This window comes from Mobula birostris, chromosome 9, assembly GCF_030028105.1.
Source record: "Mobula birostris isolate sMobBir1 chromosome 9, sMobBir1.hap1, whole genome shotgun sequence".
Taxonomy (NCBI): domain Eukaryota; kingdom Metazoa; phylum Chordata; class Chondrichthyes; order Myliobatiformes; family Myliobatidae; genus Mobula; species Mobula birostris.
Window position 1 is genome coordinate 100,296,647 of NC_092378.1, and position 288,358 is coordinate 100,585,004.

General features: G+C 42.0%; 7 protein-coding genes across 16 annotated transcripts; 3 read left to right on the forward strand and 4 right to left on the reverse strand.

Moving 5' to 3' along the window:
* Positions 1–225: 225 nt before the first annotated feature.
* LOC140202899 (acyl carrier protein, mitochondrial-like) lies at positions 226–11,917 on the reverse strand. The gene is made up of 5 exons (XM_072268451.1): positions 11,696–11,917; positions 3,540–3,662; positions 2,486–2,573; positions 1,621–1,744; positions 226–505 (listed from the first exon to the last, which is right to left on the reverse strand). The coding sequence occupies exons 1-4, from the start codon at positions 11,891–11,893 to the stop codon at positions 1,653–1,655; spliced, it is 501 nt and encodes a 166-aa protein (XP_072124552.1). The 5' UTR covers positions 11,894–11,917; the 3' UTR covers positions 226–505; positions 1,621–1,652.
* A 3,066-nt stretch (positions 11,918–14,983) lies between these two features.
* On the reverse strand, positions 14,984–42,232 carry palb2 (partner and localizer of BRCA2). Of its 2 annotated transcripts, XM_072268453.1 has the most exons (14): positions 41,918–42,232; positions 41,780–41,839; positions 37,231–37,330; positions 35,017–36,762; positions 33,083–33,385; positions 31,883–32,421; positions 31,237–31,326; positions 29,064–29,225; positions 27,888–27,973; positions 27,099–27,257; positions 23,692–23,808; positions 22,823–22,910; positions 19,111–19,268; positions 14,984–17,431 (listed from the first exon to the last, which is right to left on the reverse strand). In XM_072268453.1, the coding sequence occupies exons 1-14, from the start codon at positions 42,089–42,091 to the stop codon at positions 17,227–17,229; spliced, it is 3,987 nt and encodes a 1,328-aa protein (XP_072124554.1). In that variant the 5' UTR covers positions 42,092–42,232; the 3' UTR covers positions 14,984–17,226. The 2 variants fall into 2 exon arrangements, with proteins under 2 accessions (XP_072124554.1, XP_072124553.1); XM_072268452.1 differs by having other exon boundaries at positions 41,780–42,232.
* Positions 42,065–69,655, forward strand: dctn5 (dynactin 5). Of its 2 annotated transcripts, XM_072268454.1 has the most exons (7): positions 42,070–42,343; positions 42,683–42,751; positions 46,834–46,952; positions 54,446–54,557; positions 64,369–64,471; positions 65,835–65,966; positions 67,621–69,655. In XM_072268454.1, exons 1-6 carry the CDS (start codon positions 42,296–42,298, stop codon positions 65,930–65,932), a joined length of 549 nt encoding a protein of 182 aa, XP_072124555.1. In that variant the 5' UTR covers positions 42,070–42,295; the 3' UTR covers positions 65,933–65,966; positions 67,621–69,655. The 2 variants fall into 2 exon arrangements, with proteins under 2 accessions (XP_072124556.1, XP_072124555.1); XM_072268455.1 differs by lacking the exons at positions 64,369–64,471; positions 65,835–65,966; positions 67,621–69,655 and adding an exon at positions 55,920–56,129 and having other exon boundaries at positions 42,065–42,343.
* Positions 69,656–80,445: 10,790 nt separating this feature from the next.
* On the forward strand, positions 80,446–95,105 carry plk1 (polo-like kinase 1 (Drosophila)). Its single transcript, XM_072268462.1, has 11 exons — positions 80,446–81,015; positions 81,627–81,795; positions 82,646–82,790; positions 82,970–83,063; positions 83,626–83,845; positions 88,756–88,807; positions 89,973–90,073; positions 91,473–91,550; positions 92,366–92,520; positions 93,636–93,818; positions 94,299–95,105. The coding sequence occupies exons 1-11, from the start codon at positions 80,668–80,670 to the stop codon at positions 94,500–94,502; spliced, it is 1,749 nt and encodes a 582-aa protein (XP_072124563.1). The 5' UTR covers positions 80,446–80,667; the 3' UTR covers positions 94,503–95,105.
* Positions 95,106–96,502: 1,397 nt separating this feature from the next.
* ern2 (endoplasmic reticulum to nucleus signaling 2) lies at positions 96,503–189,461 on the reverse strand. 6 transcript variants are annotated; one of them, XM_072268458.1, is made up of 23 exons: positions 189,226–189,295; positions 180,818–180,896; positions 158,407–158,521; positions 156,681–156,714; positions 154,952–155,024; positions 150,112–150,184; positions 147,954–148,076; positions 139,529–139,630; positions 139,099–139,360; positions 138,491–138,569; positions 138,077–138,245; positions 136,634–136,752; positions 135,196–135,381; positions 134,160–134,427; positions 129,910–130,000; positions 128,096–128,285; positions 126,852–126,951; positions 122,931–123,130; positions 103,700–103,847; positions 101,287–101,414; positions 98,469–98,592; positions 98,311–98,378; positions 96,503–97,921 (listed from the first exon to the last, which is right to left on the reverse strand). In XM_072268458.1, exons 5-23 carry the CDS (start codon positions 154,979–154,981, stop codon positions 97,709–97,711), a joined length of 2,673 nt encoding a protein of 890 aa, XP_072124559.1. In that variant the 5' UTR covers positions 154,982–155,024; positions 156,681–156,714; positions 158,407–158,521; positions 180,818–180,896; positions 189,226–189,295; the 3' UTR covers positions 96,503–97,708. The 6 variants fall into 6 exon arrangements, 5 of the variants coding, with proteins under 5 accessions (XP_072124559.1, XP_072124557.1, XP_072124561.1 ...); XM_072268456.1 differs by lacking the exon at positions 180,818–180,896 and having other exon boundaries at positions 189,226–189,446; XM_072268460.1 differs by lacking the exons at positions 180,818–180,896; positions 189,226–189,295 and adding an exon at positions 188,221–188,765.
* A 1,474-nt stretch (positions 189,462–190,935) lies between these two features.
* ubfd1 (ubiquitin family domain containing 1) lies at positions 190,936–205,822 on the reverse strand. Of its 2 annotated transcripts, none has more exons than XM_072268463.1 (7): positions 205,728–205,822; positions 201,536–201,823; positions 197,789–197,997; positions 196,666–196,731; positions 195,977–196,082; positions 194,494–194,576; positions 190,936–193,293 (listed from the first exon to the last, which is right to left on the reverse strand). In XM_072268463.1, exons 1-7 carry the CDS (start codon positions 205,741–205,743, stop codon positions 193,183–193,185), a joined length of 879 nt encoding a protein of 292 aa, XP_072124564.1. In that variant the 5' UTR covers positions 205,744–205,822; the 3' UTR covers positions 190,936–193,182. The 2 variants fall into 2 exon arrangements, with proteins under 2 accessions (XP_072124564.1, XP_072124565.1); XM_072268464.1 differs by lacking the exon at positions 205,728–205,822 and adding an exon at positions 203,877–204,160.
* Positions 205,823–229,553: 23,731 nt separating this feature from the next.
* LOC140203414 (UNC93-like protein MFSD11) lies at positions 229,554–278,726 on the forward strand. 2 transcript variants are annotated; one of them, XM_072269475.1, is made up of 13 exons: positions 229,554–229,654; positions 241,103–241,158; positions 242,131–242,238; positions 248,789–248,868; positions 249,587–249,683; positions 250,483–250,541; positions 251,504–251,642; positions 261,556–261,605; positions 265,185–265,250; positions 269,027–269,152; positions 270,106–270,280; positions 271,958–272,093; positions 277,509–278,726. In XM_072269475.1, exons 1-13 carry the CDS (start codon positions 229,565–229,567, stop codon positions 277,659–277,661), a joined length of 1,335 nt encoding a protein of 444 aa, XP_072125576.1. In that variant the 5' UTR covers positions 229,554–229,564; the 3' UTR covers positions 277,662–278,726. The 2 variants fall into 2 exon arrangements, with proteins under 2 accessions (XP_072125576.1, XP_072125575.1); XM_072269474.1 differs by lacking the exon at positions 229,554–229,654 and adding an exon at positions 236,053–236,242.
* Positions 278,727–288,358: the final 9,632 nt, after the last annotated feature.

The window sequence follows — 288,358 nt, forward strand, 5'->3', positions numbered from 1 at the left end:
ACAATCAATGGGCTCACTTTCAAGGACTCTTCATCTCATGTTCTCAATACTTATTGCTTATTTATTTTTTCTTCTGTATCTGCACAGTATTGTCATCTTTTGCACACTGGTTGTTTGTCCATCTTGTTGGGTGAGGTCTTTCATTGACTCTTTTGTTTCTTGGATTTACTGTGCATGCCCACAAGAAAACAAATTTCAGCATTGTATATGATGAGGTACAGTATCTATTTTGATAATAAATTTATTTTGGAACACCCTCATTTCTAATAAATAGGCACAGTTACTCATTGATATAGAACTTTGTGTATCATAGTGATCTGATTAATAAACAGCAACGCATGCCCAGTCCCAAGTCTTCAATAGTAATTTATTCTTTATCTGACTTCAGGAAATGTTGACGCATTGGAAATATCTCTCTGAACAAACATCAAGAGCCACAGCAGCACGTTGTACTTTAAACACTGCTAGGATGTTGGGTGTTTCACACAATTCCGACAGCAAGAACCTGCAAAAGCAAAAGACTAATTTCAGAAACATTTTATGCAAATGTTCTACCCCAAATATGTCACTGATGAGTGAGCATTGCTTCACACAATTGGCCTGACCTCTAGTCTGTGCTAAGTTAAAGGATCATGGAGAGACTATTAGGCCTTTAGATTGTGCAAGATTGCTTGGCTAATTAGATATAGTGGACCTCACAAGGAGATATTTTACTTCAGACACAATCTGTGCCAGCATTTATTACCCTTTGGAAAGCAGTGACTTTTATCAGCCAGCTTTTGACATATTTCTGATAGTAATTAACATTCTACTAATGTTGCAGACACAGGTCAGATTTGGCCATTGAGCCCAATTTCCTTTCCTGAAGGGACAACAGTCCTCTAGTTCTATGCTTATTATTACAGGTACCAAATACTTACTCCAGATGTATTTGATGAAACTGAAATGCTGTGGTGGGATTGAATTTGATTAATCACTCACAATGCTTTAGTACCACTGGTGCCCAAGTACGTATCCATATCAGAACTATGATTCCACTTGCTGTGTCATGGAACAGAGAACATCACAGCGGGCTACAGGTCCTTTAGCCTACTACACTGTGCTGACATTTTAATCTATTCCAACATCAATCTCTTTCCTCCTACATAGCTCTTCATTCTTATATCATCCATGTGCTTATCTGTTTCATAATGTACCTGTCTTTGTCATCACTTCAGGCAGGGCGTTCCACATACCCAGCACTCTGTAAAATATCCGAACTCTGATATCTCCCCCGCCCCATACTTCCCTCCAACCACTAAACATGATGCCCACCCTATCAGCTTTTCTGCCTATATTGGATGACTCCTACAATGACTTTCTTTGATTATTAGGAACTGTCAAATCACAACCTCCTTTTAACATAGCAATTCTTCAAACTCAGCACCACCCAACTCCCTCGCAACAACTCAAATAGATATTCTCTGGTCTTTACTTTTGACGCCAAGGGACCTATGAGAGACCAAATCCAATCAATCACTCTTCCTTTTGCTCTTAACAGATCATGCCACTGGATATGGATTAATGTTTAGTCCATCCTGCTCCCTCACCCCCATGTAATTAGCATACAAAAGCTCTTACCCTATTAGGACTCTTCAGGGTCACACCGAATCTTATTCACATACGTCTTTTTTGTCTGCAATGTATGTTACAATCTCTTGAGGCGTCATTAACTTTTCTGCATCTGCATCAGGAATCTCAAACCCTGCAGCAGAGAGAAGAGATGATCAGTAGTTCCTAGGAATCAGTAGCCTGGTTTTTAGGGACCACTCCTCAGCTGGCTGAACAAATGCTTCTCAGCATCACTCTCTATCAGTCTCATCATTCTAGGTGGCAATGTACGTGGATGTGAACTGCCAAGCTGCTGCAGGTAGACGAATATTCAAGCCGGATAGGATTCAACTGCCAATCAAGCAGACAGCTTCTACAAGTTTCATTGCTGCATCCAACCAGTAAAAGGATGGCAATCCATTCCACTCCTAACCTTGCAGATGGTGGAAAGTGTCCAGCAAATCAAGAGGCCAATTACTTGCTACAGAGCACCCAATCTCCAATGTAAACCTGCATTTACATAACAGGTCAGTAAGCTATGACCAAAGGTGATGATGTTGATATGGGAAGTAAGGGGATGGTGGTTCAGTCTTGGCAGTGATGTTTAAGAATAGCCATTGCCCAGCATGTGTAGCACAATATTATTTGCTGCTCAGTAGCTTCTAGGACTTCCTGCAAGGGGGCACTAACTACTTTATTATCCATAGTAATGGCACTGAGAGCTCAAATAAGAATTAAAGATAACAAGATCCAGGCTCACTCATGATAACCAGAAATCCATTCGATTACAGGAATACTATACTCAATCAGGGAAAAGGGACACAATTCAAAGAAAATTTGCAAAACTGATTAGATGTTCACAATCAGGAAAAGGAAGTGAGAATAAAGATCTTACCAAACTCATCTTCCATAGCCATAATGATCTCCACTTGATCCAAACTGTCTAATCCCAAATCTTTCATAAAATGGGAACTCACTAAAAGCTTTGAAAAGAGAAAAGCTTTGTAAATACAAGAGGCTTCCAGATGTACAAGTAATCACCCACAAGGAATCAATGAAGAAAACCAATCTAACCAGCAACAAATCACTCCAAGAAACCAAAAGTAATTTTTTCTTATATTTCACGTTTAGCCTATTTAAGCCTAAATCTGCCTTTAGAACAATTCCTAATCTCCTGCTTATTTCACTGTTACCCTTTCCCTATGCCCAACACCCCTTGGGTCTGGATCACCTTATTGAATTGACTTCCTTGTAGGCAATTATGACAAACCAACATTTTATCATTCTCAGTGCTGAGATGAGCTATTTACTCCAGCTCTTAATTAGTTTACTCGAAGTGCTATCTATGGCTGGCAATGAGACCTGATGCCTCCAAATAATTAAAGGCTTCCAGATATTAATCCACCAACATACCACTATGCTACTGTACCCTCTTAGCTAAGAAGGCATAATGACAGGTTTTATACATAAGCACAAGAAATTCTGCAGATGCTGGACATCGAAAACAACATAATACATGTATGTTATACATGCCTGCCAGTAAAACCAATTGGTTAGAAAATAACATCACCTCCAATGCAACTGCACCACAGGATTAAAATGCACAATGGATTTTCCCCCTGGATTTACACATCACCCTCCTCTGCCAGTTCCATCTCACCAAAAACTATAATGTTCTGCAGAGACCTTACATAACATGTAATCAAACTACAAAATAACCTGCTTTTACCCAAAATGTATAAAAGCATGTTGGAAACATTCAGTGGGTTAAGCAACCTCTGCAGAGAATCTGATTCACGATAGAACCCTTTGTAGCTGTTGGTCAGCTGGCTGAGACAGACTGTTTCTCCCACCCCCACATGGTGTTACTTTATATTATTAAGTTCTCTTATGATACATTCCCACAGGAAAATAAAGTATTAATCCTACATATGAAAATGTTTCTGTACCTCATCAGGGTTAATTTTGTCGTACAATTTTAACACATACAGTACTCGATCTTGGATGCTGTTCAGTGAAAGGGGAGGCAGATCCCCATACTGGCGACATGTCTGATGGAACAAACCGCACTTCTGCAATAGAGGAAAACAAGATGATTTTAAAGATGTGAATAAAAGTCTAGTACAATCTAAACAATAACTACAATGCAAAAATATATGGATGCAACAGGGATTAATCTGCAGTCACTCATATAGAAGACAGCCAACTGATAACCAGCTGGAAGAGATGTCATCTAACTACTTACTGAAAGCCAAGCTGCAGCGTATCCCTTCAATTCTGACAGATGTTCACTGGCCCAAAATACTAATTTGTTCTCTAAGTAGGTACTATTTGTTAACCTGAAGTTCCATCATTTTATGTTTCAACCTGTTTGATGGTTGAACCAGCAGCCTCAGTTCATAAAAACACTGGAAATTGTTTAAGCAATTTTCTTCAGCTAACTGGAGAGGGACAATGGCATTGGAAGCAGCATGTCACTAATTTGAGATGATTTTGAAGCAAGCAGTATTCTACTTAAAACTACGTGGCTACTGGTTGGTGTTGGATAAAAATTGGCCAGGACCGAGGCAAACTTCTGATCATTCTGGAAAGAGGCTGCAGTTATCCATCAACCAAAAACACTAACACAGATCTGCACAGTAATTTGACCTTTGCACTACCAGACTTCTTCCAAATCTGACCAATTCCCTTTTTACAACCACCCTCCCCCATCTGGCTGAACAGGTCCTTATCCTCAACAATCTTTCTTTCAGCTTCTTCAAGTTCAAGGTGCAGCCACCGGCACCCGCTTGGTAGGTGTACTGATACTGCTTCCTGTACCAATGCTGAGTTTGTCAATTTCATTAACATTGCCTCCAATTTCCACTCTGCCTTAAATTCACAGTCTATTTCTGACACCACTCTCTCCCTTCTTGATCGCTCTCCACCTCTGGAGACAAACTGTCTACTGACATCTTTAATAAGCCAACAGATTCCCATGGCTACCTTGACTATACCTCTGCCACCATCTCCTATAAAAATGTTATTCCCTTTTCTCAGATCCTTCGTCTCCACCCCCTCTGTTCCCAGGATGAGGCTCTCCTTTCCAGGGCATCACAGATGTCCCCTTTCAAAGAACAGGGTTTTCCTTTCTCCACCATTGATAATACCTCTCCCACATCACTTCTATTTCCCAAACATCTGTTCTCACCCCATCCTCTTGCTGTCTTCACAGGGATAGGGTTCCTCTTACCTTCACCCACCACCTCATTAGTCTCTGCAACTTCTGTCAACTTCAACGGGACCCTACCACCAAACACATCTTTACCTCCCCCCCACCCAAACTCTTCCCTTGTCCATTTGTCCTTCCGTCTAATCTCCCTCCCAGCACTTATACCTGAAAGCAGCCGAAGTGCTTTACCCGACCATTCACCTCCATCTTGGGGCCCAAACAGTCCTTCCAGGTGAGGCAACACTTCACCTGCCAATCTGTTGGGTTCATCTACTGAAACCAGTGCTTCCGAAGCAGCCTCCATTACATTGGTGAGACAGCTTTTGTCGAACACCTCCGCTCCATCCGCAAAATTTCCCAAGAGCCAACCATTTTAATACTCATCAGCATCCCATTCTGACATGTTGGTCCCTGCCTCCTCTTCTGCCACAATGATGCCATTCTCAGGTTGGAAGACCTTATCTTCTGTCCAGGTAGCTTCCAAGCTGATGGCATGAACATCAATTTCTCCATCCAGTAATACCCACCTTCCCTCTTCTTCTATCCCCACTCTGGCCTCTTACCTCTTCTCATTTGCCTATCGCCCCTCCTCCCTTTTCTCCACTTTCCTTTGCTATCAGATTACTTCTCCAGTCCTTTACCTTTTCCGATTATTACTTCCCAAATTCTTACTTCATCCTCCCTCTTCCACCCGACTTAACCTTTCACTTTTTACCTTGTCCTCTTTCCCCTCCCCCACCTTATTCTAGCATCTTCTTTCTTCCCAGTCCTGACGAAGTTGACTCTTGATTCATTTCCGTAGTTGTTGTAGCATTGTGTGTGTCATGGACCAATACCATTAAGCAAGGTGTCCATGGACCGCAGGTTGGGAACCCTTGATATGTGTTCTTCCATGTTTGCTGTCATACGTTTATCATTCTTTTTGTATGTTTGATAGAACTAATTTAGTCTAATAATTTTCATATGGTCAAGTGCATACAACTTTTTATTTGCCTTCATCCTACCCGAGGGAGGTCGGCCTGCTGTTTTGGATATACTCTCACTTCTTCCTTTTCCACTTTACTTTCCCTGGTGCTGCACCTCTCACCAGTCTGAATCCTGACCCAAACCCAAACTGCTCTCCTGCTACCATCTTGAAGCTGACTCTTCCTTAAAACAGCCTTTCCCTTTGTACTCCTAGCATCCTCTGAATGGCCAATAAGCCGTTCATCATCGCTGTCCAACACCGGGGCTTATTCTTACTGATATCCTTCCGATACAACCGATCCAATCTAGTGCCAGGCTTTGGAAAGCTGTTTTATTTCCTTACCCTCTCTGCATGTGCCCCCTTGAATATTTGATTTATAAAAAACCTTATTACTTGTCATATTATTGTTGGCAATTATATTATTATGGCCCTGACAGAAGCTGGACTGTGACAGATATTCACTCCCATCTCACATTTGCTAAGCTTGCTTTTAAATAGCAACGTATGGAGAAGAGTATGTAACTGAGTACACACCATGAGGCTTGCTTCAGCCTTCACCTTCTAAGGGTTAGGGCCCATCCCAAATGTCCACTCCCTCCCTAATATAGCACGACATCCTTTAGAGCACTATTGTCAAATATGGTACAGTGATGGATCCACTCAATTATAAACCTTGCTCCTGATTATAAAAGGAAAATTGTTATCGGAAACTGCATTTGAAACACACGGGTTGCAAGCACGTCCTTTAAGGAATCATACGGCCCAGTCTGCAGAGACTAAAACCCTAGAATTATGTCTAAAACAAGACAAGAGAACCAGTCTTCATATGTACTGACTCTGATTATTTTAGGAATATGATAGAAAAAGATCTTCCTATCTTGTCAACTGCTGGATGGAGAGAACACAAAGGTAAACTGCTTTCACATTGATTTATGAGTTCTTATTGACTCAGACATTAGCACTGGAGTTACACATTCCAGGACAAACTACAGGCCTTACAGCTATGGTAATAAAGTAGCAAAACAAGCTGTCAAGATGGACCTTACTATAGTAAGGGAGGCCAGGGTTTTGGTAGTAACTAAGCAACAAATAAAAAATAACTAAGGTGATGTTTGAAGAATTCTCCCAGATACAACTGAACCCAATCTCAAAGTAGTTCCAACACAGTACAAACATGATGCTGATGGTGAACGCAAGGTTTGGGTTTGCCACCCTAAAAAAGACATGCAAATACCCCCTGCCCACCAAGGGGAAGCATCGATTCAAGAAGTCCACCAAGGAATCGGACACAAATATGGTGACGCACAAGCCACTCAAACAAAATTAGCCATGTTATACTGGTCACCCTACATGTTGAATGATTGTAAACAATTCATTCCTGGCATATAATAAAAGAGCAGTTGCAAGACCACCTTCTATAAAATCAACTGCACCAATGCAAGTGTAGAAATGGATTATATAGACCTATTTCTGGCATCCCAAGGTACACCACCTTATGAGAAAACTAGTAAGTATATTCTGCTGGTAATTGATCTTTGTATGGGACATATGTGGTTTGTCTCCGCAACTTGTAGTGAGATCGCAACCATCACAGCACTCCAAAACTCCAGAGTCCCACATGCTGGTGCCCTCACCTGCATACATGCCAGTCGAAGGTTTTCCTTCATGGCAAAGGATTTCAAGCGATGTGAATAAACAGACACGAGTGAAGTGCAACACTCCTTACCAGCTGCAAGCCAGTGGCATGGTGGAGTGAAGGATTCCAGAGATGAGGTGAGACTTGGAAAAACATCTACTCTAGAGGCAAAGCAGACTCTGCCTGAAATGCAACAATACGCCCATTGTGAAAAAAGGTGTACACAAGAATCAGGCCAACCAGCACCTATACCCAATACAACTCTCCTCAAATTACTGGGAGCTTATGGGAATTCAAGAGAAAACAAAAGAACATGACAAGAAATTTTGGAGATCACAAAAAGGGGACTGTGTCCCAGGAAAGAAATTCCATAAAAATAATTCCAACCCTAGTTTGAGTTCTAGATGGAAACCTCCTTGTTTCATTACCCAGGTTGGACTGTGGTAATGAAGACCAGGAGGGGAAACAAGACTGTAAGTAATCTGTCTCCATAGAGAATATCAAACCTGCTCCAGCAGGATTTACACCTTTGACTTTTAAAACCATCTCTTACCAGATTTTGTGTGTTACGTTATATAATGGTGGAAGACTTGCCAGAAGGAGAAAGATAGCTACCCCTCAGGAATGTTACACTCCTGATAACATTTTACCTATTCTGTTGTGACTTCTTCAGAAATGCAGATGTAATCCTACAGCCTTCAGCCTGCAAAGCGTTATACTGTCACAAGGTAGAACTATTTGAATGCGTTTCACTTCTTATTTGGGTAAAAGCATATATTGCATACGTGGTACCCCTACAATGAAGTAGGACCATTAGGCTCACTGCTATTCATGTCATATTTGTTACAAGACCTCTTTTCCATAAATGCTGCCTGGCCTGCTGAGTTCCTCCAGCATTTTGTGTTCACTGCTTGGATTTCCAGCATCTGCAGATTTTTTCTTGTTTGGGACTGGATTGCTACTCTGCGAAGTCTCTCCAGGGATGCGTACGCTGAAGTTTAAACCTTTGCTTCAACGGCAGTTCAGTGAAACACTCTCTCACTGCTCCCCCACCATTATCCCTGCTTCTCTCCAACTCATTGACCACGTGCTTACCCAGACCTGCTACTACAGCCATGTATCCTTTCAGGGAACATGCATTCGCCTCCAGCTTGTGCTTTGGAAATGATTTACATTTTAGAAATGGTTTGTAATTGGGAAATGTTTAAGATAGAAATCCTACCAGTTTTTAATGCGTTGTGTGGATATAAACATATATCACTGTAAATAAATTAACTGGGCTTTAAACTACTTTGTTAGTTGGAAATGCCTTCTCCTTGGTAGGGAGGGGGGACCCACCAATCGACCAGTGGGTATCGGCATCTAAACTCGCCATGGAGAATAAACGCAGGAGTAAACTATTTGTTGAATATTGGGTAGATTCAGTATTAACTCCCTTTACTGAGCGTATTCATGGATATTTATACCCAATAGGGCTTAACGTCTTCGTCTGAATTTAAAACTTCAGAGTCAGCAAGCCCAACATCATCACAGGCTGCTAATGCTGCCAGTATACCTGTCAAATAATTCCTCCCTGCAACACATCTTCTATTTTTGTCTGGCTCAACACTGAAAAAACAGATCCTGGTGTCCTCTTACTTCAGCAACACTTTCCTCTCCTTTGTTTCTTGTGCCACACTCTACCCACCAAAACACCATAAAAGTTCCCTCATATTTTAATTGCTCTCTTCCCCAAGCCTCTGCACAGTGCAACATCCCGTCCTTGGTGATTTCAATCTCTTGATTTATTTTGCATTCTCTTTAAAATTCATCACTCTGCCACATGTCCTGAAACATTTTTTCAAAGTAAAGCCCATTGTCTATGTTCTTTCTCAGCCACTGTAACAAAATACTATTTCTATTTTGACAGCAACATATACTAACTTCCTGAATGTCATACTCTTCACACTCCCCTCACTTCACCAAACCCCAATTCCCTCCAAGTCTACTCCAAGAAAATGTCTGCCCTTAAATTTAATTAGTGATATTTTCAGAATTTTGTCTTTTGGCTTCATTTCTGCAACTACTGGTATGCACAACCAAATGCTTTCTCCCACTTTACATTCTCCAGTTACTAAAATAAACCCTCACCATTTCATTTCCTAGCTAAAGTGGGTATTTCCACTCTCTTAAATAGAAGACTGCAGATTTGAACAGTAGTAACTACTGAATCATGGCTTCACACTTTGACCGTATTGTCTTCTCCCTACTCACTGGGACAAAATTCTAGGTTGCCTCACACTCACTCACTCTACAAGACCCAACGCTGAACATATCTGCTCCTCTACTTTCCCTTGGTCTCTTCTAACTCACCTCATCACAAGATGCATCCTTTGATTTGATTACTACAAAATTTCTGGCAACTCAATTTCCCTTTTAGCCACTTATAGTAACTGACAGATTCACAATGTACCACTTCCCTCACCTTTAATCACCAGCCATTTCCTCAACTTAAAAAAAAGCCACCTTTGTGAACAATGCTCTTTTCAGCCTTTGCTGTATGAAATCCCCAAATCTGTAATCACTTACTCTGGAATTCTTTGTCTGAATATCTTCACACAGTGTTGTTTCCTGCATACAATTCTCTCTCCTGCTCAAAGACATCCCTTAAAACTTACCTCGCTAACAAAGCTTTTAATGATCTGACCTTTTATCTCCTAAGTAGATTCAAGGTGTGGTGCAACATAGAAACAGGGCCTTCAGCCCACTTCATCCATGCTGACTAAGGAGCCTTCCTCAGCTTTCAATTGCCTCTCAACCTTTCCTATCTCACCAAACTTCTTTTAAACACTAATTGTACCCATCTCTACATTTTCTCTGGCAGTTAATTTCATAATACCAGAATTATGAGTCTGGTAACATCACCTTGTGAGAAACTTGCCATCAGGTCTCCTATAAATCTTTCCCCTCTTACCTTAAACCTATGCCCTTTACTTTTAGACTCTACTACCTGAAGAATTGGACGGTGAATATTCACCATGATTTTGTAAATCTATACAGGTTCAACGCTTGGCCTCTATCCCTCCAGGGAAACCAATCGTAGCGTATGCAATCTCCCCTTGTAACAGAAGCTCTCCACAGCCACCACCATCTTTACGAATCATTTCTGCACCGTCTCTAGCTCGATCACATCATTTCTACAAATGTAAATCAGAGATGCACACAATATTCCAGGTGCAGCTTCTCAAAGTCCTGAAGTAGCTGGACTCTGATCTTTTTGTTTGAACACTCATGTGAAGCACTTGGGAGACATTTTCACTATGGAAGCGATACAATTTGTCACTCTCTCACTCAGGTCCGCTCCAGTACTTAATAAGATCATAGCTAATCTGATTGTCAGCCTTGACTCCACACTCTTATTATGATAGCCTTTCACCTCCTTAGCAAGTGGGCAACCCCTAGTTCCAGATTCTCCCAGAAGTGCAAAGAGCCTCTTCACATCTGTTTGGTGTACAGTATTTCAATTTAGCTATTCTTTATTATTCACTCATAAACACATAGGACAAGAAGATAAAGCAGACTGAGAAAATTAGCCATGAATACTTTCAATAATGCAGTAGGCTTGAGGGTACTGTTCTCCAACTTCTCCACAACTCTTCCATTCTACGTATTAGCAAAGTAAATCATCTGAGGAGGCCTTCCAACACACCAATGTCCTTCACTAAATAAGAAACATAACAGATGCTGTCTCACTAATTCTCCAAAGACATGAGGCACTTTTGCATTCAATTCACCTGTAATAAACAATAACAGTCAGCTTTCCTAATCACTTGTACATTGCTTTTTGCAGAACACTGCAAGATTTTGAAAGCTCTGCAATCGCCCACCACTTACATTTCCTACAAGGATGGAAAAGCTCATTTTTCCAAATTATATTCCACTTGTCAGATCTTTAACCAAATTATAACCCATTTCTCTTTACAACAACCTCATATTCCCCTCACAGTTTACCTAAGCATTGCTGAAGTTGTTATTCGAGGCTCTGAATTCACAATAAACACTATATAAATGCAAATTTCTTTCTTACCCACACTACACTTTCACTTAATCGTCCTGACCTTGACAACGGACAGGACAGAGATCAATGGCACTTCTTCCAAGTCTGAACCCTGGTTTCAAGGAATGACTGCAGAAAATTTTCCGGACGGAACGGAGTACTTACCAGGAACCCCCAGGAACCCCACATCACCCCATCCCCACTCCAGTGTGGGTCCCTGCCCGGGTCAGAGTCACGCTCTAGCTTTCTCATTACCTGAGCCGCGCTCGATGCAGTGGGAGCCTGCCGGCTGAAACCGTGGAGGCAGTTTCTGCCGGCCAGGACAGGGAGCTGGGTCCCGTACACCAGGCCTGTCCTTGGCCCACCCCAAGGTTGCAGCCACCAGCGGAGGCACCGAGACAACACGCGCGACGCCATCTTGGTCGGAATTCCAGCGTGCACCGCGGCGCTCATTACACAGCTTTAGTTTAAAGGACGCGCATGCGCACGCGAAACTGCGCTGCCCCGCTTCCACGGTAGGCGGCGCAGCGGAGCGAGGCCGACCGGACCGAGCCCGCACGTTGGCCAGGCCTCCGCCGTTCATTGTTCAGCACTGATCTTCCACACCAGCATTATTTTTGTTCTCTCCTGATACCTAACTTACAGAAACTGATCAGTGCCGTTAATGACGGCCAGTGCTGAATTCCAAAGTCAGCATCCTCTGATTAAAGAAATTCCTTCACACTTCACTTCTAAATGGGCTTTTCCCTGGTTTAGAGAATTTGGACCCTCCTCCTTCAGCTCTGAACTCCTTTACCAGGGGAAGTGTCTATCCTTCAGGGTCTGTAAGGGTGCTTAATGTCAACTGTCCATTTCCCTCCTCAGATGCTGCCCAACCTGCTGATTTCCTTTAGTGCCTTTTCAGTTGGTTACAGCTGCAGTTTAACAGCTCCAGAGATGCAAGTTCAGTGCTGACCACCAGTGCATCCCGACTGGATGTTGTATTGTCCCTTCACATGCTCTAGTTTCCTATCGTCTTAAATATGGTACAAGCCGAGAGACAGATTGATTGCCGTAAACCAGCCCTAGTGTGCAGATGAGGGAAAAAATCTGAGGAGTGTTGACAATGCAAGGAAAATAAAATGGAATTAGAGTACGATTAGTGCAAACAGGTGCTCAGTGAACCAAAAAGCCTGTTTCTCTGCTGCCACCCAGATGAAATCTCCACATAGATTACGCATTTGCCAAAGGAGGTCTGGGAAAGGATGCAATGATCCTTGTTAACATTTGCCCTGAGTAGAACATAGAACAAAGGTATCTGCAGCACATTACTGGCCCTTTGGCCTACAATGACATGCCCACCATGTAACATACTCTAGAAACTGCCTAGAATTTCCCAACCACATTTTTCTAAGAGTCTCCTAAAAGACCCAATTGAGTAGCTACACACAGAGGATTCTATGCACTACAGACGGTTCCCAAGGGCCTGTGCCATATTTAGTTAAAGAAGCACCTTGAGCTGTCCAAAACGTGTTGGTCTTCCACTGTAAGGAGAAATCTACAAACCCCATTTCCAGAAAAGTTGGGATATTTTCCAAAATGCAATAAAAACAAAAATCTGTGAAATGTTAATTCATGTGAACCTTTATTTAACTGACAAAAGTACAAAGAAAAGATTTTCAATAGATTTACTGACCAACTTAATTGTATTTTGTAAATATACACAAATTTAGAATTTGATGGCTGCAACACACTCAACAAAAGTTGGGACAGAGGCATGTTTACCATTGTGTTACATCACCTTTCCTTTTAATAACACTTTTTAATCGTCTTGGAACTGAGGATACTAATTGTAGTAGATTTGCAATTGGAAATTTTGTCCATTCTTGTTTGATATAAGACTTCAGCTGCTCAACAGTCCGTGGTCTCTGTTGTCTGATTCTCCTCTTCATGATGCGCCATACATTTTCAATAGGAGATAGATCTGGACTAGCAGCAGGCCAGTCAAGCACACACACTCTGTGTCTACAAAGCCATGCTGTTGTAACCCGTGCAGAATGTGGTCTGGCATTGTCCTGCTGAAATAAGCATGGACGTCCCAGGAAGAGACGTCGCCTTGATGGCAACATATATCTCTCTAAAATCTTAATATAGGCCTCAAAGTCAATGGTACCTTCACATACATGCAGCTCACCCATGCCATGGGCACTGATGCACCCCCATACCATCACAGATGCTGGCTTTTGCACCTTTCGCTGATAACAATCTGGACGGTCGTCTTCCTCTTTGGCACGGAGAACTCAATGACCGTTTTTTCCAAAAATTAGCTGAAATGTGGACTCATCTGACCACAGCACACGGTTCCACAGTCTTTCAGTCCATCTGAGATGAGCTCGGGTCCAGAGACCTCACCGGCATTTCTGCATAAAGTTGATGTATGGCTTCCTCCTTGCGTAATACGGTTTCAAGTTGCATTTCTGAATGCAGCGACGGACTGTGTTGAGTGACAATGGTTTTCCGAAGTACTCTCGAGCCCAGGTGGCTATAATTGTCACAGTAGCATGACGGTTTCTTAGGCAGTGCCGCCTGAGGGCTCGAAGATCACATGCATTCAACAGTGGTTTCCGACCTTGCCCTTTACGCACTGAGATGTCTCTGACTTATCTGAATCTTTTCACAATATTATGTACTGTAGATGTTGAAAGACCTAAATTCTCTGCAATCTTGTGTTGAGAAATGTTCCTTTTGAACTGACTAACAATTCTGTCATGAATTTTGGCACAAAGGGGTGAGCCCCGACCCATCCTTGCTTGCAAAGACTGAGCCTTTGATGGACGCTACTTTTATACCCAGTCATGATACCTCATCTGCTACCAATTAGCCTGCTTAATGTGGAGTCTTCCAAACCGGTGTTACTTGAATATTCTGTGCACTTTTCAATCTTATTTTAACTCTGTCCCAACTTTTGTTGTGTTGCAGCCATCAAATTCTAAATTTGCGTATATTTACAAAATACAATTAAGTTGGTCAGTAAAACTAATGAAAATCTTTTCTCTGTACTTTTGTCAGTTAAATAAAGGTTCATATGAATTAACATATCACTGATTTCTGTTTTTATTGCATTTTGGAAAATATCCCAACTTTTCTGGAAATGGGGTTTGTACAAGTGAATGCTTACTGACTGGGACATCCCAGTTGTACAGTATATGTTAAGGAACACATTGAAGCTCCATACAGCCATTGCAAATGCTTTATTTAGAAGAACCACAGTTCAGAGACATGTCAGCACTGCAGACTGTGGGCTGGACCATGTGCACCAGTTTCTTAAACACGAGAGGTACCGACAACCTGTAAAAACAATATATTGATGTATAATGAATATTGAGAAAGAATTCCAGGAATTCAACATCCTCTGACTGAGGAAGTTCTTTCTCATTTCATTCCTTAATGGGTTTCTCCCTGATTTAGAGAATGCAGATGCTCCACTTTAGTTCTGTACCCTTTGGCCAGGGCAAATATCTATCCTTCAAAAGTCTGTAAGGGTGCTTTATGTCAACTGAATGTATTCACACTACATATGATAAGAAATGTATTTGAAATTAAAAATAACCCAATCAGAACAGGAAGTCCTTTTAAAGGTCCAGCTTGTATAAAGGAAAATGTTCTTTGAAATTGGAGTCTGGTGTTGCGAGTATTTTATGTCATAAATCATATGTTGGTTATTGAAAGATATGTAATAAAAAGTTAAAGAAAACACCTTTCTAAAATTGAACACAAAATATTTTTCTTTACATCTACATTTTAACTATTGCTTTTAAGATTATTAGTTCATGGAATTTTTTTTATATTTCAGATAATATTGAATCTTGTCTTTTATTACAATTTCTTTTACTACAATTCATTTTGTCCTTTGTATTTTGATGCTTTCCCTTTTTATTTCATTATCAACCATAGAAAGTTTTATCTGTTAAATAACAAACAGCAGATCCAGTCATCAAGCTGAGAACAGCAAAGAAAGACTTCTATCAATACAGTGCCTATTACAGCCTCAAAAATTTAAAAGCACTTGCCAGATGAGTGCTTCAGAAATGCAGTCATTGATGTTATATAGGAAATACAGTAAGCTATTCATCACAAATAATATAATTATAACTAGAAACCTTTTAGCAATGTTGCTTGTAGTATAATCATCCAAATACTGCAAAAAATCCTGTTCTTCAAATCAGAGTTGTACATGGAAATGAACCTCAGTCTAACAGCAAACTGGAAGGCAGTGCTTCTTCAGTCATGCTCTACAATATTACGCTTAACTTTTGTGTTTAATTTTCTTAAGTATGACTCAGAGGCAACATTGCTACCAAAAATGCCATAGCCAGCAGCCCAGTACCCTGTTACCAGAAATGATCCCAAAGCTGATTAATTTCTCTTGCAACAGTTTAGTGGCTGATTAAATTTGATACTTTGCCACTCCACTTCCTCTTGGAGGTGTCATTTAGTGTTTGGAACCTTCACCGACACATCAAAACTCCAAGGTAATCCTCCCTTCATTCATAATGATTTGCAAATTTGTTTCAGTAATTGATCATATGAATATTGCTTTGGGTTAGCAGCTCTACGTCTCTGTGGAATATTGCACTTTAGCACTTGCGGTTGCCATGGTTACATGGCTTGTCCATCAATTCCCCACTTTTGAGTAGGGTTTCTGATGGTCCTTGCTACCTTGATGTGCTGTTTCCAAAGGGAATCTCTGCAGTCAGTTAATTTCCCCTCACTCGGAGCAACGTGGGAGCTTTCCAGCCACGGTACCCAGCATTCTGTGGAACATGGTGTATGGAGACTATACAATTATAAAGTTTTGATTTGACCAGGGGCATTCTATGCTGTACATACAACTGAAAATGTGAGTAGATCTTTGTAAACTGTGGCCAAATAATTCAGAAAACCCAAACAATGATGAGAGGTTACAGAAAGATTAGGTTAAAATGTTCCAATATGTACAGAAAGAATGGCTCCAAACTACTGCAAGCTAAATTGTATTAAGAACATAATTTCTGCATATGATCCCCACTTTATTGGCCAATGATGTTTTTATTCAATATTTATAAAGTGCATAATAGAAACTGATTAGCTTTATTTATTAAATACAGATTTGCAACATTATAATCTCTTATTTATCTTATACTTAATTAAGTACAGTTACTCCAGGTTTGGAAACAAGTGACCTGTGCCAACTTTTCAAAGATCGACCTCTGTTAATGGGACAGGCAACAAGCCAAAACAGCCACATGGAAGTAAATCAAGGCTGGCTTTACTGTTACTGGATAGGAAAACAACTCAGATTTTCCAAATTTATGTCTATCAACAGTGACCTAGAGGAAAATATAACCTGCTTGTTTACCACCTGTCAAAACAATTTATAGTGCTCACCCAGGACTACCCTACAAGTGCATTTGGAAAGGAACAGTTTAACTACAGCAGTTAAACACAAAACAAATCTTCGTATCTAAACATAAATATTAAATAGTTATGCACTGAAGTGTACTGACATTTTTACAGAAATAATCCCAGCAATTTGCAGCACACCCCTGTAGCAAAATGGCACTGTACAGAACTCAGCAAATCAATCCAAACATTACATTGTGCACATAAACCACAAGTCACTTAGTTCACACTGAAGTCTTATTTGTCCTGCAGAATTTTGGTGCTTGTCATCCAAAAAAGAATATACACAGGTTTCAGATACAGAAATTATAACCCAGTTTATGCTGTATAATCTTGAGCCAGCAAAATATTCACTCTGTTCTGCTTCATGAGCATTTGTACACATACACAGTGCTATCGTTCTTTTTGGCCAGGAGACACGAGTCCTCCTCTGCCCAGTAAAATAGTGACCAGTCCCCACTGGGTTGATGAATGGTTGAGATGTTGCCAGACAGTACATCCCAAAGTACCAGGGTTCCGGGAGTTACAATTGCAGCGATGGACTGGCCCTTCACACCTCCATCAACATACCTGATTAAAGAAATAATGGTCAATGAATAAAGTGAGGAAAGTAACCTTCCTATAAATGTGTTATTGACTCAATTAGGAAGAACATCTGGATAACATGATCGACAGATGGGTTACAGTGCAGGAGGCCATTATGCTTAACACAGCCCTATGCAAGTTTAATCCAGGTGGTCTCATTCCCTGCAAATCCTTTAACTTCAGATGCTTATCTGGCCCTTTTTGATTTCTACAAGTGAATCTTCCTGCACTGTTAACACTGGCAATGTATTCCAAACCCAAACTATTTATTGCGTAAACACAGTTTTCCCCCTCATATTAATTGTGGTTCTTTTGCTAACCGCCTCCATTCTACATTTACCTGATCTACAAGAACATGATACATAGAAAGTGATGTGAAAGCTCAAAAGGCAATTGCACAGAGGCCCCCAGGAGTTCTTATACACAAATTACTGGTGCAGGAAACAATTAGAAAGGCAAATGGGGGTGTTGTATTAAATTTTGTAAAACTTTGGATGAAAGTCGGAACAGTTCCAAGTGACACTTTAACTCTTTGTGAGCTTGCAGCATGTGAGGTGTCTGTACAAGTTAAACACTGTAGGTTCGTTAATGTCTAATCTTTGCAGATAGTGGCTGGATTCTTTCCTGGCCTCAGGTACTAATGGCATGAGAACAAAAGACCAAAATGTTTATGTCCCTGTGGGTCTCTCACACTTGCAGAACTCCTATTGAAACCAGGCATGAGAATAAAAGATTAGAGTTTGTACGTCTCCCTACGCTTGTGGAACCCCTACTTATTGGGGCACCATTCCATTGCCCTCGGTTCTCGGGACTTCGCCTAGACCGAGGAAATCGTGATTGGTGCCCAGGCACCAGTCAGGATCAGAATTCCCATAACAACAGTGAAAATCAAGTGGGTTCGTTTAGGAGTTCAGGAATGAGTGAGAAACGTTGATTCATAACAATCGTTTATTTTGAAGTTTAGACAAAGGATAGAGCATTTGAAACTAGGTGAGGAACTGAGGAGCAAAGCAGAGATTAAAGATTCAATACATTTAATGAAAAGATAGAGCCTTTGAAAAATCTATTACCTTTATACTCGAGGTAACAGAAATTCCTTAGATAGAGATAAACAAATTAACGGTTGAACAATTGTATCACGTGGGTTTGAAAAATGCAAAAGGTATATGTAACTGCTATAACACCTTCTGCCAGTAGGCAGAGGCAAAACACCACATACTGTATTGTGAAAAATACACCAGTTTGTTAAAGATACAAATCGTCAATAAAAAAAAAACAACTGATTCTGATAATGGGTTAACAATACTTCAGGGAGAGAATACAAATGATGAAGAGAGAAACAGAGAGAGCTGACAGCACAAGGAAGCCAGGTTTATGCTTGATATCTGACACTGAAACAAAGGATGACTCTACTCCTTTTCCCAACCACACAGCTGGAGAAGCTAACTTCATGGTAAACAATGCTAATCCACAAATTGATGAGAAAATACAACTTACAGAGCAATTGTTCTGAAAAGGCTGCAATGTATGCATTTAACACAGAGCCTAATTTTAATATTGTGCTTGAGAGTCGCCAATCCGCCCACAGATATACTGAGCATCAAAAAGCTTTTTTTTAAAATATCAGAAAGTATTAATGTACATATTGTACAGATGAAGCTTACCTCCCACTGCATTCCACAGGGATGGTATATGACATGACTGGTCTACTTTTCCCATTCATGGGATTAACGCCAACCGTTCTCAAAACACAGACTTGTCCTCCAACCGATCCTTCGCAGGTCCCAATGTATCGATGACTGAGAGTAATGAACAATACTCCCTAAATTTTAGAAATAAAATAATTATTACTAAATATCTGTTACAGAAGGGAACAGTCAACTTTAGCTTTACAGATTTACTACAAACTGTAATTTAGAAACAGCATTCATGATTTAATTGCCCCTTCTATTTACTAAGGGACAACTCTCTGGATTATAATCCTTAAATCTATGCATACTTGGTGAAATTCATAAACATTGCATACCTGTCTTTGATCATAATGACCTAGGAGAGTAATGTAATGGCAGAAATAAAACTGCAAAAGTACAAAAGAACGCAGAGAACTGAGCAGCACACAAATGCTGGAGGAACTCAGCAGGACAGAACTAATTTTGAGAAGAGGTGACTGGGGAGAGGACATGCAGGGGTAAATTCTTGATAAAAACACTAATTGACATTACTTTCTTTCCTTGCTGATGGCTATTTAAACAAGAAGTCAAGCAGTCAGCAGGTCCAGAGACTGTAGTCCTCTCACTCATTGGCATTCCAAACAAAGTAAGTCAAACTGAAGGTTGCTAGTCCAGAGTTAAATTGTACCAAAGGGGTACATCTGAGTTTTGAAACAAGAGCAGCAAACATTCCACTTTCCTTCTGGTTTACTGATTTGTTTTTAATAGCAATCTTCTGCCCTCAAATCACCAGGGCTTGGAATGCAATAATTATGGATTCTTCTTTCAGAGTCAGTTTTGCTTTATTAAAATGTAGTAAAGCTTGCTTTTAAATTTAAGTAACCATCTCCTTCCTGCAAAGTGCTTGTACTTACTGTATCCAACATTACCTGTTACTCTGAGTCTCACTTTAATATATCATCTTTGGATTGTGACTGTATCAACAGGAATCAACAAAATTCAAGCTAAGATTCTTTTCATCAATTATAATTTTTCCCCATTCAAGGCCCCAAAAATCCTTCTAGGTAAGGCAACACTTCCCCTGCGAATCTGTTTTGAAAATCTACTGTATCCAGTGCTCCCAAAGGGCCTCCTCTACATGGTGAGACCAAATCTAGATTAGAGGACCGTTTAGCTTTGAAACTTTGCTCCATTCACAGAAAAAGCAGGATTTCCTGGTGGCCAACAATTTCAATTGCAATCACCGTTCCCATTCCAACATGTCGGTCCATGACCTCCTCTACTGCCACATTGAGACCACTCTCGGGCTGGAGGAGCAACACCTTGTATTCTGTCTGGGTAGCCTCCAACCTGATAGCATTTCTCTAGCTTCCATTAATTTTCCCTCCCACTCCAATTCTCTCTTCTTCAATTCCCCACTCTGGCCTTTCTCAACTCACTTGTCTATCACCCCCCCCCCCCCCCCCCCCCGGTGCCACTCCTCCTTCCCATTCAGAACCAGGTTTAATTTCTCTGGCATATGCCGTGAAATTTGTTTTGCAACAGCAGTACATTGCAATACATCAAAAACTATAAATTGCAATAAGTAATATGAATGTGTGTTTTCAGGTTCCCATACTTCCTCCCTGATGGTAGCAATGAGAAGGGGGCATGTCCTGGGTGATGGGGTCCTTAACCATGGGTGCTGCCTTTTGAAGGTGACCTTGGTGTTGGCGAGGCTAGTGCCCACGATGGAGTCGGCTGAGTTTGCTACTTTATGCAGCTGTTCCCAATCCTGTGCAGTGAGCCCTCCATACCAGACGGTGATGCAACCAGTTAGAATGCTCTCCACAGTACATCTGTAAAAATTTGCATGAGTCTTTGGTGACACACCAAGTCTCCTCAAGCTGTTAATGAAACGTAGCTGCTGTCATGCCTTGTTCGTAATTGCCCAGAACTGTTGTTGTTGAGTGCCCTCGAGTCATCATCAACTCATGGCCACCCTATGGATGGTGTAGTTATCCAATGGGGTTTTCGTGACAAGGTAAGGAAGAAGATTGCCAGGTCTTTCTTCTGCGCAGATACCGCTGCTGCCCAGGTTGGGACCCGGCCGGATTCAAACTCAGGAACATTCGCCTGCAAGTCCAGTGCTGATGCCACTACACCACTGGCCAGCCCAGGATAGATCCTCAGAAATACTGACATCCAGGAACTTGAAGCTGCTCAACCTATCTACAGCTGATCACTCGACGAGGACTGCTGTGTGTTCCCTCGACTTCCCTCCTGATGTCCCTGGTCAATTCGTTGGTCTCACTCTTAAAATAGCTTTCCGCAGGTTGTATCTGGACTTCTTGTGTAGTTCTAGATCACAGGTCTTGATTGCCGCAGATCTAGTCCTCAGCAGACAATAAATCTCGTGGTTCCTCCTCAGTTTTTGGATTGGGTATGTCTGATATGTTTTCAAAGGCACACACTCACCCACACTGATCCTCATGAAGTCGGTGATAACTGTGACATATTCATTCATTTCTGAAGGTGAATCCTTGAATATACTCTAATGACTCAGAGCAGTTTAGTAAATGTTTGACTGCCTCCCTTGACCATCTTTTCCTGGTCCTCACAACTGGTGATGTGCTCTTTAGTCTCTGTCTTTACGTTGGGAGTATTAATACAGCCAGGTGATTGGACTTTCCAAAGTGCGGGCGTGGGACAGCAAGAGAAGTGTTCTTGACGGTGGTATATAATGGTGGTCAAGTGTGTTGGTTCCTCTCTATCTACAGGTGATATGTTGGTGGTACTTGCTCAAAGATTTCAAGCTGGCCTAGTTGAAATCCCTGCAATTATAGGAAAGGTATCAGGGTGCACTGTTCTGTGACAGCTGATCACAATGCTCAGCTCCTCCAGTGCCTGCCTGACGATGGCCTGGGGTGGAATGTACACTGCTACCTAGAAGATAGTAGAAAACTCCCTTGGCAGATAAAATGGACAACACTTGACCCCTAAATGTTTCAGGTCGGGTGAGCAGGTCTGTGCACCACAATGAGTTCACCATAAAGCATACTCCCCCTCCTCCACCTCTAAAGGACTCAACTGATGTGTATTTGCAGAGAACGGTGAAGCCATCAGGCTGCAACACAGCATCCAAAGTGGCGGCAGTGAGACATGCTTTCGTGAAGCAAAGTACACAGCAGTCCCCGACATCCCTCTGCTATCAGAATTCTGCTTCTCCAGCCCTTTACCTATTGTACCTATCACCTCCCAGCTTCATATCCCTCTCCCCCACCCACCTGATTTCACCTATCTCCTTCTAGCTTGTAGTCCTTCGCCCTCACTCCACCTTCCTACTCTTAGCTTCTTCCACCTTCCTTTACAGTCCTGATGAAGTGTCTTGTCAACAGAACGTCAATTGTTTATTCATTTTCATAGATGCTGCCTAATCTGCAGAGTTCCTCCAGCATTTTCTACATGTTCTCTCCTATTGGTTTGAAATGCAATCAGAACATAGGAGGTGACGGCTACTCATTCACAAAAGGCTCCTAGTAAATAGTTTTGAATTATATGCAGTATTCCATTCGATCCCCAGTATCATTGAATCTATTTTATTACACATCCTTTCTCATTATTCTGCTACCAATGCCCTTGCTGGAAGCAGCAATGGCACAAAGGAGTGTTTTGTGAAATGATTGCCACGGTCCGTAGTTCCAAAGTTAAAACAGCTGTTCCTTACAGACTGGGAATAGGCCTTCTGGCAGACAGTGCCAGGGTAGCTTTCACTTAAATGGATCCTCTTGAGCAGGTGCCCAGTTTTCAAGTTCCTAAGAGATAAACCAATAAAAACATCAATTTCGACAGTGTTTCAGCCTCTGCAGTACCTGAATAACACCCATTCAATAATGTCAAATAATTTATTCCCAACAGAGAATATGGAGAATGAAGAAGAAAATGCCTTCAGTGCTTAATAACTACTTTTATTTAGCTATTTATCAGAACTCCCAGAACAGCCTCTGCAGGCTTGTCATACTTACATTTTTTAAGCGTATATTGTTGCTATTTGGCAAATGAGACAAACTGATTTTTTAATGTATTAAAATCTAAGTAACGTTTCTTAGAAGTGTTGGCCAAGGAAACAAATTTCCCATCATCAATTTGAACAATTGGGCATGTTCAAAGGCACATTTCCAGGATGGTGGGGCACAGCCCAAAAAAATGCTCACATCTTTGTTTGAGAACAAAAGGGTACTCACAACCACGTTAATATGAAGGCAACAATGAGAACAATGGGGGCAACAGCTGGGGAAGAAATAGAGCCTGCAAAGCAGGTCGCTGTTGAAATTATAGAGAAATGCTTGAAACACAAGTATTAGTCCATGACTTCTAATCACAACTCACCCACTCCTCTTCCATAGGACGTATAAATCTAGCCAAGAGGGAGACGAGGCTTTGATTTGAAAAAAAGACCCTCCTAACAATACAGGACTCTCTCAGCATTGCACTGGGATATAAACTGAGGTTGGAGTTTATCTGACTCATAGGCCAGCATGCTATGGCTTATGGTGATATTATTGATAAAGTAACAAACTGGGATCAAGTTCTCACCAAATGATGATGTTGCTCATTATAGTTGATCCAATCAAAGCTTCTGATTGTCCTTCAACTTCGCTGAAAGCCAGAACCATCTCATTGGGTGGGACAAGTTGCATACGTCGCTCACTCCTAATCAGAAAATTCAGTCAGTAAACTTGCCCTAACGTGAAAAGTAATACAAAGTATTTCCTCTAGCCTCTTACTCAAACTTTCAGCCAGCTCTGCACAGGCACCATTTTCTCTGTTAGTAGCCCAGAGGGGCCTCTGTGGGCATTTACCAAAGCCAGACATTGGAAATGAAATATCTATTTAAACTATGCCCTAACATAATCTGCATCAGAATCACAATCAGCTTTACTACCACTGATGTATGCCGTGAAATGTGTTGCTTTGTGATGACAGTTTAGTGCAGGCGTAACAAATTACTGTAAGTTATTGTAAGAATAAATAGTGTAAAAGCAAATAGTGAGGTTGTGTTCATGAACTGTCCAGAGATCTGATGACAGAGGGGAAAATGTTCTTAAAGTCTTGACTGTGGGTCTTTAGGCTCTTGCACCATGACTTTCTGTAACCTACTTTATGCTTTAGTATCACTATTTTCAAGTCCATCGTTAAAACAGTAATAATGGGCTTCTCATGATGGGTTATCTTAATTTCCCTAATATTGATTGGCATCTCCCTAGACCAAGGGGTTTAGATGGGGTGGAGTTTTGTAGGTGTGTTCATGAAGGTTTCCTGACACAGTGTGTAGATAAGCCTGCAAGAGGAGAGGCTGCACTTGATCTGGTATTGGGAAATGAACCTGGTCAGGTGTCAGGTTTCTCAGTGGGAGAGCATTTTGGAGTAATCACAATTCTATCTCTTATACCATAGCATTAGAGAGGGATAGGAACAGACAAGTTAGGAAAGCGTTTAATTGTAGTAAGGGGAAATATGAAGCTATCAGGCAGGAACTTGGAAGCATAAACAGGGAAATGTATGGCAAAAATGTGGCAAATGTTCAGGGGATATTTGCATGGCGTCTGCACAGGGACATTCCAATGAGACAGGGAAAGGATGGTAGGGTACAGGAACCGTGGTGTACAAAAGCAATTGAAAGTCTAGTCAAGAACAGAAGAAAAGCTTACGAAGGGTTCAAAAAACTAGGTAATGATAGAGATTTAGAGATTATAAGGCTAATAGGAAGGAGCTTAAGAATAAAATTAGGAGAGTCAGAATGGGCCATGAGAAGGCCTTGGCGGACAGGATTAAGGAAAACCCCAAGGCATTCTATAAGTATGTGAAGAGCAAGAGGATAAGATGTGAGAGAATAGGACCAATCAAGTGTGACAGTGGAAAAGTGTGTTTGGAACCGGAGGAGATAGCAGAGGTACTTAATGAATACTTTGCTTCAGTATTCACTACGGAAAAGGACCTTAGCAATTATGGGGATGACTTACAGCGGATTGAAAAGGTTGAGCACGTAGATATTAAGAAAGAGGATGTGCTGGAGCTTTTGGAAAACGTCAAGTTGATAGGTTACCGAAACCGAATGAGATGTACCCCAGGCTACTGTGGGAAGCAAGGGAGGAGATTGCTGAGCCTCTGGCGATGATCTTTACATCATCAATGGGGACAGGAGAGGTTCCAGAGGATTGGAGGGTTGCAGATGTTGTTCCCTTATTCAAGAAAGGGAGTAACAATAGCTCAGGAAATTATAGACCAGGAAGTCTTACTCCAGTGGCTGGTAAGTTGATGGAAAAGATCCTAAGAGGCAAGATTTATGAACATTTGGAGAGGCATAATATGATTAGGAATAGCAGCATGGCTTTGTCAAAGGCAGGTCATGCCTTATGAACCTGACTGAATTTTTTGAGCGTGTGACTAAACACATTGATGACAGAAGAGCAGCAGATGCAGTGTATATGGATTTCAGCAAGGCATTTGATAAGGTATCCCATGCAAGGCTTATTGAGAAAGTAAGGAGGCATAGGATCCAAGGGGACATTGTTTTGTGGATCCAGAACTGGCTTGCCCACAGAAGGCAAAGAGTGGTTGTAGACGGGTCATACTCTGCATGGAGGCCGGTGACCAGTGGAGTGCCTCAGGGATCTGTTCTGGGACCCCTTCTCTTCGTTATTTTTATAAATGATCTGGATGAGGAAGTGGAGGGATGGGTTAGTAAATTTGCTGATGACACAAAGGTTGGGAGATAGTGTGGAGGGCTGTCAGAGGTTACAGCGGGACATCAGCAGGATGCAAAACTGGGCTGAGAAGTGACAGATGGAGTTCAACTCAGATAAGTGTGAGGTGGTTCATTTTGGGAGGTCAAATATGATGGCACAATATTAGTATTAATGGTAAGACTCTTGGCAGTGTGGAGGATCAGAGGGATCTTGGGGTCTGAGTCCATAGGACACTCAAAGCTACAGCGCAGGTTGACCGTGCGGTTAAGAAGGCATACGGTGTATTGGCCTTCATCAACCATGGGATTGAGTTCAAGAGCTAAGAGGTAATGTTACAGCTATATAGGACCCTGGTCAGATCTCACTTGGAGTACTGTGCTCAGTTCTGGTTACCTCACTACAGGAAGGACATGGAAACCATAGAAAGGGTTCAGAGGGGGTTTACAAGGATGTTGCCTGGATTGGGGAGCATGCCTTATGAGAATAGTTTGAGTGAACTCGGCCTTTTCTCCTTGGAGCGACGGGGAATGAGAAGTGACCTGATAGAGGTGTGTAAGCTAATGAGAGGCATTGATCGTGTGGATAGTCAGAGGCTTTTTCCCAGGGCTGAAATGGCTAACACAAGAGGACACAGTTTTAAGGTGCTTGGAAATAGGTACAGAGGAGATGTCAGTGGTAAGTTGTTGTTTTTCTTTGACGCAGAGAGTGATGAGTACGTGGAATGGGCTGCTGGTGATAATGGATATGATAGGGTCTTTTAAGTGGCTGCTGGATAGGTACATGGAGCTTACAAAAATGGAGAGCTATGGGTAACCCGAGGTAATTTCTAAAGTAAGTACATGTTCAGCACAGCATTGTGGGCCAAAGGGCCTGTATTGTGCTGTAGTTTTTCTGTGTTCTATGTTAAAAAGCAATTTATCATAATGAAGTCACATCATTCTAGGACATCTTTAACACAAAGAGTAGGAGAAAAAGGCACAAAATATTTTCCTTGTTAGATCTAAACGGCTTAGAAGTGAAATCAGGACAGTAAGAATCTCATGTTAGTACAGACATTCAATTTGATTGGCCTTCCATATCTGCTAGCAATCAAACCAGAGCTGAAGACAAATTAATTTCACTTCTTTGTAATCTCATCTATTTTTCATGAACTATCTGAAACTCCAGCATCATTTAATGTTCTGAGCATGCAGAAGCTAGCATGGGCTGCTAGCTGAGAAGAATAAAGAATGAAAAATAAAATTAGTTTCTGACCTTCCTTCCTCGGAGAGGGTGTTCAGTTCTATGCTTTGCCTCTGAAGTGTGCCATAACAGCAGACCAACCTCCTCCTAGGCAGCCCCAGCACTGCGTTTATATCTCCTGCTTGCAGCAGAGTGTGTTCCAAGCAGCCTTTTACTGTAGAGCGTAACACCCTTACAAGAAGTGTAAAAATAATCCATCTTTATCATCAAGAAAGGAATCACCAGCCCACATCTGAGCCAAATATCCATTATTAGAACTACAGTGATATTGTGTAAAAAATAATAGATCCCTCTCTGCACAAAGTACAGCTCCCTCTACTCTAAAACATTCCCAGGACAGGTACAGAATGGGTTGGCTACAAAACAAAACTCCAACTATAGTCCCCAATCAGAACTTTCTGAATTAGAAATGCAATCGCTCCTATTTCAACGCACTCTCTTCGGAACTCTGATAGACCTCTTCTGAGAAAACAATTTTCCCAGTGACAGAATTCCATGCAGATTTTAGACTGACTCACTCCAAAACCTGTTACTAAGAGGAAATTAACTGAGCACTGGACTCCTCCCTTTATACTTTCCACACTCATTTCATTATGGAGCAGTTAATCTCTTAGCTCAGTAGCTTTCAAACCCATTACGATTATCTAATGTCACAATGTGTCAGCAGTCAGACAATAATGGCAACATGTCTGGTTATAAGTAAGCTGTGTGTTACTCTGAAACACTGCTGTGTTATATGTGTGCAATTCAGTCAGAAGAGCGGTACTTTTATTGTTCTGACAGTGTTTTTTGAGGACTTACTTCACTTCCCTTATCTCCAGGCTTCCAAAGGCCACACACAGAATGTTCACAGCATCTGGGATGGGGATGAGTTCAATTATGGGAACCTGAAGGGAAGGGGAAAGAAGTAAATCAATGTTGAAATTAGATAAAAACTTAAAAAAGGTCACATCATCCTCAATTACTATACCTAAACATTATAAAACCTGAACACGCAAGCAGTTAAACCCGTTGCTAAGTGGTCTCTGAATATATCTTACTGAATAGGATACTTACTTGCACCAAAACAGCATTGATTTGCAACGCAAAACCAGTTTGAGATAAAGCAGTGATCTACTTAGTGAGAGATTTTAAGATGCACAATGGGGTTCCTAATTGTAGCCTCTTTGCTGCAGAAAAGTATCTAGCAGAACTCTTACATACATTGTAGATATTTCGAGGGACAGGAGGATAGCAAATCTCTGGCCTCCTTTTATCTATCTTCACAGATGACTCAGTATGGCCATGATTCACATTAGGGATACGACGGATGAGTTAGTGGCTACGCATATGGTTACCTGCTCTGCCTGCCACAGATATCAGTCTGGTGATCAAAAACTGTGTGCTGAATACCAAAGTCTGGTTTGTCTCAAATACTTTAAATATACTGTAACAGTAAAGTTTATAAAGGCGTTTTAGATACAATAGAAGTCTATTTTGTTGATGTCCACTAAAGTTTGGGAACTAGAGTAGGTCTTTTAAATATTTCATGTTTAATTCCAGAGTTTCTTGTGTAATCCTGGTTTGTGTTATCCAGGACTTTTTAAAAGTGTAATAATCATGAGGAGCTCAATAGATAGAAGACTTCTCCCAACTAAGGTGAATGGGAAGCTTGGATGTAAGAGCTTTGTTCAGGGAAGAAATGAATCCAGGGTTTAGACTTGTTGGAACAATATTGTTTATTAATCACAATGCTCCAATCTTTTGGTGAGAGCCCATTGTTTATGAAAGAATTTCATTAGCTGGCTCAGTGTGCAGGCTTCCACAGATGTCAAAGAAAAAAAAAGATAAATTCAACACAGTATTCATGATTCTGTAAAATTAAATATTTGGGATTAAACATTTTATTTTAAGCTAACCAAATGCAATCATTCAGCATCGAATACCTGACATCAGATTACTCTAATTTATAACAATGAGGAAAGGATGGGCATCTACCTTATCAAAGATCCAAGTACCGATGTTAATCCACTGGTTCAGCTGCTGTGGGGCCCACAGGAACACTGCTGTTTCACAGGCACAGGCAATACACAAAGTTCTGGTCTCTTTCACAGTCCAAAATACCGTGCACAAATCAATAATGCAGGACGTGGACGGATTCTATAAACAAAGATAACACTACTCATCCTCCCGAGACTGATGAACCTTTGCATAGATGTCTCATGCCAGCAGCAAAACTGGTTTACCTGGATAGTGTCCTTTCCCTCAACATGCAAACCATGAAAAAAGTACCTACTGCAAAATTAAGGGTAGCCATGGAAAGAACACTCGTGATAAAAAAAGGCACTGTGTTTGCACCAGAGCAAATACATATTTGCATTTGTTCTGCTCACCTACCCTCAACATTCTTTTGTCCAAAGAAAGCAGATGCAGCCCCTTAAATCTACCCTTGTAACTATAGTCCCTTATCCCAGAAACAATTCGCATTAATTTATTCTGGACCTCTCTAATGTCTTCATATCCTTCCTACGTGACAACTGTAATGCTCCATTTGAGGTTGAGCAGTTTTTCAAAGCTTTAGCATAACTTAACTGGTCATTGTAAGGACTGGAACTCTAAATAAATAAACTTTTCTGCTTTTGCACCCCATTTCCCCATTGACAAAGCCAAAATTGTGTATGGAGTCAAAAGAGACTACAGACCGATGGTATCTCCCTTTATCTTTCAGTCCAGATGAAGGGTCTCAGCCTGAAACCACAACTGCCTATTTCACAGACGATCCCCGATTTGCTGCGTTCTTCCATCGTTTTGCGTGTTGCCCAAGATTTATTACCTACATTCTCACTTTTACTTCATTTTCAGAGACAACACCACTGTAGTGGCTTGTATCACTTGGAGTGCAGGAAGGACATAGACAGCCTAGTGACATGGTGTCAATACAACAATCAGAAAGGAGGAGCTTAGGAGGACGATGGTGCCTAACGGCAACTCCTCTGCTTGCATCTTTGGAAGCAGCTCTATTTCCATCTTTAATATCTCTATTTCCCTTTCAGGGTTCTTTTGAAGATCCTGACCTGGTGTTACACGCTGCCTACGGTTCTTTGCGGGAATGGGACCCGCTCTCGGGGGTTTCATGATGGCCGTTATTCAGCACACTAATGGCATGGCCTAAGAGCTCAGCTCACCTTCGGAGGACAGAGATTTCGTGGCTCTGGAGATGGGGGAATCAGAGGTCGGTGTGTCGTGGGAGATGGAAGATCTAAGGCTGTGTGCCCTGAGACCCGAGATCTTTGGGCACAGAGGTCGGGAAAAGCGACGCAATGGACTTTTAACATTGTAAACCAGCGAGTTATTTGTTATGTCTCCCCTCTCACTGTGAAACGGACACATCTCTTTCTCCCTTATTAGGGAGAGAGAGAGAGAGAGCCTATGGTATGTCAAATACCAGGTGAACAAGTAGTCTTTGGGGTATTGCAAGTCTGTGTCTTTGCTGTTGCCTTGCTCACGCTTGAATGCTCGGTGGCGGATGCCGATGCTCTTTTTTGCCATGGGGAGGCTGGTGCTTACCTGCGGGAGGGAGGGGAGCCGGGGGGACTCTGGGGTTCTAACATTTAACTGTCATTCATTCTTTGGGGGCACTCCTCTGCTTTTGTGGATGGTTGTGAGGAAAAAGCATTTCAGGATGTATACTGTATACAGTTCTCTGACATTAAATGTACCTTTGAAGCACTTTCCCTCTGTGCCAAAGAAATAAGAGCCAGTTATTGATTTCAGGAGGGCCGATGGTCAGTGCACATGCTCTTGTTTACATCAATGGTGCTGAGATTGAGGGGGTTGGGAGCTTTGAGTTCCTGGGAGTGAACATCACCAATACAGCCTGTCCCACTCCAATCACCCAGACACCATAGCTAAGAATGTTTCCATGTTTCAAAGTTAAAGTGTTTGTCCTGTAGTTGCTAAGCTTATCTTTTTGTTTTGGGCAAGATAATCAAATTACTTAACATAAGACCCTGGCATTTTGTAGGATCTTACTGACTAAATCCAGCAAACTCAGCCTTGCAGGTCTCAACCATTTAAATCTATGACAATTAGGGTACTTAAGCAAAGAGCCTTGCTCAGCAAAATCTGGATCATCTGATTTGTCTTTCAGTGCTCATCAGTATTCACTAACCTGTATCTTGGAGATTAATTGTAACACCCGCTTTTCCAATTTTTGCTCTAATTTCATGGTGGCAAGAGCTGGAGACAAGCCATCATCCTTCTACAAATAAAAATTCACAACATTAGTGAAAAGATTTGGAAACCATGAAATCTTATACTTATCAAAAGATTGCAGAGCTCCTCTTTACAGATACAGCTAATAAAACTAAAATGAAAGCAAAAATAACACCGCACATGTTGGAAACCTGTGACTAAAACAATACAAAAAGGACATCCCTAGCAGGACAGGAAGCATACAGAGAAATTATTTGATCTGTTTGGACAGATACAAGGCAAGCTCTGTGTAGGAGGGAAGGGTAAAACTGATTGTGGAGTAGGTTTATATAGGTCAGCACAACATAGCGAGCCGAAGTTCCTGTAATGTGCTCTACTGTTCAATGTTCTGACCTGGTGTATTTATTTCCCTCAGAGAAGGAAATCTTACATCCTCACCTGGTCTGGCTAAATGCAACTCCAGACCCACAGACGCTTAAATGTCCTCTGAAATGACACATCAAACGTTTAGTTAAAAGACAATTAGAAATGGCCTATAAATGCTGTCAGAGCCCAGTCACAGATTGCACCACCATACTAAAACATTACAGCAAAATAGTTACCTCTTCAACGACCACTTTTGAAACTTCCTCGGTATAATCATCACTTGGCATCTCTTGTTGGCTGACGGTCGTTCCACATTTGTAGTTGAGGTCCTCCTCCTCATCCTTATTATTTAAAAGATCCCTTCCAGAGAAAGCACATGGACTGCCTTCCTTTATTGTCGGAGAGGGCTGAGTCAAATGTGGCTGTGATGCTTTTCCAACAGCTGACTGGGATCTCTGTTCACAATTCCCCACATCTTCCAGCCCATGTAACAATGCGGCAGTTTGAGGTGAATTCGAGTTTCCGTAACTCCTTTGGGAAAATACTGGAGAACACCCAGAGGCACCGGAGACAGGAGTGAAGCCAAGTGAAGGGAAAGCAGGGCTACCTGCATATTGGTCATGTTGATGGTCACTCGTAGCCTGTGGAGTTGAAAGCAGAATGCTGGAAGATGGCGTACGGCCAGATGTGTTTTTTGGAATTTTCTGAACGCGAGAGTTAATGTTGTTCTCTGGCCTTTCGGGGGTCCTGGAAAGTTCCGTGCAACACAGAGACGCTGGAGACAATGGGTTGAAAAACACAACGTGCATTAATTCATCCATCATTGGGTTTACACCTCACTTAAAATAATCGACAAATTTGTAAAAGATCCATACTTTTACTTTGCCAGTACTTGTAACTACTTCACCACTGTAGTAATACACTACTCATTAATCCGATTGTCTCATTTATTTTTACAACTGAACTTATGGCCTCACAAGTGGACTGCACACAAACTGTACATGCAGCAAATTATATTTTTTCTTGCTGTTATTAGAACTCCAGGTGGAGCTTAACTAATCTCAAATGTAAATTTCAAACTTCAGTTTCTGAAGGAGGAGCAATCAACTGAATCCAACTTTAAGTTTGTGTAATCTGCCACTGTTCGAAGATTATACCAAGCTATTAGAGATCGTACACTTCACAGTAAATTGCCTGTATTTAATATGTACAAAGACAGTGAGCCGTGTAGAGTGTGCTTTGTATATACTGGGGCCAATTAGCTTATCAGAATGAAGTACTACTGTTTAAAGTATGTAAACTTATTGAAAAGGCTAACTTGGCAGACAAAGAAAAAAGCTAAACAGAGACGAAAGAAAAGCCATTTCAACTGCTAACTATTTGCATTAGAATATTGGAAGCACTTGCCTTAGAAATTTAGAACTAAGCCATCTTACTTTGTGGGTGGGATTCCTCAATGTTCTCTGTAGTTTCTAGTGCACATGATCCTTTTCCGGGCGCTGTGTCCCAATTATTCTTCTCCACGAGAGATTTTTTTAATGCTTCTGTTCTTAGCTTTTCTTTAAGCTGACCGTAATCCTCCTCTGGAAGGTCAAAATCTTGGACTTCCTGGTTGTGAAATAACCTTTTGACGATAGTTTTTTTAACAGCGAGTAATGGTTCTGAACACACTAGTGTCCTGTATTTAGATCTCTTAGTGATCTTCCTGGAACTTCCATGTGTTCTACGATAGCTATTACCTATTGGGACAGTACAACTTCCATTACTTCAGAAAGCAGAAAGGTTAGTAGAAAACTGGCAGGCAGGAAAAGACCGTTTGAGCCAAATAGCCTACCCACAACTGTACTATAGTTTATTCTTAATAGGATTCCTGCACAAAAAGGAAAATAAGGTAAATTATTTAATAGGGAGAGCATATGCTGAGATAAGCATTCTCTAAAAAGTTTTAAAGTATTTATCTCTGGGAATTTTCATACAACACCCACCATCCCACAGTGTAGTCAATGTATTATGCTTTCACTGAGATCTTTTAAAAGACCGCTCAGGGCGTTCCAGAGTTCAATTCCCACACTGTCTGTAAGGAGTTTGTAGATTCTCCCTGTGGGTTTCCTTCGGGTGCTCCAGTTTCCTCCCACAGTCCAAAGATGCACTGGTTGGGTGAATTGGTCATTGTAAATCATCCTGTGATTAGGCTAGTGTTATAGGTGGGTTATTGGGCAGCGTGGCTCGTTGGACCAGAAGGGCCTGTTCTGAGCAGTCTTTCTAAATAAAAATAAATAATAAATAGTGCAGGTTTCCAGCTTCTAATCATTTAGATTTAGTGTCTGTAGGAACCATAAAAGAACATCTTCAGAATTGTAACAGAAGATAAACAGTATAGCAGAGTACAAGCCCTTTGGCTCTGATGTTGTGCCACCTTTTTAACCTGCTTTCAGGTCAATCGAACCCTTCCCTCCCACATAACCCTCCATTTTTCTATCATCCATGTGTCTATCAAAGTGTCCCTTCAATGTCCCAAATACTGTACGTCTGCCTCTACCACGTCCCTGGCAATGCGTTCCATGTACTTACCACTCTCTGTGTAAAAACCTACTGCTGACATACCCCCCCCATACCCCTCTTTGTATTAATCACTGCCATCCTGGGACAGAGGCATGGGCTGTCCACTCTATCTATGCCTCTTATCATCTTATACACCTCTCATCCTCCTTCAGTCCAAAGAGAAAAGTCCTAGCTTATTCAACCTTTTCTCATAAAACAGGCTCTGTAATCCAGGCAGCACCCTGGTGAATCTCCTCTGCACCCTCCCTAAAACTTCCACATCCTTCCTATTATGAGATGACCAGAACTGAACACGAGACCCCAAGTGTGGTCTAGCCAGTTTTATAGAGCTGCAACACTACCTCACGCTTGTTGAATTCATTCTCCCAACTAATGGTAATGGTTCTATAGAGATCTCATTTTTTCTTTAAAGAAATCCTATTGCATATTTATTGAAGAGAAAAATACAATTGACTTTTGGATTAGGTAGAAAATAGACTGTCATACTTCCAGGGACTGATTAAATGGCAATGTGTGCTTACTCTCTTAGATGACACACTGAACCATTCTATTTTCTGCTCTCTTGTGGATTATTTGAACCTCTCTGGTTTTAGACACAATGTCTGTAGAGAACAGTCACTATACTTAAAGGCTTCCAGTGGCCGTGAAGTGTTTTTCAGAGAATATGCAAAATTGTATGAAAATAAAAGTTCTTTTTTACTTTTTTCTAATCAAAAATAAATGAGCTTTGCTTTCAGAGCAAATCATGCATGAGACTAGCAGTCAAATCAATTCAAGTCCAACAAACCACAGTGTATTCGGTGCTCACCTCCTGAGAGCTTCACTCTCCTCCTGGGCTGAGACACTGGCAACTCTGTCTGCTCTCGGTCCAAACCAACCCCCAATGGAAGTGACCACCTTGTGTCATTTAAACGCCGCTTCAAGGCGGTGTCATCAGAAGAATCCTGCTGAGTTTCCGGGATCATGTCCTGACTGTCAATATCACTATTTGTGCTTGATAGCTCAGGCATACTCACTGCAGATTTAACTTGTGCTATCAACAGATCATTTGTGTCTTCTTTACAAGGTTTTATCAACACATCATTAGTCTGAATTGCGTTAGATTTCTGCAGTGGTTCTACTTGTTCATTGGCTTTGTTTTGCAATGGGCTGGAATTCTTCAGAGTGAAGTTAGTAGTCCCCGAAAAGTGATGACTATCCATGTTATTTTCAGTTTCTCCATCGAGTTCATTAGAGTCAGGCATTGTCTGGCATGTATTAATTTCATTCCTCTTGACGTCACCTTCAACCTGAACATCAGAAGGCAGAGCAATCTGAACATCGCTGGGAACTCTGTGGTCATTTGAATTCTTCTCCACAGACTTCTGTGGAAAATCAGTCAGCTGGAACTTAGTACTTTCTCTTCTACCTCTTTTTCTTCCTTTCCTTTGGCTTGATTTAGTGCTCTGGGAATTATCACTCACATTACAACGATCTTGCAGGGTAGGCTGCAAGGAAGTTGAACCAGATTCTCTGGCACCACCTTCCTGACTATTAAAAAGTAACAACGTATCACAGGTTTCTGCTTCACCCTTTGGGGTGCCTTCTACAGGACTGCTCTGGTTATGTGTGGATTTCCTGGGTCTTCCTTTCCCCCCATTTCTGGACTTTCCCAACTGGTTATGAATCACTGCGTCCAGATCCACCTGTCGCTGACAACTGGCCATTTGGCGAGTTGTCCGAACGTAGTACTCGACAGGAAAGATAAGTCCTTCAACAAGTGTACAAGACTTCAGTGGGCTATTTCCCGGAGACCTACACACAGTGGTAGCTGCTTGCTGCTCACCTGGTTCTACTACAACTCTCTCATCCTTAAGGTTGGATTCAGAAGCTTCACTAGGGTCCTTAGAGCAATTTGGCTTTGCTTCTGGCAGCGTAGCATCTTCAGTTGCCACTGCTGAAGAGCAAGCTTCATTATTGCACATCGGCCCTCCTGAGGACTTGCCTTCAGGACAGTGAGAATTAGAGTCACTTGCTAGTCTTGTGTTGGGTGTAATCACACAATTATCTTCTATTTCCTGTGCTCCATTCATTAACAATGCTGAGTTCCCCTCAGATCGGGGGAGTGCATCGAGCTTTGTGTTCTCTTCAACACATCTATCAAGAATCTGGGGGACATTAACTCTGTTACTGATGAGTGGATCCAGTGTTTCCATTTTTTTAACACAAGGCTCTCCACTGGCAGCCAAAGGTTCATCTGACTCACTGGTTAATTCACACGCTCTTTTCAATACTTTGCATGACCTCTTTTTTCTTAGTTTCAGACGACTTTGAACTCCTCCTTCTGTCCTTGTGATGGGATTAATTTCTTCAGCTGCAGGACTGCAGGGTTGAGCTGAAGAGTCAACACTTTTGCAGGTGCCCATTAAAGACTCATTTGAATGCTTAATAATTTCTGGCTCAATGCTGAAGGTTATGGTAGAATTCTTTTCCTTGCTTTCTTCTGCTGGAACTTGACTTTCCTTAAAAGGAGAGCTGGACCAATATGTCCCCAAAATAGAGGGATATTCATTTCCTTAAAAAGAATCAAGAAAGACACATTAGATCCTTTCCTAACCCTTCAGAGAAACAGAATGAAACAGGGACATAAACATCTTACTGACAAAAGAACCATACAGGGAACGGGCCTCAAATTGTGAAAAGCGTAAGTTAGGAAACGCAAGTTAGTTAATCAGCAAAGAAACAGGATTAATAGAACAGAAAGCAAAGGTGTTCCCCTCAGTGCATTAGCTTACAACTCCACACCCTTAACGCAGACATCAGTACATACATGCATTACATAGAAAGCCAAACATAGGACAGTTGAGGAGCAGGTTGGCTGTACGCATTCAGTTATACAGCCTGCATATGCCCTTTAGGGTTAACACTCCTCGCTGGAACATGGGAACTTAAGAAAATTCTTCACCGTGGCCCATCATAAATGAAATATCAATGAAAAGGCACAATCCAGTGTGAGGCTGAAACCATTTTACTGTGGACCTACCCACTGTCAGCTGCGATGTGCTCTGTTCTTCCTGCAGCCAGTTCTGATGTGCAATGTTTTTTTTAACATGATTCTGTATCCTCTCAGCTTTCTCTGCACACTAAAGGTAGAAAATAAGGGATAAATATCATATGGTCAACATAAATACATTGTACATGGAATAGATAGTTCTGAAAAGCTGGCATGGAACTATTGCTCAAACATCGTCCATCTAAGGATTTTATAACTTGGTGAAAGTTACTCTGATCGATTTCTATTCTATACTCAACAGAAGAGCACCTCATCACCAAATTATTTGAACTATTGCAGAAAACATTACAAAATATTATCAGGTATAAAATATGCTTTCATCTTACTGCAATATTAAAGTGTTTTTAAACTGAAGCCACATGCAGCTATTCAGGTGGGCAAGAGGTTCAACAGCACCCACAACGTTCTTCCATTCAGTATCAAAACATCTTAAAAGTTATTTTATCTAGCGTTTACTGGATGCAATGTTTTCATCTTCAGAACCACAAAAGTTTTTTTTTAAAACACATGCTCAATGCTATGAGCATTTTCACTTTTTTTTCTGGAATCACTAAGCTCTCTGCTCAGGTCAATGCTGGTTGACCTTAACGTACATAAATGATGTTATATTAATGAAACTTGGTTTTAAAATGAAGGTACCTCACCCAAATGCAGTAATAGCTAGGCAAAATATAAAAGGTTTTCCATTTACATAACGCTTTTTACGCTGTCTCATCACTCCAGGGAGCTATTTTCTACCCTGATCTCAGATGCAGTTCACGTGGAGTTTGTATATCCTCTCTGTTACTGCCAGGGTTTCCTTCAGATTGTCAGCTTTCCTTCCGTATTCCAAAGACATGCTAGTGGATTAATTGACTACTGTAACTTATCCTTTACTGTACAGCAGCACAGACTGGAGCTTCTGCGAGTAATTCGGAAGGCACAAGATCAGTTCATCCCAAAGAAGAAGCAGCATTCTAAAGTGGAGATGAGGCAACCGTGGCTGACAAGGGAAGTTAAAGACAGCATAAAAGCAAAAGAGAGGGCATGCAATATAGCAAAAATTATTGGGCAGCTAGAGGATTGGGAAACTCTCAAAAACCAACAGAAGGCAACTAAAAAAAGGATTAAGAGAAAAGATGGAATATAAAGGTAAGGTAAGCCAATAATATAAACGAGGATACCAAAAGTTTTTACAGCTATATAAAGCGTAAAAGAGAGGCAAGAGCGGACATCAGACCACTGGAAAATGACCCTGGAGAAGAGGAAATGGCAGGAAAACTGAATAAGTATTTTGTGTCAATCTTCGCCGTGGATGACTCCAGCAGCATGCCAGAAATTCGAGAGGGTCAAAGGGCAGAAGTGAGAGCAATTGTTGTTTATATGGAGAAAATACTTGGAAAGCTGAAAGGTCTGAAAGTACATAAGTCACCTGAACCAGATGGACTACACCCCAGAGTTCTAAAAGAGATAGATGAGGAGATTGTGGAGGCATTAGTAATGATGTTTCAAGAATCACTAGATTCTGGAATGGTTCCAGAGGACTGGAAAATCACAAATGTCACTCCACTGTTTAAGAAGGGAGATAGGCAAAAGTCAGGAAATTACAGGCCAGTTCGTCTTACTTCAGTGGTTGTCAAGATGTTAGAGATAAATAAGGATGGAAGTTCAGGGTACATGATAAAATAGGCAGTTCAGCATTGTTCCTCAAGGGGAAATCTTGGCTGAAAAACTGGAATTCTTTGAGGAATTGAATATTTGACCCTTGCCAAAAGATACCTCTCAGCTAGGACGCACACACAGATAGGATTTTATCCATACTTCACCTCATAAACAATCTGATGGCCCCAATCCAACAGGAGTCAAATAGAAACAGCATCTGGGCTGTCTTTAAGCCCATCATAATTAGCTAAGACAATCTTGGCTCCCTTAACAGGAAACACCACACCTAGTTTGATGAGAATGACCAAGAGATCCAGGAGCTAATTAACCACAAACACAAAGCATTGTTCAATTGAAACAATGGCTCTACAGGAACCCAAAGGTCAAGGCCGAACAAAAATCCCATGGTTTGGAGAACAAATGGTGGTTGGAAAGATAGTCATCATCTTTTTCCCACCTTGGAGAGTCTAAAACATAGGTTTAAGGTGAGAGGGGTGATATTTAAAGGATTTCTGAGGAGCAAAACTTTCATAAAACCTAGAAGTGAGTATACCTTATTAACCAATTTCTCAACCTGCCCTGCACATTTAATGGTTTGAACACACCCATCTCAAGATCCCTCAGCTCCTGCAGCCCTTTAAGAACAATATCTTTTAGTCTATGTTGTCTCATCTCATTCTTCTTACCAAGATTCATGACTTCACCTTTCCCACATTTAACAAGACCTGCTCAGCATCTGCCTATTCTTTCAGCCTATTTGTAGACTGCTGCAATTTATCATTGTCCTTTTCTCTGTTCACATGCCCCAAGTATAGGTCATTAATATAGATCAAAGCAATGGCCTCAACTCCGATCCATGAAAAATGCTATTATTCCCCTTCCTCTGGTCTAAAATGAGAACAGCCATTCACCATGAACCCTACTGCCTGCTAGATAGCCAGTTTTACACCCAGCTTAACATCTCTTTCATGCACGTGCTTCAGCTTTGCTGATAAGCCTATTTTGAGGCATTCAAAGAAAAGCCTTCTTGAAGTCCACGTACATCAAGACAACCGTGTCACCATTGACTCTATCTGTTACGTAAATGAAAAATTCTAACAAGAGTTGAACACAAATTGAGCTTAATAAATCTGTGCTAGTTTGCTTTCATTTATTTTCCTCAAGGTGCCCATTAATCCTGTCCTAGATCAGTGTTTCTAAAAGCTTTCCGATCATTATTATTTTACTGGCCTATGGCTGCTGGGATTATTCTTAGTTCCTTTATTGAGGAATGAACATTTGCCACCATCTGGTCCTCTGGTGCGATGCTGTGTTCAAAGAGCACCAGTCACTATACCCATGATTTTCTCTTGAACTTCTCTCAAAATCCGAGGATGCATCCCACTGGTCCTGGTCAGTTACTTATTTAAGTTCAGTCAGCTTTATGACAGGTCTCGCCACACGGGGAGCACTGGACACCATAGACAGCCCTGGCAGATTCGTAGGTGAAGTGTTGCCTCACACGGAGGGACTGTTTGGGGCCCTGAATGGAGGGGAGGGAGGAGATTTATGGGTAGTTGCTGTCCTTTGGCCACTTGCAGGGATAAGTGCCGAGTGCCCAGAGAGAGATTGGTGGGGAGGGACAAATGGACAAGGAAATCATGGAGTGAGTGATCCCTACAGAAAGCCGTGGGGGTGGGGGGACAAATAGGTGCAGAGGAGTTTTGGTGATAGGATCCCTTTGGAGATGGTGGAAGTTGCAGAGACTCGTAGGGTGGTAGGACAAGAGGAACTCTATCAGTGTTAAAGTAGCGGGAAGATGGGGTGAGTGTGGATGTTTTAAATCTTTTAATGTTATAACCATTATCTTCTAAATGTTCCCCAATTAAAAATTAAAGGCTTTAAGGTTTATTTTATTGTCAGCAAGTATGCATGCAGAATACAACACTGAGACTTGTCTTTTCCAGACAGCCATGAAATACAGAAAGAATATGGAGTTGTTCAATGAAAAGATATCAAACACCCAGCACAAAAAAGAAAAGGAAACAAAAACTTGCAAACCCCAACCCCTCCCTCACACAAAAACTAACAGATTGTTCACCTGGAAAACGGCAGCTAGAACATCAAACCTCAAAACCCCAACTCCCTCCATCGCAAATAAAACTAACGTATCGGCCACTTGACCCAATTCATTCCACAGAAACAGACTCAGCACCATTGGTCTCTCCTTGTGGGCTTGGCATGTCATCAAAACCTTGACAAACTTCTATAGACGTGTGGTGCGAAGGGTGCCGAGCAGAAAATCACACCAAAGGTAGTGGATTCAGCCCAGTACAGCACGGGTAAAATGATCCCAAACATTGAGCACATCTACATAAAATGTTGTCATAGAAAAGCAGCATCCATCATGAAAGATCCTCACCTCCCCAGGCCATACTCCTTTCTCACTGCTGCCAGCAGGTAGAAGGTACATAAGCCTCAGGATTCGCACCACCAGGTTCAAGAAAAGTTACTACCCCTCAACCACAGGTTCTTCAGGGGATAACTACACTCATTTAAGGACTGTTTTGTTGATGCATGTTATATTATTTCATGCTCGTTATTTATTGCTATTTACTTATATCTGCAATTGCACATTTTCTTTACAGTTCCTGATTTCCAGTTTACATTTACTGTTCTATACATTTGCGAAGTGTGCCCGCAGAAAAAGAATCTCAGGGTTGTATGTGGTGACACGCATGTACTCTGATTAATACATTTTACTTTGATCTTTGGGACCAGAAACAAACTGCTCTAGAAAATCACTTTGGGCACAAGATACCCCAGCGTTCGAGGATCGTAAAAGCAGCTCCTCAAAACCCTTAGATATCCCCGATTCCAAGAAAGAAATGTCATTCACCTGCAACTTATACACCGTCTTTGCATACTCTTTCTTCAGCAGGGCCAGTCGTTCCTTGAGCTGGGGCGAAAAGGAAGAATTAATGTCGGTCCTTTCTGTTTTACCGCGAGTATGATCTGGAGTTCGGCACTGGCTCACCTGCTCTCTCGTTTCCAGGCTGAGGGGCCTTTTCAGACCGCTCTCCATGATCAGCTGGTCCTCCATCAACACAGGAACCCCAGACAAAGGCCCCGCCACTTCTGACCAATCAACGCCGGCCCTGCTCTCCCTCTCAGCCAATCGGAGGGAGCGGCGGGGAGGCCTGCTGATCATGGATGCCGCCGGACGTCACTCATGGAAATCCGCTCCGTTGTGAGGAAAAAGAATCGCTCAAGTATTGTCGAGTAATGTTCATCGACGTTGGCAGTACGCGAGTAAATTACAGGGAGGCGCGGTGTTTTCATCTTGGCCTCGCCTGCCCCGGAAGTGCTCGCTGTTCCGCTGGGCGTGAGTCGACAGCTGAGGCCGGAGGCGGCGATGGAGTTGTGCGAGATCTTGTACAACAAGGCGGAATATATTGAGACGGTGAGCGGCCCGGGTTGTTTGCTTTCTCCAAAGAACCGTGTTGGTCACCGGGCTGTCGAGAATGCAGAGGCAGCCCATCAGTTGGGGGACGAGGGGAGGGCGGAGTTGGGTAGGGACCAGCAGTTGAGGGAGGGGCACCTCTGTTTCGGGGTGCAGAATGAGGGGGCACGAGTATGAGACGGGGTTTGGGGACGAGCAGTGGGAGGCTCGGGTTGGAGGGACACCCACTCATGTGAGACGCGGCAGGGAGGGGGGCATTAGTGTGGGACAGAGTTGTAAGGACTGCTTTAGTAGGGTGGTGGGTTGATCTAATCTGAGATGCTTTGTTTTTGTCTGCAGGCCTCTGGTAACAAGGTGAGCAGGCAATCGGTCCTGTGTGGGAGCCAGAACATAGTATTAAATGGAAAGGTAAATGGCAGAGTTAACTGAGATGTCTTTAAAAGCAGTATTTGGTCCAGACTCGTAATTCCGTCCTGACTTTTATGTATGTCACTTCTGGCCCACGTTGTTTCCCTGTTCAGCAGAATCTTGACTTTACAATCACCATCCTTGTATTTAACTTCACATTTCCCTCCACCCCTCTAATTCTTGATGGCCCCTCACCATTTATGTCCATGTTTCACCCAATTTTTTATATCTGAAATCATTCAGTTGTCTGGGATCTAAGCTCTGGAATTCTCTTCCCCGCAAGTAAGAGGCTGCTGCTTTGATCAAGCTGTTTGCCACCTGATTTTTATTTGTGAACTTGTGCACCTTCCTTGATTTTATCATGTGGAGCAGCCAAATCAATGTTAGTTGATGTTTATCACTTTGGCTTTTGAGCAAATGAGCAGTGTTATACTGAGTATTGCTTTATTGTTGTAGTATAGACAAGATAAAGCAAAAAGCCTTGGTTTTTCAAGCCATCCAGACAGATCATGTCTTATAATCAAATTGAGGTGGTAAAAATGTATTATGCACAATACACAACCATAAGATATAAGAGCAGAATTAGGCCATTTGGCCTATTGAGTCTGCTTCCCAATTTCATCATGGCTGATCCATTTTCCCCTGAGCCCCAGTCTCCTGCCTTCTCCCTGTATCCCTTCATGCCTTGACCAATCAAGAATCTGTTAACCTCTGCCTCAAGTATGCCCAATGACTTGGCCTCCACAGCTGGCTGTGTCAACAAATTCTACAGATTCACCACTCTGGCTAAGAAATTTCTCCTCATCTCAGTTCCAAATGAATGTTCCTGTATTCTGAGGCTGTGTCGTCTAGTCATAGACACCCACCCCCCCCCCACCATAAGAAACATCCTCTCCACATCCACTCTTCAGGCCTTTCACCATTCGATAGGTTTCAGTAAAGTCCCCCTTCATTCTTCTGAATTCCAGTGAGTACAAGCCCAGTGCAATCAAATGCTCCTCATATGATGATCCTTTCAATCACAGAATCATTTTTGTGAACCTCCTTTAAACCTTCTCCAATGTCAGCACATCCCTTCTTAGATAAGAGGCCCAAAACTGCTCACAGTGCTCCAAGTGAGGCTTCACCAGTGCCTCAAAGTTTCAACATTACACGCTTGTTTCTATATTCCATACCAGGTAAATTTGAGAGCAGGGTGGAAGTCTCACTTGCATGGGTCCCAGCTATGCCTGCCTTTTCGTCGGCTATGTGGAACAATCTATATTCCAAGCCTGCACTGGTATCACTCCCGATCTTTTCCCGCGCTACATTGGCCACTGCATTGGTGCTGCTTCCTGCACCCATGCAGAGCTGAGCTCGTCGTCTTCACCCTGCCTGGAAATTTACCTGCTCCATTTCTGACACCTCAGAATCAGGTTTATTATCAACAGCATGTGATGTGAAATTTGTTAATTTAGCAGCAGCAGTTCAATGCAATACATAATCTAGCTGAGAGCAAGGAAAAATAAATAAATAAAATAAAACATCCTAAACAAGTAAATCAATTGTGTATATTGAACAGATTATTTTTAAAAATGTGCAAAGACAGAAATACTGTATATTAAAGAAAGTGAGGTAGTGTCCAAAGCTTAAAAGTCTATTTAGGAATCGGATGGCAGAGGGGAAGAAGCTGTACCTGAATCACTGAGTGTGTGCCTTCAGGCATCTGTATCTCCTACCTGATGGTAACAGTGAGAAAAGTGCATGCCCTGGGTGTTGAAGGTCTTTAATAATGGACACTGCCTTTCTGAGACACCGCTTTCTAAAGATGTCTTCGATACTTTGTAGGCTAGTACCCAAGATGGAGCTGACTAGATTTACGACCTTCTGCAGCTTCTTTCGGCCCTGTGCAGTAGCCCCTCCATACCAGACAGTGATGCAGCCTGTCAGAATGCTCTCCACGGTGCAACTTTTCTCAATCTCTTTCTTTGGAAACAGCTTATCCATTGATGTCTATTATAAACCCACTGACTCTCACAGCTACCTGGACTATACTTCTTCCCACACTGTTACTTGTAAAAATGCCATCCCCTTCTCTCAATTCCTCCGTCTCCGCTGCATCTGCTCTTGGGATGAGGCTTTTCATTCCAGAACTTCTCTTCCTCCATCATCAATGCTGCCTTCAACTGCGTCTCTTCCATTTCATGCACGTCTGCCCTCACCCCATCCTCCCACCACTCCACCAGGGATAGGGTTCCTCTTGTCCTCACCTACCACCCCATCAGCCTCCGCATCCAGCACATAATTCTCTGTAACTTCCGCCGTCTCCAAAGGGATCCCACCACCAAGCACATCTTCCCTCTCCCCCCCCCACTTCTACTTTCTGCAAGGATCGCTCCCTACATGACCTCCTTGTCCATTAATTCCTCCCTACTGATCTCTCTCGGTACTTATCCTTGCAAGTAGAACAAGTGCTACACCTGCCCCTACACCACCTCCCTCACTACCATTCAGGGCTCCAAACCATCCTTCCAGGTGAGGCGACACTTCATCTGTGAGTCTGTTGCAGTCATCTACTATATCCAGTGCTCTCATTCTGGCCTCCTGTATATCAATCTGTCCGCCAGAAAAAGCAGGATCTCCCAGTGGCCACCCATTTTAATTCCACTTCCCATTCCCATTCTGACATGTCAGTTCATGGCCTCCTCTACTGTTGCGATGAGGCCACACTCGGGTTAGAGGAGCAACGCCTTGTATTCTATCTGGCTAGCCTCCAACCTGATGGAATGAACATCAATTTCTCAAACTTCTGGTAATGGTCTCCCCACCATTCCCCATTCTCAATTCCCAATTCTCATTTCTCTCTCTCACCTTATCTCCTTACTTGTCCATTATACCTCCCTGTGGTGCTCTTCCATGGGCTTCTCTTCTCTCCTATCAGATACCCCCTTCTCCAGCTTGTATCTCTTTCACCAGTGAACTTCCCAGCTCTTTACTTCACCCCTTCCCCCACCTCAATATCACCCATCACTATGTTTCTCCCTCCCCTCCCCCCACCTTCTTCCTCTGACTCCTCATCCTTTTTTCTCCAGTCCAGATGAAGGTTCTCGGACTGAAACATGACTGTACTCTTTTTCCGTAAATGCTGCCTGGCCTGCTGAGTTCTTCCAGCATGTGTGTGTTAACAGGGCTAGATCTCTTGATTATTGAAGTTATTAGGTTTAGAGGTGAAAGCTGCTGTTTATTTATCAGCTTTGTTTTCCCCTGAAGGCCCACTTGTATTGTGGTATCATTTTTTAAGCATTGAATTGCATTCTTTATTGTCTCAATCTCAATCTCAGTGGTATCCCGCGTGGTGAGGTGGAGGCGCCTCTCTACAAAAGGAAATGTAAGATGCTCCTTTCCTCCGCTAGCCTGCAGGTCACCTTTGGGCAAGGTTTAGCACCTGCTTAGCCCCCTGATCAGGGTCACATGAAGCCATGGGAGCAGGTGGTGGATGGCCGTATTATGAGTAGTTGGTGCATATCACGTCCTCGTTTTGTGACCAATGACGCTAGACAGACAATCTCTTAAAATTGATCATGGCTGGGGTCACCCATCTTGTAAAGACACTGCCCAGAAGAAGGCAATGGCAAACCACTTGTGTAGAAAAAATTGCCAAGAACAATCATGGTCAAAGACCATAGTCACCCATGTCCCACAACACGACACAATGGTGATCTAGCATGGAGCGCATCTCAGCAGAGACACTTGTGCTTCTCACTACCCTGTTCCATCACTGATACAACCGTTCCCTGGGCACTATTGGTTCATGATGTGTCAGTGAGGGGGGCTGCTTTCTTCCTCTGATTCGTTACCTTGATGGTTAATTACTTCACTTGTTTGACCTTCTCACTAACGTGTGGCTGAAATCATCCCAGCCAGAACACTTAACTGGGAAGCCAAGGATCCTTGGATTCATTCCAAGAATGCTTTCTGGACCTCTCTTGTTCTGGATATCTTTCATTCCTTAGACTGATAACAGTAATGAAGTTTCCACGCTAGTACTTCATTCTATTGCCTATTTTACATAGTGAATTTAATGTTTTTATTTTTAAAAACAGACCATCGTTATGAACGACTGCATTATCCGTGGAGACCTGGCGAATGTGAGGGTTGGACGGCATTGTGTCATCAAGAGCCGAAGTGTCATAAGGCCGCCTTTTAAGAAATTTAGCAAAGGGTGAGGTTCTTGCGTTGTAAATCCAGATCTTACTGTAACATGCCATTGGGCTGGGCTTATAGATGGGTTGGATTGAGAGCTTGTTTTGGCCACCTTTCCCCTTCCAGAAGTTTCTGAATCTGTTTTTGCACGAAATGGTGCTTCTTAAAAATTTAAACAAATGAGAAAGGAGTTTATGCGGAGTTGTTAGTTAAGGAGCACCCAAGCACATTTAGTTTGTGCTGAGCAGTTATTCGCCCTACTAACATTGACCTGCACCATAGCCCTCCAACCTCTCCAATCCTGTACTTTATCCAAACTTTTCTTAAATATTGTCATCGAATCCACATCCACTAGCTTGTTCCACACTAGCACCACATTCTGAGGTTCCCCTTAAATATTTCACTTTATATTAATATTAAGTAATTTTTTTTCCACAAACATAGACTGGGCCTGTCATATTGTTAAGGGCTTAGATGGGGTGGAATTTATGTGCATTCAGGAAACTTTCCTTGGGCAATATTTTGAGGACCCTGCAAAGTTTGACCTACTCTTGGAAGTGGAGCAGGGCAAATGTTTGAGGTGACATTGGGAGTGACTTAGGGGCGAGTGACCATAGTTCAATTAGTTTTGAAATAGTTACAGAAAGGGGACATTGTGACAGGGGACTCATGGAGTGAGCTGCTTTTGGGCGTTGCTCCGTATCCTTTACATTTTTACATGTAACCACTCTTACTTACCTTACCTATACCTACACTAAATGATCTATATTATTGAACTACGACTTTTACTTATTGAAAATGAATACCAGAACACGAGAAGCCAAAGAAGGGAAAGGATCCACCAGGAACGGAAAAAAAATGGTGATCCTGGAACTTCGAAGGATGCTCCGGTAACTATGGAACAAATGAAGAAACTTTTAAAAGATACAGTTAATCGAAGACTCACCGCAATTGAAGAAGCGTTGAATTTGAGGAACGAAGTATCAAGAACATTCAGACGTGAAATCGACCAACATCAAGTCAGAATTTCGGAATTAGATGAAGATGGCCATAAAAGAGAAAAAAGAATTGAAGCGCCTGAAAAATGTTTAACTTCGGTAACTCAGCAATTGGAACGCTATCAAGCTAAGACTATCGATCTTGAAAATTGTTCCCGACGACAGAATTTGCACTTAATTGGTTTCCCTGAGGATGTTGAGAAGGGAGATCGTACCAAATATTTTTCTAAATTGCTAATGGATGTGTTTGGCTCTGATATATTGGAAGAACCACTGATATTAGATTGTGCTCATTGTTCATTCCGTTTTAATCCGGAGAAATCGGCTAAACCGAGATCGATCATTATTCGATTTCATTATGTCCACGAGAAGGAACGAGTTATCCGAGCGGCTTGGAAGAAAGGTATGATCGAATTTCAAGATTTCAAGTTCAGAATTGTTGAAGACTACAGCCAAGTGGTTCTGAAAAAACGGATGGCTTTTAAACTTCAGATGGCAGAACTTTATTGTCGGGGCTATAAAATAGCGCTACTGTTTCCAGCCCGTATGAGAGTGGTTATGCCGGATAACTCGCGCAGTCTGTTTAAAAATCCGATGGAAGCCCAAAGTTTTCTCGATGATCTGCCTCCCTTTACAGAGGATTAATCAATGTATCATTTGGTTTTTTCTCTCGTCTCTGATTGTTTAGTTCGAGGTTTTGTTTTCTCGATCTGGCAGTGTATGTTCGTTTTATATAGTTAAATGATATTAGGCTTTTCTGTTAGTGATCCTGTATATCTTACTCTTAATACCTTTGGGTAGTTATTTAGTTATAAGTTTAATGATTGTTTTCTTTTCGAAATGTTACTAAAGTATTATATTTTAAAATGGGGGATTGTTTTTTTCTTCTCCTCAGAATCCTTGCTGTTTCTTACGTCATTTCTGATCATTTATATTTGAAAAATTAATATAGTAATATGATTTAATGTTCGATGTTCTTTGAAATATGAGTAGCAAGGAACTTTTTAATGCTTTTAATCTCTTGTTATAGTTAGTTTTTACTTTTTTCCATAAGAGTGGTGTTTTTCTTGATAAACATATTTCTGTTGGGTCGCCCTCCGGAAAGATGGGGGTAGGTTTAGTCTTAGATTTAGCATTGACCACTGTCTGGCTTTTTTCTGGGGTTTTGTGGGAGGTGGGTGGTATTTTTCCTTTTATTCCTTTTTCATCTTTTCTTTTTAAACGGGCTGACCAGAAACTACTAAAATGTCTGAAATGTCGTAACTTGCGGTTCCTCTTTGAATCTTTTTTCCTCTTCCGGGGTCATGAGTCTCTACTCTGGTTAACCCTTTACATTCTTTATACTCAAGCTCATTATGATGGATAAGACCATTAATTTAGTTTCTTGGAATACAAATGGTTTAAACCACCTGGTTAAACGGAAGAAAATTTTTAAAGTATTCCACAGGATGAATGCTCATATTATTTTTGTACAAGAAACTCATGTCCGGAAAGAGGATAATCAACATTTCTTTAGATTCTGGAAGGACCAACAGTATCATGCGAATTCACAAGCTAAAGTAAAAGGCGTATCTATATTTATAGATTCGTCAATTTCATTTACGCACTATGAGACGATTTCAGATTGTAATGGCAGATTTTTATTGATTACTGGCTTGCTATTTAACAAAAAAGTTGCCATGCTCAATGTTTATGCCCCAAATGTTGACTGTCCTGATTTTTTCAAGAATCTCCTCACATCTCTTCCCAATTTAAATGACTATATGCTGATTGTGGGTGGTGATTTTAATTGTTGTTTAAACCCTTTGATAGATAGATCTAAGTTTAATCACGCACTTCCGAATAAATCGGCTACCCTTATTAACTCTTTTATGATTGACTCTGGAATCTCAGAAATTTGGAGATTCTTGTATCCAAATGACAAAGAGTTCTCTTTTTTTTCACATGTACATCAGCATTATTCAAGAATTGACTACTTTCTTATTGACTCTCGATTAATTCCTTTTGTTACGAGTTGTGAATATGATTCTATTGCTGTTTCTGACCATGCACCGTTGAAATTATTTATCAACTTAAGGGATATATCTACTAATTCTAGACAATGGAGATTTAATATCTCTTTGCTTCAAGATTCAGATTTCGTTAGGTTTATTGATGAACAGATTAAGTTTTCCTTGACAACGAATTCCACGGATGATATTTCCAGTGGGATCCTCTGGGATACTTTTAAAGCATATACTCGTGGACAAATTATTTCGTACACTGCTGGACTAAAAAAGCGAACTAAGAAGGAAATACTTAACTGGTTGACAAGATTAAAGAAGTTGATAAGAAATATTCTATAGCTCCTAATCAAGAACTTTATAAACAGAGTTGAACTTCAAATGGAACATAACCTTTTATTATCATCTTCAATTGAAAGTCAATTAACCAAAACTAAGAGTCAATTTTATATACATGGTGATAAAACTGGGAAACTTTTAGCTAATCAATTGAAATCGGCCTCGGTTAAAGGACAGATTCTTAAAATTCATAAACAAGATGGCACTTTTGACAGTTGACCATGACGAGATTAATAAATCCTTTCAAGAATTTTATACCTCTCTTTATCAATCAGAATTTCCTGATGACTCCACTATAATGTATGAATTTTTTAAGAAATTGAATATTCCAAAATTATCATCTAATGAACGTTCAAAACTAGACGTACCTATTACTGTAGAGGAAATAAGGAATGCTATTTTTTCAATGAATTCAGGTAAAGCACCTGGTCCAGATGGATTTACAGTAGAATTTTTAAAATTTTTCTGAACTACACTAACTCCTTGTCTATGTAGCATTTTTATGGATGCAGTTTCAATAGGTAAATTACCACAATCTTTCTATCGAGCTTCTATTTCCCTAATTCTTAAAAAAGATAAAGATCCTACTGAATGTGCATCTTATAGGCCTATATCTCTGCCGAATGTTGATTCTAAGATATTTTTCTAAAATATTGGCAACGAGATTGGAGAATGTATTACCCCAGGTTATTTCTGCTAATCAAACTGGATTTATTAAAAATCGTTTAGGAGATTAATGAATATCGTTTATACGCCTTCACCCAAAATTCCAGAATGTGTCGTCTCATTGGATGCTGAAAAAGCTTTTGATAGAGTTGAATGGGTATATTTATTCAATACCCTTGAGAAATTTAATTTTAGTCCGATATTCATTTCCTGGATTAAACTGATATATTTTACCCCTTTGGCCTTGGTATTTACTAACAACCAAAGATCCCCCTTTTTTCATTTATTCCGTGGTACTATGCAGGGTTGCCCTCTTAGTCCCTTATTATTTGATACTGCCTTGAAACCGCTAGCTATTGCCATTCGTGACTCCCCTAATATATTTGGTATTACCCGTGGAAATGTGTCTCATAAATTATCACTATATGCAGCTGATCTACTATTATATATTTTTAACCCAGGAAAATCTATTCCGGCAGTATTAACTTTGCTTGCTCAGTTTAGTAGCTTTTCTGGTTATAAACTGAACCTAAGTAAGAGTGAACTCTTTCCATTAAATATGCAGGTTCCTATTTATAGATATTCTCCATTTAGATTGATTACTGATTATTTTACTTATTTGGGAGTTAAAATTACTAAGAGACATAAGGATCTATTCAATTTCAACCTTTTACCATTAATTAATCAGGTTAAACAACTGATTACTAAATGGTCCCCTTTGTCTCTATCATTGATTGGCCGTATTAATGCTTTTAAAATGATTATTTTACCCAAATTTTTATATTTATTTCAAGCGATACCGATTTTTATTCCTAAATCTTTTTTTGATATTATTAACTCTAAAATTTCTTATATATGGCAAAATAGAAATCCCAGATTAAGTAAAAATTACTTACAGAAATCTAAGAAAGAAGGCGGTTTGGCATTGCCTGTCCTAAGATTTTACTACTGGGCAATTAATATCCGATACTTAATATTTTGGACACAAGATTGGAATATAACTCCAAGCCCACGTTGGGTAAACCTTGAAGGCCATTCTGTACAAGGGTTTTCTTTAGCCTCCATTTTAGGAACTTCATTGCCTTTTGCACTATCTAAATTGAATAAACAAATTTTCAACCCTATAGTTAAACATACATTGCGAATATGGTTTCAATTTCGTAAATTTTTTGGCCTGAATGAATTTATGTTATCAAGTCCTATTATATCTAAATTTTTTTTCCAACCTTCGGTAATGGACCAAGCCTTTTTATGTTTTCGCGATTTATTTTTGGATAACCGCTTTATGTCTTTCGAGCAGTTATCTGAGAAATTTGATTTGCCTAGATCCCATTTTTTTAGATACTTACAAATAAGAAATTTTTTAAATATTAAGTTGCCTACCTTTTCGACTTCCAATCCTTCTGGCACTCTTGATAAAATTTTAGGCTTTAATCCTTTGCAGAAGGGATTAATAGCAATAATTTATGATATAATTATGAAATTACAGCCAGATATATCTGACAAAATTAAAAATGAATGGGAAAGGGAACTTCAACCTTCCCTACCTACAGAGAAATGGGATAAAATTTTTCAATTAGTTAGTACTTCTTCTATATGTGCTAAACATACTTTAATACAATTTATAGTACACAGAGCTCATATGTCCAAAGATAAACTAGCTCGTTTTTATTCCCATATAAACCCTACTTGTGATAGATGTCACTCTGAAGTGGCTTCTTTAACTCATATGTTTTGGTCCCGTCCTCTTTTGGAAAAATACTGGAAAGACATTTTTGACATTATTTCCACAGTTCTATGTTTCGATTTAAAACCCCATCCTATTACGGCAATCTTTGGATTGCCAATGGTAGAACGTAGATCTTTGTCTTCAGCCTGTTGAATGATAGCTTTTGTTACTTTAATGGCGAGAAGATCTATTTTGTTGAACTGGAAGGAAACTAATCCTCCAACTACATTCCAATGGTTTTCTCAAACCATATTAAGTTTAAATTTAGAAAAAATTAGAAGTGATATTTTTGACCCTTTAGTTAAATTTGAAGAAACTTGGAAACCTTTTATGCAACATTTTCACATGATGTAATCTGACCTTTCAGAATCTTTTTTCTAAATTTAAATTATATGATGAGAGGAGCGGAGTTAATGACATTATTGAACATGTCCGATATAAGCTGTTGGTCTAGCCCTGTGTTTTTTTTTCTTTTCTTTTGGGGTTTTTTTTTTCCTCTTTTTTTTCTTTTGGGGTTTTTTGTTTATATTTTTTTAATGTTTAATCTCATTATGAGTTTGGAAGTCTTTTATATCTATGTTACTTAAAATTCATTTTATATATGTTGATGAACATTTTTCCAATCTCTTTGTACCAACTTTGTTATTGAGTTTGTAATTTTGAAAAATTAATAAAAAGATTTATAAAAAAAAAAGGGACAGAACTGGCCCGCCGGTTCATGCTCTAACTTGGGGTACAGTGAATTTTGATGATATGAGACAGGAGCTTGCAAAGGTTGATTAGAGTTAGTTGCTTGTGGACAAAGGGACTACAGGCAAGTGGGAGGCTTTTAAAGGTGCAACTGTGAGAGTTTAAGGTCTGCGTGTTCCTGAAGGGCAAGGCTGGTAGGGGCAGAGAACCTTGGATGATGAGGGATGTTGAGGCACTCTGTAGGAGAAAGGAGGCATGGGTCAAATACAGGCAGCTGGGATAAGGGATCTCTGAGGAATATAAAGGATGCTGGAGTGTACTTGAGAAGGAAATCGGGAAGCAAAAAAGAAACATGCGGTAATGTTGGCAGGAAAGATTAATGAAAATCCGAAGAGATATTATGTACTTAAAGGGAAAAAGGGTAACCAGAGAGAATACAGCTTCTCAAAGACCTAGGAGGACACATTTGTGTGGAGCTGCAGGGGATGGGCCAATAATATTTCTTTGAGTATTTCTCCTGCTTTTACCATGGAGAAAGACATAAGACTTCAGAACCAGGAAAAGTAAATGGGGAGGTGTTCGGTAGTTACTATTATTAGAGAGGAGATGCTAGATGTCTTAAAAGGTATGACAGGTAAATCTCTAGGGCCTGTACAGGTATATTCAGGGAGGCCAGAGAAGAAATTGCAGGAGCCCTGCCTGAGATGTTTGCATCACGATTAGCCATGGGTGAGGTACCTGCAGACTTGGGGGGTGACAAGCATTGTACCTTCACTTAAGAAAGGCAGCATAGTAAAACTGGGAACTATAGCCAATAAATCTAGCATCTGTGGAGATAAGTTACTGGAACAGATGCTGAGGGTTAAGAGGTACATACTTCTGGAAAGGTAGTGGTTGATTAGGGGTATTCAACATGACTTTGTGTGTCGCTGATCATGTATAATGAACTTCACTGAGTTGTTTTTGAAATGACTGAGAAAATTCATGAAGGCAGCGGAGGAGATGTAATTTATATTGACTTCAGTAGCCTTCATTAAGGTTCCACATGGTATGAGAAAGTGTTTGTTTATTAAAATTCTTCTTGCAGGGTTGCCTTCTTTCCACTGCACATTGGTGACCATGTATTCATCGAGGAAGACTGTGTGGTAAATGCAGCCCAGATTGGATCTTATGTTCACATAGGGAAGAACTGTGTTATTGTAAGTACAGAACTTTTTTAATCACTCAGTCTGTAATTGTACAGTATGTTGACCATATGTAGGAGGCAGGAACTTTCAGCAGAGTTCAGTGACTGTCTGAGCTTTGGAAATGTGTTGGGGATTGTATGTGGAAATGCTGTGGTTGGAGGCGTGGGGTATCAGTTAGGAATGAAGAAGCTGGATAAATGCTTTGTGGGTTTAGCAAGTGTAATTCTGGATGCTGTGCCTTTTAATGTGCCTTTCAACCCAGCAAATGTCCAAAGACAGCGCTCACTTTTAACATATGGAAAATAATTAAGTATTTGTTAAATGTTATATAATTTGTAGCGTCTGTTTTGTATTCGAGGAGGTGTACTGGGGTCTTTCCAGAATAACAATGAAAGTTCGCTTATTGTTTTATGTCGCTATTGGACATTAGTTTAACCCCTACCAGCATGCGGTAGCCTCTTTGACAGGCAGCTCTTCAAGCATCCTAAACCGTCATTCCCCTTGGTGCACGGTTAACAATTAATAGAACAATAAATATTGACTGGTCTTTATTTATTGTCATGGGATTGTTGAGTTTTTTTCCTCCAGGGTAAGGGAGTCTGAAACTAGAACTGGCCTTCAGTTCTTTATTTCCTCTTGAATGGAGCACACTCCCTTGGCATTGCATTGAATCTCTAGCCCTGGGTGGAAGAACCCCTTTCAAATTGCTCTGTCATTTTTAATCAACTATCTCTAGATCTTCTTTTACCTCTTTTAGAAATGTCAGAGTTGTGTGGCATGGACCAAGTCATGCATGCTGACCGAGTAGCCTCCCTGAGTAGTCCCATCTGCCTTTCCAATCAATTTGTATCGAAATGTCTTTTAAATGTTATAATTGTACCCACCTCTAAAGCTTCCTCTGGCAGCTTGTTTCATATATGTACCACCCTCTGTGTGGTGCAAGTTGCCCCTTGGGTCCTTTCTAATTCTTTTTCCTCTCACTTTAAAATTATGACCTCTAGTTTCAGACTCCCTTACCCTGGAGGGGAAAAAAACTAACCACCCCCTTATCTAGTTCCATCATTACATTATAAACTTCTATAAGCCCATACTTGGCCTCCTGCTCTCAGCCTACTTTGCCTCTCCTTATAACTCAAGCCCTCCAGTCCAAGTAACATCCAGTGAATCTTCCCTAGCCCCTTCTGCAGCTTAATTACATCCTACCTATAGCTGGGTGACCAGAACTGCACACAATACTTCCAAGATTGGCCTCACAAATGTCTTGTACATGTTTAACATGACTTTCCAAATGCTTTATTTGGTGACCTGACTGATGAAGAAAAGTGTGCCAAATACCTTAATGACCACCCTGCCTAACTGTGTTTCTGCTTTCAGGGAACTATGTACCTGTACCACTACATCACTCTCCATCAGAGCCCTGTGCCCACTAATTTGTATTTGCTCTTTGAATTATTTGTATCAAACCCTCTGCACTTTTCAGTATTAAACTTAACTTGCCATGCCACAAGTCTATTTGTATCTTCTTTGAGTCTTGTATACAGTGGATTCTGGTTAATTGGAACACTTTGAGACCAGTACATTTTGGCCTATGTAAGTGGCTGTCCCAATTAGCTGGTTTCATGGCATATTTTTTTAAAACTACCGTTTAACTGAATAACAAGTTACAGGTGTGCACTGCTTAACATCCATTCGGACAACGTCCGATCGCATATATGATCGTAGTCCCGATTGGAGAATGTGACATAGCGGACGTAACCAATCTTGTGTATCACGCATCTCTTGAGTGTAGTAGCGTTATCTCTCTGTTTAATTTTCTTTGGAAAATATTACCAGTGCATCATGGCTTCCAAACGCAGCAAAACCACTCCTAGTGATAGCAGCAGCAAGAGGCAAAGGAAAAGTATTGATTTGGAAGTGAAACAAAAGGTTATTAAACAATATGAAGGTGGAAAACCAGTGAATGCTATTGCTCGGGATTTAGGCATGTTGCACTGGACAATCACGACGATCCTGAAAAACAAAGAAAAAATTCTCGAAGCTGTTAAGGGATCAGCCGCACTGAAAATTACAAGGCTCACAAAAATGCGAGGGGGACCTATATCGGATATGGAGAAATTGCTGATGACATGGATTTAGTCAGTACAGGTACACTACAGTACTCCATGTAGGTTTGCTAAGTATATAATATGGTGTTCGCACAACGTCCAAATCACATAATGTCCGATTTCACAGAATGTATCGTGGACGTTAAGCAACACATACCTGTATGTAGTTAATGAAATGTGGAACAAATCAGAACACTACAAATGCTACTACAGGTCTACGAAGCTGTGTATTAGTTTCTAATAGTTATCAACAGAGGAACTCAGCCTGTGTATGCTGCTCTGTAAATGAACAAAATTAATACTACATGCAGATGATGGACTGCCTTCATATAATGCTTTCAATGATCACTTCTCCATAATCTTCATAGTGCCTAACTTGTTGAAGTAGTGAAATTGTTTCATTTATATTCATGGCTCTTTCTGGCACCTCCAAGCCTGAATCCTTGAAACTGCAGTGAGCATAACAGTTCTGAATTGTCTTACTGCTTATTTCTCGCCAACACATGCAACTCACACTATTTTAAAAACTCATCAAAGTTGCTGGTGAACGCAGCAGGCCAGGCAGCATCTCTAGGAAGAGGTGCAGTCGACATTTCAGGCCGAGACCCTTCGTCTAGTCCTGATGAAGGGTCTCGGCCTGAAACGTCGACTGCACCTCTTCCTAGAGATGCTGCCCGGCCTGCTGCGTTCACCAGCAACTTTGATGTGTGTTGCTTGAATTTCCAGCATCTGCAGAATTCCTGTTGTTTGCTATTTTAAAAACTGTTCGCTCTAAGCACAGTGTAGCGTCTAACAGCCACACAAGTGCACGTGACTGACGCTAGTTGGAAACTGTTCTGCAACAGTCTCCTGTCCCAATTAAATAGTGTAGTGTCCCAAATAAATGAAGGGAATCCTGGCTATTTTCTTGATTAGTTTTTGTTCTTTAAGAGGTGTCCAATTAACCAGAATCCACTGTACAAAGTTCTGCTGGAAATAATGCGCTGACACTCAATCCAAGGCAGTAACATACTGAAAAGGAATGGTTAAAATTTTGAGGAGCATCACTACACCAACGATTCCAAAAGTCAAACTGCTTATTCTCTGTTACTTAATCAATTTTCTGTCCATATCATGAGTCCCATTAATTCCATGATCTTCAATCCTGATAACTTGTCTGTTATGTGCATTTTAGCAAAAGCCTTTCGAAACTTCATTGAAGTCAACAATTTGCCTTTAACAAATCCAGGCTCTCTCTTCTTAATCAATCCATACACATCCAAATGACTGATAATTCTGTTGTTAATTGTTTCCCCATCAGAGAGGTGAAACTGATTGGTTTATGACTGGTGGATTTATTCCTGCACTTTAATAAGGATGTAACATGTAAAATTTTCTATCCATTGGTTCTAGCCTTAAATCTCGAGAGGTTTGTAAGTTTGTGGGTAGGACCTCTGCAGTTTCCTCTCTCAGCAGCCGAGGATGATTTATCCATTTTAAGTGCAGTTAGCTGTTCTAGTACAGGTATGCGTTGCTTAACGTCCACGATACGTTCTGTGAAATCAGGCGTTACGTGATTTGGACGTTGTGCGAAAACCATATTATATACTTAGCAAACCTATATGGAGTACTGTAGTGTACCTGTACTGACTAAATCCATGTCATCAGCAATTTCTCCATATCCGATATAGGTCCCCCTCGCATTTTTGTGAGCCTTGTAGTTTTCAGTGCAGCCGATCCTTTAACAGCTTCGAGAATTTTTTCTTTGTTTTTCAGGGTCGTCGTGATTGTCGAGTGCGACATGCCTAAATCCCGAGCAATAGCATTCACTGGTTTTCCACCTTCATATTGTTTAATAACCTTTCGTTTAACTTCCAAATCAATACTTTTCCTTTTGCTTCTTGCTGCTGCTATCACTAGGAGTGGTTTTGCTGCGTTTGGAAGCCATGATGCACTTTACGGTAGTATTTTCGAAAGAAAATTAAACAGAGAGATAACGCTACTAAACTCAAGAGTTGCATGATACACGAGATGGGTTACGTCTGCTACGTCACATTCTCCGATCGGGACTACGGACGTATATGCGATCGGATGTTGTCCGAATGGATGTTAAGTGGTGCACACCTGTATCTACACTTTATCAACGTTTCCTTCATCCAGAATCTCGATGAGGGAAGATTCTCATCAAGAGAATCATGATAAAGATTTACCATGTCACAAGCCTGTTTCTATCATCTTTGAGCTGTGTATACAGTGGATTCTGGTTAATTGGAACATATTGGGACCAGTACATTTTGGCCCATGTAAGCGGCTGTCCCAATTAGCTGGTTTCATGAAATTAAAAAAGCTACCATTTAACTGAATAACAAATTATATATTTAAATGAAATACAAAACAAGTTGGAGAAGACAGGAGGGGGAGGGATGGAGCCAAGAGCTGGGCAGGTGATTGGCAAAAGTTCTTAGCTCCATCCCTCCCCCTCCTGTCTTCTCCTATCATTTTGGATCTCCCCTCCCCCTCCCACTTTCAAATCTCTTACTAGCTCTTCCATCAGTTAGTCCTGACGAAGAGTCTCAGCCCGAAACGTGGACTGTACCTTTTTGAGAAATTGTGTGGCTTGTTCGAATTGTGTAGTTAATGCAAAAGTTGTGTTGTTAAAATGCTTCATTGATATAAGGAGCATTGGGACGTCCCAGATGGTAAACTTTTCTAGTGTAAATTAATGCTGGTAATATCAAAAGGTTGAGGATTTATTTGTGTATTAAACTGTCATTTTAATCTTGCCTGAATCCTGAAAAGTGGACTGATACTGACCTCACCATGGTGCCTGATCTACTTTCAAGTTTATTTCTGTTTCGATCTTGATTGTATTAAATTATACAATCCACACCTGTTCATTTAAACTTTTTTGTGCTCAAATATTGACCTTTCAATCAAATCAGTCAGTTCAAGTGAAATAAACACCATGTGCATACAATTTCTATTTTTAAAAAAAACTAATTTCAGAAAAGAACATCTTTGTATTGGACATTGAACTGATTTCATGATCCTTTTCCTAATATGAAATAAATATATGAAAAAGAAAAATGCTCAACTTTGCACTGGATAAATGCACTTAGATAATAGCTGTTTTCCACGAACTCTATTATAGCTTAATCGGAATGGTGCAGTGTAGTATATAGAACTGCAGAGGGCATTGCTAAGAGAATCACACTGCACTTTTTAAGTGCTATTGAACAGTACAGAATCAATTCTAATGCATCAATTATTTTCCCAGTATCATGCACATAGCAAGTGATGAGTTATCCAGCACAATTTTCCAGCATAAATGGCTATTGTCTGTCACTCACAACCAAAACTTCATCTACAACCTCCCACATTTTCTATTCAAACACCATTTAAACATACACACTTAATGGCAGAAAACTTTCAAAGACAGCTCTTAACCTCACTGGATACACTTCCCACACCTTACAAGATGCTGCAAGTTTTAGTTAGCGGTAGCATAGTATTTAATAGTGTAAAGCTCCATTTCATAAATGGAGTGAAGGCAACATTTTTTCCTCCATTGTTTTTATGGTGTTTTCTGGAGGACAGAACATCAGTATCTTCCTGCCGTGCTTTTTAAATGGCTATCCTGATGACTCTCCTGCCACGGAGGCAAATCTAATAATAAGGATGACATGGACCAATATCTTTACATCCCACTCAGTAAATGTAAAAGAGTTTTTTTTCTCCTACAAGCTACCCCTCCTTCAAAGCAGCCACTGTCTGGTTGTCATGGGGAGCCCGTGCTATGGCTGCAGTGCTGTTCCTTCCTCTTAGGAAACCCTTCCGAACTGAGGATGAATTATATCCGCTGGTTCTGAAAATGACTTCTGAGTTGTTTGGAAACCACAGACTACCGCAGGTTGGGTAGGTGGTGGCTGACTTGGAGGAGAGTTGGATAATTTGAGAGGTGATCCACTCCTTCCATTGCTAATGAAGAGCCTTTCTGTGCTCTTGACCTCCTACAGGTTCTTGCCTCCTGCTCCATTTTGAGCAGTCATGGGCCAGAGGTTCCCAGAATGCAATTCTTCAGGGAATCTTTGAGCACAACCTCGATTTACTTATTTATTTTTTACACAAGAGATTCTGCAGATGCTGGAAGTAAAGAGCAACACACACAAAATGCTGGGGGAGGTCAGGCAGCATTTATGGAAATTAATAAATAATGGATGTTTAGACTCTTCATCAGGACTGGAAAGGAAGGGGGAAGAAGCCAGAATAATATGGTGGGGAGAGGGGAAGGAGTGAATCTTTTCCTCTGTCCATCTGATAATTTCTTCCTATAAGAGAGTTCAAAGTAGAAAAAGAGTGTTCAAAGAGTGTTTTAGGACGCTGGTGTCAGACATGTGGTCTGCGGTGAATTTCATCCTTTGCCAAGATTTGAAAGTGGTGGTGCATTTTTCCCAGGGTTTTGTCATGAAGACAGTATTGTGCAAAGGTCAGGCACCTTCAATTTTTAAATATAAATTTTGTTTTAGATGTTTATATTTTCTTCTCTATTAATATGTCAGTAGAAAAGAGCAAGTTTTAGATTTCCAAACACTTATTTTCCAAAAAAATTAAATGTTACGTGCATTTTTTTGTATTTTAGCCCAGTGATGATTAAACAAAGGTAACAAGCAGGATGACATACTCAATGACATAATGAGTTGAATGAACTAAACTGATTAATTGAAACAGAAACGGTTGAAGAAGGAATCAAACTCTGTGATGGACAACCAAACTGAAAGGTGTGGGTGGGGCAGATGTGACAGGTTAACCTTCAAATCATCAATTCTTACACCATGGCAAGAGTGAACATAGCAACAAGACACAAGGTAGTCATCCTGTATCAGCAAAGTCTCTCCCAAGCAGAAATTCTGTGAAGATGCGCTGTCCAAGCTCTTCTGAAGAAGCACCAAGAAACGGGCAAGGTTGAGAACTAGAAACGCAGTGATCGGCCATGAAAACTGTGTACAACAGTTGAGAGATGTATCAAACTGATGGGAAGAAGTCGAGCACTGTTGTCAGCTCTGAACTTTCAGAAACCCCCCCCTGGAACCCAAGTACACTCCTGTACAGTCCAGAGAAGTCTTGTCAGAAGTGGTCATCTTGGAAGAATTCCTGTCAAAAAGCTATTCCCCTGAAGTGGAAACAAAGCCAAGAGACTCAACTATGTACAAAAACATAAGACTGTGGTGCTGAACAGTGGTAGCAAGTGCTCTGGACTAAAGGCTGATTTATACTCGTGCGTACTAGCTTACGCCGTAGCCTACGCAAGTGGGCTACGCCGTTGTGAGCATTTATACTTGTGCGTTGGTGTGTCTGCAGTTCACCGCCAAAACGCTAGTTGGCGATGGAGTTTCTACGCCACTGTGTTGAGTTTCTTCATGTTGAAACTCAACATGAAGAAACTCAAACTTCAAACAATGGTAACTGAAACTGAAGGAGGGTGAATTTTCTGTGCTTGTCTGGCCACTGAGAGACATGGACGAGGAAATGCATTTCAAATATTTTCGGATGTTGGCAGGTAGATTTGACGATTTGGTTCATTGTCTCCAACTATTTATTTCGCATCAGTGTACGCACAGTATACTCAGAGACTGGCAATCACCATTCGAGTTTTAGCTTCAGGTGGAAGTCAACAGGCTGTAGCAGCTAGCTACAAACTGGCGTCAAGCACAGGGTCCTCCATAATTTCAGAGGTCTGTAAAGCCTTATGGAAAGCATTGCAGCCAGAGTTCCTTCCCTGCCCTTCAGTTGCCCAATGGGAAGCTATTGCAGTGTAGGAGGAAATGCGATGCTACCAAGTGGACCAATCACAGTTGTTTCGGTCTGTGTCGCCATGACGCATAGTTATATTTTGGGAGAGGTGTGCGTTAGGGTACGGCATAGGGTTTGGTGTAGAGCAGGGGTCTCCAACCTTTTTTTGCCCTGCGGACCGGTTTAATATTGACAATATTCTTGGGATCAGCCGACGGGGGTGGGCGGGGGGTGGAGGGGGTGATGTTCAAGTAGGGTTAAACTCACCTCAACATGTCTTTTACAGTTAGGGTTGCCAACTTTCTCACTCCCAAATAAGGGACAAAAGTAGCAGTCAAATCCCGGGACACTTTACCCCAGGGAAGACTACCATGACCATGAAGCCTTGCGCGGGCACCTGTGTGCGCATGCGTGACGTGCGCGTACGTGCCGATTTTTTTTTTCCCCCACAAATTTGTTTTGCCTTCATCTTCCCGACTATACTGTACATACGTTATTTCTACTTTATATAGGCTGTGTATTTATCGTATCATTCTTGCTATTTACTGTATGTTAGTGTTATTTATTTTCAGTTTTATGTGTTATTTGGTATGACTTGTTAGGTTATTTTTTGGGTCTGGGAATGCTCAAAAAATTTTCCCATACAAATTAATGGTAATTGCTTCTTCGCTTCACGCCATTTTGGCACGAAAGGTTTCATAGGAACATTCTACCTTAGCGTGGGAAATACAGGACAAACCAATGTAGCTCAATATACGGGATGTCCCGGCAAATACGGGACATTTGGCAGCCCTATGTTCAAGTTCAGCAGTGCGTGACAGGGAATGAGGAAAGGTGCAGCTGACTCATATCGTTTCCTCATGGCCCGGTAGCACATGCTTTGCGGCCTGGTACCAGTCCGCAGCCCGGTGGTTGGGGACCGCTGGTGTAGAGTACAGTATAGGGTTCGCGGCTATGCTGTACCTACGGCATACATTTGACGCACAAGTATAAATCAGCCTTAAGTCAAAATTTGAAATTTTTTGCTCAAATAGGAGGCAGTTTGTCCATAGAAGAGCTGGAGAGCGCTACACAGAAGAGTGTCTGCAGCCAACAGTGAAGCATGACAGAGGCTCCCTGCAAGTTTGGGTCTGTTTCTGCAAATGGAGTCTGCGATCTAGTCAGAATTAATAGAACCCTCACTGCTGAGAAGTACAAGAAAATTCCCCTCCATCATGCAATACTATCAGGGAGGCATCTGATGGGTCCCAACTTCATTCTACAGCTGGATAATGACCCCAAACACACATTCATAAATAACTATCTTCAGTGAAAGGAGACAGAAGTTCTACAACAGATGGTATGGCCTCCACAGAGCTCTGATCTCAACATCATTGAGACTGTCTGGGACTACCAGGAGTGACAGGAGCAAGTGAGGCAACCAAAGTCTTCAGAAGAACTGTGGCAAGTTCTCCAAGATGTGTGGAACAACCTGCCAGTCAATTTTTTTATAAAATTGTACAACAGTGTACCTAAGAGAATTGATGCAGTTTTAAAAACAAAAGGTGGTCACATCAATTACTGATTTGATTTATTTAAAACTATGTACTGTTTTTATAGTAATATTTTTGATATTTAGAAACTTTTCATTATTTTTTAAAGCCTCTTTGGTTTACAGATTTTTTTTTACATGTGCTTAAGACTTTTGCACAGTACGGTATCTTTTGTCAAAGGATACTGTTGTACAGCAGAGGTGAATAGTAGAGGAAATTTTACTCGGGAGTTTTGAGTACAAGGCCCATTCTTGCATATGCTTTTGATTGGCGCTCAAGTAAAAGCAACATGGTCTGCATCTTGACCTTTGAGATTTGTTTGTTTCAGTTGTTGTTACTGCAATAAAAATGGGTGATATTAACTGTCTTAGATGAAATAATGGACATGTTTGTTTTCCACCATCTATCTCTCCATAGGGTCGAAGGTGTGTTCTCAAAGATTGCTGCAAGATTCTGGAAAACACTGTCCTCCCTCCAGAAACAGTGGTCCCTCCTTTCACTGTCTTCTCTGGCTGTCCAGGTAATTGAGAGCCTTGCATACTCAGCAGAGTCTAACATGATCACTGGACTGGAGAAAGGCTCTCCACCATGCTTCCTGCAGTTATGGCTAAAAATAACTGCGTACACTTTGTTATTGCCATACTGCATTAACTCTAAACAACAGTCGAGTACTCTCCCATTGAATAGAAAGGTGAGTACAGAGGAAGCAAGTTATTTACAGAAACTTCCAAACTCCCTTTCTTTCTTTATTAATCTTTTTATTGATTTAAAAAAAACCATAAATACAATCAAGAGAAGAATTAGTTCAAATATATATATGTCAGTAACAATATAAACCAAAATTAAGATAGATATTGTCAAAATCATACATATTGTTAAACTAGTATAAAATATATAATTAGAAAAATGAAAATAACAATTCTCCTCTATCAGTTTATGAAGAGAAAGGAAAAAATATTTGGTTTTAAATGAAAAGAAAAAAAAAACCCACTACACTATATATATATATATAAAAAAAAGGGACTGGGCAGTCCATTTTGAGGATACGACCAAAAAAGAAAGAAAGACTTTCTGATCAAATCTAAAACTTCGAGAGAAAAAAAGATTGAAAGAGTAATAAATCAAATCCAAACTCCCAACGGTACTATGCAATACTAATATTTGCACATGAACTTCTCAGTTGTAGTTTTCTGCTTTCTTTGAAATGGTAAAAGGGTTTGTTAATATTGGGGCATGCAGTTGGTGGATTTCCCATTCTGTTTCTGCTGACCAACATGCAACCTTTGATTCTGGAGTAAGTTTTCAGAAAAGAGGGATGGGCAAGAAGGGTGAAAGCTGCTGGGCTGCCCCTGAGCCAGGAGTTGTCCTTGATGCCCGGCTTCAAAGTGGTGGCTTCCATGGCCCAATGGCAGTCTCCTTAACTCCGAAGGTTGCAACTGTGTTGAATTTCTTTCTCTCGTTCCTCAGCGGCATAAATAGTTTGTGCTTGTCCTGGTTGTATGAGATCCTCTTCCTTTCAAGGTGTCAGCTCTGTTAAAGGTCATGAGTTTGGGTATTGAGCCAAGCATTTGAGAAAAAGATTTAAACATGTGTTGCCAATGTGGTACAGAGGGAGTGAATGCCTTTCAGTTGGGTGCTCTGCCATAGCATGGTGAACGTGAGAGTTCTACTTGGAGTACTGGCCAATGTTCATCGATTCCTTGTTACATATTCCAAATTGACGACTGTTCCCTTTTTTATAAAGGTCTGTATTTGAAAAGTGCTACTTTAAGCATTAGTGATTTTGTGAGGTGAACTGTTTTTGTCACCTTGTTTATGAAAGGATTGTGATACTTGAAGGGTGAGGAGAATGGACTTTAAGATGGTTTTCTATTTTCTGGCAGGCCTTTTTACTGGTGAACTCCCTGAGTGCACACAGGAGCTGATGACTGACGTTACAAAAAGCTACTACCAGAAGTTCCTGCCACTTTCTCAGATTTGAGATGGGCCTTTCCTCCAAAGCACCACGAGAAAAGGTATGTTAAGGGAAAGTGAATCAGTTTGTGGGTGAGGGGGTGCGGAGAGGGAATCTCTGCATTTAAACAGCACTTCCAGGTGAATGTGAGCAAGCACATGGATGCATAATGATCCTGATACTGAGTTTGCTAAAGGTTATTTCTGTTTCTCTTCAGTTTCCTTTATGACTTTTATAGGAACAACAGCAGTGATCCCAACCCTTCCTCCCTCTGCCCTACTGCACCATCCTGCATTTCTGAGGCTCATTGAGGGACTTGCACTATTTTTGTCAGTCACTTTCAGTAATAAATGACACAAACAGCTTTCTGAAATCCATGACCAGAGCAAGCCCAGCAGCTCCCTCTCCTAAGGATTGAGGACAGGCTTATATTTGGTTCTCCTCTGTGGCACTCCCAGCAACTTTGCTAACTCCAATTCCTGTGAAAACAATCAATAGTTAGCTCACAAATTTAGATTTGGAGGTAATATTTATCAGTCTCAAACAATACAGAGCTAAGGCAGGTAGACAGCTAAGAGGACAATAGGTGCAGAACAAGTGCGCAATACCGAACGTTAACAAGTACTAGGCCACTAGGCCAGTGGTGGGCAGCACACGCCACATTTGAGTAGGGTTTCATTTATACCAAAATTTGTACACAGTATCAATGTTGAAAAATTTATTCAATCCTGGACAGAGTGATATGAGATTAAATTGGGAATGATCTATGTGCCTTGGTACTGTGTCCTGACTAATCTTCCCTTAACTAAACAGATCAACAGCTGATTTATGATCTTGCATTATCCAAATTGGCTGTAGCATTTAACCCTTTTATTAATGGGTGCACAGTAATTCATTGTGTAACTGACAATGTTAAGTATTCAATAAGATCCCAAATTGTATGCCTTTGCATGGAAGACAGCCCTTGTACTTGGATGTCCACAATTATTCTGCTCTTTTAATTCACCTTCTTGCCCACATGAATTACTTGATTTATTTTTTTTTGCCGGAACATACAGGTTTAGATTAAGATTTTCAGCACAGACTGAGGTAATTTGACCCAGGTGGTCCTTACTGATGTCGGTGCTTCACACATGCCTACTCCATCTCTCCTCTTTATGTCATCTAACCCTTTTGGGAATTTCACTCCAGGGATAATGGTCTGGTCTGATTTTTAAACTGCTCTTGTTTTTGTACGTGAGTGGGGTGTGGAATGTATTAGGGGGTTATCATTGACATTCATCTAAGAAAATTTAATTCTTACATATTCATTTTCAGAAAGCTGTTTGTGTCATTTATTACTGAAAGTGACTGACAAAGGTGGGTCAATGCATTTGGGGTACAGATTAATTGGAATTAGTAGAATGGCTTCCTCCTTTTCCTATATACCAGCACGTAGTCGGTAATGTGCTTGCCATGGGATCATATACAAAGGTTTGGGCCCAAAGGTTTTCTGTGACATTATTAAGCATAGTTGTTACTCTTTTGTCAAGTCCACAGTGCTACAAACCTTTTAAAAATGGATAATATAAAAAAAGTTCCTTCTCATAATAGGCTGACGATGTTAGGCAATTCTCATTCTGATCCTGAATGTCTGTTATACTATGTTCTCAGAATTTAAACTCTTTAATTTAACTCTTTAATTATCTCACTATAATTTTTTTCTCTCGTTGCAGAACCTGTTTTACTGAGGACCTGAAAGTGAACAACTAAACAAAGTTTAGACGCTGCCTGGATATTCCCACTTGATGAAGTGGGTCAGGCAAAGAGAAAATTATGCATTATAAGTAGTTGTTTCTTTGGTCTGGAAAAGACTGGCTGCTCCATCACACTTGAAATGACAGTGTGTGCAACCTTCAGTACATAACTTAATTTTATTGGCCATGTTCAGTGCCACAAAAAAACTGAGCGTAATATATGCTGTAATTATTCATGAAATTAGTTCTGAGACATTCAATCACTAAGCTTCCTGCATATTCAAGCAAGGTTAATTGCATTAATCCGGTTCTTGTTAGAAAAGACATTTTGTTGTGGATGCGTGTAATTGGTGCTGTTTCTCAGAAAAGTGATGCTGAGTCTCTTTACTGATTGTATGAAATGGCACCAACCTTTGACTGACAGTATAACTATCACCTGTTAAGATTCATGCTGTAAAACAGGATACAGTAAAAGTGGCTGGGGCAACAAGTTGTACTTCTAATAACTAGGTAATGCAGAACAAATCTAGCAGTAACCACCATGAAGTGACATCACATAAATGAAATGCAATCAGACATATTATAAATCATACACCGTCCAGTGAGGCAAGTGGTGATACTTGGTGCCAAGTGGCCTTTTCAGACAATTTCTCTTCTCATCAACATCCCAGTCATTTACTTTTTACACATTTATTAATGCTTTTGCCAATTAAAATGGAACGTGTCATCTCCGTTAAATATCTTAGTTATTTTGCCCTAAAACATATAGTGAATTTTCTTAAGAATTAAAAAAAGATGTTGTCCATCTTGTTGATGCATAACATGGCAAAATGTTAGTTTATGCAGGTGCTGATCCAAAGAACATAATTCACCACAATTTTCAAAAAATGTATGGAAGAATAATCTATAGATGAAAACCTCCTGTCCTTAAATGCAAAAATGTCACAGTATTTCCTGCATGTTTGCTGCATTCCTGACTACCTATTTATACTTTCGATAATATTGTTCAGAAAAACTCTTGGTGGTGACAGGTGAAGTTTATTTTCTCATTGAGGACCATTTTCCAATTTTTGGACATTTCATAACTATTCATGATTGAAAATTTACAGAAGTGCTTCTTGACTGACTTCTTTCAACACTTGTATGTGGTATTGAGGATTTAAGTGTTTAACCATTTCATCCTCAAAATCGGTTTTATTATCACTGATTCGTCATGAACTGTATTTGTGGCAACAATTACAGTGCAAAACAATTATGAGTTACAAAAAATAAATATATAGTTTAAAAAAAAAGAGCCAGAAATTCTAGGAATTGTCATTCCTTTAACATATTTTCCCTTAAATTTCACTTGAGATTTACTTCGAGTAGCTCTGCCTGTGTTATTTTGCAGATGAATGGCTGAACAACTTGCCAACTGTTTCAATCTTGGATCTTAAAGGTGTTTTCTTTAAAACCAGGTGCATCTAGTCTTTCATTTGTTTTCTCTACCAACAAATTGAAAAGAAAATTTTGACACTTATGGTAGAATTGATATGTTTGTGATGTGTCTAATATAGTTATAGTTTTTGGCAGTTTACTTGTGAAAGCATCCACAAAATATCAAGATCAAAATATTGCTTGCCTCTATTCTACAGTAGTAACCTTCCTCCAGTGTATTTGATGGATGAATAAAAGCAAGCCAGGTATCAGCTGGGTATATTTCTCCTATTGTACAGTTGCTGTGCCTTTACAGCAAACTTACACTTATTCCATATTCACTCAAGCTTGTCACTCTTCACACATGAAGAGTAAAATGACCAAATATTAAAGAAATTAGAATATTACTGGGCACTGCAGGGATTCGTTTGCCCACCGTTATAAATGACATCTGAATCCTGTCATTTTTAGCCTCTTTAAGCCTGTGAATGTATTTTAACATTATCAATTGACAACGCCAAAAATTTGTTAGTTGAAGTAATTTTTGATGCCTTTTTTCAGTCTGACAGATCCCTCTGTGGATTTTACATAAACTGCTTTCATAACATTAATAATTGCTACATTTTACCTTTACCTTGAAAATACATTCTCTCTCCTTACTTTGAGTGACACTAGTTTTCTTCTGATACTTCTCATTTGAAATTCATTTGGAGCTAAATATATCTGACGTAACGTGAAAGCCGTCAAATTTTTGATATCAGATGAAAGGAAGCATACATTGGAGGGGCTTGTATGTATGTGACAGGATCTAATTTGCAAAAGGCCAAAAAGTTGGCAAATGCCAGAATCTCTTAACTGCAGCCTGAAAATTGCTATTGAGCCCACCTTGCCTGTATCATCTGTCTAAAAGATATATTTTTTTCTTGTTTACCTGGTTTTCCATATGCAGATAGTACACATTTAAAATTGTATCTGGGAGCCAGGGTGAGAGAGTTCAAATGCTAGGATTTCTGGTTCGATAGCATTCTCGAGCCTTAATTTCCCAACTTTTCAAAGTTAATTGGCTTAGATTGAGATAACTGCCCAGGCTATTGATAGGTTGTCATAAGATTTGGTGATTTCTGCCCCTTTTACTCCTTACTATCCCTTCCATACCCAACCAGGCTTTAGAATTTTGTTCCTCAAAGGGCAGTGGAAGCAGAGCCTTTGAATGTTTTAAGGTATGGGTCTTCTGGATTAGTAAGGGGATGAAAGGTTACCATAGGACTATGGGTTTGCTTTTATAATCAGATCGGCAGCCATATTCTTGTTCAGAATCAGGTTTATTATCACCAGCATGTGTTTTGAAATTTAACTTAGCAGCAACAGTTCAATGCAATACATAATGTAGAAGTTTTTTTTAAAAAAAAGATAAAAATAAGTAAATCAAGCACAGTATATGCATATTGAATAGATTAAAAATTGTGCAAAAACAAAAATAATATGTTAAAAAGGTGGGAAGGTGTTCATGGGTTCAATGTCCATTTAGTAATCGGATGGCAGAGGGGAAGAAGCAACACTCACAACACGCTGGAGGAACTCAGTAGGTCGGGCAGCATCCGTGGAAAAAGATCAGTCAACGTTTCGGGCCGGAACCCTTTGTCCGAGGGGAAGAAGCTATTCCTGAATCACTGAGTGTGTGCCTTCAGGCTTCTGTATCTCCAACCTGATGGTAACGGTGAGAAAAGGGCATGCCCTGTGCGTTGGAGGTCCTTAATAATGGCTTTCTGAGACACCATTCCTTGAAGAAGTCCTGGGTACTTTGTAGGCTAGTATCCCAAGATGGAGCTGACTAAATTTACAACCCTCTGCAGCTTCTTTTGGTCCTGCAGTAGTGCTCACATACCAAACAGTGATGCAGCCTGTCAGAATGCTCTCCACAGTACATCTATAAAAGTTTTTGAGTATTTTTGTTGACGTACCAAATCTTTTCAAACTCCTGATGAAATATAGTCACTGTCTTGCTGCCTTTATGGCTGTGTCGATATGTTTGGACCAGGTTAAGTGCTCAGAGATCTTAACACCCAGGAACTTGAAACTACTCACTCTCTCCACTTCTGATTCCTCTATGAGGATTGGTATGTGTTCCTTTGTTTTACCCTTCCTGAAGTCCACAATCAGCTCTTTCATCTTACTGACGTTGAGTGCCAGGTTGTTGATTTGACACCACTCCACTAGTCAGCATATCTCACTCCTCTTCGCCTTCTCGTCACCACCTGAGATTCTACCAACAATGGTTGTATCATCAGCAAATTTATAGATGGCAGTTGAGCTATGCCTAGCCACACAGTCATGGGTGAAGAGAGAGTAGTGCAGTGGGCTAAGCACACACTCCTGAGGTGCACTAGTGTTGATCGTCAGCGAGGAGGAGATATCACCAATCTGCACAGACTATGGTCTTCTGCTTGGGAAGTCAAGGATACAATTGGAGACAGTGGTACAGAGGCCCCAGTTCTGTAACTTACCAATCAGGATTGTGGGAGGGTTGGTGTTAAAGCTGAGCTATAGTCAACGAACAGCATCCTAACATGGGGTGTTTGTATTGTCTAGGTGTTCTAAGGCCACGTGAAGAGCCATTAAGATTGCATCTGCCATTGACCTATTGTAGCAATAGGCAAATTGTAGTGGGTTCAGGCCCTTGCTGAGGCAGGATTCAATCTAGCCATGACCAACCTCTCAAAGCATTTCATCACTGTAGATGTGAGTGCTACTGGGCAATGATCAGTGAAGCAGCTCACACTATTCTTCTTATAATTGTTGCCTTTTTGAAGCAAGTGGGAATTTCCACACACAGTAGTGAGAGGTTGAAAATGTCCTTGAATACTCCTGCTGGTTGGTTGGCACAAGTTTTCAGAACCTTACCAGGTATTCTTGTCAGGGCTCCCCCTCTTTTTCTATTGAGTGGCTTGAGGAGCCAAGTGGCCTACCTCTGCCCCTAATTTCAATGTTTGTATGTTCAAGAGTTGTGCCTACGTGCAACAAGACCTCATCAACATTTAGGCATGAGCTGTAAGCAGCAAGAAACAATCACACTAAGCAATGGTTATCTTCCACAGGAGACAGCCTATCTTTGATAGTCAGTGGTGTTACCAAGACTAAACCCATCCACCCTCTGCAAAAAAAAAAGGGTTGTGGTGGATTGGTGATTCACCGATACCTTTTCAAGGGCAATTAGAGATGGATTATAAATGCCTTGTCAGTGTTGATCAGATTCTGAAAAATGAGAATAAACAATTCCTGAACCTCTTCACTTGCCCTATTACAAAACACTGTTATTACATCGGACAATTAAATATGATTGATCCAATCACTGCCACATTTTCCTGTTCCTTCTCTATACAATTCAATTATCATACAATTCAAATGCCTGTCAAGCAACTGGTTTGTCTGTGTGCACTGTGTATATTTAAAAATTAGTAGACAAGTACGCCAGAGTTTTGCATCCATAACAGGTCCACAAGTGAAAATCTCTCGCATGGTTATGAATTGTCAATGCTCTCATCAGTCGGCCTATCTCTGTACAGTCTGCATTCATTCTGCAGACAACACTCCCAGCTAACCCGCATATTACAAGTAGCAACCTCGCTGTCATATTTAAGTAATTTTCTCTTTGACTTGCTGAACCCAAGAAGACTATAGTGCCTTTACAGAGCAAAATTAGCCCAATATGTCTTAGAGTAATATCAAATAAAAACATTTCGAAACGGAGCTATGTAGAGATATCTTAGCCTTAATCAAAGAGAAGATAGAGACAGTTGAAGACAGAAGATAGAGTGAACAGTTTAGCCCCCACAACTGGCTTTCTTGGTTGATCTTTCAACTGCGTGCACCGACAGTTCAGCACCACCTTAGATCCTTCAGTTGCCAAGATCCCTCAATTTCGGTTTTGCCATACTGTATATAATTAGCTGTAGAGTTTACACTATCAGCGTGGGTAAAGAATTGCAAAGATTTACTATTCTCCGGGTGAAAATTCTCTTCTTGCCTCATTCCTGAAGAACAGCACTTTATTTTGAGTTAGGCTAGGTTTGCATCCCATGGAGCTGGTTTGGGATATCTTAGCCATTCTCGCACCAGTCCCCACGTTACGTGTCAATGGAATCAGGCTACTTATTCCCTTGTAGGACAGCCCTTTCTGAGCGTAATTGATCTGGTGAACTATCACCACCACAGGTCTATCCAACCGTAGGTAGGGAGACCAGATCTGCATGCAGATTTCACCAGGGCGATCTATAATTGTCAGTATGCATTGGTCAAATCCTTGTATAATTAAGGTCAACTTACCATTTACCCTCCCGTCTTTTGACTTGAATTATATCTGACAACAGCTTCCACACCTCGATGTTTGAATGTTCATAAACAAGGACATCCAGAGCTCTAATTAAAAGATGGAAAGGTAAAGCAAAATGATACATATTTTAGGCAGCGTGTCTGGAGTTGGTAATTGAATGCACGTCTGCAAATGATGGAGTAGTTAAATCCAATCATTAATGAAAATCAGAGGGTGTGCAATTACTCTGTAGGTTGCAGGACTGGGAAAGGTTGGATAAGGCCACAGTGTGATTTGAAAACAATGGTGAGGATTTTAAAATGGGGTGTTGTTTGAACTGAAGCCATAGCAGGTTGGCAAGCAGAGGGTGACAGGGCAGTGCAAAGCAAGTTAGGAGTTTTACATGTCCTTGGGTTTGTGGAGAAATGGACCATAGGGAAGCCAGCCACTAGCAAGAGGGAATAGCTATTGAGGGTTTTTTAATTTAAAAAATAGACTTTATTCATAATCAAGAACATATACAAAAGAATGAACACTGTACAAAACTTTTTACATTTTACTGTTATTTGGTCAATACATTCGGGATGCTGAAAGTTTTTACCAAAAATAAAGATAAACTTGTAAGGATAGGGCATTTGATAAGGTATCCCATGCAAGACTTATTGAGAAAGTAAGGAGGCATGGGATCCAAGGGGACGTTGCTTTGTGGATCCAGAACTAGCTTGCCACAGAAGGCAAAGAGTGGTTGTAGACGGGTCATATTCTGCATGGAGGTCAGTGACCAGTGGTGTGCCTCAGGGATCTATTCTGGGACCCCTACTCTTTGTGATTTTTATAAATAACCTGGATGAGGAAGTGGAGGGATGGGTTTTGCTGATGACACAAAGGTTGGGGGTGTTGTGGATAGTGTGGAGGGCTGTCAGAGGTTACAGCGGGACATTGATAGGATGCAAAACTGGGCTGAGAAGTGGCAGATGGAGTTCAACCCAGATAAATATGACGTGGTTCATTTTGGTAGGTCAAATATGATGGCAGAATACAGCATTAAAGGTAAGACTCTTGGCAGTGTGGAGGATCAGAGGGATCTTGGGGTCCGAGTCCATAGGACATGCAAAGCTGCTACGCAGGTTGATTCTGGTCACTTCACTACAGGAAGGATGTGGAAACTATAGAAAGGGTGCAGAGGAGATTTACAAGGACGTTTCCTGGATTGGGGGGCATGCATTATGAGAATAGGTTGACTGAACTCAGCCTTTTCTCCTTGGAGAGATGGAGGATGAGAGGTGACTTGATAGAGGTGTAGAAGATGATGAGAGGCATTGATTGTGTGGATAGTCAGAGGCTTTTTCCCAGAGTGGAAATGGCTATCATGAGAGGGCACAGTTTTAAGGTGTTTGGCAGTAGGTACAGAGGAGATGTTGGGGTTAGTTTTTTTTATGCAGAGAGTGGTGAGTGCGTGGAATGGGCAGCTGGTGATGGTGGTGGAGGCGGATACGATAGGATCTTTTAAAAGACTCCTGGATAGGTACATGGAGCTCAGAAGAATAGAGGGCTAGGGGTAACCCTAGGTAATTTCTAAGTTAAGGACATGTTCGGCACAGCTTTGTGGGCCGAAGGGCCTGTATTGTGCTGTAGGTTTTCTATGTTTCTACAAAATGAGATCTTACATGTTAATAAACCTGATTCTGATTACAGCAGGATAAGATGGGAGCTAATGGGCATCGATTGGGAACAGCTGCTGTTGGACAAGACCATGTCTATTGTGTGTCAGCTGTTTAGAGATCAGGATTGGCATACTCTTGTAAGGAGTAAGGTAAAGGAACCTTGGTTGAAGCAAAAGGTTGTAAGTTTAGTCAGGAAGAAAAATGTAGCATTTGTAAGGTTTATGAAGTTAAAATCTGAGTGTGATCTTGTGGAGTATAAAGATAGCAGGATGTCGCTGAAGCAGATGATTACAGAGGTCAAAAGGGACCATGAAATGATGTTGGTTAGCAGGATCAAAGGAGAATCCCAAGGCATTTTATGCATATTAAGAAAAAGTGGGTAGCAAAGAAGAGGATAGGTCCACTTAAGTTTAGGTGCTTGGATTCAGAGCAAAAGGCTGAGATCCTAAATGAGTGCTTAGCAATGGTACTGTATTTATCAAGGATAACGATTTGGAAGATAGTGAAAGCAGAGTGGGGCATGCTAATCTGCAGGGGCATTTTGTGCTTAAGGAGGAGATAGTTTTCGGTCTTTTGAAAACCATTTTAGTAAATAGGTCTCCAGGGCCTGGCGGCATATATTCCAGAACATTGAAAGAAGCAAGTGAGGAGATTGCTGGGGCTTTGACAAAGATCTTTGTGTGCTCAGTAGCAACAGGTAAGGTTCTGGTGGACTGGGAAGTAGCAATTGATGTGCCTTTTTTAAAGAAGCAAAGCAAGGATAATCCAGGTAATACAGGTCAGTGAATCTCATGTCAGTGGCAAGGAAGCTATTGGAGAGGATCCTTAAGTATAGGAGATATATGCATTTGGAAAGGCAAGGCCTGCTTAGGGACAGTCAACATGGCTTTGTGTGGAGCAGGTCATGCCCTGTAAAGCTGATTACATTTTTGAGAAAATCACAAAGGTGTTTGATGAGGGTGAGACAATGGCTGTGGACTTTGGTAAGGTATTTGATAAGACCCCTCACAGTAGATTGATTCAGAATTCCGTGGTGAATTGCAAGATCAGAACTGGCCATTGAAGACAGCAAATAAGGGTGGATAAAATGTAGATGGATATCAAGTTTGCGGATGTCACCCCAACCACAAACTGTTCCAGCTGCTACCATCTGGGAAACGGTAGCGCAGCATAAAAACCAGGACCAACAGGCTCCGGAACAGCTTCTTCCACCAGGCCATCAGACTGCTTAATATTTCCATGTTATACTGACTATCTTGTTCATATTATAAATGATTATAAATTACTATAAACTACACTTTACACATTTAGATGGAGATGTAACATTGATTTTTATTCCTCATGTATATGAAGGATGTAAGCAATAAAGTCAATTCAATTTGATTAGTGGAACTGTACACAACGTAAAGGACTATCAAGGAATACAGAGATACAGGTCAGCTATGGACCGAGAAATGGAAGATGGAGTTTAATGCAGGCAAGTGCAAGGTGTTGCTCTTTGGGGTAGCAAATGAAAGGATAATGTTTCCAGCTAATGTTAGGCCAATTAAAAAAAAAATTGCAGTACAAGAGGATCCTGGGTTCAATGTCTATAGTTCACTGAAAGTAGCTATGCAAGTGGATGAGGTGGCAATGCCTAAAATGGTAGGGGTATAAGGCTATGCTACAGCTTTATAAAACTTCCGTTAGACTGCACGGAGTATTATGTGCAGCTCTGGTAGCTCCATTATAGGAAGCACTTGGAGATTGTTGAATATGTGCAGAAGAGCTTAACAAGATTGATATCTGGATTAGAGGGCTATGTGGAAAGGTTAGATAAACTTGGCTTGTTCTCCCTGGAGTGTTTGAGGCACTCTGAGGTAGATGTTCAGAATCTTTTCTCCCAGTTAGAAATGCCAAACACTAAAGAACATGCCTTTAAGTTTAGGGGAAGGAAGATGACATGAGTGACGAGTTTATTTTATGCAGAATTTGGTAGGGATGGATTACTAGTGATAGTAGTAAAATAAGTTTGTTGGAGTTTAAGAGGCTTTTGGATGGACATGTGAAGGAGTAGATGAGACATAACATGATTTTTACTCATGTATATGAGGGATGTAAGAAATAAAGTCAATTCAATTCAAAAGAGGAGTGCACTTAGTATAAATTGGCATCCAGCTAGAACGGGTAACTTCAGTCATCTCAAAACTGAAATCATTTCACAGCCACACACATCAAAGTTGGTGAATGCAGCAGGCCAAGCAGCATCTGTAGGAAGAGGTGCAGTCGACGTTTCAGGCCGAGACACTTTGTCAGAACTAACTGAAGGAAGAGTGAGTAAGGGATTTGAAAGTTGGAGGGGAAGGGGGAGATCCAAAATGATAGGAGAAGACAGGAGGGGGAGGGATAGAGCCAAGAGCTGGACAGGTGATCGGCAAAAGGGGATACGAGAGGATCATGGGACAGGAGGTCCAGGAAGAAAGACAAGGGGGGGGGAACCCAGAGGATGGGCAAGAGGTATATTCAGAGGGACAGAGGGAGAAAAAAGAGAGTGAGAGAAAGAATGTGTGCATAAAAATAAGTAACAGATGGGGTACGAGGGGGAGGTGGGGCCTTAGCGGAAGTTAGAGAAGTTGATGTTCATGCCATCAGGTTGGAGGCTACCCAGATGGAATATAAGGTGTTGTTCCTCCAACCTAAGTGTGGCTTCATCTTTACAGTAGAGGAGGCCGTGGATAGACATGTCAGAATGGGAATGGGATGTGGAATTAAAATGTGTGGCCACTGGGAGATCCTGCTTTCTCTGGCGGACAGAGCGCAGATGTTCAGCAAAGCGGTCTCCCAGTCTGCGTCAGGTCTCGCCAATATATAAAAGGCCACATCGGGAGCACCGGACGCAGTATATCACCCCAGTCGACTCACAGGTGAAGTGTTGCCTCACCTGGAAGGACTGTTTGGGGCCCTGAATGGTGGTAAGGGAGGAAGTGTAAGGGCATGTGTAGCACTTGTTCCGCTTACACGGATAAGTGCCAGGAGGGAGATCAGTGGGGAGGGATGGGGGGGACGAATGGACAAGGGAGTTGTGTAGGGAGCGATCCCTGCGGAATGCAGAGAGAGGGGGGGAGGAAAAGATGTGCTTAGTGGTGGGATCCCGTTGGAGGTGGCGGAAGTTACGGAGAATAATATGTTGGACCCGGAGGCTGGTGGGGTGGTAGGTGAGGACCAGGGGAACCCTATTCCTAGTGGGGTGGCGGGAGGATGGAGTGAGAGCAGATGTACGTGAAATGGGGGAGATGCGTTTAAGAGCAGAGTTGATAGTGGAGGAAGGGAAGCCCATTTCTTTAAAAAAAGAAGACATCTCCCTCGTCCTAGAATGAAAAGCCTCATCCTGAGAGCAGATGCGGCGGAGACGGAGGAATTGCGAGAAGGGGATGGCGTATTTGCAAGAGACAGAAATAGCCCAGATAGCTGTGAGAGTCAGTGAGAAGAGGAATAGCGCAGATAGCTGTGAGAGTCAGTAGGCTTATAGTAGACATCAGTGGATAAGCTGTCTCCAGAGACAGAGACAGAAAGATCTAGAAAGGGGAGGGAGGTGTCGGAAATGGACCAGGTAAACTTGAGGGCAGGGTGAAAGTTGGAGGCAAAGTTAATAAAGTCAACGAGTTCTGCATGCGTGCAGGAAGCAGCGCCAATGCAGTCATCGATGTAGCGAAGGAAAAGTGGGGGACAGATACCAGAATAGGCACGGAACATAGATTGTTCCACAAACCCAACAAAAAGGCAGGCATAGCTAGGACCCATACGGGTGGCCATAGCTACACCTTTAGTTTGGAGGAAGTGGGAGGAGCCAAAGGAGAAATTATTAAGAGTAAGGACTAATTCCGCTAGACGGAGCAGAGTGGTGGTAGAGGGGAACTGATTAGGTCTGATTAGGTTCCTCACCTACCACCCCACCAGCCTCCGGGTCCAACATATTATTCTCCGTAACTTCCGCCACCTCCAACGGGATCCCACCACTAAGCACATCTTTCTCTCCCCCCCCTCTCTGCATTCCGCAGGGATCACTCCCTACGCAACTCCCTTGTCCATTCGTCTCCCCCATCCCTCCCCACTGATCTCCCTCCTGGCACTTATCCGTATAAGCGGAACAAGTGCTACACATGCCCTTACACTTCCTCCCTTACCACCATTCAGGGCCCCAAACAGTCCTTCCAGGTGAGGCAACACTTCACCTGCGAGTCGACTGGGGTGATATACTGCGTCCGGTGCTCCCGATGTGGTCTTTTATATATTGGTGAGACCCGACGCAGACTGGGAGACCGCTTTGCTGAACATCTGCGCTCTGTCCGCCAGAGAAAGCAGGATCTCCCAGTGGCCACACATTTTAATTCCACATCCCATTCCCATTCTGACATGTCTATCCACGGCCTCCTCTACTGTAAAGATGAAGCCACACTCAGGTTGGAGGAACAACACCTTATATTCCGTCTGGGTAGCCTCCAACCTGATGGCATGAACATCGACTTCTCTAACTTCTGCTAAGGCCCCACCTCCCCCTCGTACCCCATCTGTTACTTATTTTTATGCACACATTCTTTCTCTCACTCTCCTTTTTCTCCCTCTGTCCCTCTGAATATACCTTTTGCCCATCCTCTGGGTTCCCCCCCCTTGTCTTTCTTCCCGGACCTCCTGTCCCATGATCCTCTCGTATCCCCCTTTTGCCTATCACCTGTCCAGCTCTTGGCTCCATCCCTCCCCCTCCTGTCTTCTATCATTTTGGATCTCCCCCTCCCCCTCCTACTTTCAAATCCGTTACTCACTCTTCCTTCAGTTAGTCCTGACGAAGGGTCTCGGCCTGAAACGTCGACTGCACCTCTTCCTACAGATGCTGCCTGGCGTGCTGCGTTCACCAGCAACTTTGATGTGTGTTGCTTGAATTTCCAGCATCTGCAGAATTCCTGTTGTTTTCATTTCACAGCCAACAGACCTGCTTTCAGGCACTCTACAACTCATGTTTATTTATCATTTATTTATTCACAATTTGTTTTTTTTATTGTATTTCTTTGTTCTGCTGTGAATGCCTGCAAATAAATGAATCTTGGTAACATATAAGCACTTTGAACTTAGGACATCATGGACCAAATGGCCTGGTACTCTTATAACATGTTTTTCATATTTATTTATTTATAATAATGTAAAAGGAATAAAAGACTCTACTTTTTCTAGGGTCATATGGTTGATACATTAGGTAGTGTTAAGGCAGTCTGTGGGAACGTGCCGATAGATGACACCATTGCCCCATACAGAAGCCCACTTCCTCCCCCCCCGTCGCCGACGATTGGCCAGCGGCGCCCGTCAATCAGAAGGAGCGTCGCTAGGCAGCCGCCTGGGCGCATTTAAACGGCCGGCTCCCAGCGTGTCGTGCGGCTCCGGGAGGTTCTATTTAAAAGCGGCGCAGCCAATGGGAAGCGACGCTGCGCTCGCTAACGGCCGATTTGAATCGGAGCCCGCGAGGCGGGGTCAGACAGCGAAGCGGAGCTGAGCCTCAGGTCGCGGAGCAGCGCTCGTCCGACCGTCCGACCCACCGACCCAAGCTCGGCGCCGCGGCCCCCCGTCCTCACAGGAATTCCTCCTCCCCACACGGTCCCTGTTCTCAGCATGACCACGGTGCCCGGCAAACCGGCGGCCAAGGCGCCAGCCGCCGCCCCGGCCGACATCCCCGACATCCTGGTCAACCCCAAGACCATGAAGCGGTACACCCGAGGCCGCTTCCTGGGCAAGGGCGGCTTCGCCAAGTGCTACGAGATTTCGGACATGGAGAGCGGCGAGGTGTTCGCCGGCAAGATCGTGCCCAAGACGCTGCTGATGAAGCCGCACCAGCGGGAGAAGATGTCCATGGAGATCTCCATCCACAAGAGCCTCCAGCACAGCAACGTGGTGGCCTTCCACGGCTTCTTCGAGGACGATAACTTCGTCTACGTGGTGCTGGAGCTGTGCAGGCGGCGGGTGAGTTCGGGGATCGGCTGGTGGACACCGGCAATCGGGGTGCACTGGGACACGGGCCTCGCCCTCGGGGGCCGGGAGGGAGTTGGCAAGGCCCTGGGGCAGGGCTGTGTGCGTGGCCGGCTTCTATTGTGCAGAGGGGTGTGGGGAGGGGGTGCACTGGGTCCTCCCACCTATCTGCACCTTGGAACGGCCGCTGAAGAGGGAGTCCGGGGAACCGAACCCGTTTGCACGGAGCGGCACGACCCACGACCCCCGGCCCCTCCCGGGCGCACACGGAGGGGGTACGTGCGCCCCCCGACCAGTTTCCACCGCCTGCCCTTCCTCCGGGCTGGGCTCCAGCCCCGGGTTTCCGGGCCTCCCTCCCCGCTGGCAGCCACTTTTAAAGGGAGCAGTTGATATTTAAAAAGCGTGGCCTTTCGCTGCGGGTTGGCTGCGCCCCGGGACCGCTCCTCCCACAGCGGGCGGGGCCACGGAGCCCTTCAGCGCCGCCGCCGCCGCCGCCGCCTCCTCCATAGCGCGGATCGCATCGGGGCGGTCTGTCCGCCTCCATATCCAGGCCGCTGCCTTGTTTTTGTGTGTGTGTGGCCATAACCTGCCTTCTCTCTTGGCAGTCTCTGCTGGAGTTACACAAGAGGCGGAAAGCCGTGACCGAACCCGAGGCTCGGTATTACCTGAGGCAGACCATCCTGGGCACCCAGTATCTGCACAACAACCATGTTATCCATCGGGATCTCAAACTGGGTAACCTCTTCCTCAATGACGACATGGAAGTGAGGATAGGTAAAGCATCAACCGAGTTAACTGAATGCTACCTGTAAAACGTCGGTTAATGTTTCAAGCTGTATTTCCGTGTTTGCGGAAGCGCAGCACGTTCCCCTATTTAAATATCCAGATAGTTGACACTAAATGGGATCGTACAATAACTTCTGGGGTTAAGGTTAGTTCGCAAGTCCAGTGGTGACCTTCGCTGTCGCTAACCTGTTAGGTTGAAGGCTACCTGGGTTGCATAGGATGTAAGATAAATTCATTGCTCAGATCGCGTGTTTTTTTTTCCTTACCTCTTGAGCAGTAAACCGTACGTAATGCGGGGGGGGGGGTGGTAAACGGTATGAGTAATGACTGTCTAAAAGCTTAGAGCTTTGAAACAAAGTTCTCCCAAGAGAAGAGAAGTGATGGGCTGTATTATATTGATTCTCTGTTTGTCAGGTATGTTAGGGGGGCACGCCATCTGGTTTCCTGTGAATCAGCTCCTGTGCGGGTCTTTACCATCCCAGATTATTGTCGAGTACTGTCTGCATTAATATGACCACACTGAAGTTATTTAGGCTTTGATGTGGTACCATTTAATTAGTCTTATATGTTCTTCTAAAGCAAATGTGTACTCCTCACCCGTTATCATGGGTCTGAATTGGGAATTGGAGCTGTACTGGTTTCATTGTGAACTAGTCTAGTGCAACCACTGAGAGGGCAATTGTTAATTGAACTTATTTTCCAGTCACTCATTCACCCAACATGGAGGAGATTATGGTACAGAGTTGCAGTGACTCTCTATGTATTTCAGTCTTGTTTGATCGGTATTGTATACCATTTTGCAGAACATTCACCGACCTAGGATTGTTTTAATTTGAAGGTGACTTTGGCCTGGCCACTACAGTTCAGTATGAAGGAGAGCGTAAAAAGACATTGTGTGGAACTCCCAACTACATTGCCCCCGAGGTGATTGGCAAGAAAGGGCACAGTTTTGAAGTTGATGTTTGGTCTCTGGGCTGCATTATGTGAGTATTGTCTTCTGCCGTCTGAATCCGTTTACAAAGGTTCCCAACCTGTTATATACAGTACAATGGATTAGGCAAGAGTCTATGGACCCCACTTTGGGAAACCCTGTGACTATTTAATAATACTGTATTTTCTATCCTGGTTAAGCAAGCTTTTAATTGCAGCTTATCTCTTGCAGGTATACGCTACTTGTTGGAAAACCTCCATTTGAAACTTCCTGCCTTAAGGAGACATACATGAGGATAAAGAGAAATGAGTATAATATTCCCAAGGTGAGCACGTGGCAATATGCTCCTATCCTCGGTTGTTCTGGAAACATCAGACACTACGCTATGACCGTTTCTAATGTTTGACATCCTTGGGGGGTGGGGAAGAATACCTGGTGACTGACAGGAACTAGGTCTACTTCAGACAGTTGATGAAGATCAGTTTTGTACATTTATTGACCAGTTGTACTGTCTTTCATTGAGTGTTTTTTTTAAACTAAACAGGAAGAAAGTATCTGAAATCTTGAAAGTAGACCATTCCTTGTCTTTCCATAGCAAGGATCTAATAGGGTGGAAGTGGAGGTGCTTTCTCTTGTAAGGCAATCCATAATTATAATTGGTCAACAATAACTTCATTACAGAATTTTAGATGTTGTTATCCAATGCTCTTAAATTATGTAACTTGCTGTTGTGACGTGCCCAAAGCAAGAGCAATGGTTTATTTGAAGAAATTAATTGCTAAAAGGGAATGAAAGGGATTTGGTTTGAGTAGGATGACCTGAGTGTGGGTCCATTCCTTCTATTGTAAGTTTAACAACATTTCATGTAACAATTACCTGTTTTTCAGCACGTCAACCCCGTGGCTGCAAACCTGATTCAGAAGATGCTACGATCAGATCCAAGTGCACGGCCAAATATCCATGAACTGCTGAACGATGAGTTCTTTACATCTGGCTACCTGCCTGTCCGATTGCCTACCACCTGCTTAACCATGGCTCCCAGGTTTTCCCTGGCCCCTGGTGGAATTGATTCCAGCATGAGAAGACCACTTGCTGAACTCAACAAAGGTATCAGTTACTGCATGATGGCTATTTGGGGCTCTGGCAATTTGGTTGTGTGAATTAAAATCTGCATCCACTTCAAATAGCAGTTTAAGTGTGACTGGGTACAACAATCCCGCTGCATTCTCCCTCGATGAAAATGCTGCAGTGCTGTGTGCATGGTGATATGGTGTATTTGGATCACAATGGCTGCATCTTAGTTTCTTTGCACAATACATCTCTATTTTTGTTCCTAATGCTCCATGCAATCTTTTACATTGCCCCAAACCATTGCAAAGTCATTGACTACTTTCATAGTTCATTGGAAGTGCAGAATCCAATTTGTATTTAAGTTTCTACAAGAGGCAATATTGACTGAGGAACAAATATAGTACAGGTATAGAATATCTGCTTTTTCTGGCAAACATGGGATCTTTTAGATCTCTTGTCTGAAAGGTTAATGTCTGGAAGAGCAGACCATCCTTAATTTTTTGAGGGTTTGTTTGGGTTTCTTGTGCTTGAATCTTTAGTGAGATTTTTATAACCATTTATCAAGTTAGCTTATTTTGTACAATGAGGTACTTGCAAACAGTAGTATGTTATTACTAACCAGCAGGCAAAATAATTGTATTTGGAAATCAAAAATGAAACTAAATGCTCAGTAAGACAGCACGTGTGTGGAGAAACATTTGATCAGAGTGGGGAAAAGGTACAATTTTTTTGTTGCAGAATTAGAAATGGAGCTAAAGTGTGGTAAATTGGTTCATTATTGTCACGTACTGAGGTACAGAGGAACTACTTTGCAGATCATTTCATTAGAAGCACATTACAAGAAAAAGAAATTATGAAATGCAGAATAAAGTGTTGCAATTAGAGTAAGTTCAGCTGGTCAATAGAGTGCAAGGACATAAGGTAAATTGGGGTTGAGTGAATTTTTTTCATACTTGGCTCTCTTCAATAGTCTTTTAACTACAAGACCATAAGATGCAGGAGCAGAGACCATTTGGCCCATTGAGTCTGCTCTGCCATTCCATTATGGGCCAATCCAATCCTTCCAGTCATCCCCACTCCCTGCCTTCTCCCCATACCCTTTGATGCCCTGGCTAATCGAGAACCTATCCATCTCTGCCTTTAATACACCCAATGATTTGGCCTCCACAGCCGCTCATGGCAATCAATTCCACAAATGTACCACTCTGACGAAAGTAATTTCTCTGTATCTCTGTTCTAAATGGACGTCCTTCAAACCTGAAGTCGGGCTCAGTTATCCTAGACTCCCCTACCATGGGAAATAACTTTGCTATATCTAATCTGTTCAGGCCTTTTAACATTCTGAATGTTTCTATGCGATTTCCCGGCCCCCCCCCCCCCCCATTCTCCTGAACTCCTGGGAATACAGCCCAAGAGCAGCTAGACGTTTCTTGTATGGCACTGGAATCTTCTCTGAACCCTCTCTATTGTCAGTATATCCTTTCTTCCATTTGAAAATTTCTTATTTGGAGTACATCTTTCTTGCACTTCCGTCATTTTTTTGCAGGAACTACAGCCAGTGCTGCTCTGCTGTCCTTCCTGCTAGTGTCCCTTTCCAGTCAACCTTGGCCAGTTCCCCTCTCACACCCTTGTAATTTCCTTTATTCCACTGAAATACCAACACATTGGAATTTAGTTTCTCCTTCTCAAATTTCAAAGTGAATTCGATCATATTACACAACACCCAGTCCAGCACATCCAAACCCATAGTGGGTCAACAACATGCTGTTCTGAAAACCCATCCCTTGGACATTCTACAAATTTCCTCTCGATCCAGTACCGGCCTGGTTTTCCCAATCCACTTTCATGTTAAAATCCCCAAAGATTATCATGACGTTGCCCTTCTGACATGCCTCTTCTATCTTCTGCTGTAATTTATAATCCACATCCCAGCTGGTGTTTGGAGGTCTATATACAACTGCCATTTACCCTTGTCATTGCTTAACTCAACCCATATAGACTCTCCACCTTCCGATCTTATGTCATCCCTTTCTAATGATTTAATATTATTTCTTGTACTCAGGGCCACACCGCTCCCTCTGCCTACTAATCGTATCGTCCATTTTATTTCCTGTGCTGCATTCAAATATAACACACTCAGTCCAGTATTGACAGTGGGGTGGAACTTGTCCTTGAACCTGGTGGTACACTTTCTGCCTAATGTGGGGAGAAGGGGGGGAGAGAAGAGAGGAGAATATCCAGGGGTTTTTATTGTCTTGGCTTTACTGGGGAAATTAGAATTGCAGACAGGCCATGAAGGTCTGATTTCTGTGATGTGTCGAGCTGTGTCCACAAATCTGCAGGTTCTAGCAGTCGTGGGCAGAGCAGTTGCCATACCAAGCTGTGCTACATTTTTTCTTAAAGAAAATGATCCAAGGGGCCATGCCAAATTTCTTCAGCCTCTTGAGGAAGTAGAGGCACTGGTATGCTTTCTTGGCTGTGATGTCTGTGGTTCAATCCTCTTTCCTCAGTCCCATGCGTATAAACAGAAGATCATGAGAGACTGGCATGAGCAGTTGATGTTGTGAATACTTGTGGAATTATTTGAAGTCCATATAGACAAATAATAACAGATGGAGAAGAACAATACTGGAATTGAAATGCAGATCACCACAATTGTTGAAAATATCCAGCAGCTCAGACAGCATTTGTGGACGGAACAACTGGGGTCTAAACAAAAGAAATTCTACAGATGCTAGAAATCTTGAGCAACACAGAACTCAATAGGTCAGACAGCATCTATGGAGGGAATATATAGTCAATGTTTTCCGTAGAGACGCTTTATCAGGACTGAAAAGGAAGGGGGAACAAACCAGAATAGGAAGGTAGAGGGGAGGAGGAGAAGGAGTACAAGCTGGCAGGTGATCGGTGAGACCAGTTGAGGGGGCAGCTGGGTGGGGGAATGAAGTAACAAGCTAGGAGATGATAGGAGGAAGAGGTAAAGGGCAAAAGAAGGAATCTGAAGGGAAAGGACAGACTATGGAGAAAGGGAATGAGGAGGAGCCATAGGGAGGCGATGGGCAGGTGTGGAAAGAGTAACGGGGGAGAAATTGCTAGAAGCTGGAGAAATCCATGTTCATGCCATAAGGTTGGAGGTTACTCGGTCAGAGTGAGGTGTTGGTCCTCTAGCCTAACGGTGACCTAATGACAATAGCACAGGTCATGAACCAACATGGCAGAATAGGAAGCCAAATTGACATGGGTAGTTTCTGGAAAATCCTGCATAGAGGGAGAATCAGCTGCTGTTGGCCTCAAATTTCTGTTTCTAGGCCAATCTAAGATTAGGGTTTGTAAACAATAGAATCAGAATCAGGTTTAATATCACTGGCATCCATTGTGAAATTGATTGTTTTGTGGCAGTAGTACAGTGCAATATACATAATTTTTTAAAAACTATAAATTACAATAATAAATATAAAATTGAATTCAATCTAATGGTGGAGGGAAAAACCTGTTTCTAAAATGTTGGTCTTCAGGCACAATGATAACACTGAAGAGGGCGTGTCCTGGATGATTGGGTCTTTGATGACAGATACTGCCTTGTTGGGGCATCACCTTCTAAAGCTATCCTCCATGCTGTGGATGCTTAGTGCCCATGCTGGAGCGAGCTGAGTTTGCAACCCTTAGTAGCTTTTTTGCAATCCTTTGCAGTGGTTTCTCCGTTCCAAACAGTGGTGCAGCCAGGTAGAACAAAAGGGTAGAGAACTGGTGATTTTAATCTCTGGTTTCACCCTTGTGCACTGGTTGGAGGTGCTTTGCAAAGCAGTTGCCTGTCCTGTGTCCAGATTCTCTGGTGTGGAGATGGCTACATGAGCAGTGAACACATTAGACTGAATTGTAAGAGGTGCAAGTAACTTCTGCTTCATCTGAATGGATCATTTCATTGGCAGGAAGGGGGAAAAATGAATGGTTGCATTGGAAACTGAAGAGGAATGGGTTTTGTTGAGATGGGGATAATGGATCTTGGTTTCAGGAAATAACCCCTGCAGAGTAACTGAAAAAGAATAAAGTCTGAAACAAGCAGGGAGAATAGTTAAATGTAGAGGTAGGTGAATGGAAGGACAAGGAAAATTCTAAACTTTGGGAGGGGTAAGACCAGAATTAAAGGAAATGGCAAGTTGGAGGGTCAACCATGGGATTTGTTGTGGGTGGGGAACTGTTTTTAAAGGCAAAGGAATACATCTTGAAAGCACTGCCTGTGGGGAAATAGGTTGGGAGGAGGTGCAGTTTACATGGTGGTTAAGAATCTGGTGGCATTGCTAGCTAACTTAGCCTTTGAACCAAGATGAGCAGCGACTGAGATGGTCCATGTGAAAGTTTGCAGCAAAGATGAAACATACAAGGTACCAATGCAGTTTTCAGTGAGTTTGTATTTGGGGAGGGGGGTGCAGAGGTCAAAGACAGCCTGAGAAATACTGTTCTACAAGTTTAGATCATGGTTTCCTGTAGCTACACCTTAGAACAAGTTCCCCTTCATTCCCTTTCTGCAGATGAATGAGAATTAATTCTTCATCCCAATGTAACTTGAGACCTCTTGACACTGGAACTTGGAGGAAAGGAATGTATTTTTGCTGGCCTTGATGGTACTGAGCAACCTTAAGCCATCTGGATATTTGATTTGGGTTTTAGTGATTACTCTTGCAGGTGGGCTCTAAGGCCATTTGCAAAAAGTGTGTACCAACTGTTTACTTGAAGTTCTTGGCGATCATTAAATCTGGATCTAGCTGAAGATGTATTGTAAATTTGCTCCTGCTAAACTGGTGGGGTGGGGGGTGTTATTTGGCAGCAGTGCATTTCCAAACTGTATGAGACTGCTAATCACCCCACTGCTCCTGCTACCACCCCCACTGACCGAGATAACGTAATTACCGAGTCATTTTTGAATAATTGATCTATTAATCCACTAGATGTTCCAGCTGGAGACAAACCAGAGAAGTCTGAAGATAACAGGGTGGCCAGGTAAATATTTTCTATACCATTGACACCAAGTCACTCTTGATACTGCTCAATGAGTGGAACCTCTGATACAATCTACATTTTAAAAAAAAATATTTTGTCCTGTTGTGTTTGATACTGAATAGTTTCCCAATGACGTCGAGCATTGGAAAAAGTTAATGGCTGTTTCCAGATCTCTTTAATCTTCTGGATGACTCTGCTTTTGCTGTAGTTCAGATATTGACTTTGGGAGGTGATTTGTTGCAGTACTAACAGAATTGCAGAATTATTTGAAATCATAGCTATATCCCAGATGCTGTGGTTTAGGAAATGTTATGTCATTTAGAACTATTATAACTGTATTAAAGTACTAAAATGATGGAAGGAAATGTATTAAGTAATCGAGTGATTTTTACAAAGTAAAAACTGCTGTCATGTCATAGATCTTCAAAATTCATATTAAAATTCTTTGTTCTTTCCTGATTCAGCTCAGAGCATTTGCATATGAATTTGTAAACAAAGGGAGGCACTGCACACATGTTGAAGGCCACAAAACACTTTATTAGAACTAGCACAAATGAAATAGAGAAAATCAAATGTCTACAGTAGTATCACTACAGAAAATGAAATAATATATCATCCACTAAATGAGCTGAACAGAATGCCACCAAACTTTCATGCAGCCTCCTCTCTCGATATACTTTTCCTTATCTTCTCCAATTCATAGCGCTAGCATTAGTCGTGACCTAGCCTAATACAAAATGTTCTCCCTGCACAAAGAAAGTGCTCCTTAAGATTTCTTCAAAGCATAACCTAATTATCACCCCAGTAATTTTCCATCCCTTGGTGGTACCAGCTGCCTCCCCTTATCTCTTGTGACCTTCAGCCCAGACTCACAACTTTGGAAAACAAAGACATCAGGTCTGTAAGGAGGAAAACATTATTCTTTATCTCATTTCAGAGATGTGCTCTGGTGCACATATCCAGATATCCCAATATTCAAAGCTGACACCATTTTGTCTTCAGACTTCCATTTTATTTCAGCATGCCACAATTAACTGTTTCCTTACAAATGGTTGGAGTTACAAATTGTACTTGTGCCTTGTTTCCTTTAACTTGCAGGATTATTCCTCCTGGTTATTGTGCAAATTTGAGTATTTGTGACATACTTAATTACTGTTTTCCACAGGGAAGTGGGCGAGTGCAATGACTTCTACCTCTCAGACCTCTTGCAGCAGTTGTGTAGTGTAGTGGCAGCAAGACCAGCTGATAAAGATGTGATCAGACAAGGTATGCAAGTTGTTTGAGCTGTCCCTTCCACCTATTAGAGCCATAGAAAACTACAGTACAGGAGCAAACCTTTTGACCTATCTTGTCCATGCAGAACTACTTACTACCTTGTCCTGTCAACTGGTACACGGACTATAGCCCTCCATAACCCTCCCATCCAAATACCTATCCAAGCAACTTGCGCTGAAATCAAAATCACAGTCACATCCATCACTTATGCTGGTGGGTCAAACCACACTCTCACCACCCTCTGAGTGAAGACGTTTCTCCCCCCATGATCCCCTTTACCCATAACCTCTAACTGCAGTCCCAACCTCAGTGGGAAAAGCTTGCTTCTACTTACCCTATCTATACCCCTCAACTTTGTATGCTTCTGTCTTCGATGTTCTAGGGAATAAATCCGAACCTATCAACTTTTCCCTATAACTCGAGTCCCGGGAAAAAACCTCGTAAATTCTCTCTGCACTCCTTCAATCCTATTTGCATCTTTCCTGGAGGTAGGTGGGCAAAAAGGCACACAATACTCCAAAATGGGCCTCACCAATGCCTTTTACAACTTCAACATAACATCCCAACTCCTATACTCAATATTTTGATTTATGAAGCCCAATGTGCCAAAAGCTTTCCTTACCACCTTATCTACCTGTAATGCCACTTCCAATGAATTATGGATCTGATTTCCCAGATATCGCACTCTTCAGTGCCCTACCGTTCACTGTGTAAGACCTACCCTAGTTGGTCCTCACAAAGTGCAACACCTCACACTCCTCTGTATTAAGTTCCATCTGCATTTTTTTCAGCTGGTCCAGATCTGGCTATAACCTTTGATAATCTTCCTTGCTGTCCACCACACTTAATGTCATCTGCAAATTTGCTGATCCAGTTAACCACATTATCATCCAGACCATTGACTATAGATGATAAACAACAGACGCAGAATGCATCCCGACAGGACTCAAGTCAGAGAGGCAACTGCCTACTCCCACCCAGGCCTCTCACACAAAGCCAATGTCTTATCCAATTTACTACCTCATCTTGAACGCCAAGCAATTGAACCTCTCGAGCAAACTCCCATGCGGGACAGCATTCACTTCCTTGCCTTCACCAACTTTCTCGGTAACTGCAAGGTTGGTTAGATCCATTTGGAATCCCATTTATTGCTGGTGGGATACTGACATTTTTCTTAACCATATAGCATGCTATCATTTCATAACAGCTACAAAATTCCAACACTTCTGTTCAGCCAAGAAGACTTCATATTTTTTTTTTCTTTCGTGGGTGGTGGGGAGAAAGAAGTTGCTAAAAATCTAGTAGCTAAATTTAATCAAATTCTAGTTTGTTCAAAATTGGTAACCACCAATGTACTAATGAAAGGTTCACTTATTCACTTTCCTGGCAGAGGAGGCTGAAGACCCAGCCTGTATACCAATATTTTGGATCAGCAAATGGGTAGACTATTCTGATAAATATGGCTTGGGTAAGTACAAGCAGCACTTTCAAGTAACTTTCAGACTGCGTGGCATCTTAATAATATGGCTGGTTGTGCCTGAACATTGGATTGCATCCAATCCAAGTTGAAGTAAATAATGCAACATGGATTCTGCCTAGACTTAAGTTAATCTAAGTGGAATTTGGCCATATCTGGATGAATTTGGGGTTGAGACAGAAGATAAATCAGCCCTGGCCAGATGGTGGAGTCAATTCAGTGGGACAAATGGCCTAATTCTGCTCCTATATCTTTTGATATAATTTGAGGCTTGACTTCAATAATTTAACAGTTACTTCAGAATTGGGTATAGGCTAACTTCTGGAGACGTGGTCTTTGTTCAGACTTAATAGCCTGAGTGTCTGGGTCCTTCGATTTAAATCTGGTGGATAGATTGAACAAATCCTGTGAAGATTAATCATCCATGGGGAATGACCTGCAAATCAAGTGTTAGGGTTAGTAAATTGTGGGCATGCTGTGTTAGTGCTGGAAGCATGTTGACACTTGTGGGCTGTCCCCAGTGCAACCCTTGCAGATTTGATGCAACTGACACAATTCACCAAATATTTTGATGTACATGTGACAAATAAACCTAATCTTAAAATACTGTGACTCTGAATAATGTAGAGCTATTAATTCACCTGTTTAAGATCACAGTTCAAATCTGTTACACCTAAACCATGTTACTACTTGCTGTTTGCTACATTGGTTAAGTGTTTTTCTTTGGTTTTTGGTTACAGCCAACAGGGTACTTCTAATTTTGCATATGTCACTAATCTACCTGCATCACACTGCTACATTTCTAGGTTATCAGTTGTGTGACAACAGTGTCGGTGTCCTTTTCAATGATTCCACACGTTTAATAATGTACAATGATGGCGAGAGTCTGCAATATATTGATCGCAACATGACTGAGACTTACCTGAACTTTCGATCTTATCCTCCCAGCCTAAGCAAAAAAGTAAGTGCCACAGAATTTTTAATAAATTCGTTGTTTGACTTGAGGCCCTATGATTTGATCAGAACTGTTAGTGAGGCATTGAATCTTACTGGAGGGCTGTTAATTTCATAGTGAAGGGAAATAAGCCTTTGGCCCTGTGACATTGCAATAGCTGAAGGTTTGAACTTCACTCCTGTCCTTACACATGGAGGTCAGTGCTCTGGTTCAATAGATTCAACACCCAGCAGCTCTTGGTCCAGATGTTTCTAATCTGGAGAATATTTGAGTATTGCATGATGAGGTAGGATTTGGTCCCTGGAAGAGTACTGGGCTGACCTCCAATCATTTTGTAGTTTGCATACAGACCAACTGTTAATGGGTATAGGGAGAGAAGGTAGGATGCAGTTATTTTACTTGGATTTTTACTTCCCAAGACGTGAGATATAAGGTTAAATGAGAAAGGTGACTCCCTCAGTTTGATCAATGTGGTCCCAACCAGGTCAGGTCCTGAACCTGCTTTGAATGGCTGCATGATTGGGCAGCTTAGCAACTTATGTAACACTATTACGACACCAGTGAGCCATGCTCAACTCCACTGCAGTCTGTAAGGAGTTTGTATGTCCTCCCTGTGACTGCATGGGTTGTTTCCTCCCACATTCCAATGGCATGGTTAATTGGTCACATGGGTCTGAATGAGTAGCACAGGCTCGTTGGGTCCCAAGGTCCTGTTAACCTTGCTGTACCTCTAAATTAAATAAATAAATTCCTTTGTGGGGAGTACAATGGTCCACCTGATATGACTATTCAGTTGGGTATATGGCATACAAATCCTTCCACTCACCACAATGTAATAAAATGATTGTATTGGATAATATTTAATCATGGCAAATAATCTGGGGAAGCTAATCCCTGCAAAATTGTATTTCCCTTTTTATTTAAAGGGAACGAACCTGGTTATGATGGAGTCAACCGGTGGTTGTGCTTGCTCTTGCTTACTACAAAGTTTAGAATGTTTCATGGGGATAGTAGTTGAGCTAGACCACTGCTTTCTCTCTCTTCCCCCCCCCCCCCCCCATAGTAACTGGGAAGAAATGGTAGGAAAGGTCATTAATGGAATTCTTTTTCTGCACAAACAGGCAACTCTATTGAAATATTTCCGTAACTACATGAGTGAGCACTTGCTGAAGGCAGGAGCGAACATCACCCCTAGGGAAGGTGATGAGTTAGCAAGGCTACCGTTTCTGAGGATTTGGTTTAGGACACGCAGTGCAATTGTCTTCCATCTCAGCAATGGGACTGTTCAGATCAACTTCTTCCAGGTAAGTAGCCATTTAATTTTGGGGCTACTTAGAGGATTATCTGTCCAACATAATTACCCTAAGCATTCTCACTTCTCATGGGTCCTGAACCCCAGGGCAGTTTGGACCTGTTTGCCAAGTACATCAGGCTTTGTAAATGGATTTATTTGCCACAAAAAATGGGGATGGCCACCTACGTTTGTATTTCAAAGTCGCCTCCCAGCTTCTTAATTCATCATCTCCCTGCCCCACCCACCCCTCACCTGGCTTTTCACCTGTTACCTGCCAAGTTGTGCTCTTTCCCTTACTCTTGCTTTGCTCTGGCTTCTTCCTTTTCCATCCTGATGAAGGATTTTGCCTGAAATGTTGGCTGTTTGTTCTTCATAGATGTTGCCTGATTCACTAAGTTCCTCAGCACTGTATTCAAAACTTCTAGCATCTGCAGATTCTAATTGTTTTATTTTTGTTGCTGTGGTGCTGGCTGCTCCTTTTCTCTTCCAGGACCACACCAAGATTATCCTGTGCCCACTGATGAACGCAGCGACATACATTGATGAAAAGCGGGAGTTCCGTACATTCAAGCTCAGCATGATTGAAGAGCATGGCTGTAGCAAGGAACTGGCAAGTCGAATACGTTATGCACGCACCATGGTGGAAAAGCTGCTTACTACAGCTGTGGGATCAAGAGTCAAACCCACAGCATGAATACAACTTCTGAACTGGACCCATTCTTGATTTGGGAAGTGAACTTTGTAAATACACCTTGTGAGGCTTGATTTTTGTATTAAGACACTTGTGAATTGTCAGAGCAAGCAATGTATACTAGAGTTGAAGGGAAAAAAGTATGACTTCTCTCATTATGTGTAATGACTTCAGGCAGATGGGATCATGTAAATTATAAGCTGTATCATACTTGCTGCTTTCACTCCTTTGTGCAGGTGTTCCCCAGCTGTTTGAGGCAAAATGTTGAAGCACTTTGCAATCCCAGGTTCCACTACTTCCTGGGCAGCTGTTTACATCTTTGCTACTTTTGTCTTCTGCTCCCTCTCTTGTCCATCCCCTTGGCCCAAGATGAAACTTGGCTTTCTGAGTATATTAGCTGGAAAGTTGATGCTGTGCCTTATTTAAATTTATTTAACATTAAAATAAGCACATCATAATTATGACTTTAATTCCATCTATTTCTATTGTAGAAATTCAGACAGTTGGATAAACATTGCAAAGCTTTCAGAACATTTTATCACATCTGTTCAGTGGGAGAACATTGTACCTAAGATTTATGTAACATTTTATGAAATAAAGGTCTGTTCTTAGTACCTGCTGTCAAAAATATTTTTGTAGGTTTGGTAGAATAAAATGTAAATTTTAGTAGAGTTGTTAACTACTGATCCCATTGAAACATTGTGATTGAGGGTGTTTGGGTAGGTATTGAGATCCTGGTGGGGGAATACGGAATGAATGGCATGCTATCATTTAAGGATGTGAAATTGAGGATTCTCAATTTTTGGCATTCTTGACGCCACAGAGCAACAAAAGGTGATGCATATAGTCTACAAGGATGATAGCATATTTCAGTCAAGGGCCTGAGAAGAGTGGTTGCCTGAGTGGAACCAAGTTGGCGTGGGTGCCCAAGATGGCTGAGCATTATTTTCAGTATGCAGAATCAGAATCAACTACAAGGTCCATTGTTTAGTGGCTACTGAAGGATGGAGGTTATACTTAAGTTCTGGTCTTGTGTGGTGTATCCTACATTTAAATATCCAGTGTGCATGGTTTAAAGTTTTTTAAAATTCCTGTTGTTTTTACCCTTAATACAAAATAGCATGTGGACTTTCCTGACTAAAAAAGGAAAGCAACAAGAAGAAAGCCCTACACATCAAAGTTGCTGGTGAACACAGCAGGCCAGGCAGCATCTCTAGGAAGAGGTACAGTTGAGGTTTTGGGCCGAGACCCTTTGTCAGGACTAACTGAAGGAAGAGCTAGTAAGAGATTTGAAAGAAAGCCCTGTAGCTTCTATTGACCAAACAGCAAGTGCAATTTTTCTCTATTTAATAACTGTCTACTCTTCATTCTGTCCCATTCAATTAATGTTAATAGAGTCCTTGAGTTGTGTGATGTTCCGTTGGGTTTTGCGAGCCAGTGAGCAGCTGGAAAGTTTTCATTTGTTCCAACCTTTGAACTATGCTAAGCTGCAGTGTATCTACCTCTACCCCCTATTTAAATGTAAATGAAGCCTCTGTGCTAAGAGCCTAGGAAATCCCTGTAATCACAAAATACTCTGCAGATGCTGGGGTCAAAGCAACACACTGAGTCCTGACGAATGGTCTCGGCCCCAAACGTTAACTGATCATTTCCACGGATGCTGCCCGACCTGCTGAGTTCCTCCAGTGTGTTGTGTAGGAAATCCCTGTTCTACTTTTATGGGAAATCTTAAAGGCTGGAAATAAAATAGTCTTACAAGTTAATGTTTAATTGTAGCAAATAGATTAACTAGACTGAAGGTGATGCATGCTTGGTTTAATACTGGGTTAAAGGATGTAACTGCAAATAAACTTTGGTATTTATGGTACGACTACAAAATCAAGGAGAGAAAATCACAACTATTCCTGTTCTTCTCCCCCTTCCCTTCCTTTTTTTTTAAGGAAATGCACTACCCCAGAAATGCTGTTGGAGAATAGTCACAAATAGCTCAAGTTGTCAGAAAACATATTAAATAAACATTTTATTCAGTTTGGAAACAATCATAGCCTTGTCCAATACTGCACAGCAGAAAAGTCTTTATAAACCACTATCTCTTATTGTATCTATTCCTTAAAGTTACAGTAACCAATTTTTCACCCATTCCCAAATCTTTGGCAGTTTGATTTTCATTGTAAAAATATTAAGATTATCCTATCTCTAACACCATGCAGCATATCACAAATCAAACGCATCAGGCCTGTTCCAAGAGTAAAGTAATCAAGTTCTGGCTACCACCTGACTTTGAGCACAAGAATGCCCCCTCCAATTTATGCAGCATTAATTTCAAATCCACAACATAATTCAGGGTGAGCCATAAAAATATCTTCCAGAAAACTAGGCTGCAATTGGTCAGTTACAACCCAAATGCTTGGTTCCATTATCTGATTGGTGAAGAGCTCAGCCCTGTGGTTTCCATTTCTGCTCCTGCTTGCTATTCACTGACTCCTTTTTCAAAGTAACTCAGCTATTAACAGTTGCATAAGAAGGAAATTAAAGCATTGCAAAAGGATATCGGTGATCAGTACACATTAACCTTGTAAGGAAGAAAACTAATCTGGATATAAAAATACATTTTTAAAGGTTGTATTTAACCTAAAATACATAATCCAAATAAAAATTATTTTGTCATGTACAAGGTCATTTTACACTAATACTATACAGTAAACATTAGCCAGTGTTATAACTATTACTTGTGGCATCAGTCAGTGGTGTTGGTATGGCACAAACTTCATCTGTAGAACGGAACATTTTCCATTTTTCACCTATTCAGTTTCCTGTGTTTATGGCTCCAGCACACAGTTCACTCTTCTGTAAAGCAACTCTCTAGCTTTGGTCTGATGATTAGAAGATGGAATAGTGCTACAGACTGGCTCTTCCTTCCGTGTTGTTCTGCTCCACCTCCTTGCTGGACAGTCCACTTGACAATCTTATGATCACATTCACAATTTTTATCCCATCTAATCTTCCTGATAAATTGTTTTCAGTGTAGAGTTAGTGAGACAATCCATTGGTGGACGGTTTATGATTGTGAACAGGTCATCAGACCTCTTTGTTCTCCAAAAATATCATCTTGCTCGCTCTATTCTATGTGAAGCACTTCAGCCTGAAGAACACGTCCTTCAGCTCCACGTATTACCACAAGCATACTTGTGCTGACTGAAGCTTGCTTCCTATGTTTCCAGTTTGGCACATTTGATATTCAAGTCTCCAACTTCCTGATGATAATACAAGTGAAAGAGCCTTTCATGGCTGCATACCTGCATTGCTTCATACGTATGCAGCAGCAGCTTTGGGAATCTGGATGTGAAGTACTGCACAAACTGGTCTGGTATCTCTCCCAGTGTCTCTTGTACCTCCAGTGGTAGTTCGTGGTAGTGATGTTTCTGTGGAGTCATATTTATTACAAAAACAATTTTCAAATTTTTTTTTGTGAATCATGACTGCACTATGGAATGCTTTAGAAGTTCCCATTAATATTAAGGTACACAAGCATCAAGTAGGCAGAGCAAAGACCCCTCAACTTAGGTGTCTCCAAATGCTCATAAACACTGCATTTGAGGATTTATTCTCTTGTGCTTATGTCTCCATTACAAGCCATTCATTTTTGGACTGCTCTCAGGATTTTCTTCTATCTCATTGCAATTCTTCCCAACTTCTAAAGCTTTAAATCTACCCATGTCATCTTCTCTAACGCTTTCACATACCCCAATAACTTTGGATTATAGATGCATGAGGTCTTGATGAGGGTAACAATGGACAACTTGTTCCTTACCTTATTTCTCATGGCTCGGAGAAGATCACGCACAGAGTTTCCTTTGTATGTCCGAAATTTTCTCAAGTCTTGGGAAGGAGAAAAGAAATCACTAGGACCTTTCTACATTTAGTACATTAATAATATTAAACATTGTCCACAATCTTGCAGTTCTTCACCTGTCTGTAAGGGAATGGAGATATGCATCCTCCAGTTTGTTCTTACCACTGTTCTTCCACCGGACTCCAACCTACAAATGATTTGCCCTTCCAATGGTTCCTTTTCTATCCGATCACTCACATCCTAATACAATAAAACAGCATTTTAGTATCTACATTATCGAAAAGTTATCTTACACATTTCAGGAGTGTTTCAGGCTGTGGCTAGAGAAATTTCAGCATAGTATAAGCACTAAATATGAAACCATGAACTCATGATGCAGTCAGACCTCATCAGCAGGGTACTGGGAATGTTTGCTGATGATTGCACAAAGTTTAATTCTGTTCTATTTGTAACTCCTTGATAAATGAAACAATTTATTTATTCATGCAGCAAGACTTGACAACATTCGGACATGACTGAAAAGTGGCAAGTAATATTTGCATCACAGAAGTGAAAGGAATTGACCATCTCCAGCAACTCAATGACATTACCTTTGCTGAAGCCTAACCTCTGAACAGAAACTCAATTGGATCGAGCAAGGCAAGAGGCTGGGAATCCTGCAGCAAGTAACTTGCCTTTTGATCTCTAATGTATACTGCCACTCTAAACAAGGCATATGTAAGCAACATAATGGAATTCTGTAAGACCTAGGAACAGAATCAGGCTGTTTGGCCCATTGAGTCTGCTCCTCCATTCCATCATGGCTGATCTGTTATCCCCCTTAACCCCATTCTCCTGCCTTTCCCCATAACCTTTGACACACTGACTAATCAAGAACCTATCAACCTCTGCTTTAAATATACCCAATAACTCTGCCTCCACAGATGTGGCAATGAACTCCACAGATTTACCACCCTCTGGCTAAAGATATTCCTCCTCTTCTCTGTTCTAAACAGACATTCCTCTATTCTGAAGCTATGCCCTCTAGTCTAGACTCCCCAGTTATAGGAAACATCTTCTCCACATTCATTGTATCTACGCCTTTCAATATTCGATGTTTCTTCTAAACTCAAGTGAGTACAGGCCCAGAACCATAAATGGTCCTCGTACTTTCTCCTTTAAGACCATAAGACAAAGGAGCAGAAGTCGGCCATTCGGCCTATCGAGTCTGCTCCGCCATTTTATCATGAGCTGATCCATTCTCCCATTTAGTCCCACTCCCCCGCCTCCTCATCATAACCTTTGATGCCCTGGCTACTCAGATACTTATCAATCTCTGTCTTAAATACACCCAATGACTTGGCCTCCACTGCTGCCTGTGGCAACAAATTCCATAGATTCACCACCCTCTGGCTAAAAAAATTTCTTTGCATCTCTGACTGAATGGGCGCCCTTCAATCCTTAAGTCATGCCCTCTCATTCTAGACTCCCCCATCATGGGGAACAACTTTGCCACATCCACTCTGTCCATGCCTTTCAACATTCGAAATATTTCTATGAGGTCCCCCCTCATTCTTCTAAACTTCAAGGAATACAGTCCAAGAGCAGACAAACGTTCCTCATATGTTAACCCTCTCACTCCCGGAATCATTCTAGTGAATTTTCTCTGTACCCTCTCCAACGTCAGCACATCCTTTCTTAAATAAGGAGACCAAAACTGCCCACAGTACTCAAGTGAGGCCTTAACAGTGCCTTATAGAGCCTCAACATTACATCCCTGCTCCTATACTCAATTCCTCTAGAAATGAATGCCAACATTGCATTCGCCTTCTTCACCACTGACTCAACCTGGAGCTACCGACTCTCAAGAGTTAATTCCTGGATCATTCTCGTGAACCTCCTCTGGACCGCTCACAACACTCCAAGTACAGTCTGACCAATGCCTAACATTACATCCCTGCTTTTATATTCTAGTCCTCTTGAAATGACTGTTAACATTGCATTTGCTTTCCTTACCACCATCTCAACCAGTAAGTTAACCTTGAGGGAATCCTGCACAAGGACTTCCAAGTCCCTTGCACCTCTGATTTTTGAACTTTCTCCCAGTTTAGAAAATAGTCTACACCTTTAATTATTCTACCTAAGTACATGACTATATACTTCCCTACACTATATTTATCTGCCACTTCTTTGCCCATTCTTCTAATTTGTTGGAAGTCCTGCAGACTCCCTGCTTCATTAACACTACCTGCTCTTCTACCTATCTTCATCTCATCCACAAACTTGGCCACAAAGCTATTACTTCCACCATCCAAATCATTAACATACAACGTGAAAAGAAGTGGTCCCAACACTGACCCCTGCAGAACACCACTTGTCTCCGAGAGCCAACCAGGAAAGGCCTACTTTATTCCCCTCTTTACTTCCTGCCTGTTGGCCAATCTTCCATCCATGCCCATACCTTTCCTGTAATACCCTGGGTTCATATCTTTTTAAATCGCCTCATGTGGGGCACGTTGTCAAAAGCCTTCTGAAAATCCAAGTAGCAACATCCACTGACTCCCTTTTCAGTCTGGATGAGAACAGTGCTACTGACTCTCATGAAGCTCAACACCATTCAGCACTTCTCATTCATTCTGTTCACCACTGAACGATGCACTGATCAATAATATGAGTGCCATCCCCAACTCCCTTCCTTTGCAGCTACACTCAGTTAGAACAAATTATCCATGGCTAATCCTGAAGCCAAACAGCAGGCTCTGCTTGAGGGAAGTGTTCCTAAATATCCTTTTTATTAAAAGTAAAAGATGATGAGCTGATCTGCTGGTTTTGATCTATTATGCTACTATGCAATAACGTGCCTAGGCAATGTACGAAATGTAGAAAATAAACTTTATTTTCACCTTCCATATGCACCACATTGATCTGGCTGATTTTTCCCTGAGTGAAATTTACCTGAAAGAACTGAAGCTGCTTTTCTTTAGTCCAGAAAAAGGGGTGTTTCAGAACACACTGAGTAGAGGGTCGTTGCTGTGGATTGTCACTGATCATTTGTTCGATTAGGTGTTTACCCACAATATTCTCTGAAAGAAAGTTAGAACAATATAACTCCTTCATTTTAAACTAATTTTAGCTATTGGACTATGAGAGCACCATTGAAAAACCTAATCTTCTTACCCTGATTTGTATAAGCACATTCTAATAGAAGATGGTGAACAGTTAAGGGAGACACCTACAGTGAGAGCAGGTGCCTCAGGTTAATGGATACCCCCTTTGAAATAAAATAATTGAGGTTTAATCTGATGCCCTGCTGGCTCGGAATTACAAGTCCCAGTTGACTCATCAGATTACTGGATAGTTTAAACATAATCTCTGCAATAATTTTTATTTTTGCATTGTAAAAGCTCACAGCACACTTTCTTATGATCACTTGGTTGCAACGCATCAAACGAAGTGTGCTGAGGATTCACACTTTCACAAACACACCAGAGTTTGCGAGAGGGAGTAGGAAGTTTGATGTGAATATATTTGGGGATTAAGTATCAAAGACTGTCACTTAAGGCATTTCTGAACGTATAAGGATCACATAAATATTGTATCACAGAAACAGACTATTTATTGAGTTCATGCTAGGTCTCAGTAAGACCAACCCAACTGGTTGTTTTCCCCAGACCTTTCTTTGTAGCCTTGTGATTTTCCACTGAGTTCCCCTTTAAAAGCAATGATTACTCCTACTGTCTACTCATTGTTGAATACCCCGTTCTTGTTCTTTTGCCAATCAACTTAAATCTGTGTCGAATGGAAAGAGTTTCTCTTTATTCACTCTCAATGATCACCCCACAATCTTGTTTGTTCTACCACAATAATCCCATTCTATTTATTCTCTTCTACATCCTTTCTAGACCTTTACAGATCCGTTTAGTGCAGTGACCAGAATTGGATGCACCATTCCACCTTTGTTCCTGTTTATACTTCCTAGCAGGATCCCCAGACCAAAGTTAACAAACTGTTTGGCCTGTAGTTGCTGAGTTTATCATTGGATCTTTTATAATTAGTGCTGCAACACTGGCAATGATCTAATCTTCAGAACTGGAACATTATGTCCATGATAGGATACATCTCATCTACCTTAATCACACCTGCCTTTTCAGTATCTCCTTCATATAAATTTTAGCCTATCCAGTATTTTAATCTTTCCCTATTTTATTGTAACTTTGGCAGTAACTTGTAAAGACAGATATGAAGCATTAATTTAGGACCAATGCCACGTGTTCATGCCTCGCTATGCATATATTTTTGATCTCTCATTGACTCCATTCTCCTTGTAATACTTGTACATTATTTACCTATCTTGTTTTAGCTTCATCTTAATCTCTGTTCCCTTTTATTCCTGGGGAACTCCAGTTCTGATTGCTCTACTTTCCAGTCTAGTGGCATATACCTAGGCTATACCTAAATTGTCTCCAAAGGATTTCCACTGATTGATTACAGTTTAATTTACCAGTCTTAATTTCAACTTACAATGGTCAAATCCATTTTAACTCTCTGAAATTATAGTTGTTCCAGGTCTTCTACATTAATGTCATTTACCAAAGTTAATCTATATTTTATGGTACCAGGGTCACTTGACCTTAAACGTTATCCCACTGACAGCTGCTTCACACAATCCACTTCATTCTGCAGAAACAAATTCAGCCATACTTCCTTCTTCACTGGGCTGGAAATGTATTGAAAGAGAAAGTCCTGCTAAGCACACATAAGAAATTCTTTCTCCTCTGCCCATTTTTTGTTACTTTAATCCATATTAGATTAGTGAAGCCCCTCATTATTACTCCCCTATAACTCCGTAATTTCTCTGCAAATTTGCTCCTCTATATTCTTCACATTAGTGGTATTAATTAGAATAAAATTAGAGACATCGATATTTGGCATTTTTACATTGCAACAGATGCCATCTCAGCGTTGTTCAATTAGAAGGTGATTAAAACCACAGGACTATTTGTGTAGTTATGAAGGTTCCTACAATATTAACAACTCTGCGCAGCAGTTTCATTCTAAGAACAAATAAGCGTTCCTACAGTTGCTTCACCGTCTTACAACTATATTACAAACCTATCTGGATAGCGTTGAAACAATACTTTTAGTGACTGCAGTTAGGCTCCTGGCAAGATTCTACAGATTTTTCATTGGGTCTGTTGTTGGCAGTAACTCAGAGAAATAGCTAATTAACTAATAACAGATCCAAAAGTGTATAGCTCTGTTGCTTTTGGCAGTCTGGCCAGAACCTACTATTTTGTGCTGACAATGGCTGGGTGTAAATTCCAGGCTATAATTATCAAAACTTAAAAACAAAAATTCATTTTTTTACCATGTATCTCTTGTTCAAAATGTTCTAATGTGTACCGCCCTAATGAGATATTACTCTGTCGCCTGAACGATTCTCCAAATGGATGTTTTCCTTCAGAAACAACGTAGTAAAAGACACAGCCAGCTGAGAAAATGTCGATTGCATACGTCTGTTGGGAAAAATAGCAGCATCATACATCAATACATAATGAACAAACAGCCCATCTTAATTACATTGATTCCTCTTATTGTAAAGTAATTATTCTGCTTGTACCACCTCCATCAAACATCACTGATAAACTCTGCATGTCCACTTTCAGTCACTGAAACCCATTCTTGTCATTAGCCCTGCTCATTTCTCAAATCTCTCAGCCTTGCTTAATTGTCCTTAATCCTATGTCTGTTGTATGCCCTTATCCTGAATCCTAATGTCAGTGTGCTCAAAGTTTAAAGTTCAGAGTAAATTTATTATCAAAGTACATATATGTCACCCTAATATTTGTTTTCTTGCAGGCATATACAATAACTTCAAGAAACGGGATAGAATCAATGAAAGACCACATCTAACAGGAGGGACAAAAATGCAATGTACAAAAGACACCAAACTGCAAACACAAAAGAAAAAAAACTAAGAACAATAATAATAAACATATAAACAATAAACATCGAGAACATGAGATGAAGAGTCCTTGAAAGTGAGTCCATAGATTGTGGAAACAGTTCAGTGAAGGGGCAAGTGAAGTTAACCCCTCTGATACAAGAGCCTGATGGTTGAAGGGTAATAACTGTGTCCTTGCCCGGAACTCTGATGTCTGTTGTGTGACCTTATCCTGAATCCTGACGCCTGCTGTGTGTCCTTATCCTGAATCCTGATGTCTGCTGTGTGTCCCTGTCCTGAATCCTGACGTCTGTTGTTGTTCCTGTCCTGTATTCTGATAATAACATAAGAACATAAGAAATAGGAGTATGGGGAGGCCATCTGGCCTGTTAAGCCTGCTCCACCGTTCAATAAGATCATGGTTGATCTGACCATGGGCTCATCTCCACCTACCTGTGTTTTCCCTATAACCCTTACGTATTTTCCTTACGATGCAAAAATCTATCCAACCTTGTCTTAAATATATTTACTAAGGTAGCCTCCATTGCTTCATTGGGCAGAGAATTCCACAGATTCACCACTCTTTGGGAAAAGCAGTTTCTCCTCATCTCCATCCTAAATTTATTCCCTCCCCCCTGAATCTTGAGGCTATGTCCCCTAAGTTCTAGTCTCACCTACCAGTGGAAGCAACTTTCCTATCCCTTTCATAATTTTATATGTTTCTATAAGATCTCTTCTCATCCTATTGAATCCAGCAAGTACAGTCCCAGGCAACTCAATCTCTCCTCATAGCCTAGCCCCCTCATCTCTGGAATCAACCTCGTGAACCTCCTCTGCACCGCCTCCAAAGCCAGTGGTACAACCTTCCTCAAGTAAGGAGACCAGAACTGCACGCAGTACTCTGGATGTGGCCTCACCAGTACCCTGTACAGTTGCAGCATCACCTTCCTGTTCTTAAATTCAATCCCTCTAGCATTGAAGGCCAACATTCCATTTGCCTTCCTGATAGCCTGCTGCACCTGCAAACCAACCATTTGCGATTTATGCACAAGCACTCCCAAGTCCTTTCACACAGCTGCATTCTGCAATCCTTTATCTGATCAGATTAAATAATAATCTGATTTTCCATTTTGCCTCCCAAAGTGGATAACCTCACATTTACCAACATTGTACTCTATCTTGCCTCCCAGGTGCCAGGGTCTGGATGTTTCTGATTGCATCCATGATATCTTGAAGAGGGAGGGAGAACAGCCAGAAGTCGTGGCACACACCAACGACATATGTAGGAAAAAGGTGGAGGTCCTGAAAACAGATTATAGTGAGTTAGGAAGGAAGTTGAAAAGCAGGACCTCAAAGGTAGTAATCTCTGGATTACTGCCTGTGCCACGAAACAGTGAGTATAGGAACAGAATGAGGTAGAGGATAAATGTGTGGCTGAGGGATTGGAGCAGGGGGCAGGGATTCAGATTTCTGGATCATTGGGACCTCTTTTGGGGCAGGTGTGACCTGTACAAAAAGGACGGGTTGTACTTGATTCCCAGGGGGATCAGTATCCCGGTGGGGAGGTTTGCTAAGGCTGGTGGGGAGAGTTTAAACTAGAATTGCTGGGGGTTGGGGACCGAACTGATGTGACGGAGGAAAAGGAGGTTGGCTTACAAATAGGGAAGATTTGGAGACGGTGCGAAAGGGATGATAGGCAGGTGATAGAGAAGGGATGTGCTCAGACCGATGGTTTGAGATGTGTATATTTTAATGCGAGGAGTATTATGAACAAAGCGGAGGAGCTTAGAGCGTGGATTAGCACTTGGAGCTATGATGTTGTGGCCAGAAACAGAGACTTGGATGGTGCAGGGGCAGGAATGGCTACTTCAAGTTCCAGGCTTTAGATGTTTCAGAAAGGACAGAGAGGGAGGCAAAAGAGGTGGGGGTGTGGCACTGTTGATCAGAGATAGTGAAACGAATGCAGAAAAGGAGTAAGTCATGGAGGGGTTGTCTACAGAGTTTCTGTGGGTGGAAGTTAGGAATAGGAAGCGATCAATAACTCTACTGGGTGTTTTTTATAGACCACCCAATAGTAACAGGGACATCGAGGAGCAGATAGGGAGACAGATTCTGCAAAGTTGTAATAGTAACAGGGTTGTTGTGGTGGGAGATTTTAATTTCCCAAATATTGATTGGCATCTCCCTAGAGTGAGGGGTTTAGATGGGTTGGAGTTTGTTAGATGCGTTCAGGCTGTTTCTTGACACAATACGTACAAACCCCATTTCCAGAAAAGTTGGGATATTTTCCAAAATGCAATAAAAACAAAAATCGGTGATATCACAAGATCACAAGACAAAGGAGCAGAAGTAGGCCATTCAGCCTATGGAGTCTGCTCCGCAGCTCCCCCATGAGTTAAACCATTCACCCATCTAGTTCCAATTTTCGGCTTTTTCCCCATATCCCTTGATACCCTTACTAATTAGATACCTGTCATTCTCCTCCTTAAACACCCTCAATGATCGGGCCTCCACAGCTGTATGTGGCAACGAATTCCACAAATCCACGACCCTCTGGCTAAAAAAATTTCTCCTCATCTCTGTTTTAACTGTGTATCCTCTAATTCTAAGACTATGGCCTCTTGTCCTGGACTCACCCACCAAGGGAAACAACCTTCCCACATCTACTCTGTCCAACCCTTTCAACATTCGAAATGCTTCTATGAGATCCCCTTTCATTCTTCTATACTCTAATGAATACAATCCAAGAGCCGACAAACACTCCTCATATGTTAGCCCCTGCATTCCAGGAATCATCCTTGTAAATCTTCCCTGAACTCTCTCCAACATCAGTATATCCTTTCTAAGATAGGGGGCCCAAAACTGCACACAGTATTCCAAATGCGGTCTCACTAATGCCCCATAGAGCCTCATCAACACCTCCTTACTCTTATACACTATTCCTCTTGAAACGAATGCCAACATAGCATTTGCTTTCCTTACCGCCGATCCAACTTGGTGGTTAACCTTTAGGGTATCCTGCACGAGGACCCCCAAGTCCCTTTGCACTTCCGATTTCTGAATTTTCTCCCCATCTAAATAATAATCTGCCCGATTATTTCTTCTTCCGAAATGTACAACCGTACATTTGTCTACGTTGTATCTCATCTGCCATTTCTTTGCCCACTCTCCTAAACTGCAACCTTTCCGTTTCTTCAACATTTCCTGCTCCTCCACCTATCTTGGTGTCATCCGCAAACTTAGCCACAAAATCATTTAATCCAAAATCGAAATCATCGATATACATCGTAAAAAGAAGTGGCCCCAACACCGACTCCTGCGGAACACCACTAGTAACCGGCAACCAATCAGAATAGGATCCCTTTATTCCCACCATTTGCTTTCTGCCTATCAGCCAATGCTCCACCCATTCCAATATCTTTCCTGTAATTCCATGGGCTCTCATCTTATTAAGCAGCCTCATATGCGGCACCTTATGGAAGGCCTTTTGAAAATCCAAATACACAACATCCACAGCCTCTCCCTTGTCAATCTTATTCGAGATTACCTCAAAAAACTCCAATAGGTTCGTAAGGCAGGATCTTCCTTTCATGAAACCATGCTGGCTTCTGCCTATCTTGTCATGCACCTCGAGGTATTTCATAACCTCGTCCTTGAGGATTGACTCCAATATCTTTCCAACTACCGATGTCAGACTAATAGGTCTGTAATTTTCCTTTTGCTGCCTCCTTCCTTTCTTAAATAGCAGAACTACATTTGTGACCTTCCAGTCCTCCGGAATCATGCCAGAGTCTATTGATTCCTGGAAGATCATTTCCAATGCTTCCACAATCTCGAAAGCCACCTCCTTCAGAACCCTTGGGTGCACTTCATCCGGACCGGGAGACTTATCTATTCTTAGTCCACCTAGCTTCCCAAGCACTTTCTCTCCAGTAATCTTGACTGTACCTAATTCTATTCCCTGATACCTCTGGCTATCAGGTATATTGCTCATGTCTTCCACTGTGAAGACTGATGCAAAATACTCATTCAGTCCCTCCGCCATCTCTTTGTTATCCATTATAATTTCTCCAGCATCATTTTCAATCGGTCCCGTATCTACCCTTGTCACTCTTTTACTCTTTATATATTTAAAAAAACTCTTAGTATCCTTTTTTATGTTAATCGCCAACTTCCTTTCATAATTCCTCTTTTCTTTCCTAATGACTTTCTTAGTTTCCTTCTGTAAGTTTTTAAAAGTCTTCCAGTCCTCATTTTTCCCACTAATTTTTGCTTCCTCGTACGCCGTTTCTTTTGCTTTTATTTTTGCCTTAACCTCTCTCGTTAGCCACATTTGTGCCATTTTTCCATTCATGATTTTCTTTTTTCTTGGAATATATTTTTCCTGCATTTTCCTTATTCCTTGTAGGAATTTCATCCAATTCTGCTCTGCCGTCCCTCCATTTAGTTTACTTTTCCAATCGACTTGGGCCAGTTCCTCTCTCATACCACTGTAATTTCCCATTCCACTGAAATATCGATACACCTGATACCAGCTTCTCCTTTTCAAATTTGAAACCGAACTCAATCATATTATGATCACTACTTCCAAGAGGTTCCTTTACCTCCAGCTCCCTAATTGCCTCAGGTTCGTTACACAGCACCCAATCCAAAACAGCCGGTCCCCTGGTGGGCTTCTGGACAAGCTGCTCCAAAAAGCCATCCTGTAGGCATTCTACAAACTCCCTCTCCTGAGATCCATTACCTTCCTGACTTTCCCAATCCACTTTCATATTAAAATCCCCCATAATTATCTTGACATTTTCCTTCTGACACGCTTTTTCTATTTCCAGCTGCAACTTGTAGTCCACATCCCGGCTGCTGTTTGGAGGCCTGTATATAACTGCTATTAATACAGCCTCCAAACAGCAGCCGGGATGTGGACTATATGTTAATTCACGTGAACCTTTATTTAACTGACAAAAATACAAAGAAAAGATTTTCAATAGTTTTACTGACCAACTTAATTGTATTTTGTAAATATACACAAATTTAGAATTTGATGGCTGCAACACACTCACAAAAGTTGGGACAGAGTTAAAATAAGATTGAAAAGTGCATAGAATATTCAAGTAACACTGGTTTGGAAGACTCCACATTAAGCAGGCTAATTGGTAGCAGGTGAGGTATCATGACTGGGTATAAAAGTAGCGTCCATCAAAGGCCCAGTCTTTGCAAGCAAGGATGGGTCGGGGCTCACCCCTTTGTGCCAAAATTCGTGACAGAGTTGTTAGTCAGTTCAAAAGGAACATTTCTCAACGCAAGATTGCAGAGAATTTAGGTCTTTCAACATCTACAGTACATAATATTGTGAAACGATTCAGGGAATTCAGAGACATCTCAGTGCGTAAAGGGCAAGGTCGGAAACCACTGTTGAATGCGCGTGATCTTCGAGCCCTCAGGCAGCACTGCCTAAGAAACCGTCACGCTACTGTGACAATCATAGCCACCTGGGCTCGGGAGTACTTCGGAAAACCGTTGTCACTCAACACAGTCCGTCGCTGCATCCAGAAATGCAACTTGAAACTGTTTTACGCAAGGAGGAAGCCATACATCAACTCTATTCAGAAACGCCGGCGAGTTGTCTGGGCCTGAGCTCATCTCAGATGGACCGAAAGACTGTGGAACTGTGTGCTATGGTCAGATGAGTCCACATTTCAGCTAGTTTTCGGAAAAAACGGGCATTGAGTTCTCCGTGAAAAAGATGAAAACAACCATCCAGATTGTTATCAGCGAAAGGTGCAAAAGCCAGCATCTGTGATGGTATGGGGGTGCATCAGTGCCCACGGCATGGGTGAGTTGCATGTATGTGAAGGTACCATTGACTCTGAGGCATATATTAGGATTTTAGAGAGACATATGTTGCCATCAAGGCGACGTCTCTTCCCGGGACGTCCATGCTTATTTCGGCAGGACAATGCCAGACCACATTCTGCATGGGCTACAACAGCGTGTCTTTGTAGACACCGAGTGCGTGTGCTTGAATGGCCTGCTGCCAGTCCAGATCTATCTCCTATTGAAAAAGTATGACGCATCATGAAGAGGAGAATCAGACAATGGAGACCACGGACTTTTGAGCAGCTGAAGTCTTATATCAAGCAAGAATGGACAAAATTTCCAATTGCAAATCTACTACAATTAGTATCCTCAGTTCCAAAATGATTAAAAAGTGTTATTAAAAGGAAAGGTGATGTAACACAATGGTCAACATGCCTCTGTCCCAACTTTTGTTGAGTGTGTTGCAGCCATTAAATTCTAAATTTTTGTATATTTACAAAATACAATTAAGTTGGTCAGTAAATCTATTGAAAATCTTTTCTTTGTACTTTTGTCAGTTAAATAAAGGTTCACGTGAATTAACATGTCACAGATTTTTGTTTTTATTGCATTTTGGAAAATATCCCAACTTTTCTGGAAATGGGGTTTGTAGATAAGCTTACAAGAGGAGAGGCTGTACTTGATCTAGTATTGGGAAATGAACCTGGTCAGGTGTCAGGTCTCTCAGTGGGAGAGCATTATGGAGATAGTGATCACAATTCTATCTCTTTTACCATAGCACTAGAGAGGGATAGGAACAGACAAGTTAGGGAAACGTTTAATTGGAGTTAGGGGAAATATGAGGCTATCAGGCAGGAGCTTGGAAGCACAAATTGGAAACAGATGTTCTCAGGGAAACGTACGGAAGAAATGTGGCAAATGTTCAGGGGATATTTGAGTGGGGTTCTGCATAGGTACATTCCAATGAGACAGGGAAAGGATGGTAGGGTATAGGAACCATGATGTACAAAGGCAGTTGTAAATCTAGTCAAGAAGAAAAGAAATGCATATGAAAGGTTCAAAACACTAGGCAATGATAGGAATCTAGAAGATTATAAGGCTAGCAGGAAGGAGTTTAAGAATGAAATTAGGAGAGCCAGAAGGGGCCATGAGAAGGCCTTGGCAGACAGGATTAAGGAAAACCCCAAGGCATTCTACAAGTATGTGAACAGCAAGAGGATAAGATGTGAGAGAATAGGACCAATTAAGTGTGACAGTGGAAAAGTGTGTATGGAACCGGAGGAGGTAGCGGAGGTACTTAATGAATACTTTGCTTCAGTATTCACTATGGAAAAGGACCTTGGTGATTGTAGGGATGACTTGCAGGGGACTGAAAAGCTTGAGCATATAGACATTAAGAAAGAGGATGTGCTGGAGCTTTCAGAAAGCATCAAGTTGGATAATTCACCGGGACTGAATGAGATATACCCCAGGCGACTGTGGGAAGTGAGGGAGGAGATTGCTGAGCCTCTGGCGATATCTTTGCATCATCAATGAGGATGGGAGGGTTGTGGATGTTGTTCCCTTTTCCAAGAAAGGGTGTACAGATAGCCCAGGAAATTACAGGCCAGTGAGCCTTACTTCAGTGGTTGGTAAGTTGATGGAGAAGATCCTGAGAGGCAGGATTTATGAACATTTGGAGAGGCATAATATTATTAGGAATAGTCACCATGGCTTTGTCAAAGGCAGGTCATGCCTTATGACAGTGGTCCCCAACCACCAGGCCGCGGACCGCTACCGGACCGTAAAGCATGTGCTACCGGGCTGCGAGGAAACGATATGATTTGGCGATATGAAAGGATATGAGTCAGCTGCACCTTTCCTCATTCCCTGTCACGCACTGTTGAACTTGAACATAGGGTTGCCAACTGTCCCGTATTAGCTAGGACATCCCGTATATTGGGCTAAATTGGTTTGTCCCATACGGGACCGCCCTTGTCCCGAATTCCCCCCGCTAAGGTACAGCATTCCTATGAAACTGTTCGTAAGCCAAAATGGCGTAAACCGAAGAAGTAATTACCATTAATTTATATGGGAAAAATTTTTGAGCGTTTCCAGACCCAAAAAATAACCTACCAAATCATACCAAATAACACATAAAACCTAAAATAACACTAAGATATAGTAAAAACAGGAATGATATGATAAATACACAGCCTATATAAAGTAGAAATAATGTATGTACAGTGTAGTTTCACTTAACAGAATCGGGAAGATTAAACCAAAACCGATGGTAGAAAAAAATCAGCTCGTACACGTATGCGCACACAGGTGCCCGCGCAAGGCTTCATGGTCATGGTAGTCTTTTTCGGGGTAAACACAAGTGTCCCGTATTTGACTGCTACTTTTGTCCCTTATTTGGGAGTGAAAAAGTTGGCAACCCTACTCGAACACCTCCCCCCCCCCCCCCCCGCGGTTGGCGGGTCCGCAAGAATATTGTCAATACTAAACAGATCCGCAGTGCAAAAAAGGTTGGGGACCCCTGCCTTACGAGCCTGACTGAATTTTTGAGGATGTGACAAAACACATTGATGAAGGTAGAGCCGTAGATGTAGATGTAGTGCATATGGCTTTTAGCAAGGCATTTGATCAGGTACCCCATGCAAGGCTTATTGAGAAAGTAAGGAGGCATAGGATCCAAAGGACGTTGCTTTGTGGATCCAGAAATGGCTTGCCCATAGAAGGCAACAGTGGTTGTAAATGGGTCATATTCTACATGGAGGTCGGTGACCAGTGGTGTGCCTCAGGGATCTGTTCTGGGATCCCTACTCTTTGTGATTTTTATAAATGACCTGGATGAGGAAGTGGAGGATGGGTTAGTAAATTTGCTGATGACACAAAAGTTGGGGGTGTTGTGGATAGTGTGGAGGGCTGTCAGAAGTTACAGCGGGACATTGATAGGATGCAAAACTGGGCTGAGAAGTGGCAGATGGAGTTCAACCTAGATCAGTGTGAGGTGGTTCATTTTGGTAGGTCAAATATGATGGCAGAATACTGCATTAAAGGTAAGACTCTTGGCAGTGTGGAGGATCAGAGAGATCTTGGAGTCCAAGTCCATAGGACACTCAAAGGTGCTACGCAGGTTGATTCTGGTCGCCTCACTACAGGAAGGACATGGAAACCATAGAATGGGTGCAGAGGAGATTTACAAGGATGTTGCCTGGATTGGGGAGCATGCCTTATGAGAATAGGTTGAGTGAACTCCTTTTCTCCTTGGAGCGACGGAGGATGAGAGGTGACCTGATACAGGTGTAGAAGATGATGAGAGGCATTGACCATGTGGATGGTCGGAGGGTTTTCCCAGGGCTGAAATGGCTTGCACGAGAGGGCACGGTTTTAAGGTGCTTCAAAGTAGGTACAGAGGAGATATCAGGGATAAGTTTTTTATGCATGGAATGGGCTGCCGGCGGCGGCAATGGAGGCAGAAATGATAGGGTCTTTTAAGAGACTCCTGGATCGGTACATGGAGCTTAGAAAAATAGAGGGCTATGAGTAAGCCTAGGTAGTTCTAAGGTAAGGACATGTTCGGAACAGCTTTGTGGGCTGAAGGGCCTGTACTGTGCTGTAGATTTTCTATGTTTCTATCTGCCAGACCCTTGCCCGCTCACTTACCTTATCTATATCTCTCTGCAGACTCTCCATATCCTTTGCACAATTTGCTTTTCCACTCAATTTAGTGTCATCAGCAAACTTAGATACACTACACTCCGTCCCCTCTTCTGGTTTGTTAATGAATATCGTGAACATTTGCCGGCTCAGCACCAACCCCTGCGGCACACCGCTCACCACTGATTGACAACTAGGGTAACACCCATGTATCCCAACTCTCTGCTTTCTATGGTTAACCAATCCTCTATCCATGCTAATACATCACCCCAACTCTATGCATCCTTATCTTATGGATAAGTCTTTAATGTGGCACCTATCGAACACTTTCTGGAAATCCCAGTAAATAATGTCCATCTGTTCCCCTCTGTCCACTGCGCTTGTTATACCCTCAAAGAACTCCAGTATGTTTGTCAAACAGGACCTGCCTTTGCTGAATCCATGCTGCATTTGCTTGATGGATCCATTTCTTTCCAGATGCCTCTCTATTTCTTCTTTAATGATAGCTTCAAGCATTTTCCCAACTGCAGGTGTTAAATTAACTGGCCTATAGTTACCTGCCTTTTGCCTACATCCTTTTTTGAACAGTGGCGTGACATTCACCTTCTTCCGATCCATTGGGACCTGCCCAGAGTCCAGAGAATTTTGGTAAATTATCACCAAAGCTTCACCTATAACCTCTGCCATTTCTTTCAGTACCCTGGGATGCATTCCATCAGGACCAGGGGACTTGTCTATCTTTAGGTCCACAAGTTTGCTCAGCACTACGTCTTTATTGATAGCTATTGTATCAAGGTCCTCACCTCCCATCGCATCCACAACATCTCTCTTTGGCATGTTAGATGTGTTTTCCACCAGGTAATCCGACACAAAATAGTCGTTCAAAGCCTCTGCCATTTCCTCATTACCCAATATCAATTCCCCCTTCTCTTCCTCTAAGATGTCTATGTTCAGTTTAGCCATGCTTTTCTGCTTTATATAATTATAAAAACTTTTACTATCTATTTTTATATTTTGTGCCGGTTTATTTTCATAATTTATCTTCCCTTTCTCTATTGCTCGATTAATGTTTTTTTGTTGCTTTTTAAAGTTTCCCCACTACTCTTGGTGTCTTTGTACACATGAGCTTTTATCTTGTTGCCTTCCTTTATTATGCATGCATTACTAAATGACAATAAAAGGGGATTGTGTGTCCTCATGATCATAATAATTTCCTTAGTTATCCAAGGCTGGCTCTCCCCACCCTTACTGTCCTTACTTTTAACTGGAATTTACTTTTATTGAGCACCGTGAAAAATCTCTTTGAAAGTCTTCCACTTTTCATCAACGGTCCCACCATATAGCCTGTGTTCCCAGTCTACCCTATCCAACTCGTCCTTCATTCCGTTGTAGTCACCCTTGTTTGAGCATAATACACTGGTTTTAGATCGAACTATTGCACCCTCCATTTGTATGAAAAACTCAATCATACTGTGATCATTCTTTTCAAGAGGATCCCTAAGTACAAGATTGCTCATTTTACTTGTCTCGTTGGCACAGGACAAGATCCAGGATTGTATGTTCCCTTGCAGGTTCAGTAACATGCTGTTCAAGAAAGTTTTCATGGATGCATTCTATGAAGTCCTCCTTAAGACTTGATTCACCCAATCTACAGTTGAAGTCAGAAGTTTACATACACCTTAGCCAAATACATTTAAACTCAGTTTTTCACAATTCCTGACATTTAATCCTAGAAAACATTCTCTGTCTTAGGTCAGTTAGGATCACTATTTTAAGAATGTGAAATGTCAGAATAAAAGTAGAGAGAATGATTTATTTCAGCTTTTATTTCTTTCATCACTTTCCCAGTGGGTCAGAAGTTTACATACACTTTGTTACTATTTGGTAATCACTGTCGGGATGGTGGTCTTTGGCTTGCAAGCCTCACCCTTTTTCCTCCAAACATAACGAAAGTCATTATGGCCAAACAGTTCAATTTTTGTTTCATCAGACTGGAGGACATTTCTCCAAAAAGTAAGATCTTTGTCCCCGTGTTCACTTGCAAACTGTAGTCTGGCTTTTTTATGGCGGTTTTGGAGCAGTGGCTTCTTCCTTGCTGAGCAGCTTTTCAGGTTATGTCGATATAGGACTGGTTTTACTGTGGATATAGATACTTGTCCCCCTGTTTCGTCCAGCATCTTCACAAGGTCCTTTGCTGCTGTTCTGGAATTGATTTGCACTTTTCGTGCCAAACTACATTCATCTCTAGGAGACAGAATGCGTCTCCTTCCTGAGCGGTATGACGGCTGCGTGGTCCCATGGTGTTTATACTTGCGTACTATTGTTTGTACAGATGAACATGGTACCTTCAGGTGTTTGGAAATTGCTCCCAAGGATGAACCAGATTTGACATCATTTTCTGACCTCAATCCGATAGAAGATTTGTGGGCAGAACTGAAAAAGTGTGTGCGAGCAAGGAGGCCTACAAACCTGACTCAGTTACACCAGTTCTGTCTGGAGGAATAGAACAAAATTCCAGCAACTTACTGTGAGAAGCTTGTGGAAGGCAACCCAAAACGTTTGACCCAAGTTAAACAATTTAAAGGCAATGCTACCAAATACTAACAAAGTGTATGTAAACTCCTGACCCACTGGGAAAGTGATGAAAGAAATAAAAGCTGAAATAAATCATTCTCTCTACTATTATTCTGACATTTCACTTTCTTAAAATAGTGATCCTAAATGACCTAAGACAGGGAATGTTTTCTAGGATTAAATGTCAGGAATTGTGAAAAACTGAGTTTAAATGTATTTGGCTAAGGTGTATGTAAGCTTCTGACTTCAAGTGTATGTGCAAGTTAAATGTAAGTCCATGATCCCTGCTGCTCTATTCTTACATGCCTCAGATATTTCTGTCTATTGCCTGTAATGTTATTATTCGGTGGCCAATAGACAACTCCTACCAGTGATTTTTTTCCCTTTGCTATTCCTAATCTCTACCCAGATAGATTCAACATTCTGCTGCTTAGATCTTATATCGTCTCTACTGCCCTGATCTCATTTTTAATTAAGAGCATTACCCTACCTCCCTTGGATATTTAATTCCCAATCCTCTCCACCCTGCAACCGCGTTTCTGTATTGGTCACTAAAGCATACCCCTTTGTACTGATTTGTGTCATGTTCACTGACCTTGTTACGAATACTATGGACATTCAGATATAGAGCCCTTACACTCATTGTGCCTTTAAAACCTAGTAATATTTGTCCCTTATGCACTTCACTTTTCTGCACTCCATCCTTACTTTTCTCTTTTACTTTATCCAAAATTCTCCAATCTGTTGAACCTACCCCCCCTGCTATTTAGTTTAAAGCCCTGTCCAGAACACTAGTTATACGATTCGCCAGGATCCAGTTCCCATCACAGTTCAGGTGGAACCCATCCCAATAGAACAGTTCCCTCCTTCCAATCTGCTGTGTATCCTTATACTGAATTGGGATGTCTGTTATGTGTCCTTGTCCTGAATCCCGACGTCTGTTGTGTGTCCTTATCCTGAATCCCGATGTCTGATGTGCGTCCTTGTCCTGAATCCTGATGTCTGATGTGCGTCCTTGTCCTGAATCCCGACGTCTGTTGTGTGTCCTTGTCCTGAATCCCGACGTCTGTTGTGGGTCCTTGTCCTGAATCCCGACGTCTGTTGTGTCCTTGTCCTGAATCCCGATGTCTGATGTGCGTCCTTGTCCTGAATCCTGACGTCTGATGTGTGTCCTTGTCCTGAAGTCTGTTGTGCGTCCTTGTCCTGAAGTCTGTTGTGCGTCCTTGTCCTGAATCCTGAAGTCTGTTGTGCGTCCTTGTCCTGAATCCTGACGTCTGATGTGTGTCCTTGTCCTGAATCCTGATGTCTGATGTGTGTCCTTGTCCTGAATCCTGATGTCTATTTTGCGTCCTTGTCCTTGTGCACACTTAGGCTACTTGCAAGGACAAGTGCCTGGAAGGTCATTAGTGAGAAGGGACAAATGGACAAAGGAATCATGGAGGGAGCAATCCCTGTGGAGAGCGGTGGGGGGGGGGGGGTGGGGGTTGGAGGCAAAGATATGTTTAGTGGTAGGATCCCTGTGGAGATGGCAGAAGGTGCGGAGGATAACATGTTGATGGTTGTCGGGTAATAACTGTTCCTGAACCTGGTGGTGTGGGGCATTAAGCTTCTGTACCTCCTGTTCGATGGTAGAAGTGAAAAGAAGGCATGGCCTGGATAGTAGGTGTCTTTGATGAATGATGCTGCTTTCTTGATATATATCTGAGAGTAGTAACTCCTCTTTGTCCCAGTCTTAAACAGCCAAGCCCTTTAGCTGAGGCTAGGTGCCCAGATTCTAGATGCAAAATGCAAATCGAAGCATCCTCACACCATCTACCCTGCTGTAAAGAAAGTTAAATTTAATCCCTCATTGTATATGCTAAAAAACAATAGAAGTTTGTAAGACAAAATGGTGTTAGCCTTGAAGTGGGAATGTTTTGAGAAAATAAAAGGAGTGCAAATCTATAACCTTAAGAGTAGATAATGATGAATATATGTTTGTCTAAGGAAGGTGAGGTCATGTGCAGGTGCATTATCATTAGCAAGGGAAAGTACTAGTGTAAGGGATTTTGAAGGGTATGAAAAGGGGCAATTTGTTTGTGCAAGCTGGATATCTTCTCTTAGGCTTGGTCGTGACTAGTGCTAAGAAATGGAAATAGAGACAAGGAGAGAGGTAGAGGGAGAAGGGGAGGGGAAGGAGAGAGAGAAACTGTAAAAGTTTGTCAGACTTGTGGCTTTGTGGAGATCAGCTCACTAAATGATGTTACGTATTATTTTGTTTTCTGTACTATTACTACTTCATTAATCATTTGTTTTTCTTTCTGTATTGTATGCTTTATGTAATTCTAGTAAAGCAATTTCTTGTGACCGTTAACAGCATACAGCATAATAACCTTTGTTTACAAATACATTTTCAAATACCCCTTTCTGAATTAAAAAACACTGGATGAATTTTAAACGATTTTCGTTAAACCTGTCAAGTCCTGTCAGAATCCTTCAATGGCATCGCCCCTCATTCTTCTCAAGTACTGGCCTATTCTTCTCCATCTTGCTTCAAAGTGCAAATCTCTCATCCCAGGAACCAATCAGATGATTTTTTGTTTTTGACAAATCACCTTCAAGGCAAGGAAATCATTATCTAAGGAATCCAAAACAGTACTCCTGTACAGTGGTGAGAAGACTGACTGACTTTCGTATATCATCTGCTTTGTAAGAAAGACAGATATTCCATTTGCCTTCTTAATGATCTGTAGTACTTTTTATTAATTTTCTATATTTCTAGTGCAAGTACATCCAGATCCCTTTGAACATTTAATAGATTTAAATCATTTAAGAGATTAATTTATTGGAAGTAGTTCAGAGGAGGTTTATTAAATTAATGCCTGAAATGGGTGGGTTGTCACATGAGGAAAGTTTGGACAGACTAGATTTGTAACTACTGGAGTACAGTAATGAGACAGGAACTTGATGGACTCTCCACGTTTCTATTCTTCTTACCAAAATGTATAAACCTCACACTTCCCATTATTAAACACTATACACTCCTGTACCTAATAAAGTGGCCACTGAGTGTATGTTTGCAGTCTTTTGCTGCTGTAGCCCATCCACTTCGACATGTTGTATGATCAGTGATGCTCTTCTGCACATCACTATGGTAACGCTGAGCTACTACCATCTTTCTGGCAGCTTGAACCAGTTTGGACATTCTCTTCTGACTTCTCTCATTCACAAGACATTTTTGCCCACAGAACTGCCGCTCACTGGAAGATTTTTTTCTCACCATTCTTTGTAAATTCTGAAGACTGTTCTGCATGCAAAGCTCAGGAAAACAGCAGTTTCTGAGATACTCAAACCACCCCATCTGGCACTAACAATCTTTCCATAGTCAAAGTCACTTAGTCACAAAGAACACTGAGGCTGTCTACAAGAAGGGTCAGAGCTGTCTCTACTTCCTGAGGAGACTGAGGTCCTTTAACAGCTGCCAGACGATGCTGAGGATGTTCTACGAGTCTGTGGTGACCAGTGCTATCATGTTTGCTGTTGTGTGCTGGGGCAGCAGGCTGAGGGTAGCAGACACCAACAGAATCAACAAACTTATTCGTAAGGCCAGTGATGTTGTGGGGATGGAACTGGACTCTCTCACGGTGGTGTCCGAAAAGAGGATGCTGTCTAAGTTGCATGCCATCTTGGTCAATGTCTCCTATCCACTACATAATGTACTGGGTGGGCACAGGAGTACATTCAGCCAGAGACTCATTCCACCGAGATGCAACACAGAGCGTCATAGGAAGTCATTCCTGCCTGTGGCCATCAAACTTCACCACTCCTCCCTTGGAGGGTCAGACACCCTGTGCTGATAGGCTAGTCCTGGACTTATTTCATAATTTACTGGCATAATTTACATATTACTATTTAACTATTTATGGTTCTATTACTATTTATTATTTATGGTGCAACTGTAACAAAAACCAATTTCCCCCTGGGATCAATAAAGTATGACTATGACTATGATTACATTTCTTCCCCATTTTGATGTTTGGTCTGAACAACTGATCTTCTTGACTATGCCTACATGTTTTTATGCATTGAATTGGTGCCATACAACTGGCTGATTAGATATTTACATTAATGAGCAGTTGTATAGGTATACCTAATAATGTGGCCACTGAGTGTATATTGTATTTTTTCCCTCACTTACTGTATATCCCTCGCAGATTCTTAGCATTCTCCTCACAACTTACATTGCCACCTATCTTTATATTATCAGCATACAATAAACTCATGCCCATGTTCTAAGCCAATTATATAGATTGTAACTAGATTCCGCATCCTATTCTCTTGTTGCTTTAAAGTCTTTCAGATTCTCCCCCCAGTCTCCCATGGTTTAACTTCTCAGTCTGCTCTTTTAGTGCTTTCGGTCAGCCTGATCTTCCGCCATCTGCCTGCCTCTACGTCTCCTGATGTCCCAGATCACTGACTGATTCTAAATAAAGAGGGCATTCATCGTCAGTCCCTCACATTAATATTTTTGGGGACGTAAATTCAAATGGAGTGACTATAAGAGTAGGTCAGTGGCTGGGCCTCTCTGTTACCACATCAAAATGACAGGAACACAAAGAGAAATTCCCACTTGCTTGGATGAATGAACTCCCAAAAACACTCAAGAAGTTTGACACCTTATAGGACAAGTTTGATTGCTACCCCATTCAATCCCTCCAGTACCAGCATTTGTACAAGGCCGCGTATTTCCTAGCGTAGGCCTCTTGTGCAGGATCTCCCAATTCCACAAACTCATCACCAGGTAGCACATCGGAATACTATCAAATGCAAGTCACATGCCATCCCAACTTGGAAACATATCACCAATCTTTATTGTCACCGAGTCAAAATCCAGAAACTCCCTACCCACAGCACACAATTAATCACAGGAATAGGCCACTTAGCCCTTTAATCCTGCTCCATCATTTAGTAAGAACCTCTCTACCTCTACCTTCAAAGGTAGTCTATTCCCTACCCTCTGATGAAAGCTAGTTCTAAAGGTGACCTTCTGAGAGAAAAAAAATCACCTCATCTTTGTTACTAAATGGACAACCCTTTATTTTTAAACAGTGACTGCTAGTCCTATGTCCTTCTTTAAGAGGAATGGTAGAACCTAGGTCTCCAACCTTGCAAATATTTCTCAGGATCTTGTATGTTTCAAACAATTCCCTCTTTCACTTCATACTCCAGCAGTTACAAACCTAGCTTGTCCAAACTTCCCTCACCATCACCTATTGCAGATATTAGTTTAGTAAACTTCCGCTGAATTGTTTCCAAAACATTCACCTCTTTTTGTGGGAGTACCTTCACTAGAAAGACTGAAATAGTTACAGGCAGTTTGTATACTTAGTGACTAGATATGGACAAATATAATCCCCAAAATAATGAGCTATGAAGAAAATTTCGACTCACTCTCCTACTGTGCTTGTCTTGAATTTTGATGCTATCACTGCTTATATGTCCTGCTTACCCATTGTGAGTTCTTTGTTAGTGATGTTAGGCCTGTTCAGCTGTCCTGAGTCCTGGTGTCAGTCAAGCTTACCTATCCTGTTCACCTGTCCTGGAACTTGATGTCAGTAACACAGTCATTGATGCACAGAACACAGACACAGGCCCTTCAGCCAATCCGAAAAATCCATCAAACACACATTTACACTGATCCCATTTTATCTTCCCCACATTCGCTCCGACACCCCCCTAGATTCTAGAACTCACCAATGCATGAAAAGCAATTGGCAGTAAAGATTAAAGGTCTATTAAAGAATAGCTTTATTTGTCATATATACATCAAAACATACAGTGAAATGCGTCTTTTGCATCAATGACTAACGCTGTCTGAGGATGTACTGGAGGTAGCCCGTAAGTGTCACCGTGCTGCTGTGCCAACATAGGAGTGGGAGGAAACCCATGTGATCACGGGAAGAATTTACAAACTCCTTACAAGCAGCGGAGGGAATTGAACAGTGATCACTGGCACTGAAAGGTGTTATATGCTAGCCACTATGCTGTCGTGCCACCCCTATTAACCCACCAACCAGCTCATCTTTGGGATGTGGGAACAAACTGGAGTACCTGGAAGAAACCCATAAATTACACAGTTAGCCTTGGAGGTCAGGATCAAGTCAGGGCTGCTGGAGCTGTAAGGCGCAGTTCTGCCCATCCATCAATGTCAGCCTTGTACACCTGTCCTGATTCCTGTAGTCTGATGCGTAGCCTCCTACTCATAGTTCTCAAGATTTTTGTCTCAATTGAACATTCAGCACTCAATGCCACATTCAATACAGAATGGCGGACCAAGGACAGAGACTTCCCAGCAAATTTTACACCTACAAGTTGAACCTCCACACTTCAATAAATTGACATCTGAAAAATCAGCTACATAGGTCAGAACATAGAAGATATAATACAGATTAGTCAGCATGATTCGGAGGAAAGACAAGTCTTATGGATGGAATCTAAATGATTTTACAGGGTCCATATGAGATTGCACCCAATTGTTGACGATTTGTTGACTAATGGAGATTAATGCCCTGACTTCATTTATACCCATGTAATACGGATCTGCTAAAATCAATGTGTTCGACTGAATATGAAAACTTACAGGCTTGTCTTTAGGATCCTCTTGTAAAACCTCAGGTGCAATCCAGCCCTCTGTTCCAGGTATACCAGAGTGTAGGCTGAAACTGTGATGTCCAGCAGACAGTTTCTTACACAGGCCAAAATCCGAGAGCACTGCCCTTACATTTCCATGAGAGTTTGGCAGGGAGATGAGGATGTTGCGTGGTTTCAAGTCACGATGGACTAGAACCCAGATTCACAGAAATAATATAGATTAGATTTGCTAGTAACCTGTGACTTTACATAATAACTTGCCTTTCAAATATTAAGAGGCAAGGAGAGGCTGATTTATAATCCCTCTCAAACCCACTCTCCCATCTTCTCCTAGTAACCTTTGACACCCTTACTAATCAAAAACCTATCAACCTCCACTTTAAATATATCCAATGACTAAGCCTCCACAGCTGTCCCTGGCAATGAATTCCACAGACTCACCACCCTCTGGCAAAAAAAAATCCTCCTCATCTCTGTTCTAAAGGGATGTCCGTGTATTCTGAAGCCGTACCCTCTGGTCCTAGACTCTTCCACTACAGGAAACATCCTCTCCATGTCCACTCTATTTAGACCAGTGATTCCCAATGGGGGGGAAGTTGAGAGTCCTAAGTTAAGGAAACAGAAGTCGTCGGGGAGAATTCAAGATTCTTTGGAGACAGGGGTGGGGGCAGTAGGCGACACCTTAACAATGGCACGATAATTATGAGATCTTATGTGATTGGTCAATTGTGCTAACTGGAATAGTATAAAGGTAGCCTACTGAACACCAGTTCTATTCCAACTAAAATTCAGGTTCAAATCTGAATCCGTGTCAATGTAATTTTCACTGTTGTGATCGTCTTCATCTTTGCCTTGCTGTTCCTTTGTGTGCCGCAAACATCATTCCATCTGTTTCAATTTGCTGCCATCATCAACATCAGATAGACATTTCCAGTTTGTGTTAATTTTTTATTTTAATTTAGCCCTGTTAATGATGGATAAATATGTAAGGTGCAATCTCTACGAGTCTGAAGGAGGTGAAGCCTTGAATTCTAATCCTGCTAAGAAACAGAATCTACAGAAAGTGCGTCAATACAATGTAACATACCTGTAGTATGGTTTTATTCTGTTCCTGTTGGATAAGCAATGCCCCATGTGTCTTATTTGTAATACTGTACTGTCTAATGAAGTCCTGAAATCATCAAGATTGCAGGAATACTTCTGTAAAAGACACGCTGAAAAGGCTACTTATGGTATTACTCAGTTTCAGAAGATGAAAGAAGCATTTGAAAAGCTTTGTACATTCCAGTCATTTGCCAAGAAAACTAAAAATGACCTGGATAGTGGCCTCATTGCTTCTTATAACATTTCCAAAATGATAGCAAAGTGTGGAAAATCTCATACAATTGGTGAAAGGTTAATAATTCTTGTTGTACAGAAGTGCTCACCATTGTTCTCAAGATGGACACCAGTATTTTATAATCAATTCCTCTGAGTAATAATTGTGTAGCTCATGGTATTGACAAAATGAGTGAAGACATTGAGTATCAACTATGCACAGAGCTACAAAAAACAGAATTTGTGATACAACTGAATGAGTCAACTGAATGAGGCATTGCTAATAGCATATGCAGAGTTTATCAAAAATAGAAAAGTTCATGAACAGATTCTCTTTTGTAACAAGATAAAGACAAATATCAATGGAAAATCAATTTACCAGGAGCTCAAAAGTATTCTGATTAAGAATATGATTTCTTGTGCAGTAGATGGAGTATCATATATGACAAGTCACCATGCTGGTGTAATGGGATTTACAAAAGAAATTCCAAGTTTGTTTGCAATCCATTGTGTAATTCATTGTCAACATCTCACAGCCAAAAACCTCAGCCAGCGACTTTTTTCAAGCATGACTCTTGTAATATCTGTTATCAACAAAATTAAAGCTCATTCATTAAATAGCAGAATATTTCGCCAGTTATGCCAAGAACGATGAAGAGTTTGAATGCTTGCTTCTTCACACTGAAGTGTGTTGGCTGTCAAAAGGCTGCTGCTTAAAATGTTTCTTTGATCTTTTCGACACGGCGGTTGAAATTTTGCTCAAAGTCAACAAGAGCTAAGGAAACAAGATTGAACTTCTACATGGAGATGTGGCATACCTAGCTGATTGGTATGATAAAATGTACATTCTAAATAGGAAACTGCAGGGTGAGAATTTCAATTTAATCCAGTCAAAAAATGCAGTGTTCACTTTTATTGGAAAATAGGAAATGTATAAGCAAAACATTGGGAGAAGAATGTTCTCACAATTTCCCTGCATAGAAAGTATCGCACTCTCTTTCACAGACAATGATTTGCAAGAGTACTGCTTATACCTGCAGTCACTGAAGAAGGATTTTCAGAATCAAGGATTTGAACGATCTGGAAATTCTGGACTGGGTAAGTAATCCATTTCTTTGCAAGGTGGAAGAACAGGAAGAGAGCTTGCAAGAAGAAATTATTGAAATTTAGAATGCTGAAAAAGGAAAAATTGCTTTTAAAAATGTTGGCTTTTGTAGTATGTGGCTACACTGTCATATGAAGTTTCCTGGTCTCTGGAGAAGAGCCAAACTGCTCTTCATTGCACTTCCATCCTCCTACCTTGTTGAAAGAGGCTTCAGTGCAGTGAACCACGTATTCACAAAAAACAGAAACCACTTGGACATTGTTATGGATGGAAACTTAAGGCTTTTGCTGTCAAACTTGAACTAGATATTTCAACTCTTGCCAAAATCCATCAAGCACATTGATAACGAAGCTGCTGTACAGTGCACAGGTACTGTGTAAGCTAGGTTTAAAGATAAATAAAAATTTAAAGCAGTATCATTTTTCTCATGTTAGCATATGGTAGACATTTTTTAAACACGGTGGTCTAAGAAGGGTGTTGGCAAGTATGAAGGTGCTTTAGGGGGGCATTGGCAAGTATGAAGGTGTTTAGGGGGTGTTGGGCTAAAAACCATTGGGAAACACTGATCTAGACCTTTCAGTATTTCAATAAGATCCCCCCTCATTCTTTTAAGCTCCAGCAAGAACAGGCCCAGACCCATTAAATGCTCCTCATACATTAACCCTTTCATTCCTGGGATCATTCTCACAAATCTCTTCTGGACCTTCTCCAATGTCAGCACATCCTTTCTTAGACTTTTTTTTAAGATTTAGAAATACAGCACTGAACAGGACCTCCTGGCACTCTGAGCTGTGCTACCCAGCAATTTAACCTTAGCCTAATCAAATGACAATTTATAATGACCAATTAACCTACTAACTGGTACACAGGAAGAAACCCACACGCACACGGGAAGAACATACAAACTTTCTTACAGAGTACACTAGAACTGAACTCCAGACTCCGACACCCCAAGCTGTAAGAGAGTTGTGCTAACTGCTACATTACTGTGGCACTCAAAACTGCTCACCACATTTCAAGTGCAGTCTGACCAGTGCCTTATGAAGACTCAGCATCACATTCTTACTTTTATATTCTAGTCCTCTCAAAATGAATGCTAACATTGTATTTGGCTTCAGGGACTTAACCTGTAAGTTAACTTTAGGGAATCCCTTGGCACCTTGGATTTCTGAATTCGTTCCCTATTTAGAACAGAGACTATGCCTTTATTCCTTCTACCAAAGTGCATGACCAGACACTTCCCTACACCGTATTCTATCTGCCACTTCTTTTCCCACTCTCCTCATCTGTCTAAATCTTTTTGCAGACTTCCTGCTTCTTCAAAACCACCTGCCCTTCCACCCATCGTTGTATTGTCCACAAACTTGGCCACAAAGCCATCATTAGACCAAGTAGCTAATAAACAAAAATGCAATCTACACTTCATAGGTTAATTTTTTTTTCAGTGTAATAGTTTTATATATTTTAGTGAGCATAAAAAGATCTTACCAATATTAAGGGAATGGAGATGAGCTAGGCCAGACATGGTCTGAAAGAGTGCCGTGACTCGATCCAGATTAACATGGTCAAATTTACAATCTTCCACATACTGAATAATAAAGCAAAATAAAATATGAACAGATACAGGATTTCTGAAATTAGTACTGTAAATACCAGAAATACCCAGTGGGTCAGAACTAAAGTGATCTGAAATGTTAAATCTGTTGTTTCTCTCCATAAATACTGTCTAATATTTTAGCTTTCCAGTTTTTCTTGTTTTACTTTAATAAAACATGTTTCACACTTAACATAATATAAAATTAAATCCACACCCCTAAAGAATAGTTTTATCATCAATAAGCAATTGTGGTATGAAGTAGAATACCAGAACTAGAAACCCCCAAGATTAAATACAGGGCAAATATTAAACATATTCGCTTCAAGTGTTCCCAGAGATTATACTCCGCTACAAAACTCCTTCTACATTGCTGAATAATTTTTCCTCAGGCTAGATAAAGGTATCAAGATCTTTTACACTGTCGCATTATACAAACATTTGTAGAAAATATTACATATATATAAAACCCCCTCTCACTAATCTCATCTACCTGGTAGGTTATGCAACAAATAGACATTACATTCAAGTTTATGCGTAAGGTGAAAGTTCATTTGGATTCATTTTCACATTTGATGCTCGCAGAATTAAAGTATTGGCATCACATGTTGTCTGTATCCTTGGCACATTTCGTAGCCTTCTACATAATCTTACATTAAAAGATATTTGATGAGGAAAAGTATTTTTGATAGCTTCAAGTGATAGATTATTAACGTAACAAATTATTACCATTTCTTTTTAATTGAAGAAATTTCAATGTCATGTTCACGTCCTAACACAATGATTACATACAGACTATATCTAATATATAACTATTTGCTATGTTCTCACTTTATTCCTTAATCTATAATCTATTAAACCATGCACATTGATATTCCCCACTGACAATATAGTTCATAACACTATTGCCTATGTGTGAAAGAAGAAGCCCATGATTGCCTTTAATACCTGATTTCAGACTTTAAACGCTCTTCCCCATTTGAATGTGCACAATGTGCACATTTTACCCAGATTATTGCTGTCAGCCTTCTTCGTCATCTTGTAAACATTGACCAGGTTACTCTAAAGTCTTCAATGAGAATATGTTTCAAAAAAATTGGTGAAAAACCACATTGTTAAATAGAAAGCCCCAATTCACCTCTTGCAGGGTAGCTGCACACAGCTCGATTGCAATATAATAAAACTGCTTATCCCTTTCAGTACAGAAATAGCGAATGACATTAGGATGCTCATCAGATTCCCGAAGGAGCTGAACTTCACGGTTGGCAAAATTGAAACATTCAGGGAGAATCCTTTTCACAGCAACATTACGGTTATCAAAGGTCCCCCTGGGTGGTGAATAGGATATACGTAAGTTACTTCAATGTGCATATAATACAAAATGGACAGGTTAAAAAAACTTTATAAAAATGAAGTTCATCATTAATAAAACTCCAGAGAAACAATGAAAAATGTTTCATTACATCACTTCTCTGATAGTCTGTACAACTGAAAGGCTGATATGAGGGAACACTCCTTTGTGTAAATAGTTGTGAGGATCACTCTCTCTGGAAATTGCTGCTAATACTGGGGTTCAATTGCAGATTAAAAAGAGAAGCAATTCTTTGTTAATTCTTTGTTATGGATATAGTACCAAGAGTCACGAATGGATATTGAGTGGCAATCATTATTGAATTGATAGGTGGAACAGACCCAAGAAGTGGAAAGACCTCCTCACTTCTTATGTTCCCTCCCTACCCTCCACCAATGTCTTTTATTTAACTATCTGCAAGGAGGTACAGCAAGGAGTGTTTGGGTTGCGCTTCATGATTCAAGGTTGTTTAATGTCACTTCCAGAACATTAATATACGGAAGAACGAAATAATTGTTACTCTGGATTAGATGCAGAACAAAAAAACCCCACAATAAATAAAGAACACAATAACTTAAAATAACACAATAAATAAACATACGTAAGATAGCTTATATTCACAGATTCATTGTATGTATATAAAATGACACTAGGCACAGGGCAGTCTGCACATAAGATGGCCGACAGGAAACAATAGGTGTTTGTACATAACGTGGCTGAAAGGAAGTGGTGGTGCGTGGGTTAGTGGGTGGAGATGTTGATCAGCCTTACTGCTTGGAGAAAATAACTGTTTTTGAATCTGGTGGTCCTGCTATGGATGCTCTGCAGTCTCCTCCCCGATGGGGAGTGGGACAAATAGTCCATGAGCAGGGCGGGTGGTATCCTTCATGATATCACTAGCTTTCTGTATATATGGAAGATATCATGAAGGATACCACCTTTCTGCATCTTTCTATATATATGCCCTTGACACTGGTGATGCATCGGGCAGTTTAAAGGATCAGTCGTGACTCAATGGGCCAAATGGCCTAACTCTGCTCCTATATTTTATGGTCTACCCATTGCAGAGCCTTCCTGTCTGCTGCGGTGATGCAACATGTTAGGAAGCTCTCTACTGCTCATCTGTAGAAGATTGTGCACAGTCCAGCTCTCTTCAGCCTCCTCAGAAACAAGAGATACTGATGAGTTTTCTTGATTGTGTAGGATGTGCTCCGGGACCATGAGAGGTTGTGTGAGTGTTTTCTCCCAGGAGTTTGAAACTGTTTGCAGTTTCCAATGCTGTGCTGCCGATGTAAAGAGGGGCGTGAGTGGTATGAGTTCTGAAGTCGATAACCATCTCCTTTGTCTTATTGATATTGAGGAACAGGTAATTTGCCTGGCTTGAGCTCTTGACCTTGACCTTGAACTCTTCTAACTCCTCTCTGTAGGCTGTCTCATCATGTTATTGGCAAACTTGACAATGGGATTACTTGGAGTATTGGGTGCAGTTTGACACAGACAGGAAGGGTTATGTTTTCAAAAGCAGCTGTGATGCTTTCTTTGCAGATAATAGATAAAATTATATATTATCATAGTTTATAATATAACTCTCCTTGCCTTACCGAAATACAAATGTTCCCCCGGCTCCATGACCTAGTACATCTTTTGGATTGAAGGAAATCTTTCCTATTGTAACCAAGTTAGTTCCAGCATCTGAATGGGTGGATAAGACACCATTAACATCTTAAACATTAGCAGAATTACAAACAGAAGACGAAGAAACAGAATAACATTCAATCTATTCTTAACTCATTATCAAGATCTGGGCTCCTCATTTAAGTATGGAGTCTGTGAGCAGGACAGGGGAACAACTTGACTTCCTTTAAAATGGGTATTATAATCAGCTTGGTAAATAAAATTTTGAAAAAACTTATTCATATTTAAGTAATTAGAAATTGATTAAAGTGAGGTGGAAGGAAACATGATGGGAAAATGAAACATGAACCAGCAAGAAGTTCTTTAGTAATTAGAGGTATATTTTAGAAAAAAGATGCAGAATGCATCGTTTTAAAAACCCCAAGAGCATGGCTGCTCAGTTAACTCACTAACTTCATTAGTTTCATGCAAGAAATACACTCTAAACAGTCAATCAAGCACCTACTATTCTCAGCCAAAACAAAGAGGAATTAAGAAGGAATTTAATGTAACTCTGCCACAGCAATATGCAGTCACTGCATGACTACCCAAGGGTCTCAGCCCAAAATATTGACGCTTTACTCCTCTCCATAGATGCTGCCTGACCTGCTTGAGTTCCTCAAGCATTTTCAAATCAAATCTAATCTAACTTTCATTCAACTATACATGGATGCAGCTGAAAAAGGCAGCATGCCTCTGGGGCCAAGGTGCAAAACATGCACAGCACATTCAAAATAGTGAGAAAAGAAACCCATAGTCATGTAAGAAAACACATATATAGTCCAAGACCCTGAGCAACGTCCAGCAAATTTATGGCACAGTTCTGGCAATCCAGCTTGTAATTCCACCAATCAGACACTGGATGGCAGCACCAAACAAGGGAAACAGGCCTGCAGCATCTTACATTATAAATGTCCAACAGGGTCTTGCGATTGGAAGAGAAATGTCCAAGACAATCACCCATGGTTACACTGCGCAACACCTTTGCACACCAACTTTGATGCCTTCAAGTAGCAAGCAGCAATATGGTCTGCACCCAGGTCACCTCCTCCGAACCTAATTGGGCTCCTTCAACCTGCCAGCCGGCTCCTTCTCCGGCACGTCAGCCAGCTTCTCCTTCTCCAGCCCGCCAGCCAGCTTCTTCATCACTGACACGCCAGCCAACTCCTCTTTGTCCAACTCACCAGCCAACTCCTTCACCGACCCGCTGGCCGGTTCCTACAACACCCCAGCCGGCTACTCCGAACAATGAGCAGTTCACTGATGCGGCAGACCTGCTGTATCCATAGTTCTTGGAGTCTAGTATAGTCTTATGATCATAAAGAACACATTTAATAAAGAAAAGAACACCTTTGGTTGGCCCCCGAGAGGCCGCTGTGTCTGAACATGCGCCATCTTACTGGAAAGAGATGTGTGTTGGGTGTGTTGTTCTAGCAAATGGGCTGCCTAATTTTACTATTGCTGCCAGGTTTCTCCCTGGGTGATAGTGAAAACCACTGTAGTGTTTGTCAATGGGAAATTAGCTAGATGAACAAAATAAATCAAATCACAATAGAAATAGTTCGAACACTCTCATTAGCTGTGAACTTAATGCACAAAGAATGATAGTTAACAGGAGTAATGCACTAGCAAGAATGAAATGAAGCTGGAGACTTATGGTGAGGGACAAAACATATGAAAAGCTGAAGTTTATTCAAAATGACAGGTTGGAAAAATTGTTAAAAAGTACACATGATCCTGGGCTTTCTAAGTAGTAGCACTAAGTACAAGAACAAGGAAGGCATGTTGAAACATCATAAGACACTAGTTTGGCAATAACTATAATATGGTGTGAATGTCTGAGTATTACATTTTAGGAAAGATGTAAAGGTTTCTGAGATGGTTTTGATTGGAATTATTAAAATGAGCCCAAAGATGAGGGCTTTTACTTTAGTGAACAGACTGGAGAAGCAGGGGTGGACTTGCTTGAAACAGTGGAATTTGGGAGAGGAACTGGTAAAGATGTTTAAAATCAGGTTGGGTTTAGACAAAGGAGATGGAAAGAAACTGTTCCCATTGGTGGACAAGTCTAAAATTAGGGGACACAAAATGCTTGTGACCAGCAAAATTACTAGAATTCTCAGATTATTTTCATGCTAGCGGAAAGGGTCTGAAATGGACTGCCAAATGTAGTACTGTAGGAAGATTCAAAAGAGGTAATTACTTAATGGAAAATATTCACAGGACTACCCAGAGAGGATGGAGGAGTGGGACAAGGTTGGCTGCTTCTACAAAGAGCTGTTACAAATGGGCCAAATTGTCCCAGTCTGGGCTGAAATCATTCTGCATAAAAAGCTGCGATGCATTTGGGGAAAAAATACCTTTAGCTGTGAGCAACTGAAGAGCGCTCTCCTGATGATAAAAGAAAATAAGGAAGTTAGAGCAGGAGTAAGAACTTAGTCCTTCAAGCCTTCAGGGCTGATCTGTCCCAGGTCTCATCTCTTCTGTGCCAGTTCCCCACAGTCTTTAATTCCATGATGTTTCAAAAATGTATCCACTTCCTCTTCAAATGTCCTAGTGATCCAGCTTCCAAGCAACCCTCCAGAGAAGAGAGCTGCTGCGACTTACCACCATCCGTGAGAAGTTCCTATGTACCTCAGTTTTAAATGACTATGTTTAAATAATATTGTAACTATGTTCCTCTTTCAAAATTTCCCATTAATGGAAACATCTCAGCTTGTACCTTTTAAAAGTTCAAATGTCAAAGTACATTTATTACCAAAATATTTATACTGTATACAACCTTGAGATTTGTCTCCTTGCAGGCAGCCACAAAAAAAAGAAACACAATGGAGCCCATTAAAAACACCCACACTACAAAGGCAGTCAAATACCCAACATGCAAAAAAAGACAAATCTTGCAAACAATAAAAAATAATTAACACAGAGAATATTAACCACAGAGTCCGCAAAAGTGAGTCACAGTCCCGAATCCCATTCAGCACTGAGGTGAGTGAAGCCTGTCAGGGTAACAACTGCTCCCAATCTTGGGGGCATGGGACCCAAGACTCTTGTACCTATCACCCAACAGTAGTAGTGAGAAGAGAGGGAAACTAGCCAAACACAGTCAGACATTGCTGAACACCTGTTCATTTTCTGATTTGTCTTTGATAATTTTACTTTTGCCTGATGCTTTAATCAGCGTGGAGTAATGGAGCTGACCATGGGTTCATCTTCTGCCATTAGGCCTCCATGCAGTGTCCACCCCCAGCGATGGCCACCCTGGCCGCATAGGTACTCTTCAGAGTCTAGTTCGCTGAGTTGGCCAGGAGAGCACAAAAGTGCCAGGTTGTTTGGTCAATTCAAAAACCATCCTTAGAAGGGAAATTACAAGCTGCAGACTTGCCTCTTGTGATCTTAAATGTTTCAATAAGATATCCACTCATTCTTCTAAACTCCAAAGAATAAAGATCTAATTTCTTTAGCTGCTCGTGACAATACAACCTTTCATCCCAGGAATTAGCCCCAGTGATTTCTTTTGGACTGTCTCTAATGCCAGTATATTCTTTCTTATTTAAGGGTCCAAAGGCAATACACAGATATTTGATTACGTTTATTTAGCCTATCCATCCAGTCTTCCACAACGGAACATTGCAAGCTTGGTGAGGTAGTACACTAAGGTTGTACAGGTATAACCTTAATGTAATTTGTTGGAAATGAAAGGGTAGGTCAAAATAATGGTTAAGAAACTAGTAACAAATGGACTACCTATTCTACTCTTTCCTGCTATCTCTTATTCTTAGTGTCATAAGTTCACCACCTTCCAGACGTTAGTTAATGAAAATGTTCCAACTTAATTTCTTCCTCTTTGTTATCTTGTTAACCCCACTTGGAATTGACCTCCTGTAATGCTTATCAATGTCATCCAAGGAGAAACATGGAAGTAACAGTTGGACTGTTCTTGTTCTTTGTGAACTAGGCACAGTGTGTCACAGACAGCTCATTTACTACTAGGTGTGGACATTCATGCTTTGCATGTGTCTCAACATGCAGAGTTAGATCGTAATTATGTCCTTCTCAGCTCCTCCTTTAGCTGAGTATAGTCAATGATTGCTTGACTGACTAGAAAGTAGGATGTTTGTTCTGGAAAAATAAACAACAAATTTGCAGAAGTGACATAGATAATCTCAATACTAACCAGCCACTATTTCATCATAACAGACAGTACCATTGAATAAACTGTAACCAGGAGGTTGCTCTGAGGATTGGGTACTGCTGTCATGACTTGGTGTGCTGGGTCCCTGGGCTTCTTTTAGGGAGGTTTGAGATACCTCACTGGAGAGTTCTGGAGAGTCCAACTTGATCTGGTCAGCAGAGCGCGGTGGTTGCTGCTGAAGCAGCTGAAACTTCTCCTCCAGGTGTTGTTCCAGTTGCTCCTGTTGTAATTTCTGCTGCCGATGCATCTTCTATAACAGAAAGGAGAGAGAGGAAGCTTCAGAGCAGTTAAGGGATCCTTCATAATATTACAGGATAATATAGGCTGATTGATTACTGAGCCAATACCTGCCTTAAATGGATTCCAAGCACCATCTTTCTCGCATTCCACCAGACTAAATGAAGCAAGGCATTATCACTGGTGTAAACAATGTTAACTTACTGAGGTGGAGGTTGGGGGCAAAGGAATCTCTATACCATTAGGTTAATGGTCAAGAGCTGTGAATCACTATAAAATCAGCTTAATGATAAGCAGCTTGGCATCAGTTTAATATCAGATCAGTGTATATCAATTGGAGGATCATGATACAAAGCTTCAATTTAAAGAGTTGGGGGTACGATTAGGTTTATGGAAGAGAATTTGGGATCATTGTGACATTACCTAACAATTAATGGACAGGAAGGGTTAAAAGGGTAGACAATCAGAGTAGCATTAGGTTAACAGAGGTGAACTGGGATCACTGTAGCATCAGGTTGATGGAAGCTGGGCGGGAGAAAGTTCCGACAGAAAATATAGAAGGGGAGCTGGGAGTTGGGGTGGGGTGGTTGGAGGAGAGCTAGGTATCACCATAACATAATGTTGAGAGCAGGGAGACGAAGAGAATAAGATCACAATTACACCTGTTATTAAAAAAAGAAACCTCATGTCATTATAAGAAGAATAAAGGAGAATAAACTGGGAACTACTTTAACACTAGATTACTGGTGCATGACATAATTGTTTTGAAAATATCACTTACCTTTGGATACATGATTAGAAACACCACCCAGCATCCTACTAGTAAACCAAGTATGACTGCAGTCAGAATATCCTGGTTTCCAAATTCAGGCACAGTCTCTGTTGTAGCCTCTTGCTTCACTTCATTGTCTATCCGATAATTTTCAACAAAATCTTTTGATTGCATCTGGTTATTCTGCGACATAAACTTAACAGAATATCAAATATTTTGGTTTACAAATGAAATATGCAATGCTGCTACATAACTAAATATCTTTCAATAAATGATTTGTGGTTTTGCCTGCTATGAGGCACAATTATCTGATATTTTTCAACCTATCAGAGATCATGTGTAAACTACTTTTCATGTGTATTTTACAATTTTGATTATTAAAATTGAAGCAATCTGTCACTTCAGGTATAAAAGTTTTATATCAGTTGATAAAAGGAATGTATTCCATATTTTCCATTCTAACCTCCAGAGTTTTATAAAATTATGAGGGGCGTAGTTAGGCAGATAGCCAGTGCCTTTTCCACAGAGCAGAAGAGTCTAACACTAGATAGCACAAGTTTAAGATGAGAGGTGAAAGACTGAAAAGGGAACTGAGGGGCAAGATTTTCCACAGATGGCTATAAAATTCCAGAGAAGGTGGAAAAACAGGGACATTACAACATTTAAAAAAAACATTTGGACAAGTGCACAGGTATGTGAGGTTAAAAGGGAAGTGGACCAAATGCAGGAAAATGGGATTAGTATAGATAGGCATCTTGGTTGGCATGGGGAAATCAGGCTGAAAGGCATGTTTCCATGCTGTATCTATATTAATTCTCTTTTTATTTAGAAGGGATTATGGATTCCAAGCATTGTTTTTAAGAATCACTGGGAATGCCCAACACAGAGCATCAAGCAGTAACAAGTCACAACAGGTGAAGAAAGTCTTGTAATGGCCTGGTCTTCAGAGTATCTAAGTCAGTGTAGGAACAGAATTATTCCAGCGTTTCTCTTGTGCCTTGATTTGAATCAGTTGTATTGTGACCCGAATAAAACAGTAAACGCTGGAAACACTCAACAGGGAAAGTGGGGGGGGGGGGTAACTTTAGTAGAGCTGCTTCTTTGCAGCTCCAGCAACTCAGGTTCAACCCTGTGTGGAGATTCTCCATAAGATGTCCCTGGTTCACTGGCTGTTTTGGTTTCTTCTTCCAACTCTCCGGCTCTCATTTACACTAATCCTAATTCTAGAAATGCGCTGGGTAAAGGGCCGGCATTTTTTCTTTCCACAGACAGTGGCAAACCTCCTGAATATTTCTAGCATCTTCTGTTTTTATTACAGATTTCCAGCACCCACAGGTTTTGTTTTTAAAGTACCTCAGACATTTTAACATTGAGGTAGTTCAGAGTGAAGGACCAAAGGGCAAGGTATGAATCAGCAAAAGACAGGAATGAACTATTTACAACATACTTCATCAATAGTTCTGGTGTTGGTCTTTGTTGTGATGACAGCCTCATTATTCTTCTTCACGGGTTCCGGAAATGTCCTCAGGATCGTAGTGTGTGCAACTGGGGGGAGTTCATGATGACCTGGAAACAACATACACAAAATGGATTGATATATTTTTAGTGAGATTTTTTACAAGCTTAATGAATAAGTAAGGTTTTAAGTAAAATCTACCCACTATCAAGGACATATATACAGAAAGGTGCCAGAAAATGTTTAGCAATATCAGGGAGGATCACACTACCCTGCTCATGGACTGTTTGTCCCCCTCCCATCATGGAGGTGGCTACGTAGCATCCACACCAGAATGATCAGACTCAAAAACAATTACTTTCCCCAAACAGTAAGGCCAATCAGCACCTCCACCCGCTAACCCAACACACTAATACTACTTTATCATTTCCTGTCAGAGTCACCTTATGTACAGGCACTCCTGTAACTAACAGTCACTTTATGTACATAATATAAATGTAGATAAGCAATCTTATGTAGATTTATTGTGTCTTTTATTAGTGTGTTCTTTATCTTGCTTTTTTTTGTGCTGCAACAAATCTAGACTAACAATTATTCCATTTTCCTTTACACTTGTGTACTGGAAATGACATTAAACAATCTTGAATCTTGAAATGAGAGCTGCATATCATAGCCTCAAGCTACCACCCCCTCACTACTATCTGACATTTGGCACATTCCACATGGAACGGTATGATTATTCATCCGCTTACAGGAATAGGAACTGCACCAAATAGTTCATGATTATTCTGTATCCAACTGCAATTACTGCATTTCAACAGCAATTCAGAGTGCCTTTTCAGCAATTTGTTTACTACTATATGAATGTATAATGTGCTTTAAATTTAACTTCAAAGAGTGTAATTACATTTACATTTTGTTCCAAATACAAAGATACCATAATCCAATTATAATAGGGAGATGTCAAATCATCCAAAACACCTCTACTCCAAAACTGGAAACTCTAAAGACTGTTTTGATTCTAATACTTAAAAGGAGTCAAACCACTTTAATGAAATTGCATTAGTTGCTATTTTAATGGTAGCCTATAATAAAATGTATTGAAGACAAGAGAGATAATTGTAGCTACTTAATATTTTTGGGCCAAAGAACTCTGTTTCAAATTCCATATTAGAAGTTTCAACGCCTACACTGACACTTTTGCAACTTGCCTGTTTTAAAGTTTATTAATTCACATCCGCTCACTGCCTTCCATGTAGCTCCACTGGAGCTGGGAACTCATTGAGCATTGAAACAGGTGTTGTATAAGAATCTGTGTATTACAGCTGAAAGTTAGTGGAGTTGGACATCACTTTGCTTTTTAACTAATACACACTCTGGCCAAAAATCACGTGTTGCCTACTCATTACAACAGCTGGGAGGTTATTTACGCACCTATGATCAGCCATTGGTTCTCGACGTTACCAGATGCAAGAATACTCCCCGGGGGATATTTGACTCGAGTGCTTGGAGTTCTTTCACAAGCGCCTTGCTCTTGCACAGTGACATCATCAGTTGTGGGACCACTGACATGTACGACCACTGACATGGGGATTCCACGAGGCTACGGAAAAGGCAGTATATTCTGTATCCTTTTTTTAGATTAAAACAAACTCTCATGCAGCATTTTCTAAAGATGAGAAAATCAATAAAAGACGAGGGAAGTACTTTGTCCCAATCCTTACAAAAATCAACAGATTGTTCAGATAGCACTTGCTCATTTTACAGAGACTGTCCGGTTCCCAACCATGCTGCTAATCCATATCAGGTACTTTAATTATGGTAACGCTCTTAGAGTTGTGAACTTACCACTACAGCAACTCCTTCATGGACGAGTGATGTTGAGGCATAGAAGGCAGATGCATGTTTCCCAACATAAAGTGTGGGACTGCAATGAGAAAATAAAAAAGCAAAGCATGTTTAACCATTGGGAAAATATATAACCACCTGAATATTTTCTTGTACAAAAGGCAAAAAGGATGACTTTAGTTAATGGAACTGGCTGTTGTATAAAAGGTAAACTGTAATAAGCATAAGCACAGATTTCTTTGTAATGCTTGAATGATAGGTGTAGTTGCCAGAAGTGTGTAGAACGAAACTCCAAAGTGCAATGATATTTTATTAAGAAGCATTGTAAGTGTACTGAACAACTTTCCAAGCTCAGTGATTTAGCTGATGGCTACAAGGTCCACATTCAGGATGTGAGGTGGTCAGCAGTCTATGGTACATCACTACACTCAGGTATCAGGATGTACTCTAGACCAATCTTGTAGAGTATGGCATTAAAGTGTCCAGGTCTCGAGTAAAACCTGTTTCAATTAGTCTATAAAGTTATGGAGAAGCTCATATATAGGCAATATAAGCTTGGATATATTCCAATAGAGTGTTAAAATTGGGATTTGGAAAGTAGCACTTACACCAATTGGGTCTTTGTAGTGGATGGCTCTTTTGCAAACTGGTACTTCCATTTTATCATCCGGATGTCCTGAGAGTTAAAGGTGAGGTACCGCAATGTTTCCATGGCAACATTGAGGTGAGGTATCTGGTGAAGGCTGTCTTGTTGCCAAATGAACATTCCTACCACAGGAGATCCATAATTCTGCATCCAAAGGACATCACCTGATGCTCTGTCTACAGTCACCACCAAACCATCGCCATTTGATGCAAAATGAGCCATCTCTGTGAAAAGCATAAATAAAACAACTAGCATAAATAACTTCTGCAAACGAGAGGTCAAAATTTAATTTAGGAAGGGGTCTCATATTATGGCATTCAATAAATTTTACTTGGCATCGAGCTCATGAAAAAGTGAGTTCTCAAATTTAGAATTAAAAATGTAAAACTTACTATAGTCTGTATTTTCATTGCATAAAGGAGCAGAGTAGTCATAGTATGTTGCATTCCAGTACATTTCACGTGTCTTGGTATCGTACATGGTGATCATATACTCTGTCAAGTTAAGCAACAGAGATCATTCAATACACAGCTTCAAAATTATTCTTCATGAATATAAAGCAGGGATTTTTACAGAGGATTAAATACTGCTGTCAGAATATTGGTCTTGCCATTTGTGGCTCAGACAGTTGAAGTCCAAGTTAGAACATTGTAAATTAAAATTCAGTACCTGAGACCAAAACCCAGAGTGGTAACACTGAAGTGGTGTGTTGTCAGAGGTACTGAAATTTGCTTGATATTAAATTTAAGCTCTATTTGCTCTCTCAGGTGGATGTAAAAACATGATTTTGATGAGAAGAGGACTTAACTCTAGTGTCAGTAGTAACATCTCAATTGACTCAATAAAAGCAGATTATCTGGTCAATATTACAACACTTTGTGGGATTTTGGTTGATCCAAATAGCTGGCTTGTTACCTTCATTACAAGTGACTAACACCCAAACTTAGCCAAACACCTGAGCAATCACAGTGAAAACTGTGAGCAATGTCAAACTTCTTGGAGTGCACATGTAGCACAACCTCTTATGGTCTCAGAACACATCCTCCACACTCAAGAAAACTCAACAACACCTCTTCTTTCTGAGGAAACTGAAGAGAGCTTGCTCTATGCACATCAATACTCATGACCTACAGATGCGCATTTGAGAGCATCCTAACATGTTGCGTCACTGCATCGTACGGAAACTGCACTGCGGTGGTCAGGAGGACTCTACAATGGGCAGTTAAAATTGCCCAACACATCACCGGTGCCAATCTACCCACCATCAAGGGTATATATACAGAAAGGTGTATATATCGAAAAAGGCCAGCAATGTCATGAAGGATCCCACCCATCCTGCTTATCAACTGCTTGTTCCACTTTCATCAGGGAAGAGGCTATGTAGCATCTATGCCACGACCACTAGACTCAAAAGCAGTCACTTTCCCAAGCCGTCAGGTTAATTATACCTTCAGTCATTAACCCACCCTACTAATCCCCACCATGACTAAATACACATCACCTAGCATCACTTTATGTACATAGTCATAGTAGTATAGTCATAGTCATACTTTATTGATCCCGGGGGAAATTGGTTTTCGTTACAGTTGCACCATAATTAATTAAATAGTAATAAAACCATAAATAATTAAATAGTAATATGTAAATTATGCCAGGAAATAAGTCCAGGGCCAGCCTATTAGCTCAGGGTGTCTGACCCTCCAAGGGAGGAGTTGTAAAGTTTGATGGCCACAGGCAGGAATGACTTCCTATGACGCTCTGTGTTGCATCTCGGTGGAATGAGTCTCTGGCTGAATGTACTCCTGTGCCCAACCAGTACATTATGTTGTGGATGGGAGACATTGTCCAAGATGGCATGCAACTTGGACAGCATCCTCTTTTCAGACACCACTGTCAGCGAGTCCAGTTCCATCCCCACAACATCACTGGCCTTACGAATGAGTTTAACGATTCTGTTGGTATCTGCTACCCTCAGTCTGCAGCCCCAGCACACAACAGCAAACATGATCGCACTGGCCACCACAGACTCTTAGAACATCCTCAGCATTGTCCGACAGATGTTAAAGGACCTAAGTCTCCTCAATCAATCAATACAATCAATGTATACAACAGTTCCTTGTGAATTGTGTTTTATAAGATTGCTTTTATATTTATTGTTTTCTTTGTTTTTTTTATTGTGTTATTTATGCTTATTGTGCATTTTTAATGTTGCATCAGATGTGGAGTAACAATCATTTCACTATAAAAATTTGTACTTTATATGGAACATAGAACAGAGAACAATACTGGACAGATCAGGCCCTTTGGCCCACAATCTTGTGCTGAACTATTAAATTAGTAACCAATTGCTCACTCAACTGAATGAATCCCTCCTGCCTACGCAATGTTCATGTCCATCCATTTTCTGCACATTCACATGCCTATCTAAGAATCTGGAATACTTCTATGTGCCTCCACCCCAACTCCTGCCTCAAGGCAGAGCCTTTTGGGCACCCAACACTCTCTGTGTAAAATGAGCCCCATACATCTCCTTTGAACTTACCTCCTCTCACCTTAAATGCATGCCCTCTGGCATTAGATATTTCATCCCCGGGAAAAATGAACTGACTCCAGTTCTATCTGTGCATCTCATGACCCTATAAACCTCTATCAGATATCCTCTCAGGCTCCGTTGCTCCAGAGGGAAAAAAGAATTAGTCCAATATGGCTTAACGTCCTCTAATCCAGCCAGCATCCTGGTAAATGTCTTTTGAACCATCTCCAAAGCCACACAATCCTTTCTATAATTAACTGAATGCAATAGTCCTGATGCTGCCTAACCAGAGAATTATAAAGCTGTAGTATAACTTCCTGACTCTTGAACATGAGTTACTGACTAATAAAGGCTAGCATGCCATCTGCCCTTGTCAACCTATCAACCTGTACAGCCACTTTCAGGGAGTTATGAACTTAGACCCAAGACTCCTCAGCTCATCAAAACTGTTAAGGGTCTTGCCATCAACAGTGTACTGTCTCTTTACATTTGATCTCCCAATGTACCAACATTTCACATTTGGCCATGGTAAGTTCCATCCATATACATGCAACTGATCTTCACACAGTGGCCACTTTATTAGGTACACTTGTACACTGGCTTATTAATGCAAATATCTAATCAGCCAATTATGTGCCAGCAACTCAGTGCCTAAAAGCATGCTGACATGGTCATGGTTCAGTTGTTGCTCAGACCAAACATCAGAATGGGGAAGAAATGTGATCTAAGTGAGTTCGACTGTGGAAAGATTATTGATGTCAGGTTTTTGAGTATCTCAGAAACTGTTGATCTTCTGGGATTCTCATGCACAACAGTCTCTAGAGTTTACAGAGAATGGTGCCAAAAACAAAAAGCATCCCATGAACGGCAGTTCTGTGGGCAACGAAAGCTTGATAATGAGACCAGTCACAGGAGAATGGCCAGATTGGTTCAAGCTGACAGGAAAGTGACCAGAACTCAAAATAACCACACATTACAACAGCAGTGTGAAGAAGAGCATCCCTGAATACACAACACATCAAACCTTGAAGTGGATGTCTACAGAAGCAGAAGACCACGAACATACACTCAGTGGCCAATTTATTAAGTACCTAATAAAGTGGCCACTGAATGTATATACTGCTATATTCTTTGCCAGTCTTCGACACCACCAATCTTCATATCATTTGCTAACTTACTAACTCATCCATCTATAAATTCATCCATATCCAAACAGCAGAGTTCTTAGTACAAATTCCTGTGGAACATCACTAGTCACTAGACCTCCAGCCAGAATAATTCCTATTAACCACTATGCTCTATTTTCTACAGGCAAGCCGCACTATGGGCAAAAACTAGTGAGGATGCTGAAAAATCAGAATGTGATGTATGTTGAGGCACAAATGCCAGAGCTTAACAGACTAGTTTATGTTCATACTGTTAACTACTAAGAAACAACAGCTCATAATGGTATAATATGATAGACGTTAGAAAGGCTCGTTATTTGAAAATTGTTGAGCTGGAACCTATCTACTTGAAAGCTGAGATGCTATTTCTCAAGCTTACGTTGGGCTTTTGTTGGAATAGTGTAAGAACCCAAGGACAGAGAGGTCAGAGGGGATGGGATGGAGAATTAACATGACAGGAAACTGGAAGCTCAGAACAATTCTTGCAGACTTAATGGAGGCATCTGCAAAGTGGGAAGCGGAACATGATCAGACGAGTACTTTGTAGAATGCCTCAATTCAGGAACACCATGGATAGGTAGGGGCCAGGGCCTAAGACTTATGCTGACAATGCTAGGATCCCACATTGGCACATACATTACTGAACATATTGGAATCATGTATTGTGAAGCCAAATGCTCGCAATTCATTTGCCCTCAAAGTACTTTAACTGAGGAAAAATAAAATTTTAGCCTGCACAACTGCGAACACTTTAAATTAATGAAAAGGTAGTTGGATTTGACTGTTTTTGAATCTTTATGGCTGATAAGGAATTTAAAAATAACTTCACATAAGCTGCAAACTCTTTTCTATAGATGCTGCCTGGCCTGCTGAGTTCCTCCAGCATTTTGCGTGTGCCGTTCAAATAACCTACACTGTCAACACATAAAAGCACTAATTATGATTTCCTGCATTTAAAATAACAAAACTATTATGGGCTGTTGTTTCTTAGTAGTTAACAATACGAACAGAAACTAGTCTATTAATAAACTCTGGCATTTGTATCTTAACATACATCTGTGACTAAAAATAACACAATATGATCATAATTAAAGTAAGTTTCATATCAGTCAATTTCTATACAAGCTCTCACAAAATAGTAAAGCTACTATTTATTCTGTTCTATTGCAGAATAATATTCCTGCCACTAGATGTCAGTACTTTCCTGATTTCGTCGTTGTGGCTATCCCTCGAGGTTGAGGATGATGGTCTTTGTTCTGTTGACTACTTATGGGCTCTCAAGTGGTTTATGAGTCCAATCTTGGCTTTCAAAGTTCTTCTGCATTCAGGACAGGTAGTTCCAGATAGCAGATCGGGCTTTGGTTGTTGCTGCCTCTGTTTCCATCTTCTTCTCTTTTCTTCTAATTCTGCACATCTGTTGGCTTCGAAAGTTGCTGTTCCTTCTCGGATGATGGCTTGCCAGAGTTCCCTGTCCTTGGCATTGGTTTCCCAATTGTTGATGTCGATGTTACATTTCTTCATGTTGGCTTTTAAGACATCTTTGAATCTCTTCTGTTGTCCACCTCTTTTACGTTTGCCTTCTTTAAGCTGGGAGTAGAAGATTTGTTTCAGCAGACCTTCGTCTTTCATCCGAACAACATCACCGCTCCATCTTAGTTGGTTCTTGATGACGAAGGCTTCAATGCTTGTTGTTTTTGCTTCATTTAGCACACTGACATTGGTTCTTCTATCTTCCCAGCTGATATTTAAGATGTTTCAAAGGCAGCGTTGATGGAACTTTTCAAGTGCCTTCAGATGTCATTAGTACTGAAGGCACTTGAAAAGTTCCATCAACGCTGTCTTCGAAACATCTTTCCTGATTTACGTACATCATTGATAAGGTTCATAACATTATTATTACATTCAATGGCACAGGAACATTTTACTATAGTTTTTCAGGCACTAGCACATTCTGATATCCAGAAAAATAAGACTTGACTCTCTGTTTCTTTCAGCAGGTCTCTTGATACATTCACCTCTATTTTTTGCTCTCGGTGAGGTGGGGTCTTGGATGTTCAAGCCACAGATGACCTTGATAATACTTAAGAATCTGTAGATGCTGTGTATATTAGTGAGTTTCTGGATCTCCTGTGCTCTTTCCAACTTTCATACGTAGAACAGTACAGCAGAGAAACAGTCCTTTTAGCCTTTGATATCTGTGCTGTCTCTGATGCCAATTTAAAATAATCCCATTTGCCTTCACGTGATCCATATCCCTCCATTCCCTTCATGTTTATGTATCCCATCCTTAAGAATCCACTCCAATAGCTTCCCTACAACTGACATGAGGGTCCCTGGCTAAAGTCAAGGATTTTCTGTAAAACCTCAATCTTCAGCCAACTGCAAAGCCATTTCTTTTCCCCTGAGGCATTGTGGAGCTTCCAGTCCAAGAAAACTTTGTGCTTGCAATGAGTGATTTGAGTTAGTTCCTGGATCTCCCAGGCATTCTCATCTGGAGTTCTATCACAGGTTATAACGAGAGTGATTTGAGTTAGTTCCTGGATCACCTGGGCATTCTCACCTAGAATTCTATTACTGGTTATAACTAGAGTGATTTCCATAATAATTCAGACATTGCAACCAATTTCTGGTTGCTGTTGATTAGGAGTGCTCAGATTGTCTAAGAGTACTGATAGGTCGATCTTTTACAGGTTCCTTAAGATCTCCAACACTGATACTCTTGTGGTAACATTTCTGTTGTTGCTATTATTTAGAACACAGAAAAGGCCTGTGGCCCAACCCATAGAGGAACTGTGGCTGATTCTATCTTATGCCCGTTTCATGAAGGGATATATATGGTGTTCTTAACCAATGGGTTCACAGCAGACTTAATGCAGACTGATGTTCAACACACACAAAATGCTGGATGAATTCAATGAGTCAGGCAGCATTTATGGAGGAAAATGAAAAGTCAATGTTTCAGGCTGAGGCCCTTCATCAGAACTGGATAGGATGGGTGCAGAAGTGAGAATAAAAGAGTAAGGGAGGGGGAGAAGCAGAAGCTGGTAGGGACAGGTGATTTGGGTGAGAGTGGGGGAGGGGGAAAAGGGGAATAATGTGAGAAGCTGCGAGGTGGAAAGGCAAAAGGCTGAAGAAGAAATCTGATAGGAGAGGACAGTTTGATGATAGGTGATGAGCTGTTTGTAACAGTAGGGGAGTGGAAAGAAATGGAGAAACTGTGCCAGTGAAATGAGGAAAAATAGAGGAGGGAGTGATTACTGGAAGTTAGAAAAAAAAATCGATGTTCATGGAGGCCATTTGGAGACTACTAAGATGGGATATCAGGTGTTGTTCCTCCATTCTGTATCTGGCTTCGACGTGGCAATGAAGGGGGAGGTGTACAGACATGTCAACATGGGAATGGGAGGTGGAATAAAAATGGTGGCCCACCAGGAGATTATTGAGTTGTGGCAGACATAGCCAAGATGCTCAATGAAACAACCCCCCCAATCCACATCGTATCTCACTGATGTAGAGGATGCTGCACCAGGAACATCAGATGCAATGAATGACACCAACGCATTCTCATGTGAAGTGCTGCCTCATCTGGAAGGACTGTTTAGGGCACAGAATAGTGGTGAGAGAGGAGGTATAGGGGCAGGCGTAACACTTAACCTGGTTGTAGGGTTAAGTGCCTAGAATGTGATTGGTGGGGTGAGATGAATGGACAAGGGAGTCATGGAGAGAGAGACCCCTGAAGAAAGTGGAGAGGGAGAGGAAGATAAAATGTACCTGGTAGTGGGATCCGATTACAGATGGCAGAAGTTGCCGAGAATGATGTGCTGGTTATGGAGGCTAATGAAATGAATATCAATTTTCTCTAACTGCTAACCACAGTCTTCTGCTTCTTACTCCTTCTCTTTCTCCTTCCCCATCACCATCCTCCCTTTGGTTCCCTTCTTCTTTAGCCTTTTACTTTCCCCGCCTATCACCTTCCATCTTCCCACATTATTCCCCTCCCCCCTACCTGGATTCAGCTATCCCCTGCTTATTTCTAAAATATCCGTTATAGTTCTTTTAAAATATACTATATACAGCAAACACGTTAAAACACTGTTGAGATATCACCGACATTGGCTCTACAAAATCTTCTAATTATCATCAGAGAATCAATGTCAGCACCCTTTCCCAGACTAACATCCCCTGCACTGAGGCCCAGTGGGTAGACCACAACATCAGACTCCCAAAACAGATACTCTATCCCAAGCTTCATCAAGGTAAGAGGTTACCAGGTGTACAGCCGAAGTGATCCAAAGATATCTTCAAAGATTTTGTGAAAAAATAGAACTTCCCCACCAGTTCATGGTAATCTCTGAATTATGACTACTCAAACAGATAAGGTACATTCAGGATGGTACTGAGAGCTTTACGTCCATTTGTCAAGATCACACTGAATTACAGAGGGAGTTGCATCAGGATCATAACCAAACTATCCACTTGCCTCTCCCACCAAGCAGACTGTATGTGGCAGAGTCTGCCATTCTTTCACTGATCTTATCAGCCGACTCAGAACCATCAGAAATTGAGTGGAAGCAATTCAACTTGATCCTGAAGGACAGCTTAAAATCAACTAAAATCCATCAGGCAATTCACATGCAGCAAGCTCCCACAAATAATAACATGATATTAACTTGTTAATTTATGTAAATTGAGAAATAAAATATTAACTACGACACTGGGGCAGTTCCCCTGATCTTCTTTGCAAGTAGTGATCTGGATCTTTTATCTCTATCTGAGAACACAGATGACCCTTAATCCATAACGTTTCCAAATATTCCATTCCCCACCAGTAGTTCTCCAGCTGTCCTTAAAACACCCTAATGTTGGTTGTTAATTGCTTCAATAATCCCTTTATTTATTCCAGAAACAAGTTAAAAAGTTCTTCATATTTCCATTCTATTTTATCTTACACCCTTGTAATTTATGCCATCACTGGAGTGAATTTACAACGGGATCAACCTTGATAATTTCCTTCCAAAATCACAAAAATATGACTTTGGACACCCTTTTCATTAAACAATTAATCCCAACATCCCAACTCTTTCCTCTTAACAGTTCTAAATACCTCAGCACTCATACCTGTTCGCCCAATGTACAGGAGAGGAGCAGATGGACAAATGTTCCCTGACATATCTGTAGTCAATGTCGTTTGCTTTTCTCCAGTTTCAGGATCTACTACAAACCACAGGTCCTGTTTCTTACCTAATGCAAGAGAACGTATACCACATATATTAAAATTAACAACCGGAGAACAATAAGCCACATCAAAAAGCTTCATAAAAATAATGTTTGCTCTGTTTTAAAACATCTTCTACAAATACGTCATTTAATTGTGAAAGAACAGACCAAATGTAGTCTGGAAATAGAAGGCACACTATCAAATGCAGGAAATCAAATAGCATGTTGTCAGACGAATTCTTATCAGAATTGGTCCTTTCTAATCAACTAAAACGTTCATTGTATTTCTCTGTTCTTGAATTTCAAAGTTCAAAGTAGATTTATTACCAAAGTACATATATGTCACCAGATACAACCCTGAGTTTCATTTTCTTACAGGTATACTCAATAAATCCATAAAGGAATGCTAGCAATATCAAAATCAATGAAAAACCGCATCAACTTGGGCATTCAACTAGTGTGCAAGATATAACAAACTATACAAATACAGAAAGAAAGAAATATTAATAATAATAAATAAATAAACAATAAATATCAACAACATGAGAACAAGAGCCCTTGAAATTGAGCCCATAGATTGTGGGAACATGTCAATGATTGGGCAAGTGAAGTTGAGTGGTTATCCCCTTTGATTCAAGAGCCTGATGATGAAGGGGTAATAACTGTTCCTGAACTTGGTGGTACGAGTCCTTCTCCCTGATGGCAGGAGCAAGAAGACAGCATGTCCTAGGTGGTGGGAGTCCCTGATGATGGATGCTGCTTTCCTGTGACAACACTTCATTTACAAACGTAGATGTGCTCAGTGGTGGGTAAGACTTTACCCATGATGGACAGGCTGTATCCACTTCTTTTTGTAGGATTTTCCATTCAAGGGCATACCAGGCTGTGATGCAACCCGTCAATATACTCTCCACTACACACGTATAGAAGTTTGTCAAAGTTTTAGATGTAAAGCCGAATCTTCGCATGCTGCTGTGCTTCCTTTGTAATTGCACTTACATGCTGTGCCTAGGACAGGTCCTCTGAAATAATAACACCAAGGAATTTAAAGTTGCTGGCCCTCTGATCCTCTAACAAGGACTGGCTCATGGATCTCTGGTTTCCTTCTCCTGAAGTCAATAGTCAGCTCCTTGGTCTTGCTGACATTGAGTAAGAGTTTGTTGTTGTGGCACCACTCAGTCAGATTTTCAATTTTCCTCCTATATGCTGATTTTCTCTTATATGCTGATATGCACTCATATAGTGCTTGACCCATATACTTACATTACTTTCTGATTCAGTTCACCACCATTAACACATTGTTTACTTGTGGTACTCATTAAGCAGCAGCATCACTAAAATTGGCAACATTTCCAGTATCTCTACATTAGAAGATGATACGATGTGTATCCTGGTAAACCTTCATCACAAGGGGATCTGGACATGTATAAAATTGTTTTTATATAACCAAAGAGGTTCCTTACGGTTCTTGTAGCTGGGGAAGGTAGTGGGGATAAGCTCCCTCTACCTATTAAATGCTCCCAATGTCGTGTATCTCAAATAGCTTCTGACAACCAATTCCAGCTCCCGGCCTTCAAGAATGGCTTAACTATTAAGTCTGGTGGAACAATTTCTACTGACAGGAGAAGCAGTAAAGGAAGGGGGTTACTGACACCTTAAAATTAGTTGCTTCAGGCAGACGGGGCATCTGCTGTGGTTGGCAGCTCACTTAGAAGGAAAACTCTGAATCTCTCCTGCCTTGTGGCTATAGCCACTCATGGGGAAAGCTTTGGGATTAAACCCGGAGCTGGAGTCTCTGAGGCAGTCCAATGTTGAGTTCAACATTAACTGGCATCTCCTGCAATGCTGCTGTTGCCAAATTGTATCAGTGAATATCATTCCTTTGGATTTATCAGCTGTGTAGAGAGGGGGAGCCTGCTGCATGGGCAATAGCTTCCTCTCCATATCGTACTGCCCCAGCTCACATACTGGCTTGGATATCATGTAGACAGGTTGCAATACCCATGATTGACCCTGACCAAACAAAGAAATGCTAAGATATTGAACAAGAAATCTTTACCTGTGTACAGTATTCCATCAGAGCTCCGACAAGGAGAGGAATGAACCAGCTCAGGGATGGTGAAAGGGAGTTTCTGAAATAACAAACAACAGTATTTGGCATTCAACAGTGAGGTCAGGTAGGTAAGTATAATTAGGTAATAGCTATTATAATTAGGCTGCCTGTAGATTTTTAAAACCCTCAGAAGGTTGCCGCCTTGCCTCTTTTCGGTAGCTCTGCCCTATCTTTCATAATACCTTTTGAATTTGGACTTAAATACTGGCTCTTCCTTCCTATTCCATGATTTCTGGGACCAATTCAATGACTTCCTACAAGTGGCTATCAACAGGTATATTGTGTGCATATCCTACACATAACAATGTTCTAAATATCAGATTACAAATAACAATGTTCTCTGCTGCTCATGATTTATTCCCACTCATGACCTCAGTGTTGGTCATTCTGTGCTCCCAAATGCTGCCTAATTCTCACCTCGTAGTAGGAATTATAAATGCAATTGGTTTCTGTTCTGGATGTTCCAGTATCTAATCACCTACAACAGTGCTAATCTGAACGATGGCTAGACAAATATAAGAATGTCCCTTTAGAACAGGGATGAGGAGGAATTTCTTTAGCCAGAAGGTGGTGAATCTGTGAAATTCATTGCAGCAGACGGGTGTAGAGGTCAAGTCATTGGGTATATTTAAAGTGCAGGTTGATATGTAATTAATTAGTAAGGGAGTCCAAGGTTTTGGGAAGAGGGCAGGAGAATGGGGCTGAAAAGAAAAATAAACCAGTCATGATCAAATAGTGGAGCAGACTCGATGGGCTGAATGGTCTAGTTCTGCTCCTAGGTCTTATGGTCTATATACATTTCACAGCCTGGGTAAACATTAGATTCCCCATGCAGAATAATCTATTCGAGTGTCAAAATGAATTCAGAAAACCTGGTGATCTAACATGACAAATACTCCTTGAGCTGCAGTATAATCACTAAGCCTTAGGCATTCTGGTTTTCTTAATCTCACTCCCAGAGGGCATTGAGCTAGTTCTATGCCTTTTTATGCTGAATTCCCATAGTCCATAATTCCTTTGGTGTTTAAAAATTTACAGAGTGCAGCCTTGAATATGATTGCTTCACTAACTGAGCATCCCTGTTCTCCAAGTGTTCTGATGAATCACAACATTTTGCTTGAAGAAGTATATTCATATCAGTATCGATGCTTGGTCCTTCACCCTGGGATTATACTGCATAGTTCCCAGTTGGAAGAAACTGGCTCTCAACATCTACCATGCCAATCGCTCTCAGAAATGTGTTTATTTCGTAAGATCGTCTCTCAGTTTTGATAATGGTAACTCCTCTTTCCAAGGTATCATACTCTGGCAAGTTCCCTTGGTTTTGTACTTCATTTTCCTTACAACAAATGCCAGTAAAAATTTTGCCTTACTAAGTGCTATTGTGCCTGCATGTTTACTTGCTCACCAACTAAGACAAAATGACATCTCTGTATGCCAATGTTTTATTAGCTTCTCAGTTTAAAAATTGCTTTTGGAGTTCTTTCTACCAAATCTCACATAGTCTACCAGCCAACTTTTTGTACACACATTTAACTCACTAATGATACAAATTTTTCACATTTTCCTTGACTTTGGATCACCAGCAAACTCTCTTCTCAAATTATATAATTCTGAGCGCAAAGGGCCCAATAATGATCTCTGTGATAACCCATTAGTAATTTGTCATTTTGAAAAACCCATATAGGACCACAGAACTGATAAGGCCAGGAGATCTTTAGAGTCTTCTTCTGGTGGAACAATATTAATCAATTCTCCTGATCTCTCACCACTGTACTGTAATTTTTTTTCTCTCTCTCAAGTGCCATATTAAGGTTCTGATTTGTTTCCACTACCCATGCAGGCTGTCGGCTCTGAATTATTTTTACTGAGTAAAAAAGGCATCTGCTGGCTTCTCTCTTAACCCAGAACTGTAAATTTGTGCCCCATGGTCCTGCTAATGAGAGATATTCTCTCCCTGCCCTATTATCATTACTGTTTATTGTTCTTTATCCATGGTGAGAAGTTACTTCTAACCTTATGAACCTTTTATCTTTGTCTAAGAAAAACAAGGAAATATTTGTACACTTTACTGGACTTAAAATAAACTGAAGGAATACTTTACTATACAAGTTCTGGTGCTCTGTATCAAATGAAAAAATCATAGAAAGACTGATGGAAACTGAAGTGTTAAAATATAATAACATTTGAAACTGAGAAGTATTTGGTTAGATATAAGATTTGAAGTAAAATTATGCAGCAAAAAGTAAAGGACAAAATATGATTGTTCCTGTGGTGCACAGATGGTTGTGATTATAGTTTTCACATAGGAACCTAGCTGAGGTTGAATATCGAACATGTTTGTTTTTGAATATTTAAAAAAATATGTAATAGAGTATATGTACAAAATCCTTCTTTAAGCAATTGGTGCATTAAAACCACAAGAGGGTACATTCTTTGTGAGATAAGCAAATTAAAAACATAGGGATTAATGATAAACAGACAGTTGTGTGCTAAGGGAAAGCTGATCATTTCCAGCCGATCAGGGAAGGCAGCATTTCTGCATTTGGTTTTGAATAACGAGCCAAGCCAACTGATCGTAATTTCATAAGCTTTAGAATAAAAAATATAATGACTTTGTTAACACAGGTTGATTACAGAAAGCTCAGAGGGAATTATAAAGGACTTAAGAAGCCGAAGAGACAGCATGAGAAAAGATGAGCAGCAAATGTTGCAAAGATATTATTTGTTCAAAGATATTATTTGCATGTGAACAGGAAATGGGTTGGAAGAAGACAGATACTGGCAATTGAAGACCAAACAGGAATTGATTTATGGAGATAAGGACATGGCTGGAACAGTTTACATCAGTGTTTAGAAAGGAAGATACTTGCTGGAATTTCAGCATAGGAAGATATAGATGAAATTTTGGTTGAGCAATAAAGTTGATAAAGTGAGGACATGGTTAGCTCCATTTCAAATTGATAAATTAGCTGATCCAGATGAAATGTATTCTTGGTTGCTGAAGGATAGGTGTGAGGAAATTACAGAGGTCCTGTCTAAACACTGAGATGCATGAGTAATGACAAGCTTTGAAAAACTAAAAACATAACACCGCTGTCTACATCAACGTAGGATTAAATTAAGTAACTATGCACCTATCTGATATTTTTGATAGGCTGAGATCAGGGCTATCATGAGAATAACCTGGTAATCGGTTAACTACTTTATTATTGTCATATCTACTGTGATGCAGTAAAGTTTTTCTTTGCATACTATCCTGACAGGTTATTCCATACACAAATACACTGAGGTACTACAAAAGGGGAAAAAATAGCATTCAGAATACAGTGTTAAAATTACAAACAAAGTGCAGTGCAGATAGAAAATAAAGTGCAAGGGTCATGATGAGGTAGACTGAGAGATCAATTTCATTTTCAACGTAAAAGCAGTCTGTTCAAGAGTCTATTGTAACAGTGCAATAGAAGCTGTCTTTGATCCTGGTGGTACATGTTCTCAAGATTATGTCTCTTCTGCCCAATGGAAGGGGTAAAAAAGAGAATGAGAGTGAGGGGTCCTTGATTACGCTGACTGCATTCTCGTGGCAATGGGAAGTGTTAATGGAGTTGCCGAGGTCATCTGGTCAATGGATTAATGAAGCCATTACCAAAACAAAAAAATTATAAGTGAGAGCAGATAAGAGAATGAGAGCACAAACAAATGAATGTAAAAAAATGTGAAAAATGCAGAGGTGGAGGACAAATGCAGAGGTGGAGGACGTATCCAGGTCAGAATGTGCTAAAAGAGAGTGAAAACAGAACCAAAATCAGCTGGTTTACAGCAGAAATGGTCAGTTCTCATACAGACAGGGCAAATGAGTTAGCTGAAGTTGTAGAATTCAATATAAAGTATATAAGGTTGTAATATGTTCAGATGAAAGACAAGACACTATTTTCAAGCTTATATTGAATATTTGTTAAAACATCATAGGAGATCACGGGCTGACAGGTTTGATGGGCAATGCAATGGAGAATTAAAGTGATAGGCAACAGGGTGCTATGAGTCTCTCTTGCAAGCTGATTGTGGGTGCACAATCTGCGTTTGGATTCTCCACTGTAGAGGAGACCACATTGTGAACACTGAATATAATACATTAGTTTGAATGATGTGCAAGTGAATTGCTGCCTCACTTGGAAAAAGTTGTTTGGATCCCTGGATCATGAAAAGGGGAAAGGTAAAAGGACAGATGTACCATCTCCTGTGGTTGCACAAAAAGGTGCTGCAACCAAAAATGTCACTAGGATTTTCTTTTTGCAACTAGTGGTTAGATATAAGGGTCATTGATTTAATTATAGCTGTGTAACTGAAAGGAAGGAACTTACTATGGCTTACGGTAAAGAGACAATGGGGTGGTATTAGCTGGTCGATGCTACACAGAGCATGGGTCAGATGTCTTTCCATGCTTTAGCATTCTGTCATTTCATTACTAAGAAAGGTAGGTCTAGGGTGCAGGGAGCTGACTTAATGGAACAAGTGGCCTCTTCACTTAAGAGTTTTTATTGTTCTATTTTATATAATGTATCAAGCTGGAAGTAAAAACTGGACCATTTTGTGTCTGTACTATTACAGTACAATAACTAGTAATTATAAAAAAGTTTTAGCTTTTCCTACATACTTTGGAAGATGTTAAAAAATAAGCTTGTGGATATGATGCAAACATCAGAGGAGTTAATAGCCACTGTAGCTGAATAATACCCTCAGGAGTAAAATCTATGATCAAGGTTCATTAAAATATCTTACAACTTACCATTAGCCCCTCTTTAGCTGCCCCTCCCATGACATAGAGACTTCCATCAGTTGGATCTGGAAGAAATGCTGGTCTACAATCAGAACAAAACAAGTTTTGTGTAAAACTGGAATCAAGTTGTCACTATGTATCAGTGAAGAGTTTAAATAAGTAGCACAAACTGGTAAACAAAAAATAACTGCAATTAATTTGGCTTCAAATAACAGATATGAATCATTTCAAAGATGCTTAACGTCTTCAAAAGAACTACCAATCTGCACATCATGCAAATATTTTTATATCATCTTAACTAAACAGTGCTATAACATCTATGGTCTGAGTGTTCTTTGGTAGCATTGCAAACAATTGTTCAGAAACTGGGTATGTTAGGGCCTATACTGGAGTTGTGGTATATAGCAAATATTAATTTCAACAGCACCCAGTTGTCAGACCTGAATATGTATTGTAGATTGAGTTTGGTAGAACAATGGTGTTTGTGGAGCTGCAGACTAGGGTCGACTGAAAACAAAGAAACACTCCATTTGACTTGAGCTGCTTGCATATTCCTGAATGCAGTCGAAAGTCAGTGGCGATTAACATTCATTTTGGTTGTCTGGAATGTGGGTGTGAATATGGAGGTGTTTGAAGTTTACATGTAATTCAAAGGAAGTGGATACATTGTAACTATAGAATAGTCCTACTGTCTGGCAGGCCTCTTCTTTCAAGAATGTCTCGAGTATGATGCCTGCTGCTTGTTTTCCGGAATAAAGGCTTCTATATCCACCAGTTTCAGTGTCTCTCCAGTGACTTCATTCACGGTCACAACAGGGTACATAAACCAGAAATAAAAAGTCTCTGGTGTTGTGTGCTTATTTTGAGAAACAACATTAGCAAGCAGTGGTGACTTGATGGCATGAAGATTAGATGACTTGTCAAAATAACACTAGCACTACAATAGATGGTTACACACAGAAGTTCAGCTGAAGGATGTGTTGCTTCACAGTGGGCGGGTAAGGCAGGAAGCAAGACTGGTGGGTGAAGTTTTGGTCCTGCAACTAGAAGCTCATTTAACTGTAAATTAATATCATAAACAGGGGACAGAAAACACTGTGATGAAATGAACATATTCACTTCATTCATAAAATGAGTGCTTCAGCCACAAAATAAAGGGAAACTCCATATATCAATATCGGAACAATCTAGTATTTTTCAGATAAGGGCTAAAACCAATACAAAAGGGCAAAGGCTGGCTAATTTTAGACTGGGAAAAACTATGCACATTCATCACATAGAAAAAGCCAGCATGCACAATGGCCCCAAAACTTCACAATAATTTCACTGAACAAGCAGAGCACCAGAAAGTGAACAAACATTATACTGAGTCCAGTCAGACAACTGAACCTGAAATTAGAAATCCAATATAAGGCTTTTGAAGAAACACTGGGCAGGAAGAAACAGGCTGAGGAAGTTTCTTTTATGAAATGGTACCTAAATTGGCAGGTGGGAAGGTCATTAATAAACCTTGAACAGAATACTGTCATATTGTCCTGAGGCTGGCTGATATACATGTTTGAAATACTTGACTGGATGCTTTCTTGCAAATAGGAATTTTTATTTTAAAATGTATTCTGTGGTTCAACATTACCCGCTTTTGATTGTGCAAAGTTTGAGTGAGCCAACAGACCTTAAATTTGTTTGTAGACTGAAACATTTCCCATCTATAGGATATTAATTTCCAACAGTGACTTACTTGGCCAGGTAGACTGGAACCTGAATGATTGGATCTGAAATATAAATTATAAATGAGATTCATTTCTATTTGGGGAAAGAGCAGTATTAATCACAGATCCCAAAATAGTACGTCAAGTATAAAATAGCACTAAATACTGACTCTGTAACAATATTAAATACAAACTCAGGATTATTTCTATTACTTCATGCCATCAGGTTTAGATTGGAATAGGACTTCGAACTATCTTATATCTATCCAAACAAATTGAGTTTTTTCTTTAAATCTGTTGGGTGAGTTGCATTGGAGATTTGATAGGATATACAACTCACTTCCCAAACATTTTACACTGTAAGATTGCCTACAAGAAGACATACATTAAAGTTTTAGGATTCTAAATATTCAAATATTATTCAATATCCAGTTAATTTAAGGAGTGGGGCAGATCACTGAAGAGAGAAACCATCATGCTGGTCCTAAACTTGATGATTGAATGTTGGTCCTGTAAACAGGGATTATATAATCACATCACCTAATTAAGTCTATTTAATATTACCATTTGCTCCTTTCAGACTTTCCATGACAAGGACAGAGGGTAGATTTACGAGGTTTCCTTTGTCATGATGTTCCTGACATCTATCAGGTTGCCTCATGCCAGTCCTCATCCAATGCATACTATCTGATTTTACTCAGTCTCTAATTTGCATAATTTTGAGAGACTTAACTGCTATTTACTTTCCACTTTCTGCACAAAGACCAAATCAGACTCAATAAGCATGATATTATTTGGACATGAAAGTCCATGTTTGCTCACTACAGAGAGGGCCATTGCACCTGCGTCTTTCTTTTTAAAAAAAAAATTCTGTAACTAAAGATCACAAGATTCTCGGTTTCGGAGCAGATGTTTATTTTCAGCCAGCAAGAAAATTGGTAAATAAGAACCTTTACAAAAGCAACAGCAATTTCCTTAACATCAGCTTTTTTGATTTCTGAATTTTTGCAGAAGCTAATGGATGATCAAAGATGCTTGTGAGTAGTGAAAGATTTTCACTAAACATCTATTGTTTTATGTTGCAAGGCTTATAGGGTGCATTCTAAACAATAGTAGTGCTTCTAAACAGAAAGCCACTTCTATGTCCATACCATATTGTTTTATAATACTTCATTTGTTCCCTTAACATCATCATCTTCATCATGTGCCATGTTGTATGATGTGGGTGATCATGGTCTTACATCTGTCTTTAATCTGAGAAGTTCTAATAAACTCTTCAAAACTTTTGCCTGTCCATCCCTTGATGCAACTCATGAAAGTCAGTCGACTGTGACCTTTTCTTCCATCAGTATTTCCCGTCACAGCTGGAGGTTCAAGCTTCGCTTCCCTTAATACATGTTCCAGAAATTCCAGCTGCCATTTCCGGATTGATGATATCATTCCCCTTTATACTGGACAAAAACATAGCTAAACCCAATATGGAAAAGTATAATTATGACAAAGAACATTATTTATAATGAATGAAATTAACTGTGAATTAAGACCAACCCCAACATTGCATAAGAATAAGGCTGACATTATCCCACTAAGCTATTTCACCCTGGGATAATATGGGATCATAGACTCAGAAAACAATAAGGACCAGGAAAAAAGTTCATAATTAATTAGCTGCACTCATCAACACATCAGGTATTATATTAAAAATGTAAAATGTTCATTTTTCATAAAGTTACTTTAACTTAAGAACAGCTTCACCTTCTTTTAAGGTCCATTTGATCTCCCCAGTCCGTTTGCTAACAGCATGCAGGTTCCCATCAAGTGTAGATATAAACAGCAAGGTTTCTGGGAGAGTCACTGTACTGGCAGCATACTGTAAAACATTATTGACAATTATTGTCAGAATTCAAAGAAAAAATAAAGTAAATCAGAATACAAATCCATGTCCATCTAATTCCAATCTAGGCTGGTAGGAGCGGCAGGACTGGCAGCTCACTGTACTGGGGTTCTGTTGTTTTAGACATGATAGAGCAGGAGGGATTAAAGGGGGAGGGGGTGACATTGCAGGTCAGGGAAAATGTCACGGCAATACTCAATTGGGACAGATTGGAAAGCTCATCTAGTGAGGCTTTATGGGTGGAACTGAGGAATAAGAAAGGTATGACCATGTTAATGGGATTATATTATAGACCACCTGACAGTCTGCGAGATTTAAAGGAGCAAATTTGTTGAGAGAACCCAGACTGTTGCAAGAAACATAGGGTTGTGATAGGAGATGATTTTAACTTGACACATATTGACTGGGACTCCCATACTATAAAAGGGCTGGATGGGAAAGAGTTTGTCAAATATGTTAAGTAAAGATTCCTTAATCAGTACACAGAAGTCCCAACAAGAGAGACTACAAAACTGGATCTCTTACTAGGGAATGAGGCAGGGCAAGTGACAGACATTTGTGTAGGAAAACACCTTGCATCTAGTGATCATAATGCCATTAGTTTCAAGGTATTTATGGAAAAGGATTGGTCTGGTCCTTGGGTTGAGAATCTAAGTTGGAAAAAAGGCCAATTTTGATGGTATCAGAAAGGATATGGCAAGTGTGGATTGCGATACATTGTTTTCTAGCAAAGGTGTACTTAGTGAATGGAAGTCCTTCAAAAGAGAGATTTTGAGAGTACAGAATTTGTATACACAAGAAATTCTGCAGGAAGTCTGCAGATGTTGGAAATCCAAAGCAACACACACAGTGGATGTTCAGGAAATGGAGGAGATGCATGTGATCTAGCATCTATAGCGGAGGAAGGGAAGCCCCGTCCTTTGAAGAAGAAGGACATCTCTGATGACCTGGAAAGGAAAGTTGCATCCTGGAAGCAGATGTGGCAGAAATGAAGGAACTGAGAAAAGGGAATAGCATTTTTGCAGGAGATAAGGTGGAGACAGGGTGAGAAGAGGTATAGTCAAGATAACTGTGGGAATTGGTAGGTTTATAAAAGATGGTGGTCAACAGTTTGTCTCCAGAGATGGAGGCAGGGAGATTGAGAAAGGTGTCCGAAATGGACCAAGTGAATTTAAGGACAGGGTGGAAGTTAGAGGCAAAGTTGATGAAATTGACGAGGTCAGCAAAGATGCATAAAGCAGCACCAATGCAGTCATTAATGTAGTGGAGGAAGAGTTGGGGAGCATTACCGGGGAAGGCTTGGACCATGGACTGTTCTACATAGCCAAAGAAGAGGCAGGCATAGCTACTTCCCATGTAGTTGCCCATGGCTACCCCTCAAGTCCGGGGAAAGTGGGAGGCATCGAAGGAAAAATTGCTGAAGATGAGGACTATGTTCCTGTCAGAATAAAAGGCAAGGATAACAGGTTTATGGAACTTTGGCTTTCAAGAGACATTGAAGCTCTGGTTAAGAAAAAGGAGTTGCATAGCAAGTATAGTCAGGCAGGAACTTGAGGAGTATAACAAAATGCAAGAGAACACTTAAGTAGGAAATCAGGAGAGCTAAAAGAAGACATAATGTTGCTCAGACAGAGAACCCTAAGGGGTTCTACAGATATATTAAAAATAAAAGGAGTGCAAGGGACAAACTGGTCCTCTGGAAGATCCAAGTGGTAATCTATTCGTGGAGCCGAAAGAGATGTAGGAGATGTTAAGTGGATTTTTTTGCATCTGTATTTGCTTGGGAATTGAACTCAGAGTCAATAGATATGAGGAAATGCAGCAGTGAGGTCATGCCCCTGATAAAAATTACAGAGGAGGAGGAGGTGTTTTTTGTCCTGAGGCAAATAAGGATGGACAAATCCCCAGGGCCTGACAAGGTGTTCCCTTGGACCCTGTGGGAAGCTACTGTAGAAATTGCAGGGGCCCTAGCACAGAATCCTTAGGGTGAGGTGCCATAGAATTGGAGGATAACTAATCTTATTCCATTGTTTAAGAAAGACTCTAAGAGTAAGCCAGGAAAGTATAGGCCGGTGAGCCTGACATCAGTAGTGGGAAAGTTACTGGAGGGTATCCTAAGGAACCAGATATATTTGGGTAGTCAGGGACTAATAGGGATAGTCAACATGGCTTTGTGAATGGTATTTAAACAATCTTTTTGAGTTTTTCAAGGAAGTTACCAGGAAAATTGATGAAGGCAAGGCAGTGGATGTTGTCTACATGGACTTCAGGAAGATTTTTGACAAGGTCCCACACGAGAGGTTGGTCAAGAAGGTTCTGTCACTTGGCATTCAAGATGAGGTAGTAAATTCGATTAGACTTTGGCTTTGTAGGAGAAGCCAGAGAGTGCTTATAGATGGTTGCCTCTCTGACTGGAGGCCTGTGACTAGTGGAGTGCTGCAGGGATTGGTGCTAGGTTCATTGTTGTTTGTCATCAATATCAATGATGTGGATGATAATATGGTTAACTGGATCAGCAAATTTGCAGATGATACCAAGAACAGGGTGTAGTGGATAGCAAGGAAGTCTATCAAAGCTTGCAGGGGGATGTGAACCAGCTAGAAATATTAGCTGGAAAATGGCAGATGGAGTTTAATGTTGACAAGTGTAACGTGTTGCACTTGGGAGGACCAACCAGGGTAGGTCTTACATGGGCACTGAGGTGTGCAGCAGAACAAAAGGATCTGGGATTTCAGATCCATAATTCCTTGAAAGTGGTGTCACAGGAAGATAGTATTGTAAAGAAAGCTTCTGACATATTAGCTTTCATAAATCAATGTATTGAGTGCAGGAATTGGGATGTTATGTTGAAATTCTATAATGCATTGATGAAGCCTAATGTGGAGTACTGTGAGCAGTCTTGGTCACCTACCTACGGAAAGATGTAAATAAAATTGAAAGAGTGCAGAAAAAATTTACAAGGATGTTGCTGGGACTTGAGGACCTGTGTTATAGGGTAAGGTTGAATAGGTTCCTTAAGGTTGTTATAGCCGGGGGTGATAATGAGGACAAGCTCCCACTACCTATTTGAGGAATGTGCCTCAAATAGCCTCTGACAACCAAGTTCATTTCCTGGCCTTCACGTGTGGTTTAGCTACTAAGCCTGGCGGAACCATTTCTACTAAAAGAAGAAGAGGCAAAGACTGGTTACCGGTGCCTTAAAACCAATTGCTTTGGGCAGATGGGACTCACTAGCCGTGGTTGGCAACTCATCTAGGAGAAGGAAAATTCTGATCTCAAACCTCCTCTGCCTTGCAGCTATACCCACTCATGGAGAAGGCTTCGGGAGTAAACCTCAAGGGAAAAATCCAGAGCTGGAGTCCCTAAGGCAGTCCTACATTGAGTCCAATGCTGACTGGCAACTCCTGTGACACTGCTGGTACCAAACTGTATCAGTCTCTAATGTTCCTTTGGGTTCATCAGATACACGGAGTAGGGAGCTTACTACATGGGCAACAGCCTTCTCTCCATATCATACTGCCCAGGTTTTAATATCTAATTAGCTAGGATGCAATATCCATGGTCAACTTTGACTGATGGAGGCCCTCACCTGAATAGGTTAGGACTTTATTCCCTGGAATGTAGAAGAGTGAGGGATATTTAATAGAGGTGTTCCGCAGGGATCGGTGTTGGGGCCACTTCTTTTTACAATGTGTATCGACGATCTGGATTATGGATTAAATGGTTTTGTGGCTAAGTTTGCGGATGACACCAAGATAGGTGGAGGAGCAGGAAATGTTGAAGAAACGGAAAGGTTGCAGAGAGACTTAGTCAGTTTAGGAGAGTGGGCAAAGAAATGGCAGATGAGATACAACGTTGACAAATGTACAGTTGTATATTTCGGAAGAAGAAATAATCGGGCAGATTATTATTTAGATGGGGAGTAAATTCAAAAATCGGAAGTGCAAAGGGACTTGGGGGTCCTCGTGCAGGATACCCTAAAGGTTAACCACCAAGTTGGATCGGCGGAAAGGAAAGCAAATGCTATGTTGGCATTCATTTCAAGAGGAATAGTGTATAAGAGTAAGTAGGTGTTGATGAGGCTCTATGGGGCATTAGTGAGACCGCATTTGGAATACTTTGTGCAGTTTTGGGCCCCTTATCTTAGAAAGGATGTACTGATGTTGGAGAGAGTTCAGAGAAGATTTACAAGGATGATTCCTGGAATGCAGGGGCTAACATATGAGGAGCGTTTGTCGGCTCTTGGATTGTATTCATTAGAGTATAAAAGAATGAGAGGGGATCTCATAGAAACATTTCAAATGTTGAAAGGGTTGAACAGAGTAGATGTGGAAAGGTTGTTTCCCTTGGTGGGCGAGTTCAGGACAAGAGGCCATAGTCTTAGAATTAGAGGGTACCCAGTTAAAACAGAGATGAGGAGAAATTTTTTTAGCCAGAGGGTCGTGGATTTGTGGAATTCGTTGCCACATACAGCTGTGGAGACCCGATCATTGAGGGTGTTTAAGGAGGAGATTGACAGGTATCTAGTTAGTCAGGATATCAAGGGATATGGGGAAAAAGCCGGAAATTGGAACTAGATGGGTGAATAGTTTAGCTCATGGGGGAGCTGCGGAGCAGACTCGATGGGCCGAATGGCTTACTTCTGCTCCTTTGTCTTGTGATCTTGTATACAAAATTATGAGGGGTATAGAGCAGGTAAGTGCAAGCAGCTTTTTTTTCCACTGAGGTTGGTTGAGACTACAACTAGAGGTTGTGAGTAAGGGTGGAAGGTGAAATGTTTAAGGGGAACATGAGGGGGTAGTTCCTCATTGAGAGGGTGGTGAGAGTGTTCTATGACTTTTATGATTTTTTTCTCTCTAATCCCAATGAAATTAAACAAAGTGCATTCACTTCCCAAAGACTGACTTGTCACTAGCTCCAGGATACCTTATTCCACTGAGTCTTTTACCTTTATTGCAAAAGGAGCTCTTCATATTTGATAATTTGGAATATAATGGCTTGAAAATAATGAATTGGGAAATAGCATCAAATATTTACAATCAGACAATAAAGAGGTGGAATACCAATGTTCTTTCTCAGTTGTGCTGTCAAAAGAGATCATCTCACTAACTGAGCTGAAAGTTCAAATGCTCAAAGTTCAAAGTAAAGTTTCCTTTGAAAAATTGCTTTGTTCAAGAAAGAGATTAGGGATAATCCTGGGAATTATAGACAATGAGTCTTACCTCAGTGGTGGGCAAATTATTGGAAAGGATTCTTAGAGACAAGATTTATGAGTACTTAGAGAAGGGTATGTCAGGAATAGTCAGCCTGGCTTTGTGAGGGGCAAGTTATCCCTCATGAACCTTTATGAATTCTTCGTGGATGTGACAAAACACATTGATGAAGGAAGAGCAGTGGGTATGGTGTATATGGATTTTAGTAAGGTGCTTGATAAGGTTCCCCATGGTAGATTCATTTAGAGTCAGGAAGCAAAGATTCAGGGGAGCTTGGCTGTGTGGTTACAGAATTGGCTTGCCCTTAAAAGGAAGAGGGTGGTAGTAGATGGAGAGTATTCTTCCCGGAGGGTGGTGACCAGTGGTGTTCTGTAGGCTTCTGTTCTGGGACCCCTTGCTCTTTGTGATTTTTATAAATGACTTTGTATGAGGAAATGGAAGGGTGAGTTAGTAAGTTTACATATGGCACAAAAAATTGGTGGAGTAGTGGATAGTGTGAAGGGTCATTGTAGGTTCCAATGGGACACTGACAGGATGCAGAGCTGGGCTGAGAAGTGGCCAATTGAGTTCAACCCAGCAAAGTGCAAAGTGATTCATTTTGGAAACTCGAATTTGAAGGCAGAATATAGGGTAAATGGCAGGATTCTTAGCAGTGTGGCTGAATAAAGAGAATCTTGGAGTCCATGTCCATAGATCCCTCAATCCCTCAAAGTTGCTGCACAAATAGATAGGTTATTAACAAAGTGTATGGTGTATTGGCTTTCATTAGTTGGAGGATTGAATTCAAGAACCGTGAGGTAATGCTGCAGCTCTATAAAACCCTGGTTAGACCACATTTGGAATATTGTGTTCAGTTTTGGTCCTCTCATTATTGGAAGGATGAGGAAGCTTTAGAGAGGATGCAGAGGAGATTTACCAGGATGCTGCCTGGACTAGAGGACATGTCTTATGAAGATAGCTTGAGTGAGCTAGTGCTTTTCTCTTTGGAGCGAAGGAGGATGAGAGGTGACTTGATAGAGGTGTACAAAATGATAAGAGACACAAATAAAAGTGGATAGTCAGAGATTTTTTCCCAGGGTGAAAATGGCTAATACAAGGGGGCATAATGTTCTTCATACAGAGAGTGGTGGGTGCATGGAACACCCTGCCAAGAATGGTGGTAGGGGCAGATACATTTGAGGCATTTAAGGAACTCTTAGATAGTCACACGGATGATAGAAAAATGGAGGGTTATGTAGAAATAAAGGTTTTGTTTGATTTTAGAGTAGGTTAAAAGGTTGGCACAACATTGTGGGCTGAAGGGCCTGTACCGTGCTGTAATGTTCTATGTCCTATACTCTAATTTTACCATCTAAGTACGTATACGTTATCATATATCACCTTGAGATTTATTTTCTTGCTGTTGAGGTGAACTGAAAATGTTAATCAACAAAGGCCAGAGCACAATTACTTCTTCAAATCATGACCTGATAAATATGATGATAGAACAAGGGAGAAAGAGGCAAGAGGAAATCAGGAAATCATTGTTTCAAGACTTTTAGTCTTCCATGAAATAGGTAAAGTAATAAAACACCATGGGTTCAAAGGTATATTTCCATAATTAGGTGTCACTGAATTCTTTAATGCTAGATCAACGGTCAGGGTCCTCAAGAACCCTGGACTTTCCAAGAACTGCCTCATTATAACTTCATAGTTATCATTCAATTTTGCTTTGCTTAAAATAAGATGATCAAAAATTGCCATACTTGGACACACACTGCATTATTAGCCATCAGACAGGACCTATAAATGTTCATTGTGGTGAATTAACAATAGCATATTACCGAAGCAATATTACGTACAGGTGAAGATGGCTGTACATTTTTTTTAAGTGACACAATTTTCTTCAAACTGCAGGTCACTTACTTACAGTATATTGGAGCATAAATCTGTGACTACCACTTATTCTTTAATATTTTGGTTAATTGGCCCGATATATTTATGTAAGGTAGGCAGAGAGTACTGGTAAATTAATTAATAGAGAAAGCTGCTCCATTTGCCTTTCAGCACAGTGTAAACTAGGTATAGTACGTAAAGCTCCATTAATTCAGAGAAGGCATGTAAAATGTCTAGGGGATAGTTGGAAGGGGACACTAGCAGGGCTGACAGCAGAACCGCGATGCACAAATAAATAGTATATGAAAGGGAGGATGAGGCATCTGTGGCTGAAAAGGGAAGTCAAAGACAGCATAAAAGCAAAAGAGGGCATATAATATAAGCAAACATTAGTGGTAAACTAGAGGATTGGGAAGCTTTTAAAAACCGACAGAAGGTAACTAAAAAGCAATAAAGAGTGAAAAGATGAACTATGAAGGTAATACCAAAAGCTTTTTCAGATAAGTAGAGTAAAAGAGTGGTGAGAATGGATATTGGACCACGGGAAAATGACTCTAGAAAGGTAGTAATGGGGGACAAAGAAATGGCAGGCAAACTTAAGTATTTTGCATCAGTCTTCATTTTTGTAGACATCAGCAGTATCCCAGAAACTTGAGACAGAAGTGAATGCAGTTGCCATTACTAGGGAGAAGGCGCTTAGGAAGCTGAAAAATCTGAAGGTAGAAAGGTCACTTGGACCAGATAGACTTCACCCCAGGGTTCTGAAAGAGGTAGCTGAAGAGATTGTGGCAGCATGAGTAATGATCTTTTAAGAATCACTAGATTCTGGAATGGTTCCAGAGGACTGGAAAATTGCAAGTGTTACTCCACTTTCCAAGGGAGGGAGGCAAAAGACAGGAAATTATAGGCTAGTTAGCCCTACTTCAGTGGTTGGTAAGATGTTGCAGTCCATTATTAAGGATGAGGTTTTAGAGTACTTGGAGGCACATGATAAAATAGGCCAAAGTCAGCATGATTTCCTTAAGGAGAAATCTTGTTTGAAAAATCTGTTGGAATTCTTTCAGGAAACAACAGGCAGGATAGACAAAGGAGAGTCAATGGATGTTGCTTACGTGGATATACGGAAGGCCTTTGACAAGGTGCCACACATGAAGCTGCTAAACAAGAGCCTGTGGTATTACAGGAAAGATAGTAGCAAAATTGGCTGACTGGAGATTGGAGACAAGATTGACTGACTGGCAGGAGGCAAAAAGTGGGAATAAAGGGGGCCTTTTCTGGTTGGCTGCTGGTAATTAGTGATATTCCACTGTAGTTGGGGTTAGGACCACTTTCTTTCATGTTATATGTCAATGATTTGGATGACAGAATTAATGGCTTTGTGGCAAAGTTTACAGATGATACAAAGATAGGTGGAGGGGCAAACAGCATTGAGGAAGTAGGGAGTCTGCAAAATTACTTAGATTAGGAGAATGGACAAAGAAGTGGCAGATGGACTACAGTGTAGACAAGTGTATAGTCATGTACTTTGGTAGAAGAAATAAAGGTGTAGACTACTTTCTAGAATAGAAGACTAGAATATAAAAGGAAGGACGTAATGCTGAGGTTTTATAAGGCACTGGTCAGAATACACTTGGGAATATTGTGAGCAGTTTTGGGCCCCTTACCTAAGAAAGGATGTGCTGGCATTGGAGAAGGTCCAGAGGAGGTTCACAAGAAGTAATCCCAGAAATGAAAGGGTTAACTTATGAGGAGGGTTTGATGGGTCTGTTTAGAAGAATGGGTGGGGGATATTATTGAAACTTATTGAATATTGAAAGGACTAGATAGAGTGGATGTGGAGAAAATGTTTTCTATAGTGTGGGAGTTTAGAACTGGAGGGCACAGCCTCAGAATACAAGGATGCCACCTTATGAAAAAGATTAGGAAGAATTTCTTTCACCAGGAATGGAGAATCTGTGGAATTCATTGCCACAGACAGCTGTGGAGGCCAAGTCATTGGGTATATTTAAAGTGGAGGTTGATAAGCTCTTGATTAGTAAGGGTGTTAAGGTTACAGGAAGAAGGCAGCAGAATGGGGTTGAGAGGGATAATAAATCAGCCATGATGGAATGGTGGAGCAGGCTCAATAGGCTGAATGATATAATTCTGCCCCTATGTCTTATGGTCATGTGGTCTATGGCTTAAAATAGAACCCCATTTTAATTATTCCAGGGACATTGTATAATCTATCCAGAATCTTTTCAAATGGCTATCTAGTGCTACAGCTAACAGACTGAGGGTCACAAGCAAATTCCCTTGAGATTTACAAGTAAATGATGATATGAACTATTTGTTGTGTTTACCAACAGAACTTCCTTATAACTTTGTAACAGACACACACAAACCATTACACGCTTCTAAAGCAACTGCTGTACTAACCAGAGAATGGGTTTCCACATCTAATAAATTAACACAATAAATACATGCATAATTTTAGGAGTTTGCTTTAAATCTAATTTAACAACTGACACTGTCATTGCTTGAATAATATTTTCCCTCTTTTTCTCACCATTGCTCCCCACCCCTCCTCCATTATATCACAAACCCAATTACTGCAGATGTGTGGTACCACCCATTCCTTTTTTGAGTAAATCACCATTACTCACAAGCAACCTCCTCAACAATATTAACAAGATAGTCACTTTACGGGAAGCAGCACAATAGGCAAGCCCAATCTTGTTTTCATCTATCCTATCAGTGTAGGGTTTAAAATCAGAAATAAAAATAGGATATCGACTAGGTTTTATATGAATTACAGTATATACTGCAGGAATTTAGCTGGCAAATAAAACACAAGGATAATTTTCTGTTTTTTACAGTAATGGACAAATGTACTGAATTAACAATTGCTATACTATCACTGACCATCTGGATGCTAGCATGACAACAAAATTTATGATATACCACCAGTCAGACTATTTGTTTAAGTGAGTGTAAAGTAAAGTAAGGTGGAGAATGGCAGGGCAATTTCTGTTAATTATAAATACGTGTGATTGGATCAGCTCCAAATGCAAGGGCAAGGAATGGCAGAATCACAACATCAACAGCTATAGATACCTACTTCACAAAACAATATAGCAAGATAGCTCCACAAATCAAGGATTCATTGCAGCTTCCTGTCTCAATAAAGGAGTGTTTTCATTTGCCTCTAGGTAATCAGTATCACCCCACAATTAGTACTTCATGTGAGTATTTTGCAAGCTGCTTGCAAAATACCACCGTGTATTGCCAGTGCCATCTAGAAAGATCTGCAAAAAGCTCTGTGGCAGGAAAGTAGCATTCATCATCAAGGACCTTCACAAACCAGGCCATGCTCCCTTCTCACTGCTGCCATCAGGAAGTAGGTACAGAAGCCTCAGGTCCCACACCACCAGGTTCAGGACCAGTTATTACCCCTCCCAACCATCAGGCTCTTGAACCAGAAGGGGTAATTTCACTCACCCTATCAATGAACTGATTCCACAACCTACTCACTCACTTTCAAGGACTCTACAACTCATGTTCTCAATAATTATCAAACCACAAACAAGAGAAAATCTGCAGATGCTGAAAATCTGAGCAACGCACACAAAATGCTGGAAGAACTCAGCAGGCCTGAAACGTCGACTTTACTTTTTTCTATAGATGCTGCCTGGCCTGCTGAGTTCCTCCAGCATTTTGTCTGTGTTCCTCAATATTTATTAATAATTTATTATTAATTAGTTTTTTTCCTTTTTTTGTATTTGCAGAGTTTGTTGTATTTTGCATATTGATGTTTGTTCGTCTGTCTTTGTTGCGCAGTTTTTCATTTATTGTTTTGTTTCTTTGTATTTACTGTGAATGCCAAAAAGAAAATTAACCTCAAGGTAGTATATATTGACATACTCTATATGTACTATGATAGTAAACTTACTTTGAACTTTCAGTGTTAGTTGCCATTTTGGCAAGAATCCACTAGTGCCATCTTTTAACAAGTACAACACAATTGGAACATAATACACTGTAACAGTCTGTTTGTTCCTTTGTTCCAGAATGTAGAATACAATAGTCCATTATAATCACTCTTATTCCAGATCCAGTCAGATGTCATTTAATGAAAACCTCTTTAATGAAAAATTGCATTAATCAGTACTGAAGAATTATGCATTACAGAATCCATAACATATATAAAAGTGATTCAAGAATAAAAGGCATAGATAAAAACTTTAGACTATCAGAAATTGTGGCCTGCTCAACTACTTTTGAATTGTTTTCTGTAATTTCAGGAAAGGAACATTGATTCAATCCCAGACAAGGTGAACTTCAATCATACAATTATCTTCCTTAAGTCAGATGTTGAATAGAATCCAAGTAAAAGAATGCCTTTTATTTATGCAGCAGCTTTCACAATCTCATGATGACTCAAAATGCTCAAACAATGAATGCAAACACAGTTCTCAATGTAATGGAAGATACTTGGAAATAAGTGCCAATTTTTAAAAAGCGGCACCCATTTAGCAATTCAATTCCATGCTACCTCTGGCAACTAACTAGTTATGGTTGTGACTCGCAGCACATACAAAGAAGGTAATTGTATGTATGATGTTGTTTTTTGTCACTAGATTGTGCAACAATTATTAAAAACTTTATTGCATTCGACCATACTGTAAGTTTCTCTTTTCTTTGAAGAATGAGTTAAACTAATACAACACTAGACTATCACTTTGACCTTTGTACCTCAGCACAACATTGAGCTCATTGTACAGCTCAAGATGATGGTCATCAATTCCATAACTTTAAAAAATGATCAGTCATTTACTCCGATAGATTGTTCGTTGTAAGGTTTGAACTGCAGCACAAAATGTGTTTTCAGTCACTCACGCATAATAAAAAGCAAAATCAATCTGAATAATTATTAACACGGCATTTTTGGGAAATAACAATATGCTAAACAACACATGCAATTCAAATGGTGTAATTTTTATTACTAGAAAATATTAATCTTGATTAAAAACAATATCAGCAGTGTACCACAGTGGCTCAAGAACAAAAATTATTAGTATCACTTTCAGTAATGACACAATGGAAATTTCATTTTAAACAATTCCTTCATATTTTAAACATTATATTAAAATCATCAGAAAATCGAGTATTTTTATGCAAAACTTAATGCATTTACTTCTACCCACATCCCCAAGATTTAGCTAGCTGAACTGAGAACTTTGAAACAGACCCCTGAATTAATTTGCATTTTACTTTTTGAAAACTCATACTATATTAAAAGGAAAGTATTTCCTAACTAAAATGATTAAAGTTTTGTCTTAGTGATTTAAGAATTACCCAACTAATAGTGGTGATACATAAAGGAGACAAACCAGGAAATTAAAAACAGTCCAGTTTAACAACAGTGGTTTGTGAAGCTATTCCAATCTATAATTTAAGACACAGTGAATAAGTAGCTAGTGAAATTTGAGCTGATTACCCTGCCAAGTGGATTTATAAAAGGTAGGTCAAGTCTAAATGAATATTTGAGGAAGTAAAAGAGATTGTAGGGAAATGAGTATGTACACAAACGAAGACTGTGACAAGGATCTTAACTGATGCCTCATCATGCATTATGTTACACTGGAATGATTTTTCATTTCCCAAAATATATATTGCTTGTAAGCTAGGAACAAGATATTCAAGAATTTTAGGGTCCATGTAAATTAATCACTATAATATACCAAAAAGAATAAAAATAAAATCAATAATGGAATTTTACACATTAAAACTAGAGCACTAGAAATTGGAAGGGAAAAAATGTTGCTACACTACAGTGATACTGGGCACTGCACCTTCGAACATAATAAGGGCTGTGGAGACAATTCAGGGGAGATTCACCAAGTGACTCCAGGGTCCCAAGATATTATGCGATTATATAAATAAATCTAATGAAACAGAAGTTAAGTGAAGATTTCAATGAAGGATTTAAGATTCTGTAAATAACTAACTGGAGAAAGGTAATCTAATGGCAGTGTAATCTTCACTAGAGAAAGTAAATTTAAGAGCTAGATCATTCATGATAACGTTCTGAAAAGCTTCTATAAAAATGTAGTAGAGCTAATGGTGCTCCCTCCCACAAAGTGTAATAAATGCCACCCCAATTAACCATTTAAAATATTAGATTTGTGTTGGTCCTGGATGTTAAAAGAAATGAAGGATTAGGATGTAGCTTAATCTTAATCTCATTAAATAGAGAAATAGATGCAAGGGACTGAAGACATACTCTTGTTGCTATAAACAGTATGGGAAAGTCAAACAGACCTAGAATTTGAATGATGACAAAAATTCATTACAATAGATCCACCAGGAAACAAAGCATATATATTCAGAGGCCCTCTGCAATTCATAGGACATGTAATGAGACAATCTAACAGGTGTCTTTTTTCAATATTTTCACAGCATAAAAATGATGTAATCAGAGTTTCTACAAAACTTGAGTGTGGCTTCATCTTTACAGTAGAGGAGGCCGTGGATAGACATGCCAGAATGGGAATGGGATGTGAAATTAAAATGTGTGGCCACTGGGAGATCCTGCTTTCTCTGGCAGACAGAGCGTAGGTGTTCAGCAAAACGATCTCCCAGTCTGCGTCGGGTCTCGCCAATATACAGAAGGCCATATCGGGAGCACCAGACGCAGTATATCACCCCAGCCGATTCACAGGTGAAGTGTCGCCTCACCTGGAAAGACTGTCTGGGGCCCTGAATGGTGGTAAGGGAGGAAGTGTAAGGGCATGTGTAGCACTTGTTCTGCTTATAAGGATAAGTGCCAGGAGGGAGATCAGTGGGGAGGGATGGGGGGGACGACGAATGGACAAGGGAGTCGCATAGGGAGAGATCCTTGCGGAAAGCAGAGAGGGAGGAGGGAAAGATGTGCTTAGTGGTGGGATCCCGTTGGAGGTGGCAGAAGTTACGGAGAATAATATGTTGGACCCGGTAAATGGACCAGGTAAACTTGAGGGCAGGGTGAAAGGTGGAGGCAAAGTTAATAAAGTCAACGAGCTCAGCATGCATGTAGGAAGCAGTGCCAATGCAGTCGTCAATGTAGCGAAGGAAAAGTGGGGGACAGATACCAGAATAGGTACGGAACATACAAACCCCATTTCCAGAAAAGTTGGGATATTTTCCAAAATGCAATAAAAACAAAAATCTGTGATATGTTAATTCACGTGAACCTTTATTTAACTGACAAAAGTACAAAGAAAAGATTTTCGATAGTTTTACTGACCAACTTAATTGTATTTTATAAACATACACAAATTTAGAATTTGATGGCTGCAACACATCAACAAAAGTTGGGACAGAGGCATGTTTACCATTGTGTTACATCACTTTTCCTTTTAATAACACTTTTTAATTGTTTTGGAACTGAGGATACTAATTGTAGTAGATTTGCAATTGGAAATTTTGTCCATTCTTGCTTGATATAAGACTTCAACTGCTCAACAGTCCGTGGTCTCCGTTGTCTGATTCTCCTCTTCATCATGCGCCATACATTTTCAATAGGAGATAGATCTGGACTGGCAGCAGGCCAGTCAAACACACACACTCTGTGTCCACAAAGCCACACTGTTGTAGCCCATGCAGAATGTGGTCTGGCATTGTCCTGCTGAAATAAGCATGGACGTCCCAGGAAGAGACGTCGCCTTGATGGCAACATATATCTCTCTAAAATCCTAATATACGCCTCAGAGTCAACGGTACCTTCACATACATGCAACTCACCCATGCCGTGGGCACTGATGCACCCCCATACCATCACAGATGCTGGCTTTTGCACTTCTCGCTGATAACAATGTGGATGGTTGTTTTCATCTTTGGCACGGAGAACTCGATGCCCGTTTTTTTCTGAAAACTAGCTGAAACGTGGACTCATCTGACCACAGCACACGGTTCCACAGCCTTTCGGTCCATCTGAGATGAGCTCGGGTCCAGAGAACTCGCCGGTGTTTCTGCATAGAGTTGATGTATGGCTTCCTCCTTGCGTAAAACAGTTTCAAGTTGCATTTCTGGATGCAGCGACGGACTGTGTTGAGTGACAATGGTTTTCCGAAGTACTTCCAAGCCCAGGTGGCTACAATTGTCACAGTAGCATGACGGTTTCTTAGGCAGTGCCGCCTGAGGGCTCGAAAATCACGCGCATTCAACAGTGGTTTCCGACCTTGCACTTTACGCACTGAATTCTCTGAATCTTTTCACAATATTATGTACTGTAGATGTTGAAAGACCTAAATTCTCTGCAATCTTGCATTGAGAAATGTTCCTTTTGAACTGACTAACAACTCTGTCACGAATTTTGGCACAAAGGGGTGAGCCACGACCCATCCTTGCTTGCAAAGACTGAGCCTTTGATGGACGCTACTTTTATACCCAGTCATGATACCTCACCTGCTGCCAATTAGCCTGCTTAATGTGGAGTCTTCCAAACCGGTGTTACTTGAATATTCTGTGCACTTTTCAATCTTATTTTAACTCTGTCCCAACTTTTGTTGTGTTGCAGCCATCAAATTCTAAATTTGTGTATGTTTACAAAATACAATTAAGTTGGTCAGTAAAACTATTGAAAATCTTTTCTTTGTACTTTTGTCAGTTAAATAAAGGTTCACGTGAATTAACATATCACAGATTTTTGTTTTTATTGCATTCCCCAACTTTTCTAGAAATGGGGTTTGTAGATTGTTCCACAAAGCCAACAAAAAGGCAGGCATAGCTCGGACCCATGTGGGTGCCCATAGCTACACCTTTAGTTTGGAGGAAGTGGGAGGAGCCAAAGGAGAAATTATTAAGAGTAAGGACTAATTCCGTCAGACGGAGCAGAGTGGTGGTAGAGGGGAACTGATTAGGTCTGGAATCCAAAAAGAAGTGGAGAACTTTGAGACCTTCCTGATGGGGGATGGAACTATACAGGGACTGGACATCCATGGTGAAAATAAAGCGGTGGGGGGCCAGGGAACTTAAAATCATCGAAAAGTTTAAGAGCGTGAGAAGTGTCGCGAACATAGGTAGGAAGGGATTGAACAAGGGGGGGATAAAACCGTGTGGAGGTAGAAGTATTGGGGAAGTTAATCGGTCATCTCATGATTAGGTTAGGGCTAGCAACACACACAAAATACTGGAGGAACAGCAGGCCAAGCAGCAGAGAAAAGAGTTAACAGTCGACATTTTGGCCCGAAACATTGACTGTTTACTTTTTTTCCATAGATGCTGCCTGGCCTGCTGAGTTCCTCCAGCAATCTGTGTGTGTTGCTTGGATTTCCAGCATCTGCAGATATTCTCTTGTTAGGTTAGGGTTAATCAGGTTTGTTGCTGATGGCTGGGGTAGTGTAGCTCGAAGAGCCGGAAGGGCCTACTCCAAGCTGAAAATTTAAAAAAACTAATAGTTTGCACACCCTGAGTTCCTAAGGCCTTTTGTGGATTGCATTTATATAGTGTGTTTAACATAGTCACACCTCCTAAGACACTTCAAGGAATACCACTCAATATAATTTGCAACTACACCACAAAAACAGTATTATACAACATGTGTTGTTGAATAGGCAGTACACAGTCCTTTGAAAATGGAAAAACAGGTAGACAAGGTGTTGAGGAAGATATATGATATGCTTGCCTTGGCCAAGGCAGTGGGTTTAAGAGTTAGAACATATTGTCACAATTGGACAAAATATTGGTTACACTGTACTTGAAGCATTATGTGCAGTTCTGATCACCACATTATAGGAAGGATGTGCCTAAGGTAGAGAAGGTTCAGGAAAGATTTACAGGAATGTTGCATGGATTGGAAGCCTTGAGACTGGATAGGCTAAATCTGTTTTCCCTGGAGGGAAGAAGACTGAGAAGTGACATGGTAGAGGCATAAAATACTAAGAAGGGCATAGATAGATAGAGAGCCAGTGTCTATTCCCCATATTAGAGGTATCTAAAACCAGAGGGCATACATTTACAGTGAAAGGGAGAAATTTTAAAGGGGACCTGAGAGGCAAATTTTTCACACAGAGTATTGGTATCTATCAGAAGAGATGGCAGAGACAAGAACAGTGACAACATTTAAGAGGTACTTTGACAGGTAATCAAATCAGCAAGGCATAAAGGCATGTCGAATTAATGTAAGAGAGTGGGATTAGGATATAGATAGGCAAGATGGTTGGCATAAATGAGATAGGCTGAAGGGCCTTTCTCTACACTGAATAACTCTGTGACCTGAAGCTTGATTAAGGAGGTAGATCCTGATGAGGATCTGAACACAGACAGACATAATTAGGGCAGGAATTGCAGAGTTCAGAGCCTTGCCTCCTGATGGCATTCATTGATTCATTCAACAGTTTTGAACAAATCAGCTAATTTACAAAGAGTTGGAAACAGATAAAATGTCCTTGAGAGACACAGCAAGTACATTTTAATTTCTTTCTTCATTTCATTTGTGTCACAAAAGGGGGTGCTAAATATGAACTAGGATTTATGGGGAATACAAAGACTGGAAAAGATAGGATTCAATACAGGACAGGATGAAAGAGTTCAGTCAATCTTGGCAAAGTGTTTTATCCATACTTATGAAACAATGATTGTTTAAGTATTATTCTTTGTTTTAATATTTAGGAGGATGATGGCGCCTAAGGGGGACTCCTTCGCTTGCATCTTTGAAAACAGCTCTACTTCTATCCTTGATATCTCTTTTTTTTCCCTTTTCAAGGTTCTTTTGAAGACCCTGATCTGGAGTTACACGCTGACTTTGGTTCTTTGTGGAAATGGGATGCGCTCTCAGGGCCTCACAACTGGCTGCTTTTCAATATGCTAAAGATGCGACCTGGATGACTAGCATGACTTCAGAGTGTCAGATTTCTGTGGCTCTGGAGGCAGGCAGATTCAAGGCCAGTGCCGCTGCCGCCTGATGCGTCTTGGGAGACGGAAGATCGAAAGCAGAGAGCTGGCTGCTGGCTGTGTGCCCAGAGACCTGAGTTCTTTGGGCACAGAACTCAGAAGAAGCGATGCAAAAGACTTTTAATGCCATAAATAAGTAAGTTGCTTTGTTATGGCTGTGAAACGGGGACATCTCTTTTTCCCTTATGAGGGAGAGAGAGAGCCTGTGGTATGCCGAATATCAGGTGAACAAGTACTCTTTGAGGTATTAACAAGTTGGGTGTCTTTACGGATGTTTTGTTGCATGCTTCAGTGCCCGGTGGGGTGTGCCGATACTTTTTTGCTGGTGGGGGGTGGTTGCTTTGTTACTGCTTATACATGGGAGGGGGGAGTGGGGGGGGCTTTGGGGTCCTAGTATTTAACTGTCATTCATTCTTTAGGTCACTCCTCAGTTTTCGTGAATGTTTGCGAAGAAGAAGAAATTCAGGATGTACAATTCTGGATATACATTTCTTTGACATTAAATTTACCTATTGATATTGTCAAAGCACAAGGTCCAATCTGAGGGAACAATAACATTTCAGGAGAACCTATTGTTCTAGGAACACGGAGAACTAGAATATGGAGAGATCTGAGATGGCCCACAGTGCTTGATCCAACAATCCTGCACCAGGCTAAATTGCTATTCCTTGTTTTCCTTCAACTTGCTAATTGTTCACACTGACACTGGTAAGGCTGCAATTTATAACTAACTGATCTTACACTAAGTGCCTGCTTTGCCAATCCGAAGTCTGGACACAGTTCCCCACAATATTATGGGTTTGAAGACTTGACAGTGATTATTGGTAGGTTATTGGTTATCATAGGTGATCCAGCCATATTTTCATCTCACACATATATCCCTACCCAGTAGTCAGCAGCAGGAATCAAGACTTATTTATTCTCTTCCCTACTTAAGGATGCTCAGGCCATACAATCCATGCTATATGATTCTGGGCTGAACCCTGTGTTCTTTTCACAAGAAAATTAACATCTACATAAATAGCTTTCTTTCATATGATGCAATAGTAATATGTATTTATATGAATTGTATCACTCCAAATAATAAAAAATATTTTTTCATTCTTAAAAGGATGTGGAGGCGATTTTTAATAACAATTCACTAGTAATACAACCACCATAATTGATACAGGCCCCTTTTTTCAGATTTACTTTATAAATAAAATAAAATGGTATTAGTGTAATTGAGTGGCTGATGATTGAAGTGGACACGATAGGCTGAAGGACCTTTGCTGTATGATCCTGTAACTTTATTAGTTATATGTAATTTCTCCAAATGTTATGAAGGAATGTAAACTTTTATATTTCCATGAACATTAGTACACTCTTCTGCTTGTCTTGTTTTGTAGTAACCAAGGTGCTCCCATATCCTTTGCATATTTTTTTAGCTCGGTACTCAGTACCCATTGTGTACTTCTGGACTAGAGATATTGTTTTAACAAATAGGCAGCCAATTTGCATACAGAAAACTCTCACAAACTTCAGTTTGATACGTTTGGAGTTCCTTTATACTAATGTTAGTTGAGATCTCTCTTTCTCTGTGATTCTAATTGATAGATCTATGGTTCCTCAGTTCAGAGTGACACTAATGATATCGTAGAAGATTATGAAGTAAAATGCACAGCCTTCTGACTAACGTTTTGTGGAGACAGCTATTGAGTAACCACAAATTCTAGCTGCATCCAAAAAAAGCAAGTTTAAATTATGTGCTATGTACATAAGAAGATGGGAGATTTTCACGTTGAGGCCTGTGGAAAAGGAGGGCATTGTGTGCTTGTTTTTAAATGCAACATAAAGTTTCCATTTCTATGCTAATATTTAGCATTTCACTTAACATTGTTAGATTCGAAATTAATAGGATTCAAGATGAACCATTGTCTCTGAATCTCATACTCTGCAACCTCAAAACTGTCAAACTCTTTGGTTTTCAACTTTCTTGTACAACACTAAGGCACTTCTAATTGGCGCCTCTAATTACCAGTGATCAGAACGTATTTCTATTTTGCTTACCCATCAAAACGTTACCAATTTCCTGCACTGGGCCTTCATGTTTCAATTTTATCATTAAAAGAAACATATATGATACAATCATGGATTAAAAACTGAAAATGCTGGAAATATTCTGATGAACAGTCAATGATACAAAGCATTTACTCTCTTTCTCTCTCTACAGAAATTGTCAGGTTTTATTTCAGATTTCCAATATCTGCAGTACTTTCCTTGGTTCCTTAAGACTGTCATAGCCAGGGTGGGTGGGTGGGTGAGAGATAGTGGGGATAAGCGATAAGCTCCCACTACCTATTACATGCTCTCAATGGCATGCATCTCAAATAGCTTCTGACAACCAAGTCTAGCTCCTGGTCTTCATCTGTGGCTTAGCTACTAACCCCAGCAAAACTGTTTCTACTGACAGGAGAAAAGGCAAAGGTGGGTTACTGGCACCTTAGAACCAGTCACTTCAGGCAGATGTGACTCATTAACTGTAATGGCAGCTCATCTAGAATGAAGAGTCTGATTTCAAACCTCTTGTTCCCGTGTGTCTATACTGATACATGGCCAAGGCTTCAGGGGTAAACCCCAGGGAAAAATCTGGAGCTGGTGTCCCTTAGGCTGTCCTATGTTGAGTTCAACACTGACTGGCAACTCCTGTGATGCCGCCTTATCAGTCTTTGCCATTGCTTTGGATTCATCAGATGCATGGAGAGGGGCAGCCTGCTCTCCCTATCGTACTGCCCTGGCTTGCATATCGAACACTGACAGCTGGGTTGCAACATCCATGGCCAACCCCGACCAACGAAGGCCTCAGAGTACTTTACTTCACAGCAGTAATTATGACTGCTTTCTTGAAGTCAGGGGTTATGTCAGAAAACAGGACGAAAAAGCTCAGCTCCCAATATTGAAGTAAAGATCCAAAACTTGAATAGGAGAAAAACCTTAGAAAGGGGTTTTCCAGACGAAAAAAAACACACTCAGATCAAGCTACTGAAAGTCAGACATCCATTTGATGTTATAGAGCAACAGCAATAAAAGAAATGTTTTTCACTACTCCAGTCCCAGCATGAGCAACACCATTGAGTATATTCATACTATCGGCAGACTTGGCCTAAAATATTTTGCATTTTTATCAATGGAACAGAGATAAGTGATTTCACAACAGCTCAGATCAAAGTCCCATAGTTCTACAATATCAAATCATGAGTGACAATGTACTGTTAAGCAACTTACAGAAGATACCTCCAATAATATTCCCAACCTTGATGTTGGCAGGGCCCAGCAATCAAGTACTAAAGACAAGGCTGTTACGACACTGCTGAGATACAGTAGGATAGCTGTTAAGCTGATCAGATGACAGCACAGAGGTGCAGCAAGTAGTACTGCTGGCTATCTAGTCTACCAATAGATCCAGTGCTGTGTAGCTTTCAGATTTTTCCTGTGGGTTTGTCCAAGATGCTCCCCTTTCATCTTCTATTCCATGAGAAGTTGGTTGGTAGAATAATTGGCCACTGCAAATTCCCAATAATCAGAATCAGAATCCTTTATTATCGCCAAGTATGCGGACACATACAAGGAATTTGATGTCGGTTTCCCTGAGCTCTCGCTGTACCGAATCAAAAGGCAAACCAAACAATAGTGCAAATAATCGTGAACTATATACAATGAGGTATACCTGTGTATGTACAGGTGGACTTGGTTCATAATAGACTAAAATTTAAGTGTTCATAAGACTGATGGCATACGAAAAGAAACTGTTCTTGTACCTATTTGTCCTGGCATACAGTGATCTAAAGTGCCTACCCGAAGGAAGGCAGGTGGATGGTAAGAACATCAAGGGGAATTAACAGATGTTTACAAGAGAATAGATTATGAAGAAATATGTTGTGGAATGGCATTGATCTGAAAGTTAGCAAATCTTCAATAAGCTGAATTGCCTCTTTGTTATAAGGAGACGTGAGAAGTTGGAAATATAACAAATATGAAATGAGAGAGTACAAGTCCAAACATAACACTCGTAGAATTTAAATTCAAGTAATTAAATAAATCTTGAATTAACAACTAATATCAGTCATGATGACCACAAAATTAGAGGATTGTTGGAAAAAACATTAAAATTTCCAAGGAAATAAATCTGAAATCCAAACCTGATCTGGCACTATGCGTTTTAAATGGTGGTATAGGCAGTGATGTCCACATAGCATCAAAACAAATAAAAGTATTTGAAAAAGTCACTTACAATGCTTTACTCCAAAGATGATGATGAGAGGCATAGATCAAGTGGATAGCCAGAGACTTTTTCCCAAAGGCAGAAATGGCTAAAATGAGGGAGGCATCCTTTTAAGGTGGGGGAAAGTATATAAGGTATGTCAAAGAAAAGTTTTTAAAAAAATATAAACAGTAAAATATAAACAGTATAAATACTTTAAAAAGTATTCCCCCCCCTTGGAAGTTTACATGTTTTATTGTTTTACAACATTGATAACAGTGATCTAATTTGGCTTTTTTGACATTGATCAACAGAAAAAGACTCTTACATGTCAAAGTGAAAACAGATCCCTACAAAGTGATCTAAATTAATCACAAATATAAAACACAAAATAATTGACTGCATAAGTATTTACTCCCATTCAAAATGACACACCAAATCATCACTGGTGCAGTCAATTGGTTTTAGAAGTCACATTAGTTAAATTGAGATCTGTTTTTGGAGACCTGTGTGCAGTCAAGGTGTTTCAATTGATAGTCGTAAAATTATGGCTGTATCTGATGAGTCAGTATCCCGGCAAAAACTACACCATGAAGACAAAAGAACACTCCAAGCAGCTCTGTGAAAAGATTATTGGAAAGCACAAGTCAGGAGATGGATACAAGAAAATTTCCAAGTCACTGAATATCCCTTGGAGTACAGCCAAGTCAATCATCAAGAAATGGAAAGAATATGGCACAGCTGTAAATCTGCCTTGAGTTTGCCGTCCCCAAAAACTGAGTGACCGTGCAAGAAGGGGACTAGTGATGGAGGCCACCAAGAGACCTATCACAGCTCTGGAGAAGGTAGAAGCTTCAGTGGCTGAGATGGGAGAGACTGTGCATACAACAAATATTGTCTGGGTGCTTCACCAGTTGCAGCTTTATGGGAGAGTGGCAAAGAGAAAGCCACTGTTGAAAAAATTGCACATGAAATCTTGGCTAGAGTTTGCCAGAAAGCACGTGGAGATTCTGAAGTCAGCTGGAAGGAGGCTGTATGGTCTGATGAAACCAAAATTGAGCTTTTTGGCTATCAGACTAAACAGTATGCTTGGTGCAAGCCAAATAACACCGCACATCATCAAAAACACACCATGGAGATAGCTGCATCATGCTGAGGGACGTTTCACTGCAGCAGGCCCTGGAAGGTTTATGAAGGTAGAGGATAAAATTAATGCAGAAAAATACAGGGAGATCCTGGAGTAAAACCTGATGCAGTCTGAAAGAGAACTGCCACTTGGGAGAAGATTTGCTTTCCAGCAAGACAATGACCTCAAGCATAAAGTCAAAGCTGCACAAATATGGCTTAAAAACAACAAAGTTAACGTGAGTGGACAAGTCAGAGTCCAGACCTGAATCTAATTAAGAATTTGGGCTGAACTTGAAAAGAGCTGTTCACTCATGATCCCCATGCAATGTAACAGAGCTTGAGCAGCTTTGTAAAGAAGAATGGGGAAAAATTGCAGAATTCAGATGTGCAAAGCTAATAGAGACTATCTACACAGACTCAAGGCTGTAATTGCTGTCAAAGGTGCATCTACTAAATACTGACTTGAAGGGGGTGAATACTTATGCAATCAATCATTTTGTGTTTTATACTTGTAATTATTTTAGATCATTTTGCAGAGATCTGTTTTCACCTTGACACAAAAGAGCCTTTTTCTGTTGATACTGTCAAAAGAAGCCAAATTAAATCCACTGTGATTCAATGTCGTAAGACAATAAAACACGAAAACTTCCAAGGGGGTGGGGGAACGAAAACTTTTTATAGACAGCGTACATACACAAAGTGGTGAGTACTCAGAACACCCTGCCAGGAGTGGCGGTAGAGGCAGATATATTAAGAACATTTAAGAAATTCTTAGAGATAGACACATGGATGATAGAAAAATTGAGGGCTATGTAGGAGGGAAGCGTTAGATTGATCCTAGAGTAGGTTAAAAGGTCAGCACAACATTGTGGGCTAAAGGGCCTGTACTATGTTCTATGTTGTCTTATCTGCTGAGTATTCCCAACATTATGCCTTTATCTACAAATATGAAAAGAAGTAAAAAAATTATCAAAAGTTAATCAAAATTCTTTATAGGCATAGATGGGAGAAATTCTATTTTGGAATAAAGAATTGACAAGATTAAAAAGTATTTTGTGTTTATCTTCACAGAGTTCATAGAAAATCTCTTAGAAACAAACAATAGAGAACTACGGGTCAAGAACAAACGAAGAGAAATAAATCACCATTTGTTTAAAAAAAAGTAACTGAAGAAACTAATGATATTGAAAAGCAATAAATCTTCAGAATCTGATGACATGCATCCTGGGATTTTGAATGAGACATCTTTACAGTCATTGGATAGACCAGCTGGTAAATTTCAAGGCTGCATAGATTATGGAAAGCTTCCTATTAGGTAACTAGTATGGCTCCACTATTAAAAGAGAGGGAAAATAGGAATTGTCATTCAGTTAGCCTGACATTAGTTGTAGGAAAATTGCTGGAATCTGTTGTTGAGGAAGTGATAATAGGGCATTTAGAAAATAATAACAGAATTAAGCTGAATGGACATAGTTTAATGAAATGTAAATAGTTTGACAAATCAGTTAAGAGATTTCTTGAGGTTGTTTCTAGCAGAATAGATAAGAAAAAACAGCTGTTTTGGTGTAATTCCTCTTTCAAAACGTCTTTGATAAAGTACCGCAACAAGCAATTATGAAACAAATTTTGAGTGTATGACATTGGAACTGATATGCAGGATAAAAAAAAGCGTAAAAATGAACAGGACTTTTCAGACTGGGTTCCAAAATGATTGGTATTGGAGTACGAGCAGTTAACAACCTACATTCATGAATGGATGATAGAATTAAGTTTACTGATAGCACCGAGCTAGGTGGCAGTGAATTGAATTGAATTGACTTTGTTACTTACATCCTTCATATACATGAGGAGTAAAAAGTCTCCGTTCAAATGTGCAATATGCAACTATAGTAATTTATAATAAATACTTTGTACAACAGGATAGTCAATATAACATAGAAACACAGTTGCATCAACATAAATTAATCAGTCTGATGGTCTGGTGGAAGAAGCTGTCCCAGAGCCTGTTGGTCCTGGCTTTTATGCTGTGGTACCGTTTCCCAGATGGTAGCAATTGGAGCAGTTTGTGGTTGAGGTTGAGTGTATGATGCCAGAAAAGATGCAATCTTTTGGGAGCTTTAGGTAGCTTAAATGAATGGGGAAGGATAAAGGAGTGGATTCTATAACATAGAAAGTATGATACCATTCAACTTAGAAGAAACAATGAAGTAGAGTGCTTTTATTTTTAATGGCAAGAGCTTTAAATCTTGGCATTCAGAGGACCTACATACCCTGGTACATAAATTACTCAGAGTCAAAGAGTCAAACCCACCAAAATCACTCCAAATATCAAGCATCCATTTCTACATTTATCCTACCCTAACCAATTTTATTCTCTTCTACATTCCCATCCATTCCCCCTATGTTCAATCAATCATCTGTATGCTAGGGGCAATTTTAGTAGACAATGAACCTATCAACCCATAAGTTTTTGGGATCTAGGAAGAAACTGGAGTCCCTGGAGAAATTACATGTGGTCTTAGGCAGAACATACTGTGCAAACCCAACACAGACAGTGATGGAAGACAGGATTGAACCTGGGTCCCTGGAGCTGTAATGCAGTACCTCTCTTCTCTGTGCCACCATATCACCCTACTAACAGTTAATGTGCAGGTACAGCAAGTAATTAGGAAGAAACCCGTATACTGGCCTATAGAGTATTTGAATACAAAATCCTAATGTGACTGCACCTGGAATATGGTGTTTAAGTCTGAAGAGAACACACTTGCAATGGAGGGAGTGCAATATAGTAGTTTCCAAGGCTACAAAGTTAATGCAGGAAACTGGCACAGAGGTAAAAGATCATCCATGATTTTATTGAAGGGCAGAGTGGACCAAATAGTCAACTCCTACCTCCATTTCAAATTTCCAGAAACTACATTGCTTCACTGAATGTCAAAGCAGACTCAGTGGTTTGATTGGACATCTCATGCTCCTGTTCCTTATGCTCTAATGCATTGTTCCAGTATTACTCCCTCCTTCACTTTCTCTCTCCTACTTTCATTTATCACCTCCATACAAGATCAGTTGTGATTAGCAAGCCGTTTCCTGCCTCAGCAGCCACCACCGTATTCACTTATCATTCAGTTTCTCTTGGTCTTCATCCTATCACTATCATAATTCCAACCTTTCCCAGTTCTAATTGTAAATTATTGGCATGAAACATTAAATTTCTTTCTCTACTCACAGGTGCAGGGCGAATGAGCAATTCCTACAGTTTTGGTGTTGTTATTTAGCCATAAGAGAGGTTGGAAAACTGACTGCTTTCTTTGAAGCATCGGAGGCTGAGGGGCTACTTGACGAGAGTGAAGGGAAAAATTCTCTGAGACTAACATGCTATGGAATGTAGTTTCCACTGCTCTGGATAGTTATACAACACAGAAACAGACCCTTTGAACCATTTAGTTTGTGCCAAACTATTATTCTGCATAGTGTCATTGACCTGCACTTGGACCATAAACCTCCACAGCCCTCCCATCCACAGGCCTATCCAAATTTCTCTTAAATGTTGAAATCAAACCCACATCCACCACTTCTGCTGGCAGCTCGTTCCACACTCCCACCACCCTCTGTTTGAAGAAGTTCCCACTTCATGTTCCTCTTAAATATTTCACCTTTCTCCTGTAACCCATGACCTCTAGTTCTAGTCTCATCCAACCTCAGTGGAAAAAGCAAGCTTACATTTACCTTATCTATACTCATAATTTTGTATTCCAAATCAAATCTCCTCTCTTTCTCCTACATTCTAGGGAATAAACTCCTAATGGCTTAGTCCTCAAGTCCTGGTAATGGCTTTGTAAATTTTCTCTCTACTCTTTCAAACTCTTTCTCAATGTCAGCAAGAGTAAGGATCTGATTACTAACTTCAGGAGAAGGAAACCAGAGGGTCATGAGCCAGTCCTCATCAGAAGATCAAAGCTGGGAACAGGCAGTAACTTTAAATTCCTCGGTGTTATTATTTCAGAGGACCTGCCCTGGGTCCTGCACGCAAGTGCAATTATGAAGAAAGCACAGCGGCACCTCCACTTCCTGAAGAGTTCGCGAAGATTCTGCACGACATCTAAAATTTTGACAAAATTCTATGGATGTGTAGTGGAGAGTATATTGACTGGCTGCATCACAACATGGTATGGAAACACCAATGCCCTTGAATGCAAAAGGTAATAGATACGGCCCAGTCTAACACTGGTAAAGCCCTCCCCACTATTGAGCACATCTACATGAAATGCTGTTGCAGGAAAGCAGCATCCATCATCTGGGTCCCCCCCCCCACCACCCAGGACATCCTCTTTTCTAGCTGCTGTCATCAGGAAGGTGGTACAGGAGCCTCAGGACTCACACCACCAGGTTCAGGAACAGTTATGACCCCTCAACCATCAGGCTCTTGAACCAAAGGGGTTAACTTCAATTGCTTCATCATTTGAAATGTTCCCATAACCAATGGGACTGACTTTCAACAACTCTTCAGCTCATGTTCTCGATATTTATTGCTTATTTCTTTCTTTTTGTATTTGTAGCTTATCGTCTTCCGCACTCCGGTTGGACACGATTTCATACACGCCTGCTCTTACCCTATCCTCCCGCCACCCTACCAGGGATAAGGTTCCCCTCGTACTCAACTACCACCCCACCAGCCCCTACGTCCAGTGCATAACTCTCCGAAACTTCCACCACCTTCAAATGGGATCCCGTCACCAAGCACATCTTTCTCTCCTCCGCCCCCCCCACCTTCTGCTTTCCGCAAGGATCACTCCCTCCGCGACTCCCTTGTCCGTTCTTCCCTCCCCACTGATCTCCCTCCTGGCACTTATCCTTGCAAGTGGAACAAGTGCTACACCTGCCCCTACACCTCCTCCCTCACTACTGTTGTGTAAATGAAATCACCAGAGAGAGCACTACTGGTAGATGCAAAGCAGTTTCTTTATTCAACAAAACCAGGTACCACAGGCATCATACAGAGACGCTTTCGGTGGAAAGGTCTGCTGGCCCAACGTGGGGCTCAATATTTATTTGCTAAACACAAAGGACAATTCCATATTTACAAAGTATAAACAATGCTTTCTTTTGAAGCTACTTGCAAACTTCACACCTTCTGGTTCACATCCATTCCACAGGATCCAGCATCGTCTGTGGACTGGGATTCACAGCTTTTAGGAAATGCATTGTTCTAAATTAAATCCACAATACATTATCAAGGCACAGAAGACTGGTAGCCAAAGCCATTTCCTAAATGTAAATGACCCAAACTCAAAAAACACCCTAACAACTACCAACCAGGGCCCTAAACATTCCTTCCAGCTGAGGCGACACTTCACTTGTGAGCCTGTTGGACTCATTTACTGTGTTTGGTGCTCCCAATGTGGCCTCCTGTACATCAGCGAGACCTGACGTAGATTAGGAGAGCACTTCCCCGAGCATCTACACTTCATCCACCAGAACAAGCGGGATCTCCCAGTAATTCCACTTCCCATTCCCATTACTATATGACAATCCATGGCCTCCTCCACTGTCGTGATGCCAGACTCAGGTTGGAGCAACATCTTGTATTCCGTTCTGTGTAGCCTCCAACCTGATAGCAAGAACCCCAATTTCTCAAACTTCTGGCAATGCCCTCAAAACCTCGCCTTCTCCATTTCCCATTCCCTTTTCCCTCTCATCTCACCAATCAACTTCCCAGCTCTTTACTTCATCTCTCCCCTTCCAGGTTTCACCTATTATCTGATGGTTCTCTCTCCCCTCCCCCACCTTTTAAATATACTCCTCAGCTTTTTTCCCCTCCAGAACCGCCGAGGGAACGTCAACTGTACTTCCCCCCCACCCCATAGATGCTGCCTGGCCTGCTGAGTTCGTCCAACATTTTGTGTGTATCGCTAGGATTTCCAGAATCTGCAGATTTTCTCTTGTTTGTGGTTTACAAAATCCTACAATTTTTCCAATGTGGGGAAACTACACCCTGATTTGAAGTATTACATCCGAGCATGAAGTATCAATTTTCAATCAGAAGCTATTTTGGCTCCTGTCAAAGTTTAATTATTTCAAGTCTCTTTAAAAGTGTCAAATCAAAAATAACTGCGGGCGAGGGAGAAGGTATTTGAAAAGATCCTGTTATACTTTTAGTCCGAAATCTGGACCGTGATATCGCTTTGCAGAATTAGCATGTTTAATGGGACAGAAACAAAAGCAACACAGGAAATTTAACCAAACGATGTTTTCCATTACCACCCCGTACTTCAGCAGATTAAAAGCGCAAAATTGTGAAAACTCACAGCAAAGTCCAGACGTCAAATTAAAACAGCTGCCTTCATTTCAAGTGTTTAGTTTTTGCTAACAGAAAGTTAGCAAAGGTTCACTTGGTAGCATTCTGCCTGAAACAGAAACGGTAGCTTCAACTCCCACATCAGAGACCCAAGTACAGAAATTTGCATGAAACTTCGGTCCGGAAGCTATCGCGAAATTTGGGTACAATGTCCCTTGCAACTGGGACATTGAAGTGGGGAAAGGTCTGTCTTCTCCATTATCCTGCATTATTGCAAAGAGCGAATGGAAACTGTCGGGCGTTCTGAATTCGTCAGTATATTATACACCCGGGAACTTGCTGACGAGAAATGACTCCCCCGATTCCTGAAACAGTAACTAATTTGCAAAATACGATTGTAAAGTACTACTAAATAACTCGAGTTGAGAGGCGGTGTATCAACGCAAATGATTTTACAGAAGTCTTTACAAACAAAGTTCTCTCCTGAAAACCAGTCATTCGACAAGTCAAATCTTCGTCGGCTTAATGGGGTGTAGCCGAAATCCACAGGATAAACTGAATACCAAATCGTAATGATTTACGTGTATGGTTAGAACCAGACGCACCTCATTGGACCAAAACCCTTTTAATATCCACAGATTTCAACGACATAGAAATTCTTTACACTAATTCCCCTGCAGTTGACGCGCTTTAGCAATAGTTCCCATACTTTAGGAGAGTTTTCAGTCTCGTCACTAACAACGCTAAAAAGTTTCTGCTACTTTTCGCAGTACGCGGAGGGGCAGTTATTATGCTACGTGCCTATGAACTCAGGTGCAGAGTAGATGAACCGTCAGCAACCCCCAAACACAGGAGCGGAATCACAGCAGTGAAGCGGATTCCAGTTGGAGGTTGCGATCCTCGTCCTCCGGGGGTCCCTCATGACGATGCCCACCGACGCCCCTCCCCTGCGCACCATTAACCCATTACTCCATACGGCGAGGGGAAGCGCACCGCCACCCGCCCGATGACTCACCCGTCTCACACCATGCAGCAGCAGGGCGACGAAGATGAGGGCTGCGGGCCACTGGGGCCCCGCCATGGCTCTCGCTTCGTTAAAGGCGAAGCGCCGCCTGCCACCCCCGGGCCCGCTCCATGCCTCGCGCCCCAACCGTCACCGGACAGCCATAGCGCGCGCCCGCTGGCGGTCCGGAGCAGCCGCGCCTCACCCGCGATTGGCCAAGCAGAGACGGAACTCGAGCCCCGGTCACGATTGGAGGAACTAAATGAGTAACATAAAAGCCCACCAATGGAACGGAAGGAAGCTGAGAGGTGATTGGCCTGCGGCCAGACGGGCGGAGCATCTGTGTGAGTTGCGGATGGAGGCGGGGTCGGCGAACCGAAAGTGACAACTCTTGACACGTGGAGCTGTTTTGTTTGTAAATGCTGTCGAGACGGGTTCTTGTGACTTCCCGTTCCGGGAGCATGTCGAGCCCAGTTAAACACAAGCAGTAATAAGGTGTTACTGGAAGCTGTGAGATCCGCCTTTTAGATTTCACCCCTTCACCAACCCTTTTTCCCAATACACAAATCACTGTATCGGTATCTCACGCAGATGTCAACACGAAGTAAAATCTTCAACTTCGTTGCAGTCTTACCGTCTCAAACCCTTCCCTACTCCACGCTTTTTCCCAATTTTACAGGACTTTTAAGTGCTCCTGGCACCTGGTCTTACTGTGCCACTTCCATACCAATGCTTCCACTACGTCTATCCTCGAAAGCTGGGAACAGACAGAACCATCAACTATCTATTCCATTTCCCCCATCTCGTCCCTTTCCTCTCCCCCGAGAAAAGCACACATTTCTTGGCCGCAGATTCTAAACTTGAGAACAAATTCCAAACAGGAAACGCGAGGCTCCAAACACTTTCCACCGGAAGCAGCTATTTAATGATACTACCGCCCTGAACATCTCTTCAGCGTGCAAAATGTGATTTGTCACTTTAATTCTCCATTCTTCTCAATCTGGAACAAAGACTCAGCTTCCTGAAGTGTTCTATTTTACCTCAATGCCAGTGTAAAACAAAATCCTCTTCAAATTCAGTTCAACCAACACACATAAAAGTTGCTGGTGAACGCAGCAGGCCAGGCAGCAGCTCTAGGAAGAGGTGCAGTCCACGTTTCAGGCTAAGACCCTTCGTCAGGCCAAATTCAGTTCCATGGTTTTAGCTAGTGCACATTTCCACCATGTTCTTTTAAGTCACTTTGTAACTTTCAGCATCATACTTCTGCACCTGCTCATGCCTTTGTTTTTCCCCTCTAAATCTCCAACTATTGACTGATCAGTTTCTATCTGCACACATGTTGTCACACTAGAAAAAGATACTGAAAATCCACTAAGGAACCAGAGGAAGCCATTTGGCTAATCAAGCATTGTTCACTGTAAATCTAGTATCTGAAACATTTATGCCCTTACTTCTTTTTGGCTTTTTTTTTTAAGATCAATTTGAATTCCTCAAACTTATGCATAGGGAAATTATGTATAGGTTGCCATCTACAGGCCTCATTTAGCTCTTTATCACAGATAATCTCACTGACCTGTATGTGAATTACATTTTACCACCTTTATTCCATGTATCCCAATAAAATGCATTTTCAGTCAGATGACATTAGTGAGGGATTGAGAATTGCAGTAATTCTCAACTGTGTAGTGCCATTTCATACAGACCCGCAACAGAAGACAAGGATACTGTAAAGTAACAAACTTTAATTGGCAATAAAGACTAGTTTTCAGAATTAAACATTGGGATAATTAATGGTCAGCACTAAAATTCGAAGCAGTGCAACTCTAAACCAAGTCAACTTCCTTAATTTCCAAAGATCGGTGTGCTTGAATCATGCATTCTGCAAGTTATTTGCTGTTAAAACTGCATGACCCTTTACACTCTCAACTGGAATCACTCTGCCATGAAAAACTTAACAGGGCAAAGGATTGCTTTTTTTAAAAAATGGCATATTACATTGAAATATTGCACCTTTCATAGTTATCAGGTCTAAGATCCATAAACCTAGCAGAAACCCATAAACACTCAACTTTTAATTTATCTATTTATACTCATCCAAGAAAGGATATCAGTGATTAGAAACTGCACACTATTCCATTTATTGCCATTAGTGCAAGTATTCAATACAAGTACACAGTCAGCTCTTTCCACACTATCCAAAATACCTCCAAGTCATGGACATCAAGTTAAAATACAAAGCAAGGTTCCTCTGCAGCATCCCAAAGACTCCCAGGTTCAATGGGCTAGACAAAGAGCAAAGCTTTCTCTGCACTCTTCAAATATTTAGTGTCAGTCAGAAAATTCTGAAATTATTAATCGATGGCTTGATCTGATGATTAGTTTACAGTACAAGAACCCTTCCCCCCACCACTTTAAATGACTCAGAACCAAACTATATGGCACACATTGCAAACCTATACAACTCTATAGAGGCATGCAGAAAAATTGGCCATTTAGTGTTCAGAAGTTGCTTGATGCTTTAGTCATTTCCAATTTTCTCAAAAGCATGCTTACTGTGAAAGGTGAAGGCAGCCATGGCAAAAGTGGGGAGAAGAGAAGAGATGGTTTAGTTCTAACATTTAAAAACATGCGTTGCTCCTTATTGACCGTTGAACCAGTTTTGCCTTCCCCAGCCATGTGTACACTACCAAACCTAGATATACAGCACAGCCAACAGATGAATGCCAGTAACACGAGTGAATAATCCCCCGTGCAGAAGCATTAGTAACTCAAACACTCCTCCCAGCTTCCTGCCCTCGGATGCCAGGTAAAGCTGACATCTACCTGGAACAAATAGGTAGAAGCAAAGTGCAACTCACATCTAGAAAATGCTTTGCAGCTCATCCACTGCCCTCCTGTTATCTACCATTTTTCCCTTGAAACCTCCAAGCCCCAAGAAACAAAATTGAAGTGGAAATGGTCATGCAGCTTTAAACAGGTACTGCCCTATGGAATCAGGGAATAACACTGATTTATTCATCCAAATATGGTTTTGCTTTCTTTCAAATACAAGTCAGAGGAAGTACAGTGGGTTCTGCATAATTGCATAGTGGAATCTCTGGGTTTCATGCCTGCAATTAAATAGCAAAGCTAGTTTGAAAGCAATGAGAAGGCACAGACAAATAGAATTTGTTATGCACCATTTACTCTATGCTCTGCCTTTATCTGGTTGTGAAAATAATTAGTGACTGAGGCAACACATAATTAAGGGTACATATGTTTAAACATTAGAATAGTTAAGTTTAAATGAATTTGGTGGCACATTTGATGTGCCATAATTTACGCATTTGCAGACCAAAACTGGAAATTGGAATTAGGCCAGATACCTTTCCTGTTGGCATGGAGATAGACTGAATAGCCCATGAGGGCAGATATTTAAACACAAGGCAACCAATTGTGAAACCTCCTGAGAACAGACATGTGATTAAAGATTGCTTAAAGAAATAAATATTCCACAATTTGGTTTTATATCAAGTACAATGGATCCACATAAAGATAGAGCCAAGCAGCACATCAAGTAGAGCGCCACTGTACTGTTTTACAGATACTGCTCCATGGATGCTTAAAAAGCCCAAATTGGGATGTTATCCATGTTATAATAGATATAATAAAATGCTTCTAGCACATCACCTGTAGATAATTGTGGCTCTCAAAGAACTTGGATAATTTGATGTTTTGCTTCTTTGAATTTTTTTTTTTAATTTGATGTTCACAGGTAAAGTCACATTGGATTAACCACCTCCAGCTTCTGGTGAGGATCTTCAACTTTTTTTTTTTTGAATCTATTATTGTTGGCATCTTCCAAGGATTTGAGAAGGGGGATGGGGTGGAAGGGAGGAAAAATTATAATCCAGTAATTAAGCAAGTTCCAATAAATTCTGTAGTCCTTTGGTTTCAGTCTATCCTTCACTGCCAGAGGTGGAGGCACATTCAAAAATACTGCCACTTCCCAAGGACTGTATCTTTGATTGCATCAACATACTGTGTAGGCACCCAGTAAACCCAATAGTAAGAAGCTTCAGTGGGACCCAGTTGAAATGCCTGGAAAAATGAATAACAATGATTACAAACTAAAAATTCCACTGATGGACAAAAGAGGCTTATATTTGTACAGCATCCTAGACCACTACATATGCATTGCAGTACCTTGTAATCCAACTATTGTGCATGAAGCCATAGGCAAGATCTTAAAGTATAACGAACAACCAGTTTGTTCTTCTTGGTGGTGTTGAAGACATTGAATAACAGTAATCTTTGTGCATCAAAATAATAAATACTTCTGTTAAATCTCCCTAAATTCATCCTATTTACTCAAGCCAAAAAATTAATGCTATCATGGTATCCTCCCCACAAAAGTCTACAACCTTTAGACAAGTATACCAACACCAAATCATGAATCAGAAAAAACAAAGTTTCCAAGGGCAACTTTTCTCCTCAATTCTCCCCTTTGTCTTTAACTTAGAGCTCCATTTAACTTCACTGTACCTTTGTTGCTCAGGAGAATGAAACTGCAACTTTCTCCAATGTCTCCACTCTTTCATAAGAGCTACGTTCAAAAGGTAGCAAGAGGCAGGCATGTTTTAGTTGAATTGTGCCACTTTTCGTGAGCTTTTAAACTTGTAGGCACTATTGGCCATGTCTGCCGAGTGGTCAGAGACACTGCAATTAGACACACACACACACACAAAAAATAGCTCCTCATTCATAAGCTGAGGGAGTCTGCAAGTCAGACCATGGGGTGGCTGGGTAGCATTGTCGTTAGCACAAAGCTTTACAGTACCAGCAACCCAAAGTTCAATTCCTGCCATTGCCTGTAAGGAGTTTGTATGTTCTTCCTCCCGCAGTTCAACAAAGTAGAGGCTGGTAGGTTAATTGGACATTGTAAATTGTTGCACGATTAGGCTACGATTAAATCAGAGGATTGCTGGGTGGTGCAGCTCAAAGGACCAAAAGGGCCTACACCATGCTGAATCGCAATAAAGGCTGACGTCTCAGTGGCCATAACAGAAAAAGAACTATAAATCTCCACACAAACACCCCTCTGCCCCCCCCCCCCCAAACACACATTTTGCTAAAGTCGTCATTGTTTCTGACAATCCTGCCAGCTTTCCCCGGACCCTCTAACCCGGAACTTCTGCCATGTTCCTTTTGGCAGTTCACTCCTGCCTTGTCAACACTGAAGTTCCAATAGTGACACCTTGCTGCCATGCATCCACCACCTTCCTTTCAGTCAATACTCACCATCATGTGATAATCTTCATGTCCTTCAATAGGTTCAGTGATCACATTTTTGATAGAACCCATAGGGATTTTCTCTGTCCTTTCTGTTAAGAAACAATTTAAAACAAAACAGCCACATCAGAACCTTAAAGGAACTTACTGCTGTGCAACTTGATGTCTTTCCATCAAGACATGAACAAGTTCATACACCAATTTCTTGTACCACTCCTACAAACCTTTGACTTGAACTTAAACCTTGAGAGTAACAACTGTAGATTCAATGATCAGCAACTTGCCTTGACCATTCTAATCTTTGATAGGCAAAACTGAATTCAATTTCAGTTGACTGCGCTATTCCTATCATCAACACAGAGTGAAAGACTTGGCCCAACCTTAAACAAAAAGAAAACTAAAGCACAGTAATGGTAATATCAAAGAAACCTGATATCCCAAACTGTAGGATCGTATTGGGAAATGAAATCCTGAAACAAGTTCACCAAGTACCTTGGATCATGGGTAATATCTGATGGCAAATGCAAAACAGACATAAACGCAAGAATAGCATTGGCAAGACCACTATTTACAGAAATGAGAAACATCCTAACAAACAAGAAAATAGCAACTGACATCTGCCTTAGAACTCTCAGCTGCTACATTCTTCCTATGTTGATGTATGGCTGCAAGTCATGGACCATCACAAATGCAATGGAAAAAAGAATCAAAGCAGCAGAGATGTGGTTCCTCAGAAGAATGCTATGCATATCATATACAGACAGGATAACCAAAGAAGTTCTACAGAGAATGAAAACAAAACATACATTACAAAAAAAAAAATACAAAAAAAAAGAAAAAGAAAACAGCAATCAAAATTCTTTAGACACCATGCGAAAAGGCATTAGAACATTTAGTTACAACTGGAAAGCTGGAAGGAAAAAAGGCAGACAGAAAGAACATGATAGAGGGAACAACATCATGGTTAGAAACCGGGGAGGCAGTAACTACAATTCGGAGGATCAGGGACTGTGATGAATGGAGAGACATGATCACCCATGCCAAACGGCAAGGCACCTGAATGATGATGATGATGATGATGCGCTATTCCAAATGATCAAGTTGTTTCTTAGGGTATCACACAACTTTTGTTTTGAATCATCCTGATATTCAACCTCCTGAATCTTTCAGTCAAACCCATTACCTCTTAGTGTGACTCTTGGGCAGACAGTGCAGATATTAAGCTATAGAAGAATGCTATTCAGTGTTCCAGGCAACCAGTTCTTTTCAAAAGAGGAAATGCATCCCGAGAGCCTATTTAAAACCAAAAGGTCTTGGAAGTAGGAAGAGAATGAAACTCAGGTAGCTTATGTTTTAATTAGTGTTTATACAAAAAGCTGGCCATTTTTGCCTAAATGAAGCAAAATGATCATTTTTTTTTCTGCACAGATTGATTAAACTTCATATAACCAATGATGCATAGAAGAATAGAAGTACTATCTTCGAAACTTACCCTTGGTTCCAATCCAGAGCTGGTCCTGCTCTAGTTTGAAAGTTAATCTTACTTTCCCACTTGACTTGTTGTACATGCCGGACAATGGCACACTTGGCAAACGCTCCTGCAAAGTACAGGGATCAATAGTTTCCAACACGCTAGGCAAGCAGGAAATCAAGAACTAGCCAACTGCCATCACCTTTTGATTTAATGTAAAAACTAAATAATATGTTGAAAAGACAGAACCAACAGGCCAAGACACAAAAGACTGCAAATGATGTATTGTGAAGCATCACAAGCATGCTGGAGGAACATGGGCTGCATCAATGGAGGGTGATGGACAGTTGAAGCTTCCAGTTCCCTGCATAGATGCTGCCTGACTTGCTGAGTACCCAATTTTTTAAAAGGAGAAGAAAGTAAGGCTCTATCCTTGGTGCCCAAGACTTTAGTTAGCAGCGTGTTGTGACTGGATGTCATCAATAGCACCAAATACAACATCAGGTTCCAATCTTCCTCAAGGTCCCAAGTCCGCAATTTTTTTTGTAAACAAGTCCCTAGGCACTACAATGAAGGTATTAGCCTGGATTTCAAACTTTGGAGCAGACTGTTCATCAGCATTTCAACTCCACTGACCCCATCTCCCATCCTCCACAAAGAAATGCTACAAGATGTCACAAAAACAGCAAATATCAAAAGTATCTACTTACTTTAACACCCTTAATGGATGGCATAACATCTTCTGGTTTTCCTTTGTCCAATACTTTTCTGTGTTGCTATACACAAAAAAAAAACAAACTCATAAAACCAGAGCCAAAAGTAATATTGAAGTTCATGTTGGGCGATAGAGGAAGGGAAGGCAAGATTGAACTTGAGTGGGTTATAAAGTTGCAAAACATCGTGGGCCAAAGGGCCTTACTGTGTTGTGTGTTTTATGTCAATTTTCTCCCAGTAAGAGAATGCTTAATTTTATTGCACTCTTGGCTGCATTTAATAGAATCTCCTCTTGTTTAATTAGTCCTACTGCAGTTTACATCTAGATGTTTTGACCAAAGCTCAGTAAATCACACTATAATCTTTCCAATAGTCTCACTATCAAAACCATTCAAATAATCACAAATCCCACAATACTATCATCTCCCTAGCTTGTCTGACTGCTGGATCCAGCAATGTAAACTTAATCAAACAGAAATGCCAGTTGCCTTTTTTCCTCTGTTCATACCCAAAGAACAGAGTCTGCCATTCATTGGGTTCATTTTAGCTTAACTCCTTAAAAACTCAAAATACTTACAAATACTCCCCAAAGTTCTTTCTAGTAGTGTGAACATTCTAATTATCTAGGTTGCAAAAAAAAGAGTCCATGCTCCAATTCCACCTTAACTTTCTCAGCTTAGACTGAGCATTTTGTTTTGTCAAAGGCAGAGTTCTTGTTCCCTTAAAGAAAACAGTCACTTGGCTGCAATTAGTGTAGCCATGATTTAAATGGAGGAGGGGTGAGCAATGACAATACTTATAAATGCTTAAACCCAAAAAAAAAAAAATTCTGACATCCCCAATATGGATGACACAGAAAGCGGAGCAAAATAGCACAGGTTATCCCTTGTGAGCAATTTTGCTGAGCATAAAGTTCCACAGCTAGCAGTGTCAGGGTAGAGATGATGCTGTCAATATACAAAACCCCCATCAAATCAAGTACTGCACAGAATGGAGTAAATAAGATCTGTGGAAGTTAGAATGTCAACTTAAATTTTCCTGCGCATCAGGCTTGAAGGGCTGAATGACAATCTCTTGCTCCCATAAAACCCAATGTTGACTATGACAAAAGCTACTTACCTTTTGCCTACAGAGAGGTTCCTTTTTGGGTTCTTCAGCTTTGGCCTCTTGCTGTACAACCTCTTTTGGTGTGTTTACTGCTAAAACGTCATTAATTGTTGATCCAATAACCATGATTTTTGCACCATTTGTTACTTTTATTTCACGTAAAGTTTTATCTTCAGGGAGCAGACCCTTGTACATGACTTTCTGCATGGCGGGAGTGAGACCTGAAAAGAAAGTGTTGATCCTAATCCAATATTTGAAAAATTAGCTCGGGTGCTTTTTACTATTAGGGCAAATGATGAAGATCAATTTCTGTGCAGTGGTCAATACCTCCCTCTGACTTGCTCCTCTCTATAACCTCCAAATGATTTATCATGAAATTATGAACAGATGATGTCACCCTGAATTTATCAGAAATTTTAGCTGCCTGGGACCCAAACCATTTTGGGATAGAGCAAATGGCAGCTAAAAATGCAGCTATCATACCTCTGGCTAAATAAACCTGGATTTTCCCTACAGATACAACCACTAGGTAGTGGTAGCTTAGGAAAGATTATTACCTACTGCCACTCCTGAAACACTTGCAGAGCAGGAGTGCCATAGTTAAAAAGTAAAAGTTGCTATCCTGATGTCAGAATAACACACTGTCCATCACCAACATTACCAATTACCTCAACAGCATCTCAATGTCAAAGTGAACTCACCATATTTTGCATTGTTCATTTTGCCCACATCCCAGACTGGCAAAGTAATCTGCAAGTTTATTTATAGAGGTAGTTAGACAGTAGAATATCCAACTGGTTGAATTTCTTTGGTTGTAAGAGAAAAGCAAAGTCAGTTTGGGCAGCACCAAGGAATGTAAAGAAGCAAAAGACAGCTATTTAAGGGACCCCAAAGTGGAGGTGATAATATAGATAATACAAGTTAAAACCACATGCAATTAGGATTAACTCACTGGCTACTTTAGGTACACTTGCTTGTTAATGCAATTATCTAATCAGCCAATGTGGCAGCAACTCAATGCATACGAGCATGCAGATGTGGTCAAGATGCAGTTGTTGTTCAGCTCAAATATCAGAATGGGGAAGAAATGTGATCCAAGTGTCTTTGACCACAGAATGATTTGTTGGTGCCAGATGGGATGGTTTGAGTCTCTTAAACTGCTGATATCCTGGGATTTTTATGCACAATCATCCCTAGAGTTTACAAAATGGTATGAGAAAGGGGAAGAGAGACATCCAGTGAGTGGCAGTTCTGTGGGTAAAAACACTTTGTTAAGAGGTCAGGAATATGGCCAGACCGGTTCAAGCTGACAGGAAGGTAACAGAAGCTCAAAGACACGCATTACAACCGTGCTGTGCAGAAGAGCATTTCTGAACACAACAGACCTTGAAGTGAATGGGTTACAGCAAGACCACAAACATACACTCAGTGGCCATTTTACCAACTCCAGGAGGTACCTAATAAAGTGGCCACTCAGTATTATCATAGATCACCAATTTAGACTAGGCAAACCAAATCAACAAGAATTCATTCCTACTGTTATTAGAGTAGAACAGAGGGCTTCTAGATCAGTATGTGAAAAAAATTAGGCAAATGGGTCACCATAGATACAGCAATGATGAATATTAGTTGATGATCCAGTAATTAAGGGGGCTAAAGAGAACATAATATTTATATTCTCAGAGCAGAATAAAAAATGTAGAAGCAATTTGTTTAACCCAAAACCAGGATTAGAGATCCAAATAAAGCAACCTACATAAACACAAGACCCTTGATACAATAAACAAAACTTTTAAAAAAGGTAAAATAATAAACATGTAATAGCTTACATTTAAAAATTAGACAGTTTTCAACAAGTACATATCCCTATAATGCACACAAACTCAGCAGGAAGTGATTGAGTCATAGCTGATAAGTTAAAGGGAGCATTAAAAGGGCTAACTGTTGTCAGAAAGACCAATAATCCTGAATATTGAGAAAATTCTCAGGAATTTAAAAGACGATGCAGAACAACTGAAAATAGGATACGAAAAGTAATCTTGAGGGGAAAAACACTACACAAACTTTTCAGATAAGGGAAAAAAGCATTAGTCAAAGTGTGCCCCTTACAAACAAATTCAGGGGAAATGAAAGAAACAGATCAAGTACTGTGTCCACCTTTATGGGACTAAAAGCTCACAGTACCCAGACGTACCATCTATTTTAAAAGAGGCTGAAGATAGACGACAACTACTAGAACCTATGGTATTTTAGAATAGATTCCACAGATTGGAAGCTGGATGCCAGAATAAAAGGTGTGGGGGTGTGGGGGGAGGTGAAGAAGGGTAGTTAGACAATGATAAGTGAAGCCAGGGAGTAGGCAAGTAAAAGGGCTGGAGAGGAAAGAATCTGATAGGAAAGGACAATACACCATAGGAGAAGGGAAAGGACGGACACCAAGGGGAGGTGATAGGCAGGTGAAAAAAAACTAAAAGGCCAGAGATGGGAATAGGAGGGGAGGGAAAAGTTTTTTTTTGAAAAACAGAAGGAATTGGTATTCATGCCATCAGGTTGGAAGCGATCCAGATGCAATAAGGTGTTGCTCCTCCACCCTCATCTTGGCACAAAAGTAAAGTGCTGCCTCACCTGGAGTGACAGTTTGGGGCCCTGAACGGAGGCGAGGAAAATGATGAATGGTTAGGTGTAGCACTTTGGCCGCTTGCAGGAATAAGTGCCAAGAGACAGATTAGCAAGAAGGGGAAAAGGAAATGCCAGTCAACAGTTTGTCTCCAGAGATGGAGATCTAGAAAGGGGACAGAGGTGTCAGAAATGATGAAATCTTAGAAAGGTTTACGTAACATCAATGCAGATTAATGAAATAAAATCATTTGCAAAATCTGATAGAAGTTTTGAGGTTTTAACTAGCAAAATGGCTATAGAAGAAAATGGAGGATATTGTATACAACAGGAATTCTGCAGATGCTGGAAATTCAAGCAACACACATCAAAGTTGCTGGTGAACGCAGCAGGCCAGGCAGCATATGTAGGAAGAGGTGCAGTCGACGTTTCAGGCCGAGACCCTTCGTCAGGACTAACGAAGGGTATTGTATATTTAGATTTTCAGAAGTTCTACAAAGGTCTATAAAACAGTGAGTAAATGGGACTCCAAATAGTATGGCATGGATTAAGAATTAGTTAACGGAAAAGAGCAACAATCAACAGGCCAATTAAGTTGATCAAAATGAATAGAGCAGTGCCACAGCAATAAATTAGATTACCGAACCAAGTAAAACATATAAGTTTGCTGATGCAAATTTGGATGGAATTGTGGGTTGTGAAAAGAATGCCGAGAAGTCAAGAGCCAATGGCATATTAGAATACAATAAGAAAAAGTCTGTATTATACACTTCAGTAGAAAAAAGTGGGAAATTTATTTTGAAAAGATGAGAAACTATCAAAGCTCAAAGGAAACTGGGTGACCTTCCACACAAATCAAAGTTAACACACAGGCATAGCAAGCATTTAGGAAAGCAAACAGTGTATTGGGCCTTCAACACAAGAGGACAAAGTTGACAATATCAATTATACAGAAGCATAAAAGCCACTATAGAAATGCACGTCTATTTCTTACTTTTCTAGTCTTGGCCACGTAGAAGGCGCCTAGAAGAATTGTCCCAGTCTGCATTGTCATGCACAATAGCACCACTGCGAATTTACATTTAAATATTAACTAGTACAAAATAAAAATTAGTGCAAACCCCTCCTCCCTTCACAACATACCTGTGAGGGAGTGAATCTTTTCTTTCAGGCCAGCTCCTGTACTATCCAATGGCATCCTGACATCATATTTGTTTTTATTCCAAATAATCTTTAGATCTACCATTTCCTTGCTGGTATCTGATTCTCCTCCATTGCTAACAGAGGTTTGAGGAAGGGAATCCTCATTCTCCATTTGTTCAGTTATTAAGCACGGTGAATCTCCTTCACTGGTAGCTCCACATCCTGCTTTCTCTTGGTGAATACCTATATCTATGCTGGCCTCAGTTTCCATTCCACTGGGTTCTGCACCTGCAATTGAGAAAAGATAGCCAGGAATGCCACAATGTAGATTTTCAATCATGCAAAATTTTCCAACTTATTGCAAACCTTACAAACACATTTATACATTAATATGCCCTAACCTTTTACCTACATTTTAGATGCAGACTTCAAGGAAACAATTTAATACCTTCACTTTACATCCTCCCATAATTAATATTGCTGTAGTCCCCATGACCAAGCAAGAGAAAATTATCTTCATTTTAAACAAAGCATAAAGATACAATGCTATTTAATCCCTAATATGCATTACAATACCACTTTCAATAGACCACACACATTGACCCAAATATCCAATGGTTCAGCAGGTCTCTCTCTTTCTTGATGGGGAGAGCCTGCTGGTTCTCCAGTCGTGGGCAATTGAATAAGCAACGCTGCAGATTGTAACATTGGAACGGTGAGTTGTTGCCTTCCCCTCCTGCTGTGGCAGGAGCAATATCCCCCTCTCCTGCATCAGTGAGGGAGGGCTGTTAAGACGAAGTGTTAGAATGCACTGTGGTTTTTGATGGACTCCAGATCATGGCTTCGGGAGGGGGTATTGCTTACACGGTGGATGGTGGGGCTGATGCTTTAGCTGGAGCGGGGTGGGAAGATGCTGCTACTTGTGAGGAGGAAAGGGGCTTTGGGGTTCCAATGTTTTTTCCGTCATTCACCCTTTGGCATTTTTCCCGCTTTGTGGATGTCTGCGAAGAATCAGGATTTCAGCTCTATACATTCCGATATTAAATTGAACCACTGAGATGCAGGTATAGAACTTAATTTCATGCAAGAAAATTTTTCTCTGGAGCAGATACTGGCCAAGGTTTCTATCGTATCAAAAATGACAATTATTACAGTACAAGTTAGTAAGCAGATTTGTTGCACAATAAATGCATTTTCAGCAACATATTGATAAGATTGAATCAATTCCACTTTCTAAATTAGTTCATGTCTGGCTATTGACTATAATTATGAATTTGGATTACCAATCCAAACATCACTGAATTTAATATGCACATGATATTCCTGTTATCTTTCTTCTATTCTTGTTCAGCTGAAGGCTGCCCTTAGAGATTGCAGAAACATTAGTCAGCAAGCCTTTTTAAAACATGAGCTTATCATCATACAAAATATGACACTGCAAGAGAGAAAAAAAACTCAGATGATCCCAAAACTAATTTATTGTTTCAGGAAAGAAATGTGAACTGGAAACATTCAAATACAATGGAAATAGAATTGATCACAGCACAGAACAGGCCCATTCGCACATCAAATCCATGCCAACTATCAACTACCCAATTATACTACTGACCCTTTCATTTAATTTTAATCTTTCATATTCCAATCAAATCTCCCTCAGATTCTACCATTCATCTATGTCCTCAGGGTATTTTACAACAGCCATTTAATCTACCAACCCACACATCTTTGGAAAACCGGTAGTACCCAGAGGAAACTCACATGGTCACAGAAACAATGTGCAAAATCCATAAACAGGGCTCAAGGTCAAAACTAAACTTTGGTCTCTAGTGTCATGAGGCAGCAGCTGTACTGTCCTTAAAACTTTGCAGTGCCAAGGGTATTGTCCATTTCACATAGGATCCTGTCAATATTCAGCTCACAACAAGACCCACAGCCCTTTTTAACCTGGGATTGATTCTTCCATCTCTACTTACCCATCAATATTTACCATTTTGAGTGGCCCTTTCCTCAAATGCTGCTCCAAGAAACAAAATTAGTTTCCTCAACTCCTTCATCCATACGATTTATTTTTCCACCTCCCCTTAGATGTCTTTCGAGTTTTTAAAAACATTTGATCATTCTGTTCTTTGCAAGGCTCATACCCCATGTAAATCAGTAGTTTTCTATCAATATTGTACTTCATTAACCCTAAATTTGTCATATGCCTTCAATTCCTCTGACTGAACTTAGTTTTTGCCACACCATTTCTGGGGAAGCACCTTATGTTCATGGACCAATGGGTCAATTCCTGTGCTATACTCTTCTAAATTTACTCACTTGTGTCTGGATTAGTTATTCTTACCAATATTGGAGATTTCCCCACAATTTAGTGGTAATCAAGAAACTAGAAGATATGCAACTTCCTTTTCAGTTTTATATCAATCCCAGTTACGCTGCAGTCACAATTCCATCTGGTCTCCGGCGATTTCCTGATGGGTGAAACAATTCTTCCCCAATTTCAGACTTAACGGAAATGATAAAAAGTGCGAACTCTAGGCATATCGCAGAATGTTGTTACATTAGATGTTTACCAGTAGGTTAGTTACTCCAACTACACTCAAAGCTCTTCTCTCCACTTAGTATTTTAGAACCCTCTTCTACTCTACTTCATCACACAAATCCCCTCCACCCCCCCAAAAGTTCTAATCATTCAAAACATCTTATTGTCTAACATAATCAATTTTATCTAGCAAATATCAAATTGTTACAATCGAGTGCAAACAATCCCACCTAACTGCAGTAACTAAAAGGGCTCTTCCTGCTGCCTGCCTTAGGGAAAGTAACTGGAGTTCACCTCATCACTTCCTCATTGCTGTAAGAGTTGATCTTTCATTGATCCTGTTATAGTTACTATTCTACAGATTTTCCTAGTATGCCTGCTGGAAAATGAATCTCAGGGCTGTATGTGGCAACATACACATACTCTGATAATGCAAACACGAGATAATAACTTTTCTCTGAACTATTAGGCAGTTAAGAGTCAACTACATTCACTTGGTTCAAAAGCCACAAACTGCCCAGAATATTTCCTTCCCAAAATGACTAGGTGAAATAAATTTTATATAGTCATCTTATTTTATGGCTATCATTACTAATATAACTTCAAGGAAATATTCCAGTCTCAAAGTCTCAGCACTAGAACTAATTGAGGAAACTTTTCCTGTACATGTCAAAAACAGAAACAAGAAACTCCCAAACACTAGACCTTATATAATGAATACACCTCAACTTAACTCATTGTTACACCCTTCCATAAACTTTTTAAAATATAGACTTCACAGAGTATTAGCTTCTTGCAGCTGTCCTCCATCTCCACAACATTCTGCTTCCTCTGCACTCTCATCCCTTACACCCCTTCCTTCTGCTCCCAGTAAGTATCAGCCCCTTGCATACTGCCCCAACCACCACATATATCGTGTTATTCCTTGCACTGCCCCATACTGTTCTCTTGCACATTGGCAGCCCACTGCTCTTCATAATGTACTAGAGCTTATACACTGACTGCCCCCCCCCTCACTGGTAGGCCCTTGACCCTCACTGCCCTCTGCACAGAAAGCCCTTGCACTGTTCCCATCACTTACACCCTGCACATTCTGGTTCCTTGGAACACTTCTGCTTCCAGTATGCACACCCTCTCTCACTCACTGACCACCACATCCACTGAGCGTACATACTAGTCCCCTGTACACTGACTACCCTCCCCCGCTCCCTGTACAGACTGGTAGCCCTCTGCTCCCTGTACACATTGGTCCCTTACACACTAACCCTACTGCTCCTTGTAAACACTGGTGACTTGGACTCTATCCTCTACCTCCTTGCACGCTGATACAACCCACCCAGCCCCTTCTTCACTGGTCCGGGACCTCACCCTCGTTTCCCCATGAGAGAGCCTTCCTACATTCCAGTTTCCCTTCCCCACCTCCACTCGAGTCTTTTGCATGTCACCACTGTCCACCCTCCCCCATTGCCAATTATACATTGGTGTCTTAGTTCTCCGACTCTCGGGTGCCTAATTTCGCGGTAGCCCACGACAACCACCGCTCTACAGTGAAGACCTCTGTGTGTTGCATTGTCCGGGCCCGTTAGGAGGCAGTGTCCTGCAGTGACTAAGCCGAAATCACCAACACTGCAGCAGGCCGTATCCAAAACCTACCGTCCCGGGTTGCCATCGCTATCCGTATGAACTCGAGGCCTGCTGGGAAGGCAATGAAGATTTCCGCTTCCAGGCCACGCGTGCCCGCTCTTAAATGTAATGGGCAACTTCAGCTGATTGACAGTAAATGGGCGGGTCGCAAGTCCAGCCCAATAACAGGGGCGGGGCCAGATGATTGACGGTTTTGGGAAGGGGCGTGTCCATGCTATCAAAGGTATGTGGGCGGGGTTATGCGTGATTGGCATGTTAAGGGGCAGGATCGTCTTCGCCAGCAGACCATCACTTCAGATGCTGGAAATTATACATTAATGGCTGGAAAGAATCAGCAGAAGAGTGTTGTTGAGTATCTTAAGTGGCTGCGCCTTGGGTTCTGGTCACAACCCCCCACACTGCGATGTTGTGAGTGAGGAGGAATGTTGTCCAGGAGACCTTCTTGTCAACGGGTACACAAAATGCTGGAGGAACTCAGCTGGCCAGGCAGCATCTATGGAAAAGACTACTGTCAACATTTCAGCCCAAGGCCCTCATCAGGACAGGAAAGAAAGATGAGAAGTCAGAGTAAGAAGGTGAGGGGAGGGGAGAAGAAGTACAAGGTGGTAGGCAATAAGTGAAACCGGGAGAGAGGGAAGGGTGAAGTAAAGAGCTGGGAAGTTTATTGGTGAAAGAGATACAGGGCTGGAGAAGGGGGAATCTGATAGGAGAGGACAGAAGGCCATGGAAGAAAGGGAGGGGGAAAGAGAACCAGAGGGAGGTGATGGGCAGGTAAGGTGAGAGAGGGAAACAGGAATGGGGAAAGGTGAAGGAGGTGGGGGTGACAATTACCGGAAGTTCAAGAAATCGATGTTCATGTCTTCAGATTGGAGGCTCCCCAGACGGAATTTAAGGTGTTGCTCCTCCAACCCGAGTGTGGCCTCATCACAACAGTAGAGGAAGCCATGGACCGACACGTCGGAACGGGAATGTCAGTCTAATGCGGGGTCCTTTATCTAAATAATTACAACAGACAGATGCCAGCAACCTCTTCTCATTGAGGATGGAGCAGATATGGGAAGCTGAGGACTTGGGCAGAGGAAACGGCAAAATGAAGAAGACAAAGAGGAGGGGAGCACTGAAGCAGTCAGCCGCCAGCTCCGGGAGACCGGGATCTGCAAGGTGTCTGACACACCACAGCTCCGATAGATGGAGGCTACTGAACAACCAGAGCCAGTGGGCAGAAAAGGAACAGAGACCAATCTCCCCTTAGTGACACTGCCAGCCTGGGAAGGAACATTCCCAGTAGCTGATCTCTGAGAAAGAAACACTGACTCTAGAAAGACAGTAAGGCAGTTTCATGAAAGGTTGTGGGCACGAAGGCTCAGGAAATATGGAAATAAAACCAAGATTCCTAACTGTGATGGACAGTCACTGAAAGGGACAAAAGGAGCTTTTTCTTTTTTTTTGTCAACCCCAGCTTTCTAAATACTAGCAGCTGACACTTGTAAAGGTCAAAATATTGCAACCAATATTCTTGAACTTATTGTGAACAGGAGCCAGTCTTCAGTTCTTAATGTAAATGGTAAGCAATAATCAATTTGAAGTTGAAAAGACAGCTTTGTAAACAAGTACTGTCTATAGAGTCACAGACTTGCTGGCCCCACAGTATCTGGACTAACTGCTAAAGAGCTTCAGCATAAGACAGCAGGTTATTTAATTTGGCTTGCTTCAAACTAGAGAACACTGGTTAAGTTATTTAGTTCAAGGAAGCTTGCAAACCAGATTGATATTTTCACTTACCACATCAGATAGCTGTGTTTCAAAGAGTCAGCTTCACAGCATTAATCGTGGGTACCTGGGATCTCTGCCTCCAAAAGCTTTCAGATCACTTGTGTTAAAAGGTATCTGAAAAAATGCCACAAGTGTGTGAAGTCACCCAAGTGGCAGAGATACAGCATGAATGTTAAGCAAGCAGTCAAGCCTTTTAGGAATGGTCCAAGAACATCAAGGAGAATGACAGAAACGCGAGGTGAACTACAATTCATATCTCTGCCTTCAATTTCTGTGATAGACAACTGCTTTGTCTGTAACTCACAGGTATGTCATTTTAGCTTGAAGGAATTGTACCTGTATTTTGGAAATCCTTCGTGAGTTCTAAATGTGTTTTAACAATGCTCTTTGGATTTAAACATGTATCGCTGAGAACAAATGAACTGTGTTTAAACTATTTTGTTTGCTGGAAGTATCGACTCCTTGGTAGGGATGGGGGGACCCACCATTCAAATACTGAGTGTCGGCTGCTAAACTCACCATGGAGATAAACAGGGAAGTGAATTAATCATTAAAGGTTGGGTGGTTACAGTATAACTTCCCATTAGTGAGGAGACCTTTAGCAATCTATATCAGATAGGCCTTAACTTCTTCATTTGAGTTCAGAACTTCGTGGTCAAAACCCAACACCATCACATATCGTGCACAGTATGAAGAGCACTATGTAATATATTAACACCCTGTAATACCTGGCCAAGCTCGGGGCCAATGTGAGTTTTCTACCAAAGTGTGGGCTGCCACACCTCTGCAACTGTGGAAGGTGGCTGCGGGGAAGGGGCTTAGTTACGCACTCGGCCTGAGGATCCTACTGCGAGGAGGTAAGTTCTCTATCAGTGAAGTGAAAAGAGGTAGTGGTGGGGAGGGGGCAGGGTGGAGGGTAGCTCTTTGTGGAGTACCACACAATCAGCTCTGTCACGGTGTTCACTGACTAACGACTGATCCCAGGTGCGGAGGAACGACAGACTCGCATGTAGAGACAGAAGTAAGAGCTTATTCAACAGAATTCCAACTGAACATAGATGGCTTGACCGAGCATTCTCAAAACATGGAAGGACCTTGCGATCTATGCTAAATAGGAATCTGCTTTAAATAAGTGCAGTACATTGAAAACCCACGGTAGCCAAAATAAACTTGACAAGATTAAACAGAAAGCACGAACAGATAAGACAACAATTAACAAATACAGGTGCTCAGGTCTGCAGGCTCATGACAGACCCTGAATCATTAATGTTTTTGCCTTGCCTGTGCTTTGCTGCTCTTTTTAACATCGCTGCCAGTCATTCTGGCTGAGGCTTCAACCGCACCATGGATCAGACAGTACCCACAGGAGACTGGACTGCAACTCCTGATGGAAAGTGTTAAAGATGTGAGGTTGTACGGTGCCTCTGGTTTCCTATAGATAGAGCACAGCCAGGACACACAGAACGGAATGGAGGGCTCTGTATGGACCTGACTGGACTTACTCTTCATGTCAAAGGCAGTCACAGTCAGATTACCCAACATCACGATGATGCCCTTCTCTGACCTCTGCCTCCTTCGCACCTCCTGTTGCCTGCAGAAGGACCAGACTGCCATCGCCCACAGGGTCAGGTCTGTTCTGGTGCAAGTGACTGACCCACCCCAACCAAATCTGTGCTATACCTGGCAGGAAAATCTTTGACAGCCTTGCACAACTCAGGGATACCATCACCTACATGTAGGAATGGAGGGTGGATGCCTGTCTGGTCTGCTTGGACCAGCAGAAGGCTTTTGACAGGATATCACACACACACACACACACACACATGATGGACTGCTCTCCAAAATGGGTTTTGGGGAGGGAATCAGATATTGGATCCAACTGTCTGACACTCCAATTTAATGGGTGAGAGACAGATATCAGAATCAGGCTTCATATCACTGGCATATGTAGTGAAATTTGCTATTTTGTAAATACATTGTAATACATAATACTAAAAAAGCTATAAATTATATATTATTTAATGTATATATATTAAATGAGTAGTGCATAAAGAGAGGGGAAAATAGTGAGGAAGTGTTCATGGGTTCATTGTCCATTCAGAAATCTGATGGCGGAGGGGAAGAAGCTGACGACACATTGAGTGTGTGTCTTCAGGCCCTGCCCCACCTCTTTGAAGGTAGCAATGAGAAGAGGCCAATCCCAGGTGATGGGGTCCTTACTGGCGGATGCTGCCTTTTTGAGGCGTCGTCTTTTGAAGATGTTCTGGATGCTGGGGGAGGCTAGTGCCTGTGTAATTCAGCCAGCAGAGTTTACAACTTCCTGCAGCTTTTTCTGACCCTATGCAGCAGCCCCTCCATACCAGATGGTGATGCAACCAGTTAAAATGCTCTCCAGGATACATTTGTGGAAACTTGCATGTGTCCTTGGTGACATACTAAGTCTGATCAAACTCTTAATGAAATATAGCTGCTGTCATGCCTTACTTGTAATTGCATCAATATGTTGAGACCAGAGTAGATCTTCAGAGATGTTGACATTCAGGGACTTGAAACTGCTTATTCTTCCCATTGCTGATCTCACATTGAGGACTGGTGTGTGTTCCCTCAACTTCCCTTTCCTGAAGTCCACAATCAATTCCTTGGTCTTACTGACGTTGAGTGCAAGGTTGTTGTTGCGACACCACTCAACCAGCTGACCTATCCTGCACCTGCCCTTGTCACCATCTGAAATTCTGCCAACAATAGTTGTGTCAGTAGCAAATGTATAGATGCCACTTGAGCTGTGCTTAGCCAGACAGTTGTGGGTGTAGAGAAAGTAGACCAGTGGGCTAAGCACGTATCCTTGAGGTGTGCCAGTATTGATTGTCAGCGAGGAGGAGATTTTTTTTCATAGAATAGTACAGCACAGTACAGGCCCTTCGGCCCACAATGTTGGGCCGACCCTCAAACCCTGCCTCCCATATAAGCCCCCACCTTAAATTCCTCCATGTACCTGTCTAGTAGTCTCTTAAACTTCACTAGTGTACCTGCCTCCACCACTGACTCAGGCAGTGCATTCCACACACCATCCACTCTCTGAGTAAAAAACCTTCCTCTAATATCCCCCTTGAACTTCCCACCCCTTACCTTAAAGCCATGTCTTCTTGTATGGAGCAGTGGTGCCCTGAGGAAGAGGCGCTGGCTATCCACTCTATCTATTCCTCTTATTATCTTGTACACCTCTATCATGTCTCCTCTCATCCTCCTTCTCTCCAAAGAGTAAAGCCCTAGCTCCCTTAATCTCTGATCATAATGCATACTTTCTAAACTAGGCAGCATCCTGGTAAATCTCCCTGTACCCTTTCCAATGCTTCCACATCCTTCCTATAGTGAGGTGACCAGAACTGGACACAGTACTCCAAGTGTGGCCTAACCAGAGTTTTATAGAGCTGCATCATTACATCGTGACTCTTAAACTCTATCCCTCGACTTATGAAAGCTAACACCCCATAAGCTTTCTTAACTACCCTATCCACCTGTGAGGCAACTTTCAGGGATCTGTGACATGTACCCCGAGATCCCTCTGCTCCTCCACGTTACCAAGTATCCTGCCACTTACTTTGTACTCTGCCTTGGAGTTTGTCCTTCCAAAGTGTACCACCTCGCACTTCTCCAGGTTGAACTCCATCTGCCACTTCTCAGCCCACTTCTGCATCCTATCAATGTCTCTCTGCAATCTTTGACAATCCTCGACACTATCTACAACACCACCAACCTTTGTGTCGTCTGCAAACTTGCCAACCAACCCTTCTACCCCACATCCAGGTCGTTAATAAAAATCACGAAAAGTAGAGGTCCTAGAACAGATCCTTGTGGGACACCACTAGTCACAATCCTCCAATCTGAATGTACTCCCTCCACCGCCACCCTCTGCCTTCTGCAGGCAAGCCAATTCTGAATCCACCTGGCCAAACTTCCCTGGATCCCATGCCTTCTAACTTTCTGAATAAGCCTCCCGTGTGGAACCTTGTCAAATGCCTTACTAAAATCCATATAGATCACATCCACTGCACTACCCTCATCTATATGCCTGGTCACCTCCTCAAAGAACTCTGTCAGGCTTGTTAGACACGATCTGCCCTTCACAAAGCCATGCTGACTGTCCCTGATCAGACTATGATTCTCTAAATGCCTATAGATCCTATCCCTAAGAATCTTTTCCAACAGCTTTCCCACCACAGATGTAAGGCTCACTGGTCTATAATTACCCGGACTATCCTTACTCCCTTTTTTGAACAAGGGGACAACATTCGCCTCCCTCCAATCCTCCGATACCATTCCTGTGGACAACGAGGACATAAAGATCCTAGCCAGAGGCTCAGCAATCTCTTCCCTCGCCTTGTGGAGCAGCCTGGGGAATATTCCGTCAGGCCCCGGGGACTTATCTGTCCTAATGTATTTTAACAACTCCAACACCTCTTCTCCCTTAATATCAACATGCTCCAAAACATCAACCTCACTCATATTGTCCTCACTATCATCAAGTTCCCTCTCATTGGTGAATACCAAAGTGAAGTATTCATTGAGGACCTCGCTCACTTCCACAGCCTCCAGGCACATCTTCCCACCTTTATCTCTAATTGGTCCTACCTTCACTCCTGTCATCCTTTTTCTCTTCACATAATTGAAGAATGTGTTTGGGTTTTCCTTTACCCTACTCGCCAAGGCCTTCTCATGTCCCCTTCTTGCTCTTCTCAGCCCCTTCTTAAGCTCCTTTCTTGCTTCCCTATATTCCTCAATAGACCCATCTGATCCTTGCTTCCTAAACCTCATGTATGCTGCCTTCTTCCACCTGACTAGATTTTCCACCTCACTTGTCACCCATGGTTCCTTCACCCTACCATTCTTCATCTTCCTCACCGGGACAAATTTATCCCTAACATCCCGCAAGAGATCTCTAAACATCGACTACGCGTCCATAGTACATTTCCCTGCAAAAACATCATCCCAATTCACACCCGCAAGTTCTAGCCTTATAGCCTCATAATTTGCCTTTCCCCAATTAAAAATTTTCCTGTCCTCTCTGATTCTATTCTTTTCCACGATAACGCTAAAGGCCAGGGAGCAGTGGTCACTGTCCCCCAGATGCTCACCCACTGAGAGATCTGTGATCTGACCCGGTTCATTACCTAGTACTAGATCTAGTATGGCATTCCCCCGGTCAGCCTGTCCACATACTGTGACAGGAATCTGTACTGGACACACTTAACAAACTCTGCCCCATCTAAACCCTTGGAACTAATCAGGTACCAATCAATATTAGGGAAGTTAAAGTCACCCATGATAACAACCCTGTTATTTTTGCACCTTTCCAAAATCTTCCTCCCAATCTGCTCCTCTGTATCTCTGATGCTACCAGGGGGCCTATAGAATACCCTCAATAGAGTAACTGCTCCCTTCCTGTTCCTGACTTCCACCCATATTGACTCAAAAGAGGATCCTGCTACATTACCCACCCTTTCTGCAGCTGTAATAGTATCCCTGACCAGTAATGCCACCCCTCCTCCCCTCTTTCCACCCTCTCTATCCCTTTTAAAGCACTGAAATGTTATTTCTGATCTGCAGAGACTGTGGTCTCTGGGCGAGGAAGTCAAGGATCCAGTTTCAGAGGGAGGTACAGAGGCCCAGGTTTTGTAACTGATTAGAACTGAGGGTATTATTTTGTTGAATGCTGAGCGGTAATCAATAAACAGCAGCCTGACCTAGGTATTATTATTGTGCAGTGATCCAAGGTTGAGTGGAGAGCCAATAAGTTTGCATCTGCTGTGGACCTGCTGTGGCGATAGGCAAATTGCAGCGAGTCCAGGTCCTTGCATAGGCAGGAGTTGATTCTAGCCAAGATCAACCTCTCAAAGCACTTCATCACGGTAGACATGAGTGCCATTGGACAATAATTATTACCCTGCTTTTGGGCACTGGTATGACTGTCGCCTTTTGAAGCAAGTGAGAACCTCTGACAGCAACAGTGAGAGATTGAAGATGCCCTTGAACAGTCCTGCCATTTGGTTGGCACAGGTTTTCAATGCCCTACCACGAACACCATCAGGGCCTGATGTTTGAGGGGGTTCACCCTCATGAAATAGGTTCTGATGCTGGCCTTTGAGACAAAGATTATAGGGTCACCAGATGCTGCAGGGATTTGCACAGGGGTAATTTTATTCTCCCTTTCAAAGCACGCATAAAAGGCATTGAGCTCATATGGGAGTGAAGAAACACAACCATTCATGATGTTAGGATTTGCTTTGTGGGATTTAATGGCCTGCAAATCCAGCCAGAGCTGATGTGCATCCAATTCCATCTTTAACCTCGACCGAAATTTTTTATTTGCTCTTAAAATAGCCTTCCGTATGTCGTACCCAGATTCCTTGTATAGTTTTGATCCACTGGTCTTGACTGTCACAAATCAGCAGACTATGAATCTTATACTTCATCCACATAGGTCTTGATGAAGTCGGTGACAACTGTGGTGTATTCATTCAGAAGCGAAGATTAATTCCTGAATATTGTCCAGTCCACCAACTCAAAGCAGTCCTATAAATAGTCCTCCGCCTCCCTTGACCATAACTTCTTGGTCCTCACCACAAGAGTCTTTAGTCTTTAGTCTCTGCCTATACACTGGGAGTAGAAGTACAGCCAGTTGATCGGATTTTCCAAAGTGTGGGTGTGGGATGGCACAGTAAGTGTCTTTGATGGTAGTATAACAGGGGTCAAGTATGTTGGCTCCTTTGGTTCCAAAGGTGATGTGTTGGTGGTAGTTGTTTAGAGATTTCTTCAAGCTAGACCGGTTGAAATCCCCCCACAATGATAGGGAAGGCATAAGAGGGTTACATTGCCGGTGGAGGCACACACCAAAATCTCCCTGTACACAGAAAATGCCACTTTCTTCTGCTTGGATCCGTGATCATTTTGCAGTTTGATCATCATCTGTGACCAGTTTGAGTTGACATCTGGGGCCAGAGTAAACCACAGGAAGAGCAAAGCAATGTTCTTCTGCAACTGATCTGACCAATCCAACCTGCCCTTCACCATCAGGGCTGACTATCTGAAGGTGCTGGGGATCTAGTTTGGTGGGACTGAGGCATGTAACAAGATTCGGCTGGAAAAGATTGAAAATGGGTCTGTGGCAGTAGTGTTCTTTGTCAATATGCTTTCAGGGCTGTTGTACTTGGCATGGGTATAGCTGTTCCCTGCTCTTCTGCTTTGATAATCACTTGGGTCCAAGATGGTGCAAATTTGATGCGTCATGACGTACAAGTCCCCTGAGAATGGTGGGGGGGAGTGTACCCAATTTTGCTCTCATTTGATGACCACCTTCATGTGCAGCTGTATCATTCAGTGCGTGGAGCAAAACTACATAGGCACTAAGTATCACTATGTTCTGAAGTTCTAGCTTCCCCTGGGGCTGCAGAAGGTACTGCACAATGCCACAGTCAGTTGGACATTACTCCACTACCTATGATTTGTGGAAGAATTCTTCTGGGTAAACTTCTTTGACCACAAGTCCATTGGGCAGTGGTCAGGATGGAATGTACTGCAGACAATGTGGGACAGAGATGCTATGGATTCTATGACTTTGTTCCTTGAGCAAACAGTCCAAACCATTTGGCAGAACACCTCATTGCCGGATCTGACCTCTAATCAACAAAATTATGCTCAGCCGATGGTGGGATGTGCCCTCTCAGTCAGTACTTTCCTGTACAGATGACATCGCCTCCAATATACGCTGCCCTCAGGACAGCTGTGGTGGGGAGAAAACGGCCACCCAGCTCTTTGCAGATTGTGTATTTGTTAAGGAGTAAAGAAGGATGCAAGGGTCCATGACCCAGTACATCTCCAGTAGCTGCACTACAGAGAACTCTGATCTGTGGGCTGTTTCTCAGGGACACACAGTGAGACAAACATCAAGTTGTACTGGGAGGTCATCAGCTCAGTGGATGAGGCCCTTTGGTCCAACAGAAACCTGTTGGTTGTCCGACATTGTGAGATGTATGTAAGGGAATACTGTAGACTGGCAAAGTCCAAGCTGCAGCTGTACGTGCTAAGGGACAGACTGAAGCTTGTGAAGCCAATACTGAGGCTTTGTGGGGAAGGATCACAGTCTAGGCTGCATTCATGGAGGGTCCAACTGGGGTGGGGGAAGCCCCATAAACAGTCAAAGGGTGTAACACCTAAGAGAGCCATGTGAGTTTGTTTGTTTTGTTCAGTAAAGTTCACACTACTGAATGTAACAACGACAAATATAGTGTGAGTTTTACACTGTTTCTTCCTTGGCATATATATTTTTATCATGAATAAAGTCTTCTTGAAATTTAAAAAATAGAGAAAAGAAGAGGTTTCTCAACGGATTCAATAGCTACTGCAATGAGTACCCATAGATCAAGAGAGTGAGGTTGAAGTACAACCAGAACTTGAGAAGCAGCCCTGTCAAATACTCAAACAGGTCCTGGACAAATGTGATCATTCACAGACCTAAGCAGTGGGCCATCTGTGTGTGCTGAATGCCTGCTCCTCTTCGGAGGTTATAGTCATGCCAAAGTGTTCTTGGAGAGGGAGCACGTGGTGCCTGCTAGATTGTTGGAGCCGCAGAGGTTGAGTGCATCCAGGACACAAAGACCAACATTTTAATTAGCTTCCTTTTGATATTTGATGAATTTATTTTAAACAACCAAAATGCATTAAATGGGGATTTGGGTGGGGGGGGGGAGTCGAAGAGTAACAATCAGTAAATTATTGTCACAAGTACTGAGGTACTGTGAAAAACTTTGTTTTGCATTCCAACCATACAGATTATTTCATTACAACAGGGCAGCAAAAGGGAAAATAATAACAATGCAGAATGAAGTGTTACAATCAGGCAGCCAGTACTGCGAAACAGGCAGATAATAAGGTACAAGGCTAAAATGAGATAGATTGTGAGGTCAAAAGTCCACCTTATCATACTAGGGAACCAATTGATAGCTTATAACAGTGGGGCTGAAACTGCCCTTGAACCTGGTGGTATGTGCTTTCAGACTTTTGTACCTTCTGCCCAATGAAAGAGGAGAAAAGGAAGAAATATCCGGGGTGATTCAATTTTGCTGGATGCTTTACTGAGGGAGCAAGAATTACAGACAGAGTCTGTGGAGGGGAGGCTGGTTACTGCAGTGTGCTGAGCTATGTATATAACTCTCTGCAGTTTCATGCGGCCTGAGACAGAGCTGTTGCCACACTGAGCCCTGGTGCATCTGGATAGGATACTGTCTATGGCGCACTGATAAAAATTGGTGAGGGTTGTAACTCCAAAACACGAAACGAATCAAAAGGAAAACATGGAGCCGGGAATAACTTATCTACTCTTAGTTTCATTTTACTTTTAGTGAGGTGTGCCCTTAGGACATGGTGGCGTAATGACGTATGCCATTCACATACTTTTACACTTAACCCGTAATCAATTACTTAAATTTATTTAAACAAACCAATAATGACTAATCAAACATTATATTTAAAATATTACTGAAATATTAAATGAACGCTACTCCTCTCTGCTTAGCTATAAACCCCAACTCATACACTCTTTATATATATATAAAAAAGGACTGCAACTGTGACATGTCTTTTAGTCTTGTGGCATCCACCACTGCTTGAATATTCTCAGCACACTTGTGCAGATCTCTGTGCGCCAATGGTGTGACCACTGTAAGTGTTGCTTGGTTTAAAGAATTCACATTTCTTGCATCATTCTCTGAGCCCATAATCTTATAATCTTTTCAACACTGCCTTGAGATTTTGGATATATTCCTTTTCATCATTACTGGTAACACTGAGTGCCTGGGCAGCCGTAGGGCACATGGTCCATAGCTTTCTGCCAGAGTGCATGTGCAGATGCTGCTCCAAAAATAAGCCTATTATAGTGATAAAGCCCTTTGTGAGTGATTATGGTGAGAAACACTTTGGACTCTACTTCCATGTCCTTCTGTAGGCAGGCCTCGGTTAAGTCCACTTTGCTGAAGTGTTTTCCTCTATCCTGGGCAGAGGGTATTGATCTACTTTCAGTACTGGGTTGATGGTAGCTTTAACATCACCACAGATCCTGATGGACACATCTTTCTTGGCTGCTAGAACCACTGGCAATGCTCATGTGCTCCACTTAACATTAAAAAGAGTTCCTTCAGCCTCCATGCGATCTAGCTCACTGGATATTTTATCATGAATGGTAGAAGGAACCAGATGTACTTTGTAAACCTTGGGACTGGCATTTTCATTTAATATTATTTTACCCTTGGTATGTTTGAATTTTCCAATGCCATCCTTGAACTCTTCTGTAACATCATCCAGTAACTTTCTTAATTTGCTTTCAGTTGACTCTATTGCAGAACATGTGGCATGCAAATGGTGGATGGATCTCCAATTAAGTTGTAGTTGTTTCAGTCAATCATGCCCCCACAATTCCTGCCCTCCTGTTATACCACATAGAAGCCCAATGTGGCTTGTTGATCGTTGTATTTCACTGTTAAAAATGTCATTCCCACAGGAGCTATCTTTTCTCCAGTATAGGTTCTTAGTTCAATATATTCAGGCTTCAGTTCAGTATATTTGAAATGCCGTTCAACTCATTTTGCGGAATAACTGTAACAGCTGAGCCAATGTCCAATTCCATTTGAATTAATTTGCCATTCTCTTCTGGTGTAAGCCATATTGTTTGTCTCTTGTTAGTTTTTGCATTGTAAATCTCAAGGCTAGTCATTCCTGTGTCACTCTCATCACTAGCAGATTTTTCATCAACAGCATGCAGATTAGTGCTCTTTTTGAAACTGCAACTTGACTTTTTCTTTTTCTCTTCCCTGTAAATCCATTTATTTTTTGTCTGCCTGTCATGCTCTTTATATGTGCCCTACTTTGTTGCATTTTCTGTAAGTTTTGTCTTTAACCCTGCAGTACTCTGGTGTATGTGAGCCCCTGCCACAATGGTAACGCAATTTGTTCAACCAGGAAGGTTTCTGTTCAGACATTACAATTTTGTTTATGTTCATATTTGTTTCTGAGTGCAACCCAATTGTGTCTTTGGCTGCAGTTTCCACTGACACAGCAATTTCAACTGCTCTTTTAAATGTGAGTTGTGCTTTAGTTAGGAGGCCATTTTGAATGCTTTTTTGCAAGATTCCACAAACTAAATGATCTCTCATAGCATCTTTAAGACCATTACTGAACTGCCAATGCTGAGACAATTTCTCAGACAATCAGGCCACATAAGCTGAAATGGACTCTCCTTCCTTTTGATTCTGTTTATGAAACCTAAAGTGTTCTGCAATCAACAGTGGGTTCGGCATTACTCGTTCCTGTGTTACTTTCACGGTATCAACAAAGCGCATTTCGACTGGCTTGGTAGCAGACAAACTTCTAAGCAAACCATGTTTTTTCACCCACTGCACTCAGTTACACTGGCATTTGTTTCTCATTAGCTATTCCATTTGCTTCCAAATACTGCTCAAATTGTTCTGTATACTGCATTTATCTTTCCAGTGTAGTCAGCCATTTCTGTTTTTTAAAAAAAATAATATGGTTATAAAACAAAAACAACAGTCAAAGTCCTGGGTTATATTTCTCAAATATTACTGAAATATTAAATATGCAACAAGAGTCAAAGAAGACATACAACATTTTTTTAGCCTTCTGAGGAAGTACAGGTGCTGATGCACTTTCTTGGACATGCCATCGACATAGTTGGACTAGCTCAGTCTACTGTTCACTCCTAGAAACTTGAAGCTTTCAACCGTCTCAACCTCAGCACTGTTGGTGTGCACTACCCTCTTCCTGAAGCCATGAACAGCAGTTTTCTTAACATTGAGGGAAAGAATGATGTCAAGGTACCATGCCACCAGGCTCTCTATCCACTTCCTGCACTCCAGCGCATTGTATTTTGAGATACTGCCCAAGCATCATCTACAACCTTGTAAATGGAGTTAGGGCAGGATCTGGCCACACAGTTGTGGGTGAGTAAGGAAAAACGCTGAGGGCTGTGGATGCTGCCTTATGGGCACCAGTGTTGATGCCTCTCCCTAACTGATTGCTGTCAGTCATGATCAAGGATCCATTTGCAATCTTGATTCCCAGGTCCAGGCAGTTGTAGATGAGTTTGCTTGCAAACGTACTCAGAGGGAGTGCTGCAAAAATTCACCAGACTAGTTCCTGGGATGGCAGCTCTGTGATCCGCATTAAAGTTGAGGTTTGTTTGCATCTATTCTCTAAAATGTAGAAGAATGGGGGATGATCTAATTGAAACACACAATTCTTAGATGGTTTTTTAGGGCAGTTGTGGGAGAAATATTCCCCTGTCTGAGGAGAGGGGCACAGCACCAAAAAGAAGAGGTTCCCTCTATTGATGCTGCCTGACTTGCTGAATTTCTCCAGCATCTTGTGTGTGTTTCCGAATCAGAATCAGGTTTAATGTCACTGGCATATGTTGTGAATTTTTTTGTTATGCAGCAACAGTACATTGCAATACATAACAATAAAAACTGTGAACTACAGTAAGTATACATATGTAATAGTTAAATTAATTAAGTAGTGCAAATGTAAAAATAAAAAAGTGGTGAGGTAGTGTTCATGAGTTCAATGTCCATTCGAAAATCGGATGGCAGAGAGGCAGAAGCTGTTACTGAATCATTGAGTGTGTAACTTCAGGCTCCTGTATCCCCTCACTGATGGTAGCAATGAGAAGAGGGTATGTCCTGAGTGATGGGGGTCCTCAATGATGGATCCCACCTTTTTCAGGCATCGTTCCTTGAAGATGTCCTGGATGCTGTGGAGGCTAGTGCCCATGATGGAGCTGACTGAGTTCACAACTTATTGCGATCCTGTGCAGTAGCACCCCCATACCAGTCAGATGCTCTCCACGGTACATCTGTAGAAATTTGTAAGTGTCTTTGGTGACGTATCAATTCTCCTCAAACTCCAAATGAAATGTATCCTCTGTTGTGCCTTCTCTGTAAATGCATCGATATGTTGTGCCTGAGATGTTGACACCCAGGAACTTGATAATGCTCACCCTTTCTACTTCTGATCCCTCTATAAGGACTGGTGTGTGTTCCCTCGTCCTAACCTTTCTGAAGTCCACAATCAGTTCTTTGGTCTTACTAATGTTGAGTGCTAAGTTATTGATGTAACACCACTCAACTAGCTGATCTATCTCACTCCTGTACTCTGCCTTGTCACCATCTGAAATTCTGCCAACAATGGTTGTGTCATCAGCAAATTTATAGATGGCATTTGAGCTGTGCCTAGCCATACAGTCATGGTTGTAGAGAGAGTAGAACGGTGGGCTAAGCACACATCCTTGAGGTGTACCAGTATTGATTATCAGCAAAGTGAAGATGTTATTTCCAATCCACACAAACTGTGGTCTTCTGGTGCAGAAGTTGAGGATCCAATTTCATAGGGAGGTACAGAGGACCAGGTTTGGAGCTTTTCAATCAGAATCAGAATCAGGTTTATTATCACCGGCATGTGACATGAAATTTGTTAACTTAGCAACAGCAGTACATAATCCAGCAGGAAGAGAGAAAAAAAATAATAAATAAAATAAAACATAATAAATAAATAAATAAATAAATTACATATATTGAATAGATTATTAAAAATATCTGCAAAAACAGAAATACTGTATATTAAAAAAAGTGAGGTAGTGTCCAAAGCTTCAGTGTCCATTTAGGAATCGGATGGCAGAGGGGAAGAAGCTGTTCCTGAATCGCTGAGTGTGTGCCTTTAGGCTTCTGTACCTCCTGCCTGATGGTAACAGTGAGAAAAGGACATGCCCTGGGTGCTGGAGGTCTTTAATAATGGACACTGCCTTTCTGAGACACCGCTTTCTAAAGATGTCTTGGATACTTTGTAGGCTAGTACCCAAGATGGAGCTGACTAGATTTACAACCTTCTGCAGCTTCTTTCGGTCCTGTGCAGTAGCCCCTCCATACCAGACAGTGATGCAGCCTGTCAGAATGCTGTTCACGGTGCCACTATAGAAGTTTTTGAGCGTATTTGTTTTTGTGCCAAATCGCTTCAGGCTCCTAATAAAGTGTAGCTGCTGTCTTGCCTTGCTTATGACTACATCGATATGTTGGGACCAGGTTAGACCCTCAGAGATCTTGACACCCAGGAACTTGAAGCTGCTCACTGTCTCCACTTCTGATCCCTCTATGAGGATTGGTATGTTCTCCTTCATCTTACCCTTCCTGAAGTCCACAATCAGCTCTTTCGTCTTACTGACATTGAGTGCCAGGTTGTCACTGTGGCACCATTCCACTAGTTGGCATATCTCACTCCTGTACGCCCTCTCGTCACCACCCGAGATTCTACCAATCATAGTTGTATCGTCAGCAAGTTTGTAGATGGTATTTGAGCTATGCCTAGCCACACAGTCATGTGTATATAGAGAGTAGAGCAGTGGGATAAGCACACCCCCCTGAGGTGCGCCAGTGTTGATCATCAGTGAGGAGGATATGTAATCACCAATCCGCAGACTGTGGTCTTCTGGTTAGGAAGTCGAGGATCCAATTATAGAGGGAGGTACAGGCCCAGGTTCTGCAACTTCTCAATTAGGATTGTGGGAATGATGTTATTAAATGCTGAGCTATAGTCGATGAACAGTATCCTGATGTAGATGTTTGTGTTGTCTAGGTGTTCTAAAGCCGTGTGAAGAGCCATAGAGATTGCGTCTGCCGTTGACCTATTGTGACGATAAGCATATTGCAATGGGTCCAGGTCTTTGCTGAGGCAGGAGTTCAGTCTAGTCACAACCAACCTCTCAAAGCATTTCATCACTGTCGATGTGAGTGCTACTGGGCGATAGTCATTAAGGTAGTTCACATTATTCTTCTTTGGCACTGGTATAATTGTTGCCTTTTTAAAGCAAGTGGGAACTTCTGCCCGTAGCAGTGAGAGGTTGAGAATGACCTGTAGGAATGACTATGTTAAACACTGAGTTGTAGTCAATAAACAGCAGTCTGATGTAAGTATTAGTATTGTTCAGGTGATATAAGGCCGCATTAAGAGCCAATGTGCTAGCATCCTCTGTAGACCTATTGTGGCAATAGGCAAAATGCAGTGGGTCCAGGTCCTTGCTAAGACAGTAGTTGATTCCAGCATAACCAACTACTCAAAACACATCATCACTATAGATGTAAGTGCTACAGGGGTCCTTATAATCTCCCCTTCAAAGTGAACATAAAAGGTGTTGAGCTTATCTGGGAGTGAAGCATCACTGTTCTTCATGATATTGGGTTTCACTTTGTAGGAGACAATGGCCTGCAAACCCCGCCAGAGTTGCTGTGCATTCAGTTCCGCCTTTAACCTCATTTAGAATTGTTTCTTTGCTCTTGAGATAGCCCTCAGTAAGTCATACCTGGCCTTCTTGTATAGACCTGGATCACCAGACTTGAATACCACAGATCTAGCTCTCAGCAGACAACGAACCTCCTGGTTCATCCATGACTTTTGATTCGGATATGGCAGTATGTTCTCCTAGGGACACACTCATCCACACAGGTTTTGGTGAAGTCAGTGACAATTGTGGCGTACTGGCTCAGACTTAAAGATGAATCTCTGAATACAGCCCAGTCTGCTGACTCACAGCAGTCCTGTGCCTCCTTTGACCATACCTTCTTGGTCCTCACTACTGGTGCTGCAGTCTTCAGTCTCTGCCCATACTCAGGGAGTAGAAGTTCAGCCAGGTGATCAGACTTTCCAAAGTGTGGGCGTGGGATGGCACAGTAAGTGCTGTTGATGGTAGTATAACAGCAGTCCAGTGTGTTGGTTCCTCTGGTTCCATTATTTAGAAAATTTTTCAAGCTGGCCTGGTTGAAATCCCCCAAAATAATGAGAAAGTCTTTGGGTGTGTTGTTTCATGCCTGTTGATTATACCGCTCAGTTCATCTAGAGCCTGTTTAACATGGATTTGAGGTGGGATGTTCACCGCTACCAAAACGATCACTGAAAACCCCCGTGACAGATAAAATGGAAGACACGTGATTGCAGGGAATTTCAGGTCAGGTGAGCAGGACTGGGACAGCACCACCACGTTTGTACACTATGGGGAGTTGATCATAAAGCAAATTCCACCTCCTCTGCCTTTGAAATACTCAGTATTCCTATCTTAGTGGTGAATTTTGTTGTATTGTTGCATCTGGACTGGCAGAGGATATCCAAGACTCCATGAAACAAAAACGCAATCTCAAACACAAACACCTGATACAGCGATCTTGCTCTTAGATCATCAATTTTATTTACCAGAGACTGTACATTTGCCAGCAGAATAGTTGAAAGTTGGAGTCAGAACATTTGTGTCCTTTAACAAACTTTTAAACCAGCACAGCATCCTCTCTTCCTTCCACTGTCTTAAAGGGGAACCATTACAGCAACCAGAGACTGTCCGAGATTCGTCGACTTTGAGTAGTAATAGATTTTTAAAATCACCTTCAAAAGACGTTACTTACTGTATAGACCATGACTATAGCTGTGGATTTCGGCTGTAGCGGTCTAAAATTGGAATATCTGATGATTTCCATCGGAGCTGCTTGAACGAGTCGCCTTCTTAATGGCACCCTGGAAGCGTTCCATAGAGAAAGTCTTTTCATTCAGAGGGTGGTAAGTCTTTGGAATTCTCTGTATAATTTATGGAGTGTATGCTCACAAAAACATATGAATTCTTCCCAACCAGAATCCCTAGCTGAGCCAAGAGATTCGTAGTCTGCTGAAGGTTAAATCTGTGTTATTTTGAACTTGAGATCCAGAGACTTACAAGAAATCCAGGGATGGAAGGCTATACAGAGAGCAAAAAGGCAATTTTAGATAAAGAGACACTATCTGGTGCTCTAAAATTGTGCAAGGGTTTGCTTGCCATTACATCCTACAAGGGAAAATCAATTAGCATAATGGCACATTACTCCCTGATGAGTTTATTGTATTTTCTGCACTTTGAGAAGGAGAAAAATGATATTCCTGTATAAGTTCTCACAGAACACAATGACCCTGTGATCTCAGTCTCAGAAGCTGATGTCAGAACATCTCTCAGGTCAACAACACACACAAAATGATGAAGGAACTCAGCAGGCCAGGCAGTATCTATGGAAAAGAGTAAACAAGTTGACATTTCGGGCCAAGACCCTTCTTCAGTATTTTTTCAGGTGTCAGGCCCTGATGGTGTACGTGGCTGAATTCTGAAAACCTGCTCTTACCAACTGGCTGGAATGTTCAGAGACACCTTCAACCTCTTCCTTCTGCTGCCTGAGGTTCCTGCCGGCTTCAGGATGGTATTAATTTTGTTGGTATACAAGAAGAGCAAGGTGATTTGCCCAAATAACTAAAAACACCAAATGCAGTACATTGGGTTAGAAGAAGTGCAAATAATTGCTGCTTCACTGAAAAATTCTGTTTGAACTGACAGGCATTGTACTTCCTGTCACCCAAGGCACTCACAGATTTCTACAGATGAACCATAGAGAGCATTCTAATTGGCTGCAACACCGTCTGATATGGGGTTAGGGGTGCCACTACACAGGATCAAAAGAAGCTGCAGAAAATTGTAAACTTAGTCAACTCCATCACGGGCACTAGCCTCCACTGTATCCAGGACACCTTCAAGGAGCGATGTCAAAGAAAGGTGGCATCCATCATTAAGGACCCCCAGCACCCAAGACATGCCCTGTTCTCATTGCTACCATCATGTAGGAGGTACAGGACCTGAAGGCACGCACTCAATGATTCAGGAACAGCTTCTTCCCCTCTGCCATCTGATTTCTGAATGGACATTGAACCCATGAACACTACCTTACTACTTCTTAATTTTTAATTTTTGCACTACTTATTTGCTTTAACTATGTAATTGTCACAATGGGGGGCATTTGGAACGGACCCAAATGCAAGACACAGACACTGAAGTACAAGGAACAGGACTTGACTAGAGTAGGGACAGACAAGGAGCAGGGACAAGAACACAGACCTGGGTTTGGACCCTGAGCCAGGGACTGGACAAGGACCCAGAGCCTGGGTCTTGCCTCGGGCTTGGGCCCCAGAACCAGGCATGGACACGACATGACTGCAGGACTGGAGGCTGGGGTCTTGAGGCTTGAGGCTTGGAGACAGGCTTGGGGTCTTGAGGCTTGAGGCTTGGGGGCTTGAGGCTTGGAGACAGGCTTGGGGTCTTGGCTCCTGAGGCTGGAGCTTGGAGACAGGCAGGGAACTGTACATCAACAGAAAGCCAGGACTTATCCTTCAAAAAGCCGGGACTCATCTTTAATTCAACACTAACATGAGACTGGACAGTACATAGACATAGAGCCAGGACTCATCCATAGACAAGCCGGGACTCAACTTTATCTCCACACCAAGGTGGGACAGGTTCACCTGTTGGGTAACGGCAGAACGGCCGGACTTACCCAACAGAGGCAAAGACAAGACAAGACAGATCCTCCCCGCAGGGCAACGGCAGAATGGCCTGACTTACCCCACGGAGGAGAGGACAAGACAAGACAAGACAGGACCCCCTCAAGCAATGGCAGAACGGCCTGACTTTCCCAATGGAGGCAAGGACAAAACAAGATAGATCTCCCTGCAGGGCAAAGGCAAAACAGCCTGGCTTACCCCACAGAGGCAAGGACAAGAAGAGACAAACACCAAAGAACGATAGACAGTTCCATCTCTGCTTCGGGGTAGGTCCGAGCCTCAGTTCGGCCAGCAACCTCAGCTGGCTACGGAAACAGCCGGATCCCTACCTAGCTCAGAGTGGCTGACGGCCACTCAGCTGGCCCAGGAAATGGCCAAATCCATACTGCAAAGACAGCTCGGACTACTGACAGCAAGGCTCCATGAGGGGATGGTTCCCCAATGCGACCTAAAAATGGCAAGTGGCCGCACTAGTCTTCCACTGGCAGGTTGCTCCCAGGGGATCTTGACAAGACAAACCAGCAGCCCACACTCAACTCCAAGGCTACTTATATTCCAAGCCCCAAGATGGGAATCAGGTGCCTATGATTAACCCAACCAAAACAAAGGACAGCTGGAAGACCCAGAGTCCTGAGTCCACAGACCGGACCGTGAACTGGAATGCGGACTTCACGGACTGGAGCATGACAGTAATATACATATATACTTGCAGTAATTCACTTTTTCTCTATTATTATGTATGTTATTGTGTTGCCACCACTGCAAAGACAACAAATTTCATGTCATATGCTGGTGATCTTAAACCTGATTCTGACTCTCATGGGCAAGTGCCATATAACAGAGAGTGGCAGCCATCACTTTATTTCAGATTTGCAGCACCTACAACTTCATTCATTGTCATTTAAAGACGAGTGCTTAAGCCAGTTGATGGGTTTGTCCTGGACTGTGTTGAACTTCTTGAGGGTTGTCGAATCTGCACCTGCCCAGAGAAGAGAAGCATATTTTCCATCACGCTGCTTCTTCTTGCCTTGTAGATGGCAGAAAGGCATTGGGGGTATCAGAAAGCAGGTGACCACCATGAAATATACAGCCTCTGACCTGCTCTTGTAGTCAGAGTGTTTATGCAGCTGACCCAGCTGAGTTCCTGGCAAATGGCGACCCTCCAGTATCTTGATGGTGGGGGTCTCAGTAATGACAACGCCATTGAATAGTGAGTCATCAGACACCAATTCTGTGGTGCAAGTCTTACTTGCTTTTTATCAACCCATTCCTGAATACTGCTCAGGTATTTTCCCCTCAGCAAGTCCCTGAAGGTTGAAAATGACTTAGTTCTACTCCAGTTCTGTGGGTTCCAAGCTGATTGACAAGGCCAATGTAGGATCAACAGATTCTACCACAGGCTGGGTAAGGCTTTGTTAATTGGGTGGGAAGAAGTGCACTTACTTCACCATTTTTGCTCTGTTTCCAGGTGCTCCTGAAAAAGGGAAGAAACTAGACAAGCAAAGCAAAAACAAAGTAGGAAAAGAGCTCAGTGGGATAAGAACAGGATAAACAACAAATCTGCCAATAATGTCTCATTTTTCAATCATAGGGAGGAAGAAAAAATGGGCTGTTGGGAGGGAAGATTGCTTGAGAAATTAATGTCTATGACTATCCTTGAAACCTTGGTGGATTAGAGGGAGGTAATGAGGAAGTATCACAGAATAAGTTTTCAAAGCCTGAGAAATAGCATTGTTCTTGTAGCTCATAAGACGTAGGCCACTTGGCCCATCGCACCTACTCCGCCACTTGATTATGGCTGATTCATTATCCCTCTCAACTCCTTCCTTGTGCCTTCTCCCTATAACCTTTGACATTTACCAATCAAAAATATATCAAACTCAGCTTTAAATATACCCAATGACTTGACCTCCATTGTCACCTGTGGCATTGTACTCCATAAATTCACCACCCTCTGGCTGAAGAAATTCCTCTTCCTCTCTGTCCTAAAGAGATATCCTATTCTGAGGCTGTGCCCTCTAGTCCCAGACTCAGGCACTTTAGCAGATATCTAATCCACCTCCACTCTATCTAGGACTTTCAATATTTAATCAGATTGTGTGATGGCAGTGTTGGGCTTATTTTTTAGTGAAAGAAATTCCGTAGGTTCAGAGGGTAGTAGGTTGGAATGAGTAATTAGAAAGGTAAAATTAAATTATCAGAGTGGTCCCTAATACTAGTTTAAGTTCATCAGCTGGTGGCTGCAGAAATGAGTTTTGGCGAATAACCTCACACTTCAAAAGGGAAACAGAAAGCAATGAAGGTGAGCAAATGGATCATTGGACAGAGTAGAGTTTCTTCAAAACTGGTATTCCTAGGCGTGAGGTAACAGTGAATTCAGCAATAATCTAACAGCAGACTACTGCAAATGTTAGCATTCAAAATAAAGCAGGAAATTTGTCAGGTCAGGCTGAGAATTTGATTTTATTCTGCTCTTCCTATTTGCACCACAGTAATCTTCACCAGGTCACTGGTCGTGCGTCCTCCAGTCCAGTAATCTTCACCAGGTCACTGGGCGTGCGTCCTTCAGTCCAGTAATCTTCACCAGGTCACTGGGCGTGCGTCCTCCAGTCCAGTAATCTTCACCAGGTCACTGGTCGTGTGTCCTCCAGTCCAGTAATCTTCACCAGGTCACTGGTCGTGTGTCCTTCAGTCTCTCTTAAAGTGAATAATGTCCTTATTTTCTCTGCCTCTCCCCCCTTTGCAGTGTTAAAACTCACATTTCCATCTTTATAAATTCATGATGAAAGGCCATTGGTTTGAAATGTTAACTCTTTCCTTGCTGCCAGCGACCGTGCTGTTGTTGTTCTGCAGCTGTTCAGTGGTTGAATGACATGGAGCAGAGTTGTTGGCAATTGCTGGCCATGGCTAAAAGATAAAATCTGAAATGATTTATTCGGACCTCGACTGTCTCTGTATCTTGTTGCAGTCACCCTCAGTATTAACCATTCCTCCCAAATTGGGATCATCTTCAAATCCAGACATGCGTTTTTGATCTAGGGTGGCCCTGAGCAATTAAGATAAATTGGATTCAGCCCTGGTACTGTATTTGTGAAACATGAGGGAAAATATGTGATGCTTTGAAGTTCAACAGCGTGAAAGCAAATTTAATAACAAATTTCAAAGGGGAATTGGCTAAACTATTGGAGGGAAATCATTTACAGGGGAAAGAAGAGATTTGGATCATGGATGGTTCTCTCACGGTGTCTGCATCAGGTCCACGCGCCACTTTCTATGCTACATTATTCTGATTGACTACACTTCAAGAGTTCTTCACTAATTGTGGGACTCTTGAGATAACTAAATCTTTCATTTAACAAACAATTATTCTTGTACCATTAAGGCAGTAGAATCGGTTCCTCCTTGATTACTTAACATGGACCTGATCTCCTCAACCCGCTGTCTGACACCACTGTCTTTGTCCAGCCCCTCCGAGACCGGGCAAAAGCGAGTGATCTGTCTGTCAAGGTCGCAGTGACAGTTTTCCACCCGCCTCTTTCGGCTCCGGCCCGTTCGACTGACTGACAGCTCCACAGAGAGTTCGCTGGTCGCGGCTGCGGCTGTGGCAGTCTACGGTCTCCATGGGTGATTGCCGAGTGGGGAACGTTTACCTTCTAGGTGTGGGTTTTATGCTCATTTTCACTGCGTTCACCACTTGCGGGAACATAGAGGTGAGTTTGATCACGGTTTAATGAAGTGGGATGACAGTATTTACCTAGATTTAGAGTAACTGTATTAAGACTACAGGAATAGGATATGAATTAGATTAATACTCGAACAGATTCTTACTGTGCTAATTTATGGAGTATTTAGCGGTATAGGCTGTGAGATTTACAGAATGGGCTAGAGTGGCTGAGTAACGGGACTGAAATAACAACGCATTGTTACCAACTTTGAATTCAAGTAATGGTGTATGCAATAACTATCTGTGTCTGGGATGTATAGTTAAGTAGTTTGATAAATCAGTTAACAATGTATCAGTTAAAGTGATACTGTATTGACCAAAGTAATGATTAAGACAAGTCAAGTTTATTCTTATTTAACTATATACATGTACTGTATATAACGTACATAACCATCGTCATCAGGTGCCATGCCCAGTTTGAGCTTTGACTGCCATGGCCCACACACTCCTGTTTCGGGTCAAGTGGATCAATTCATTGGTATTCATTTCCAGTTCTCTGGCTGCTGTCTCCATCATCATTTGTCTTTGTCTTCCTCTAGCTTTCTTCCCTTCAATCTTTCCCATAATTACTGTAAATTCTAACTCCTCTTTCCTAATCACATGTCCAATGAAGTTACGTTGCCTTTTCATGATCTCATACATTATTTCTCTTTTTGTGCTTGCTCTGTTCATGACACCCTCGTTAGATATTTGTTCATCCATGATATTCTTTGCAAACTCCTCAAAAACCACATCTCTGCTGCTACAATTCGTTTTCTCATGTTACTACATATTGTCCAACATTCTGATCCATATAACATAACTGGATAGACGTAACATTTCAGTGCTCTGAGGTGGGTTGTCATGCCTAGTTTAGTATTGGTCAGTATACACTTCACTTTCGTAAAGGTGTCTTTTGCCATCCCTATTCTTCTTTTGATGTCCATGTCGCACCTGCCATCTGATGTCACCCAGCTTCCTAAGTAGCAAAAGTTCTGTACTTGTTTTATGTCTTCCCCGTTTATTCTCAGCCTGCAGATAGGATTCTCCTTCTTTTTGGATATCACCATACATTCTGTCTTTTTGTAATTGATAGATAGACCCATTTTTGCACTTTCTTCAACAACTACATCAACTAAGTTTTTTTACATAACCATACAATGAATATAGAAGCAAGACAATGTTTTCTCTGAACCAGGGTGTAAAGCACATACAGTAACTTATGACAGTAAGGATAAAATCTACAGATGAATTACACATAAATAACAAACTAAAGTGCATAAATTAAATGTTGTAAGGCACGGAACAGATTCACCAGTCACACTTTGAAAGCAATGCAGCGGGGAGTTCAGAAGCCTAATAGCCCGATGGAAGAAGCTGCTTCCCAACCTGACCATTCTTGTTTTTAATGTATCAGTCTCCTGCCTGATGGTAGAAAGTCAAAGAGGATGCTGGATGGGTGGGTGGGATCCTTAATAACACTAAGGGCCCTGCGTATGTAGCACTCCTGATAAATGTCCCCAATGGATGGTAGGGAGACCCCTATGATCCTCTCAACTGTTCTCACAGTCCTTTGTAGGGATTTCCAGTCTGATGCTCGGCTGCTCCCACACCAGATGGAGATGCACCCTGCCAGCACACTCTCAGTGGGGCTCAAAGAAGGTACGATGGTAATAAACTGTTGATGAAGTAACAATACATTAACTTAGCAAGTAGCTGGGTAGCTTGCTGTGATCTGGAGAGAGTTGCATCGTACTGAAAGATGCAAGACACGTAGGTGCAATACCTCCAGAGTCCAGCTGTTCACTGATGCTCACTACCCAGGCTCAGGAACTGAGAGGGTTAACAAAGGGAGAGCTGGAGAGGAGGAATGAGAACTACATAGCAAAAACACAGCAAAACAGTTGCAAAGACAGAAATAATTGTTATTTACTCATAGATTTACAGCATGTGATCCCAGGACTGGGGCACAAACAGAATCTTGTTCTTCAAATAACTTTATCTCCAGCAAGTAACCCATGATCATGAACTAGCTTCAATCAACTCTCTGTTCTGAATCACGAAATGTTTACAGCACAAAAAAGGCAGTTTCCCAACTATGTCTTCAATGGCCATTAGCTCATTACTTTTCAGAGACCTTTACCAATCCGAAACAAATCCTTCTGTCATTCTCTCTTCCCCTAGCCCTATATCAATTCTGCTTCCCCATCCTTCCTAGCTTGGTATCAAAGCCAAAGGAATCCTTTTGTGCCAGCCCCAGAGTCTACCCAATCCAGACCATGACTACTTCTTAGGCATGCCCTCGGGGGCAAGCATAATGTAGCCCCAAGATAAGTTTGTAGATCTGTATCAATCTCAAACTATTAACACTGCCCTTTTCTCTCCTTATAAACCTGCATGAACCCCAAATCACTCACCATTTTCCCATTTTCTATTATTTCTGTATCAATCCCAAACTATTCTCATCGTCTCACTTTCTACATTGGAGTCATAGAGTTATTCAGCTTAGAAACTGAGCCCACGGCCTACTATAACCATAAAACCATAAGATATAGGAGCAGAATTAGGCCATTTGCCTGGTCCATTGCTGATCCATTTTCCCTCGTAGCCCCAATCTCTTGCTTTCTCTCCATATCCCTTCATGCCCTGACTAATCAAGAATCTATCAACTTCAGCCTCAAACATACCCAATTACAGTACTTGGCCTCCACAGCCTCCCGTGGCAACAAATTCCACGGATTCACCGCACTTTGGCTAAAGAAGTTCCTCCTCATCTCCATTCTAAAAGGACACCTCTCTATTCTGAGGCTGTGTCCTCTGGTCTTAGACTCTCCCACCATAGGAAACATCCACCCCACATTCACTCTATTTGTGCCTTTCAACATTTGATAAGTTTCAATGGACTCACTCCTCATTCTTCTCATTTCCAGTGAGTAGAGGTCCTGAACCATTAAATGCTCCTCATATGACAAGCCTTTCAATCCTGGAATCATTTTTGTGAACTTCCTTTGAACCCTTTCCAATGTCAGCACATCCTTCCTTAAACTAGGGGCCCAAAATGGCTCACAATGCTCCAAGTGAGGCCTCACTAGTGCCTTATAAAGCCAAATCATCACATTCTTGCTTTTATATTCCAGTCCTCTCACAATGAATGCTAACGGTGTACCTGTCTTCCTCACCACCAACTCAACCTGCAAATTAACCTCGAGGGAATCCTGCAAGAGGACTCCCAAGTCACTTTGCACCTCAGACTTTTGAATTTTCTTTCCATTTAGAAAACAGTCTACCCTTTTATTTCTTCTACAAAAGAGCATGACCATACACCTCCTGACACCATATTCCATCCTCCACTTCTTTGTCCATTCTCCGAATCTGTCTAAGTCCTTCTGTAGCCTCTCTACTTCCTCAAAGCTACCTGCCCCTCCACCTATCTTCGTATTGTCCGCAAACTTGGCCACAAAGCCATCAATTCTGTCACCGAGTCATTGACGTATAATGTAAAAAGAATTGGTCCCAACACACTAGTCACCGGCAGTCAATCAAAAAGGCTCCCTTTTTTTCTACTCTTTGCCTCCTGCCAATCAGTCAATACTTCCTGTAATACCATGGACTCTTATCTTGTTAAGCAGCCTCATGTGTGGCACCTTGTCAAAGGTCTTCTGGAATCCAATTACGCACATCTGCCGATTCTCCTTTGTCTATCCTACTTGTTATTTCTTCAAAGAATTCCAGCAGATATGTCAGGCAAGATTTCCCCTTAAGGAAGCCATGGCTTAAGGAAACAGCCTACTTTATCATGTTCCTCCGAGGACCCCGAAACCAAATCCTTAACAATCAACTCCAACATCTTCCCAACCACTGAGGTCAGGCTAACTGGTCTATAATTTCCTTTCTTCTGCCTCTCTTCCTTCTTGAAGAGTAGAGTGACATTTGCAATTTCCATTTCTCTGGAACCATGACAGAATCAATTGATTTTTGAGTGATCATTACTAATGCCTCCACAATCTCTTCAGCTACCTCTTTCAGAACTCTGAGGTGTATACCATCTGGTCCAAGTGACATATCTACCTTCAGACCTTTCAGTTTCCTAAGAACCTTCTCCCTAGTAATGGCAACTTCATACACTTCTTGAACTTCTGGCATACTACTAGTGTCTTCCACGGTGAAGACTAATGGAAAATACTCAGTTTGTCGGCTATTTCCTTGTCCCCCATTACTACCTCTCCAGCATTACTATCCAGTGGTCTGACATCTACTCTTGCCTTTTTTTACACTTTATGTATCTAAAGAAACTTATGCTATCCTCTTTAATATTATTGGCTAGCTTACCTTCATATTCTGTCTTTTCCTTCTTAATGACTTTTTTAGTTGCCTTCTGTTGATTTTTAAAAGCTTCCCAATCCTCTAACTTCCCACTAAATTTTGCTTTATTATATACTGTCTCTTTGGCTTTTTTGTTGGCTTTGACTTCTCTTAGCCATGGTTGTGTCATCTTGCTGTTAGAATACTTCTTCCTCTTTGGAATGTATATATCCTGCACCTTCCGAATGGCTTCCAGAAATTCCAGCCATTGCTGCTCTGTCATCATCCCCACTGGTGTTCTTTGCCAATCAATTTTGGCCAGCTCTTCTCTCATGCTGCTGTAATTCCCTTTACTCCACTGTAATAAGATACATTTGGCATTGGATTCTCCTCAAATTGCAGGATGAATTCAATCAAATCATGATCACTGGCTCCTAAGGGTTCTTTTACCTTAAGCTCTCTAATCAATTCCAGTTCATTGCACTCCATCCAGTCTAGAATAGCTAATCCCCTTGTGTGCTCTACCACGAGCTGCTCTAAAGAACCATCTCATAGGCATTCTAGAAATTCCCCCTCCTGGGATTCAGCACTGACCTGATTTTCCAATCTACCTGCATGTTGAAATCCCCCATGACTATTGTAACATTGCCCTTTTGGCATGCATTTCCTATCTTCCATTGTAATTTGTAGACCACATCTTTGTTACTGTTTGGTGGTCTGTATACAACTCCCATCGGGTCTTTTTACCCTTGCTATTCCTCAGCTCTACCCATAATGATTCAATACCTTCTGACACTAATGATTTTTCTAACGATTTGATTTCATTTTTTACTACAGATCCGTGCCACCCCCTCTGCCTACCTGCCTGTCCTTTTGATACAGTGTGTATCCATGGACGTTAAGCTCCCAGTTATAATCTTTCAACCATGATTCAGTAATGCCCACGGCATCATGCATGCCCATCTGTTGCTATACTATAAGTTCATCTACCTAATGCTGTCCATGCTGACCCTTTTTGCTAATCCACCCTCATTTGCTGTATTAGGACAATATACTTACATACTTTGCATATTTAAGTACCTGTCTAAATGATTCCTGTAAAACTTTGCTTAGGCCACATTTGGGGTGCTGTGTGCAATTCTATTTGCCTCATTACGAAAAGGATATGTAGGCTTTGGAAAAGGTGCAGAAGAGACAGTGGGGTAGCCACTGAGTGTATGTTTGTGGGCTTCTACTGCCACAGCACCTTCATTCCAAGGTCTGATGTGTTGTGCATTCAGAGATGCTGTCCTGCACACCACTGTTGTAACATGTGTTATTTGAGTTATTGTCACCTTCCTGTCAGCTATAACCAGTTTAGCCATTCTCCTCTGACTTCTCTCATTAACAAGACATTTTGGCCCACAGTACTGCCGCTCACTGGATGGTTTTGTTTTTTGCACCATTCTCTGTAAACTCTACAGACTGTGTGTAAAGATCTCAGGCGATTAGTAACTTCTGAGATACTCAAAGCACTCTGTCCGGCACCAATAATCATTCCACCTTCAAAGGCACATTTCTTCCCTGTTCTTATGTTGGATCTGAACAAAAACTGAACGTCTTGACCGTGTTTGCATATCTTTAAGCATTGAGTTGCTGCCACATGATTGGCTGATTTGTATTAATGAACAGGTGTACCTAGAAAAAGTGACCATTGAGAAGATGTGGGTTGTGTTGTCTGGAGCGTCAGAGGCTGAGGGGAGATCTGTCTGTTGTTTATAAAATCATAAGAAGCACAGTAGCTGTTATAAGTTGACATAAGAAGCATAGTAAAGTTACTGTCATGGTCCCGCCTGTCAATTCCTCATCTTGCTATTACCTCCTTAATTGGGCCTTAATCCCCTCGTCTGATTTCCGATCATTCCCAGTTCCACAATGCTCTGCCAGTTCGTTGGTCGACTCTAGTGTGAGTAAACCTCGTTTCCCGATTCCTTGGGACTGTCATTTCTAAGCTCCGCATCATTTCCTGGATACTCTACATAAATCTTGTCTCTGTGTAAAGACTCTCCTGGATACCGGTTCCCCGTTCGCGGCGGTGCTAACGCCTCACTCTGCCTCCGCGCCTGTGTCCTGCACTTGGGTTCATCCTCAGCCTCGTCCTTGCAACAGAATGAACTGCCCAAGAATGAACCCAGCGGATACGGACCCTGTGCAACAGGCCCTCGCCAGCCAGGGCTACCGACTGGGCGCCCACGACCAACTGCTCAGAGAAGTCACGGAAAACCTTCGTGAGCTGTCCACAAATGTGAGGAAGGTCAGTGAGCAGGTTGACCGGGTATCCGCTTCCCTTACTCCGTCCCTTCCAAGAACCCCAACTGACCAAACTGCACAGCCTGGGATGGCTATGCCCCTTGGATCGGCAACACAGTCCCCTCGAGAGCTGTACGTGCCCGAACTGGAACCCTACGTTGGGGACCTAGGGAAGTGCCGGGCTTTCTTATTACAATGCTCTTTGGTCTTTGATCAACAGCCATGTACGTACACCTCGGACAGATCAAAGATTGCATCCATCATAGGGCTGTTACGAGGGGATGCCTTGGCATAGGCCACCGCGATCCGGGACAACCGACCAGAGGTCTGTTCCTCCTTCCCCTCCGAAATGAGGAAGGTCTTTGAACAGCCCATTCGCGGTAAGGGCGCCGCTAAGCACTTGCTAACTCTCTGTCAGGGTTCACGAAGCATAGCACAATACTCCATCGAGTTCCGAATATTAGCGGCCGACGCTGGGTGGAATGACGAGGCAATACGGGAAGTGTCCCGACAGGGCCTCTCAGATAAGATAAAAGATGAACTGGCAGCGAGGAATGACGCGGACAGCCTGGACTCTCTGATCTCTCTAGCTACCAGGCTCGATAATCGACTTCCAGAGCGGCTGAGAGAAAAGACCAGTCGCCCTGCTCCTCAGGTCAGCCCACCTCCCACCTTACGATCTTCAGCCAGCCTCCCTTCCCCAGCCGCTCCAAGTAAAGCTCCTGCTCCGACCGTCCCTACTACCCTGGGGGAGGAACCGATGCAGCTGTAACAGAACCGTCTCTCCTCTGCCGAACGACTTCGGAGGCGGAGAGCTGGGGATTGTTACTATTGCGGCCAGCCAGGACATTTCCAGGATACCTGTCCTCTGCGGCCAAAAGGGAGGGCAGCCCCCAGAAACACATTCACCATGTCCGTCTAGTCCTCCAGGGACTGTGGGAGAACAAGTTATTTGTGAAGGTGGAGAAATGTGAGTTCCACGTCCCCTAGGTCAGCTTCCTGGACTATATCATTGAGAGCAGGCCGATGAGGGGAGATCCCGAGAAGATCTGGGCGGTGGAAGAATGGCCCAGACCCATGACCCGCAAGCAACTTCTGCGGTTTTGGAGGGTTTGCAAACTTTTATCACCGATTTATCAGGGATTACAGTCGGGTGGCGGTGCCCCTTACCCGACTTACCTTGCCTACCACACCTTTTTGTTGGGACTCCGAGGCTGATTTGGCATTCACTGACCTGAAGAGGCAGTTCACAACCGCTCCCATCCTGGTCCAACCGGACCCCCCCGTCAATTCATTGTTGAGGTTGACGCCTCCGACTCTGGGGTAGGAGCAGTCCTGTCCTGACGATCAAGTCCGGACGATAAGCTTCATCCCTGTGCCTTCTTTTCTCGCCGACTGTCCCCCGCCGAGCGGAACTACGACGTGGGGAATTGGGAACTACTGGCGATCAAGCTAGCATTGGAGGAATGGAGGCACTGGCTGGAGGGGGCGGAACACCCGTTTATTGTTTGGACTGATCATAAGAACCTGGGATATATTCAGACCGCCAAACGTTTGAACTCCCGCCAGGCCCATTGGGCATTATTTTTTGGACGGTTCAAGTTTTCCCTCACATACTGTCCGGGGTCCAAGAACGGGAAACCTGACGTGCTCTCCCGCCAATACAATTTCAATGAGGACACTTCCAGCCCAAAGACTATCCTCCCACCAACCTATGAGGTGGGCACCCTCACTTGGGAGATTGAGTTCATGGTAAAGGAAGCCCAACGGGATGACCCTGACCCCGGCAATGGACCCGCCGATCGCCTTTTTGTGCCTGAATCCGTCAGGACTCAGGTTCTCCGCTGGGGCACACATTTCGGTTCGCCTGCCACCCTGGGAGTGATAGGACACTGGCTCTCCTGAAAAGACACCTTTGGTGGCGTTCCATGGAGGCGGATACCCGTTCCTATGTCTCTGCATGTTCCGACAGTGCCCGGGGGAAAGCCTCCCATTGGCCACCTGCGGGATTACTTGGTCCCCGACCTGTCCCTGGTCGTCCTTGGTCGCACATCACCCTAGATTTCGTCACCGGTCTACCCCCTTCACACAGAAACACCACCGTACTCACAGTAGTAGACCGGTTCTCCGGCTTCCACCCACAGACGAAGGGGCAAACAGAACGGGTCAACCAGGACTTGGAGGTGACACTACGTTGTATTACAACCAACAACCCGTCTACCTGGAGTGACCACCTCACGTGGGTTGAGTATGCCCACAACTCTCTGGTTAGTACTGCCATCGGAAGGTCTCCCTTCGAGTGCTCCCTTGGGTTCCAATTGCCTGCTGTTCCCTGCGCAAGAAGAGGAGATTGTGGTGCCGTCTGTTCAGGCCCATATCGATCGGTGCCGCAAGGTTTGGGAGGACACACGCACGGCCCTGCTCAGATCAGTGAATCGCAATAGGAGGATTTCTGATCAAAACCGGACTCCTGCGCCTGAGTATCGACCTGGGCAGATGGTGTGGCTTTCATCCAAAGACATCCCTCTCGAAAACGAACCTAAGAAACTCGCTCCTCACTTCCTGGGACCTTTCAAGGTCGAAAGTATCATCAACCCCACAGCAGTCCAACTTAAACTACCAAGATCTATGCACATCCACCCTACTTTTCATGTTTCCCAATTAAAACCACTTTGCCAGTCCCTTGTGTCCTCCGGCCAAAACCCCTCCACCCGCCCAGATCATCGATAACCATCCGGCGGCTACTAGATGTGCGCTGTCGGGGCAGGGGCCTCCAATACCTGGTCAACTGGGAAGGGTATGGCCCAGAGGAGCGTTCCTGGGTTCCCGCTCCTTCATCCTGAATCCCTCCGTCATCCAAGACTTCCATCGGGACCATCTGGACAAGCCTGGAGAATTGCCTGGAGGCTCCCATTGAAGGGAGTATACTGTCATGGTCCTGTCCAGCAATTCCCCATCTTGCTATTATCTTCTTAATCCCCCTGTCTGATTTCCAGTCATTCCCAGTTCCACTAATTACAGCACACCTGGTTCCCATTAGCAAACACAGGTTAAAACTCTGCTTTGCCAGTGGGTTGGTTGACTCTAGTGTGAGTAATCCTCGATTTCTGATTCCTTGGGACTGTCAGTTCTAGTTCCGCATCATTTCCTGGATACCCTACCTAAACCTTGTCTTTGTGTAAAGACCCTTATGGATACCAGTTCCCCGTTTGCGGTGGTGCTAATGCATCACGGCCCTGCCTCCTGCACTTGGGTTCGTCCTCAGCCTCGGCCTTGCTACAGTTATAAGTAGATAGATTTTTATACAGAGTGGTATGTGTCTGGAACAGGCTGCTGGGGGGTGGGGGAGATGGACGAAGAAGTGGTGGAAGCAGATACAATGGTGAAATTGAAGAGGCTATTAGATATACAGGGAATGGGAAGATGTGGACCATGTACAGGCAGAGGGGAATTGATTTATTTGGTCATCATGTTAGGTGCAGACATTGTGGGCTGATGAACATGGTCCTGTTTTGCACTGTTCTATGTATCAATACCAATTGAATCTCACTGGCCTATTCCCTTCCTATAACACTATATCAATTTTAACTAATCTATTATTTTGTTTTCTCATATTTGCAAAAAAAATTAACAAAAGCTGAAATAAATGTTGTCAGCCATTTAAATCTAATTGAATTTCTTCCAATATCTCTAATGAGAATCAGATTTAATATCACTAGCATATGTCGCAAAATTTGTTGTCTTTGTGGCAGCAGTACAATGCAATACGAAATAATAGAAGAAAGGTGAATTACACTAAATATATATATTAATTAGTTAAATTAAGTAGTGCAAAAAACTAAAATAAAAAGTAGTGAGGTAGTGTTCATGAGTTCAATGTCCATTTAGAAATTGGATTGCGGAGGGGAAGAAGCTGTTACTGAATCATTGATTGTGTGCCTTCAGACTCCTGTACTTCCTTCCTGAGGGTAATAATGAGAACAAGGCATGACCTGGGTGATGGGGGTCCTTAATGATAGATGCTGCCTTTTTGAGGCATTACTCCTTGAAGATGTGCTGGATACTATGGAGGCTTGTGCACATGATGGAGCTGACTAAGTTTACAACTCTAAGATCTCAAGAAAACAAAGTAAGATCAATCTGGCCTCAAAAGTGTTTTGGGAAAAAAGCGCTGTAAATATCTGAGAAAGTTGCAACATAACTTTCACCAAAATTACACCAGAGATTGGAGATCTGAGCAAAAGTTTATAAAATCTCTAAGATAAATTCTATGAGTTTAGAAAGTTGGTTATTTTAACAATCATAGAGAACTCTGAACATTGAAATGTTTATTGGTAAAAGGCATAGTACTTAGGACTCATTCTGGTACATAAGTAGGTCATAAGATCACAACTATTCAATCTGATCATAATTTACTTCAGAGTTTAAATGATTCTTCTGCAGAGTTTTGCATTCTTAATGCCAGTTAATTTGTAGTATACCAGTGTCAGTTTATACGGTAAATTGGTGACCTGCTTCATGGAGTGAGCACATAATCTAAAGTGTACTGCAGCAATGATGTATTGTCAGAGGCATTGTTTGCTCTAAGTGATATTAAACCAAGGCCCAATCTACGAGATGGGGTGGATGTCAAAGATGGTTTGACCATTATTGAAACAGAACTTTCCCCAGTCCCTGGTTAAATATTCTTTAACTATGCAACACCGTCAAAAACAGATGAACTGTTGGCACTGCTGTTCGATCTTGCTCTGCATTGCATGACTGCTGTGTGAGTCTTTGAAGCAATATAAGAGAGTACACTTTAATATGTAGATGTTTATGGGAGAGGAATAAAAATAACCCTTTCAATGTTCTTCTTTTGCAGCAAACAGTAATACGGAGTTTGACCAACACCAGTTTCTCTGGCAGTGGTTATGACAGGTACTGAGGGTTGTGTCTCTTTCCTATTGATTGGATTGATTTCCAATGTTTTGTATGAACTGATGGATCAAAGCCCCTCCTCTCAACCAACTGCTTTCTCCACTGTTGCCTAAGTCAATCTATTGCAAATTATGGGAAGGGAGTGTGGTTAGGAAATTTTTTTGTCCAAAATTGGTAGTTCCCACTGCACTGAGTTTACTTGGCATCAATACAAGTGTGCTTCATTTTCTGTTTCTGGTTTTGGTAATCTGGTTTTGTACTGGTTGAGTGAATCTGAAGACCTTGATTTCAGAGCAGAGGAACTCGTTGCTGTGTGTAAGCATTTTTACTGAGGCCAAGTTGAACATTTATAAGACTACCCTACTTCTGTTAAATAATTTTTGAATTGGGTAATGTCACTGGAGATAGCTGCTTTTGCTTTATGGCAAGGCATCTGTTTGCATCTCTGTGGTGCCCTTAATACAGTAAATATCCCAAATTGCTTTACTAATTCATTTTCAGACAAACATGACATTGAACAATTGAAAGATCAGAGGTGATTTGAGGAGAATCTTGAGTCAAGAGAGATGAATAGAGGCATAAAGAGGAAATTCCAGTCTTTTGAACCTAGGAATCTGATGGAATGGCTTTGAAAAGTGGAGAAGATAGCAGGAATCGGAAATCTCAGGGGACTGGAAGACTGCAAGAAGTTAGAGAGGAGTGGAAGGAGATTCCATGCCTCTATGATGGGAGAGGATATAAATAGAACATAGAAGGAGGCTCAATATGTGTGTGGAGTCCATGACAGGAAGAGTGTACTCTAGGCATGAGGGTGATTCAGTGGGTGGGTAGAGTTTATGACGGGGAAGAGTGTGCATTAGGTGTGGTTGGAGATTCAGTGGGAAGGTTGAATCCAAAGTAGTGCATAGATTGTGAGAGGAGAAGAAATGAATGGAATACTCTAATATTACACTATCTTGTTTTCTTTCCAAGTCTTGCCATTATCTATGGAGTGTTTTCAGCTTCTAACCTCCTTGCACCATCTGTGGTCGCGGTTGTTGGACCAAAGCTGTCTATGGTATTAAGTGGAGTTGTTTACAGGTAAGGCCGGTCCATCATTTTGTTTCAGTTTGTAGCATGGCATCAATAATAAACTTTGTCATTGCATGGTAGATTCCTCTCTCAACCCCATCCTCTTTTTGCTTCATCATTCATCTCCCCTTATTCAGTTAATGCACCCCTGGCTTTTACTTTCAAAGGTTAGAACATTATTCTGGTAAGGTGGCAGCATGCTCAGACGAGGCAGCTTCTGCTGAGCCAACCAAAGATGCTTCTGTCTTTTTCTAATGTATTTTTTACAAATCACAAGACCTGCTGGAGATTAAGAACTTACAGTACTGCGGGTCTACCCTGAAGCACCTTCAAGAACTCCAAAAGATTGAAGTAGGGTAAATACTGAAAGGTTTTTATTCGCTGTACAAATCGACTTCCATGCTGAGTGTCTGCCCTCGGACTGAGGGGGAGGGGCAAGGTGAAATCACCTTTATTCAGGGAGGAGCCACAGGGGCAGTCAGCAGAGGGACGTGTCCAGACAGTTAACCCAGTTACAACATATATATGGTTTACCACAACCCCATCAGCAAGTTGTTTGTCGGCAGAGTAACTGAAGGAGTGGGACTTGGTGTGGATTGTCATTTTGCCTACGTCAGAGAGGCATCAGACAAGTTGGTGAGCCAAGGCAGTGTGCAGTCTAACAGTGAGTCTGAACAGTGTGCAGTCCAACAGTCTGAACTTAGTCACTTTTCCTGTGATCACAAGACCCAGTTGGACATTGCTAGTGTGGAAGGCTGCAAGTCCGATTTATTGGTGGGTGCAGACAGCAGGTCAAGCAACTTCTACAAAGACAAAGGGATGATGCAGGGCCTCAACCCAAAATGTCAATCATCCTTTTGCATCCGCAGATGCTACTCGACCTTCTGAGGTCTTCCAGAAGTTTATCTTTGCTAACTTTGTGTATCCTGATCCCACTGCACAGCAGCATTGTCGTTACACATTTAAATGATGGTCTGCTTTTCTATCTTACTTAAGTGGATAAATCTGAGTTTCTCCCACCACCTCCTCCTACCTTCTACCTCCTACCCATAATTTACTGTGTATTAAATGTTCAAAATTATAAGTAGAATTGATGAGGTGGATGGTAACAGTTTTTTCCCCAGGGTAGGGAAGTCCAAATCATGGTTTTAGGGTGAGGGGTAAGATTTAAAAGGGACCTGAGGGGCAACTTTTTCATTCAGAGGAAGATGGGTATATGGAATGGACTGACAGAGAAAGTGTTTGAGGCAGGTACGATAGTATCATTTCAGAAGCACTTTGAGTGGCCTGGCTTAGAGGGCTATAGCCTGAACACAGGAAATTGGGACTAACTGGGGGGCGGGGTATGGTGTTTGGCTTGGACTCGGGTCAAAGGACCCGTAGCCATAGTCTATGCTCTATAACTATACATTCTATTACATTCTCCCTCTGCTCGCTCACCTAACCTATTTACAGTATATCCCTTTATGAACCTCACATTCTCCTTTGTCTTACTTTCCCATCTATCATTGTATCACCTGGAAAGCTAACTACAAGACCCTTCACTGAGGTCATTAATATAAATTATAAGTAGCCAAGCCTTCTTCTGGAACTTCACCAGTCACAATTTGCCAATTTGAAAATTGCTCATTCATTCCTTACTCCCTATTATGACTCCTAATTTGCAGACCTGCTACTTCTGTTTTGCAATATTCTAAGCCTTTTCCTTCAGTCTAATACCATCCTTAATATTAGTTAGTTTTGGGTGAATCCTGTTTTGTGAAGATTCTTTATTCCTTAATAGCATGTATCTATTTCTTTCATTATCTGCCACCTATCATACATTTTTGTTCTAATTTCCCAGTTAACTTTGGCATATTCTCTTTCCATGCCATTGTAATGGTCTTTAAGTAAGTTTAAGATGCCAGTTTTGGACCTGTTGTTGTCACTCTCAAATTAAATTTGAAGTTCTACCATGTTATAATCATTCTTCAAGGTTTCATGCATGATCACATCTAAAATAGCTTGATCTTTGGTTTGTCCACAGTTTATTGTCTGAGGAAATTCTCTTGAATGCATTCCATAACTTATTCACAAGACTACCTTTGCATATCTAATTTATCCAGGCAATTGGAGTAATCAACAATTACTGAATTATGTTTACTAAAAGCTCCCGTTATTTCTTGAGCGGTATTCTATCCAGTAGTACTGCTAATGATATGGGGTTGGGATAGTGGCCATAGATTTCTCTTATTGTTGTTTTCTTTCTTTTGTTAAATATATTCATTTTTATTGTTTATAATACTAGTGAATAAAATGCATTAGTTTCATTTGGTCTTTGTATGTCCAGCTGAATTAATGTTACAACTAACATAAGAAGACACATGCTGATTTATTATGACTGTGTACTGACTCTCAAATTGTTGACAAAGCTATTCCATGAATTAAAATGCACTTTTAAAAAAAAAAGAGAAGTCCCTACCACTTTCAGACATTGTGATGGGACCCAACCTTAACTCTGCTTTCAAGGAAATGGTATATTTCATTATTTAAGTGTCTGGTTGGAGCAAGCTTGTAATCTTCCAGAAACTGGATTTAGCACCAGAAGGGGCATCAGACACAACATTTGGCTGTTTTTCTTTTTCCAAGGCTTTTAATTGAAGATAAGATGATATTCACCAAATTTCTGCACGGCTTCACTGCCGTCAATTTCAGTTTGAGAGGGGTTGCTCTGGAAGCTAAGTCTTAATTTTATTCATTTAATCATGTACAGCTTTTAATTCTTGCCTCATTTTGTCCTTCCTTTTCTCTGCACCATTATAACCCTTTAGACAAACGGAGTTGATCAGTCATTTATGTACACAACCTGGAAGCTATGCTCATCTTGAAAGCCAAATAGAAATTATCCCTTGTTTTCATTTATTGCCTGCAACAAGTTTAAATGTAGAAAAATGAAGTTTGCCCAAATAGTCTGGGGGGTGGGGGGAGAGAATATGGAATGGCTATTTGACTTTTATCAGTTAGAAATGAAAATCTAAAGCTTTACCTATACCTTTTTTGCACCCAAGTTGATCCTATTTCCGATTCACTGATCAAGATAATTCACTGTTTCCCTAGATATGAATAATTTTTGTAATGATTTGGCACTGCATTGAATTTGCAGTCCCTAGTTTCTTTCACTGTGCATTGTAAATCAAAATTCTTCAGTTTTTATGTAATGGTGGGAGGGGGGGGGTGCTAGAAATGTGGTGTGGGAGCAAAGAGGGCTGGTAACCCAAAAAAGTTTGGAAACCATTGTCCTAAATCCATCCTTTATTATTGGAACCACTCCATCTCCCATTTCCTTTTATATCTTCTCTAAAATGTTAAGTAATCCAGGATATTCAGTTTCCAGCTTTGTAGCTGCACCACTCTGATGGTTTCAAGTTCATATCATTTCTTTCTATTTCTGCCACCTATACGAGATTCACCTGCCATTGTGTCGTGCATTCACAAAAGAGTCCGAATCAGGTTTATTATTATCGACATGCTGTATGTTGTGAAATTCATTATTTTGTGGCAGCACCACAGTGCAATACATAAAAAAAAAATTCTAGAGGTTACAATAAGAATATAAAGATAAATAAATAGTGCAAAAAGAGCAAAATCATGAGATGGTGCTCATTGGTTCATGGACTGTTGAGAAATCTGATGTTGGAGAGGAAGAATCTCCTACTAGAGAAGAGGCTCCTGTACCACCTCCTTGAGAGTAATGAGAATGTCCTGGGCAGTGAGGGTCTTTCATGATAGATGCTCTCTTCTTGGGGCACTGCCTTTTGAAGATGTCCTTGACGGTGGAAAGACTCGTAGCCACGATGGGTAATGGGATTTGGTGATGGTAATACTACTAAATATCTAAGGTACTCTAGATGGGCAGATTCTCTCATGTTAAAGACAGTCATTGTATAGTGCTTCTGTGTTGAAAATGTTAATGTACCGTGGAACATAGAACTGTACAACCTATTCAGCTCACAATATTGTGTAATCTTGATGTCAATTTATACTAAATGTATACTTTTGTGTATCACCTATATCCCTCCATTCCCATCATATTTGTTTCTATCTAAAAGCCTCTTGAACTCCACCAAACTGCCTGCTTCCACTATTACCCCAGGTAACCCATTCCAAGCACCATCTGCTCTGCTCTGTGTAAGAACTTGCCTCTTGTGTCACCTTTCAACTTTCCCCCTCTAGTCTTAAAAGCATGTCCTCTGGTGTTTGATATTTCTACCGAGGAATTGATTCACACAGTGGTGGGTGCGTGGAATGCACTACCAGCGAAGGTGGTAGAGGTGGATACAATAGGGTCTTTAAGACACTCTTAGATAGGTACATGGAGCTTAGAAAAATAGAGGGCTATGTGGTAGGAAAATTTCTAGAGTAGGTTACATGGTCGGCACAACATTGTGGGCCGAAGGGCCTGTAATGTGTTGTAGATTTCTATGTTCTATGATTCTGACTGTCTACCCTATCTATGCCTCTCATAATTTAAAAAAAAATCTCTATTCTGTCTCCCTTTAGCCTCTGATGCTTTAGGGAGAATAACCCAAATTTGTCCAGCCTTACCTGATAGCACATACTCCTTAATCGAGGAAGCATCCTGTTTGCAGCATGGTAGCATAGTGGTTAGCACAACGCTTCCTTTACAGTGCATGAAACCCGGGTTCAAATCCCAGTGCTGTCTGTAAGGAGTTCGCATGTTCTCCCTGAGACCATGTGGGTTTCCTCCGGGTGCTCCAGTTTTCTCCAATATTCCCAAGACATACCGGTTAGTAGGTTAATTGGTCATTGTAAGTTGTCCTATGATTAGGCTAGGGTTGAATTTGGGGATTGCTGGGTAGTGTGGTTCGAAGGGCTGGAAGGGTCTATTCTGTGCTGTATCTCAAATAGATAAATAAAGTGCTTTTGTATACATACTTTATTGTCGCCAAAGAATTGATACTAGAATGTACAATCATGTTTTTTCAGTATGTTTTTTATACTGAAGGTACAGCGTGGCTTCCTTACTTGTATAATCAACACCCCTGCTAATAAATGCAAGCATTCTGTGCTCCTTCTTTACCAAGGGACCTACCATGACTTTCCTTTCACTTGACCTCCTAATATGTAACAGCTCACACCTGCTTGGATTAAACATCTGCTACTTCTCTACCCATATTTATAATTGATCTATTTTTGATAGACCTACAAATCCTGCAATCTTGGTGTCATTCACAAATTTGCTAATCCACCCATCTCCATGTTCATCCAAATTATTGATGCGCATCACAAACAAGACAGGTCCCAGCTTCTTTCCACTTATGAACTCATGTCTGAACAATGTCCACGTTGCTGTATGCAGCACATAAGCTGCTTCATTTGCTGAGAAGATGCAAAAGGAATTGAAAATTGTACAATTATCTGAGAGCATCCCTACTTCTGATGTTATGATGGAAGGGAAGTCATTAATGCAGCAACTGATGATGTTTGGATCTGAAGCATTGCCTGGGGAACTTTTTGAGTGACATCCTGGAGTTGGGATGATTGACCTTCAAACGTTGGAGTGTCTTCCCCTTGTTGCCCAGTTACCAGGGCTCCTCAATGTCAATGTGTCCCTCCACATCTGGAATGTAGCTCTTTAATCCAAGCTTGTATCAAAGCTGTGATGAGGTCTGGAGCCAAAACTCAAACTTGCCATTAGTGGGGAAGTATTTTGACAAGAATTGCTGTTTTATGCCACTGTAGATGATGCCTTCCACCACTTTGTTGATAATCTGGGAGCAGACTGATCTTCCAGATTGGATTTTTTTCTGCTCTATGTGAACTGGACACACATGGGCATTTTCTTTCCACATTGTAGGGCAGATGCTAGTATTGTAACTACAACTAAATGTACATCTGTTACTGGAGCACAGATCTTCAGTACTCCAGCCAGACTAGTCCTGTAGACTGCTGTTTCCAGGGATCTTAGCCATTTCTTGAAATCATGTGAAATGAATGAAGACTTGCTGCAGTGACGATGACAAGGTGGACCATGAACTTAACATTTCCAGAAGACTGGGTAAGGATGCATATTCTCTCCCTGAGGAATATCAGTGAACCAGATTGTACAGTTTATTTCAGCTTGTTCAAATTTGCCAGCAGGGATTTGAACTTGTGACTTTACAACTTTGGATGAGGCTCCTGGATTATCTCTCCATAACACAACTGCGATATCTTCACACTAATATCTCTATAGAGTAAATTACTTTCCCTTATTACTAATTGAACAGGATCAGTGGCTCAGTTTCCTCTTTCTTGCATGCAACTAGCTTAATAGGCTGAATGGCAGTCACTTATTTTAATGCAACTGTCTGCAGGCACTAATGATCGTCTCCCGTTCTTCTGTAACATGGTCTGGGGGGCTGATCAGCCTTCCTCTGATCCTTGTAACTGATTGGGAGGCTGGATAGCCGCCTTTCCTAATGTGAGCTGGAGGAACTAAAAGGCCGTGTGTAGTTCCTGAGATAGACTCGGGGTGAGAAGGACCTGTGATGAAGCCCTCATGTTTATCTATTTGCAGTGGTTACGTGATTTCCTTCAGCCTGCCAATGACATGGTCCATTTACACTGGCTCTATCCTCATTGGATTTGCAGCTGCTGGTGAGTATTATTTGCAAATCTCAGTACCAATATCTTCCTTTCTACCCTTTAAAATTCTTCCCCCCCCCACCTACTGTCCTTCCAACTTCTCTCCTTCTAACCCGAAAGAAATAACACTTCCAACTCCACTGTTCTCTCTTTGCTAAAAGCAGGTGCAGCTGGTAGATCTGATATCTCATAGTTCCAGAGTCCTGGGCTCAATCCTTATGCCTGGTGCTGTCTATGTGGAGTTTGCATGTTCTCGCTGTCACCATGTGGTTTCCTCTCATATTCCTAAGAAGTCTGGATTAGTAGTTAATTGACTCTAAGCTACCAATTTGTAAGTGAGTGGCAGAAGTTGTTTTAAATTGTGGGACAATCTGATGGGCCAAATAGCTTTTTACTGAGCCTATACGCTCACTGCATCAGCACATTAGAACAACAATAGCCAGTGGGCTATTGAACAGTGACAGGAGAGAGTGGGCTGGGGTTTGTTGGGCCTGACCATGACCTCCTCACCCACCCCCAGCCCACTCTCCCCTGTCGCTGTTCAATAGCCCACTGGCCATCATTAATTGAAACAACGGCATTGGTAATACTGACAATTTTACTGAAGCTCTCTCCTTAAACCACTTTGTAGCAGGCTGTATTATCTCACTTCAGTTGAGCAAAATCATCACTGGCTGGGGAAAGAACTAAGGGCATTTCTCCTCCGCACACATCCCTGCTTCTCTTTCAGTACTGTGGACAGCCCAGGGGACTTTCCTCGTCTTGAACTCCGACTCCAACACTATCAACAAGGACACTGGGATCTTCTGGGCTCTCTTGCAGTGCAGGTAAGGGGAGTGTGGTGCTGAGTGATCTAAACACAAAGGGAAAACCTCTCCAGACATGGTAGTCCTGTGGTTGTAGTAACCTGGTGAGCGTGAGATCCAGAACACGGCAAGGTTGATCTCAGGAAATGTGGGTACTTTTCAGATGGATTAACGCCTGTAAAAACAATTGGGTCATATTAGGGTGACGAGGGAGGGAGAACAGGCTAAAGGTGAGTGAGCGACAAAGGGAGGGTGAAAGAAAGGTGAAGGTAAGGGTGTGAGAGAGAATGGAGTGAAAGGGAGGCTGAAGGAGCATGAAGATGAGTGAAGAGGAGGGAGAATGGGTGAAGCTGAAGATGCAGTGGAGGGGAAGCCAGGGTGGTGGTGAGCGAAAGATGGGGAGCACAGGACGAGGCTGATAAAGACAGATGGAATGAGCATTATGTTAGAAATGGTGACATAACATATGCAGGGAGTGATGAGAGAGAGAGAGGGTGGATGATGTTTTAGGGGTAAGTCATGGTCAATGCCTCCTGATGAAGTCTTCCCCATCCCACCCATGGTCTAAATGTGAAGGATAGACAGAAAGCTGTTAGATGACTGACCTGACTGGGAGGATAATTGTGTTGGCTCAGTGTTAGAGGCCAGTTTTGCTGGGAAATTTGTTTCTAGGTTGTGAGTGCCCGAATATTGAGCCCCAACACACCACTAGTATGGTGATGTTGATTTTAGTGCCTCACCCTGTCTAGGACTGCTATCCTTCTGAGGTGATGGTTCTGATATTCTCTGGGTGCCCAATGATGCTCTTTCTTTTTTGCAGCATGTTATTTGGGAATCTCTACATTTACCTGCAATGGAGAGACATGATGGTAATTTCAGGTAAATAGGGACTCTGATTTGGGCTTTATATATTGCAGACACACTGCGGGGGAGAGGTGGGGTCCCCAGCAGACTTTGCAGGCTCTACACTGGGCAGCACAACAGTACCACCAAGAGCTGCTACCTCATAGCTCCAATGACCTCGGTTCAGTTCTGACCACTGGCACTGCCTGTGTGGAGTTTGCACATTGTCCGCGTGACTGCATGGATTTCCACTGATTGTTCTGGTTTCTTCCCAAGTCCCTAGGACGTGGGATGGTAGGCTGGTTGGTCACTAAAATTGCTGCTGGTGGCATTGAAGGGAACATGAGAATAGGTCACAGGGAATGGGATAGCTGTTTGAGATAGCAAATACTGGATGGGCCACATTGACTCCTCCTCTACATTAAAGTTTCAGCTTGGAATTCAAAGCTTGATTAAGTTGAACTGGGTCTACGTGGCCACATTATTCTGGGTACACTCAACACTCAGCAGATCTCTTGTCCACCCCGTGATGTAGTTGGATGATTCAGTCAGAGTCTTTGCCGATTCAGGTGCTGAGTGATATGCAAGCAAAAGCCACTTGCTGACAGGTGAACTTCACAGGCTGAAGTTTGGGGCTTGTGTCTTCGGAGCCCCGAATTTGTGGCTTTGAGCTCGGCTCCAAAGACTTCAGCCTGTAGTGCAGTTCCAAGGGGAATGCAGTTTGAAGTTTCAAACTGAGATTCTATCTAAAGGACCCTGAAGCACCACTTTGAAGATAGTTTCTTTTTCCCGTTGTCCTAGCTGCCACGTATTCCTCAAAGACCTTTGATAATGTGATCATCAACAAATTGCTACTTGGGATCTTGCTGTGCCCAAGTTGTACACTGCCTTCTCACCATCAAATGCCACTGTATGTCAATGCATATAAAGTGTTTTAGGATGTTCTCAGATGATGAAAAACCTGAGAGAAGTGCAAATCCTTTATTCTTTGCTGTCAGATGATGACAGGAGGATACTGTTCATCGTGCTGTCTGTGATCTCTCTTGCTGGCACGGCCATTATACTAATGCTGAAGAATACTGGACATGAAGACACCAGTTATGAAATCACTGAGCCTTTGCTTCCAACTCGGACACGGTAAGTTTGAGAGTGGAATAACAACAACTTCCAATTGGAAGGGACTTGTAATTTTGCAGATATATTCCAAGCTGTACCCAGGGGTGTTTAAAAAATTTTTTTAAAAAAACAATATTTTGGCTTAATCGTAAACACAAAATAATCTGCAGATGCTGTTGTCAAAGGAACACTCACAATGCGCTGGAGGAACTCAGCAGGTCAGTCAGCATCAGTTGAAAAGATTAGTCAACGTTTTGGGCCGAAACCCTTCGTCAGGACTGAAGAAAGAACTTTGGGGGGGGGGGGATTTGAAGAATGCTGGTAGTTGAAAAAAACAGTAATTTTTAAGACAAAGGGGTGGGGGAGGGGAAGCAGGGAGGTGATTGGCAGGAGAACAATAGTAGAAGGAGGCGGAACTACGAGGGAGGTGATGCGAAATAGGGATAGAGGAAGGGAATTACCGGAAGTTGGAGAATTCTATGTTCATACCAAGGGGCTGGAGACTACCTAGACGGTATATGAGGTGTTGCTTCTCCAACCTGAGTTTAGCCTCATCATGGCAGTAGAGGAGGCCAAGTATGGGCATATCCGAATGGGAATGGGAAGCAGAGTTGAAGTGGGTGGCTACCGGGAGATCCTGTCTGTTGTGGCGCATGGAGTGGAGGTGCTCGACGAAGCGGTCCCCCAACCTGCGTTGGGTTTCACCGATGTAGAGGAGGCCGCACCGGGAGCACCGGATGCAATAGATGACCCCAACAGATTCACAAGTTAAGTGTTGCCTCACCTGGAAGGACTGTTTGGGGCCCTGAATGGTGGCAAGAGAAGAGGTGTAGGGACAGGTGTAGCACTTACGCTTACAGGAATAAGTGTCAGGTGGGAGATCCATGGGGATGGACGTGCGGATAAGTGAGTCGCGGAGGGATCGATCCCTGTGGAAAGCGGAGAGGGGTGGAGAGGGAAAGATGTGCTTAGTGGTGGGGTCCTGTTGAAGGTGGCGGAAGTTGCGGAGGAAAATGTGCTGGATCCGGAGGCTGGTGGGGTGGTAGGTGAGGACAAGGGGAACTCTGTCCCTGTTGTGGTTGCGGGAGGATGGGGTGAGGGCCGAAGTGCGGGAAATGGAGGAGATGCGAGTGAGGGCATCATTGATCACCGTAGAAGGGAAACCACGGTCCTTAAAGAAAGAGGACATTTGAGATGTCCTGGAATGGAAAGCCTCATCCTGGGAGCAGATGCGGTGGAGATGGAGGAACTGGGAATAGGGAATGGCATTTTTGCATGTGGCGGGGTGGGAAGAGGTATAGTCGAGGTAGTTATGAGAGTCAGTGGGCTTGTAGAAGATGTCAGTGGACAGTCTGTCTCCAGAGATGGAGACCGAGACATCAAGAAAGGGGAGAAAAGTATCAGAGATAGACCAAGCGAATTTGAGGGCTGGGTGGAAGTTTGAAGTAAAGTCGATGAAATTGACGAGTTCAGCATGGGTGCAGGAAGCAGCACCAATGTAGTCGTAAATGTACTGAAGGAAAAGTTGGGGAGCAGTACCAGAATAGGTTTGGAGCACAGACTGTTCCACATAACCAACGAAGAGGCAGGCGTAGCTGGGTCCCATTTGAGTTCCCATAGCTACACCCTTAGTCTGAAGAAAGTGCGAAGAGCCAAAAGAGAAGTTATTAAATGTGAGAACCAGTTCCGCCAACTGGAGGAGGGTAGTGGTGGCGGGGAACTGGTGAGGTCTATTATCCAGGAAGTAGTGGAGGGCATGGGATGTATCGCGGATGTAGGTGGGGAGGGACTGAACTATGGGTGACAAAATGGAGTCCAGGTTGGCAGATACAAGTTCGGTTGGACAGGAGCAGGCAGAAACTATGGGTTTACCGGGACAGTCAGGCTTGTGTATCTTTGGGAGGAGGTAAAACTGAGTGGTACGGGGTGTGGGAATAATGAGTTTAGCGGCTGAGGATGGAAGGTCTCCGGAGTTGATAAGGGCGGTTATTGTGCGGGAGACAATGGTTTGATGTTTTTTGGTGGGGGTCCTGTTCCAGGGGTAAGTAAGAGGAGGTGTCAGAGAGCTGCCGTTTGGCCTCAGTGAGGTAGAGGTCCGTCCGCCAGACTACTACGGCACCACCTTTGTCAGCAGGTTTGATGGTGAGGTTTGGATTAGTGCGGAGAGAGTGGAGAGCAGTGCGTTCAGAGGGAGTGAGGTTGGAACAGGAGACTTGGAGGCTTAGATGTTTTGGAAGATGTTTACAGAGTCCAGGATTTTGAACATTGGGGATGCTGAAGAGGAAAAACTGGTATTCAATACATCTCCAATAATCTGGTACGCTCAAGACCTTGGTGGTGTTGGAATTGGTGGATTTTTAGAATATCAGACATTATTTTTATTAATATGACCAAAAAACTTCTAATTCACTTTTTGTTTAGATATTACACAGTACAGTAACAGACTTAGTAAACTGGCCACTTTGGACAAACTAAGGTTGTTTACATGGCTGCTAGCTGACTCCCAAACACTCACCTCTAGGAAGAGATTGCTAAACAGAGTAAAGGATTCAAGGATTTGCTTAGAATTCCCTTGAACATGCACAAAATCTCCACTGACCCCTGGAAACCTTTGACCCATACCATTCAAGGTGGAGAAGAAGCACTGGGAACCTTGAAGCCATGAATAGGGAGCATAGAGAAGCCCTGTATTAGCGGTAGACAGATTGCACCATCACTCACCCACACATCCACTTATCTCGTCCAGCAGCAACCTCCTGTGAGTCTATGGTTCCCAATGTTGCCTCATCTCATTACCCCAAAATCATATTGGAATCAAAGTCACCATCAATTCCAAGGGAATGCTGAAGAAGAAGAATATGGCTGCAAAAAAAAAAGCATACAAATTCAAATCAAGTATGAATCAATAGGTCTACAAGAAAGTATTGCATCTTTCCCCAGGACTTTTCTTAGTCTTTACTTCTGTGTTACAGTCCATCTCTGGCAAGCTTCCTGTGGAATTGAAGCTAAATTTCAGCACGAATTTGAAGCTGTTCGACACTCTAAAACTAAAGTCACATGAACTTCAGTGGTCAAGCAGGCATATACTGTACATGGCTGGAGACCTTGGTTTCAAACCATTGTCAACACTTACACTGAGGCATGTGAAATTATGGCCCTTGCACTAGATATCCACAGGACAGACATCCTCTACCAATCTACCCTTGCTGCAACACTCAACATCCCGACAATTAAAGTTCATATCTAGCCCTGAGAAAATGTGGATGAGTTCCACAATAGTGGGAGTCATATTTCACTGAAAACAGATATCAATGATTGGATTCTTTCCTGCCTTCATTGTATCAGGACAACTTTTATCCCATTTTGGGGAAATGGTGCTTGAAGAACTTCAGGCCTGGCACAAAACTGCAGGCTTGGTATGAAACTCATTGTATGCTACACAGCAATAATGCCTGCTCTCCTATTTGCTTTTGACACCTGGACTGCCTACAGCAGGCATGTCTTGGCACTTTCATTAGAAGGACAATTGAAAATTCCTAATACCGAGGCCCTGATTACAACCTATAGGCTATTTTGTATAGTTCATACAATTTGCATGCCTGATACAAACTCTTGAGATGCATTCAATTCATGGTAAGAGATGAGCAGGCAGGCAGAGGAAAAGATACAATCTGCTCACAGGTACTTTCAAGAAATGGAACATCTTCCTGGTTCGTGACCACTCAAGGTGGAGAAGGAACGTTCTGCATGATACTGAGAAACATAGAAAACCTACAGCACAATACAGGCCCTTCAGCCCACAAAGCTGTGCTGAACATGTCCTTACCTTAGAACTACCTAGGCTTACCCATAGCCCTCGATGTTTCTAAGCAACATGGATCCATCCAGGAGTCTCTTAAAAGACCCTATTGTTTCCGCCTCCACCACTGCTGCTAGCAGCCCATTCCACGCACTCACCACTCTCTGCGTAAAAAACTTACCCTTGATATCTCCTCTGTACCTACTTCCAAGCACCTTAAAACTATGTCCTCTCGTGCTAGCCATTTCAGCCCTAGGGAAAACTATCCACACAATCAATGCCTCTCATTACCTTGTACACCTCTATCAGGTCACCGCTCATCCTCCGTCGCTCCAAGGAGAAAGGCCGAGTTCACTCAACCTGTTCTCATAAGGCATGCTCCCCAATCCAGGCAACATCCTTGTAAATCTCCTCTGCACCCTTTCCATGGTTTCCACATCCTTCCTATAGTGAGGCGACCAGAACTGAGCACAGTACTCCAAGTGGAGTCTGACCAGGGTCCTGTATAGCTGTAACATTACCTCTCGGCTCTTGAACTCAATCCCACAGTTGTTGAAGGCCAATGCACTGTATGCCTTCTTAACCACAGAGTCAAACTGCATAGCAGCTTTGAGTGTCCTATGGACTTGGTCCCCAAGATCCCTCTGATCCTCCACACTGCCAAGAGTCTTACCATTTATGGTATATTCTGCCATCATATTTGACCTACCAAAATGAACCACCTCACACTTATCTGGGTTGAACTCCATCTGCCACTTCTCAGCCCAGTCTTGCATCCTATCAATGTCCCACTGTAACCTCTGACACTATCCACAACACCCCCAACCTTTGTGTCATCAGCAAATTTACTAACCCATCCCTCCACTTCCTCATCCAGGTCATTTATAAAAATCATGAAGAGTAAGGGTCCCAGAACAGATCCTTGAGGCACACCACTGGTCATTGGCCTCCATGCAGAATATGACCCGTCTACAACCACTCCTTACTTTCTGTGGGCAAGCCAGTTCTGGGTCCACAAAACGATGTCCCCCTGGATCCCATGGCTCCTTACTTTCTCAATAAGCCTTGCATGGGGTACCTTATCAAATGCCTTGCTAAAATCCATATACACTACATCTACGGCTTCATCAATGTGTTTAGTCACATCCTCAAAATATTCACTCAGGCTCGTAAGGCACGACCTGCCTTTGACAAAGCCATGCTGACTATTCCTAATCATGTAATGCCTTTCCAAATGTTCATAAACCCCGCCTCTCGATCTTCTCCATCAACTGAAGTAAGACTCACTGGTCTATAATTTCCTGGGCTATCCCTAGTCCCTTTCTTGAATAAGGGAACAACATCCGCAACCCTCCAATCCTCTGGAACCTCGCCTGTCCTCATTGATGATGTAAAGATCATCGCCAGAGGCTCGGCAATCTCCTCCCTCGCTTCCCACAGTAGCCTGGAGTACATCCCATCCGTTCTCTGTGATTTATCCAACTTGATGCTTTCCAAAATCTCCAGCACATCCTCTTCCTTAATATTTACGTGCTCAAGCTTTTCAGTCTGCTGCAAGTCATCTCTACAATCACCAAGATCTTTTTCCGTAGTGAATACTGAAGCATTCATTAAGTACCTCTGCCATCTCCTCCGGTTCCATACACACTTTACCACTGTCACACTTGATTGGTCCTATTCTCTCACGTCATATCCTCTTGCTCTTCACATACTTGTAGAATGCCTTGGGGTTTTCCTTAATCCTGTCCGCCAAGGCCTTCTCATGGTCCCTTCTGGCTCTCCTACTTTGTTTCTTGAGCTCCTTCCTGCTAGCCTTATAATCTTCTAGATCGCTATCATTACCTAGTTTTTTGAACCTTTCGTAAGCTCTTCTTTTCTCCTTGACTAGATTTACAAAAACCTTGGAACCAGGTAGGGTTCCTGTACCCTACCATCCTTTCCCTGTCTCATTGGAATATACCTATGCAGAACTCCATACAAATAAGCCCCTGAACATTTGCCACATTTCTTCTGTACATTTCCCTGAGAACATCTGTTTCCAATTTATGCTTCCAAGTTCCTGCCTGATAGCCTTATATTTCCCCTTACTCCAATTAAACGTTACCCTAACTTGTCTGTTCTTATCCCTCTCCAATGCTATGGTAAAGGAGATAGAATTGTGATCACTATCTCCAAAATGCTGTCCCACTGAGAGACCTGACACCTGACCAGGTTCATTTCCCAATACTAGATCAAGTACAGCCTCTCCTCTTGTAGGCTTATCTACATATTGAGTCAAGAAACCTCCTGAACATACCTAACAAACTCCACCCCATCTAAACCCCTCACTCTAGGGAGATGCCAATCAATATTGGGGAAATTAAAATCTCCCACCACAACAACCCTGTTATTATTACTCCTTTCCAGAATCAGTCTCCCTATCTGCTCCTCGATGTCCCTGTTACTATTGGGTGGCCTATAAAAAAAAACACCCAGTAGAGTTATTAATCCCTTCCTATTAATAACTTCCACCCACAGAGGCTCTGTAGACAACTCCTCCATGACTTCCTCCTTTTCTGCAGCTGTGACACTATCTCTGATCAACAGTCGCGCCCCCACCTCTTTTGCCTCCCTCCCTGTCCTTTCTGAAACATCTAAAGCCTGGCACCTGGCCATTCCTGCCCCTGCACCATCCAAGTCTCTGTAATGGCCACAACATCATAGCTCCAAGTACTGATCCACGCTCTAAGCTCATCTGCTTTACTCATAATACTTCTCGCATTAAAATAGACACATCTCTTAGGGGATAGGCGACATGCTGTCCTCTACAATCACTCTGAGCCCCACAAGACTGTGTACTCAGCCCCACAAGGCTGTGTACTCAGCCCCCTGCTGTACTCACTGTACACCCACGATTGTGTAGCCAAGTTTCCATCAAACTCAATATATAAGTTTGCTGATGACACAACAATTGCAGGCCGTATCTCGGGTAATGATGAGTACAGAGAGGAAATTAAGAACCTGGTGGCATGGTGCGAAGACAATAACCTATCCCTCAACGTCAGCAAGATGAAGGAATTGGCTGTTGACTTCAGAAGGAGTAGCGGACCGCACGACCCAATTTACATCGGTGGTGCGCAAGTGGAACAGGTCAAAAGCTTTAAATTCCTCGGGGTCAATATCACAAATGACCTGACTTGGTCCAACCAAGCAGAGTTCACTGCCGAGAAGGCCCACCAGCGCCTTTACTTCCTGAGAAAACTAAAGAAATTCGGCCTGTCCCCTAAAACCCTCACTAATTTTTATAGATGCACCATAGAAAGCATTCTTCTAGGGTGCATCACAACCTGGTATGGAAGTTGACCTGTCCAAGACCGAAAGAAGCTGCAGAAGATTGTGAACATGGCACAGCACATCACACAAACCAATCTTCCGTCCTTGGACTCACTTTACACTGCACGCTGTCAGAGCAGTGCTGCCAGGATAATCAAGGACACGACCCACCCAGCCAACATGCTTCTTGTCCCTCTTCCCTCCGGGAGAAGGCTCAAGAGCTTGAAGACTCGTACGGCCAGATTTGGGAACAGCTTCTTTCCAGCTGTGATAAGACTGCTGAATGGAACCTGACCCGGATCTGGGCCGTACCCTCCAAAGATCCGGACCTGCCTCTCGGTGTTTTTTTTTGCACTATCTTACTTTCCATTTTTCTAATTTCTATTTATGATGTATAATTTAAATTTTTAATATTTACTAATTTTTACTATTTTAAATATTTTTAATATTTAATATTTGTACTCCAGGGAGTGGGAAGTGCAGAATCAAATATCACTGTGATGATTGTACATTCTAGTACCAATTGTTTGGCGACAATAAAGTATAAAGTATCTCAAACCATTGGTCTGAGCATGTCCCTTCTCTATCACCTGCCTATCCTCCCTCTCGCACTGTCTCCAAACCTTCTCTATTTGTGAGCCAACTGCCCGTTTCTCCATCTCTTCAGTTCGGTTCCCACACCCCAGCAATTCTAGTGTAAACTCTCCCCAATAGCCTTTGTAAACTTCCCCGTCGGGATATTGGTCCCTCTTAGATTCAAGTGCAAGTGTCCTTTTTGTACAGGTCACACCTGCCCCAGAAGAGGTCCCAATGATCCAGAAATCAGAATCACTGCCCCCCTGTTCCAATCCCTCAGCCACTCATTTATACTCCATCTCACCCTATTCCTATACTCACTGTCACGTGGCACAGGCAGTAATCCAGAGATTACTACCTTTGAGGTCCTGCTTCTCAACTTCCTTCCTAACTCCCTGTATTCTGTTTTCAGGACTTCCTCCCATTTCCTACCTATGTCGTTGGTACCAATATGTATCACGACCTCTGGCTGTTCTTCCCAATTCAGGATATCGTGGATGCGATCAGAAACATCCTGGACCCTGGCACCTGGGAGGCAAACTACCATCCGAATTTCTTTCCTGCGTCCACAGAATCACCCGTCTGGCCCCTAACTATAGAGTTCTCTATCACTGCTGCCATCCTCTTCCTTTCCCTACCCTTCTGAGCCACAGGGCCAGACTCTGTCCCAGGCAGGTCATCTCCCCCAACAGTACTCAAACAGGAGTATTTATTGTTAAGGGGGACAGCCACTGGGGTACTCTCTAGTACCTGCTTCTTGCCCTTCCCTCTCCTGACTGTTACCCACTTCTCTGTCTCCCCAGGCCCCGGAGTGACTACCTGCCTATAGGTCCTCTCTGTCACCTCCTCACTCTCCCTGACCAGACAAAGGTCATCGAGCTGCATCTCCAGTTCCCTAACGTGGTCCCTAAGGAGCTGCAGCTTGATGTACCTGGTGCCGATGTGGTCGTCTGGGAGGCCATGAGTCTCCCGGACTTCCCACATCTGACACTGAGCACAGAAAACCGGCCTCACACACATACTTCCTGTCTGTATTCTACACAGATAACCTACCTCGAACTTTAAATCCATTCATTTGGGAACACACTGGACTCTGATGTAAGTGGCAGAAAAGATGTCATTCACTCACTATCCCCTCCCCACTCTATCTGGTAGCTCCTGTCCTGTCAGAGGAAGGGTCTGCAGTTCCCATATTGGCCTCAGCACCCACAAAACTAGAGTGAAGGAAGTCATGCTCATTTCTGAATAACTCCCTAAGAAGAAGACAAAGAGGGTGAAAAGGACTGAATTATCAATGAGACTGAGATTATGGGTTCAAATACCTCTCTGCATGCTTGAGGGCAAATTTAAGATTGACTCCCAGTGCGGTACAGAAGGAGTACAGCAGTGTTGGAAAGGCCTTTATGATAAAACTAATGAATGTCTGTTCTACCTTCTCAAATGATATAATATCCAAAGGTGCAATTAAAATATTGCTTTACTCAATATTTATCACTCATTCGCAGACCACCTGGTGATTATCAGATTTCCATCTGTGGGGCACTCGGGTGCTCTTCCTAGAACATGGAACATAGAAATCTACAGCACATTACACGCCTTTGGCCTACAATGTTGTGCTTACCATAGAAGCTACTCTAGAAACTGCCTAGAATTTCTCTACTACATAGCCCTTTATTTTCCTAAGCTCCATGTACCTATCTAAGAGTCTCTTAAAAGACCCTGTTGTATTTGCCTCTGCACCTTTGCTGGCAGTGCATTCCACGCACCCACCACTCTCTGTGTGAAAAAACCTACCCCTGACATCCCCCTTGTACCTACTTCCAAGCACCTTAAAACCATGCCCCCTCATGTTGGCCATTTCAGCCCTGGGAAAAAGCCTCTGACTATCCACACAATCAATTCCTCTCATCATCTTATACTCCTCTATCAGGTTACCTCTCATCCTCCGTCGCTCTAAGGAGAAAAGGCCAAGTTCACTCAAACTATTCTCATAAGGCGTGCTCCCCAATCCAGGCAACATCCTTGTAAATCTCCTCTGCACCCTTTCTATGGTTTCCACATCCTTCCTGTAGTGAGGTGACCAGAATTGAGCACAGTATGCCAAGTGGGGTCTGACCAAAGTCTTGTATAGCTTATGTAATATCAGTGACTAATCTTTATGGAAAGTGTTTTCAACATTTTGAGGTCATGAAAGATCTTTCATTTTTTGAGGTCATCACAGTTTTAAAATTTACCTCTTTTGCCTAGGTTTAAAGAGAAAGTGACCTCAACCATGAATGAGATCACCATGGAGTTCAGTAAGTTCATTTAATGCTGGTAAGGCTGAGGCCGCTGAGCTTGTATGCCTCTGGTGTGGAGATATATTTTGCATCATGCTGTGATTAAGGGAGGGGCTACCTAGACTTGGATGTGCGGAGAATGTGTAGATGGGAGGGTGTGTAGGGTAGTAGGGTGTGGACTAGGAGGTGCAGTGATTAACGATGAAGGATTAAGGGTAGTGGGATATGATGACTGGTGCATTTGATGGTGAGGCAATTCTATTCCTGGAACCAAAATCAAGAAATTGTTTCTTTGCAATCCTACTTTGAGAACTTGAATTCAGTTGGGATCAATCAGAATCAAGTTTATTATCACTGACATATTGTATCCAGAGAGCCGTGCCTGTCACGGCTCAGCACTGCTCGGAAGGCACACCACATGCCAGTCAACATTTCACCCCTTCCAACTAATCAATGCACACTTAACCATTGGCCCCCCGGTGAATCACCTGTGCTGGACCCGCCAGCCCCCGACCTATAAAGGGTGCTACATGTGCTTGGCTCTCTCTCTCTCTCTCTCTCTTTTGCCATCCTCGAGGGACCACCCTGCTTCACTCCAGGCTGAAGACTGCAGAGCAGCGCTGGAGACACGTGGTGAGCTGTGCATTGAATAGGGTTTGGGAGAGTTTATTATTGTCCCTGTAGCAGAGAGCCGTGCCTGCCCATAGTCAAGGGGGGGCAGGTATCGTAGTTACTTTCCCCTTGCTTGTATATGTACCTGTACTCTGTCCCCACACCGTTTTCCCGTGTATTGTACTGCCGACCCAACTTTTCCCACGCTTGTTTGTTCTAAGCTCATTTGTGCAAATATTGTAGCTGCTTGTGTTGTCCCCAAGTTCTTCTCCCCTTGTAAATAAACTCCTTATTGTTAAAACTGTGTGTCCAGGATCCTTGCCTTGAGACCCACAGAATCTGTCTCATTTCCATCACAACACATATGTTGTGAAATTTCTTGTTTTGTGGTAGCAGTACAGAGCAAAACATGAAAAAGTACTATAGGTTACAATAGGAAGTATAAAATAATAGTGCAACAAAGAGCAAAATAGTGTGTTGGTGTTCATGGGTTCCTGGACTGTTGAGAACACTGACAGCAAGAGGAGAAGAACCCATTCCTAAAACATTGAGTGTGTCTTCAGGCTCCTCTTGTCCCCTCCCTGATGGTATTAATGAGGAAAGGGCACATCCTGGATGGGGAAGGTCCTTCACGATGGATGTTACCTTAGTAAATAAAATGCTGGTCTCAGTGAAAGTGACCAAGTAATGCGAGAGTGTTCTAAAATCTATTTGATTCATTGTTGGAGAAGGCAACCTAAAGTCCTTAACTGCTGACCCGGTGTGTGACTCTGTCTCCTCACTACATGGCTGGCTTTGTCGGTGCCCTTTCTTATTGTTGAGGAAGATGCTTGGCCACCAAACCTGGGCAGCTAGATGCAGACTGTAAACGTGAAACTTCTCAGCAGAGCCTGAATTCGGCTCTGTTAACTACTGCTAAACTACACACTGATTCCAGATTGCTCCTTCAGTAGACCAAGTTAGAGGGAGCAGTGGGAATATGAGACTGATCCAGCTCAAAGTATCACTTACCCAACAACACGATCCACACAATGGAAGGATATTTGTTAAATTTATTTCCCAGGTTCTGCATATCAGTGCTGGTTCATGTCTCCCCCTTATTGCTCATTAACTGAGATGGTCGCTTAGGCTATTTGTTCCCATGTGTAAAAGTCAACTGCAGGGCAGGTTTCCTCCCCATAAGGACATTAGTGAACCAACTGGGTTTTCACAAGTTTTGTGGTCATTATTCCTAATATTTTTTATTTTATTTATGCCAAATTTTAATTGAATTCAGAACTGCTGCGGTGCGATTTGAAATCAAGGCTTTGGATTAATGGTCTGGTAATCTTAGCTCTGTTGTCAACATGGGCGTAGATTTCTGTTTAATAGGTGTGGGGTTTATAAGCCTTTGGACAGACTTGGCCCTGATGCATCAAGATCCCACCAGAGTAGAGAATTGCAGATTCACCACCCTCTGAGTGAAGAAATTTCTCCACATCTGAGACATTATTAGACCATAAGATATAGGAGCAGAAATAGGCCATTTGACCCATCGAGTCTGCTCTGCCATTCAATCATGGGCTGATCCAATTCTTCCAGTCATCCCTACTCCCCTGCCTTCTCCCCATACCCTTTGATGCCCTGGCTAATTAAGAACCTATCTATCTCTGCCCTGAATGCACCCAATAACTTGGCCTCCACAGCTGCTTGTGACAACAAATTCCAGATTTACCACCCTCTGACTAAAGTAATTTCTCCGCATCTCTGTTCTAAATGGACGTCCTTCAATCCTGAAGTCGTGCCCCCTTGTCCTAGAGTCCCCTACCATGGCAAATAACTTTGCCATATCTAATCTGTTCAGGCATTTTAACATTTGGAATGTTTTTATGAGATCGCCCCTCATTCTCCTGAACTCCAGGGAATACAGCCTAAGAGCTGCCTGACGTTCCTCATACGGTAACCCTTTCATTCCTGGAATCACTCTCGTGAATCTTCTCCGAACCCTCTCCTATGTCAGTATATCCTTTCTAAAATAAGAAGCCCAAAACTTATTTTAAGACCGTGGCCACTAGTTCTAGACCCCTTGTCCTCGCTGCATCCTGTGTGATGAGTTATGAATTTAGTGTTTCAGTGTGATTTCTGTTCACTCCTTTAAACTCTAATGAATGGAGGCCTATTCAATCTCTCCTCCTATAGCCATACCTGAAACCAATACAGTGAATCTTTGTTGCACTCCCTTTAAGACAGGAATATTTGTTATTAGGTAAGAACAAACTATCCATGATATTCTCGTATAGTCTCTTAGCTGCAGTAAGGCATCATTGCTCCCACGTGTAGATCATCCTGTAATAAAGGACCATATACCATTTGCTTTCCTAATTGCTTGTTGTAACCATATATTTCCTGTCATGACTTTATGTACGCGGGCTCCTCTACCGTTTTGAACATCAATATTGTCCCTTCCATAATGATTGTAAAATATTCTGCTTTCCTGTTTTGTGATGATGTGATATTTTCGACGTTCTTTACCATCTACCACATTCTTGCCAAGTCAACTAGCTTATCTGTATATGTCGAAACCTCTCTACATCACTTAATTTCATGCCATCATCGAACTAGGAAATGTTACATTTGATCTCCTCAGCTAAATCATTGGTGGAGCTTGAATACTGTTCAAAGTTCAAAGTATGTATGCAGTATCACAAATGGCAACAAAAAAGAACAAGTGAAAAACACGGAATATAAAACACAAAATTGAAAGAGTCCATATTTCAATTCAGCTCAGTGTTCATTATCTGGAGGACACCTCGATTCAGAGTCGCCCAAAGTAGCAACAGAAAAAGGAGTGACCAGAAAACACAGAACATGAACTACAGTCCAATCCACAATCTGCAGACCCAGAGAAGACCTAAAACGTTCAACCCTTTCTGTACTCATAGTTAATGGATGGCCAAACATCAGGCAGGAAACTTTTCTCACTAAGTTCAAATCTTCTTTTTTCAGGGTCGATGTTAAGGCTCTTACACACAAAGAACATGTTGCTGCTGAGTGTGACCATAGTGTACAGTGGTGAGTGTGTTTGTATATTGCAAAGAGTTTGAATGTGTGCCATGGGGTGGCACAGTGGAGCAGCTAATAGTTGCTGCCATGTAACCCGAGTTCAATCCTAACCTGTGGTACCATCTACCTGCAGATCACACCAACTCCCTGGTAGAAACTAAGGGGAGCTCATGGGAATGTAGGGGAGTAAACAATGGGATTAATGGAGAGTTGGTGTAAATGGGTGTCTGACAGTGGATGTGGTCCTACTGGGCCAAAGGGTCTGTTCCCATGTTGTGTAACACCATGATTCTGTGACACGATGAGTCTGTGTGACTGTCCACACGACTGAATGTGCTTAGTCTGGTGGATTAGTGAGTTCATGAATGTTGCAGGTGGACAAAGTGGTGAGTGAATGTTATCAAAATAAGCAGGGTGGGTCATCAGGCCACTGTTGTAATTATTTTTTCTGTATCATGCTTTTCATGATTTACATCTTTAGCACTCTTTCACTCTTTGGGATCTTCTTGCGTCTCTAGTTGAGATAGGAGGCACAGGAGGTAGGAGATGTGAGACAATGCTTGATCCCATTTCATTTCTTTTTTTTTTAATCTTTGCTTCTCTATTTGAGACAGGAGGCCAGGACACGAGATGTAAGGCAATGCTTGATCCTATTTTGCTGATTAAATTGAAATGCTTAAACTATAGGAACACCTTCACAGCAGGACAGAAATGGTCCAAGAAGGCCATTCACTAACACCTCAAAAACAATCATCTATAAACACATTCCACAAAATGTAAAAGAATGTGTCTTTGTGTGAGTGTATGCACATCAGGCATGTGACAGTATGAGTTTTTAATGTTAGTAAGTAATGAACTTGAATACAGCTGTGCCTATGCTTGTGAATTTGGATGTTTCCACAGGAATGTTTGAGTGTGCGTGCTGTTGAGTGATTATGTGAAATTGCATGTGCAATCACAGTGACTGCATTCATAGCATGAAGCTGAGGGGGACTGTATGACAGTTTCATGTAAATGTATGCTGCACTCTCTTCAAGGTAGTGCAAGTCAAATACAGTATATTGGAATAAACCTTAGTCAAACCAGTTCTTCCTATACTCAGTGTAACCTTTGCCATTTTGTACTCATCTTTCCATCCAATAAACATTACATTGTCCCAACTGTAATATCTACAACTGGCATCATCCGAAAGGCACTGCACAATAATGTTAAACAATGAGGGTTACACAGCAATTTCTATGCAAATGTTCAGAACGCCACAATACTAAACACGACCAGAATAGTCCGAAAATTCCAAGCAACTGAGAAATGCGTGTGCTTGGCTATGCTCGAACCTCAGGTGCTACCAGCCTGATCTGAGAACTAACTAACAAACAAACAAACATTATTATTAAGCAAAAATTTAACCAGTGGAAGAGCATGACCCTCCATGGAACTTATCCCATAATCTGAGCAGACTAGATGTCGACAAGGAAGTGTTGAACGCTTGACTCACAATTGAGACTTCCTCCAAGAAACAGAGGGATTCCTTGTGGCAATATAGGACCATGTGGTCAACGCAAAAAAATCAAAAATGTATAGTAAAAGAGCAACAAATTCAAGATGATAAATGCACAAAATGCCAATAGAAATCAGAAACAATTCAACGCATTACAGGACCCTGCAGCAGTTTAACTCAATCTGATTACTTACACAGGCACAATCAATTGGCAAACATCATTCATCAAAATCTTGTTTTACAATACAAACTCATAAAGGACACCATATTTTACAATAAATACAAGCCTGATCCAGTTTTAGAGTCAGTCCTTTGAAATATTTTATGACTGATTCATTATTGAAGATAGCACAATCCATAACAACCATCCAGTTATAATATTTCTGGATAAACAAGCAAGAACAACTTACTTAATAGATACAGCCATTCCAAACACACATAACGTATAGAAATCAATAAGTGAAAATCACCAGAAATACTGAATTAAAAGAGGAAGTTGAAAGACTATGGGAAATGAACAAGGTATACATTGCCCTGACAATAATACCGACAACTGATATCATCCCAAAGGCACTACACAATAGCATTACACAATTAGGCCCACACAACAAGAATTATGAAAATCTCTAGAAAGCCACAATACTAGATACCAATAGAATAGTTCCCAGCCATTGAGAAATGAGTGTCCTTGGCATTGCCTGTACCTCAGGTTTTACCAGCTTGACCTGAGAAAAAATTAAAATAATAACTTATTTCTAGAGGACTTTTCATGCAGACAATGTAGTTCCAAGTGCTTTACAATGGGATAAAGCACAAAGATGAAAATACAAGACAAAATGTCAGTTAAAAGCAGGGTTCGATAAATAGCTTTTGAGCTGGTGTTTATAAGTGTCAACTGAGTCTGCATCCGTTAGAGTTTAGGTATTGAATTCTACAATTTAGGAGTGCAATTCAAAATAGCTGACCTGCCAATTATCTTCTGAGGAGGATTATTTAAATTTAAGAGACTGGTAGAAGAAGACATGAGAGTTCAAGCGAGATTATAGAACAAAAGCATTAAAACAAAGCCAATGATATCCCTGGATTGGAGCAATGAACTATGTATTGGAAAAAGTTGATAGTTGCTGTGGTTAAACACCTCAGATGTGATTTATGACATTTTTTCAATGTACGGTATATGTGTTGGTGCGTTTGTCTAGTGATCTGAAGGTTGCTAGTTCGAGCCTTGGCTGAGGCAGCGTGTTGTCCTTGAGCAAGGCACTTAATCACACATTGCTCGCGACGACACCGGTGTCAAGCTGTATGGGTCCTAATGCCCTTTCCTTGGACAACACCGGTGGCATGGAGAGGGAGACTTGCAGCATAGGCAATTGCTGGTCTTCCATACAACCTTGCCCAGGCCTGCGCCCTGGAAACCTGCCAAGGCGCAAATCCATGGTCTCACGAGACTAATGGATGCCTATAAAATGGTATATAAATGCTTAAGTAGTTTAACCCAATTATTCTGTCATCCAGAAACAGTTAATAAAATAAATAACTTTCTTCTACAAGTTAGTCTATAATGACTACAACACAGTCTCACTTTTTTTCCAAATTTATCATGCAATTTAGGCAGTGCCTGAGGCACAGCCTCCCTTCACAATTCCAAACTGGACCTCGCTGATCAACTGCAAATTTAAAGGATCTTCAGTCTCTCTAAATATGCTAGAAATTTCTTGATGATAGATGTTTTACTGTCTGGTGTCACTTCTCACTCTATATGTTCCTCAAAATTGCTGTGTAATGTAATTTTGCAAAATAAATTTTTCCTGAACTGAGAGAACTTGGAACATTACAGAAAAGAGACCTGCAATGTTCTTACCAATTTCCTTAAAGTCTCGGTGACGGACCGTATCGCCACACTGGAAATGTGTAATGAAATGTAGTAGAGGGAGTGTTACTTTGTGTTTACAGGTCCTCCCCAGAATACCCAACTTATGTACATACACATGAGTGTTTGGGTGACTGGTGGGTGGAGTTGTTGGCTGCTACAAGGCTGCAGACATCCTTTCTCGGTGTGAACTCTGAGCCAAAATCATTGCATCTTGCAGAGAAATCTGAATGTTTGAGTTACACACCTTGTTTAACTATGCACTGGCTTATAATTTTACTTAAGTAACTTACAAATTGCTCTGCTTACAAATATTCCTCAGGAACAGAAAAATTCAAAGTTGGGGAGGGCCAGCCTTAGAAGCCCTTTGTTTGGACAATTGGCATGTAACTCTTGTTTTGGGGCTTATTGTTCCAGGTCTGATGTTGACTTTCTACAGCGGAGTGTATGGGACATGTATAGGAGCTACCAGAGAGTTTGGAACACAAGCTAAGGGCCTCATTGGACTTTCAGGGATATTTATTGGCATTGGAGAGATTCTTGGTAAGTGTGAAAATATCTATAAGATTCAATGAACATTGGCAACAGCTGCTGACCAGAATCTTCCTGAGGCACATTCCATAACAAACACTGTCATGGATGTAAGGTGCCTATCAGAGAAAGGTGTGTTCGAGATGTCTTTTAGAAGAAGGTGTGTGTGACGTATCTCTCAGAGGAAGGTGTGTTGGGGCCAAAAAGGGTATTAATTAGAACCTGCCACTCTTAGAAAACAGGGATTAGTACAGCCTTGAACCTCCTCCCCATAGAAATATACAAATTGCTATTGATTGATGAGTACCGAATTGCCCCCTTGCTGATCTGAAAGGAGCCCTTTCAAAACCTTGCTGCCCTGAAAGGGCTCCTTTTATTCCTATATAACAGTGTTAAGGTGCTGCATACTCTCTTGTAAGCCTCCTACTTCCACAGCAGGGGTAGGGGTTTACTGGCTGGAGAACAGTGAACTGCTGCCCTAATTCCCAGACCTTCTGGCGGTAGATTCCTTGCCAGCTTGTAGGTTAAATGACCACTGTAAATTGCCTCCATGTTGGCAGGTGGCAGGAGAATAATGCAAAAGGAAAAATAAGATTAGAGTAGCTGAGCGTGGCCATGGTGAGCTGGGTGGCTTGGTTGATTCCACGCCCATGTCTCTATCAGTTTATGGGGGCTTGTGGAGGGACTTTATCTGGCAGGGTTTGAGTGAGTCAGTGGGTGTCCAGGTGCTCACAGCTAAGTTCTAGAAGCTGCCTTCCTTGCTATGCCATCTCCAACTGGAAAGAAGATGGTGCTGTGGGATTTGACATCCTGCTGGTTTTTGAAGTGTTGTTTTGGAGCTGGTGTAGGTGGTGTTAAATGGGAAACCTGATGCACTGGCGCATTTGGAGCTCTGGCCAGTGGGTGACTGGGGTGGGGGGAGGCACAGCCCGGGAATCTGAATCCTGTGCTTCTCTCATTCGCAGGGGGTGGGATTTTCGGGTTGCTCTGCTTCAATAACCATTTCCGACGCACCTCTGCCATCTTACTGGGAGTCATCGTGCATCTCTTGGGATTCTACCTAATTTTCCTCATGATGCCAGATGACGCTCCAATCACCAGTGCCGACAGCAGTCACGACGAGCCATACCTGTTTCCCAGGTAAGTCACCGTTATGAACCTTTGGTCATGGTGAGGGTCATCCTTCCCCAGCGCCTCTTCCCAACTCTGTACACCGTGCTCAATTTTTAACCATTCAATTGCATAATAATGCCTCAAGATCCACCTTGCCTGGTGACGTAGACCAAGGTTTGTCTCAACGTTCAGTGGAGAGGAGCGGAGGTTTGGTGGGGCAGTGCTGTGGGCAGAACAATGACACAAATAGCAGAGCTGCGGCTCTCCTCCGTATGTCCTGTTTAAGTTGAGAGTAAATAAGAAGACGGACATTTGATGCATCCTTTAAATTTGAGCAAATCTGGTGACCTTTTATCCAATATTTTCATTTAATTTGATTTATTACTCTTCCAATTTTTTTTTGAAGTTTTAGATTTGATCAGAAAGTCTTTCTTTCTTTTTTTTTGGTTGTATCCTCAAAGTGGACTGCCCAGTCCCTTTTTTTTTGTTTCTTTTTTTTATATAATGTCATGTTTTTTTTCTCTCCACTTAAAACTCAATGTTTTTTCTTTCCTCTTCATGAACTGATAAGAGGAGAATTGCTGTTTGCATTTTTTTATTAAATATTTTATACTAGCTTAACAATGTATGATTTTGACAATGTCTATGTTAATCTCAGTTTGTATTGTTACTGATATATATATTTGAGATAATTCTCCTCTTGATTGTATTTATGTTCCTTTTAAATCAATAAGAAGATTAATAAAGAAAGAAACAAAATGCAGAGCTGCTCCTTACAGCTCCCGTGAGCCGGGTTCAAAGCTGACCTCCAGTGCTGTCTTTGTGGAGTTCGCACATTCTCCCTGTGTACGGATTCCCCCAGGTGCTCCTTTTTCCTCCCACATCTCAAAAACGTGCTGGCTTGTAGGACAATTGGCCACTGTAAATGGCCTCTGATGATAGAATCTGGAGGCAGCTGGTGAGAATGGGGTTAGAACAGTCTACAGGGAAAATTAGTTGGGGAATGGAATTTTACTCTGGGACCTGGATTAAACTCCAAATGGCATCTTTCTGATGCATAGGCGCGGCAATCTGTTACGGGGTGTGGAATGGTGGCAGGGTTAGGAGAATCAGTTGTGAGGTGGTCAGACTGGTGAGAACCGCAACCGGAGCGAACAGGGGCTGATTCCCTTACTGGGCTAGATGTCCACTACAAGTTGATCACAAATCCCTCTGTTTAAAAAAAATGCTACCTTGTTCACCAACATCGTTCATTAAAGAAAATCTGCAATTATTCCAGGGCCTGGGTGCTCACCCGGTTTGTAGCTGAGAGTTCAGTCCATTGTGAAGAGGCCGAGGGCAGAAGTCACGTAATCAGACCAGTGCAGTGGGTCAAGGATACAGCCTAGCGTGGCTATCACAGAGAACGAGCTGGACAGTGTCAGTAAACAGGCCTGTGTTTATAAAAAGAGAAACACAAGACAGCAGATGCTGCAATCTGGAGCAATTCGAAAGGTGCTGGAGGAATTTAACATGTCGGGCGGCATCTATGGAGGTAAAGTGTTGAATCTCTTTTTCCTTCCATAGGAGTTCCTCCAGCACCTCTTGTGTTATAAAAAATTCTAGAAATACTCTGCAGGTCAGCTGGCCTGTGAGTAGGGAAGTTGAGTTAGTACTTCAGGTCTGATTATCTTTCATCGGAGGGAAATGTTGTTGTTTTCACAGTCCCGCCGTGGCATTAGTGATCAGCTTCCTGCTAGGCCTGGGTGACAGCTGCTTTAACACCCAGCTCTACAGCATCATTGGTATCCTGTACTCCGAGGAGAGTGGGCCTGCTTTTGGCATCTTCAAATTTATACAGGTAGAGTGAGTGGAGATATAATCTGTGAGTATACAGTTACTGGCTTCATCCTCATTGGTGCATGATGCTAACAACAATGCTGCTACAGCATCTGGCACACACTGTGCCAGGAGACGTAGAGGAGGGTTGACCCAAAAACAAAACAGCAGCAATGATTTAGCAGTGAGCAATAACTTTAATAATAAACTGCAAAATAATAAGCCATGAGGGGCCATAAAACAGGAGAAAACAGGTATTAAACACCACAGGCAACCAGGCGAGGAGCAACTGGTAGGGGTTGGCTGATGCGTTGGGTGAACGGGGTTTAAATAGGCTGCAGGTGATGCGTCAGGAACAAGTGGCAGGTGATTCCTGTTATCTGGGTAGAGATTGGGAGGTGCAGGCCTGACCCACGACTTGTCAATGTGTGAGTCACATTCATGCTGAGTCATGATTTCTATCACACCAAGCTGAGATGCATATCTGTGGGGAGGTTTGCTATTGCTATGGGGGAGGGTTTAAACTAGATTTGCAGAGGGGTTGAAATTGAAGTGAAGAGGCAGAGGATGGGGCGGTTGGAGCACAAGTAGAGACAGCTTGTAGGGAGTTTGTGAGGAAGGATAGGCAGATGATAGAGCAAAGATGCACTCAGCCTGATGGTTTGAGATGTGTTTATTTTAATGCAAGGTGTATTGTAAACAAGGTGGATGAACTTAGAGCGTGGATCAATATGTGGAATTGTGATGTTGTGGCCATTACAGAGACTTGGATATCTCAGGAGGAGGAATGGCTGCTGAGTGTGCCAGGCTTTAGATGTTTCAAAAAGAACAGAGAGGGAGGCAAAAGAGGTGGGACATGGCATTGTTAATTAGAGATAGAGTAGCAACTGCAGAAGAGGAGGAAGTTATGGAGGGATTGTCTACTGAGTCAGCGTGGGTGGAAGTCAGAAAGAGGAAAGAGGCAATAACTCTACTGGGGTTTTTTTATAGACCCCCTAATAGTAACAAGGATATCGAGGAGCAGATAGGGAGGCAGATTCTGGAACAGTTCAATAATAATAGCGTTGTTGTGATGGGAGATTTTAACCTTCCTAATATTGATTAGCATTTCCTTAGCGTGAGGGGTTTAGACGTGGTAGAGTTGGTTAGGTGTGGTCAGGAAGGTTTCCTGACACAATATGTAGATAAGCCAACTAGAAGAGAGGCTGTACTTGATCTGGTATTGAGAAATGAACCTGGTCAGGTGTCAGATCTCTCAGTGGGAGAGCATTTTGAAGGTAGTGACCACAACTCTCTCTCCTTCACCATAGTGCTGGAGAGGAATAGGAGCAGACAATTTGGGAAAACATTTAATAGGGATAGGGGAAAATATCATGCTATTAGGCCAGAACTTGGGAGCATAAATTGGGACCAGATGTTCTTGGGGAAATGCATGGCAGAAATGTGGCAAATGTTCAGGGAACATTTGAATGGAGCTCTGCATATGTGTGTTTCACTGAGACAGGGAAAGGATGGTAGGGTTAAAGAACCAAAGTATGTAGAAAATCTAGTCAAGAAGAAAAGAAAAGCTTCCCAAAGGTTCAAGAAACTAGGTACTGTTAGAGCTCTAGAAAATTATGAAGTTTGCTAGGAAGGTGTTTAAGGATGGAATTACGAGAGCCAGAAGGGGCCATGAGAAGGCCTTGGTGAGCAGGATTAAGGAATACGCCAAGGCATTCTACAAATATGTGAAGAACAAGAGGATGAGCTGTGTGAGAATAGGACCAATCAGGTGCGATAGTGGAAATGTGAACATGGAGATGGGGAGGTAGCGGAGGTACTTAATGAATATTTTGCTTCTGTATTCACCAGGGAAAAAGACCTTGGCAATTGTAGGGATGACTTACAGTGGACTGAAATGCTTGCGCAGATAGACATTAAGAAAGAGGATGTGCTGGAGCTTTTGAAAAGCATTAAGTTATATAAGTCACTGGGACTGGATGAAATATACCCCAGGCTACTGTGGGAGGTGAAGGAGGAGATTGCTGAGCCTCTTTCGATGACCTTTGCATCATCCATAGGGATGGGAGAAGTACCAAAGGATTGGAGGGTTGCAAATGTTGTTCACTTGTTCAAGAAAGGGAGTAGAGATAACCCAAGACATTATAGAGCAGTGAGTCTGACTTCAGTGGTGGGCAAGTTGTTGGAGAAGATCCTGAAAGGCACAATTTATGAGCACTTGGAGACACATAATCTGATTAGGGATAGTCAGCATGGCTTTGTCAAGGGCAGGTCGTGCCTTACGAGCCTGATTGAATTCTTTGAGGAAGTAACAAAATACATTAATGAAGGTAGAGCAGTGGATGTAGTGTATATGAATTTCAGAAGGCATTTGATAAGGTTCCCCATGCCAGGCTCATTCAGAAAGTAAGGAGGCATAGGATCCAAGGAGACCTTGCTTTGTGGATCCAGAATTGGCTTGACCACAGAAGACAAAGGGTGGTTGTAGATGGTTCATATTCTGCATGGAGGTCGGTGACCAGCGGTGTTCCACAGGGATCTGTTCTGGGACCCCTCCTCTTTGTGATTTTTATAAATGACCTGGATGAAGAAGTAGAAGGGTTGGTTAGTAAGTCTGCTGATGACACAAAGGTTGGGGGTGTTGTGGATAGTCTGGAGGGTTGTCAGAGGTTATAGCAGGACATTGATAGGATGCAGAACTGGGCTGAGAAGTGGCAGATGGACTTCAACCCAAATAAGTCTGAAGTTGTTCATTTTGGTAGGTCCAGTTTGAAGACAGAATATAATATAAATGGTAAGACTCTAGGCATTGTGGAAGATCTGAGAGATTTTGGGGTCTGTGTCGAAAGGACACTCAAAGCTGCTGTGCAGGTTGACAGTGTTGTTAAGAAGGCGTATGATGTGTTGGCCTTCATCAACCATGGGATTGAGTTCAAGATCCGTGAGGCAATGTTACAGCTATATAAGAGCTTGGTCAGACCCCACTTGGAGTACTCTGTTCAGTTCTGGTCACCTCACTACAGGAAGGATGTGAATACTATAGAGAGAGTGTAGAGGAAATTTACAAGAATGTTGCCTGGATTGGAGGGAGTACCTTATGAGAATAGGTTGAGTGTACTTGGCCTTTTCTCCTTGGAGTGACAGAGGATGAAGGATGACCTGATAGAGGTGTATAAGATGATGAGAGGCTTTTTCCCAGGTCTGAAATGGCTAACAGGAGGGGGTATAATTTTAAGGTGCTTGGAAATAGGTATCAAGGGGATGTCAGGGGTAAGTTTTTCACACAGAGTTGTGCGTGCATGGAATGCACTGCTGGCGGTAGTGATGGAAGCGGATACAATGAGGTCTTTTAAGAGCCTCTTAGATAGGTACATGGAACTTAGAAAAATATAGGGCTATGCACTAGGGAAATTCTAGGCAGCTTCTAGAGTAGGTTACATGGTCAGCACAACATTATGGGCCGAAGGGCCTGTAATGTGCTGTAAATTTCTATGTTCATATCAAAGTGAACTATTACATGATAATATTACTTTTTTTGACGTGTGCCTGCGTGTGTGCGAGTCTGTGCATGTGTGCGTGTGCGTGCATGCATGTCTGTGCGTGTGCATCTGCGTGTCCGTGCGTGCATCCGTGATGATGTCTTTTTCATTACAAGGCGAGAGGGAGAGAGACTGTGTGGTACGCCACTCCTCACACAGACATTTTCGCAGTATTTTCCCTGTATTTTACAAGGTCGAGTTGCGATCTCGACACTCAACCCGGCACAGATGGAAAGCATACTCGGGAGCGGACCCGACTGGTTTCGAACCCGGGAACCTCTGCTCCTGGGTCCAGCACCAATGCCATTGAGCCACCAGCCGGCCCTACATGGTAATATTACATTGCACACGGGTGATTCTTTTTAAATCACTCTGCTAAAGTATGCAGGACTCTGAGTTTTAATAGATGTCACACCGATGTGTAGCACACTGGGCTGAGCTGGGAGACTCCCCACAGCGAGGAGACATTTCAGAGCTTAAAAAGGGGCCACGCAGAGCAACAAGACAAGACGCTCTGAGCTAAGCGAGGAATCACACTGATCCACGGAAGACAGTGTATCTCAGTATGATCGCTATCAATTCTCAGTTGATCAGAACACTGAACAAAGGTACAGCTCACAATGCTCGAATATTTGTCACTGAGCTATCACACATACCACGCTGTGGCTATTGGTACCATAGTGTCACAGAACTACAGAGTAGAGAAACAAGGCCCTTTAGCCAAACTTGTCCATGCCAACCAAGGTGCCTACCTCAGTGAGTCCCACTTGCTTGCTTTTGGCCAATATCCCTCCAGATATTTCCTACCCATGAACTTGTTCAAATGTATTTTAAATTTTGTAGCTGTACCTCCCTCCTAATTCCTCTGGCAACTCATTCAATATACCCACCATCCTGTGTTTAAAAACTTGCCCCTCAGATCCCCTTTAAATCTTTCTCCTCTTTCTTAAACCTATCCCCTCTAGCTTTCACCTCCCCTGCCCTGGGAAAAGACCTGTGACTATCCACATTATCTCTGTCCCTCAAGACTTTATAAACTGCGTGAGATCACCTCGCAGCCTCCTATGCTTCAGGGAAAACTTATCTCCAGCGTATCTACTGTAGTTTCTCCTTAGAATTTAACTCCTCCAGTCCTGCCAACATCCACGTCAATCTAGCTTTGTCCTCTCTGGCGGATTCACGTCTTTCCTAGAGCACGGCAACCAGTACTACGTACTCCAACTGCGATCTCACCAGTGTGTTGTACAGTTGTACTCTATGTTCCCATCAAACGCAGTACAAGTTGTGATCCCTACCACACTCGACTATGAGTCATGTCCAGTAACTGCTCCCTAGGTTGATATCTTCCTGCTGTGCCTGGATATGATCTGTTATTATTTAGATTATTTCAGTGACATATCAGAAAGAAGCCATTTTCAGCTTCATGCCAGAGTGGGTTTATGATTTTAAGGGTGAATTGCATTTGTAAGGTTTCTGCCTCGTTGGAGGATTTTCTGTTTGGGTGATGATTTGGCAGTGTTATATCTGGATATCCTACCCTTAGGGCAGCACAGTAGTGCCGTGGTGAGCACAACACCTTACAGTACCAACGACCTGGGTTCAATTCCCACCACTGCCTTTAAGGAGTTTGTATGTTCTCCCTGTGACCGTGTGGATTTTCCTCCCAGAGTCCAAAGGTTGGTAGATTAATTGGGCATTGTAAACTGGCCTGTGACTGGGCTAGGATTAAATCGGGGGATTGCTGGGGAGCACGGCTCGAAGGGCTGGGAGGGCCTATTCTGCCTTGTGTCTCGATACAATAGATACACTTTAGTGGATGTGTCGTTAGCTCCGAGATGTGCTTGGCCTAAATGTAACCACTGTCCTCAGTGTTGTGACTGTGTTTCTTTGACTTTCAGTCTGTTTCTGCCGCGGTGGCTTTTGGATACAGTAACTACCTGGTGTTGTCGCTTCAGCTGCTCATCCTCACCATCTTCTGCTTCCTTGGCACAATCTCCTTTTTCATAACAGAGAAAATTGAAGCCAACGCGCCGGACTTGCTAGATTTCTGACCTTAACTATGCAGCCATTAAGTGCAAGTGAAAGGCACGGCAAGAAAGCAGGGACTTCCAGGGACTAAAATGGGGAAAATTCTCTGAAGCAGATTGTCAGGATGTATCAGCTCTCTGGCTGTAGTGGGATCACTGACGCCCACTGCTGGCTGAAAGAGCATTTCCATCCAACGTTTTGCAGATGCTCTATTGATCAGCTGGTCTGGTGTCTCTGTTTATAATGATGAAGACAGAAATAAGCAGTAGTTCAAACCATCTGAACTGTTTTGTTATCTTCCCTATTGCTGGAAGGGTCAGGGAAACTGAAGGACACAGATTTATGGTGCTTGCTAAACAGCGTGCAACAACAGAAAATGCTGACAACACTCAGCAGGTCGGGCAGTATCTGTGGGAAGAGTTGTTTCAGGTTGGAGACCCTTCGCCGGAACTGGGGAAGACAGAAAACAAGTTAGTTTTAAATCTTGGAGAATATTGAGGGGCACGAAGTAAAGCAAAGGCAAAGTGAGGGTGAGGTTAGGGCTGCCAAGGTACAGCAACCTTGATTTTGGATTACTCCAGCACACACATAGCTGACAGGCTAACGTTGCAGGTTGAAAACCCTTCATTAAAACTCTATTTCTATTTCTACAGATGCTAACTGATCTGTTCAATGTTACAGCGCTCTTCTTATTTCAGATTTCAATGTCTTTTAAGAGCCTCTTAGATAGGTACATGGAGCTTCAAAAAATAGAGGGCTATGCGGTAGGGAAATTCTAGGCAGCTTCTAGAGTAGGTCACACGGTCAGCACAACATTGTGGGCCGAAGGGCCTGTAATGTGCTGTAGATTTCTATGTTTCTATGCTTTATTTCCATTATCTGCAGCTTCATTTGAAATTTTCACTTTAAGCAGTGAGTAGTTACAATCTGGAACCCTGTCTCTGCAAAGGAGTGAAAAGCAGATTATTAGCAACCTTTTTTAAAAAAAAACTTTGTTTATAGAGGGTACAACAAGGAAGATCACCATGTTATGCGTTGGAATGATTGTATCGAGATAAATTACAGCCTGTATTGCTACTCCTTTAAAGACAGCAAATAAATATATATTGTTGTAAAAGCTCCAAATGACCAGGTTTTTACTGTCATGCACAGCTGTATATTGATGGTCATCCTTCCTGTGGATTCAGTGGTTATTACGTGACTTAAATTTAAGTAACAAATTCAGTTAACTAAATTAGCAAGTAATAAAATAATATTGCACTTGTTTCTGGAATGACCTCCAGGCTCTTACTAGGCAACCCCATAACTTATAAATTCTTACCTTTAATTCAAATCTCTCCATAGCATTGTTCCTCCCTCTGTCTGTAATCTCCCTCAACCTGACGATCTCTGAAATATATCCTCCACCATTTGTCCTATATCACATCAGCTATTGTAATCATGGCGCTATTGTTGCCTCGTTTTACAGAGGAGCTTTTCATCATTATACTACATGGTCACCCAAGAATAAAGTTCATGGTGACATGCTGCAAACTATAGAGAAATTCCCATGACCACAGGTGCCACTTGTCTATGAAACTAAACATCAGCAATGCAATTTGCAGTGCTGGCACAGTCTTTGGTTAATTGAGGAAAAGTCCGTTTGAAGATCAAACCAGTAAAACAAAACACATAGTCTCTCAGGCAGGAGTGATCCTGCTTATCTGACTGCATCCAAGATATAGTCTATTCACAGAGCTGCTGTCAATGTTTGTTCCTGCATATTTCTCCAAATTCACTATCAAGTCTGGAAAATCAAAATCAGAGTCCTGTCCCAGGCCAGCTCATATATTAGGAGCAAGAGTACACTATTATTTATGAGTATCATAAATGCCCTGTTCATAACTTCAACTCTGCATTTGTTAACCCATAGTAACCTTTCACCCCCTTACTATTTGTATTTACTTTCTGCATTTTAACACATTCCAAAGACTCTAATTCTGGCTTTCAGGAACAGATTTCAGAAGACTCACAGTCCTCTATTTTTGTTTTAGACAATGACCCCTAGTTTGCGATTCTCCGACAAAAAAGGAAAATTCTCTTCACATGAACCCTCAAAACTTAGATGTCTGAATCAAGCTGACTCTCATTCAGAATCAGGTTTAATGTCACTAGCATATGTCATGAAATTTGATTTCTTTGCGGCAGCAGTACAATTCAATACATAATAATAGAGAAAAACATGAATTACAGTAAATGTCTGTATGTTTATAACAGTTACATTAAATAAGTAGCACAAACATACTTATTTTTAAAAAAGTAGTGAGGTAGTGTTCATGGTTCAATGTCCATTCAGAAATCGAATCAAGAGGGGAAGAAGCTGTTCCTGAATCGTCGAGTGTGTGCCTTCAGGCTCCCGTACCTCCTCCCTGATGGTAGCATTGAGAACACAGTATGTCCTGGGTGATGGGGGTCCTTAATGATGGACACTGCCTTTTTGAGGCATCACTTCTTGAAGATGTCCTGGATACAATGGAGGTTAGTGCTCACGATGAAGCGGACTAAGTTTACAAATCTCTGCAGCTTATTTAGATACTGTGCAGTGGTCCCCCCCTGCACCCCCTTCGGTATCAGACGGTGATGCAGCCAGTTAAGATGCCCTCCACGGTACATCTGTGAGTGTCTTTGCTGACATACCAAATCTCCTCAAACTCCTAATAAAATATAGCCACTGTTGTGTGTTTTTTATAACTGCGGAGGATGAGAAGTGATCTGACAGAGGTGTACAAGATGAGAGGCATTGATCGTGTGGATAGTCAGAGGGTTTTTCCCAGGGCTGAAATGGCCAGCACGAGAGGGCTCAGTTTTATGGTGCTTGGAAGTAAGTACAGAGGAGATGTCAGGGGTAGGTTTGTTTGTTTTTTTTAAATACATAGAGTGGTGAGTGCGTGGAATGGGCTGCCGGCAACGGTGGTGGAGGCAGATACAATAGGGTCTTTTAAGAGACTCCTGGATAGGTACATGGAGCTTAGAAAAATATAGGGCTATGGGTAACCTGAGGTAATTTCCAATGTTTGGCACAGCATTGTGGGCTGAAGGGCCTGCATTGTGCTGTAGGTTTTCTATATTTCTCTGCATCTTTTCGTTAGGCCCAGGATAGATCCTCAGAGATAGTACTGACACCCAGGAAATTGCTCACTCTTTCCCCTTCTGATCCCTCTATAAAGACTGGTGTGTGCTCCCTCAGCTTATCCTTTCTGAAGTCCACAATCAGATCTTTGATCTTACTGACATTGAGTGCCAGGTTGTTGCTACGACACCATCCAGCTAGATGATATACCTCATTCCTGTACGCCCCCTGGTCACCATATACCTCATTCCTGTACGCCCCCTGGTCACCATATACCTCATTCCTGTACGCCCCCTGGTCACCATATACCTCATTCCTGTACAACCCCTGGTCACCATATACCTCATTCCTGTACACCCCCTGATCACCATATACCTCATTCCTGTACGCCCCCTGGTCACCATATCCCTCATTCCTGTACGCCCCCTGGTCACCATATACCTCACTCCTGTACGCCCTCTGGTCACCATATCCCTCATTCCTGTACGCTCTCTGATCACCATATACCTCATTCCTGTATCCCCTCTGGTCACCATATACCTCACTCCTGTATGCCCTCTGGTCACCATATCCCTCACTCCTGTACACCCTCTGGTCACCATATACCTCACTCCTGTACGCCCTCTGGTCACTATATCCCTCATTCCTGTACGCCCTCTGGTCACCATATCCCTCATTCCTGTACGCTGTCTGGTCACCATATCCCTCACTCCTGTACGCCCTCTGGTCACCATATCCCTCACTCCTGTACGCCCTCTGGTCACCATATACCTCATTCCTGTACGCCCTCTGCTCACCATATAACTCATTACTGTACGCCCTCTGGTCACCATATCACTCACTCCTGTACGCCCTATGCTCACCATATCCCTCATTCCTGTACACACTCTGGTCACCATATACCTCATTCCTGTACACCCTCTGGTCACCGTATATATGTACGCCCTCTGGTCACCATATCCCTCGCTCCTGTACGCCCTCTGGTAACCATATACCGCATTCCTCTACGCCCTCTGGTCACAATATCCCCAATTCCTGTACGCCTTCTGGTCACCATATACCTCATTCCTGTACGACGTCTGGTCACCATATACCTGTATGCCCTCTGGTCACCATATACCTCACTCCTGTACACCCTCTGGTCACCATATACCTCACTCCTGTACGCCCTCTGCTCACCATATCCCTCACTCCTGTACGCTGTCTGGTCACAATATCCCTCATTCCTGTACGACCTCTGGTCACCATATCCCTCATTCCTGTACGCCATCTGGTCACCATATCCCTCATTCCTGTCCGCCCTCTGGTCACCATATCCCTCACTCCTGTACGCCCTCTGCTCATCATATCCGTCCTGTACGCCCTCTGGTCAGCATATCCCTCATTCCTGTACGCCCCTTAGTCACCATATCCCTCATTCCTGTACGCCCTCTGGTCACCATATCCCTCACTCCTGTCAACCCTCTGGTCACCACATACATCACTCCTGTACGCCCTCTGGTCACCATATCCCTCACTCCTGTACACCCTCTGGTCACCATATCCCTCATTCCTGTACGCCCTCTGGTCACCATACCCCTCACTCCTGTACGCCCTCTGGTCAACATATACCTCACTCCTGTAAGCCCTCTGGTCACCATATCCCTCATTCCTGTACGCCCTCTGGTCACCATATCCCTCACTCCTGTCAACCCTCTGGTCACCACATACATCACTCCTGTACGCCCTCTGGTCACCATATCCCTCATTCCTGTACGCTGTCTGGTCACCATATCCCTCACTCCTGTACGCCCTCTGGTCACCATATCCCTCACTCCTGTACGCCCTCTGGTCACCATATACCTCATTCCTGTACACCCTCTGCTCACCATATAACTCATACCTGTATGCCCTCTGGTCACCATATCCCTCATTCCTGTAGGCCCTCTGGTCACCATATACCTGTACACCCTCTGGTCACCGTATCCCTCACTCCTGTACGCCCTCTGGTCACCATATACCTCATTCCTGTACGCACTCTGGTCACCATATACCTCATTCCTCTACGCCCTCTGGTCACCATATATATGTACGCCCTCTGGTCACCATATCCCTCGCTCCTGTACGCCCTCTGGTAACCATATACCGCATTCCTCTACACCCTCTGGTCACAATATCCCTCATTCCTGTACGCCCTCTGGTCACCATATCCCTCATTCCTGTACGCCCTCTGGTCACCATATACCTCATTCCTGTACGCCCTCTGGTCACCATATACCTGTAAGCCCTCTGGTCACCATATACCTCACTCCTGTACGCCCTCTGGTCACCATATACCTCATTCCTGTACGCCCTCTGGTCACCATATCCCTCATTCCTGTACTCCCTCTGGTCACCATTTCCCTCACTCCTGTACACCCTCGGCTCATCATATCCCTCCTGTACGCCCTCTGGTCAGCATATCCCTCATTCCTTTACGCCCTTTGGTCACCATATCCCTCATTCCTGTGCGCCCTCTGGTCACCATATACCTGTACGCCCTCTGGTCATCATATACCTCACTCCTGTAGGCCCTCTGGTCACCATATACCCGTACGCCCTCTGGTCACCATATCCCTCATTCCTGTACGCCCTCTGGTCACCATATCCCTCACGCCTGTAAGCCCTCTGGTCACCATATACCTCACTCATGTACGCCCTCTGGTCACCATATCCCTCACTCCTGTACGCCCTCTGGTCAGCATATCCCTCATTCCTGTACGCCCTCTGGTCACCATATCCCTCATTCCTGTACGCCCTCTGGTCACCATATCCCTCATTCCTGTACGCCCTCTGGTCACCATATCACTCACTCCTGTACGCCCTATGCTCACCATATCCCTCACTCCTGTACGCCCTCTGGTCACCATATCCCTCACGCCTGTAAGCCCACTGGTCACCATATACCTCACTCATGTACGCCCTCTGGTCACCATATCCCTCACTCCTGTACGCCCTCTGGTCAGCATATCCCTCATTCCTGTACGCCCTCTGGTCACCATATCCCTCATTCCAATACGCCCTCTGGTCACCATATCCCTCATTCCTGTACGCCCTCTGGTCACCATATCACTCACTCCTTTACGCCCTCTGGTCACCATATCCCTCATTCCTGTACGCCCTCTTGTCACCATATAACTCACTCCTGTACGCCCTCTGGTCACAATATACCTCATTCCTGTACGCCCTCTGGTCACCATATCCCTCACTCCTGTATGCCCTCGGTTCACCCTATACCTCACTACTGTACGCCCTCTGGTCACCATATACCTCACTCCTGTACGCCCTCTGGTCACCATATCCCTCACTCCTGTACGCCCTCTGGTCAGCATATCCCTCATTCCTGTACGCCCTCTGGTCACCATATCCCTCATTCCTGTACGCCCTCTGGTCACCATATCCCTCATTCCTGTACGCCCTCTGGTCACCATATCACTCACTCCTGTACGCCCTATGCTCACCATATCCCTCACTCCTGTACGCCCTCTGGTCACCATATCCCTCACGCCTGTAAGCCCACTGGTCACCATATACCTCACTCATGTACGCCCTCTGGTCACCATATCCCTCACTCCTGTACGCCCTCTGGTCAGCATATCCCTCATTCCTGTACGCCCTCTGGTCACCATATCCCTCATTCCTATACGCCCTCTGGTCACCATATCCCTCATTCCTGTACGCCCTCTGGTCACCATATCACTCACTCCTTTACGCCCTCTGGTCAGCATATCCCTCATTCCTGTACGCCCTCTTGTCACCATATAACTCACTCCTGTACGCCCTCTGGTCACAATATACCTCATTCCTGTACGCCCTCTGGTCACCATATCCCTCACTCCTGTATGCCCTCGGTTCACCCTATACCTCACTACTGTACGCCCTCTGGTCACCATATACCTCACTCCTGTACGCCCTCTGGTCACCATATACCTCACTCCTGTACCCCCTCTGGTCACCATATCCCTCACTCCTGTACACCCTCTCCTCATCATATCCCTCCTGTACGCCTTCTGGACACCATATCCCTCATTCCTGTACGCCCCTTGGTCACCATATCCCTCATTCCTGTACGCCCTCTGGTCACGATATCATTCATACCTGTACGCCCTCTGGTCACCATATAACTCATTCCTGTACGCCCTCTGGTCACCATATCCTTCATTCCTGTACGCCCTCTGGTCACCATATCCCTCATTCCTGTATGCCCTCAGGTCACCATATACCTCATTCCTGTACGCCCTCTGGTCACCATATACCTCACTCCTGTACGCCCTCTGGTCACCAGATACCTGTACACCCTCTGGTCACCATATCCCTCATTCCTGTACGCCCTCTGGTCACCATATCCCTCACTCCTGTACGCCCTCTGCTCATCATATCCCTCCTGCACGCCCTCTGGTTCCCATATCCCTCATTCCTGTACGCCCTCTGGTCACCATACACCTCATTCCCGTATGCCCTCCGGTCGCCATATCCGTCATTCCTGTATGCCCTCTGGTCACCATATACCTCACTCCTGTACGCCCTCTCGTCACCATATTCCTGTACGCCCTCTGGTCACCATATCCCTCACTCCTGTACGCCCTTTGGTCACCATATCCCTCACTCCTGTATGCCCTCTGGTCACCATATCCCTCATTCCTGTACGCCCTCTGGTCAGCATACACCTCACTCCTGTACGCCCTCTGGTCACCATATACCTCACTCCTGTACACCCTCTGGTCACCATACACCTCATTCCTGTACACCCTCTGGTCACCATATCCCTCACTCCTGTACCCCCTCTGGTCACCATATCCCTCACTCCTGTACGCCCTCTGGTCACCATATACCTCATTCCTGTACGCCCACTGGTCACCATATCCCTCACCCCTGTACGCCCTCTGTTCACCATATACCTCACTCCTGTACGCCCTCTCGTCACCATATAACTCATTGCTGTACGCACTCTGGTCACCATATCCCTCATTCCTGTACACCCTCTGGTCACCATACACCTCATTCCTGTATGCCCACTGGTCAGCATACACCTCACTCCTGTACGCCCTCTCGTCACCATATCCCTCATTCCTGTACGCCCTCTGCTCACCATATACCTCACTCCTGTACGCCCTCTGTTCACCATATAACCCATTCCTGTACGCCCTCTGGTCACCATACACCTCATTCCTGTATTCCCTCAGGTCACCATATTCCTCATCCCTGTACGTCCCCTGGTCACCATATCCCTCAATCCTGTACGCCCTCTGGTCATCATATAACTCACTACTGTACGCCCTCTAGTCACCATATCCCTCATTCCTGTACTCCCTCTAGTCACCATATCCCTCATTCCTATACGCCCTTTGGTCACCGTATACATCACTCCTCTACGCCCTCTGGTCAGCATACACCTCACTCCTGTATGCCCTCTGGTCACCATATCCCTCATTCCTGTGCGCCCTCTTATCATCATATCCCTCAGTCTTGTACGCCCTCTGGTCACCATATACCTCATTCCTGTATGCCCTCTGTTCACCATATACCTGTACGCCCTCTGCTCACCGTATCCCTCACTCCTGTACGCCCTCTTGTCACCATATCCCTCACTCCTGTACGCCCTCTGGTCACCATATCCCTCATTCCTGTACACCCTCTGGTCACCATATACCACATTCCTGTACGCCATCTGGTCACCATATCCCGCACTCCTGTACGCCCCCGGTCACCATATCCCTCATTCCTGCACGCCCCCTGGGCACCATACACCTCATTCCTGTCCGCCCTCTGGTCACCATACACCTCATTCCTGTCCGCCCTCTGGTCACCATACACCTCATTCCTGTACGCCCTCTGGTCACCATATATCTCATTCCTGTACACCCTCTGGTCACCATATCCCTCACTCCTGTACGCCCTCTGGTCACCATATAACTCATTCCAGTACGCCCTCTGCTCACCATATCCCTCATTCGTGTACACCCTCTGGTCACCATACACCTCATTCCTGTATGCCCTCTGGTCAGCATACACCTCACTCCTATACGCCCTCTCGTCACCATATCCCTCATTCCTGTACGCCCTCTGCTCACCATATACTTCATTCCTGTACGCCCTCTGGTCACCATATACCTGTACGCCCTCTGGTCACCATATCCCTCACTCCTGTACGCCCTCTGGTCCCCATATACCTCATTCCTGTACGCCCTCTGGTCACCATACACCTCATTCCTGTATGCCCTCCGGTCGCATTATCCGTCATTCCAGTATGCCCTCTGTTCACCATATACCTCACTCTCGTACGCCCTCTGGTCACCATATACCTCACTCCTGTACGCCCTATTGTCACCATATTCCTGTACGCCCTCTGGTCACCATATCCCTCACTCCTGTACGCCCTTTGGTCACCATATCCCTCACTCCTGTACGCCCTCTGGTCACCATATCCCTCATTCCTGTACGCCCTCTGGTCAGCATACACCTCACTCCTGTACGCCGTCTGGTCACCATATAACTCACTACTGTACGCCCTCTAGTCACCATATCCCTCGTTCCTGTACTCCCTCTGGTCACCATATCCCTCAATCCTGTACGCCCTTTGGTCACCGTATACATCACTCCTCTACGCCCTCTGGTCAGCATACACCTCACTCCTGTATGCCCTCTGGTCACCATATCCCTCATTCCTGTGCGCCCTCTGGTCACCATATACCTCATTCCTGTATGCCCTCTGTTCACCATATACCTATACGCCCTCTGGTCACCATATACCTGTACGCCCTCTGGTCACCATATCCCTCAATCCTGTACGCCCTCGTCGCCATATCCCTCACTCCTGTATGCCCTCTGGTCATCATATCCCTCATTCCTGTACTCCCCCTGGTCACCATATCCCTCACTCCTGTACGCCCTCTGGTCACCATATCCCTCATTCCTGTACTCCCCCTGGTCGCCATATCCCTCACTCCTGTACGCCCTCTGGTCACCATATACCAGACTCCTGTACGCCCTCTGGTCACCATACAGCTCATTTCTGTATGCCCTCTGGTCACCATATACCTCATGCCTGTACACCCTCTGGTCACCATGTACCTGTACGCCCTCTAGTCACCATATACCTTTACGCCCTCTGGTCACCACAGCCGTCATTCCTGTACGCCCTCTGGTCACCATATCCCTCATTCCTGTACGCCCTCTGGTCACCATATCCCTCATTCCTGTACGCCATCTGGTCACCATATCCCTCACTCCTGTACGCTCCCTGGTCACCATATCCCTCATTCCTGCACGCCCCCTGGCCACCATATATCTCATTCCTGTACGTCCTCTAGTCACCATATACTTCACTCCTCTACGCCCTCCGGTCACCATATCCCTCACGCCTGTACGCCCTCTGGTCAGCATACACCTCTCTCCTGTACGCCCTCTGGTCACCATATACCTCACTCCTGTACACCCTCTGGTCACCATACACCTCATTCCTGTACGCCCTCTGTTCACCATATAACTCATTCCTGTACGCCCTCTGGTCACCATATACCTCATTCCTGTATGCCCTCTGGTCACCATACACCTCATTCCTGTATTCACTCAGGTCACCATACACCTCATTCC

Bases quoted from the DNA above. Each gene is read 5' to 3' on its own strand.
- ern2 (XM_072268456.1), bottom strand. From the start codon at position 189,291: ATGGCGGGGCCCCAGTGGCCCGCAGCCCTCATCTTCGTCGCCCTGCTG. The intron at 156,715-158,406 runs GTGAAGCTGTTC...TTTATATTTCAG, and splicing joins CAAATGGACCTTAAAAGAAG to ATCCAATCATTCAGGTTCCA. The intron at 103,848-122,930 runs GTAAGTTTTCAT...TTTTCCCAACAG, and splicing joins AGGATCCTAAAGACAAGCCT to ACGTATGCAATCGACATTTT.
- plk1 (XM_072268462.1), top strand. From the start codon at position 80,668: ATGACCACGGTGCCCGGCAAACCGGCGGCCAAGGCGCCAGCCGCCGCC. The intron at 81,016-81,626 runs GTGAGTTCGGGG...CTCTCTTGGCAG, and splicing joins TGGAGCTGTGCAGGCGGCGG to TCTCTGCTGGAGTTACACAA. The intron at 82,791-82,969 runs GTGAGTATTGTC...TATCTCTTGCAG, and splicing joins TGGTCTCTGGGCTGCATTAT to GTATACGCTACTTGTTGGAA.
- ubfd1 (XM_072268463.1), bottom strand. The intron at 197,998-201,535 runs GTATGTTGTGAA...CTTTCTTTTCAG, and splicing joins AAAGATTCACTCCCTCACAG to GTCTCACTCCCGCCATGCAG. The intron at 193,294-194,493 runs GTGAGTATTGAC...TCATTTTTCCAG, and splicing joins ATGAAGATTATCACATGATG to GCATTTCAACTGGGTCCCAC.
- LOC140202899 (XM_072268451.1), bottom strand. From the start codon at position 11,893: ATGAGCGCCGCGGTGCACGCTGGAATTCCGACCAAGATGGCGTCGCGC. The intron at 3,663-11,695 runs GTAATGAGAAAG...CCTCTATTGCAG, and splicing joins CTGCATCGAGCGCGGCTCAG to AAGTGCGGTTTGTTCCATCA. The intron at 2,574-3,539 runs GTACAGAAACAT...CTCTTTTCAAAG, and splicing joins ACAAAATTAACCCTGATGAG to CTTTTAGTGAGTTCCCATTT.
- LOC140203414 (XM_072269474.1), top strand. From the start codon at position 236,099: ATGAACTGCCCAAGAATGAACCCAGCGGATACGGACCCTGTGCAACAG. The intron at 236,243-241,102 runs GTCAGTGAGCAG...CTTCTTTTGCAG, and splicing joins TGTCCACAAATGTGAGGAAG to CAAACAGTAATACGGAGTTT. The intron at 242,239-248,788 runs GTAAGGCCGGTC...ATCTATTTGCAG, and splicing joins TTAAGTGGAGTTGTTTACAG to TGGTTACGTGATTTCCTTCA.
- palb2 (XM_072268452.1), bottom strand. From the start codon at position 42,091: ATGATCAGCAGGCCTCCCCGCCGCTCCCTCCGATTGGCTGAGAGGGAG. The intron at 23,809-27,098 runs GTCAGAAACTAA...TTTTCTGATTAG, and splicing joins ACCCTCTCCGAGGAAGGAAG to GAGTGAGCGACGTATGCAAC. The intron at 17,432-19,110 runs GTAAGCTTCATC...TTCTTTAATCAG, and splicing joins CCTGTGGAATGCAGTGGGAG to GTATGTTGATGGAGGTGTGA.
- dctn5 (XM_072268454.1), top strand. From the start codon at position 42,296: ATGGAGTTGTGCGAGATCTTGTACAACAAGGCGGAATATATTGAGACG. The intron at 42,752-46,833 runs GTAAATGGCAGA...TTTTAAAAACAG, and splicing joins ACATAGTATTAAATGGAAAG to ACCATCGTTATGAACGACTG. The intron at 54,558-64,368 runs GTAAGTACAGAA...ATCTCTCCATAG, and splicing joins TAGGGAAGAACTGTGTTATT to GGTCGAAGGTGTGTTCTCAA.